This window comes from Tursiops truncatus, chromosome 13 (genome assembly GCF_011762595.2).
Source record: "Tursiops truncatus isolate mTurTru1 chromosome 13, mTurTru1.mat.Y, whole genome shotgun sequence".
Classification (NCBI taxonomy): Eukaryota; Metazoa; Chordata; class Mammalia; order Artiodactyla; family Delphinidae; genus Tursiops; species Tursiops truncatus.
Genome location: NC_047046.1, coordinates 81,578,034 through 81,866,391, shown reverse-complemented (window position 1 = coordinate 81,866,391; position 288,358 = coordinate 81,578,034). Strand labels below are relative to the sequence as shown.

At 40.9% G+C, this 288,358-nt stretch overlaps 1 long non-coding RNA gene across 1 annotated transcript; it reads right to left on the bottom strand.

Annotated features, from left to right (window-relative positions):
- Positions 1 to 114,961: 114,961 nt before the first annotated feature.
- Positions 114,962 to 263,326, bottom strand: LOC141276272 (uncharacterized). The gene is made up of 5 exons (XR_012325544.1): positions 263,262 to 263,326; positions 154,377 to 154,539; positions 142,080 to 142,160; positions 138,753 to 138,889; positions 114,962 to 115,011 (listed from the first exon to the last, which is right to left on the bottom strand). It is a non-coding gene; the product is annotated as an uncharacterized lncRNA (long non-coding RNA).
- Positions 263,327 to 288,358: the final 25,032 nt, after the last annotated feature.

Genomic DNA, 288,358 nt, shown 5'->3' with positions numbered 1-288,358 from the left:
CCTGTATACAAAATAAATGATACGTATATGCAACAAAAAAACTTATGTAAATACTTGTAACTTTTACTAATGAAGTGTGTGATCAAAAACATTTGGACCCTACTGTTCTCATGAGCCCGTTAGTCACAATCCTTGATGGAGAGGAAAAGGGAAAACCAAGAGTAGTCATCCACGCCGTCAGGAGGATTCTCTGAAAACAGTTCAGCAGTATGTGTTATCAGGAAAGTTTGGAGGTCAGAAGCCATCAGTAACGTAATTAAAAACCTTACCAACTCTGGGTGACTGATAACTAGTTTCTGAGCCACGCAGTTACCCTGACAAGGTGGTGTCGTGCTGCCTCTCACCAATGACAGCTCTGCCAGGACGAGAGAAGCACCTCAAACCATTCCCTTAGTGTCTCCTCTTTTCCTAGTACCACCAAGTTAACGAACAGTCTCCGATTCAGGCTCAGTTTCTGCCGATTTCCAATTAATTCTTGAGCAGGAAAGATGGGGCTACATACTAGCTGGGCCATACAGATAAGCTGTCCAGCTCCGAGAACAAGGTGGGGCAGCCCCAGGACCATTCCTGGGCACCACAGTCTCTCCCCACCTCCACTTCATCTGCCTGTTCCTTTGCACTGGACCTCGCTTCCCATTCTCTCACCAGCTCTCACCTGCCTACAGGTGCTGGAGCCTGTGCTGCACTAAGGACCCCTCCAGCCTTTGCCAGCATCCTCTTGATTGGATAAAGCGTATCTCCTCAAACACATTATTGGCTCCAACTGTATTCTCAATGAGCCATGCCTCTACCCAGACTATGTATAGACTGACTGCCTAGAACTGTCAGCCGCCATTCGCTACCTACACAGCCCCTTGCATCTAAGCATGTTCTAGACACTCAACTAGGCACTGATAGTACAGCATTGAAGAAGCCAAATCTGTTCCATGGAACTTATAATTAAGAGGAACTCTCGTGAAGGCTGATTCTCACTCCCCCATAGTTGCCCTAACTCACTTGACCTTAGGTGTTCTCTTGTTTATGAAAGGAAGTACATGTGGTAAACATTATAATGGACTATTAAACTAGTCACCAACCATACTTCCCCCCCAAATATTTTTAAGCTCACAGAACTTTCCAATATATTTGTATATATACTACAAGTACATATACAATTACAGTGTATTAAATGTATTAGCCTTAAAAAGCAGAAACAAGTATATTCTATATGCATTGTTCTGTAATCTGTGTCTAGTTCAACGTCACATGAAAATCTCATATCAGCATATACCAGTTTTATTTTTTCTTAGGGTAAGCTGTGACAAAGTGAGAGAGTGGCATGGACATATATACACTACCAAACGTAAAACAGCTAGCTAGTGGGAAGTAGCCGCATAGCACAGGGAGATCAGCTCGGTGCTTTGCGACCACCTAGAGGGGTGGCATAGGGAGGGTGGGAGGGAGGGAGACGCAAGAGGGAAGAGATATGGGAACATATGTATATGTATAACTGATTCACTTTGTTATAAAGCCGAAACTAACACACCATTGTAAAGCAATTATACTCCAATAAAGATGTTAAAAAAATAGTTACATAATACTCCATATAGAAAGAACACCAGCTGTTTCCCTTAGGGATTTATTACAGAGCTGAATTAATTCTTCTTGTTCTAAGTTCTTCCTCCATTTTCCCACCAGTTCACCCAAAGTCTGAGTAAGCTTCAAAATCACGGCCACAGAAATGGCTAAGCACGTATACACAAACGCACATATACAAAAGTAAGTACTTTGGAAATAGGGAGGGAAGATAAGATAGGATATTGAAAGCTAGGGGAAAAAAACACTTCCAAAAATCAAGTATCTCTTATTAATTCATGAATTCTGTTTATAATTTTAATAGTGTGATTTTGTGAAAGTAAATGATTTAAATACCACTGTCATTAATTTTAAAGCACTTTATTTTTAAAAGGGTTAAATAGAAGATAGATTTCAAGCTCAGTCTGTGTTTGGTTGACCTATAAACTTCCAGGTCAGAATAGCATCGTTCACTCTAACATTAGGATTTGCTGCAGGCGTTCTTGTATCTAAATGGAGCATTCCGCAATGCAACCTGGGATACAACCATTAGTTATACTATGAGAAAACTGATTTCTGTGGGTAACAGAGTAACACAAGAGGCAGCTCGGCATCCGTGAATTTAGAGAATATAACCTGGTAATATACTGAATGCTTATTGAGCAAAACAGAAAATTCTCATCTTGGTAAGCACTGGATCTACGGCCTTTTATTGCCCAAGAAGCACTCCCTTGAAAAAGCTCACATGAGAAAATCACTTTCAGGATAACATTCTTCACATTTATGAGGTGGTATTTCTCCTACACTATAAAATATATTTTAATTATGATATTAGGTCATCATTTTATACTAAAAAGGGACCTGGATTCGGACTCAGACAGTACTCCTTGATTTTTGGCTAGGTCCCTGAACGTGTTCTATTTTCTTATCTCTCAAATGGGAATAGAGAACTTGGTACACTCTTAAACTGGTGCATAATAGACATAGAAGCACTATGCATTATGTAAAGCACAGAAATAAACTAAAGTGTCAAAAAAAATGAGAACATTAGGGCAGAAACAAGGCTGAATACTGTGCACGGAACATGAATGAGTATTCTTTATTTCTGCAACAGAAAGCTGAAATGAAACTGGTGGCAATTTCCACCACGGACAGGAAATTGGCCTCGACTCCCACTGTGCTTCCGGTTGGCTGGGCATGTGGAGTACTTGAGACATGACAGAAGACCTAACAGTTGAAATATGCCAGGAAGTCTCTCTTAGCTTTATTCCAAAGCTGATGAATCGGTTTGCAGGGCAGAAATTGAGACACAGATGTAGAGAACAAACGTATGGACACCAAGGGGGAAAGCGGCAGGGGGGGTGTGTGGTGTGGTGTGATGAATTGGGAGATTGGGATTGACATATATACACTAATATTATAAAATGGATAACTAATAAGAACCTGCTGTATAAAAAATAAATTAATTAAAGAATTTTTTAAATAAATGAAATATTGGTAATATTCTAGGCAATTTGCTTAAAATCTCACACGATTATATTATATATGAAGAATAAGCACTATCGTAAAGGATATTTTCCTTCAGTCAACAACTGTTGGTTAAGATCTGAGTCATAGATTTTACAGAAATGGAGAGATGGAAGATGTGAGGAATCATGTGAAATTTGTAATAAACTAAGCTTTTATCAGAATGCTTTGTCCAATAAGCAAATTGTTACCAAAAGATCTTCAAATCCTTATCAGAATTTTTCATAAAATTTTTTCTCTGTATCCAATTACACATCTATTCATACTTGGGTCTGTGACCACATTCTCAGCAACCAAAATTATACAGGGTGTGTAGGACCCTCAGCCTGGAATCTAAGGAATGATAGGATTCTTTGACTGAGAAAGGGACTGCAACCCACTTACTTTCTAGATTGAAATATACTATGAAATTTGAGGAATATTATAAGCTTCATGACATCATCATGAGCCTGTTGAGATTCTTCCTGGTTTTATAAGAAATGTCCATGTAAGCTATTGGCTAGGCTGAATTTCCGTTGGGAGGCTCTGGAAGGGAAAATCTGTTGCAATTTTTTGTTCTGTTTTGTTTTGTTTTAACATGCAGAGCTCAATTCCTTGCAGTTATAGGATTTAGGTTCCTGCTTCCTTGCTAGCTGTCAGTAGAGGCCAATTTTAGCTCCCGGAGGTGCCCCATTCTCCACCCTTGGCCCCCTCCATCTACAAGCCCACAACAGAGAGTCAGACCCTTCTTGTTCTTTGAACTTTTGACTTCCATTCTGTGCCCAGCCAGAGAAAGCTCTCTGCTTTTTAAGGACTCATGAGCTTAGGTCAACCCATCTGTGTCCTCTTCCTATCTTTAGGTCAACTGATATAGTACTTTAATTACAAGTGCAACATTTCTTCACGACAATACCTAGGTTAGTATTTGACTGAGTAACTGGGCAAAGATGTGTGTACAACAATGGCCAAGAACTTCAGGGTCACCTTAGAACTCAGCCTACCACACATCCCCAAACTCTACATAAAGTTATGTTCTATGTACACACACAAGTTTGCATTCCAAGAAATTCCCCTTTTCCCCTATGATCCTATGAACAAAGGAGCCCTCTGAGTTATCACAGGACCTAAATACATCCTAATGGAAAGAGCCCAATTCTGTATCTGAGCCTCCCTGGTCTCGGGTCTGAAGCCCAGGACCAAAGTCCAATGTCCTTAAGTTCTCAGTAAACATGGCTCCTCAAATGCCTTTGGCGACATCTGACTCTAGGGTAGAAATACTCTGGTATAGAATATGGAGAGCCCCAAATTGCTGGCTTTCTACATGTTTATGTGCTGTCCACTGCCCATTTTTAAAACATCTGTTCTTAGAATCAGTGAATAATATTTTACAATATAAACACAGTACTTAAAACTAAACAACGAATACTCCTCAACTCCTGACCCTATATAGTTTAGGCCAAAAGTATTTGTAATATTTTTAAAAATCACAGGAAAATTCAAGGGCCCGATGTTTGATATTTACAATATTAACATTTAGTAATTTCCTACTGCTCTGTAATTAGAGTCGACTCCCAAGGGGTAGAACATAATTGCTCATTTTGTAGACATGGTACTTCTGGATCAAGAAGCGATTAAAATATTCATACTGCACAGCTTGTTCATTTCACTTATATTATCAGACCAATTTACTCTGCTTCCCTGGGCATCAGTATCTTTGCTTTTCTTCTCTAAAATGGCACATCAAAGAAAACAACATCATAGTCTTCACACCTAGTTGTCCATTTGAAATAAAATGGTAAGAAATTAATATAGAGCCTGGTCTGTGTTTACTGTAAATATATTTCCTATGTACAAGATGTAAAATACAAACAGACTTAATAGTTAAAATCATTGAGTAAAACTTCCCCAAATTTTGTAATGTGCTAGTGATATATGGTTTAAAACTTTTCATCTATGTTAGAAAGATTTTAAGTATGGAAAATGTTCCTAATTGTGATGAAAAAATTTAATAACTTATTGTCTTACTTTCTAGCATGGTATATACTGTTCTATTTTCTTTCACATATATCTATGTATACTTACCTTGGGGAATTTAAATATTCAAAATGGCATCTGTGCAAATACTTTTCTAGGTTTTATAAGTTCCTTCCTGTATTTTAGCTTGCAGTTTTAAGTGTCAGATGCTGTGTTTGGGGGAATACTTTAATTATTAGATCTCTGAACAGTTTAATGAAAGTAGTCCCCAAAATCACACTCAGGGAAAGATCTATATTCGGAAATTGGTTTTCAAAGGGCTGCATTTCAAATTACCTGAGTTACAAGGTCAATAGCTAGTAAGGGAAATAATTATTCAGGATTGAGAATGCATGGCCATGGTCTCATCCACGACTCAGTAAATTAGCTCTGGGCGCTCCTGACTTAAGCTAAAATAAAGAAGTGAGTATGAGAGGTTTAATGAAGTGACCAGAACACAAGCCCCCAAGTCCCCTTTTAGTCATCTGTACGAAACTATATTACTGAAAATCAAATCTATCCACAATCAATTTTAATATCATTTCTGAAGTACACTGAGGAAATACAGAGTTCAGCCTGGGGGCCATTGAGTTTGTATCTGGAGCCTTGCTGCCCTAAGGAGAGGTTCAAAGATGGAAGGACTGTCAGAACGCGGCACCCCATTACCACTCAACATCCACTGCCTGTAGTGCCTGACAACATGAGAGCAAAGGAAAGAGAAGCTTGTCTAGTTAGACCCTAATATCTCCTAGGTGACATTGTTGTAAATCCCTTAAGCAAAATAGAAAACAAGAATTAAGTTAGGAAGAGAGACATGACCAAATATGAATGCACAAAATCTCTCTGGCCAAAGATCTCTGTGGTCAACATTATTGATTTCACCTGGAGGCAAAATGTTCCTTGTAACAAACTAACCAAAAGAATCATTTCCAGAGGATAGGGGGAGGGGGAGGGGAGAGTAAAAGATGGGGAAAGGAACACCTGCAAAGCATCAGGTAAATGGGGAAAGAATCCAGTAGAAAACCAACAATAAACACTGGAGCCAAGATGTGAAGCTCAATTTGTTCTCATTTTTAAGATGCCATCTCTCATTAAAAAAACACGTTAATAAGTTTAAATTAAACATCACTACATATTTTGAGAGAAAGCTGAGTCCAACATGGAGGCAACTCTAGGGCACGTTTTAGAGTTTCTCTGAATTCCTAAAGCTTGCCTTCAAGCTGAGTAAGGAGAAGGCCAGAGAACGCGTCCAAACTCGTAAAGACATCCAGGTAACAACAGGGCCTTCAGGGATAATCGGTGTGTTGAACGCGTTTCTCTCCACACACAGATGTCTGCACACACTACCAAGAGCACCAGTTTCCAAAGAGGCTGGTCATGAGATGCAGGTGACCTTGCCCCCCGACCAGGGCATGGACAACTGCTCTTGTCCTTTTCTGGTTCCATGTTCCCACACTCGGAAGGTCTGCTACACATCAGCCACTTAGACACCATAGCCAACATGACCACCAACCAGCCCCAACCCATTATCCCTCCATCTCTCTACCACTCGGTCCTTACTTCACCTTCAGTCCAGTCACTTCTTCCTTCCTGTTGCCACAAGTTTGTAGAAACTGACAAATGTATGACAAGATGCTGGTAAACACACTCTCACACAAACAAACAAACCCTAGTCCCTCATCAATGAGGTCTGCTGATTTCCGAGGTCAAACACTCCCATCAGGGCTGATCGCATGCTGCCCACCTGACCTCAGGAACAGGAAGTTGGGAGGAGATGTGCACAGCTGTCTTCCAGGGCCCAGGGCAACCCACCACAGCTCACCTCTGAAGGTAAGCTGAGGAGCCCAATGAAAGAAGCTTTGTCAGTTAACAGCCAAGAGGTGAGTCCTTGAAAGCCACAGAAACCACCATCCAGCCTCTGTCTTCTTCACACCCTGAGGGGCTGGATTTCAACTTAATAGATTATTTGATAAATATACCTCCCTCGGACTCTGTCCTTGCTGTCCCTGGAAGTGTATGGTTTTTATTGGGGGATACATGGACCTCAAGGAGTTCCTTTCTCAACCCTCAACAAGCATCTCTACAGAACCCTTTCCTTTACTGGAAAGACAGTGAGAGTAAGGCAAAGACCTGATTGCGAGATGTAGGGCTAATTATTTTATCCCATTCATTTATTTTTTCAACATTCATTTTAACAGAATCATTGTTCCTACTGTCGGAAGTTTTTCTCATCTTTGTCGAGATCTTTGTTCTGTTCTCTATGCCCCTGCAGAACGTATTTCCCACCTGCCTTAAAACATCTAACGCGCTGGAATTACTGTTTTACTTAGAGGAGACTGTAAACTTCTTGAAAACAGGGAGATCTTTTCCTCAATGTTGTATGCCCAGAGCCTAGCAGCCAGCCTGGCGCATAGGAGGAGCTAGGAACCATGGAACAAGGGTAGTGGACAATAGAACATACACTGTCCAGGAAGGCGGGCAGACTGAGGGCATGCCCAGCTCTGCTGTTAACTGGTTATGACATTTCCATCGCTTATTTCATCTCTCAGGCTCCAGGGAACTGTTTATAACATGAAAAGGTGCGTGGGAACTTTTTCAGGATACTTTTAATACTAAATACTTACAAATTTAACTCATACTTCTACCGGGGATGACACTAATATCTACTAAAAAGATATTGCTTTCAAGTCCCAGGAAGAAAACGGATAATGTCAACTGAATTGAAAATAAATCCTTTTGTTCTCAACAATAAGTGATTTTCAGTATTGTGCTGCCTCTTACTGAACAGAGACAACGCAGGAGGGAAACGAATGAGGCGGCCTTTACTTCCTTAGTCGGCCAACCCATTGTGTCTGAAACGCTGCTGGTACTTTTTCACACGCTAAAGGGAAAAACGAGGGCCAAAACCCAGAGATATTTTTGAATCCGCTTTTATTTTTCCATGGCCAGGAAAAGGAACTAGATGAACCCTCATTCCTGACGGTTAACGAAAGACTTGACCCAAAAGTCAAATTTTAATATTTAATGAATGTCAGCTGAAATATTTCATTTGCCATTTTGTATAAATATAATTCTTTCAACCTGGATGAAATTCAAATTGTAAATAACCCTGAAGGAGTTAACACCAGTGGTTTGCTGCTAAACAGCCCCATGGCTCCCGGATGAAAAAAAATTAGAAGTCCTGGCTTTTAGCATTTGCTGATTTCCACGGCACAAATACTTCCACAAGGGTCAGTTTCAACGTAGTAACTGTTTCACAACTGGCTCACTAAATTCCCAAGCATTTAAGATTTGGCTTTCCTGAGGGGGTAGCAGAAGGCTCCAGCACCCCATCAGAACACACAGACTTCACAAAAATTCATACAGTACACCTCTGAACCTCTGCTCTAAAATGTTGCTACAGAAAAGCGTAGCCCCTGAACCGACAGCACTGGCAGAATCTCAGACAGGTATTGGCAGTCTTCAGTGCTCCTGGCCTGTCACCTTTTTTGTAAATAAAGCTTTATTAGAACAAGCCGTGTCCATTTGTTTATATATGGTCTATAACTGTTTCTGCACTGCAGTAGCAGAGATAAGTGGAAATCTTATGGCCCACAGAGCCTAAAATAGTTACTATCTGGCATTTTAACAAGAAAGATTACCAAATCTCCCAACTAGGAGGCTGTTGGAAATGCAGACACTCAGGCCCCACCCCAGACTTACTAACAGAATCTCTATGTTACAAGACGTTCAGGCAATTCTTATGGAAATTCAAGCGTGAAAAGCATTGCTCTGGAGCCTGCTAGGATAGGAGGAGCAGAGTAAGGGCCTCGCGGATCAGAAGAGGTGTGTAGCAGGGCAGGCTTCTGCCAGACACACAGAGTCGGAAGGAGGTTTTCTTTAAGGCAGATACTGCGAGGAACTGGCTAAGAAGCCTGCAGGGAGCTGGCAAGGCAAGGTCAAAACCCATAGGGTAGGGGCTTCCTTGGTGGCGCAGGGGTTGAGAGTCCGCCTGCCGATGCAGGGGACACGGGTTCATGCCCCGGTCCGGGAAGATCCCACATGCCGCGGAGCGGCTGAGCCCGTGAGCCATGGCCGCTGAGCCTGCGCGTCCGGAGCCTGTGCTCCGCAACGGGAGAGGCCACAACAGTGAGAGGCCCGCGTACCGCAAAAAAAAAAAAAAAAAAAAAAAAAAACCCATAGGGTAGACCATCAGGAAAAGCAGGAAGGAACTCTGGGGCACGAATTGAAGCTTCTATCCGAAGGCAGAATTTCCTCTTCCTCAGGGAATCCTCAGGGCTACTCCTAATCCTTTCTACTCATTGAATCCGGCCCCCTCGGATTATCTAGAATAATCTCCCTTATTTAAAGTCAACTGATTAGTACCTTAATCACATCTGTAACACACCTTCACAGCAAAACCTAGATCACTGTCTGAATAGCTGGGGACTAACACTTACCCGAGGTGACACACAAACTGGGCATCACAGCAGAGCAGGAAATACGTGAGTGAAGGGAAGATACAGACAGGATACCCCAGAGAATAAACGCAACAGGTATTACTGAGTTAAATATCTCCAATTCGTAATACTGCAGAGGCGTAGACGTGACCCTATGGGTTTCAAATAGTAAAGGTAATTATCACTTAATTCTGATATCACAAAAAAGATTTGGGATACGATACTCTATAAATTCTAATAAACCTTGGTAAAATCATCTTAAGAAATTAGGTGATTAAAAAAGGAAACTAGAGTCCTGAAATATCTATGGTCTCCAAAAGAATCATTGTTATATAGTAATGAATGATATCAATGATCTCTCCCCACTGGATCTTAATATAAAATATAATTTAGTCAATTTAGAACCTGGTGGCTGTTAAACTCCAAGGGAGTAGTCTTGGACCCGATAATCAAAAATATTTCTGAACTTCTAAAGACCAGAAAAAAAAATTTTTTTTTCAGTGAGTTAAAATGATAAAAGTTTCCAATTGTAATGAGATGCTAGTCAAAACAACTCTTTAGATATCTCCTGGGGTCTTTGCTTGCCAAAGACAGCATAATATTTTCTCATTATTAGCTCTTCAGCAGAAAAGGAAGGCAGATATCATGTTCGTTTCCACCTCACCGAGGAAAGGGCATTTCGAACCAGTAATTTAGAGTGCCAAAATGAAGGGAAGATGGTACAGAACTTTCAGTGATGTGTAATTATTCCACTGAAAGAAACGGGCTGTGAATATGTCTGTTGATTCTGCTTCAAGAGCAGCTCTCCTGAGGAATCTGATTTAGGAAGACGGAAACTAACCAAACAACTCTTGTCAAGCACAGACTCCTCATTTCCTTACTGCGTGTCACGGTGCTCTACGAGAATATTTTTGTGACCACCGAACTGAGATATCAAACCCAGGGTATGTTTAGACTTCAGTCATCTACTACATCAAAGTGTATGGTAATCTCTATATTTTAATATACAAATCTATGTAGTTTGGAGGACACCAATTTCCTTAATTTAAAAGTCTGACCTCTGGGAACATCCCATGTTCATCCTAAGACCTAGTTGGAGTGCTTACCCATGTGTCAAGCTCCCTAAAAGAAACTGGAGGGGCCAGAACAGGGATTCTTGACTGTGACTGCAGAACAGAACCTGATGGGGTACTTTTTAAGATACAAACATCTGTGCTGTAACACAAACCCAAGGATCCCAGAGTTAGGATCCGTGGGAGTGGAGCCCGGGATTAGGTAAACGGAAAAGCTCTCAGGTTGATTGCAAGGAGCAGTCAGGGTGGAGAATTCCCAGGGAGAAGAATTCAGGCAACAGCCTGAAAAATACGCAACGCTCCACTTTCACTCGATAGCTGTTCAAGGGAGGAAAGGAAGTCGCAAGTGCCCCCTTAGTTAAGCACCCAGAGTGCACAGTGTTTGGAAGAGAAGTTAGGGTTTCAGGAGTGTGTTGCTTAGGAGCTCGGGCTTTGCCTACGGACGACCAGGGTCCCCTTTCCTACAGCACCACCACTGCCACCCAGCTTCTCTCGTCTGTACTCTCCCACGGGCTCCCCCTTCCTGCTCCCACTCTATCCTGTTCCCCACTCAGTAACTGCAGTGCTCTTTCTAAGATGTGAATACAAGTCACAAATCACAACCCTCTAACTTCCCTCCACCCACACGCACCTCTGTCCATTCCTCAAATCCAGCCACCCCACCTCCTGTCCCAGGGTCTTCAAAATGGTACCCGCCCATCTACAAGCTCTCGTGTACTTAACCTTGTTCAATTCTTAGGTCAAAACTGTTCCTTCCTGGGGGAAGGCTTCACTCAGCCTCTATACTGTTGCAGCACTTTACACAGCTCACAGATGCTGCTGATTTGGGTGACACTAGTGTTCATTTCTCCTGCCACATTTGAAGCCTCATGAGGACAGTGGGCATGTTTCTTTCGATCTGGCTTCCCCTCAACACTTAGCACACAGGGCCTTGCCCGCAGCAGACATGTTGGATGAATATTCCTCGTATTACACATGACAACGCATAGAAAGAGCTCAGCAGCTGTAGAACTCGGGCTTCATCTGCCATAATTTAAGCACAATGTAGCATGTTCTACCTATGGCATGTGAAGATTTTAAAATATGAAATATACCAATTAACAAATATTCACATCCTGGGCTACCATCCAAAGTCAATACCACAGATAGTATACATTTTTATTTGGAATAGTATTTGCTAAAGATTGCTGGAAAATCCTATGGTGACAAATACAAAATCACAGGCAAAAAAAAATAAGCTTTGCTGTGATATTAAGAAAGAATAGAAGAGGTACAGGATGTATCACACTGTGTTTAAGTGATACTGTCATCTGAACTCTAAGTTTTTAATATAGGGGAAGGTTTAAAACTATCTGGAGTGGGCTTCCCTGGTGGCACAGTGGTTGAGAGTCCGCCTGCCGATGCAGGGGACACAGGTTCGTGCCCCGGTCCGGGAAGATCCCACATGCCGCGGAGCGGCTGGGCCTGTGAGCCATGGCCGCTGAGCCTGCGCGTCCGGAGCCTGTGCTCTGCAACAGGAGAGGCCGCAGCAGTGAGAGGCCCGGGTATCGCAAAAAAAAAAAAAAAAACAACACACAACTATCTGGAGTAACATTTAATATCAAGGGAAGGAATTGAGGTCTCAATCAGGAAGACTACAAAAAAAAAAAACCACATGAAGTTCAAAAGAATACGTTGCCTGTGAACATCTATGGGCCATTCCCTTCCTCAGCTCTGAGTTTCATGAATTGACACTGCAGGGGCACAGAGTTTCACTGAACATAGTTTTTTCAATTGGACCAAAGCTGATAATTTTTTACCATAATTAAAATGTAAACCAACCACCCTCAACTAAACAGCAGTCAAATGATGTAAACCTCGTTAATATTTAGGCTTTTTTAAAAAAAGTGCCCTAATGGTAGTGTACTAGGTAAACAAAGAGTTGCATACACCACCTGTCCCATTCATTCATCAAGATCAGAGAAACTCAGGGTCCAATCATTGTTTTTTCTGCACGTGGCTGTAACAGATCCTAAGTTAATCCAGTGGGGATGAGTGCTTCCGGCCAGGGCCTGGACTTGGCCATTGCTCAGCTCTGACCTCAGTTCCTCGTGTCACGAAGGCAAATGTCAACCATGCCCTAAGCAATCAAGATGTACCCATCACAGGGCTTCCCTGGTGGCGCAGTGGTTGAGGGTCCGCCTGCCGATGCAGGGGACACGGGTTCGTGCCCCGGTCCGGGAAGATCCCACATGCCGCGGAGCGGCTGGGCCCGTGAGCCATGGCCGCTGAGCCTGTGCGTCTGGAGCCTGTGCTCCACAACGGGAAAGACCACAACAGTGAGAGGACCACGTACTGCAAAAAAAAAAAAAAAAAAAAAAAAAAAAAGATGTACCCATCACAGTGGCTGCACTTTTAATGAGTTTTTTTTTCTCTTGAACCTATCATGTGGAACTGGAGCTTGAATTCTCATTGGTTCTCATCCCCTAAGCTTGCCATTTCAGAAGTAGAAATTTCCAGTCCACGGGTTTGTTCCCTCTGAAGGTGCCAACTCAAAACTGGTGCTTCCTCTGTGCTCATAGAAGCACTGTTTACAATAACCAAGATTTAGAAACAGCCTAAATGTCCATCAACAGATGAATGGATAAAGAAAATGTTTTAAATATATATATATATATATTATACACACACACACACACACACAATGGAATATTACTCGGCCACAAAAAAGAATGAAACAATGTCATCTGCAGCAACATGGATGGACCTGGAGATTACCATACTAAGTGAAGGAAGTCAGAAAGACAAATACCATGATAATATTACTTACATGTGGAATCTAAAATACGACACAAATGAACATACCTACGAAACAGACTCACAGACAGAGAAGAGACTTGTGGTTGCCTGGGGGGGGTGGGGAGCGGGGAGGGAAGGATTGGGAGTTTGGGATTAGCAGATGCAAAGTAGTATACGTGGAATGGATAAACAATAAGGTCCTACTGCAGAGCACAAGGAACTATATTCAGTATCCTGTGATAAACCATAATGGAAAAGAATATGAAAAAGAATGTATGTATAACTGAATCACTTTGCTGTAGAGCAGAAATTAACATTGTAAATCAACTATACCTCAAAAAAAATTTTTCTCATTTAAAAAAATAAAGAATAAAACTGGTGCTTATTTCTTAGTCCCTCCCAGTCTTTTATTCTAGATCTTACCCTTGTATACACATTTCTAGGAAGTGCAAGGTTTTTCTTTCCAAAATCAAAATAATGCCCCAAATAAAATTCTCTTATGAGATTTACTTTTGTAGGTTTGGGCTGTCAGATTCTGTGCTTGAGATAAGAGCAGAAGACAGAACTCATCTGTGGTCACAATGTCTATGAACCTCTAAAGGTTTTGGCTAAAGACGCAAAGAATGCATTAGATGGCAGAAAATTCTAAAGTAGAAATGGAGTCCATTTTTCTTCTACGGAAGGGGATGGCTACTCCCACTCATGTAGCATGAGGTGCTGTCAGTCATGTGTCTGCATTCGGGTAAACCCGCCCTGCATGTCTTCAGGGTATCCTTATTTTTATATCCCCTCTCATAAGTAAAGGTGATGGCCAAATGCTATGAGTTGCCTCAGATGCAACATTTTACAGGGGTGACCTCTTCCCATCAGTGTCCAGGCATCAACCTGAGAAAGGATGTGAGAAAAAGGTGAGCTATTCTAGGATCATCTTCTTAGTTGACCCAGACTTGTGTTCTCAGTTGTATTTGTTGAATAAATGAATCAATTGACCATCAGCTTGAACAGAAACTTTTAGGCGAAACTACCTGGTGAATACTGCTTTTGTTTCTGGAGGAAAATATTATACTGTAGAGGCTGTGTGATTAGAAAAAAAATCAATAGTCAGTGACTTTTAAAATACATTTTTTCAATGTCAAGGTCTCTCTAAACAACAAATGTATACATGCACACCCACACATAATTGCATGAATACATAAAATTTGAATTGTATAAGAAGTTAACTCTTGTGTTTCCTTTTTATTGGAATATATTATCTAACTGACTGGTGAGATGTTTCAAAACACAGCAAATTTAGGGCATGTCCAAAGGGCAGAGGAGCCGACATGAAAGGGCTGCTGATGGCCAGATCTGAACCAATCAGAACAAAATGGTAGTAATGGATTATACCGCACAGAACAGAAGAAACCAGAAGAGTATACTGATAGAACAATTCAATAAACAAACAGGGAGAAAACAGTTCTCTTCTGTAGTATAATTCCAACTAACAAATGTATAAAGAAAAATAAAAACAGAGAAATCACCATTTGGCAACAGCTAAGTAACACAGTAAAATGAGTATGCTAAATTCTGATGAAAACCAGGGCGTTTACATGGCCTCCAAGAATGTCTTCAGAAGCTATTTATCGATTACAAAAAGAAATGATCAACTTGCAGCCGAGAAACTCAGCAGACAACACCTTGCCCAGAAGATTAAAGTTAATATCACCATGAACTGAACAACAACAAACATCAATCTATAGGTCTCCTGAGATGATGCACTGAGAGGGACACGTTATCACTCTGTGGTATTCTTGCCAAGAATGTGCAACATGAATATAGTCATAAAGAAAAGTCAGAAACCAAAGGCGCGGCGTATACTACCAAATAACTGGGCCAGCACTCTTCAAAACTCTGAAGGACCTAAAGCACAAAGACTGAGGTACTGTTATAGACTAAAGGATACCAAGGAGACATGAAAACTAGATGTAATTCATGATACTTTTGATCCTGGACCAGAAAGAGAACATAACTGGCAAAATTTAAACAAGTCCTAGACCTTAATAACATTCATCAAGTTATGGGTTTTTTAAGATGTTGGCATTTTAGGGATTTCCCTGGTGGTGCAGTGGTTAAGAATCCGCCTGCCAATGCAGGGGACACGGGTTCGATCCCTGGTCCAGGAAGATCCCACATGCCGCAGAGCAACTAAGCCCCTGCGTCACAACTACTGAGCCTGTGCTCTAGAGCCTGTGAGCCACAACTACTGGGCCCGCGTGCCGAAACTACTGAAGCCCGCGCGCCTAGAGCCCGTGCTCCGCAATGAGAGAAGCCACCACAATAAGCAGCCCACACACCACAACTAAGAGTAACCCCCGCTCACCACAACTAGAGAAAGCCTGTGCACAGCAACATAGACCAACGCAGCCAAAAATAATTAAAAAGATGTTAGCACTTTGTACATCTGATGAAATTTATATATTAATAATTGGTAAAGTGTTTATAATTTGGGGTAAATCTGAAATAATGTCAAAATTAAAACTTTTTAGTGATAGAACTCTACAAGATAACATTCCGTTTTCAAAATGGGCAGAAGATCTGAATAGACACTTCACCGAAGAAGATTATAGTGTATTAAAATACACTCCATATCATCTGTCAGTATGGAATATTAAGTTAAAACAATGAGATACCACTACATAGCTATTTGGATAAAACCCAAAAAACTGACAATACCAACTGCTGGAAAAGATGTGGAAAAACAGGTATTCTCACATTCTCATACAGCCACTCTGGAAGAGAGTTTGACAGTTTCTTATAGAATTACTTGCCCAACTGATCTTAAAACTCATGTCCGCACAAAAACCTGCATGAAAATGTTTATAGTAGCCCTATTCAGAATCACCCAAAACTAATCAACCAAGATGGCCTTCAACAGGTAAATGGATAAACTGTGGTATATCCATGAAGTAGATTGTTGTGCAGAATGTTTTGAGCTCTCCAGCCATTAAGAAGATACATACTGTGTGATTGCAATTGTATGTATCTACAGAGGGAAACTACAGAAGCAGTAAAAAGATCAGTGGTTTCCAGGTGTTTGGGGGGAAGGAAGGGATGGAATAGCACATCTGGCAAAAGAGGGCTTTTCACTTCACGGATGTATCATTCCAAGGCAGTTTCTTCTCTATCGGAACTAGACATAAAGTATCCAACTGACTCCGAAAAGGTAAGTACAATGAGAAAGAATGGTGTATTAAAACTCAAAAGTAAAATTCGAGTTAGTGATATGGTAAGAAAGAAACGATGTGCTGGTTGTTGGAATCTCTTGAAAGAAAAGCTGGAAAAGGACACAAACACTGGATTGATAAGGATACACACTAAGATCTTGCCTCTATTTTCCTATCTAAATCGATGTCACAGAAGTGACATGGAGATAAAGATTTGGACTGGCGTGGTCAGAAATGTCAGAGGGGGCTCTTGACGCTTACAATGCTTGCTGTAAGCCAGGACACCTACTGACAAAGCAGGGGTGAGGTACCAAAAATCGATGGCGATCACGCATGGATTTTTAAATTCACCTGTCACGTGACTTAAGATTGGCTGTGCTCTTCATCCTACATGATATCCAGAGACCTGATCAGTAGTTGTGGACTGCTATGTAAAATTCTGCCACTGAATACGAAATACACAGTCATGAAAACTAACCTGCTAAATAAGCAAAATCCTCTCTCAAGTTTAAGAATAGTCAAATCAAGAAGGAAAAAAAAAACTGTGGTCTTCTTCACTTATAAGAATGAATGAGAATTCAAAGAATTCTGTATCAAGTATTTAAAATTAACTAAAGTAAACTAGAGTCTATGTCTACCGAGTTTCCCGATTCTTTGCTATAAACAGACATGGATTTCAATTCCAGCTTCAGCCCATACTAGCTATGTAACCACAGGAAAATTACCTAAGTTCTATTTCTGCCTTTGTACAAGAATACTACTGCTTACTTCATAGATTTTTAAGGTTGAGATGATGCATGTAATTCACGAGGAGAGTCTGACCATAGAAAGTACACACAAAAAATGTGAACTTATTGTTAATTATTTACTGTTTATATTTTTAAATCTCCAAATTGTGATATTGAGTCAATTAGTGAGAATTACATACCTAGAAAAAACTTATTAGGTATCTAGTATCATAAAACTCCACTTTTTCTTTTTTTTTCTTTTTCAATTGAAGTATTGTTGATTTACAATGTTGTATTAGTTTCAGGTGCAAAGCAAAGTGATTCAGTTATACATACATTTTTTTCAGCTTATTTTCCCTTATAGGTTATTACAAAATATTGAGTATAGTTCCCTGTGCTACAGTAAGTCCTTGTTGGTCATCTATTTTATATACTATAGTGCATATATATTAATCCCAAACTCCTAATTTATCCCTTTCCCCTTCATGTTCAATCAAGAATTTTTAAAGTTAATGTTTCAATATACTCCTGAAAAGATCTCCAGATAAACTTATAATACATGCTAATAATTTATAATATTTTGTACCAATATGCATCTAAAGTACTAACACAGTACCTGACACAGTTTATCAATAAATGGTAATTTGATGATGATAATGATAATAACTATAATGATGATGAGATTGGGTGGAGGAAGAGGACAAGAAAAGGAACTAGGGGAGATATTTCGTCAGTTATAATTATACACACTCTGGTCCCACAAGCCACTAAAGAAATGTGAGAGGCATTATAGATTGACAATCCAGCCCAAAAGGGTAAAAGAATTTGATCCTAGGAGACACTTTAAGGTGGATATTTTCTTTGGAAAGTCTTTTGAAACATGAGATTCTTAATTATTAGTTGAGGTTTTAACATAATTCGGCCTAGTGCTTGAAAGCCCTTTTAATCCTTTCCCCAGCCTGAGCACCGGGGCAAATATTTCTGATTCCCGACTGGAAGCATTCGCTAGGAAAGCTCTTTGCTCCAGAACAAGCATTAAGTAGTTAGAAAGTCTCCCGTAAATATTGCACCAACATTAAAGAAATTATGATTCTTCAGGAAAAATAGACATGCCTTTGGATGTCCGGTCAAGCATTAGAAGGTCCACCTACAGTGCAGAGCTGTATTATTTTTACCAACTCACACTAAGTAGATAGCAAGGCATTTGCTTCAATCCAGAAGAAAGCATGATCCAAACTATAATACTAATCTTAACTGTGAACATGTCAAAACTTAAATAGTGTCTATTACAGAAGACCTATGGGTTCTGTGTTGTTCGGTCTGAACCAGGCTTCTATCCTCCTTCCCGGTCAGTCTATTCTTAAAACTATATTTAATATAATTAATGCACAAATAAGATAATCAGTCCAAATTAAGAACATTCTGAGACTATTTTTCACAAAAGTATAAAAACTAAAATAAACTACCTTATACTTTATACAAGATAAAATGGAAGAGTCCCTCTAATAGAAACCAAAGTCCATTTAAACCATCACCGGAGCAGTGTGTACAACCACTTAACGCACAGCACTTACTGTGATGCTCTATAAAGGACACGGAAGAGAATCAGAAAAAAATGCCAATCCATATTACTCAAAAGAAATAGGGGGCTTCCCTGGTGGCACAGTGGTTGGGAGTCCGCCTGCCGATGCAGGGGACGCGGGTTCGTGCCCCGGTCCGGGAAGATCCCACATGCCGCGGAGCGGCTGGGCCCGTGAGCCATGGCCACTGAGCCTGCGCGTCCGGAGCCTGTGCTCCGCAACGGGAGAGGCCAGAGCAGTGAGAGGCCCGCGTACCGCAAAAAAAAAAAAAAAAAAAAGAAAGAAATAGGCAGCACATACATAACTGTGAATCCACATCCCCACACTTTGAATTCCCAGGGCCTTCAGGGAACCATCAGCAATCACATTGCGCAAAAGGTGAGCGTATTTGACATTTTAGCTAATAACAAATCCCTAGTCCTGCTATGAGTCTGCAAAGTTAACTGAACACTGAAAATGAGTTTGAAGAATTAATCTAAATATTTTAGAACTGGAGTAGAATAAAATTATAAACCAGTTTCTACGTTCGATTTCTATTACAGATAATGGAAATAAGTTTTTAAACTAAAATTCTTACCTTATTTTATCATTTTTCATACCATTAGGTTTACTGCTATTTCAAAGGATAACAATTAGTATGTTTGAAAATAAATCAAAATACACGGAAAATTAGTAGAGCTATATGCAGTTGTAGGTTCTGAACAACAATGCTGACATTTTTAGGACTATAACTAATTTATTTCTATTTCCACATTCTGGACAGTAGCTCAGAAAACGTTACATAACATTCTGAAATGACAGCTACATGAGAAGCAAAATAACCTGAATAGCAAAGGCAATAGGTAAAAGGAATGATCAAAATTCTCTTTCAAAAGTTTTGGCTGTGCAAAACTTTCCTATTAGTTGCTAAATCAGAGAAAAAAGAAGGGAAGACAAAGGAGCAGGAAAGAACATGAATGATCCCAAAAAGAAGAGGTGGAGAAACGCCTGCTGCCTTGCTAGATTTGTCTCTCTTAGCACACTGGTGAAGCCTTGTGCTTCTTAAGGGATGCGTTTGCAGAGACCCCACATTTGAGCACTGAGGGCTTTTGACCTGTTCAAGGGCGATGTCAACTTTTCTCTCCCTCTTCCTCTAAGTACAAATATAAACTCTGAAACAGTGCACGAGACAACCAAAGGAGAACTCAAAAAGGTGGGACAAAAAAGGGAAACTAGTTAGGAACTTAGGACTAGAGAACAATGTAGCAAGAGGGTAACTTATCATGCCCCACCCAATAGAAGAGAGAGACCCAGGTCACCAACCCAAATCCTAACCAAGAAAGCAACCAGGTGTTTTCTTCTGTGGACTGAACAGGAGTCTTTTCAACAACAGGCAAACCCTGTTGGCAAAAAGGATCAACAAGCACCCAAAGATATGCCCTCCGTTCCCATTCACCACGGGGCCTGACCCTCCCCTTAGATGCCAAGAGACACTGGGAGGCCAGGAGCAGAAGCAAGGGGGCTCCTGCCATCACAAATGCCTACCTGGGAAGCCCACTCCACATCTGACAGGTAGAAAGGATCCTACAGCAAAAAGTACCCGGCCAGGGAAATACTTGCCCTGAGGGCCTGAGGGGTTCTCCCACCTACAGGCAATAGACACCCTGGACTGAGAAATCTTCTTCGGCCCCCATCTCATCCATCACCAGCACAGACTACGGGAGACTCAGTGGTACAAGATAAATCAAGCACTTCAAAATACCAAGACAGGGCTTCCCTGGTGGTGCAGTAGTTAGGAATCTACCTGCCAATGCAGATGACACGGGTTCAAGCCCTGTTCTGGGAGGATCCCACATACCGCTAAGCCTGTGCATCGCGGCTACTGAGCCTGAGCTCTACAGCCCGTGAGCCACAACTACTGAGCCTGTGTTCCACAACTACTGAAGCCCGTGCGCCTAGAGCCCATGCTCCGCAGCAAGAGAAGTCATCACAGTGAGAAGCCCGCGCACCGCCGCAAAGAGTGGCCCCCGGTTGCCCCTGCTGGAGAAAGCCCATGCACAGCAACGAAGACCCAACATAGACATAAATTAGTTAATTAATTAAAAAAAGATCTCCATGACAACTTCAGGTCTCCTTCATCTGCCTAATACCTGTAGTTTCTTGATGGTCCAAATGAAGCTCTCTTCTTTTCTAACATCTCCTCTGGTCACCCCAGTTTGAAGATAAGTGAAGTTCTACAGTGGACAATTCATCCCACTCAAAGACACTGTATGATACTGCTAATTGTCTTCTATTATTTCATATATGTCTATCTTCCCAACTATGATAATTGTAAAATTTTTGTCATCTTTGTGAATCCTCAGTCCCTGTACAATAAACTTTTGATAACCATTGAATGCATGGATGCCAGTTCTTGAATGAAAACATTTTTTTTAAGATTTATGATTTATTTTATTTGTTTTAATTTACTTTTGGCCGCATTGGGTTTTAGTTGCAGCATGCAGGATCTTTCATCGTGGCGCGCAGGTTTTCTCTTCTCTACTTGTGGAGCAGAGGTTCCAGAGTGCGTGGGCTCTGTAGTCTGTGGCACGCGGGCTCTAGTTGAGGCATGAGAGCTCAGTAGTTGTGGCTCACAGGCTTAGTTGCCCCGCAGCATGTGGGATCTTAGTTCCCCGACCAGGGATGTAACCCACGTCCCCTCCATTGCAAGGTGAATTCTTTACTACTGGACCACCAGGGAAGTCCCCAAAACTAAGTATTTTCTAATAAAAACACCTCCCATTTCAGAGATGAGAAAACTGAGGGCAATGAATTATTTATAAGATCAGAGTATAAAAAGTAAATAATGCAAAATGTGTAAGAACTTAATGGTAAGATAGAATTTTAGCAGGGTAGAGAGTGACGGTCCAGATACCCTTCACGGTGGCAACATCAGACCCAGCAGAAGCTGAATATCAGTGGCAGCCTTTGTGTATGTTACGTCATCTGAGGCTTAGGATGGATTGAAACACCTGAATCAGATAAACATGACAAGAGCAAACGGAAATGAGACAAGTACAAATTATAAAGTGGTCATTTCTTCTGTCACAGAGGTTGGCACATACCTCATTACATTTTAAATGCTATCTAAAGGATGCTGTAAAGATGAGATCACAGCTTACATTTGCAAAGTACAGTGACAATTTCCCAAGTTAGTTATAAAATTAGAATAGTTTTATCCATTTTTAATTGTAACTAGAGGCAGTGCATTATCCTTCAAAATGTAGAGCATTAATTTCGTAAGTTATCAAAGGAAAAGGAATTCCCTCCACCACGTCAACTGTATCTGTGAATGATATGATGCAAATGTGGATGGAAACGTAATTTTAATCAAGTACCAATCACATCAAATCACTCAAGAAAGAGGTAATAAAAGAAGGATGAGGTCATAGAAACATTCATTTACATAAAAAAGTAAGGATCGATATATTAAGTAGACCAAAGAGTAAGTGATGTATTTGCTGAATGCAAAAGGAATCATTGGAGCTCATATTCAATTCTTCTGAAGTTGGAGCAGATATAAATTTCCATTTTACTGCTATTGAAGGACTGACCTAGAGCCTGACTTATAAAAGATGCTGCTCACACAGCCCGTGTTTCCAGTTTCATGATGTGTCAAAGAGGGATACAAATCAAAGGGAAGCGAGAAACCTCAAATGGAACCACGAACGTATCTGCCTTTGGAAAAACAGATAAATGGTAATTGTGGATTATATTTTTTGCCTCACGTTTTTAGTCGAAATTAAGGGCAAATAGCAATGCTCCCTGCGAAACAGCAAATGGAAAACTGAATCTGAGACATCACATCGTTTTTAATGTCTTTAACCAAAAGCATTCTTTCTACATCTTTCACATGCTTTGATCTCCAAAGCATGCAAGAGAATCAATGCGCTGAAATAACCAGTACAGGCAAAGACAGTCAACTCAAAGGCTTCCTCCTTCACCTTCATGACAGATATTTAAATGAAAGTCATCTGAATGATTCTCTGCAGAAAGTTAATTTTTTATTTTTAAAAAACTATGGTGAGGGGATGACCGGCAGGCAAACTTTAGATCTCTCCCCTTCTAAACACAGATTAGTACTATCGGATTTAAGCCGTAACTGGAATCATGTTCCTCTGGGTAGATGTGAGTACCTGAAGAAGTCTGAGGTGCATGTGAAACGGAGCAGAACCCTACGGTCCTTGTCCCCCATGTCCTCAGCCTGCCTTTTGTCTGTGGAAAAACTTTAGCCAAAGTTTAATCAGAGAAGTGAGAAAATACAGAAACAAAGGAAAACAGTCCAACAAGACCAAATAATACTAGTTTAGTCATTAAGCAAAGTCAAGGACCTTTAGTTCCTCTTCAAGGGCTCTAGGTAATATTCTGAGCCATATCCTGTGAGCTGTCCTATAGATACTGAAACCCTCACCAGATGGAAGACGTTAACTGCATGATGACCAGGCTGTAGCCATGACATAAGCTGCCACAGTTCCAAGAATGGCCTCAAGAAAATGCGAACAAACCGACCCTGGGACTGAAGATTAACTGTACTTAAAACAGTCAAGAGGATGATGGTCAGAACGCTGCACCGCCAATTTCAAGATGACTGGCAGAGCTGACTGTGCTGTTTCTGCATGCAGCCCCTTCCCTCCACCTATAAAAGCTCTTGCCCCCTGACTGTCAGTGGGGGAGTCGGCCTTTGGACAGGAGTCTGCTCTCCCTGCCCCCAACCCAGTTGCTGGCATCCAAAATAAAGCTAACTTTCCTTTCCACCAACTCACCTCTTTACGGGCTTTTGAGCTGCAAGCAGCCGGACGCCACTTTCCGTGACAGATGCTAGCTACCCCCTGCCCCACAACGTACCAAGTCATGAAGGATGCTACTCAGAGACACAATTCGGCAAGACAGTCATTTTACAACGAAATGTTTATTAGCAATCAAGCACAAAAGGTGGTCTTTACAGCCTACCTGTAAACTGGATGGAGTTTCAGGCTTCTATCCTTTTAATTGATTTAGTCACCTGTTTATTAATTTTTCATTTAGGGCAATCACCAAAATCCAGAGGCAAGATTCCCTCACCTCAAGGCTAGGATCAGGCAATCAAAAGCTGAATACGGGGCCATTGAAGGATTTAGCCCAGAACATCGTCCCTACACACTGAAGACCAAAGCTTTAGTCCCCATCCGTGCATAGGTGAGACTGTCTGAAGTATGTTCAGCCGGTCCGTGTATTTAGAACTACTGTCACCGAAAAGAGCCCACTTCAGAAATTCATCTTGCTAAGTAGTAGGTCATCATTCTGAACAAAAGCTCATTTTGGATATTTAATAAACTAATTCGCCAAGTGGCCTAGTTGAGGGAGATACCTGGAATAAAACTGCTGAGAGTGGCCACTTCTGAAGCACGTGCTGCCTGGTTAGAACCACCCTGAACTCTCATTTCCTGATTAGAACCTAAGTAACAAACACATAATTTTACACTATATATGCTGATGCATTTAAAGTAAGCTACAATCATGACAGCATCTTTTCCTGTTACAAAAGTAACTTATTCAAGTCGCAGAAAAACTTGAAAACACATTTATTTTTAAAAAATTAATTCTACCCAGAATTAGAACTCTACCATCAAGTACAACACATAATCACTATTAAAACTTTGACCTTCAACACACACACACACACACACTCTCCTACATTCTGTTGCAAGTATACTCAGACACAGACAAATATGAAAGTATATATACTGAGTGTCCTGAGATCCAACGTACACAAAAGATCCCGTTACTATGCATGACCGAATGCCGCTGAGGAGCAGCCTCTGCACGGGGAGAACTGCAAGGCTGGGTTTGAAGATTACTCCGACTTTATTTCTACAGTTTGCAGAGGTCTGTCACATGACACCCGTTTTCACTGCTCTATTTTCTTGTCATTTGACTTAGACTATTAACCTTATTTCTATTAATTCTCAATTCTAGAATGTATTTCCCACCACACGGCTACTGTGGCTGACACCAGGTCTCAGAGGAGATTGATTCATTCGCTCATTCATCTGGCAAATACTGATTCAGTTCCTACTACGTTGCATACACCTTTCCAAGGCCTGGAGCTGCAGCAAACAGAAAAACACCCATTATTTTACAGAGCTCAGATTCTACTGAGATGGCAGAGGGGCGGCCACGGGGTGCTGTTAGCTATAAATGAAGTAACCGAATAAAAAAGCCATCGTGTCATCTAGCGATGAGTAATAAAGAGAAAAAAGTTAAAGCAAGGAAGTATAATGCGAAGTGCTGAGATTAAAGGAGCTGCATCTTCAAACAGAGTGAAGGAAACCCAGCAGATGCGATCTGAGTGAAACCTTAGGAAGTTAGGGAGTGTGGCGTATTGCTTGGTCTCTGGATGGAAGGTGCACGTGCAAAGGCTCTGAGTGAGAAGCGTGTGTGCTGAATTCAAGGCACAGCCAACAGGCCCACAGAGTTGGAGCAAAATGAGTGGGGATGCATAGATAAAGAGGGGGCCAGGGTCCATCAGGTCCAGACTTCACAGGGCTTTGTCAGCCATGGGGCCGCTGGGCTGGTACCTCCCTGAAATGCAGAGCCACTGCAGAGTCTTCAGAGGGGTGACTTTATCTGCTTTTACCTTCAGAAGATCGTTCTGCCTTCTGTGCTGAGAATACAAAGATGGGAAGAGAGGCAAAGAAAGAGGAACCACTGGACTTACCAAAGCAAATGAAGGACAGACTAAGGTGATGACAGTAAAGATGGTGAATGGACAGTCAATTTAGCTCGAAGGTGGAACCAATCGGGCTTACACCAGATCAAATATATGATGTGAGAAAGGAAGGAATACGCTTGATGCCAGTATTTTGGATTTGATCTAAAGACTGGCGTTACCATTCACTCCAAATGCAGACTCTAAGCTATGAGATTTTGTGAGATTACTGAGGGAGAGAGGGAGTGGAGATCAATGAGAAGAGGTCCACAGACTCCATCTGGGGCACCACCAATGCGTAAAGTCAGAGAGGTGAGAAGGACCCGGCAAAAAAAAAAAAAAGATTGAGAGCCACCAGAGAGCTGAGAGGAAAATCAGGGGAATGCACTGCCCTCTCCCCATACAAGCCACAGCTGAGATCAGGGTTTAATACGTCTTGTGACTTTACAACAAGCTCAAGGAGAACAAAATTCAAGTTGTAAGCAAGGGATGAAACAGGAATGGCTACACTGCCCGATGGACTTGTGTGACCCCAGGTGCAAATCCAACCTCACGTGATGCCATGGTGTCAAGATGGCCATCGTCCAGCACCAGTTCTCCCGCATGCACGAGGATGCTCTTTTCCCCCTTGGGGGACACCTGGAACATGTCCAGACTCACTGAAGATAAGACCAAGGAGAAGATGAAACCACAGGGAACAAGGAAGGGCACCACCACAGCAGTCGAGTGCTTCACTTCCAAGACCTCATTTCTTAAAATTCAGCATGTGCGTCTCCTGGCACAGATCGGCGGAAGGGCCTCTCCCCTTCCTCCATCTTTATCTGTGGACTATACTTTATGCGCCTACTTTTAGAATGTGCGTTCAGAGCACAAAAGCCCAGCATTCGTCTAAACGCTAAGCCTGGGGCAAGAGGGTAGAACGCTGCCTTCCCCTATTTCATTTTTCTAAATTAGGCACTAAGAGGAAGGAGAATGGCTTTGAGAACCAGCATTGCTCCAAGGCCTTATTATGCTGTGTCCAGTATCACTGCACGTGGATGCTGCCTGTCTGTCCACATCTAGGCCTCCTTCCAGCCTCACGTGATGATGATTGAACACCTGTCCTGTGGTCTTCCAGGGCCGCAGCTGCTGATCTCCTGGAAGCCAGCTCACAAACGCCCTCACAGGGACAAGCCAACTTCACAGCCATAAATTCATCTTTGGCAACGACACTTTTCTCACTGGGAACAGAGTCTCCAGAGGGCCATCTTTGTATCCTTGGAAGGATCACTGTTTTGGGAGGCTGTTAGTACAATTCCCTTTTCTAAGCTTAACACTTCTTACTATTCACCACATGCTTTATATTTTATCTATCCTCTTTCATTGGAAAAACAGATGACAAATGGGTAGTGTTTATTATTCTTGGTAAGTCAGATAAGACTTACACACCTTTTTAAAGAAATAAAAATTGCCTTATTGCAATAAATGAGTATGTGATGCCTGGAAAGTTGCCGTGACAAAGTGCTGCTCCAAATTCACGCCAGCTGACCACTGGACGTCGTCTCTAAAGTGCATCATTTGTTCACTAACTTATGCCAGACATCCCTCTTAGCAAAATTGGGGATAATGCAGTGAACAAAGCAGAGAAAATCCTTTTTTCCTTCTAAATGGCATCCTACAGGAAAAGTGCCCAGGAATCTGTCTCCAATGAGGTAATAGTTGTCTGAGTGGAACTCACAACAGGCACTCACTTATGCCTAAAAATAGACGAAGAAAAGCCCGTTAGTATTAGTTCCCCGCCATCACCAAGTTAAGGAGGAAGTGAACAGTGGACTGTGCATCCTAGCAACCCTGACCAGAAAGAGTCCTAGCCTCCTGGGGCCCAAATGGGGTGCCAGAAACCTGCCAACTGGTGCACTGCCAGCGGATCCATTTTCATGAGACTCTGCTCTGTGTTCCAGCCACCGGACCTCAGCGGGCAGGAAAGAGAAAATACCTGCCCAAGGTCCTCAGCTGTCAGAGAGGGACTGACCAGCAGAAGACCCTGAATAGAATCCTAACAAGGAAGATTCTTCTGGAAGAAGGCAGATGCACAGACGCAGGGAGTACCACGCCAGCAAAGCCACGCCCAGGATGGTAACACGTTGTCACAGGGTGAAGGCCACGTGAAGACAGCAAAGACTGTGTGACCCTGCCACCCACAAAACCCCCATCGAGAAAATAACTGAGAAAGCCTCTATCCAAATATCGACAACTCAGAAAGCCTGAAATCACCAAGAGAGAAAGTAGTGAGAAACTACAGTGGGTGGCATCAGAGATGATGGTATTCTGCCTGAGTTAATATAAAAGCTAAATAAGGATTCCTGACATTAGAAAAAAGACATTGCAAATACATTCTCATAATATTTTGAAATTAAATGAACTAAAAGATCAATACTCAGATCTGTGGCCAGGGAGAAGGGGAGGGAGGGAGTTTTGCTCACAGGAAAGGAATGAAGGGAAACTCTAAGATCTCTTCTTTCTAGGCTGAGAGGGAAGAGTGTGAAGAATTACCATATAAAGAGTTATTTTCCTTCCACATCATAGTGAACAAATACATATATGATTATAAACATGGGGAAAGGGAAAGTAACCACTAAGTCCAGAGAGCATACAGTACATCCTCCAAGCAGGAACATTTCTGGGACTGAAGAGGCTCTATTAACCATTACCTAGATGATGGGCACCAAAGGGACTGTTTGGGGGCAACCTAGGAAGTACGGCTAGTCAACCTAAAAGGGATAGAAAAATGCAGCAAAATGTATCAACAGGCAGTGTGATCTAACCAACCACAACAAAAGGGTGGAGGCATCCAAAGACACCTAAGTGCTAAACACAAAGAATAAAAAAGTGTGTTGAGTTTTATACATGTGAGCGGAAGCAGCAGCTCCACCCAAAGACAGACGGTAACGTTGCTTTAAAACAAAGCAACGGACCAACAGCTCTTTACAAGAAACACATTTAAAACAAAGTGTCAAACAAGAAGGCTGACAATAGTGGGTGGGCAAACGTATCAGGAAAACAGCAAAAGAACACAGGAGTGACAGAGTTGCAATCCGAGGAGATGCACTTGAGGTCAGAAGCACTAAACGTGATAAAGAGCCATCATGTAGTGAGGGGCAAACAGGCACCGAGCGGGATTGAAGCAAAGAGAGCAGCCAGGAGACACAACGCAAAGCAGCAGTTGCACAGATGAAGCAACAACTCGTGTAAACAAGGAACGCTCGAAAAGGACACAAATCCAGCAGGAAATTCCAAGCCATGTCTTCAGAAGTCTGGAAGAAATGAGGACAGAAAGGGAACTGACTAGTACAGTGAGCAAACCTGAACGGGTAAGCAGACGTTAATAGTGTGTGAGTGAGGATGTGCCTACTTCGGAGCCTACAGAATGTTTAAAATTTACCCCTGTATGTTGCCAGAATGAACAAATTAACAAGATACGTATCTCCCAGTACACTTTCTCTGATGGAATCCAAAAAAAAATGATGAATGTAAGTTAAAGGTGACCAAATATATTCATTACTTTGATATTTAGAAACTTTTTCCTAACATTGATACTGCAAGAGTTGTACTCAGAAATGTCCAGCTGTAGAGATCTCCATAATTAACTAAAGACTGAAAATAAAATACACTAGCACTTAAGGTAACAAATAGAAAACAAGCAAAAAGCAGCAAAGGGACTAAGTATAGCCAAATGTAGAAATTAATAGATTTTTTTTAATAGAATAAACCATCAAGATGAAAAGTTGTTTCTTTAAAAAGTGAAAAATACATTTATTTACTTATATAAAGTCCCATGAACTGCATTAAGGGAAAAAAATGACTAACATTGAGTGATTAGAATGGTTAAAGGTATTAACTGGACTAATGGTCCCTAGTGAGAGAGTCTAAAGATGGGAAGAAAAGCTCTTCAAAGTATGTTGTAGACACAGGTACACAGAGGGAAGATGATGTGAAGACACAAGGAGAAGATAGACATCTACAAGCCAAGGCGCGAAGCCTCAGAAGGAGTTAACCCTGGCAATACCTTAATCTTGGACTTCTAGCCTCCAAAACTGTGGGAAAATAAAGTTCTGTTGTTTAAACCAAAAACAAAAAAAGAAAAACACAAAGTACATTGCAACCATCTTCAGTAATCATATTAGTAATAATAGTTTCAGAACATTAGATAGATGTAGAGATATAATAGACTAATGCAAATAGTATCATCGAACAATTTTAACAATGTTAAAGTTATAACACTAGTTGGGTGCTTATTTGGATCCAGACTCTGTTCTCAGTGCATAATTTGTATTTATCTTCACAACCGCCTTACATCACTATTATCCACATTTGACACGGAAGTAAGCTGAGGCCATGAGAGGTTGAGTAGTTGCCCAAGGTCACAAGGCTACTAAGTGGTAGAACTGGGACTGTCACTCAGATGTGCTCCAGTGGGCATGATCTCTCCACCTCAATTATAACAAGGAGAGTTTATTCTATAAATGCGAGTGACTCTATCAACGATTTTATAGAAATCTGTCGACAGTATTGATTTTGAAACTCTTATAACTATTTAAAAACTGCAACTACTACAATGCTGGTATGAAAGTCTAGTGGGGGAAAACAGAAAGTTAAGCGTAGAGTTGACCTCCATTTCCCATACAAACCCATTCTTGGGGCTAAGCTGTTTCCACTCCCAGTCTGTGAAATACCTGGTCTAGTACTCAGTACTTCTTCAGTCTCAGAGAGGGCGGAGTGGATGGGAGAATAAGCCATACACTTCTCCCTCGTGGTCCAGGAACAGCAGCCGCAGCATCCCCTGGGAACTCGTTAGAAGTGCAGAGTCTCAGGCCCCACCCCACACACACTGCATCAGAATCTGCATTTTAACAAGGTCACCAAAGCACGAGACTGCAGCTTGGCTTTTAAACATGTCTCGCATTAACCTGGAGTACTTTCAAAAGATTAGTGCCTGGATCCTGCTAGGAACAGACTCTGATTTAACTGTCTTCAGCATGGGGATTCTTAAAATTTCCCGAGGGGATTCTCAGGTTCAGACACTGGTCTACCTCTCCTCTTTCTCCCCACCCCCTTCCTGCAGTTCTCACTAGGCTTTCTGTGGCTGCGGCAATGGGCAGACAGCAGTAAGGGGAGATGCCATCCGGGGCGCGTGCCTCTAGGAAGAGTGGGATCTCCAGGGGATTCACGCTTTCAGGCTGTGGCATGCATCAGGTGTCCTCCCCCACTGAGCCGCTCTGCCCGGTGTCACTGTGACCCAGGCAATGTCACCCTCCATCTGGCCCTCACTTTTCCTTTTTAGGGAACACCTCTAACCTCCTGTGGCTGAGGGTGTCTTGACCCTTTTTGGGGAAGGTCTCTACGGTAGCACCCAGAATGTCCCCACCGCATGGTGTAGGTCTGGCCCCCAAAACAAGCATCTGTGCTGCTCATGAAACCCAGAGGGGCCCTACAGGGCTCCCAGGCACAAAGGTCTTTTTGTCCCCATTTCTTGTAGGCAAGACGGCAGCCTCCATGACCGTCCCTGAGTTCCAAAGGGCAGATTCGAACAGTTGCCAACTAAGGGAGAAGAAGCCACCTAAGGCAAGATTAAAGGGACCAGAGAAGCTCTTCAAGATTAGGAGACCAAGCACCTGAGACCCTGCGCGCCCCCTCACCTCGTCAGCAACCCCTCGTTTTTGAAACTCTGCAGAAGAAAGAACAGGACTGTTGCTGCCTTGATCCTTATCGCACACCCCTGACCACGAGCTCTGACTATAAGACCCCTCCCTATTCCCCAGGGAGGGGGGCACAGGTCTTGAGGTGCGAGCCCGCTGTTGCCTGGCTAAGAATAAAGCCACCCTTTCTTTCTCCTCCAAAACTGTCTCCTTATCTGATTTCGACACGGCCGCACTCAGAGCAGATCCCTAGCCCTGACACAGCCACCTTTACCCCCTGTGAGGACAGGGCAGAACTGCTCACAGACCCAGTTCTACTCAGCCTTAGATGCCAGTGATATTCCAGCCCCTTTGCTTAGTAGCTCTGGATACAAACCTCAGCATCTCTCACAAGGCTTTGGCTGACAGAAGGCACCCCAGCACCCCCCCAGCAGGGAGGACACGGCAGTGTGTGTGGGACAGGGGTGTCAAAGCCAACCAGCACCCACCAAAAAGCCATCCTCCTCAATGTTTAACTTCACATTTTCAGATAGTCAAGATTTGCTAAGAACACAGACCTCTGATCATTTTTACATTTGCATATCCGACATAAGTGGTCAGTCACCTCTTCTTTAATATGAGGGTGCCTGGCACTGAAACGGAGCAGGAGCCTGGGGCACAAAAGCCTTTCTGTGGCCTCCATTCTTGATTACAGGAAAGAGGCCTCCTTTAGCTTCCAAGACCTTCCCTGAGTTCCAAGGAGCAGATTTAAACAGTTGCTAATTGCACAGGAAGACCAGGGAGGAACAGCCTAAAGAAACAATAGTGCAGCCTTGGGGCAGGGTCGGGATTCCCCCTCAAGGGATACACAGAACAATATCATTGAGCTGTTCTGTAGATACTGAAAGCCCCAGCAGGTGGGAGAAGGTAAGGCTGCTGCCCACAAGCACTTAGACCCCAGACTGGCTGGAACCAGAAGGCTAATAATGCTGGCTCCCCATGACCTCACTACGGACCAGTAGGAACCATGTCCACGAGCTGATCACAGCCTCTTTGAACCATTACCAAACTCCTCACTGCCCACTGCAGGTTGGGGGACACACTTTTGTGGGCATGAGCCCGTTGTGGCCCCCTTTGCCTGGCAAAGCAATAAAGCTATTCTTTTCTACTTCACCCAAAACACTGTCTCTGAGATTTAATTCAGTGTCTGGGTACAGAGGCCAGATTCGGCTTCAGTACCTATTGTCTGCCTTGGTACCCAGGCTAAAACGGAGACATCAAGACTTCCATTTTTCCCTCTCTTACAGTTACACCAAGAAATTAAAAGAGGAATGTGATATTTTATGAAATGGCTTTTTAGCATTAATGAATAATAAGATAGAAAATTGAAGAAGACAGTTTAAAAAAAATTTTTTTAAGATTTACCAAAAGGAAAATGGAACCGTAAAACCATATTAAGGAAATGCAAATTAATACCACAGTGAGACATTCCTACACGTCTATCAGAATGGCTAAAATAAAAACAGTGACAACACCAAGTGCTGGTGAGGATGCACAGAAACGATCACTAGGACTCTGGTAGCAGTAACATAAAATGGTACAGCTCCTCTGAAAAACAACTTGGCAATTTATTTAAAAACTACACATGCAACGACAATACAGCCTAGCAACTGCACTCCCAGGCATTTAACCCAGAAACATGAAGATATAAGTTGGCACAAAAACATATACATGAATGTTTACAGCAGCTTTATTCTCAGTAGCCAAAAGTGGAAACAATCTAAATGTCCTTCATCAGGTAAATAGTTTAACTATAGTACATCTGCACCATGGACTATTACTCAGAATAAACAATCAACTGTTAATACCCACAACAACCTGGGTGGATCTCTGGGGAACTATGCTAAGAGAAACAAGCCAAGCCTAAAAAGTTACATACTGTGTTATTCCGTTTACACAACGTTCTTTAAATGACAAAGCTATAGAAAGAATGGTCTGGTAGTTGTCAGAGATTAAGGACAGGCTGCGGGCAGGAGTTGAGAGCGACTATAAAAGGGCAACAGGAGACAGCCTGTGATGGAAATAGTCTTTCTTTTGAATAAATCAGTGTCAGGATCCTAGTCATGTTATTGTACCAGGGTTTTGCAAATGTTACCATTGGAAACACTGGGTAAGTGGTACAAAGGATCGCTCTGTATTTCTTACAAAACATGTGATACTATAATTATCTTAAGTTGAAAAACATTGTTTTAAAAAACCTGTCCTTCCTCTTGTGTTAGCCAGCAGATGACCTCCCTAGAATTTCAACGGCCCAAACTAGATACAGGCAGACCTTGCAGATACTGCGGGTTCTGGTCCAGACCTCTGCAACAGTCACACAAAATGATGGCTTTCCCGGTGCATATAATAATTATGTTTACACTACACTGTAGTCTAGTAAGTGTGCAATAGCATTATGTCCCCCCAAAAACACCAATGTGCATTCCTTAATTAAAAAATCCACTGGGCACAATGTGGATGGGCAGGTTCCTCAGCTGCAGATCTCATGAGACTGCAATCTAGGTGTCGGCCAGACTGAACTTATTTTTGGTGGCTTTGGGGAACGAGGGGCTGGCAGCTTCATTCAGGCTGCATTCTGTCCCCAGATGTAGGGCCAAGGTTCCTGCACTTCGCTCTCAGTGCTCCCTATGGGGTCCCTCCAGCAGAGCCCACACCCTCCTCTGCTGTCACTGCCTGACTCCCCCTGCCTCAACTCCCTGCCCCACCCCCCCCACGTCTGCTGGGCCAGGTTCTGTTTCTTAAAGATTTCTGTTATTAGACTGATCCTGCTTGGGTGGTCTGCAGTAATTTCCCTATCTCAATGTCCAAACCTCAATTTCGGCTGCAAAGTCCCTTCTGTCTTATCATGTCACATTCACAAGTTTCTGGGATTAAGACACATGCATTTTGGGGGGGGGGGGCTAATCCGCCTACCTTTCCCCAAATAGAGAGAAATTCTAATTCTACATTTTTTCTCCTCCTGAATGGAAAAAAAAAAGGAAATATCAGTTTGCTAATTTTCTATTATGCATTCATCTAATTCTTTATAAAACGGAATATTTTAAATTAAACTAAATACATATGAAATAATAATGAAAAATCTAAGTTTTAAAATGACCTTGAAAATGTTGTAAACAAACAGACCTGGTAAGAAAATCTGAAGTCTTAAAGCTCGGTTCAACCAGTCACCAGAAGAGTGTAAACCTCACCCCAGAAGCTCTAAACTATCCATCCGTTGTTTGACCGGCAGAAGAGAGCACAAATGAAAGTTATTTTTAAAAGCCACAGTAAACTTAAATATGGTTTTCCATAACACAGGACACTCCTGTTATATTATTTAGAAATATCATTCCTATTGTACAGAGTATGTAATAAGTACAAATGACAATAAAACAAATCTGAATCAAAATGGACTTAGGTTAAATTATACCATCTTTAAACTGGGGATTCTATTTCATTGCAAAGGCAAATCCTAAACTAGACTACTATAAATTAATTATTATATTCTACACACAAAAATCAAACTTCCAACACCATTCATAATAGGTCAATAAATTAAAAAGTGGAATATATCATGTTTATATATTTAATTTGATTCAATATTGCAGGCGTGCACCGTTTGAATTTAATAACAGACAAATATTTGGAGGCTTCTTCTGTTATCTTTCAAACCCACAGCATCTCCTTAATCACTTGGTCTGACGGAAGTTTTAGCACACAGCAAGGACATGTTAACCAGCAGCAGAGTTTCTTTTCTCTTCTGGGGACAACAGTGATCAATGTGGCCTGTAAGTTTCATTCAGCTTGACTCAACCGTAGAGTGCTTCCTGTCTGTACGACCCTGACCGCTATTTTCTTAGAGCATTTAGCTAAGAAATGTACATTGCTATTGTAAATTCCTTCTCTGCCCCTCTGAGATGTAAATTCTTCAAAAGCCTTTTTCAGGTTTTCCCACACAAGAATCTCTCTCTCCGGTACCTGGGAGCCACTCTTTTCAAATTTACTCTTCGCTAACACATATATATGGAATCTAAGAAAGAAAACAATGTCATGAAGAGCCTAGGGGTAGGACGGGAATAAAGACACAGACCTACTAGAGAATGGACGTCAGGATATGGGGGGGAGGGTAAGCTGGGACAAAGCGAGAGAGTGGCATGGACATATATACACTACCAAACGTAAAATAGATAGCTAGTGGGAAGCAGCCGCATAACACAGGGAGATCAGCTCGGTGGTTTGTGACCACCTAGAGGGGTGGGATGGGGGGATGGGAGGGAGGGGGAAGCGAGAGGGAAGAGATATGGGGACATATGTATCTGTATAACTGATTCACTTCGTTGCAAAGCAGAAACTAACACACCATTGTAAAACAATTATACTCCAATAAAGATGTTTAAAAAAAAAATTTACTCTTCTCCTGTTCCTGTGGGAGGGGAGGAATCTAGCTTTGATAAGGGCCAATTAGCAAAAAGATGGCCTAATTACTGTAACCAACACGTGCCCAACCCACGACTTCCTCCCCAACTCTTCCCGCTTAAAAATCCTCCCGATTGGTTCAGCAAATTTGAGTTCAGTCTCTCTTCCTTATTGCCATAATCCCGAATTAAGTCTTTGCCTGCTAAACTCACCCAGCACAATTCCTTTCACAATAGGAAAAATATTGTTTCAATTCCTTTCCAGTTGGAACTCCAGTTAACGCTCTGGGAATCAAGAGATGTAAAGGCTTACGGGATATAATACGTTAAAAAAAAAAAAAAATCCACAGGGTTAGGATTCAAAATTAAGTGCTATGGAGAAAGGATAAAGTAAAATGATCAAATATCTTGCGGTTAAAGGTAATTAGTGCTCGAGGACGTTCAAAAACAAAAATCCTTATTAAAAAGCAGCTTTTTAAGGTTCAAGAACATTTAAATTATTTCTCTTAACAGACTTATTTTTTTGGCAATTCCTCAGATAGCCTTGGGCCATCAGTGTCACAAGATATTGTTAAAAAAAGAAAAATACCTGACTCTAGAGAAAGGTTAGCTCAACTCCTAGGAATTTCAATTCCTAGTTTTTTTACAGAATTAAGTTCAATTGAAATTGTCACTTTTCTGAATACAGAAAAAGAATGTTAAGCTAACCCGGAATTGATGCTCATCTTCAGTGTTTTGCAACCTTCTCTTTGCACCTGGAGCAAAGGTCCAGGCGTTGATATTCCAACGGGAATCTACGTGACGTTCAGTGTGGGCAACTGATCTGAAAGCCCCACACAGCCCACACCCCTCTGATTAAAGTTTGGCATTTGCAGGCTTGCTCTTTAGAGCAGATGCACGCTGCCTGGAATTGGAAATATGTAAGACAGAGGACCTTCACGCTGCGCGGAGAATGTTTCTCGCTCTTTTCATGAGGCAGAGGAGTCGCCAAACTTTCCTTAAAATCACGTGGATCAGGGCTTCCCTGGTGGCGCAGTGGTTGGGAGTCCGCCTGCCGATGCAGGGGACGCGGGTTCGTGCCCCGGTCCGGGAAGATCCCACATGCCGCGGAGCGGCTGGGCCCGTGAGCCATGGCCGCTGAGCCTGAGCGTCCCGAGCCTGTGCTCCGCAACGGGAGAGGCCACAGCAGTGAGAGGCCCGCGTACCGCAAAAAAAAAAAAAAAAAAAAAAATCACGTGACTCACTCGGTTGTGAGTATAAAAGTCTCAAGACAGTCTTTCCAAAACTCTCCACCTCATGCTCCTGAAACTTCTCTGGCTATCACTTTCAAGTTCTATTTAATGGAGAAATAGTTCTGTTCTCTCAAGTATTAAAGGATTTTGCTTGTTTTCTACAAAGGGTCGCTCATGTCAATTTTATGTCTGTTCTGTGATGTGAGATAACTTGCTGTTGGTTAGAGATAATCAGGACTTCCCTGGGGGTCCAGTGATTAAGACTCCGAGCTTCCACCGCAGGGGGGGCTCAGGTTCCATCCCTGGTCCAGGAACCAAGATTCCACAAGCAAGGCGTGCAGGGCAGCCAAAAAAAACTGCGATGACTTATTAACAATATAATTAGCCCTTCCCCATAGGCAGATAGAGTGGGATATAGATGCTGACTGGGCCTAACCCTGCCTATTTTTTGGTCACCAAGGATAATGAAAATAGGATGCAGCCTGTTCTTTGTGAGACAACTCAGGTTAAGATGAATGAATTCTGTCACACGAAGATTCCAGAGAGTTCTTCATGCTCATATTTATAATTGTACGTTTCATATAATTAGCATCATTGACTAAGTCATTTTCTCACTGATGACTGGAATAACAAGTTGCTCGCACACTACGAATTCATCTGCTACACTGCTGCAGTGTTACTACCTCCTCCAGGCTCTTGGCACATGTGTGCAATTCATGGCCGCAAGCTGAGCTCAGCTTCACTCTTTGGCCCTTCCTGAACTGGATTGCAGAACTGCCCTTATATTTGACCACCTACAGGGTTCAATCTGCTTTATCCTCTAAAAGGGGGATTATCTCCTTTTTCTCTTCTGTCACATCACATACGGATGATGGCCTTGGGTGTGAGACTCCTGTGTGTCCAGGTTCTGATGAAGATTCCCATGATGGAGGCTAAGTAAACCACGGAAATAATCCATAACTCTTATCAACCTTTACAGCACGTTTCTAAGAGTTACTCAATATGGTTTAGTGAAATCACTACTGATAGTGATAATATAATACATTTACTGAATGTCTTTTACAAGCCAGATACTATGTTCAATGCTTTACATAATCACCATCTTTGTTTTTTTATAGAAACCTTTAGATTAGTCCTATAACTACCACTATTCTGAAGAGAAAAGTGAAGCCATGGAATGTTAACAATCTTGGTGAATCAAGCAGCTATTAAGGAGGAGGGTCAGGAATTGAACTCCAGCATTCCAATGCCAGAGGCCCATGCTCTTTGCTCTTAATTAGGTGAAAAGGCCTTTACCATTATTAAATGTGTTTTAGGTTTTGAAATACATGCCAACTTAAAAAGGTACATTGGAATGCAAGTAAGTTAGGGGGTAAGGCTATTTTAGAGATAGTCTTGAATTCAGTCTGATTTACGTAAACAGTAAATCACTCCCTAGCTATAGCAGATTATTAGTAACTACGTGTTCCTTACAACACAGCACTGACTTGCAATTCTACAAATGAGAACTGATACTCATTCCTGGCCATCCTTTAGGTGACCAACACCATAATGATCAGTCGTCCAAGGGGCCCTCTGGATCCTCTCATCTCTTCTGGCATCCACTCTGCTTCTCCTGATTAAACTTTTGATACTTACATATGGCCACATATAACTGAGTGTTGCTAAGTCGTCATTTCTTCTACCTGTTCTGTGTGTGTGTGTCTTCTTTTATGGGAATATAGTTTATTTACAATGTTGTGTTAGTTTCAGGTGTACAGCAAAGTGAATCAGTTATACATATATCCACTTTCTTTTTGACTCTTCTCACGTAGGTCATTACAGAGTACTGAGTAGAGTTCCCTGTGCTCTACAGTAGGTCCTTATTAGTTATCTATTTTATACATAGTAGTGTATATATGTCAATTCCAATCCCCCAATTTATCCTTCCCTACCTGTTCTGTCTTGCATCGACCTGCCTCATGCTGTCTGCATTATGACAGCCCTTGGAGAGGAAATGCTCCTCAGTCTCGTGATGGCAGAATTATGGTTAAGGCCAAATGCAAGGCTATCCCACTAGGAAATCAAGCAAGCTATCTGAGTTGTTTTCTCCCTCCCAGATTTACCCCTCAAATCTGTCACCTAAGTGTCAAGATTACAGCTTTGAATCCCACTTTTAAAACTGGGCTTAGCATATAAATGACCTTAACTGTCAGTGACCTACATTTCCAACCACATAAGAAATAAAATTGCTCTTTCCAAAATTGTCATAAATAGAAAAGCCCATTTAACCTTATGATTTAATAGGTGCAGACTCAAAATTGTTGTTGAACTCTGTTTTGCCTTGTATGTTAAACAGGCACTGAAGGAACCTGGGGGGAACAGACTTATTATTTCTTCCTGCACATTGACCCTACACCTTCTCATCAATTCATCATTTTTGGTCAAGTTTAAAAAAATGAGCTGTCCCATCCAGACCCTCAATCCAGATTCATAAAAGGCCCATGGACAGACTTCAAGTGTCTGCAACCTCTGAAATTACATGCAAAATATAAATCATATATGCATATACACGTTTGTGTAGAGATGGGTTTGCTTTTATCCGATTCTCTGAATGATTAGTGACTAGAGAAGATTAAGAATCACTACAGTGCTTATGGAATGAATGAGAGAAATTGTGACTAGCACCCCACATCAGACAGCAGAAGTTGAAGTTGCACAACGTATACTGATACATCCTGTAAGCTTTCAAGAGGCTGTAACTCTTGCTTCTGGAAGTATTACTTCCTTAATATTCTGAAGGCATTCCCACTGTAAGACAGATCTCTGATAAACTGCAAAAATACACACTTATAGCATATCCCGTATCTAAAGAAAATGTATCCCCCTCCTAAAGGAAGGGAAAGAGACAACAGCAAACTAACAGATGACACAGTGGTTAAGTAAATGCTAAAGCGAAGGTTGTCACTGGGCATGTATCAGTTTCAGCACCAGAGTTACAACATTAGGATTCAGGCCCACAGCAGTCCGGATGCCTTCTCTAGGAAGCCAATACTCACTCAAGATCATTTACAAAACGCTAGTTAAAACACTGCCAGGCCAACAGACAACCAGGAATCACACAGAGGCCCACAGGATCTTTTTTCTGGAGGGGAAAAAAAAAACAACACAATTTTGTCCCACAGATTTCTAAGGACTAATTAAATCAAATATGACTTAGTAGTAAAATCACCCTCAACAAAAGCAATAAACAGACTGACTCCCAAACACTGCAGACAATAAAAGGAGGAAATGCATCATCCACATAGATGGATGAGGAAATAAAAGATGGAATAAAACAAGCAGCAGAGGATTCCCAAAATTATCCAGGCAGAACTGGAAAAGAACTGAAAAGAACTTTAAGAAATAAAAATTGGACTGAAAAAAAAGAGAATTAATATTTCTGAAAGAAAATATCTTGGAATAAACCACAAACTGACAGAGATAAATTTGGAAGAGAAGTTGAAGAACAAAGAGGATACAATGAGAAGATATAACTCATATCCAGTGAGTTTCAGAGGGAGAAAAGAGACTAGAGGAAAGGGAATTGAAAAACAGTGCTTGAGAATTTTCCAGAACTACAGGTAGACCTGAATCCATAGGTATATTAGGCATAGCATATAACACGGAAGAATAAATGAAAAGAAACACACGCCCAGACACTCTGTCATGAAACTTTGGAGCACAAAATAGAGACCTTAAAAGCATTAATGGAGAAAAGAACATACAAGAAATGAGACTGGCAACAACTTCCTTCCACAATAATAGTAGAGAACAAAATACAACAGCAAGGTATCTTTAAAGTGTTGGTAGAGGGACTTCCCTGGTGGCACAGTGATTAAGAATACGCCTGCCAACGCATGGGACACGGGTTTGAGCCCTGGTCCGGGAGCCATGGAGCAACTAAGCCCATGCACCACAACTACTGAGCCTGTGCTCCAGAGCCCACGAGCCACAACTACTGAGCCCACGTACCACAACTACTGAGCCCACGTGCCACAACTACTGAAGCCCGTGCACCTAGAGCCCGTGCTCTGCAACAAGAGAAGCCACCGCCAGGAGAAGCCCACGCACCACAACGAAGAGTGGCCCCCACTCGCCACAACTAGAGGAAGCCCGTGGGCACCCAAAAATAAAAATTTTTTTTTTAAAAAAAGATAGCTTTATTACTTTGCCAGGCAAAGGAGGACATAGGCTTCTGCCTCAAAAAACTGCGTCCCAACCCAGGAGGATTTGATAAGGCATTTTATAACAATACTCCCCAAGGGAGAGGTTGCTGACAAGATTAGGGTGCAGGGTTCTCAGGTGCTTGGTCTCCTAATCTTTTTGTGTGTGTGTGCAGTACGCGAGCCTCTCACCGTTGTGGCCTCTCCCGTTGCGGAGCATAGGCTCCGGATGCACAGGCTCAGCGGCCATAGCTCACGGGCCCAGCCGCTCCGCGGCATGTGGGATCCTCCCGGACCGGGGCACGAACCCGTGTCCCCTGCATCGGCAGGCGGACTCTCAACCACTGCTCCACCAGGGAAGCCCTGGTCTCCTAATCTTGATGAGCTTCTCTGGTCCCTTTAATCTTGCCTCAGATAAAGGGGCTGCTTCTCCCTTGATTAGCAACTATTTCAATCTGCTCTTTGGAACTCAGGGAAGGTCATGGAGGCTGGATGGAGTCTTGCCTACAAGAAATGGGGGACCAAAAAGAGGCTCCGTGCCCAGGAGCCTCACAGGGCCCCGCTTGGTTTCACATACAGTTCCTCGCTGGGTCAGCACCCCCACCCCAGGAGCGACAGCATGCCTTGTACCCGGTACTTGATTTCTGATGTCATTCTCCAATCAAAGGAACCAGGGCATCCACGGAGAAATGGCTACAGGCCTGGGGCAGGAAATAGCTTTCTTGGACGTGCATGCACACGTGGGTTAGTACATACATATATATTTTTGTGCTCTATCAGCCGAGAGGCCCTAACAGACATGATGGTGCAGCAGTAAGGAGCAGACCTTGGCTCCTAAACCATCCTCCTGGTCTCTATGGAGACATGGCTGATGCCCAGCTGCAGCAGCAAACGAACAAGATGAATATGGAGTATCTTGTAGCACCAGAAAGAAAGAGCTCAAAAATAAATCAAACCCTACACTGATGGGGGTCCTATCAAAGGGACTCAGGAACCAACTGAAGGAGTTCCCAATGGTCAAAGCTGGAATAATCTAAAGAAAAAAAAATTGTTGATAACACAAAGTATAAAATATCCATGAGTCCATAACACTGATGTAAATAAATGTTTGAATAAATTGGGGGAGCAGAAATCCATGTCCCTTGCAGAAGAATTCCAAATAATTTGCTAAGCTACTGCACCTCATGGAGGTAGGAGCATAAATCCCCTTCTTAAGTATCAGCTTCCTTCCAAAGGGGACAGGAGGGATGGGAGCTGGAGGGGGAGGGAGAAGGTAACTTTTCGGCCGAGAACATGGCCAACACCATCTCAGCCAGGTGGTCAAGGTAAGCATTGGTGATAACCACGCTGATAGCGTGTACCTTGATACGCAGTGGTGAAAATGGTCCTTTCTCCTCTGTAGTCTTCCTCCCAAAAACCCACACCCGCATCTAATCATAAGAGAATTATACAAATCCCAATAGGGGGCATCCTTCAGGATACCCGACTAATACTCCTCAAAACTGTCAATGTCTTTTCCATGGAAAAGAAAAGACATGAGGTAAAAGTAAGAAATCTGAATCAAGTATGGACTTCAATACTGATACATCTATTGTAACAAATACAAATACTAAAGATGTTAATAGCGAAAGATTGGGTGTGGGGTATATGGGAACTCTCTGCACTATCCAACATTTCTGTAAATCAAACCATTTTAAAAAATAAAGATTAAAAATAAACGGAGTGGTCAATTCAAAACAAACCCCCAAAAAACCGGAAAGCCAGTATGTCAGAGCTCCGCCCCTCCATTTTCCTTCTTTCCTCTCGCTGCTTGTACACTGACGATGGACCGTTCAGCATCTCAGGATGTGCCGTATTGGTTTCCAGCAGTGTTGGACCATGGACTCAGCTGGTTCGGGGATTTAATAAATAGGTGTTGCTCTGGGCTTCTAGCTTTTGTCTAGGTGCAAAATGATTCATTCCCAAGTAGGGAAATAGAGATTTCCATATCTCAACTTTCTAAAGGATGAACTAGCATTTTACCTCAATAGAAAGGTGTGCCAAATTTTTATTTTAAAAAATCATAGCTTAAGTATAGGATGATCGGTATTCTCTATATCTATTTGAATTTCAGTCAACATCAGGGTTAAAGTACTTATCACCCACATTGCGCACATGGCAAAATAGTTTTTCTGAAGTAAATTCTTCATTCTTCCTCATTATCAAAACATGTTGGCCAGTCACAAACACACACCTTTTTGGTTTACGCGAACAAGTATGGTTCCAAGTACCTGTACGTTTGTAATTAACTCATTCTCACATTAAAGTTGCCATGCTTATATTAAAATATGTAAATGTGTATTATTCAATATAGGAAAAGACCATGTCGAAGAGGCAAAGCCAGCCTTCAGGGAAGAAGTTTTAATTATGTTGCTTAGGTTAAAAACATGCCCTTTTTCATATACCCTGAGAAAACCATAATTCGAAAAGAGTCATGCACCACAATGTTCATCGCAACTCTATTTACAATAGCCAGGACATGGAAGCAACCTAAGTGTCCATCTACAGAGGAACGGATCAAGAAGATGTGGCACATATATACAATGGAATATTATTCAGCCATAAAAAGAAACGAAATTGAGTTATTTGTAGTGAGGTGGATGGACCTAGAGTCTGTCATACAGAGTGAAGTAAGTCAGAAAGAGAAAGACAAATACCATATGCTAACTCATAATAAGGAATCTAAAAAAAAATGGTCATGAAGAACCTAGGGCAGGGCAAGAATAAAGACGCAGACGGAGAGAATAGACTTGAGGTCACGGGGAGGGGGAAGGGTAAGCTGGGACGAAGTAAGAGAGTGGCATGGACATATATACACTACCAAACGTAAAATAGATAGCTAGTGGGAAGCAGCCGCATAGCACAGGGAGATGAGCTCGGTGCTTTGCGACCACCTAGAGGCGTGGGATAGGGAGGGCGGGAGGGAGACACAAGAGCGAGGAGATATGGGGATATATGTATATGTATAGCTGATTCACTTTGTTATAAAGCAGAAACTAACACACCGTTGTAAAGCAATTATACTCCAATAAAGATGTTTAAAAAAATGCCCTTATTATCTTCCCTTGCTTAAAAATATCTTTCTGTTAAAGCAGTCATCTTTTGCTCAACCATTTCAAGTTTTTTCTTGATATCATTAAAATAATTCTACTTAACTTTATGTCCTAGCTGTCGCAGACCAATAATGGGAATACAGAAAATGAAAAGAGCTATGTCTTGACTGTGCATAGTTTTTTTATTTTTTAATTCAAGATTACTGGTGTTCAATCTTACAATATATTTGTGTCCTATCATCAGAAATAAGTGTCCTATCACCTGTTAAGTGTAATGGATAATTTAGGAATGTTATTATAAAACAACCCCCTCCATGTTTTTCTTTCTGACAGGCAGCCAATCATGTATAAATTACAGCAATTCAGTCATCATAACCTCTTCAAGGAATTTCTGCAAAACATTTAGTGTTAAAACATAAAATATATGTATCAATACCTTATAATAGAAAAACTGGAAAAGATAAATGAGATGAAGATAGGAGGTAATTAACGTAGTCTTGAAAAGTATTATTAAGTCAGTCCTCACCCAGTGTTTTTACATTTCTCCTTCCAGAGACTGCATTCTGACATGGTGTTTGCCTGGGGGTGAGAAGCCACGCTGCTCAGGGCGTGTGCAGTGCAGGGAGGGGTGGAGGTGGGGACACCCCAGGAAGGGTGGTCCAGGCCGAGGTGACCATGGAGAGACAGACAGGCAACACCAAGCCAGGGATTTGGAATCAAAACAAGTCCTGGAGTTAGTGACAGGCAAAAGTCAGCCCTCAGAACTGAGGGGTGGTTTTGTTTTTGCCTTTTTACAACTCTACATCTCTAATTTTTTTTAAAGGAAATTTGATGGTAAATTGATTATGTAGGGGAACAATATTTTCCACCCCCTTTTGGCTTGTGGATTATTTCAAGCTGAAAATAATCAAGGGCCAAAATAATCTTAGGAAACATCTTTGACCTTCCCCCAGCTGCCTAAGAACTTAAAGGGCCAATTCCTGGAGTAGAGCCATCGCCAGAGCTATTAGCCAAGAGTACGGCTGGGTGTGGTGGTGAAGCTTAGCAGGGCCTAGGGATCCGAGTCCACTCTGTCCCACGGTCTCTGCCTGGCCCACGGAACATTTATCAACACATCTGCTTTTCCACCTCCATGTGAATTGCCTTCCTCTCCTTTGAAGCCCCAAACCTCTAACCCCAATATCCTCTTTTGTCTTTAGATATTTAAGGTCAGAATTTTGGCTATATTGGTGTGTTACTTAGTTTTCCTGGGTCTCTCCCAGGTATACGTGTTTTTTAAACTTTAATTTTGTTATTCTTTCTGATGTCAATTCAGTTCTTAGACCAGCCAGAACCTAAAAGGTTAGAGAAAAATTTCTTCTGACAATTCACGTTTATAAAGTGAATAAAGGTGTAAGTGAATCTTTCTTCTTCCCTTAAGTTTTAAGATGTTATAAATGCCCCTGAAATTGTAACAAGGTTCCAGAAGCTTCTACATAGAACTGAGTTTGAAGTAAAGCTGTCTGTCTATCCACTCCTACAATTACGAGCTTAGAAACATACAGGTCCTGGAAAATCAAGGTAACGCTACAACTGTCATAGATTAGGACAAGACTCACGCTGGAAAGCAAGGAAAAATCCGCAATTCACAGGGCCTTCAATGACTGAGAGATGCACAGGAAGGACACTGCAGGGACCAACTGTGCAGACAGGAAGTGCACTCCAAGCTTCCTGCCAGGGTAAGAACAATCCTATACTCACTCCTTGACAATCTGGCCGTAGAGGGGAAGCAGAAAAGTGCACACTCAACCAGAGCAGAGAGGAGCCAGAAAGGAAACACACTCAAGGCTTTCCCTGTTATCACAGCTTTCCCTGTTACTCCTGTTATCACAGAATCCATAATTCCCTCCCTCCCCTCACACAGCTAACTACAACAGTGGGCCTGAGGGGCTCAACCAGATTCCTCAACACGGCCTCGGGGCGCATCACTCATCCACCCTCTTGTTTCCACATTTCAGGAAGAGGAGTGCAAAGTCGTCTGCTTTCTGTTCCAAAGATTTACACGTCTGGTTTCCCATCTCATTGCCGACCCGTTTATAGGAGCTCACAGGAAACACCTTTCCATGAAGTGCATGTGCCCCATACTCTGGGGCTCACAAAGGATTCTATGAACCTCACAAGCTTTGATATAGTTTCTCACACTCAGTTTAGAACCAATTCATTACTTCAGCAAACATTTATTGGCTCTCTGCTCTCCAGGGCTCTACACTGGTAACTGTTCCTCAGAATTGTTCAGAGTTTGGGGAAGAAAATATGAGTTAATAGGCAACACAATACAATGTGATCAGTGTTTTAAAACCAGTGTCCTAAGGGTAGGGACTCTGGGAGCTCAGACTTTTTGAGGGTTCCCAGAAAGCTTGCTGGAGGAAGTGACATCTACGCTGAGGTTTACAAGTAAACAGGAATTAGCCACCAGATGGCAATGATGGGAGAGACTCTCCAGGTCAGCTGCAACCTGCTGTAGTTGAGTCTGGCTCAGACATAGAATTCCACACACAGAAGATGAGATGAGGGTAAAGAAGAGGTTCCACATGATGGGGAGCCATTTGGCCAACAGCAAGATTTAATTAATAGCAAGGACAGCGCACCCCCTGCACAAATCAAAACATGCAAAGGGCGCAAAATCCAGCAGGGTCGTGGTAGCACAGAATTTAAGGAAAATATGTTTCAAGAACGTGAGAAAATGATAAACAGCAGGTATGAGAGACTGAATATATTACAGGACATCAGCCAGACCATAAACGAGAGAGAACGCTGACCCACGACCTGCAGCAACCAGCCCTGGAAGCCAAACCCCAGCTTCTGCAGCGACAGGCTCCATAGGGCCAAGACTCCGTCAGCACCTGACAGCTCTCCTAGGTTCACCTTCACTTCCAACTTGGACCAACCAGATAAAACCAGATCTGCTGCCCTGGCCAATCACATAGGAGGCCCTGGTCCTGGTTAGCCCACCGCCAGCTTCCCAGGGCCCACCGCCTCCCATCAAGACACACCTGAAGCCTCACCTTTTGGTTTTTCTCCGTTAAGCTTCCCCACGCCCCTGCCGGCCCTCAGGTCTCCGTCAAACACAAGGGGTGGGGGGGACCCTCTTGCTACAGCAAGTTCTGAATCAATAGCTGCTGCTGCTCATCTGGGTGGTGTTTCTCTCCCCAGGTATAACCCTTTTGTTTTTTTAAGGAGCTTGACCAGGAGGGGAAGAGAAAGAGCACAGACTCTGCCACGACGGCGGCAGCCGCTCCGTGAGTCCTGTCCAATGGCATCTGATTTCTGACAATTGGACGGAGACCAAAGGACCTAAGAAAATAGAGAAGTAGGATGTCTGAAGCAAGGAAGGAAGGTTTAAATTAAGTGGCTGCTGGTTGATCACCACTACTGTGACGTAACTGTTGGAGTGACTCAGGGCACCTAGAAGGAGGACTCCTAGACCCCAGCTTGGTTTTAGACTCGACTCTTTCCTTAAGACAGCAGAGCACAGTGATTAAGAGCTCGAATTTCATAGTTAGCCTGTATTCAGAATCCCAGTTCCACCACTTCCTAGCTATGTGCCTCTGAAAAAGTCATCTCCCTGTGCCTCAGTTTCCCCACCTGTAAAATGGACATAATAACAGCACTAAACTTTTGGGGTGGTTTTGACGATTAACGGCTACTTGTAAAAGCATGTAGAACGATGTCGGAGATGCATTCATTACTATATAATAAAATTATTTCCATGTCTTTGGAGGATTGTTAAACATCTCTCTCCAGCCCAGATAAAACGTTTAAGTCTGAGTCAGTACATCCAACTACCCAGTTTTCATCCTGTCTTGAACGGCTCATAGGCAACTGTCCCAGAAGAAAAATCACAATTGCACATCTCTCTGCAGTGTGTTTGATAGAAAGTGTAGAGTAAGAGAATCAAACCAAAATCACAATGTTTCCATGAGAGCAGCTTTTCTCCAGCTCCACGGGAGTTTGCCCTCAGCTCCTCAAGCAGGGCTGGTAGATAGAAGTTGGAGGAAACTTCTAAGGGGTAGGAGGAAGGTGATGCAGAGTCCCCAGGGGTTTCTCAATTAGAAAGGTCATGCTTGCCAATGAAAACGTGTCCAGCTGTTATGGTCACTGATATAGCAATGATGCAGCTACAAGTGGCCTCCTTGGGTCTTACAATTACTAAAGTCACACACCTGTGCTGGGATGTCGTGTCCTCAGGTGACTGACAGACCCTAACCAGGCTTTGCTACGTCAGGTAAGCCTCAGTAGCCTATTCCTTCTAGTCTACACCACAGAGACAGACAACACGACAGGCTGCCCTTCATCCTGCGCCCGCCACCCGGGAAACAGCACCTGCGAAGCCCAGGGCTGCCCGTGCAGACACCTGCCTGTCCCCCCTTCACACCCAGTTAACGCTCTCCAGGTGCTGTCAACTCGACTTTCTCAGCATTTCTCCAGTCTCCCCACTTTGTTGCCTCTTCAAAGCCACCAAGCGATCCCAGCCACCACCATCTCCCCAATATCCTGCACTAGCTCCCCCATACCCTGGGCTCCTGCATTCACACTCCTCCAATTTTCTCCACTAGCAGTCAGAATATTTTAACCTTCTCTGCTTAAAACCTTCAAGAGCTTCCTGCTTCTCAGAGAAGGTGCCCGCACCCTCAGCTTGTCCCTGTCACCACACCCCCCTTGCATGAACTGGTCCTGACCCACACCAGTCTCTCAGGGCACCACTGTCCTCCCTGAGGTAAGATGGCTGGTCTTTCATTTTCTGCCTCAAGGGCTTCTGGGAAGTGGGTCTTCATTCCTGAACTGACCGCCACACCTGTGCCCCATTAACTCTGTCCAACATCTCAGTGTCCACTGAAACACTGCTGTCACCAAGGCAAGCAATCTTGCTCGCTTGCCCCTCATGTTTTTGCTTTAACAGGGCTTATTAGCAATGCAGTGAAACAATTTGTTGTGCAATTTTTGATGCCTGTCTCTCCTACTAGACTATGAGCCCCAATGAGAGCAATATCCAGCCTGGACCAGGTGTTTGTGAAAGGCTTGTTGTATAAATATGAGAAGGCTATGGAGAAGGAAGTAGCTTTGGAGAGACAATAGCAAATCATGGAGCGATATTTAGGGTCTGCTTTAGGTTTAGGGCATAATTTAGAATGACATCTATACGGCTTAGCAGTGAAAACCAGAGGTGAATAAGGTTTTTTTTCTAGTATATTGGAATAAACAGAACAAGGTAGTTAAAAATCTGTCAAAAAAATTTTAAGTTGATAGGATTTTTCTTGTGGGCCTCTCACTGTTGTGGCCTCTCCCGTTGCCAAGCACAGGCTCTGGATGCGCAGGCTCAGCGTCCATGGCTCACGGGCCCAGCGGCTCCGCGGCATGTGGGATCTTCCCGGACTGGGGCACGAACCCGTGTCCCCTGCATCGGCAGGCAGACTCTCAACCACTGCGCCACCAGGGAAGCCCAAGTTGATAGGATTTAAGAAGGAAGAATAGCCGAGAGAATTTGTTTCTGGTTTCAAACATATTTGACTTGGTAGTAAATGCAGACTCATAAATTGAAGGTAGAAATTCTGAACTTGATTTCAAGTTAGACCAGAGCAGTGTTGTAGGAAAGGGAATCATTTCTCTGTTTGGAGACTATGTTTTAGGCTTCTATTGATTCACGGCAGAAACCAGGACAGTAAAAATCAGTAAGAAAATAAAAATTACTAGCAAAGAAAGACTATTAGATGCCTGTTTACCAACATAAAATACCAAGTAGATTCACATGGTCATTATTGAAGTTGCAGGTACAGATTTTTTTAAGAAATTGGCATAGATAGTATAATTCACTTTCAGGTTTGTCATTTCCAATAAGACACATAAAATAGTTTACTTATAAAACCACTCTGGTTAATATTACGTCAAAATTACATCAATTGTAATTTTAGATAGATAAAATGTTAGATATGTTAGATAAATGTTAGAGAAAAGATTTTTTACAACTTTGATACTCAGAAAATGCTAAATTCGTTATCAAATTATCCTAGGCACTGATGATTAGGGAACTACTTTTACTAGAACAGCTGATACTTCGCATTCATCTAAGAAGCCACAGGACAAGTAAACAACTCTGCCAGATGTTTTGTGTCAGAGCACGTGGGTTTTGTTTTCGCTGAGCCCAGCAACTCTTCCAGGGCGTCCTGAGAGATGACATCCCGTGCAGGGCAACATGTGAAATCAGGTGTTGAACACAGAGGGAGGACAATTTACTGTAAGTGGTTTTAACCATCTCAGCAAAAAAAAAAAAAAAAAAAAAAAAATTTAACGACCCTCTCCTTGCAAAAGAGGGTGTTAATAACTTCACAAGATAAATGCTTGCTTTTCTTCAGACGTCATGCCACTTTTGTGCAGGCTTAGTGAGATTTGTAAGTGAGATTTTAAAACAGTTCTCTGCATCTTTGATGCTCTAAACTCTAAGCCCCTCTCAAAGAATCACACATCCAAGGGTATGGCTGGCGGGAGGGGTAGGAAGGGTAGGAGTGAACAATGGCCGTTGCATACAACTATTTTTAATTGTCAAATACTAGTGTAAATATTCAAAAAAATTAATTTGTAGATTTCCCTTTCCCAGCCCTTTTCATTGTTACAGCACTGCTTCTCTGTTTCTTACTTCAATTTTTAGGAAAACCTCAGAAAACTGATTTCTGTCCAGACTCTGTAAGCACCTCAGGCAGTCAAGTTCTCAGGCTGTTTACATGATGAAACTAACTGTCCAAATACCTCAAAAAAGCTATCCTAAGTCATCATGTCATGCTGCAATTCTATTTTTTGTGAGGGCATATAGGCAGACATTAACCAATCAGGCAAGAAAAAAAATCACAAGAAAGGTAATAATGCATTTATGTTACTCAGTCTGGCTCAAAATTACAGCCAGCAGTTATAATACTATAGCTCATTTGCATAACTCTTTCTGGAACTCTCCAAATGCAGCACAGTACCCGAAGTGGAGTCAACACATCCACAAATTCGTTGCCTAAATATTTTGGAAGATTGGAAACTCACAGTCAAATGAGTGAGTTTTTAAAATTGTGTATTGAGTTAGTGACCATTTTTCTGTGTACCAATGCAGTATTTCCCCAAATAACCACTCTCCAAAGTCTAAATGAGAAGGAATTTTTAAACTGATTCAGAAAAAAATGAGGACATTGTTACATGTTTAAACTTATACTTTGTCCTAACATCGTTTTTTCCCTTTAGGAATTTACAGAAAGTTATCAAGAAAGAGAGAACAGTCTAATTCTCTATCCGTGTAGCACAGAAGAAAAGTAACAGTTCATAGCCCTGATTTGTCATCGGAGACTTACTGAGGAGTGTTATGGGTTGAATCGTGTCCCCCAGAAGATGTGCTGGAGTCCTAGCCCCCTGTACTTGCGAATGGGACCTTATCTGGATACTCGGAAAATACAAACAAATTAAGATGAGGTCATTAGGGTACGTCCTAACCCTACAACACTGGTGCCCTTAGAAATGACAGAGACACAGGGAGGCGGACATAGACAGAGGAAAGACAATGTGAAACCTCACCGAGCAGAATCACGTGATAATGCAGAGGTTGGAGCGATACATCTGAAAACTCAGAACCACCAAGGGCTGACGGCAACACCAGAGCCCCAGAGAAAGGCACGGAATAGATTCTCCCCTGCAGCCTTCAGAGAGAGCATGACCCTGCTGACAACTTGAACTTTGAACCTCTAGCCTCCAGGAATGTGAGAATAAATTGCTATTGCTTTAAGCCACCTGGTTGGCGGTACTTCGTTATGGCAACATCTAGAAACTAACACAGGCTGTGTCCTCAGAAGCAGCACCTAAAGAAAGTTATTGCAGCAGAACTGGGCAGAGGGAGAAGAAACTGATACAGTTACGATGGGACCTCAGCTGATCCCAGAGGAACCCCAGCTGATCCCAGAGGAACCCTGGAGCTGCCGTGGCCCTCAAAGCTGTCCCCAACTGAGGCCATGGCTGGGCCTTTGGACTCCTGCACAGACCAGTCACTGAATGCGGGCCACCCCAGGATGTCACCTTCCAGCCAAGGATGACGCCCAGAGGGAGACTCGGCTGTGAGCCCTCAACCCACACTGCCAGCAGCTGGGGACAATGAGGGCCTCCACCCGGAAAGGAGGCTCTGCACTGGCCACGATGTTTATGACTCCCTTGTACACACAGGTGAATATGTAGGACAGATTCCAACATTAGTAACATTGTTTGCTCAAAAAATGTATAAGCTGGATAGACATTGCCAACCTACTCCCACTGAAGTTATTCCTACCCCCGTCACCAGCGTACGTGAACACCTATGGTCCCCCATCCATCATTCTTTAAGCTGTGGCCAGATGCATGACAGGATTTTAATTGATACTGCCAAGTTATTAATACAGTTAATACGGTTGACTGTTTCTGCAATATAATTATTGGCCACCTCTTTTCTTCTGTGAAGTTTTTAGGGGTATTTTTGCACATTTCTTATTGTTTTTTTAATGATAGTAAATATATATATTTATTGCTAAATATATATATTTATTGCTAAATTTATTAATTATTAATAAATTTATTGCTAAATTAATGCTAAAATATTCAATATTCCTATTTTCAAAATTTTCTCTTTTGTATTTATTGTCTGTTATTGTCTTCCATAAGATTAACAAAAGTATTTGTGTATAATGTCAGAATATTATATTTGTCTTTTAACTATCTGGAGTTTCTTACAAAATGTCAGATGGGGATTCAACTTTTATCTAAATTGATAGCATTCTATGGAAAACTAACTATTTGCAGTGTGATTAGGTTTTTTTTTTTGGTACGCGGGCCTCTCACTGTTTTGGCCTCTCCCGCTGCCGAGCACAGGCTCCAGAGGCGCAGGCTCAGTGGCCATGGCTCACGAGCCCAGCCGCTCCGCGGCATGTGGGATCTTCCCGGGCCAGGGCACAAACCCGTGTCCCCTGCATCGGCAGGCAGACTCTCAACCACTGCGCCACCAGGGAAGCCCAGTTGTAAGATTTTATATGTAGATGTTTCTAATCTAATTCTTTCATGAAATTCTGTTTGTATCAATAGACTATTATAACTTTATACTATAATTTGATATCAAAGATTTTTAACCCCTTAAACATCTTCTTGGCTTCACTTCTCCTTGCGGAGAAACTTGAATTCAACTTGCTCAATTTTATTTTCAAGAAACTCATTTGGAAATCCACTGATTGGCTTCATGATATTCGACATCCTCACAGTACTGATTCTTTCCATTCAGGAACTTCTTTGATGAAATTGTATAGACTTTGTAAAGGTAATAGTGATGCTTTTGATGGTTCGTTTGCTTGTTGACTTTTTTAAAGTTTATTCCTAGGTATTAGAGCCTTTGGTTCTATGTTGACATGAGTTTTTGTTTTCCTTTATTACATGTATTAGCTGATTGCTATTATTTGTATATTGCTAGTTGACTTTGCAACTTTTCCAAAATATTATTTGTCGGCAATTTTCTAATGGGGCTCAGATTTTCTAGAGAGAAAAATGTCATCTGCTAATTATGACGGTACAGTATCATTTTTTTCAATCATCCTTTCACTATTTCTGACATTAGAAATACTCTAAAAATTTTTTTTTAAATGCCATGTTCATTGTGACATCTTGACACTTAACTTTTTTCAAGGTATGAAAGTTCTCTTTCCCAGCTTACAAAGTAACTTATTTTTGGCTCTTAGATTTGTTGTTAAAGTTTCCCAGTAGTTTCACTGAGGAGTCTGGTTTCAGACCCAAACCCTATGAGTGATCCTTCAGGCCCGGCCCTAGGCAATGACACAGGCTTCACCTGGCTGTCCTCCACACCAGACTTGGTGCACAGACAACAGACTGCAGTCTCTGGAGGGAGTTTCAGTCCAGGACTCAGCCCACCACCCTCCAAGGCCAGCCACGTTCTTAGGAAGACCTGCACTCTGTGCCTGGGCACCTCCATTCAGGGGTGGCCCTTGGCCAAGACCTCTCTCAGGTGCCTCTGCTGAGACCCCCTTATGGGGAGGGCAGGGGGAGGAGGTGGGGGGACTTGAAGATGCCTTTCTCCACCATGACTCAGTAATTCGATAATTCTCCTCCTGGACCTTCCCCTCCCCCTTCTTCTGTCCTTTGTTCAGGGATCTTTGGGCAGTTGGGTTTGATGTTTTGAGGTATTTTAGTAGCATATTCGGAATATTTGATTTTGTTGTTTCACTTATAAAACCTGAGTATCTTGGTGTTCTAATGAGGCATTTAAAAACCATAATTATTTTGATAGCTGCGACTTCTGACATATCGCTTTCAATTTTTGCATCTACTGGATGTCATGTTAATCTTGTTTCCTTTCTTCCCTTTTTTCTCAAAATACCATGTCTTGTTCATTTCTCTTTACTTACTGAAATACTGAGCAAAATCAGATTTCCATTTTTCCAATGTTCTCTTATATTAAAACATGTTTTAACTTCTATTTTTCTATTAATGTTGAGAATTTCTGTACCCATAATATTCAACTAATCAAAAGGAAACATGCTGGAATTTTTAATTCCAGATTTTTTCCTACTATGCTTTGGCTGTTTTAGAAAATCCTTTAAACTTCAAAACCACACAACCTCAGCAATTACTTGTTTTGCATAAAGATTTTAAGTCTAGATGCACCATTTTCTTTGCCAAGCAGGCTTTCTTATAACCCATGGCGTCTTCTTTGTCCCACTCCTTTTGTGCTTAGTTGCATTCCTACGATTTTCTGTTTGTTTTGGGGCAAAGTGGATAAATGGGAGGTCAGAATTTCAGTGTCAACGTGTATTCTATTTTCTCATACGATTTAAATGACAGTTTTCCTGGGTAGAGCATTGTAAATTGTCTATAAGCTTAATAAAAATTAGAAAACTACAAAATACAATGTATAGGTGTGTATCATTCTGGGCAGCAGGAACACTTGGGCACCATTACTGGGAGGTAGACTAGTTCAGCCATTCTGGAAAACTGTCTAGAACTACTTAGTTTTACAAATAAATTACCAACCAGTGTATATATGTGTATATGTATAATTGACATATGGAAAGAGAGAATTTTGCATACATCCAAACAGAGATGTGTTTGAGAAATTCTGTACGTTTATCTGTTGTAGCAGCCAATTAAAGGCGAATCAGATTATACTTCCAGGAGAGTAGACAGTGAATACACAAAGGAGTATCACAGAAGGAAAAGACAATATACACATAACCAAAAAAAATTAAGGGTTTCCTGCTAGGTAATATGCCAGAAAAGATACAGAATTCAAAAAAATACGTATAGGAATTCCTAGTAACATATAGGCTACCGAGACCAAGTCATAAATAGAAAATATGCCGCATCCAATAACAAGGTTGAATAGTAATGAAAAACCTCCCAATAAGGAAAAGCCCAGGACCAGATGGCTTCATTAGTGAATTCTACCAAACACTGCAAAGAGCATCAGTGCCAATCCTTCTCGAATTCTCCCACAATTTGTAGAGGAGGGAACACACCCAAACTCATTTTATATGGCCAGCATTATCCTGATACCAAAGCCAGATCATAACACTACAAGAAAACTGCAGACCAATCTCCCTGGTGAATACAGATGTAAAAATTCTCAAAATATTAGCAAACTGAACTCAACTCGTACATTAAAAGAATCTTGCACCAGTCAAGTGGGATTTGTCTGTGGGGTGCAAGGATGGTTCAACATATACAAGTCAATAAAATGATATACCACATCAATAGAATGAAAGATAAAAATCATATGATCAACTCTTACCATAAGAATGGTCATTATATAATGAGAAAGAGGAACTGGCTAATGTTCCTGTGCTAATTATTTTGTTTTCAAAACATGTACATCTTAAACTTACACAATGATGTCAACTATCTCTCAATACAACTGGAAAAATAAGATTTTAAAAACAAGTTTAGAAGTATTTGTCGATTCTACTTTTTAAATGTCATTAATATATTGCTGTTTTTTCTTTAATAATTTGTTCTCCCTTGCATAGGTCACGTAGTAAGGATATACTTCTATAATACCCATTATCAAAATCTTTAATAAAATGTTAAAATTTTAAATGATTATGATTTCTTAGAGAAAAGAAACACCAATACCTTGTACTTTGTCTTAATTCTGTGGTTTTTAATCTTCTGTATCTAAAGGTTTGCCTAAGTATTAGTAAATAAAGGAGAAGCTGGAGAAATGTAGAACAGAGAAGATACTATTTTATTTATGCAACAACTATAATATGCAAACAGTGACAACATTTAGGGATACGGCTACTTCCCATTGAAGACCTCATTATGAACAGGCCAATGAAGAAAAGAAAGGTAATTGTGACCAGGTATTTTGGAATTAGGATGTGTGTTTAAGGAAAAAAATGCATATGAATAATCCTAAAATGAGCAGTTAGGGGAAATGTGACTACAGTCCACCCTTAGTCTTGTAAAGCTGTATTCACTTCTAGTAACTTCAGAATGAACGGCATGCGGTTCCTCCTGTCTGACAAGCACGGGTAGACACCAGCCAAGCGAATTCTTTTCGAATATAACTTGCCAGCTACACAAGTAATTCATTTAGAAAACATACACATGAATATTAGCTTTCACACATTCACTACTTTATCCACGGATATGTGATCAAAGAGTAAAAGAAAATTGGCCCCAACGTTATGTTTTGAAAATGAAATGATTTTAAAATGGTAAAACTATTTCATTAAGAAAGAGTCAAAGGATGGAAGTGGCTGCGTGAGCTCTCAAGCTCTGTACTGGAATCTACAGAGACAACCGTTCTCCGGAAAACCACTCTAACATGGCGACCCAACTATTCCACATATTCCCCAATTCACCACCAGTTTCCACGTCTTCAGAAGACTGATCACATCTGACATCACGTCGAGAGCTCCGGGGATCATTTGGCTGCACTGGGGGTTTTACTGTAAGTGAAACGGGAACCACTGGAGAATTTACACAGAAATGAAATGATCTGACTGACTTACATCATCAAGGGATCACTGGAGCCTCTAAGCAAAGGCAGAAGCAAAGAGACCAAGCAAAAAAGGGACCGAGCGACAGATGGGGTCAGGAGCACGGCAGTAGCAGCTCAGACAGCAAACGGGCCGCATCATCGCCAACACCGGGAGCGTAGACGACAGCCTTCCAGAGAGGCTCCACCAGCTCCCAGAGCTACGCAAGTTCAGGTCCCCATGACAAATCCCTTATTAATATACGTAACGGGGCGGGGGGAGGCAGGATGAGACAATACATACGTATATGCGTCCTAGCGGTTCTACTTCTGATCACATCCTGACATACACAGTAAGGTAAGTAAAATCTGAGCAACATTTAGGAAGTAAAATATAAACCTAATCACCGACGTGACAGCAGCGAGGAGGGAAGTAAAATAAATATAACCTAATCACCGACTCGACAGCAGCGAGGAGGCCTGAAGGAGATGAAGTGAGCATGATCGGATGGACGGCGGCGGCATCACCAAGACTGAGGATGGGAGAGAGGTAGTGAGTTTAGTGAGTTTACGTGGGAAGCCCAGTCCCCATGTGAATCTAATGTGCGATGTTACAGTGTATTCGGTCAGCATGTACTCCCATGTTTTTTTTTTAAATAGGTGTTTATTCACTAGATACCTATTTGCTTTTTTAATAAATTTATTTTATTTATTTTTGGCTGCATTGGGTATTTGTTGCTGCACGCAGGCTTTTCTCTATTTGCGGTGACCCGGGGCTACTCTTCATTGCAGTGGCTGCTCTTGTTACGGAGCACGGGCTCTAGGCACACGGGCTTCCGTAGTTGTGGCACGCAGGCTCAGGAGTTGTGGCTCGTGGGCTCTAGAGTGCAGGCTCAGTAGTTGTGGCGCACGGGGCTTAGTTGCTCCGCGGCATGTGGGATCTTCCTGGACCAGGGCTCGAACCCGTGTCCCCTGCATTGACCGACGGATTCTTAACCACTGCGCCACCAGGGAAGCCCTACTCCCATGTTAATTCAAAGAGCAAGTTGGAAAAGGAACATTCTAAGAGCCAAGAAGAGAACCAGCAAGAGATGGTGTCCAGTAGCCCCGGGTGAAGAATTTGAAGATGGAAGGAGCAGGGAACGGGGTCAATTGCAGCAGGTTTAAATAAGAAAGAAAGTGTAGAAGAGGACATTTGCAGTTAACAATTAAGGAATTATTAATGACCCTAGTTAGCAGTTTCCATTTTATGTTTACATTTATTTTATTAACAATAGGGAATGAAAAACAGTCCCCGAAATGGGTTATTAATGTGTCCTCTTCGTGATTTTGTGTGCATTACATAAAATCTACCTGAGAAGACTCTTTAAGAAAAAATATGGCTTCTATTCTGCATCCGCCTTGGAGACCAGCATAATGCACAACACCTACAATGTGCTTGATGTTTGACTGGACACTGTTTTGTAATCGTCGTCCCCCTTGTCCGCCCCCCTCTGCAATGCTTTTGATCTTCCCTTGCCGAGTCTCATTTCCCACATCTTATACACCTGACCCTATCTCCCTTCTGTATCTGTAGGTTCTTCTCCAATTTTTAAGTAATGTAGTGAACTACTGAGTATTCCAATACGAACAGCTCTTCAAGATGTACTGAGAACAATCAGTCGTTTTACAAGTTTCAGGGATCACTATGCCCTCCCCAGAGTTCAAAGCACTCCTTGCAGAATGTTAAGCGGAGTACAGACGTTCTTAAAATATACTGACGGTAAATTGTGAAATATTCGCTTATGGAAATGAGAGCAAATGTTAGAAGTAAAAATAAAGCAGCAAAATTAATATTTTAAACATGGATATTATGTTCCGGAAACTGTTGCAAATATTTTATATGCATTATCTCACTTTTCGTAACAACTCTGTAGATACTATTATCCCAGAATTATGGATTAGCAAACTCAAGAACAGAGAGGTTAAATAAACTTTCCCAAATTTACACTAGTAACAGTTGAAAAAAAATGAAGTCCTTCTGAGTCCAGGTCCAAGATACCCTGATATGTGTGGCAGTGCACACACCAAATAAGATACCCATCTTGGAATTCATGCAAGTATCACATGTCACTCAAGAACATGACATGGCACCAATGACATTTGTTTTTAAAAAAGTTGGCATTTTACTGTCATTAGAAAAATCAGCTGTATTTTCTCTGAAGGCAAATGAACACGTTCCACATTCGAAATAAGTCCGATCACAGTCCTTGGTAACCTCATAAAAAGTCATTTTAGGGTTTCCCTGGTGGCGCAGTGGTTGAGAGTCCGCCTGCCGACGCAGGGGAAATGGGTTCGTGCCCCGGTCCTGGTAGATCCCACATGCCGCGGAGCGGCTGGGCCCGTGAGCCATGGCCGCTGAGCCTGCGCGTCCGGAGCCTGTGCTCCGCAACGGGAGAGGCCACAGCAGTGAGAGGCCCACGTACCGCAAAAGAAAAAAAAAAAGTCATTTTCGAAGGTGAAATCTTAAGTTACTAAAATTTTCCTGGTTATAAAAACTCTCACATTTTTTAAATCGCCAAGATAATAATCCACTTGTGTTAGATCAAGATTATCACACCCCACAAGACAATGTGGAGGTGATGGAGAGGAAGGGCAGAGTGAGTAGTTCTTGGAAGGAAAACAGTCTAGAAAAGTAATAGGAGGTTGCAATTGCTTCCTGGAAAGCAAGGGAAAATGCAAGTCTCCCCCACACCAGGGGAAACTGGAGCAAACCTGCAACACCTGCTCACAGGTTTCAGAGAAAGCAGGAAACCCAGCACTCAATGCCTTGATTGTTTTCCATGGATGCAGCCCAGGACACAGAAAGGGGACCTGGGCCTCATGACAATGACACAGATGCTTTTTACTACTCCACCCCTCCCTTCTCCATCAGCTCCTGATGGCTGCAGCAGCTCACAGAAGCAAATGCAGATGTGACCAAGTAGGCACACCGAGGCGGCCACGGCCAGGAAGAGGGTCCAGTGATAAACGCTTGGTTAGATGTCTAGAGATGCAATCCTTCGGGCTAATCTGGTAACTTGTAAGATAAGCAGGATCACACATTGAAGTATATCTCATCCCTCACACCTGCCTGTTAGCTATTATTTTAGTAAAAATGCTTTCCTCCAATTGCTAAGGGAATGGGAGCTTTGAAGGAGAAGGTAAAGAAGGATTTTGGAGGATTGAACCATATCATTTGGGAGTGAGTTAGGAACACTCAGGCTCTACCAGAGGCTTCCATCAACCAAGGATGACCAGCAATGTGTAGAAAACATGCTGCTATAAGAAGGTTTAGTTTTTACAAATTTCTGTCAAAAGTTGGCTAAAAGGAAATATGTCTAGTATTGGAAACCACCTTGGAGCTGGGTTTGACCACAATGGGCCATTCCTTTCTATCTGTAGAACCAGCAAAATAAAAGAGTGAAAGAGAGAGACATCAGTGCCGAGGACATGCCCACGACAAGGATAAGTGAGAAGACACAGACCTCTCCCCGACTCCCAGGCTCCCTGATTCCACAGGGAGGGGAGTCAGAATTTCACTGAGAAACGCAGTCTTGCATGTTAAGAATCAGCTGAGGGGAGACCAGAGCCGGCCTGCCTGCATTTCTTACCGTTAACCAAGGAAGGGGATGGATCACCCCTCGAGCACCTTCCCTAACACCACGTAAAGACACTTCTCCGAAGGCATCGTTCCTCTTTCCACAGGCATCTTCTTTCTGGAACAAAGATCTTCTAGGATGCCCGATCCCTAGCACAGCACGAGCCACAATTACCTTGATTCAGACACTCTTACGGTCAATGTCCTGCCAACGTGTCTGCTCTGTCCTTCACAGAGAATCGCACCGGGCAGCAGCTTCTCAGAAGCTAGATTCTGCCACCAGGTAGGACCACGTGACTGGCTCCTGCAGATGGAAGTGACCCGAGGCACTTCCTGGTCTGGCCCCTGCAACGCCCACCCCTGCTCTGCCCTGTGCTTCTCCCTCTGCTAGGACAGCTCCTCCCCCACCCAGGGGGGCTTAGAAGCCATTCGTTGAAGGTGCTGAAGACCCTCCCACCAGCGCCAGGACGTCTGTGTGAAGGGGCTGCCCTGCTGGCCTAGACAACCCTCCGGTATTTTAGTTTCTATTGTGTCTGAGCCATTAATCACTTGGGGGCCGGTTTCTTATTGGATCTAGTCCCCCCACTAACAGACACACCTAGAACGGCAGGACCTCCTGAGGCGCCGCCTGCCCCTGCGCTTTGATGTGAGTGCGAAGCTTGCCCATCCCATTGCAGCTTCCCCTCCTTTGTGATGAGGCCTCACCTGTTCGGCCTCCGGCACAGGTAGTCAGGGATGATAATGCACTAAAGAAATTGAGAAATGCTCGGGGGGGTGGGGGGGGTCATTTCAGAAAGATTAAAACAGCCTAATGGATGAGCAGTACCCTGCTCCTCTGCTGCCAGAAAGGACAGTTATTAACACCAACGATTATTGTTAAGGACAACTCTGACCCTGGGGGGTGGGTAGAAATCATCCGGCTTCACTTACAACCATTTGGCTTCCCGCAGCCCAGTGGCTTTTCAGAAAGACCAATTAGTTCTGTGGGAAACGTAACCGGAGACAAAGATACAAGCACGAGAGAAAAATGTGAGCGATACCTTTCATTTCCTTAAAGTTAAATGTCCCTTTTTGCTCCCAGCAATATCACGCCAGCCATTCAGTCTCAGAGGGAGAGGGGATTTCATTGGCCCCTAGAAACTGCACTGAGCCCCAGGAGCCGTGACGCAGAATCACGCTGTGTGACAATGGCTTTTCTGTCACTCCCCAGCTCTTTCCCGTGTCCCTCTTCACCCCATTCAGTTTTTAATTTGTCATACAATCCCTCTAACCTCGCCTATAAACGAAAAAATAAAAGCTCTCAGCAAGACAGAGCATCGCTGTACACCAGAGCGCTTAAAACGGGTGTGTTTCACTCCGTTTGCATAATCCCTGCGGCTGCAGCTGCTGCAAACCACCAATCCCCCGACCCAGTCAGAGATGCCCACTTCCTACGATCCCCTTGCTCGGGCTGTCAACACACAAGATCCCCTTTTGGAAGTTTTCAGCGTCTCCCCCCAACAATTTACCTTAGGCCACCCTGTCACAAGTCTCAGCCGCTTCAGAGACCAACATCCACTCAAGAGGGTTTGCGGCTTGACGAACTCACGTCTGCCTCAAAGCGAGGGCTGGGCGGCCTCTCTCCCTTGGTCTGTGCCGAACAGTCATGTCGAGGTTGATTTTAGAATCAGAATTGTGGGGCTTCAAGGGATCTTACAAACCCTGCAGTACAACTCTCTGTGGGACCTACAGGTTAAGTGACTTGCTTGAGGGCCACCGGATTAACCAGTGGAACGTCAGCTACGTTAACCCAAGGCGCCTGGTTCCCAGTTCTCCTTCTTCTCTGTGCTGTTATGAGGATTGCTATTATGAAACCCTGTATCATCTAAAAGATTAGGGCAAAGATCGGTTTATGCCTGTGCTGCCCTATTTCCAATATTAATTAGCGAGTTCCTCGCGTGACTCATGTCAGTGACGCTGCACAGCTCACTTTATGCAAATTTCTCTCAAGTTTAACTTCTGGTTGGAAACACAGGAAAAGTTCAGCACTGGACCTTCCAGTCAACATCAACCTACCATACAAGCACATGACCAATAATGAATCAAGAGGAAACTTTATTGGTAGGACTTTAAAAAATGTAAACACAAGTATCTATTATTATGGCTAAAATCCATAACATAACAGTACCAAATTCTGGAGGAGACGTAGAGCAACAGGAATTCTCGTTCATTGCTGGTGGGCATGCAGAATGGCCCAGCCGCATTGGAAGATATTCTGTCAGGTTCTTACAAAGCCCAACAGAGGCTTATCATCCGATCCAGCAATCATACTCCTACGTATTTACCCAAGTAAGTTAACTTTTGTTCACACAAAAACCTGTACATGAATGTTGATAGCAGCTTTATTCATAACTGTCAAAAACGGGTAGTAACCAAGATGTCCTTCAATAGGTGAGTCAATAAACTATGATACACCCAAATAATAGAGTATTATTCAGTGATAAATAATGAACTGTATCAAGCCACAAAAAGATGGAGGAACCTTCAGTATACACTGCTGAGTGAAAGCAGCCCATCTGCAGAGACTACATACTGTATGATTCTAACTGAAATTCTGGAAAAGGCGAATTTAAGGAGAAATTATAAGGATTAGGGGCTGCCACGGTTGCAGAGGGAGGTGACGAGGTAGAGCACAGGTCATGTTTAGGGCGGTGAGACTATTCTGTATGACACTGTAACAGTGGATACATGACGTGAATTTCCCAACACAAAACTGTGCAGAGTGAGCCCTAATGTAAACTATAGACTTTATGTATTAATATTGGTTATTATAAAATATTATATAATTATACCAAAATACAAGATGTTAGTAGGGCAAATTGTGTCCCCTGAGGGGGAAAATGAGAATTCTGCTCAATTTTTCTATGAACATAAGACTGCTTTAAGAGTAAAGGCTATTTTTTAAAATGTAAACACTGCATATTCAACATGAAAAGCATTACCATGTTGATATAGTTCTTGCTGACATCATCTTCCAACTGCAAATGTTCTCATCTTTCAATCCAAGTTACTGAGGCCATCCGCAAGCCTCTTCAATCACTTACGGTAAATTATTTAATCGTAAGTCACTGCCCTTGTGGATAGTACCTTCTAATGATAACAGTATCGTACATTCATGTATTGCTGACATAATTGCCACGTATTGCTCTCAATTCTTCACATGTGTTAACACTCACAAAACTACAAGGAATGAGGTCATTAGTATCATCCTCACACAGACGTGAGAACTCTGGCTCCTAGAGACTAAGGTACTTGCCATAGTTAGAGACAGAAAGGTTCTCAAAGAACTGAGATTTGAACCCAGACCATCTGGTTCTGAAATACCTGCTCATAACCATTGCATCAGAGCAGATAAAACTAAGGTGAAACTTATGAATCTGACAAGTGATTACAGTTCTTCCCAGAGAACCCAAAACTCAGTGGCAGAAACTAAGGAAACAAAAATGAACCAAGTAAGATTAGGAGCCTCAAAATCTATCAACTAACGAACTGTGTTAAAGGGCTGGAACAGCAAAGGAGACGTAAAGGAGATCTTGGCGGATCACACTTCAGACAAGACTTCATCTAAAAGACCCCTGAAGGCAGGAGGCGCAGCAGAGGGGCACTAAGGAGCACTCGTATTTGGGAAGCGCGAGTAGTTGGACAAACCCGCCTGAGTGTGAGAAGATGGTCCAAGATTAGGCGAGCCTGGGTCCGATCAGGGAGAACGTTCTGCGCTCGTGGTTCTCCAAGCGTGGTCCCTCGGCCAGCAGCAGCGGCATCACCTGGGAACTGTAGATACGCAAGTTCTCGGGCTCCATCCTCAGTTTCAGCATCTACACAGCCGACCCTTGAACAACGTGGGGGTCAGGGAGGCTGACCCTCCGAACAGTTGAAAAGCTGCGTGTAATATGCCCTCCACACACAGGGTTCCTCTGTACCCGATGTTCCTCAGTCTCTGCAGTGCCCCATCCGAGGAGTCAACGAACTGGGGATTGTGTAGTATTCTATAGTATTTACTACTGAAAAATGTCTGTATATAAGTGGACCCACGCAGCTCAAACCCATGTTGTTTAAGGATTAACTGTTTTAAAGCCCTCCAGGTGACTCTGATGCAGGCTAAATCCTGAGAACCACGAAGTCAAAACATGTGGATGTCATTTGGTATGAGATCGAAAGCTACAGAAGGGTTTTATGAAGGGGAGAAACAGGTGTAGCTAGTAAAATCTACTCAGTCAACATAAGAGTTCCATGGTCATTCTAAGCTGTTTTGAAAATCTAGAAGATTACACAATCAACTGATTATGTGACTCTCCAACTTCCAAAATTTTGTCCCTGATGCTATTAGTTACTTTAATAAAGACTTATTGGACTTCAGTCTCTTTATTTCTTTGGCCAATAACTAATACCTCACAGCATCCCCATCTCAGACTTACATATAGATATACATCCCACTTATAAGAAATACTCTGCTATGAACCCAGAGAACATATTTGAAACTAAAAATAAAGCCTTTGGGAGTCATTGAAGAGGCCCTTGTCTTGTTCCCGTTTTTTTTTTCCCCCTTTTAAAGCCCCCATTTTAAAACTGGCTGGGGGCTACCTCCACTTTATAACAAATCCATCCCCTTTAAAACTCCAGAGCATCTCACTGGTCTGTGAGGACAGAATTGGGTTTTGGCGGGGGTGGGGGGCACTGTGTCATTCACCTTGTTTCCTCTCCTCTTTTGGGAGAAGGGCTCTTGCTTTACCCCAGCTGGTTCAAGATTAAGAATTTGGAGGCTTTCAACAATAAAAATCACCTGACAAGGTAAAGTCTTTAAAAACATTGGTTCATGGAGTAATGAAAATTATGATTGTACTAAGGACAGAGTTGACAGTCATAAGAAGTTACCACCCTGTTGTTGGCAACTTTAGGTTATGCGAAGGGGGATTCGCCACACCACTAGGGAAAAGATTTGAGGAAACTATTGTTATTGCCATAAAAAATCTGTTCCCACCTATGCTGTTCTTGGTTAGCCACTGCCTTAGGAATCTACTGGAGACCCCCAAGTTTGAGATAACTATGTAATTAGGTAGGTTGCTTCCTTGTGTGCTCTATTCCACTTGTTTATGACTTTCCAGTTTATATGCCTAAAGGATTATGGGGAAATGGAACCACTCGCTTACTAGAAAGGGATTCATGATAAAAATAAACCCACCACTTGGATTTATGTGATTTCTAGGGCCACTAGAATGGAATTGGCTCTCTTCCTGGTAAGTACCTTGAACTTCCCACCTGTGCCTTCATGGCCACATCTGTCTAGCACATGACACACTCCAAGCCCGAGAGGCATTTGTCAAAGTCAGCTATGCAAAGGACAATAAACTTTAGAACAGGTATTAATAATACTTAGCTCCCCTGCCTCTGGCCTGCCTACTAAAGAAACATCAATCCCACTTTCTCCTTTCCTACCTAGGATTTTTAACTATATGCACCTTTTACTGGTTTTCTAGTTGAATTCATTTTCCATGTGAATAGAAAATCTACCACCAAAATAAATGATGTGAGTGGTCTTAATAGTAACTACCACTTTTAAGCAACCATAAAATAGACTTGATATATTATGACAAAGCAGATGATTTTTTGTGGAAACTATAGATTTTAGAACACTGTCTTGAAATCTTGACTGAATAAAAAGTCCACTATTAGGATGTCTCAAACAAGTAATGTGTGTTTAACTTTAAATCAAATTACATTTATTGAGACAATTAACTATATGAAAATATCTGTCTTTAGGACAAATTAACAAGGAATACAATAAATCTCTTCCCAAACACCATTTTTCATTTTTCTGGTTATAGAAAATTCAAAACAAATGCCAATCTCTTAGCTTACTTTTTTTAAATAACACAATTAAAGTTAAGTCCTTCCATTTTAGATTCAGAGACTAATCCATTGATAAATTATTGAAAATATAACTTTATAAGACAATATTCTTGTTTTTATCACCTTTATTCAACCAGTTCTCATTTATGTTGCTTACAGACATGAGATTCCAATCTGGACTAGCTTTTGGGTTATACCGAACATGCTTTTAAGAAATATTGAAACAGGCTGGGACCTGGGACCCTTACTGCAGGGCTTGCACCTGGACAAACGTCTCCACGAGCAACAGATACATAGAAACTCTAAGGGACTAGAAATGACTGCCGGCACGCACAGTTGGGGCAAATTATGAACAGCAAGACACAAAAAGGCCAAAAAGCCATTTCTGAGGTGCTGGGAACAAAAGCAGGGTCCTGCGCATGATGCCGACACACAGCATCGCCAAGGGGGTGGGCGGACCACCTAAGACCCCCTCCAGCCCGACCCAACAATCCGCTCCCACCCGCATCCCATTTAAGGCATCAGCCCGCCCCACTCAGGGAGCAGCAAGGGCACCTGGTACTCGTTGCCGCCCCCTCGTGCTGCAGCAAGAGGCGCCGAAAAGCCTCGCCTGAATGCCTCCCTCTGGCCTCTGATCAATTCTACTGATTAAAGAGTCCCAGAACCTGCACTAGTAACTATTACAGAGCAGCACAGTTCTACAAATTATTAAGCTTACCAAATTCAACCCCTCATCAGAAACTCCACAGACTTTCCCAGAAAGTGGCCAAAAATTCGTTAGCTCTCACCGCACATTTTATACTTGGCCTGATTTGTTAGAAAGTTCTTCCTCACACTGACCTCAAATCACTTAAATTTCAATCTGTGTGGTTTCTAATTCTATCACTTGGGACTACACAGTGTATCTTATTTTTTAAGAGTATCATGTTCTCTTATTTTCTTCTCTTCCAACAAGTTATTTTTTAACTGTTCTCAACATGCCAAAGTTTTAAGCCCTTTTGCATCCATTTCATTCACTTAGAGAAAAATCACATATTTAAAACCATGCCGTTGAGAACTGAAAGTACTTGATTTTCTCTTCACATCATGAGTAACTACTATAAACCATGCCCTGGCCTTGATGCTCTGGGTACAGTTTAAAAAATTAAGGATTCAGGGCTTCCCTGGTACCGCAGTGGTTGAGAGTCCGCCTGCCGATGCAGGGGACGCGGGTTCGTGCCCGGTCTGGGAAGATCCCACATGCCGCGGAGCGGCTGGGCCCGTGAGCCATGGCCGCTGAGCCTGCGCGTCCGGAGCCTGTGCTCCGCAACGGGAGAGGCCGCAACAGTGAGAGGCCCGCGCACCGCCAAAAAAAAAAAAAAAAAAAAAAAAAAGGATTCAGCCTACCAGAACTAAGTCTTATTTTTATTAGAAGCCTAATATATTACATTTCTGCTAGTTTTTATGCGCCTTTCCTCACATAACGCTTGGAATTAACAAAGGTTTTTTGCCTTTTTAATGTTAGTAGTTGCTAAGCCTCATCTCCCACACTCTATACTTCAAGATACACTGATAGCGAAAGCCAGCTCAGGCAGTATTCTTTGTAAAGGTAAGTAATAATGAGGCGGCTACAAAGCAACAGAGTTTGCTGTAAGACTGAGGTTAACTGGAACAAAACATTTGAAAATATATTTGTCAGTATATGTAATAGGAAACTTCAAAGTGTTTAGACCACTTAATTTCTGAATTGAAATTTCCATTTTGGTGAGCCTGTCCTCAGGAAATATTGAAAGCAAATGCATAAAGATGTATGTAACGGCAGTATTTTTAAAATTGATTTTTTTGGCGAAAGTGAAACATAAGTAGTTTTTTAAATGGGAAACCACTATAATAATTACAATTGTTAAAATCAAACACAAATGGAGACCAGACTTGGAAACTTCCTGAGCAGACAAAACCACTTTACTCATACAAGCAACGCTTAATTTAGCTTATTTTGCAAGACAAGTGAGACTTGACCTCGTACACCTCTTGTTAATGCCTCTGAAAATCGTAAGCGAAACTTAAAATTTTTCCCCCAAGTTGATAGACGCTAACCAATTCCTTACCATCAAAAAAACGCTAATATTATAACCAACCACTGTGAGGAATACACAGTCGCTAAACTGCTTTATAACATGCCTCTGAGGCTCAGTCCATGTTTGGTTTCAGGGCTCCCGGTTCACCAACTTTGTGTGTGTGCACAATAAATTTTTACTAATTACTTACCTCAGTGATTCAGTGGTTTTACCTCTGCTATTTCTGAACTTTTGACACAACTATGTAAAAACAAAACTCTGGATGGAAAACCAATGATAACAGATGCATATTCTCATTACACCAGCTTGGATTTTTAGTGCATTTAAAAAATATATTTTCAATTCACCCAATATACTGTAATGCTTTTACATTTATTATAAATTTTTGCCTTTGGAGTCATGAGACTTGGGCCAGCTCCCAGCTCGTCCACTTGCTAGTTGAGGCCAAGTAACTGAACTATTTTAAGTTTTAGTTTCCTCATCTCTAAACCTGCGGTAAGGACGCTTATTTTACAAGGTTCCAGTAACTAAATATTTCTCCAGAGGTCTAAACAACCATGTCAGCGCTTTGCAAAACTGTGTCAGCATGACTAATGAAAAGTTTCTCCTGCTTTGGTTTGGTTTTTCCCCTCAAAAAACAACCATATAAACGTTGTGAACCAAAGAAAACAACCAGTAGGTCTACTAACCTTGTGTATCTCTCAAGGGCCACACAAACAGCAAAAAGAAAACAAAAAGGGAAGCAGAAAATCATAACAAGGTTGGAAAGCATGACGTGGAAAATCTACACTCCGAAATTCTGAAAAACAGACGGATGGAAAACATAAAAGCCAGGAGAAACACTCACCCAAGAGAGCAGAGGAAAGCGTAGTCCTTCCCAGAAGAGCTCTGAGCAAACTGAAGCCCAGAAGCAACCTGTATAAGAAGCAGGTGTGCACCTCCCGCCCACGGGCAGGGTAACCACTGACAACCTTAATTGCCGACAGCTGGCCAGTGGGTGCTGCCTCTCCCCGTTCCTCGGGCCCAGGGCTGCTTAACCACTAACAAGGTCAATTCCTGACAGCTGGTCACATGGCTGCTGCTTCTCCCCATTCCTGGGTTCTGCCGGGTGGAAAAAAGCTTTAACTTCTTGAATAAAACTTGAGAACCACTCTCCAAAAAAAGTGGTTTGTCTAGGCAGCCACTGGGCGCTCAAGCCCAAGTGAAAGAGCAAAGCTTGAGGAAACTCTGGGCTTTGTATCAGATGCTGAAAAAAAAACAAAGAAAGAAAGAAATCGCATGTGTAACAAAAACGTCGAAGGCAGCTTTACACGGGAATAAATGCAAGTGTTGTCCCTGGAGACTCGGAGCCTTTATGTTGGCATTTGGGGGGATCTGCAGCCTGGCTCCCTCTGTGTTCTACCCACACCCAGGCCCACTTCCCAAAGCCACCCCATGGGTCCTTCCATTAAAAGGAACGGACTGTTAGGAAAACGCGTCCACAGCAGCAAAGGAAAACGCGTCCACAGCAGCAAAGGAAAACCACCCAAGCCAGCTTCTATCTATCAACCTAATTCTTCACGGTAATAGGCTGTAAGGGGTGATCACCGAGTTTCTGAGGAAAATGAATAGAATGTGTTAAATACAAGACAGCAGGCCCAAAATGGAGTCACTTACGCTAAGCTACATGTGGCCAAACCAGGACAAACTTGATTACAGTTTCGGCTCTCCGGGAAATGGGATCTTAAACCAGTCAGTCAGGAATCAGCTGATCAGCGGTAGTTACGTAACCTGCCTGAGACGCCCCTGCCGTCCCCTGAAGAAAAGTAACTTTGCAATAACCAACCTGCTCTTTTTGCAAAGTATAACTTCCTTGTTCCCACTCCACTCTGCCTGTAAAACTCTCATTTCGTACAGCTCTTTGGAGTTCCTTTCTACCTGCTAGATTGGATGCTGCCCAACTCGAATGGATTTTTGCTCAAATGAATTGTTAAAATGTTTCATGTGCCTCAGTTTATCTTTTAACATGAAAAACATTATCAACACTCAGTCAGTTCCTAATCCAACAATCATAGCTATAGCCACTTAATTTTTAAACACAACGAAACAGATGCTTTGCAATTATTCATACACTTCTGCCAACAAGGTTCCCTGATGGATGACGCCTTATCAACGAAAGAAACTCAGTGAATCTGATGTGATTTGCTCATAGCAAACTGCTGTCTGCGCCTGGTGTGTCTTAGGTCTACACGCAAACATTCCATTCTTTGAATCGTATGAATAAAAATCCTGCCAGAGATCAAGGTTAAGCACACGAATCTCTACTTTTCTAAATGACATTGTCCCCAGTTTAAAAATCAGAATGACATTGTCTTGACATTTCTCCCGTTTTCCACATGCATCAAAAATGACCCACCTGATTCAGCAATTTCCAATTTCATTTGCAAATGCCTTTGGTAGGGTAGGAAGAAATTTGAGCCCAACACTTGACTATTTTGAAAAATAACAATTTTGTGTATCTGCACAAGAGTTTTATTATTTTTTTATTATCCATAATAAATCTATGAGTCAGATACTTTTCCCCATTTTTAAGATAAGAAGGATAGAAGAATGATGCTCAAAGAAGCAAGAAATTTCCTAAGTCCAAGAACTAGTGACAATGCCAAGTTCCGATATATGTCCGTTTGGGGAAAAACAGTCCTCTTTTGGTTTTTATCTATACTTTTTTCACACTTTTTTTGTGTGTGTGAAAATAACTTAGAAGATAGAAATAGAGTAGCGGTTTAAAAGGTCAACACTTATCATTTCACTATAAACTCTAATAGCAAAACCTTCCTCTTCTGATCTTTGTAAAATGAAAAACTAATGAGATTAAATAAATAAATGAATAGACCTGTGTTGCTAGCATTTTGGCGTCTGCTCATTTCAGGACACAGCCTTCCTTACACCCTACAGCTCTGTGCCAACACTTGCTATTCGCTCTTGAGTAGGGAGCCCCATCGCGTCTTCTCTGTCTTGTCCACATCCTTTCAGAAATGGGAACTAAGAAGCTCCTACACAAACAGCCAGATTGGCATCTTTAGATACTGCACCCTGTTCATCACAGGGAAGTTAAACAATTGCACATTGGATTGAATTCCAAGAGGAACTCAACTCTCTCAAGCGATTTCTTTTCCAGAAACTTGTGCTTTGAAATGAAGCTGACATTTCACTTAAGCTTTTGAAATCTGCTATCATAGAGGAGAGCAAAGCAGTCTGGTTATTTTCAATTTCTCCTTCCTTGACGATAATACACCCTTGGCTAAAATAGTCACATTTCCTTAAGTTCCCTCACCAACTCCTGTTAGACTGCGTTCAGAGAATCAGTTCAGTCAATTGTTTCCCATGTCTTTGCAGTTCTCAAACTCTGTGTGTATGTAAGTATCACCAAGTATCATCGAGGATGCCTGGTTTTAAGAATCAGAAACTTTGGTGCCACAAGCAGAATTTATTGAATCCTTGGAATGCCCAAGAGTCTGAATTATAAAATATCTACTGTAAGATTTTTAGTGTGGGTGTTGCATATTCACATTTTGAGAAACAATGTTCTACCTTGCAAGAAAGAAAATTCTCAGAAAGATCCATCAGGATGTTCCCTGATTCTCTACATTTAGCCCAAGAAGTGATCCGGCCAATGCCCAGAGAGCAGACCCTGAGAGCTTGCCTGCATCTCTTCTGCACCTGTCATTCATGTTATCAGTTTGTCCATCTGGCTACATAGTTCAATCACTTTCCTAGAATAACACTTGCTTTAATGTCTCTATTTAGCCACCTGAAATGTTCACTGATATCTGCAATTTTCTGTGCAGTGTAGATATTTTGGATGCATAAGATTACACTGCCTTCTCCTTCCCAGTTTTCATTGTACAATGTATAAGCTTTCTTTGTGGTTGAATCTCAAGGACTTAGGACAGACCCTGGCAAACAGTAATTCCGTAAGTTGAGGGAATCACCATCTTTAATCCTGAATTCCTTTCTATACAACTTCACTGATACCAGTGCGGTAACATTCGCTATCCTGAGTCAAAATCTTGAGGTCTTTTTTCAGCTCACTTTTTGCATGTCGTAATTGGGCAGCAAAGTATATATTGTACAGGATGTCACTACGAATAAGGCTATAGGCAGAACTAACAGAAATATTCAGGAGTGACTGTTTTCACAGCAAATATGTCCCCAAACAATATTAATTCTCTATTTTTCTTCCACAGACTCCTTTTCAGTATGTGTTAGTAACTCACCACAATTTCGTGTCAATAACAAACTCAATACATAAAAGGAGGGGAATTTTGAGACTATAATCATTACTAGTTGTCCCTTAAATTATTTGACATTGGTACTATAGTATCCCTTTTATAGAAATACAGAAAAAATTAAGGAATACTACTGAATTAAGTCAAATATATAGAAGCCATACACCTTGATGAAAATATACAAAAGCTGCATGTTTTCACACAGTGATTTCATTGAAGCTTACTTACTCTATTGTTCCATGAGAATTCAGAGAACTAAATGCCCAGGGAGGCTGGGCGAAGTTACATCCTGTTGACCCTCATGAAGCTTTTGCCTCAAGTTACCAATGTGTCCTCTGATCATCACTGATAACCTCTGTGAAGTCTAAAGGTTGAGGAGTGAGGTGGGCTTAGCAGCCTCCTGGGCCCCTTCTCCTAGGTCTAGATAGTATTCTAATCTCCAGTCCTCTCCTAGTACCCAAAACTTCCTCCAAAACAGGATGTTAGAACTTCCAATTATAGCTATTTTTATCAAAAAATTATGGGGAAAAAATCAATTCTACTAATGTTTACCATGTGGATTGAAAACGGATGTTCGCCCAGACAAAGTCTGTCATGAATATATAACCATTTGCACTGGTTCAAATTTGTGGAGTTATAGATTATATTTCCTAGCTTTTAATTAAAAACCACAAAATGGGAGGCTGGTTCTAAAAGATGTCTGCAAAGAAATCAAAATTGAAGATAATATTAATAATGCAAGCACAATCAAACAGCAAAAAATATTCAATGTGACCATCATATTGTCCTAGTCCAAGCTCTTTGTTTTTATGAGTTTAAAAACAACGATGGTGGGGCTTCCCTGGAGGTCCAGTGGCTAAGATTCTGCACTTTCACTGCAGGGGGCGCGGGTTTGATCCCTGGTCAGGGAACTAAGATCCCACATGCTGCACGGAGTGGCCTAAATAAATAAATAAATAAATAAAGTGCTTTGAAAAAATAAAAGCAATGATGGTGAAGTAATTAGTTCTGATAAAAGATCAAAAAATTGTATAAGAAAACTGCTTATCACTTGCAATAGGCTTCTCTTTAAATGTATATTGTGAAATATTAGCTAATAATCAGTAATTCATTTTAAAATTAAGTATCAAGAACATGAAAACACCTCAATTTTTCAGCAAATGATAATAGAGTACCTTAAAGAATTTCAAATGCTGAGAAGGCTTTTTTGAGGTTTCTCACTCGAAAATAGAAAACAAAAACCCATAAATTTGGAAAACACTTGTTCTTTCAGATGTATTAAAAATGGCTGAAATAATACATACATGAAGGACACCATAATAGCAAAGCAAAATGCATTCCTTTGTCTGCAAATACTGTTAGAAGACGTGGAAAACATTGCTGAAAAATTGAAAAAACAATGTTAGAAAAAAATATGTAGAGTGGGGAAACTGTTACACAGTTGCCTGAAAATACAGATGTTGCTAATGTATGAAGCTTATAGTATTTTGGTACATTATAGATTCTCTTTCAACAATGAAACACACTGAAAAGCTACTTTCTGTAGGCCAATAGAAAGAAATATCGGGAAAGATATGGTCTCAATGCTAAATTAGTTCTTAGATAGAAAACAATGTTTTATGGAAAAATTGTGTAAACAACCATTTGGAGCAGCTGCTCCAGCTGAAACACAGAGAATTCCAGAGTGAATCAATGAGCAAGTGAATTTCTTCACTGCGTTATTCACAAGTAAGCAAACGCAGCAAGATGCACAATGTGTTACAGGATGTCATGGACGTGGCAACTTTTACATAAACGGCACATTTAAAGCATATTAGGGTCATTACAACATTTGTAGTGAGATGGGAAACGACCATGAAACCCTTTTGTATCAGAGGTGCACTAGTTATCTTGGGATAAATTATCTAACTAGTTGTCAAAGTTCAGTGTTCCGAATTTACTAATCTTGTTTGTGAAGACAAGTGGCTATATGGATACTCTTCCCAGTTGAAGTTTAAACACACACACACACACACACACACATTCTTCCTTCAACACAGAGGTGACATTTTAACCACTGAGAAACGTAACCATTTGTACAAATAAACTTATGCTGTGGAGGTGATATTTTGAAAACAATTGTTTAAGAACCACCTGGGTTCCAATCGTGTTAGCTGTTGCAATTACGGAGTCTCTGTGCTTCCGGTTCTTTATCTGAGAGGGAGATAATAAAACCTACTTCATAGGATTGTGGTTACGATCTGGTGAAATAATCGTAAGAAGAGCTTAGCCCAGCGTCTAATAAACGGAAATCATTCATTCAATACATGTCAGCTGATGTCAATGTCACTACCGCCACCACTGCCACCACAGCCATCACAGATTTTACTAGCATGGTTCCCTCGCAGTGTGCCAATGTGCCCAGGTGGAAGGACAGTCCCTAGAACTCCCTTTCTTGTGTGTGTCTGGTTAGGATGGGCCACAGGGGAGATTCGGGGAGCTTCTGGAGGTTGGAAGAGAGGTAGCAGCCACTTTGAAGCACATGGACACTGTCGCTGATCTGCTGAATCACCCCATCAGTATACAGGAGCCCCGGGGCCAGGTGTGTGTCTCAGCACTATCAAGAAGGGCCCTGGGGGCTTGCCTGGTGGCGCAGTGGTTGAGAGTCCGCCTGCCGATGCAGGGGACACGGGTTTGTGCCCCGGTCCGGGAAGATCCCACATGCCGCGGAGCGGCTGGGCCCGTGAGCCATGGCTGCTGAGCCTGTGCGTCCGGAGCCTGTGCTCCGCAACGGGAGAGGCCACAACAGTGAGAGGCCCGTGTACTGGAAAAAAAAAAAAAAAAAGAAGGGCCCTGGCAGCTGCTGGATACCCCCGTCAGCAAGGTCTGAGGCAGAGGCAGCAGGAACGGCAATGAGTGTCAGTGTGCTCTCGTGGGATCGCAGCATCCTCATTCTCCTCCCTTTCCCACTGTCTGCCCTGAACTTCAAGCTCCAGACGCTGAGACAGAGCCCAAAGGACCACTTAACCATGCGTCATCCTTGTGTAAGCCAATTCCACAGACACGCACTTGTGTACACACACACACACACACGCTAATACACCAGTCAAATGGCCTGCAGAAAGAAGATGTGGCACATATATACAATGGAATATCACTCAGCCATCAAAAGAAACGAAATTGCGTTATTTGTAGTGAGGTGGATGGACCTAGAGTCTGTCATACAGAGTGAAGTAAGCCAGAAAGAGAGACGCAAATATCATATATTAACACATATATGTGGAATCTAGAAAAATGGTACAGATGAACCTACTTGCAGGGCACGAATAGAGACGTAGACATAGAGAACAGACATGTGGACACAGCGGGGGAAGGGGAGAGTGGGACGAATTGGGAGATTAAGATGGACATATATACACCACCATGCGTAAGATAGCTAGCTAGTGGGACATCAAGCACGATGGAAGTATGAGCACTTTCCCTCGCACACCAAGCACCCTTCCCCCTCACTGTGGCCCCATGACTAATCCTGCCCTTGATTTCATCCCTTCTTCAAGAAGGAAGGCAGGGAACTTCCTAGCTTTACCCACTGCCAAAAACTCAAACTGGACCTTTCTACTTGTTTTATTTATTTTTTATTTTTTTTAACATCTTTATTGGAGTATAATTGCTTTACAATGGTGTGTTAGTTTCTGCTGTATAACAAAGTGAATCAGCTATACGTATACATATATCCCCATATCCCCTCCTTGTTTTATTTTTTAATTGCAAAGAGAATATACAGAGAACTTTCAGCCTTATTGCTAACTACCATTGAGTATAAGATTGCCCTTTCCTGATCATTGTTCAACTATCCTACAGTATCTGCAGGGCTCCTGGAACCAACCTCAAATCCACTCCATCAACAATTTTCAGAATATCCTTCCACTGTTCAGAGTCATGGGCTCCAGGGAAAGACATTGGTGCGATTGTTCACACTCCTGTTTGGTCTTATCTCAGAGCTCAGATTTTTCATATTCCTTTTTTGGTCCAGCTGATCTCTATTCCTCCTCTTTTCCACATTTCTCTACATTAACCACTTCTTCCTCTTACATTATTTCTTTGTGTCTCCCAGCATGCTTCATAATCAGCGCTAGGCACATTCCTGGTAGCTAATAGCAACTTGTAGGGAATACCTGATTTATTATGGATGGATAGATGGATGGATGGATGGATGGATGGATGGATGGATGGATGGATAGACAGACAGATAGATAGACAGGCAGACTTTCGAGGTACACTTTTCTTGGGCAGGAGGTTTCTGATTACCATAAGGAAAATTATAAAAGGAGAGGCGAGTAGACAGTTTATCAAGGAAATATGCTACAAACTATTAAGCCAGATGGAGGAAATGAATGCTACGTTCCATACAGAGATCACAAAATTGTCATGAGATGAAGATTTAGTAGTTTACTCCTTGCTTTTAATGAGAGCAATTTTAAAAAGAAACAACTGTACTTCATTATAGTTAAGAACAGGAATGATCTGGTCAGAGCTGTCACAGGCTCCCCCTCTCTCCTTCCCCACCCTTAGGACTCTCCCGCTGCCTATAATTCACTTCCAAGACTTTGATAGCATCCTCATAATGGTCTTCTCAACAGTTTTACCATCAGAGCTTATTCCAAAAGTCCGATTAGCAGAATCCCTCCAAAAATGGAACCATTCTCTCAAGCATCATAAGCACTCTTAGAAAAGATCTGCAATGTCTAGCAAGCAATTAAAGTCCCGAAAACAGGCTGTGTAGCTATTCATCCTCATTAACAGATGGGAGAATACAGGTTGAATTACCTTATAGCAAATTATATGGGAAAGTAGAGAACATAATCATATAACAAAAGACCTCATTAACTCCTCCCATTTTTCAAAGTACACTCCCAGTTGTCATTCTAGCTTCCAGAATAGACTGATATTCTAGAGTCAAAGCAGAGGGTTATTGCAGAATCAGAAGCAGCATTTTCTCTTTAAATCAACTCCATATGCTTCAACAAAAGCCCAGCTGAGAACATCCAGAGTGAGGTAAAAGCAGTGGTCATCCTTCTTGGATTTTATATTTTATAAAATATTCCTGAACCTTCAAAGGTGTTTCTTCACATCAGGAGAGTTTCCTGTATTCTCTGACACTGGGTGAATTTCATATCCAGACATTCTATGTTCAGTATATGAAGGAGTTGAAGAGAAAACATAATTTCCTATTCAACATGCTTGAAAAACTTAACTGTAATATATCAATTTCATTGTGATTAAAATATATCACAATGAAGTACAATATAATTTATTAGCCTTTTAAAGTTCACTAATTTATTTTGCATCATCCTTTGCCAGTGGGATGTGATTTATTTGTACAGTCCAATTTTAAGGTCACTGTCTACTCCTGAGAACTACATTTCAAAACCTTTAAAATTAAATCTTAATGACTATATTGATATTTATAAGAGAAAATGGTCAAAAGGGTATATGAGACATGGCCTTTGAGAAAGACTTCCTATTTATTAATTTAGAGGTTATTTTGTTCTCTTTCTTAGGATCTCATAGCTATCCGTGGCTCTGGGCTGTGGAGCAAACACTTCCTTTCTCAATAGTTCTTAATTAGTTCTCAGTCATCTTGGCCACTCTAGCCATCATTGCTGAATTTATTCTAGTGTTCAGAAGTTCAGGAATTATGTCACAAACGATGAAGCAAAGGGCATGTTATCAGCATGGTTTGCTGGCTCTCCAGAAAACAGCAGAGCTGAATGGTCAGCTTCATGTGTCAGCTAAGGACACTTGGCTCTTCAAATGTCGCTCTCAGATGGGGGTTTTTGCTCATCTCCTTACCTCAAAAGCTGTAAGTGTTAAGGATGGATACGAAATAAATCCTTTAGAATCAATCACCAATCAAACAATCAAATGCAATCCATTAGAAAGTCAACTAATACTTATAATTTAAAACTTAAACAGAAATAATGAATTACAAATAGGGACATTTAATACATGGAGTGAGAAGAGAAGCTAAATGGGACCTTTAGGGCTTTTTTTTAATATATATTTTTCACTTTTTATGAAACAGTGCCCAAAACTACACAAATGACAAAGCTGGTGTGACTGACCTATCTGGATGGAATAGGACATAAAATGGGAGTTTATTGTTTCATTTTCACTGGGGGCCCAAAGACTTAGATCAGAACAACAAATGCTAACATTTTCACATCCCAAAAAGAAGAGCCAGACCATTGAGGTGAGACTTGCAGGTAAGGGGGCAGAAGCCAGTTATACTGTTCTTCTAAGACCACAAACTCCCTGCCTATGAAAGAAGTTAGAGACTAGAGAAAGGACTTATTAAGAAGGATCAATGTGCAGTTAAGCCCATCCCACATGCCAACAGATCTTCAGCAGTAGGCCAATGTCCACTTTTCCCCTGGACCAGATGATGTTGGTCTGGGGGTGGCTAAGAGGACCAGCTGAGGGAGAGGCAAGACCCCAGGGGTCAAGGGAAAACTCAAAAGCAAGCCAGAGAAGATACATTTTGTAGGATCCAGGACATTTCTGGTGCAAGGTCTCAGCATCAGGAAGACAGATGTCTAAGGAAGCCTCAAACTTGCAATGAAAGTAATTAACAGCCTTCCCCATCCCTTCCTCTCATTTCCACCATCAAACGTTCCTCCCTCCTTTAGATCCCAGAGCACAGGGAGCTAGCTAGTAAGAAGAGAAATACATGAAAGAGAATAGAGAAGAAACAATAAATTGATCACACCCCCATTCCTGTCTATTGGCTTCCCATCTGGACATGGCCCAAACTGAGAGCAGCCCAGGGAAGATAGATAATATAATCTCCTTTAAATCCCGCAGAAGAATGAATGGCCCTCTCCCACCAAAGAAAAGATTCAATACAGGGCCCAGGGCTAGTTAATGGCAGAGCCCAAAGCGGGTCTCGGGATGCTTAGTGCAGCCTGGCTCTAGGACTGTGCCCATGTGCACAGGGGAGCTTCTGACCCAAGATGATCTTCATCAGGAAGGTGAAATCTCAGACTGAAGTGACCCTAAGTTCCTGAGGAATTGTAAGTAATATATTTTTTAAATAGCATAAGCACGTTCTATGAAAAAAATTACACTAAAATACGTAAAGCACGTTCACATAGTAATAGCTGCCATTTATTCGGCTCCTACTGTAAAGACAGAATTAGCCGCTCTTGGGTGTGATACTACGTGCCCACTGACGTACCACATTCACTCATTTGTCCCCCTTCTCAGCTGTATGAGAAAAGCGTTATTAGTTAGTCTTATGTTACAGAGGAGAAAAATAATATTCAGAGAAGTTAAGTCACTTTTCCAAGGCTGCTCAACATGCATGAGGTTTCAGGAAAATTCAACTCACAACAAATCTCCAAGGCTGTACTGATTTCAATACACTCCAGTGAAGAAAAAAGAAAAAGGAAGGAAGGAAAGAAATGTGAAAATGATCAGAAACCTCATTTAAAATGGAGTCAGGGGGCCACAAGGGAGCACTCTCAGCCCTACCACTTGCCATCAACTGCTGACCCAGCAGGAGATGTGCCTTTGCATCTCCAACAGGAAGAAGGTTACTACTTTACTACCAAGCCAGAGGAAGGAAGAATTTCCGCTGGCTCAGCTTAGCAACAGCCCAGCCAATGAAAGACCACCACAAGTCAGCCAACGAAAAGCCACTACACTTGGAACCCTCAGTTTCCTCCAATGGGCTCTTTATTTATAACAGCCCGTCCCAACCCCCCCCCCCCCATTCTCCTCTATAAAAGAAGGTCCTCTCTTTCCTTCTCCAGGCTTGCCTGTGGTTCGCTATGGAAGGTAGGTTCGTAAGTGCAAATCTTCGGTGTTCCCGAATAAACGCCTTTTGCTGGTAACTGGCTGTTGTATTGTTTTAGGTCAAAAGAAGGAAAGAAGAGGGGAGGGAGGAAAGGAAGGAGGGGAGAGAGAAAGTGAGGACGGAAGGGAGAGAGGGAGAAGGAAGGAAAGGGAAAGAAGGGAAGAAAGAAGGAAGAGAAAGATGTCAGAGAAGGAACCGCTCAGGGTCATAACCTGGTGGAAAAGAGGTTCAGACGCGCAGCTAGGAAACACTTTCTGCTTGGGGACAGGCGTTATCATTTTAAAGTTCGGGCGGTGTATAACTCCGGGAGGAAACATGACTCCCCTTCCTACCTTAAAATTAGGGAAAGGGAAATATATGAAATAGGAAATTTTAGGGATAATCAAGGTAACGTTGTGTCACTGCTTTCAAGTGGAACTGCCCCAAAAACAGAGTCTTATTGTGCATATTGAGGGTGAATCACAGGGTATAATATTTTAATTACCAGACGTCTCCCTCTTTCATGAGCATCACCTTATCTTCAGCGTCCACCAGAAAGCAGGCATTAGTGGAAAATTAAACCCCAAAATCTTTAAGTTGTTGCAACAAAAACAATAGAAGCGGTCTTTCTTGGGGTCTATGTCATATTCTATTTTGTCCACACACAAACAATTCCTTAATTTTCAACCACTAAAAGACACCAGCATTACATGACTTAGTGCATGAAGTGGCATGCCATGAATAGGTAATTTAAGCAGCATGGATAAATAATCTGTTTTATATAACACACAGTTGAAAATACCTCTGAAATTCAGACATCATTGATCAGAGTCTTTGAGAGCACGGGCTCAAAACCAGCCTGAACAGAGCTATGGATTATGTGCACTACATCGCCATCTAGAGTCAGAAATCCCAAACAGCAGGCAAAGCCACCCTGAAGATCGAGAAATTAGTCTAAATTGCTAAAGGAGGCACATGTTAAGCACAATCTTGAGTGCATATACGAAGGCAAACCACAGAGTTAAATTTTGGTAAGTTGTAAGAAAATGAGTAAATTCTATAATCAAAAACAGTATTCACTTATAGACAACGCGATATTTATTCAGTATCTATCCCCTGCATTGGATGGGTTTCTCTGTTCTATGCTTACTGTCCAACTAATGCAATGTCCTGCTCTTTGGAAGCTGTCTTGAAAGTACCGTGACAAGCTCTGGGTGAAGAATCTGGAAACAAGGTCCTGGCATGGTTTGGGGATGCAGAGAGCAAAAAGTGCCCTACACCAGACTCCAACTCCAGCATTCTGCATCATAGCAAAGCACTAGCAACTAGGACATTCTGGAGAAACACGTGAGATTTTTTTAAAGGGGGGTAGTAGCATTATTTGAAAATAAAGAGCAAGATCCAGTCATTCTTATTTTTCTTTTTTTCAAGCCAAATACCACCAAACTGTATGATTCTGCTAAACGGTGATTGCACTGTGGACAGAGCTGCTAACAAGATGTGCTTTGATTTCATTACAATAAAATAACTTGCCTAGTCTTGATTCCAGGAGCAATTAACCCTTAAATTATCCTACAATAAGCTGCAAAGATGTTTAGCCTAGCAGGAGAAATGTGTTATTAACACAAGGTCAAAATTGAGAATGAAAAGTGCAGCCTAGCTGCATTTTTAAAAGTTAGGATCTTCCGGTTTAATTACATAAGCATTTTCATTTTAATCTGTGTAGAAAAAAATGCCTTTTCTTTAAAAAGTGATGATAGCTAGTAAAAACTAGTATAGGGTTGCTGGATGCGAATACCAGAGGAAGTCTGACTGTATAAAAAAAGCAAAGGAAATTACCACTTTACATAGACAATTTTGTATCTTTTAATTTGTGTTACCGAATTAGAGTTTTAATCCACGGAATCTTCATATTTCTTTCTTTGTGTCATTTTCTAATATACAGAGTAGTTAGGCAAACACTACTGTCACTAAGAACCAGAAGTATGTAAAGTATTTGAACAAATACGTCAAAATGTATAAAATAATATATGAAAAAATATGTAAAATAAAAATATGTCAGGTATTTATAAGTATGTAGAATACATACATAGTAATATGTTGTGAGGTTTTGTTCTTAAAATAAGATGTATCTCTAAATTGTCGTTTATTATATTTGATGATTCTAAACCCTATTTAATAAAAATAGAACCAGCACAAAGAAAATAAACCATCTATAGACCTCCCACCTACAGATACCCTACACACACAGAGCTAAACATTGAACCATATTACATGCTGTGTTACAATCTACATTGTTCTAAAATTCTGTCTTTTAATTTATGATTATTCTAGAATACAAGCATTAGAAAACAGTTATGAAATAATAGCATGTCTTTCTAAGGGCAAGAAATTTAAAGCAAGGGATGGTGAAGAAAACGAGAAAATGCTGATCGCTTTTTCATCATTCTATTCAATCTCTTAGTTATATTTATGAATTTCATTCAGTTGGCCCAATAAAGCATAAATGACAAGAATGGAAGTGGAGAAACTTATTTAAGAGATATTTAGGACCGATAAGTGGCTGATGGGGTGTGCAGGGAAAGGAACAGGTCTTTTCTTCTTTCTGTTCAGAACTGAGTTTAGTCTTTACCTAATATGTGTGCCTCTTCTTAAGTCTGGCTGCACATTGGAATCAACTGGAGAGGGTCACAAAGGGGCCATTCATCACAAACCAGGTATATCAAAATATCTGTAGTCCCTGGCAGTCTTTACAAAAGCCTCCTGGGTTAAGATGTAACGAGGACTAATAGGCAGTAATGAACATGGAGTGAGGATTGACAATTACTGGTCTAAATGATGTTTAAACCATGAGGCTAAATGAGATCATCAAGAGATTGATTATTGATTATAGATAGGAAAGAGAGAAGACACTCCAGCATTTAGGGAGGTTGGAGAGATAAGGAAACAGTCACCGGTGCTGAGAAGAAACCACAAAGGTGTTCCAGGAAAACCGGGTCCCTGTAGCCAAACGAAAGATGTCTTGCAAGGAGGAGGAGGTGGCCACTCAGGGCGAATGACAGGTCAGGAATGTAAGGACTGAGAATTGACCAAGAAATTTAGCAAAATAGAGGACGCTGGTAACCTCTACAAAAGCAGTCTTAGTAGACTGATGGGGACAACATTTGATCAGAGTATGTTTAATAAACAAAAATGGGAGAAAATGAATATTTTTAAAAATCTTTCAAGGATTCTTGTTATAAATAAAGCAGAGAAATTGGATAGGAACTGAGATGCAGTGTCGAGGAAAAGATATTTTCGATGGGACATGACATCAAACTTGCATGCTGACAAGAAGACTGAAGGACAGTTGTTGAAATAATGTCCTTGAGTATATATGGCTTTGGATGGCTCAGCGATAGCTCATACACTGGAGGAGGAATGTCAGAGTATAGGGTGTAGATGCATGGAGGTCAGGAGATTGGAGATGATAAATGGGGAAATGCCTTTTGACTGCTTCTATTTTCTCTGGGGAGGAAGAAACAAGGTCAACATCTTAGAATGAGGATGACAGTGGTGCTGATAGAGATTTGAGTAGAGAGAAGATATGAAAAAGGCCCCTAACAGAGACCAACATTAAATGATCTCTGTAAATGGACACGCCACAACCAGGACTACCATATTTTGCACATAGTAGATGCTCAATTAATATTTAAGAAATGAATTTGTTTCTTCATGAAATATTGCTCCAACGTAGTCTACAAAACTTTTAATAATCCATATTTTAGCTTAGTATCCACCAAAATTATCAGAATAATGCCTATTTAGACTGTATTACCTTGTTGTACCTGAATGGCAATACATTATTATACACTTAGTTTTTATGGAGTAGCAATGAAAGAATAGCCCCCTCCTCATTAGCGGTTTTGGTTTTTGTGTTTTTTGAGGCCATTATCTCTAAGTTGCTTAGTGCCTCTCTATAAAGCCCCAAGTGAATTTTTTATTTTGGAGATGTCAGAAAAAGCCACTCATATCACATATGCAAATAAGCAATGTGTACCTTATTAAATAGTAAGATCTATATAAATGAGTATCTCCCTTTTTTGTTACGTCTGCAATGAAACTCTGAACCAAATTGATGCCTCAGCTATAACCATTATTAAGCACATGTGGCCAGCAAATTGGGATTCACTTTTCCCCTGAAATCTACTTCCTATTTTAATTCATTTTTTTCTAAATTCTAATTTTATTCAAATTCACATTTTGCCATTTTCTTCTAAACCACCAAGAATTTATTTATGATACAAAGCAGTGCATAAATAGAGGTAAATTGGTACAGAAACATATAAGGTTGGGGTTGCAAACATGATTTGTCTATAAAATACTGATGTATTACTGTATTTACGTAGTTCTTGGATACTTTTAGATTTATGATTCCATTCCAATGCTTCTCTTAATCCCCGAATTATACAGTTTCACAGCTAATAAACTAAGGTTTGTCTTTGAGTTAGTATCTTGCCTATCATTGCAGCCAGCATGTGACGAAATTTTCACTGAATCAAGATATGCAGACCAAATTCTTTACATGACACTGAATCTCTCTGGATCCTCACAAGCAAAAGAGGTTAGAAATTCTGTTCTCCAACTACAAATGGAATGTAGTTTTCCAAAAAGTTTTTCATATTTCAATTTTTTTTCTTTTAATATAAAGTTAATAGACAGGCAGCTGTCTCCTGCCAGCACTGACCCATCAGTACAGATTTTCTTCTTTGTATTCCTTTCTTTATATTAATAGCTAGTTTTTCCCCACCTATATTTTACATGCTTTTATATTTCTGACATTTGCTCTCATTTCCAGTATTTACATTCACATTGTACAAAGAGATCTACAAACATGCTCCTCATACTGAGAAAGTATTTGCTTATTTTTGCAGAAATTTCTTGAGGAAGGGTGAGAGGGCTTAGCAAAGAAACTCTCCCCCAAGTGCAGGTAGATATATAAATACCAATAGAAAACGACAGTGTCCTTTCATTTTTGTTGACATTTAAGGGACTGTAATTCTTTCAGTGACCCCCTAAAGGCTTCCAACCCACATTTTCATGGACCTCCATCAAAAGATGTTATCATGTTGTGTCAACTGACAAAAATAGCACCGTCACATATAAAATCAGGCTGCACAAATCTCACTCAGCCTCAAAGGCACAATAAATCCAGAGCATTTTTGATATTTAAAATTCTAAACAATATTTTCACTCTAGGCTTTTAGCATATATTTTTAGGGTTACTAGTTTAGCACTTCTTTTTACAGCTCACGCAAAGAGGGCTGTCTTTGTAAATCCCCAAAGGAACAATTGAGAGAGTGATATCAAACTGTACCATGGTTGTTAATTCTTAATGTCTGCAGAGAAAGTGCTGCCTTCAGGGTGAGCTCTTGGACTGGACCATGGAAAATGGTAAAGGAAAAGAGTGGGAAATAGGGGACAGAGGAGACAAAAAAGAAAACAAAGCAAACATGAAAATTAGTGTCAGAAATCTTGAGCTCGAGGGAAGTTAAATTCCTTCCACAGACAGTTGAACAAACCTAGGTGAGACAGTTTCCAAGATGAATCTAAAATCATGGGGCTAATTTCTGTTAAAACCAGGCCTGTTTTGTAATTCGCAGGCCAACCACCTTACACCACAGAGTCATAACAGAAAGAGTTAACTCACTGAAGGGATTAAAAATGAAAATTCAAGTGTTACCACCATTATGATAATTGAAGTTTCATGATATAATTAACATTTTCTCCAAAACGCTGCTGTTGAGTGATGAGTCATTATAAGACTGCATTAAACCGACTGGTTTTTAAATGAAATGAAATTTTATTCCCAGTGAAAAAGTTCTCAATAATGGGGAAACCATTGAGAACTACACCATAAACATCTCCAGGTAAAGCAAGGATACAACATAAAACAATAAATACCAGCCAAGGAAACATCAAGGTCATCAGAGACACAAAAATAAAAAAGCAATTGCTAAGGTAGGAATTTTTTTTTTTTTTTTTTTTTGCCTTATGCGGGCCTCTCACTGTTGTGGCGTCTCCCACAGGCTCCGGACGCGCAGGCTCAGCGGCCATGGCTCATGGGCCCACCCGCTCCGCGGCATGTGGAATCTTCCCGGACCGGGGCACGAACCCATGTCCCCTGCATCGGCAGGCAGACTCCCAACCACTGCACCACCAGGGAAGCCCAGGAAAAATTTTAAGAAAAGTACACTATAATTAAAATGCTCTGCCACGTGTAATACCTTAATTCCAGCAGTCTGTCCTTGTTTAGTTCATTCTGTTACTCTTTTCTCTCCATGCTATGAATTTTAGTTTGTGTGTCAAATTCTCATCATGTCTAACAAAAAATATAGAAAGGAAAGGAAAGCAAAAGTGCCCCACGCGCCAATATCATAACGCGATGACATGTAATGTTTATGTAAGCTTTCAAAAGGTTGAAGTATAAGAAATTTTTAGTCACAAGAGGCTTGCTTTAAACTTATTCACTTTAGAATATGTATGACAACAAAAGCTCAAAAATGAAAATTAAGTAATAAATGAACAGTGTTGCATTGTGAAAAAACATGATTACCCATGAAAATGAAAATCTGTAATGAAAATCCAATACTGCACTGACTTGAATAAAGCTAGCAGTCACCTCAACTTCACAATAAAGGAATCTCATAAAATGATGAAATGGCACTATATTGTACAATAGTTTTTAGCTACTCATATGCAATAACAATTTTCTGGAAGCTAAGATATTTATGTTCCTTGATATTATTAATAATAACAGTAGAAGGGTTTAGCTCATGTTTAGCATATATATCCCCCTTTCTAAAAAGAAAATGAAGGATTTCACATAGGCACAGCTGCCTCTGTATAACAAACAATTACTGAGTACACAGTGATAAGGTATAATAATATATAGATGTGATTTGGTTCCTGCCATAAAATCTTCGGCGTAGATAAACCGCCTAAAACGGTACCTCCTGCGAGGCTTTCTCGTCACCTTCACTGCATGCAGCAGGACTTCCTATCCATTAGACTAATGAGAATAAAGGAAATTATACCATCATCGCACATGACACGTATTCTCTTATGGAAACTAGACGTCATCACATTTTACTACTGATATGCTGATCTTCAAAGGAACCCAGGAAGTTCATTCTATGTATGCTTTAAACAGGAGGATCAAAATAAGTTAAACTTAATTGAGTCCTGAAGAATCCAGCGATACACAGACCATACAAATCAGACAGTAAACTAGGAGTGCTTTGCCCATGTTATTCTACTCCTTCCTGGTGGATTCCTTCATTGACTTCCACAGTTTTTTGCGGTACGTGGGCCTCTCACTGCCGTGGCCTCTCCCGTTGCGGAGCACAGGCTCCGGACGCGCAGGCTCAGCGGCCATGGCTCACGGGCCCAGCCGCTCCGCGGCATGTGGGATCTTCCGGACCCGTGTCCCCTGCATCGGCAGGCGGGCTCTCAACCACTGCGCCACCAGGGAAGCCCCATGCTCCTTTTATCCACCTGTGCCCTCCTGGTAATAACCTCTGCTCAGCTTTTAGACTCAACTCTTCAAAAACGCCTCTTCTGAAACCACAGACTCACACAAGTGCCTGAGCAAACACAGGATAATATTGTCATTTCAGACTCAAGTGAACCAAAGACCTTATTCGTTAACAGGTATTACTTAATAATTTCAAAGATACAGATAATCAAGAGGATTAAGTAAAACATCTGGGGCTTTAAGGGTAGTTCCCAAGGTCTTCCTGCCACAAACAAGTGTCCTATGTCCCAAAGTAAGCAAGGTACTTAGAAGTTGTTTCCTCACAGTGGGATTGTTTAGTTTATGCAACGTATCCATTTTATACCCCAGCTTACATGATATTATTCCTAGGAACTTATTTACTTTAAGCAGTCTTTAAATAGAGACATTCTGTTAAGAACATTCCACAGGTAAGGATATTCTAGTAAATATCATTGATCTATTATATTTCCCAGGAAGTCCAGTTATCATATTGACAAAGTCATCTGTCTTTTCTTTCTTTCTTTGTTCTTTTTCCACCAGCATCCAACCCCACTGTAGAAAAAGTGTGAATAAAGATAGTAAGCCAGCTGATGTAACTCATTCCTGTCCACTGACCCTACCTTATATTCCAACAGGAATGCTTGAAATTTTGCCAGAGCTGTTTTGATGTGACTATATTCACAGAGCTGTTCACACTGGGAGAGCGGATATCTTCACACAATCTTTTTTTTTTTTATTGTAAACCCTTAGCCCTTAAAAAAAAACAACTCATTACCTTGTAAATGTATATATCAAGACACCTATATCTCATCCCACACTTCAACCCAATATACCTCAATTGTTATATTCCTGGATGGAAAAAGGCTTAGAGAAGAGGGCAAAGTTAGGACTGAAATGGTCAGAGATGTCTGTTGTACCCCCTGACAATTACAAAAAGTCAACACAATAAATATCAAAAGAGAGAGATCAAAAAAAAAAAAAACAGAGAGAGGTCAAATTGCTTTTTTATTCAAACACAGCATTTCCATGTCACTATCTTTAAAAACCTGAATTGAAATTTTCTAATAATATGTGTATTCATAACTACCCTGTAAGTTTCTGAATCTCAGATATTTCCAAAAATCCTAAATTTCTCCAATAACATTTCTCTCTAACCCCTTTCCTTAAATGAAATAGAACTTTTCTCTATTAGCACAAATTCCCTGCTGGTCTATGTAATAAAAGCTATTTATATGTTCACACCTCAGAGCCCTCAAGTTCCAGAGGTGGTATTATCTTAGTATCATCATACTAAGTGAAGTAAGCCAGAAAGAGAATGACAAATATATGATATCTCTTATATGTGGAATCTAAAAAAAAAAAAAAAAATGATGCAAACGAACTTATATACAAAACAGAAATAGAAAACATACATATGAAAATCTCTCTGAGACATACAGCAAGGTTAAAAGGAAGTTGCATATCAATATTTAGAGGTCTATTTATGTTAAAATAAAACAAAATCATAGGAGCTCCCCTACATACATATATGTGTAATATAAGTGTGTATAAAATGGTCTCAAAGGACCGATGACAGAATATTACCAGTGTGATGAACAGGATTGGATGAGAGTTAAGAGGAACTTTTATTTCATCAATATGGTTGAATATTTCAGAGTAATTGAGGAGTTGTGTATTGATATAATAATATGCTAAATAATATTAAAAAATATAAACTCAGTAAGACACATTTCTAAAAAATAACCAAATTGTTTTCACGTTTATAGAATTATTTATACTCCAAGTATTTTCAAGTGATTTTTCATGTTCTATCAAGAAATATATGTTCATAATAATAAGTGGTAGTGAAGGATTCATGATGAAAAGTAGTATTCCTTTCCCCCATCTTTTCCCAAAGCTCACCATCCCAACACTCATCAGAGACAAACTCTTAACTCTTTCTGTTTCAACTCTTCTAATAGTACAAAAAAATGAAGGAATATATTTACACCATCGTTTCCCAATCTTAACAATATTTTTGATATCCCATTATAAAAGTAAGTATACTGCTCATTATATTGACTCAGATAGCTCTCTTTTTTATACAGTTGTAAAGTTATAATTATATAAAATTTTCTATTAATTACCTGAGTAGTTTTGAATAATATATTTAAATATTTCTCGTTCATCAATTTTTGACAATATCGGTCAACTTTCACTCTGTAAGGTGAGACTATTAGCACCCTCACCGTACTTTCCACCATCCATACAACTTCTCACATCTGCTCGCTGCAGAGCTGGACTTTCAGACTTTCAGAGCTGAAGACATGGATATCTTGTTCTTTAACCATGATCAAGCTCTCTGTGCCTTCTTTATAGGTGGATTCTAAAAGTTGAAAGGCCAATAAACAGAATTACATTATTATGACTGTGTGACTATTCACTCTTCAGGTCACTTAGTATGTGAGGACGCCACTTCCTTCTCTACATTCCAATGTCATGACCCTGGGACACTTGAAAGACAAAGTTCCTAGTGAAAATGTCAGATGAATTATTCTTTTGCTAGCCACCATCAGGGAGTTATTACTGTAACACGTTTTAGTTTGCTTTGTACTTGGACCACAGCTTTTGGTTTGCCCTTTATTTTTTCCTGGAGTTTTGTGTGGCTCTAATTTTTCTGACCCTCAATCATATCATTTCTTGAATGGAGTTCTCTGTCCTTTCTCCCTGGAGGCCCCATCTTCTTGCTCCAATCTGGAACCCAGTTACTGCTATGTGCGATCATTCTGGAAACTACCTCACTAACTCATCTGGGATGAATCCATTCTTTCCTAGATCCCAGGCCCACATCTTGATTTATATCTCATTTTGCTGGAGTACTTAATTAACATTCTAAGCAAAAGCATGGGGGGAATAAATGTATTGAATACTCAAACGTCTGAAATTATGTTTTCTCTGGCCTCACACTTGATTGATAATTTATCTCCATTTGGAATCTGGGTTCCAAAGCATTTCTCCTCAGAATTCTGAAGGTATTCCTCTATTATCTTCTAGCACTGCATTTTGGAGGTAAAAGTGTGCTATCAGTCTGATTCTAATTTCTCTAGGTAATCTGATTTGTTTTGTTTGTTTTTTCTTCCTAAGATTTCAGAAACTTCTCTTCATCCTTGTTATTCTAAAAACCTTGAGGACACGCTTGGTCGGGGCTTACATTCACTTTCTTCCTTCTTTAGACTCTCAGTATGAAGATTTGAATCCATCTCCGGCACTAAGAAATCATTGTTATTTCTAATGCCTTTGTGAATGTGCTCTTATCCATGTTCTCTTCCCTATCATTTTGGAATTCTTGTAGTCAGATGTTCTGCACTTCCTGATCATCAGTGTCTCTGAGGAGAGACACCTAAATGACCCTGGAGGCCTACTTCCTCTGCCCTGATAGCTTTGCAGAGAACAGGCTCAGGACGTCAGAGTTAGTTCCACAGAGAAACAGGATGACAACAGCCAGTGGTCTCCTGAGGACCCTCGTTCCTAGCGAGACCCCTTACATGACCAGGGAGATCCCCCCATTACGAAGTCACCCAGATGTCCCCTTGCTGCACCCATAAATGCATGGGGTGTTAGGGGACAGCCCCTCTCACCAGATTCCTGATCACCATAATGCAGACCACCTACACCTGGCCTAGGTGTGGACAATGAGAGGTAGGGGGATGCACACCCTCTGCTACTTCTCACATGGTAAAATTCCCCTCAATAAATTCCATTCCACATCTGCACTGCACAATGGTCTGATAGCTTCATTTTTTATCTTGTTGCCCTACATTCTGGGAAATTACTCAAATTTAATTTTTTTAATTTCTTTGAACTGAAGTTCTTGAATTATTCATGTTCCATACCATTCTGTCCTTTTTACATTCTTTGTGGTACCTTCTTACATCTCCCTGGATATGTCAGTGAAAGAAATGTTTAAGTCGGTTTGTTTTATTTGAGTCGTCTTTCATTCTCTATATTATTTCCATCTCCCCGGTATCAGCTCTGTCGCTCATTTCTCTTCAGTTTTCTCTTTCATGTTCTTGGTTTCCCTAGTGTGCTTGACGATCCTTGAGGTCTGACATGGACCTCCTCTGCTGATTTGTAAATAGGTCTGTTTCCACTTGAGCTCTTTCTCCTGAGAGAGGATTCGAATGGGAGCTCTGATTCCCAAGCTGTAGACCTGTCACACGTTTTTCTTAAGAATAAGCAGGTTAGCGACAACACAGGAGAATGGGCCTAACAGTAGTATAGCCAACATGCAAACTCATGGTATGACTGGCCGGCCAGGCATAACCCAAAGGCCCCCATGCACAAGTGGACTCCACCGGGGGCTAAGAAACTGGCGGCAAAGCCATTCAGCTGAAGGATGCTGCTCTAGGGATGCTTTCTTCTCACAAAGGCCTCAAGCGCTGTACCCGCATCCACCCAGAGGGGGAGCCTGTTCTAATTTATTCAAAGATGTCCTAAAGACCAGCCATGGACCTACAGTCTTGCTGGAGTCTCAGGGGAATAAATGACAGCGAGGGGAACTAAAGGCTCAAATCCTAAATGCAGCTAAAAGATAAAGTGGGTCTCTAATCAGACTGACTAAATTTATATCAACTATTTCTTCTCTTTATTTTGCATATGAATAATATCTTTTCTTTCCCATGTACAATGAGATCTCAGAATTTTAAAAGAGACATTCACAAAACCTGAGGAATTGGGTCAATTCTTTTTTAGACATCTTCAGTTTGCGACAGCACCATGAAAATTGAAATCTGCTCTTCCGTCTCTTCTCTGGCACTAAAACAATGAGGCTCATAGAGTGATTTTATTCTATAAAATTCTCAATTTTTAAATCTTTTTTTTAAAAAAAAAAGAGACCTTTTTGGCCACATCACACACTTTTTTTGAAAATTACAAACTGAAATCTACAAAGTAAATGGGAAGTTTAATTAGCCACTATACTTTCCTCTTCTTAACAATCTTAAAAACCTATTTGCTGAGCATGTATTAATAACCTGCAAGTAATGAATTAATTCTCCTATCAGTGGGATGTCCACAAAACTTCCTTTATATAACTCCCAAAGTATTAATTTACCACAGCACGGCAAGGCAAAGAGAGCTCTCTGCTTCCCTGCTCAGCAGCCTTGACCTCTAGAGCCTTCCATAAAACCCTGCAGGGAGCTGTGTAGGAGGAGATTGCATACAGCGTGGAAGAATTATCGTCCAGGTGCCTCGTAACCTGGAGGCTGGACTTGAGGGCATGTCTCCACAGCTCTCCAAGACCAAGCTTCAGCTTGACAAAAAAAAGATAAATATAAATTCATAACTTTGCAAACTCAGAAAATGGTGGAAAAACAAGTATACAGACATGGATTCTTTTTTTCGAAAAGTAATGCAGTTTCTCCGAAACGATTTTTTTTTTTTTTTTTTGGGCTTCGCGGGCCTCTCACTGGTGTGGCCTCTCCCGTTGCGGAGCACAGGCTCCGGGCAGGCTCAGCGGCCACGGCTCACGGGCCCAGCCACTCCGCGGCGTGTGGGACATGTGGGATCTTCCTGGACCGGGGCACGAACCCGCGTCCCCTGCATCGGCAGGTGGACTCTCAACCACTGTGCCACCAGGGAAGCCCATCTCTGTAATGATTTTGACACAACTTGAGATTTGAAAGAAGTCAGGAACCAATACAGCTTAAGAGGACTGTGTTCAATCACTTCTCATAAAAGGCAAAGTACTGAAATCAGATGTCACTAAAAGAATATGCTCTTAAAGCGCAACACTGGTCCACACACACCCAGCCACGCACAAGCACACACACGGAGGGGTCTTTATTAGCATTCTATAATGTCAAAGATGGGGGCATGAAAGTGGCTTCCTGACATAAAAGACGTTCTATGTGCTTCAAAAGATGTGTCTTGGGTTTATGGTAAGAGAAAAATACATTTAGGCATGGAGGAAATGTAAAAAGGTCATGTGTAAGTGTGTGGGTCAGTGACTTGAAAATAACAGCCAATTTGACAGAGAGAGAAGAGGAAAACCAGGAAATTACTGGGCTTAGAATACAAGGCAGAAAATGTAAAATGTTAGAAGCATTTAAAAATCAATGTGGAAAAATAAACAAGGTGCAGGTATTAAGAAAAAACAGTCTCTCTGAAAAGCCTCTAAACAAATAAAAACAAAAAACTTCACAAATACTGTTCAATCTTATAAACATATAGGTCTCTACCTATATGTAATTTGATTTCCTATAGAGTATTAAATGCAACCTAAAACAGTGGAGTCGTTTTTCTATCCATCTAGTCCTTTTAAAGACATGAAAAACTAACCCTAAGAAGCAGTTCTCTTTTTCTTTTTTTTGACCCATAATTGACCAATATAAAAATCTTGCACTGTCCTCAATATGCTTTGAAATATCAAATAAAATTAATGTTGCTTTTTAATCCACATAAATAATGGTAATAATAGAAGATAAAATTCTCATTTGGACTTTGGCAGATATCTACTTCAAACCCCATAATATCCAGGGGTTCCCTAGGCCTCCTGGATTTTCAGTCGCAGATGATATAGAAGACAGAGCACCTGATAATTTAAAGGCCATCCTGCCTAACACACATATAGTTACGGCAGCAACTTGAAAAGAGATTTTCAAAAATTGTGTATTGGTTTCCTAGGGCCGCCACAACAAAGCACCACAAACGGTGGCTCAAACAACAGAAATGTCAAAGTTTTGGAGGCTAGAAGTCCACATCAAGGTATTGCAGGGTTGGTTCCTTCTGAGGGATGTGAGGACAGGAGCCATTCCAGGCTGTCTTCGTGTTCACAAGGCACTGTCTCCCTGCATGTGTGCCTGTGTCTAAAACTCCCCGTCTTATGACGACACCAGTCATACTGAATTAAGGGCCCACTCCACTCCACAGTGACCTCAGCTTAACTAATTATATTTGCAATGACCCTTTTTCCAAATAAGGTCACTTTTTGAGGTATTGGGAGGTTAGAACTTCCACATACAATTTTTGAGGGAGACACAGTTCAGCCCATAACAAAAATTTTTTACAGTAGGCCCATAACAGATTGATAAATGATATTTCTTTCAAATTTAAAAAATTAGGTTAAATATTTTCATAACGTAATTCTTTTAAGATACATATTCTTAAGCTTTCTGGGTTAGAATGAGAAAGAACCATAAATAAAGAATATAGAAGACAGAAGATAATTCTTATCTAACCATCCAAGGGAGTCTGTCCTTTACTCCTTGAAGAAAGCTACTCTGGTAAAATCAAAAAGCCCAATTTCGCAGTTTATTCTTCCCAGAATATTAGAACTCTGGCTTCAAATTTTTCCAAAAGAAATATCTATTTCCTTGATATCAGGAAACCCTAACATGATGTGTACGTTCCAGAATTAAATTATTCCTGTGCAAAGAAATACATTGTGCATCCTTGCTAGCTCTTGAGCTGGCAGGATTCTTTGGTTTTACAGATCTATCACCCTGGTTGTCTCGGGGCACAGCTTATGAGTTAGATGTCCTGAGAGCACAATCGCAGTGCAAGTCTCCCCGCGGTGGCAAATCACTGTACCTCTCCACAACCTGGGAAACGGCTGCTCAAAGATTCACTGGTCCCTCGGCTGTAGAATAAATCCTGCACTTCAGAGGTCTGTGTATTGTTTGCAGAGCCGGAGCAGAAGCGAGTTTCTAAGGGTAAGAAATACAGGACCGCCGCCCTCCTGTGATGTACAGATACGGTACTCCGAATGACACTAGCTATTATATGAACTTGCGGGCTGCCGCAAGTTTATGGGGAAATTTTTGCATAAACATTGGACTTCAGCAGTCAGTGACATAGCCCCCCAAACTTACAATATAATGACTGTCATGATTCATTCATTCTACAAACCTTTTCTGAGCACTGCGAATTCAAAGTACAATAAGAAGTAGGGGCACTCATGGGTCATGTGCACCTAATCTTAAAGATAGCTCTGTTTGGCCCGTGGGATTGCAAGGAAATCTGGCCAAAGAATCCCTCTCTTCCCTGCAGCTCTGTTTTAAATAAAAAGGACCAATTCAGAAAAACAGTAATCCTTTTTGTCAACAGCCTGCCTCTTGTTATACTTCCACTGAACAAAATATTCAAGGGCAAAACCTGTCGCAGAGATAATAAGAGCACAGGACCGGTGCAGCAGCAGGTGTTAAATGAATGGAAGCATGACAGGGTTACCTATGGCTCCCAATTTTCCAGGGAGGGTTTTTCTGCCTGGTTAGGCAAGAGAGTAAAGGCAAAGATGGAAGGACACGTCTTGCCAAGTTTAAAACTGTCTCGGAATATATTTCTTCACGATTTTCAACGGAGTTCAAAGCATTTAGTTTCTAAGGTTCTGTTTTTTGGTTTGTTTGTTTTTTTCCACTGAGAGATTACAACATTTTGTGGAAAATGAACCCTGGAAACAACAAGATATGTGGATGGATGTTTTCCATAAAATATTTTATACATCGATACATTGAATCAGACACCTAATCCATTAAATCTTAAAATGGCAAGAATACTGTGTTTTTAATTAATCAAGGAGGCCCTTGGGCTCAGGTGGCTCTAATGTCAGGGTGGCCTGTGTAAGGAAACAAAAATCTAAGCCTGTAAATGGCTCAAGGTCGCAAAATCAAAATGCGGAGGACACCTAATCACAGCCAGCCAGCTAAGCTTTAAGCTCCAGCCGGTCAACAACTTCATTACTTTGTTTCTGCACTTTCTCTATAGAAGTCTTTCCCCTGGCTCCTGTCCGCTTTTGCACGGCCTTATTCCAATCTATTTGTGCTCAAATAAACTCTTAAAATCTTGAATACACCTCAGTTTATCTTGTAACGTGCACTGGCTTTCTATTGCCACCCTAATTGCCACAAATTCAGTGGCGTAAAACAGCATCTGGTTTTATCTCCAAGTTTCATCAGCAATAATTCCTGGTCCAGCGCGGTCCTCTGCTGGAGTCTCTCAAGGCCAAAGTCAAGGTGTGGTCAGGGTTGTGTTCTCTCTGAGGCTCTGGGGAAGATCTTAAAGATTTTAAGAGTTGATTCGAGCTGATGCAGGGTGTTGGCAGAATTTAGTTTCTAGAAGCTCTAGCGCTAAGTTCCTCGTTTCATGGCTGGCTGTCTACCAGGAGTCTCTCCTACATCCCTTGACATGCTGCTCCCTCATTTTTAAAGCAGCAACGGTGGGGTCCAGTACTTCCCGTACTTCAAATTTCCCCTCCACACCTTACCACCCTCTCCTTCTGCCACATCTGTCGTTTGATTCCAGGAAGAGAAAACACTGTGCTTTTAGGAGGTCATGGGATTAGATTGGGCCCACCCAAACAGTCCAAGAAAATTTCCCTATTTTAAGGTCCATAAACTTTATTGTACCTGTAAAGTCCCTTTTGCCATGTAACACAACATATTCATATGTTCTGGACGTTAGGTTGTAGACATCTTTGACAAACCATTCTGCTTACGACAAACATAGTTATTGGGGCAAGCTACTAAGTGAAATTTCTTTCAGAGTTGAAAAATTAGGTATAAGAATATTTCCATAATACAATATTTTTCAGATACATAGTCTCAAGCATTCTGGGTCTTGAGAAAAAGAAAAAAAAAATAAGTAAAGCCAACAATCTTGCTTTGGGAACATTTTCACTCACTAAACTCAAAAAATTCCTCATGAGCTGTCTATAGAAATGATTACCCTCCAATGAAGGAGGTAGAATGTACCATGAGCCACATTCCCGAAGCTGATAGGGTTTCAGTCATCCGTCATGACCCCATGACTTGGCCACATGAGAGATTAGTTCACACTGATTAATGTGAGAATGGACTCATGCCATTTTTCTTGGTAACCTAAGCAAGTGTTGAAAGCGGCAGAACTAGCTTCCATTAATTAAAGGTTATCCACAGGAAACTAGTGGACGGTAGCAATGCTGTGATTAGGTTTTATTCTACAGATTTGGACATTCACTGACAACAAGTGAAAGCAAGATTCTCTGTCCTGATACTGGTTTTCCCACCTCTGGGCTTAGCATGCGATGCTATTATGGAAGGATCTATTTCCAGACGGTTGAAACGCCAGGCATGACATAATCAAGTGACATGTAACAGTGTGTTACCTCACTGCTAGTAAGTGTGGTATTGGCAGTAAATTACCAGCACCCCATGGGTTACAAACGTGTGTGTTTGTGAGGGTTACCTGAGGCCATAAGAATAGGCTTAAATATATTAGCATACTGTCAGGAAATTCATTAACCTTTTCGTTTTCAGATAGAACTGTGTGAAGCATTCCTACGTATTAGAAACCATGGGAACAAATATAAATTGGATTCCTTGGATATTTACGTTTCTAGTTTTTTGTCATATTGAAAAATAAGGAGCACCACAGGATTTCCAATACCCACCTCTCTCCACTTGATGCAGAAGGCATTTTGATCCATAATTAAATTTGTGCTCTTTCTTGCTAAGAGAATTGAAATATCCTACAGTGTTTTATAAGAAGTTTTGACATTATCTTTCCATTTAGAGCCATGTTTCGACAGTTCACAATCTTCCCTCTAAAAGGGCATGAAAAACACATCACACACTAATGGAGGCCCTGCCTAATTAGGCAAAAATCAGATCTTTCAGCCAAACTAGAGCTTATAATAACTCTAGATGTATAACGAAACAAAGTTGAACTACCTCCACAATACTACAGTAAGGAAATAAAATTTGTCCTGCTGTAAATATTTCTCATTATGAAAGCTGCTTCCTCCTCTGCCTTCTCCCTCACTAACGAAATAGTCTGAGATCTCAGAGCATCAAGATCCGAGGGTTATCTGATTATATGCCTTCACAAACCTAAAAAGAAAATGCTTCCATATGAGGGCGACCTGAAATACCCAGTCAGTTCCACCCCCCAGTGTGAGGACACTTCTGCTTCTGCTAGAGAGAATGCAGAAACGTGGAGTTTAGATATTTGAAATCTTCTGGTCCCATCGGTGAAATCATCCCTGCCTACTTTTATGAACGAATTAATTCCTATTACTTTGTCCATTTCATTCTCTTAATCTTTCAAGAAACCCTTTACCAAGAGCTACAACACACCAAGAACCGTGGTTAGCGGCAGGAGAAAATGGTTGCACATCCAATCCAGTCCTCGCCCTTGGGAATCTTATAGTTTGTTAGAGAAGAAAGATAATAATCAAATAATCACACTGAAAGGCAAGGGGAAATTAGCATATGTGTCATAAGGAAAAGAGCACATGATGGCGGATCAGGGAGGTGGCTTTTCTAAGGATGTGACCTTTTCCATCCTGAGAACTGAAGAATGAGTAGGAGTTAATTCAGCAAGGCAGAGCGGAGGCAACCAAGAGAGCCTTCCGGGCAGACCCTGAGGTTCTGGGAGGGGTGTGTGTGTGCGTGTGCATGTGCATGTGCTGCTTTGAAGAAGGAAGAAAGAGAGATAAAACTTTAGAAAGAGGGGACCACAGAATTTCAGTTTGTTTCAGGAATGGTTCATCGAAGACGGGACCCAAAAGAGAAAGTAATTATCTTTGTAGTTTGAGAGATTTTCATGGAGCAATTTAGGTTTATCAACATGCCTGGGCACTAAGTTCATGTGAGGACTGACAAAAAAGAGAGAAGGAGTTGTTGTGGGGACTAAAGTCATACAAGGGTCAAAGTGGAAGCTTTCAGACCTTCAAGGTTTCTCACAGCTTCCCTTCTGGGTCCAGGAGGATTCCGAGTCCCAACATTTGACCATACCTTGTTTTTTGGCTTTTGGGTTTTTTTTTAACGAAGTATAGTTGACTTACGAAATTATGTTTCAGGTGTACCATATAGTGATTCAATATTTTTATACTTTACCCACCATACAAAGCTATAATATAATTGACTATATTCCTTGTGCTGTACGTTACATCCCTGTGGCTCATTTATTATATAACTGATAGTTTGTACCTCTTGATCTGTTTCACCTCTTTCACCCTCCTCCCACACTCTCCCAACCACTAGTTTATTCTCTGTATCTGTGTTGTTTAGTTTTTCTCCCGGGATTCCTGATCTACACCACTGGTCAACAGCAGTCTTAACCTCTTTGCTGCTGACGGCCATCAGGGCTTCTTATGACTTTTTCTTTGCAGTTGAATTCCAATTATTTGTTGAGTGAGTGGTTGCACAAAAGCATTAAAGCTGCTGCAGAAAACAGAGCAATGAGGATAGAGAGGGACTTTTTTTTTTTTTTAACTAGCGCTTTTTTATACAATTCATTCTACCTTTCCATCCATGTAAGAAATAGCTCATCTATTCCACAGCAATTAGCTGGAGCAAAAGGAAAGTCATTTTGCATATTTATGGCCATATGAGATTATTTTTGCCTTGAGGAGATAAAATCAGATCTCTGTTTTGCACTCAGGAAGATTAAAATATTTTCCTGCTGTTTTGTGGGTAAAAGAGGCCTCTTAGAATTCATATGAGGCCCCTGTGCCTTTGGGCTTTTGTAATCACCTCCTGTTAACATTCTTCAACAACCTCAGAGGCAGGGTCAGTATCGCTTTCATTATTTTACACGAAGAGGTCTGTTCACACGGTCCTTCAACCTACATCCAATCAATTAATTTAAAAGAAAAAAAACCTCTCCATCCCTGCGATGAGGTCCAAGCCCTGAGATATCTTGTGGGCTGAGAACCAGAAAGTTTAAACCAAAATACTGATTTAAGCTTATAATCCATTGATTTAATTCAGCTGGGAGCCTGGATGGGAAACAATCTCATTGGTTGTGATGACTTGAGAAAGAAATAAACAAAGTTAATTACATTTTCACCACAAGGTACTCATCAGGTACCTCCTGCTGGTGCCTGAGGGCGAGCTGTGTGTGGTTCAGGTGGGAAGATGGAGTGGGTCCATTTCTTCCTCCTAGCAGGCACTTTTGCAAATCTTAGAATTCATTTTTTTGTAGAGCTTTGTGAATGTATATCCAATTCCAACTTAAATTGATGTTACAGATGTGATCTCACATTCCTTTAGCTTATCTCAGCCCCATTGCTACAAGATCTTAAATTTCTTTTTTTAATGATTTTATTTATTTTGAATTTTAAAATTTTATTTTATTTACTTTTTTATACAGCAAGTTTTCATTAGTCATTAGTTATCCATATTAGTGTATATATATCAATCCCAATCTCCCAGAGAGGGACATTAACATAAGGTTACCAGTAAGCCTTGGACATTGCCTTTTAACCAAGATCCTTTTTGAACTGGGATACTGATTTACCCAAAATGGCACAAATAGGGGTATAAAGTTAAAGAATCTCACTTTTACAATCAAACTCCTTAAACCAACAGAGAAGGAAAATGAGAGTTAGGAATAGAAAAGAAGGGGAAAAGAGATGAGAAGGAGATGGCCATCAACTGCTCCGAGCATTAATGGGTTTTGACCTGAAGCTCTTGAGAAAGACATCTGCTTTACGATGCCGTTTGCTTCTGGAGAAGCCCAAGAGAGTCTCAGCATTTGAGCTTACATTGGCATGGATGTCTGGGAGGTTGGGTGTATGCTGCCTTTCTGACAGAGACATGAATTCAAGGGCAGTTCCTAGGAGTTTCACTGCAGTGTTTTTCATTAAGAGTTTAAGAGCAACCTTCATGGGTCGCATTTTTAGTAGAAGAGGTCTTCCAGCTGAACACCATGCAGTGCTGCACGTGATGTCTCTTTGGGTAAAGCCATGTGGGCTTCATGGAAATAAGCTTGTCCTTAAGGTTCTACAACATTTGGCTGCAGTGGCCTGTGAACGAGCACAGTCAAGGATGGAGGTGATATCCCCATATGCACAGGCATCCAACCACACGGGGGTACTAAGTTCCTGTGACAATGGTTCTAATAGCCAAAGGAGCGAAGAGTAAAAGCTTTGACCAGAGCAACAGAGTTTTGCAAGTGTCCCTTTCAATGGGTCGTTCATTGCTCCTGATTTCCCTAAGGACTGGTGGTAGTAGGACCAATGAGGCTTCCAGGCGACAGGCAAAGCCTTAGAGTCTCTTAATTACTGTTCTGGTTACATGGCTGTACATGAGTATTACTCCAGTGGGAAACACAGAATCTCGAAGTTGCTTTGCTACTGTCAGAAAAGTTACTTTGTGGAAAGGAAACCATTCCAGGTAACCAGAAAATAGACCATATTCCGTGATTAAGAATGTATTCGTAATCACCTTGGGAGCAACTGAATGAAATCCACTTGCAGATGGATTTGATATTAATAGATTCGTTTTAAACGGTCTAAAAGTTTGGGCTCATGGCCTTGGCCCACCTGCACAGTTTTCAAAACAATTTGGGGTTTGACAGCTGGAACCTGCACCAAAGATGTGTCATCTCACTGAGATTTCCCTGTTAATACTTAGTTAGGATATTTTTAAATTTTCTTTTCTCTGGACAGTTATAGCTCCTTTTTGAGACACTCTATTTCAGAATCTCCATGCAGACCAAATAATCTCGGCACCACCAGATGTCATCTGGGTGGAGCAAACAAGCTGATCTTTACGAATGTGCTATTTCAGAATCGGGTGCCGGATTCTGGAACTGGCTGAAGGCCTGAGCCAATAGTCAGGAGTGCATCTTGGCTTTGAATCTTGGACATGGTGGGCAGCCTGGATGTGTTCACACAGCTTGTTCAGTATATGAGTCTGTGAAAAGGTGAACCTTTGCTTCCTGAAACTGCTTTTGTAGGATGGCTTGTCTAATTGGAGTAGACAGCTACAGTTAAGAAGTGCTTTTTCTTCCAAAGCAAACTGAAATCTTGAACCACTCCAGAAGCATTTCTGTATAGACATTTGCTCTCTTTTCTCTAGCTAACTGGCAGGCCTTAGTAAGGGCTACAGTTTTGGCAACTTGTACGGATTTCATGTCACGGAGAGGGTTGGATTTGAACAAGTCTTAGGGGGTTCTGACTGCATATCCAGGTTGATAGCTTCCTTGTTCTGTTCTCAAACAGGACTCACCCACAAGTAATTCACAATCAGGGTTGTCGAAAGGGGGTTCAAGGAGGTCAGACAAAACCAAAGGAAACTCCCGAAGAAATTCGTGGCAATCATGAGTTTCTTGCTCCTTCTGTGAGAAGAGTGGCAGGTTTTAGGGTGTTTCAGCAATGGTAGAAATACATGCAGGTAAGAGATAAAGGATTACAAAGGAAGTCAGTCTAGAAAGCGGAAAAGGCCCTGTGTTTTCTATCAAAAGGCAGCTCTGAATGGTGCGAGGGGCCAGGGGTTAAGTGGAGATCCTAAGACTAAGTCAGCAGGATCCTCTGTTGACCTTGAGCTGCTGCCACTGTGTGCAAACAAGAAGGGCAGGCTTTTGTCATGAAATCAACGTGAAGCTATAATAGCATGGGTCTCAGATATCCGGTGTCTTGTTAAGGTAGAATCCGCAAAACTTGTCTCAATGTACAAATAGAAAGAAAGATTTATGATCACTGGAAAGTCCTTTAAGCTGTAAAAATCATTCTTTAGTGAGTCTCTGTAAGGCAAGGGCTCAGGGGTGTCAGCTTTCATTAGCTTCTAGGAAGGAGCAGCTGGTCCAGAAAAGTCAGGAATCCGATGTCTACAACACCCTATGGGACCAAGGTAATCCTCTAAGTCGTCTCCTGTTAACTGGCCGGGAAAGGCATGGGTAGGTTCCAGTCTTTAAGGGGAAAGGGACTCCTAGGTTTTGTTTGATGTCATGGCCAAGAAAATACACTTGGTTCTGGTAAAACTGGAGTCTGTCCTTAGAGACTTTGTGTCCCTGTACACTAATAGCGTCGGCAAGTGGAAGACATCAGTTCTGCAAGACTCTCAATCTGGTGAGGAAGCAGATCAGCCGCATGTTGTATAGACGTGTAGTCCTCAGGGAACTGGGCGTCGCTAAGGATTCAGGTATAGTTGAGGATTTGCTCCTGTAAACGCTTGGGCACAACTGTCCATATGTATTATTGATTTTCCCAAGTGGATGCAAATAGTAGATACAGTGAGTCTGAAAGGAAGGATATACTAAAGAATGCTGAGTGTAGGTCTATGGCTGTGGAGGAGTAAGCAGCAGTCTACAGGACTGAGGATAGGATGCTGTTAGAAGTGAAGACACCGAGAGAAGTAAAACCTCACTAACGGCCCTTAAATCTTGTACAGAGTGGCACCCATGCCCATTTGTCTCTGTGATGGAAAGAACAGGGGTATTACAAGGGCCAGCACAGGGATAATAAGCCCTTCCTGGAGGCACATGGATATAATGGGCCATCGTCCTGCAATAGACTCCTTTTTCTCCATAGGTATCAGGCAGTTTCAGCAAAAACATAGCTAGATTTATTGAAATATTTACAGGTTCCGCTTCCTTTATGTGTCCTGCATCTGAACCATTTTTGGTCAAGGACACATTCAAAGTCTGGGATGTCCCAAATGAGCCTATCTACAAAACAGAAACAGACTCACAGACATAGAGAAGAGACTTGTGGTTGCCAAGGGGGAGGGGTTTGGGGGAGGGATAGATGGGGAGGTTGGGATTAGCAGATGCAAACTATTATACAGAGAATGGATAAACAGCAAGGTCCTACTGTAAACACAGGGAGCTATATTCAATATCCTATGATAAAACATAATGGAAAGGAATATTTTTAACAGAATGTATACGTTAATTAATTAATTAAATTTAAAAAAAAAGAAACAAAACAAAGTCTGGGATGTCCACGCAAGAGGCATCGGGGGTGGTGATCAAGCTATGGCATTTCCAGGTTGTAAGCAGGGACTCTTCTGCTTCTAGAGTTCCAGAAACACTCCATCTGGTGCACATGTAGTAAGAGAGCCCCATTCACAAGGAAATCTCATCACAACAGACTCACCGCCCGGCTTCTACGGCTCCAGAGCACCAGCATCCCTGTGGGCGGCACTGACCCATTTCTATGGGTCTGCAGAGGAGGACCACCACTGACCTTGGTGCTGCTGGACCCCTACTGCCAGTGAGTCATCAGTGCCTTCCTGAATGCTGTGCCCCCCGGCCCTCTTGGGGGTCTCCTTACCTAAAACATCCGTGACTGCTGTCCACGCCCCCTCAGCCTCCTTAGCCCCTCCTCTGCTGTCCCCAGAGGAACTCAGGCATTTCCCCTTCCTTGGGGACTGGGCGTCACTTTCTTCCAGGATTCTAAGAGCTATTCTAGCAATAATTTCATCCCATGGCCTGGGTTCCTTGCCAGGGTGTTAAATGCCAAGGCTTGAGAATGTGCCCTTAAGTCGATGAAGTTTTGCTCGTTCAACGTTGCATTCGAGCCCCCGGATCAAACGGCCTCAGGACCCAAGCCCAGGCTGCTCCCCCGGCTTCTGCAATACCACCAGCTGAGCTCGTTCTCACAGCTCCTGTGGTGTAGAGTCTCCTGTCTCCCTTTCCAGACTCTGTACGTCTCCAGCTGGTCAGGCTGTGATTCACCTTAGCCACTGGCCAGACACCGATTTAAAATACAAATTTCCTATTAGTAGACAATTTGAGGTATAGTAAGGCTAACAGATCAGGAAATGATTGCCATTGAAAAGACAGATGATTACTCATATTGCCAAGAGGAGGGGACACGCCCTGACATTGGGGGTGACGGGGAAGTGCACACGGGGAAGCTCTAGGGTCGCTCATGCAGCAGAGGAGAGGGAGGGATTGTGGGCAAGAGCTTTTATTGTGGTTCCTCCAAGAAGGAACAGGCAGAGCAGGGTAAGGACATGCTGCTTTGAATCATTTCAGGGGGCTCTGGGGCGGAGGGGCTGTCCCTAGTTGTCCGGTACCTGGCCGTGGAGTGATTAGGGCAGGTGGATAGTGGCCCTGGGCGTGAGAGCCCCGTAGAGAAGGTGGTGGCGACTGTGGTGCTGGACTGCTCGGTTGGTATGAGAAAAGGACTCCTCCTAAGGGGTAGAGAGGGGGAAGATGAGGGAGGCTGGAAGCCAAGGCAGGTGACCAGAAGAAGGTATATTTAACTTATGCACATAGAGCACATGCTAAAGCAGGAAGGTTACGGGAGTCAGAAGCGTGGCTCACGCAGGCACTCATGAGAGGCGGTAAGGACAGCTCCTGAGGTAGACACTGATTTCCTTACGGGGAGAGGCATCTGCAGCATCTCCCCACAGGTCTTAACAGGGAAGGATGGGCCCCCTGAAAGCTCTGAGGTTCACGGTATCTATAGAGCCAGACCTTCAGAGGCGTCCATCCAGATATCCCCACCCCGTATTTCAAGGTCCCACATTTTCCCAATTATGCACCTCACCCTAGTGTTACAGACTTAACGCTGGCTGAGCATTCAAACATGTCTGAAGCTCTGGGATTCTAACTATAAATTCTTTAGTCGTCTCTCCTTCCACTGCAGGAGACACAGCTTTGTTGTAAGTCACCTTGGAGGCTCTCAGGAAGTAACAAGTCTTTACCTGCTACTCAACAGCCTGTGAGCCTTTATTATCCCTCTGCAGGGCGTGTCCACCCAAGACATCCTGAACCTGTGGTCTCTGCTGTCCTTGAAGCACTTAGTCTCCCCCTCCACCCCTGCCTTGCAAATGCCTGACTCATGGCACCTGCGAGGCACCACGGTAGGGTGCCTGCCCCCGAGTCCCAGGAATAACCCAGGCCCCATCCGCCGCTCAGGATAATGTGTTCTTCACCCACTGTGCGGTGAGTGAGCCAACCCCAAACCTCCATCTTCTGCCAGGCTTTTGGACCATTCTTGGTACCATCTGCATTACTTTGAGTCTGCCAAGAAGCAGACACCACGATGAGATGAGATATTCAAGAAATACATTGAAGGAGGAGGCAGGAGAAAGCAAGAAGGTGATTCAGATCACGGGGCAAGTCTGCTACCTGCAGAAGGAGAGAGAGAGGAAGGAGCATTGAAGAGAAGCACTGCTGGACCGCAGAGCGACTCAAGAATGTTCGGCAAAGTTGACGGGCACTCCTCAAGTCAAAGGCAACCTCAGGATAAGCCGTGCCTCCCACCTGTCTCAGTCTTTCTGCCATACTTAGTCACTGGCTTGGAGCAGCCGGTAGGAAGCATGGACTTGACGTGAATGTGATGGAGGATTCAGAAGGCATCAGCTAAAGCCATTCTTTTTTTTTTTTTTTTTTTTGCAGTACGCGGGCCTCTCACTGTTGTGGCCTCTCCCGTTGCGGAGCACAGGCTCCGGACGCGCAGGCTCAGCGGCCATGGCTCACGGGCCCAGCCGCTCCGCGGCATGTGGGATCTTCCCGGACTGGGGCACGAACCCGTATCCCCCGCATCGGCAGGAGGATTCTCAACCACTGTGCCACCAGGGAAGCCCTAAGGCCATTCTTAACTGAATCATCAAACGTACTCTAACACATGCAGAAAGATGACATACAACCTAATTAGCTTATGCAAATTCAAATTAACCTGTACAAAATAAAATGTAAAATGATCCTTGAATATCGAGAGCCCATAAAGCTGATAGCACGTAACTATTGAAAACACAGAAGGAGCAACTACTTCTGAGTCTTTTCCCACCAACAGTTCACCACTGATAGGCCTATATCCTCTACAAATGATGTAAACTAGGCTATACTAAGAAGCACATCAGACATATCAGAAGTAAACAATTTCCAACTGTTTTTCCTGCAAAGAACACATATGTATACTTTGTCATCAAACTCCCAGCAAATGAATGAAAACCTTCTATACCTCAGGAAAGCTTTTCTAAACTTCTTACTGAGTCAACTTCAGATGGAGTCACAGCACATTGCAAACCAAGGAGAGAAGGTTTCTTATCAGAATAACCTCAGGGCAATTAAAACGGTAAAAACTATTTCTGAAATGATTCAATGGGTAGTCAAAGAAACGGGCTACAATTAATCCTCACCTCCTACAGGGCCAGGCTGAAAACCACAGAATATAGATACCATGTTAGTATAACAAACTGCAAGCTCCCTGATGTTTTGACATTAATTGAAAAAGAACGTTGTGTTTGCTAGAGCTGAAATTTCTTAGACTGTCAACACACTTACTGAAAATTCATTTGAGAATTCCCTTCTGATGTCGGTTTAACCTGAGTTTCAAACCCCCAGGAAAACCATGATCTCTTCATCTGTATCTTATACAGCAGGAGGCAAGACACAATAAACTGAACAAGAATTTAGAAAGACAGGAAGTCTTAAATTTGAATTCAACCCATGGCTCACTCGCTACAGACACTCTTTTTTTCCTGGAGAAACCTCGGGCTGTTACAAATGAGAAGCAGAGGTGGTAGCCTCCCTAGCACGTACAAATGTTTCCTATCTGTTTGAGGGCTGCGGCTGATTGATTTGTTTCCCCTAAGGCAGACCACGAGCAGTATCTTTCCATAAAGCAGTCGGATGCAAAGTGGTGATGGGTCAGAATGATGACACCACCACCGCTAAAGGACACAAGAGGGCCAATTAGCAGGAGAACCAATTACTATAAAATAAACAAGTGATTTAAGTTTGTAATAAGTCGCTAAAATTTTCAGGAGAGGTATATTTTTATTTTGTCTTTTATTTAGTATTTTTAAATAATCTTGGAACTTTTGGACACATTTTAATAATAATAGTTTTAAATGTCCACTGTTCAAAGATGTTTATTCGATTTTTTAAAACACAAACTAAATTAGCTATTCTATTTGAAAAGCCATTATTATCTCACTCATCTTTGAGTTTCCTTTTTATTCATCTTTGTTTATAACCACACACACACACACACACACACGCATGCACGCACGCGCGCGCGCCCCTACCTCACATCCACACCATCAGCAAATCCTGCCATCTCTACCTCTGTGTATACACAGAATCCAAGCACCTCACCCCAAGTACATCACCAACATTCTACATCAGGCCACTGTCATTCATCGGGGTACTTCTATGACACCCTCCTCTCTGGTCTTCTTCCAGGAGAGGTATATATATATATATTTTTTGCGTTATGCGGGCCTCTCACTGCTGTGGCCTCTCCCGCTGCGGAGCAGAGGCTCCGGACGCGCAGGCCCAGTGGCCATGGCTCACGGGCCCAGCCGCTCCGTGGCATGTGGGATCCTCCTGGACCGGGGCACGAACCCTATCCCCTGCATCGGCAGGCGGACTCTCAACCACTGCGCCACCAGGGAAGCCCCAAGGATGGTGTTCTTGAATGACTGCCACTTTTTAATGCTCAAAAGGCAATGAGATTTGCAGCTATTCTTTGCATGTGCAAATATAGGCAGATGCTGAAATAAGTTTTTGAAACAATAGGACCAAAACAAGCCCATTTTACTCTCTCAACCCTACTGACAACATAAATCTATGCTATGATTTCAGGTCAGGCAGTTTGCCTCTATGGAGTAACAATAGATTAGAAATGCTTACCAGGACTTTTACTGAGCCAGTGGTCTACAAATACCTCATCACATTTGGTATCTGTAAACAGTGTGTGAACATGAACATGTAATGCCCCAAATCTGCTACAGGAAGACAGGAAAACTACACTTCACTCTATATCAAGGTCAAAGGCCAAATCAAATCCAAATAAATTTTTTTTCTAAAATCCATATGCACCCAGAAAGTCTAAAAATTCCTGGGGTAAAAAGAACTCTTTCTAGTCTGGCTTTGTACTTCCTCTCTGTCCCTAACTGTTCAGAAACATACCCAAACGATTCAGTACCATCACAGGCTCCTCGCTGCCTCATTTCCACCCTTCAAACAGTTTACACCGTGAAATCACAAAGGCACTGATTGTCATTCTCAAAAGACAAAATCACTCTACAATCACATCAAAAGCATTTGAAGAGTTCCTCTAGTTACAGAGAAGATTAAAGCTAAAATGTTGAAACTGTTGCATTATTATTTTGAAATGAAACAGCAAACCACATCACACAGCTCAGTAGGCAACAGATCCTGCATGCCCAGAACACTAAAGACGAATGCTCAGACGACGCTCAGTAAGTCTTACACTTGCTTGACTTATGCTTATTTTCCATGTGCAAGTCTCCATATGTTCTAGTTTTCCGTTAAGAAACAACAGGAGAGTCCTTCCGAAGCTGATTTAACACCTGTGAATTCCCATCGGCCGTAACCGGAGAAAGTAATCTGTTTGATGAAGTGACTGCCTTAAATTTCAAAGGTACTAAGTTCAACTTCTGTGCTGGGATTCTATTTCCATGAGAAGTTCATTTTTAATTTTAGTGATCACATGCAATGGGACAGAACTGCAGAGGCTAACAGATGTACCTTTTAAATTGTCCGATAACAGGACTATGAAAAGTTCCTCAACTTTGACATCAATCTGACTTTTGAAATTTGTACATCACCACAAGAGTCATAAGAGCCGAGCAATACTTGGTTAAAGATGAAAAGATCTCGTATCACAAGGCTTCCTCATGGGTCGTTCACACCTTGGGCACCTTGTACGCATGGATTATCCACAAAATACAACATACTCCATTTTTTGGATCTATCTTCCAACTAAGTAAGAGTTGGGCTATTTTCCCCAAGCTTTTAACAAATTCCAACAAAAGGCTTCTAGAGCAAACTCCCAAATAAGGTAGGCCACTATGAGTCTCTTTTCCTGAAAATACAGATTACTTTATGCATACCATGAAAATATATCAATTTTTCTCCAAGTAATTCAGCACTGCGCCGGGCTGGGTTGGCTGCTACAGAGGAACTTAAAGAATTTACACAGTTGCAAGAAAATACTGATGTCTCCAACAGTATAATTCATTCAAGGGGGTGCTCACTGGTCTAGGATTTTTTCATGAAATAAAACTAAGAGAATGATGATCTGTCCGAGGGGGACTATAACATTGTTTCTCAGCGCTTTTAACCCATTGCCGCTTCTGCAAAACCAATCATTAATCCATATCTGGCTTTGTGATTAATTCCGATTTGGAAATAAATTAAAAGCTCTGTGATGTGAGCACACGCCTTTTCCACCTTACACATCTGCCCACCACAGTGCCCGTTCCTACCTTTCATGGCAAGCCATCCTCCCAGAAAATGAAATCACAGACGTTACAACAAGAGTGAACATAACCCACCATCAAAACCAGAGAGAAATCTTCACGTGGCAATCCAAGGAATTTATTATCAACATAATATAAGCTAACAGTAGAGGTCCCCAAACTGATTCATAGAAGCACAAAATACAGACTCATGAGAAAGTAGGGAAAGAACATAGAGGTAGGGTACGGTTGTGAGCTTTCAGGTGAAGCCTCGTGAAGCTAATCTTCTGAGAAGATTCATTCCCGGATCTTCGCAAAACATTCCTTCCCTCCCGCCAGTTCCGTGTTTCAACACCAGAGAAGCCTGTCCTGAAGATGGGATCAAACATAACGCCTCTCCTCAACACTCTCTAGACTCTGCATTTTCCTCCTAGCTCTGATTATTACCTGACTTTACATCACGTATCTATTTGCTTTCTGACTGTTTCTCTCTCTCACTAGAATGCAAGCTCCATAAGGGCTTGGTCTGTTGTATTCACCCTTTTTTTCTTTTTTTCTTGGCTGCGTTGTTTCTTCGTTGCTGCGCTAAGCTGGGGCGAACGGGGCTACTCTTCGTTGTGGTGCGCGGGCTTCTCGTTGCAGTGGCTTCTCTTGTTGCGGAGCACAGGCTCTAGGCGCACCAGCTTCAGTAGCTGTGGCTCTTGGGTTCAGTATTCGTGGCTCACGGGCTCTAGAGTGCAGGCTCAGTAGTTGTGGTGCACGGGCTTAGTTGCTCCACAGCATGTGGGATCTTTCCAAAGGAGGGATCGAACCCTTGTCCCCTGCATTTGGCAAGTAGATTCTTAACCACTGCGCCACCAGGGAAGTCCCTGTTGCCTTCATCTTTAACCCTCAGTCCTGAAAACAGTGGCATTGGCAGACGCTCCATAAATGGACATTAAAGGAACGAATGAATGAATTCCAATTGTAAAAGCCCTCGCACCATTAGTGCCATCACCACAGCGGGTAAAACAAATTAGAAAGAAAAGTCCTAATGTAGTATTTCTTGAAGAAACAAACAAATATTACCGCAAGGATTATGCCTCAAAATCTAGAGAAGTAAATAAAATTAAACTTTGCAGCTTCTAAAACATACATGATCTATTCACTTATATTCATATTTTCCTACAAGCATATCAATCCATAGTTTCAAAATCACGAGCATCAATTTATAGTACATAATTGTTTTACAAGCAAAACTTAAAACGTGAATAGGCTGGTTGCAACAATTAAGCGCTCAAGATCTTAGAACCTCTAGCTTATAGGATGCGTCTGAGTCTTTTTGTCATACTGATTATCAGGCTGATTTTAGGCTTCCAAGGAAGGAAACTAGGAGCCTGGGAATGAAACCACCTTAGGTCAGGGACCAAGCTGTAGGGTTCCCAGCTGTTTCTCTACGCTTTGAGAGTAAAGGCACCTGAGTCAGTCTCTATAACAAGCTGGCTAAGGCTTTCTCTCTTAGATGATGACCAATAACCCTTTGGCCAAGCAGAAGCTTACCCTCAAAAGACATGCCCTCTTTCAGTCCTCCCAGGGAGCAGTACCCACAGGTCTCCTCAACCAGGAGATACGCCCCCTATTTCATAACTTCCTACATGAGCATTCCCAGCTTTTAGTGTAGGATGCGAACACAATTGGGAGAGATATGGACAGTAGCTTTTGTCTCTTATGCTTACTGTTTTCTACCAAAAAAACAAAAGGTAGAATGCCAGCACACTTCGTATTTTCCTTTTACATCTCAATATTACGTAGAATCTCAACATTGTTGAGTAAATAAAATCACTAGCAGCAATTGTAAGTTACTTCTTAGTCTCTGATTGGATGCATCACAGGTTATAGTTATCACTATAAGTGATATTAAAATATTCTAAAGGATACCTCTCAACACAGCCCTTAGGAAGGACCTTCCTTCCTCCCAATTTATGTCTTCCCCTAAACACTCAATTTGTGCATAAAAATGGCACCCTTGCCCTGTCTCGTGGTTATCCTTGTCCTAATTTTTCTTCATCAATTGGTCAGGTTAACCTTTAGCGAGGGTCTTAGCTCATCTGGATTGCTCTTCCATCATTCCCCAAGTGCTGTCTTTAATATTTCCACCTTTATCACCTAATTTTATTATTTGGTGTTAAAGATAATCCTGCCCGCCAGCACCTGGTAAGTGGTCGCTCTGATGACTGTCACTCACACCGCTCCGCAGAGTCTGTTCCCCCGTTTGAAATAGTCTCCAGCCTCATTTACAGACCTAACATCCCACATGTAAATTCAAAACAAACGAGGCCACTCATCCCTTCAGATCCCGGATGTGGGCATTTATGGAATAGGGCACTTGAAACTTTAGCTACCAAAACCTAGGTAGGAGGAATCCTCAATTTCCCAGAGCAAATTCTTGAGAAAATGAGTCATTGACTAATTTTTTTTATAAAGGAGAACGAGGGTAATGCAAAACTAGTAGAGTGGTAATGAAGTTGGAGACCGTTAACCTAGGGATAACCTGTTTCCATTGTTTAATTAAAAACATCCAGGGCTTCCCTGGTGGCCTAGTGGTTGGGAGTCCGCCTGCCGATGCAGGGGACACGGGTTCATGTCCCGGTCCGGGAGGATCCCACATGCTGCAGAGCGGCTGGGCCCGTGAGCCATGGCCGCTGAGCCTGCGCATCCGGAGCCTGTGCTCCGCAAGGGGAGAGGCCACAGCAGTGAGAGGCCCGCGTACCGCAAAAAAAAAAAAAAAAAAAAAAAAAAATCCATTTTTACAGGTTCTACGTAAATGATATGGCTGTATAAACACAATAGAATCTTCGTGAAAAGGTTCTAATTATACTGCAGAATTACCTAGGGTTTCTACAGGCAAAATGAATGTATTCTTACCTTTTTGACACCATATAAGCAAAGATGGTTTCTTGCTTTAAAAAAATCCCTGTGCATTTTTTTTTTTTTTTTTTTTTTTTTTTTGCGATACGCGGGCCTCTCACTGTTGTGGCTTCTCCCGCTGCGGAGCACAGGCTCCGGACGTGCAGGCTCAGCGGCCATGGCTCACGGGCCTAGCCGCTCCGCGGCATGTGGGATCTTCCCGGACCGGGGCACGAACCCGTGTCCCCTGCATTGGCAGGCGGACTCTCAACCACTGCGCCACCAGGGAAGCCCCCTGTGCATTATTTGCTACCTTAGCAGTAAAAGCCAGACCTGCCTGATGTATAAACATGCATCCTTGTTTCTAAGTCCCCTGTGTTAAAGCACATATGAGCATTATTAATGAGATAAAATAGAACACCATTCATACAAAGAAGGCAAAGAAACAACAAGCACGTAGCAGATGATTCTTGACAAATAGACAAATAATTAATGACCGACTATCAACAAGGTCCAATTATCTGGAGCAGTGTCATGACTATAAGTCATGCTGGTGAAGGGTTTTGTTTTCTTTCTTGACCCCTGGGCAAGTACACAAAGGCAAATGAGAAAAAAAGCATCTTTAACATGATTCTCTTCCATGTGCCCATCACCGCATCTCCTGTTGTCACTTCTTGTTGGTCCTCAGGAGAGCCTCATGGAAGCAAGGCAAGATTTCTAAATAATATATCACAACTGGGCTCATCATTTACCTTCATCTTTATTTTTCTATGTCACCAAGTCAGAGTTCTATTTCATGTTCTTTTCAAATTTCCATAGTCATCCTGTGTTGCAAGGTAGGGGAAGAAGAAAGGGCCTGGTGAGACAGAATGTCATGTGGGAAGAATTGTTTGGGATCAACAGGCAAACACAGAACTGCAGTGAAAATTGCAGGTGGAAAGAAAGATGTTCATTACCCCCTCTGACACAAAAATATATGTCTTTCCTGTCTGTGCACCAGCGTGGTCCACAGGGACTTGGAGATTATCAGATGAGTCTGACACAGTGTTCTGTCACAGCTGCAGAGAACGGCTGTAATACGGAAACTGCACGGGGAATGGCATCTCATAGATGGAAATGAAAAATCCGATGAAATAACACCCGGAAAGCCAAGCCCTGTCAGTGATGGCTTTGGGTGTCATTTGCATCCCAATCCCTGTATTAGTCAGTATTTTCCTACAGTTATTTTTAACTATGTCATGAAGTATTTACTTGACAAGAAAATCATTTGACTCTCTCTGGAACAAAGGTTTTGATAAATCTTTGAAATCACACTGTTCTTCTTACGGATGGTATTCTCTCAAGAACAGTGATACCATCAGGAAATTGAGAATCTAATGAAATGCTCAAAACAATAATTTTCACTCCTTTTAACACACTGAATATTTTCCAGTAATGGTGCTCTCATCAGGAAATCTGGAGTATAATAAAAATAATGATTTATTTACTGAAAAGATTTTATGTTAGCACTCTTCAATGCCAAACTTGTTTTCTGCTAAAAGAGCTTAAATTATATATTTATCACTATTAATCCTCACTAGGATATAGGGAAGAGAAAATGAGAAAAATCTGCTACTATTTGGCAAACCTAATATTTGGATAATAGCTGCTTTTTGCTTCTCCTAGAAAACATCGCAGCCTCTGGCTTAGGTGGCTGCACAACTTCAACAATTAATTTCAACCAACATTAACTGCAAAGGGTACAAAATCCACCAATAACAAATTTATAGTAAGAATTAAGCAGGAGTTATTTAAGAATTTCAACATTTTTAAGTTGTCTCTCCATTTTAACTACCCTGTACTCTCACTCTGTAATATCTAAATCAGACGAAGTGCCCTAGAAAACGCTTTGAAAAAAGTAAAGGAATTTTGCCAGCCAAAGTATTGATAAATACCTGCTTGGGTGCCTCTCACTCTCTTATGCTCTCAAATGCTTAGCGTCTCCCAGAGTATAAATACACTGGTCCCAACCAACCGAAAACACCTGCGTTCTTCCCTAGCCGTCAAAATGTCCATTGATGTCTCTCTTTACAATTTAACTCAAAATCTAAACAGGTAATCCATTTAAGTAACAGTTTAGTCGATCTGAATTTACCATTCCAAGTTAAGTGATATTGGTGGGTAATGACTGCCTCTGATGATGAGATACACGAATATTATTATCATGTACTGACCATCAGTCCATCAGAGGAGATCATGTCTTGCAAAGTTATACAGGAAATGCATGTATTATCTCATTAATTTAATGCAAAATGATATTATATATGTCAGGTTCTAGAGTCTTTAAGAACCTTAAAGGTAAATCCATATATTAAATTCTCTTTCATTACCCCCCCCCCCCGTTATCTGAGAGCATAATGGAATTGTCTAGAACCTTGAGGAAAACATATCATCAATAAACATTTGCTGAATTGACTTATATTTGATGTTTACTTCTCAAGTGGGTCAGAGATGGATTTAACCTGGGTTTAAAATCTGGTACAATCAGCTACTCTGTGTGTGGCCTGGGAAATTTACCTACCTCTCTGTGCTTCGGTTTCCACCTCTGTAAAATGGACCAATTACCGGTGTCTGGTTTGGTTAGTTGGTGTGGTGATCAAATGAGATCAGGTGTAAACTGTGCTGAGAGTGAGGCCTGGCCAGTGAATCTGACCTATGGTTCTTCTTTTTATATTATATGCTGGCTTTTATTTTAAATAGGATATTAGTATATTTCACTTTTAGTATGTTGCATACATTTACTTCGATGTAATCTTGTTCTGACATTTTCCTTTAAAAATAAGGGTCTCTCTACCTTATGCAATAAGGACAAATACTGCAAAGAAAATAAGTGAGAGAAATTTTCAGTAGGCTTCAAATTTCATAACTTCATAACTGAAATCATTAAATAGTATGTGAAGTAATACTAGATTAGCATAATTTCCCCTATTGAGAAAATACCAAGTTTTCTATGACACTGCGTGATTATAGAAAAATAGCAAGTGTAGCAAACATACATTGTGTTTTCAACATCTATTGAGTGGATTGAAGTATAGTTTAGCACCTTGCCTAAGGTCACATAGCTAGTTAGATCTAGACCCAGTATTGAAACCTAAGCAATATGACCCTAGGTGTCTCACTACTGATCATTATCATTCCTGGTTACCTCTACTGCCCTGGTGCCTTGGGCACTGCCATGCTAAAAATGTCCCCTTGTAAATGAACTATCAATACATCCACCTGTTCCCACTAGCTGCAAAGAAAACCAGAGAACCTTAAGACATTTAATATGATGATAAACCATCATTCCCAGGAAAATAAATGCAACTTTTCCGATAAGAATTGCATTAAAATTCCAAAAAGCTTTCAATTATCCAAACTTTTTGGAAATTTTTAAACACAAAAATGAATTTGTACATAGAGTAACATAAACATATCATTAGACCTTAACTTTAAGAAACAACCTTGAGGAAGAAAATAGTTGCTGATATCAGACAAAATATCAAATTTAAAACCTACTACCATGATAAGGAGTACTAATAGTCAGGTTATGAAATATTTCTATTCCAAATCTTTAAAGGAAAAATGGAAATGTCAGAAAGCTAGCTAGCTCTGGTTCTGGGGAATCTTTCTTAGCCATGGAAACAGAAAGTCACTGTGTCAGTGGCCCCAGATGTGGAGGATTTTCATCCCCAGAATTGGTTCTCTGTTCATCCAAAGCAGATATATCAACTCATTTTACTGTCATATTAAAATTGAAATTTTAAACTCGGCCAGAAGAGAAGACTCAAGGTTGTACTTCCTCCCCCTGGAAATAGTAATTTAGGTCCCTTCACATACACATGGCATTTCAGGTGAGCACAGATTTCTCAGGGGTGTTGGAACAACGCTTGATGTGATATAACAGTTATTATAAAGAGAGAATGGCAGAGGGGGGAAACGAGGGAGCCTCCAGGATCCTCTTTTTTTTTCCAATTGTCATTTTTGCTTCAAAGTAAATTTTGGTCTCTAACAACAGCACTATGAAATAAAGAGTAAAACTCAATGCTAGAGCTTGGTCTATCCCCACTCAAGGGGCCAGAATGTGCATACGTTGTGCATATATATGCTCCTATATGTGTTCAACTGTCCACATCTATGTACACAGCAAAAAATATTTTTGTATCAAAATGCTATGAAAAGACTGCCTTTAGCATGGCTTCTATAAGACCAGGGTATTTTAATAAGTTTTGGGGTTTTTAAAAATTTATCTATTTGTTTTTATTTTTGGTTGTGTTGGGTCTTCGTTGCCACGCGTGGGATTTCTCTAGTTGAGGCAAGCAGGGGCTACTCTTCGTTGTGGTACACGGGCTTCTCATTGTCATGGCTTCCCCCATTGCAGAGCACAGGCTCTAGAGCGCAGGCTCAGCAGTTGCAGCACATGGGCTCAGCCACTCGGTGGCATGTGAGATCCTCCCGGGCCAGGGCTCGAACCCGTGTCCGCTGCATTGGCAGGCAGATTCTTAACCACTGCGCCACCAGGGAAGCCCTTTTAATAAGTTTTTATTACTCAGATAGAGTAAGGACAGCAGCTCAGCAGACAATGGCCATGGCAGAGGTTACTGAGGGGTGATGTCAGCAAGATGGCCAAACAGGAGACGCCAGCCTTCAACCCCCAACAGAAAAACAGCAATGAGACAGCGATCCACAGAGGAAAACAGCCCTGGAAGGGTTCAAGAGTCTAATTAAGAACTTGTACCAACATGGTGGGACAAAAAATGGAGACTAGCTGCACAGAAAAAATTGCAGGGAAGGTGGGCTTGGCTGAGATGACTGGAGATGGCTGAGGACAAGAAGAAGCTCGGGCATCAGTATCAACCATGCGGCAGCTACTGCTGTGGTCCCCAGGGTCCTGTTTGCAGAGAGAGGGCGGGACAGCCTTTGCTGCCTAGGACCTCCACAGCCTCTATGACAGCCACAGCTCCCTGCGGCTTTCACGGCAGATGCCCCTAGTGTTCGTTGGCATGGACCACAGTGCCTGAGGCACCTCTGGTTGCCAGAGGCAACCAACAGCCATGGCTGCTGCAGACCCCCCACAAGGGGACATGCTGTTGCACCACCCCAAGAAGGAGTCGCTGCTGCATCGCTCCAGGACCGCGGGTGGCCTCCATGCTCCCCTAACCTCTGTACACCCAGACCCTAGAGCCGTGGCCACCCCCCAGAGTGCCTGTGCCTCACAACGATTAGCAATGTTGCGGTAGAGGTGCGTGCACCTGCCCATCAGACCCAGCCTCGCGGCCACTTCATGATCATCCACCTGTCAGACACCAGTGCTACCAGCACCATGATCCTGACCTAGCATCAAAGGGAATCCCTTCAGCCACAAGTTCCCCTGCGGGGAAGAGAGAACAGGAGGGTCCCAGCAGCCTGTGCCACCCAAGACCCCAGGAGCCCTTGAAAATGCCCGGGACCTGATGGTTTCAAGGGTGAATGCTACCGAACACTTAAAGAATTAATGCCAATCCTCCTTAAACTCTTCCAAATATCTGACTTCCAAACTCATTGTACAAGGCCAGCATTACCCTGATACCAAAACCAGACAAGGACATGATCCGGCATGCCGCTTCTGGGTGTAAATCCAAAGGAGATAAAATCACTGTTTCCCAGCGCTATCGGCTCTCCCACTGCATTGAAGCACCATTCACAGCAGCCAAGATGTGGAAGCAACCGGGGTGTCCATTGACATGAATGGATTACGAAAATGTGGTATGTATATGTGACGGATTATTCTGTCTTAAAAAAGAAGGAAATCCTGCCATATATGACCACATGGATGAAACTGGAGGACATTATGCTCAGTGAAATAAGCCAGACACAGAAAGACAAACACTGCATGCTCTCACTCATATGTGGAGTTTTAAAAAGTCAAACTCACAGTAACAGAGGGTGGAATGGTGGTGACTGGGGGATGGGGGATAGGGGGAAGTGAGGAGATGTTGGTCAAAGGGCACAAACTTTCAGTTATAAGATGAACAGTTTCTGGACCTAGAGATTATCATATTAAGTAAGTCAGACAGAGAAAGACAAATATCATATGATATCACCTTTATGTGGAATCTAAAATACGACACAAATGAACTTACGAAACAGACTCACAGACACAGAAAACAAACTCACGGTTACCACACAGGAAAAGGGAAGGGGGAGGGATAAATTAGAAGTTCGGGATTAACAGATACACACTACCATGTACAAAATAGATAAACAACAGGGACTTCCTGTATAGCACAGGGAACTATATTCAATATCTTGTAATAACCTACAATGAAAATCTGAATCTGAAAAAAAATACTTTGCTATACACCTGAAACTAACACAACATTGTAGATTAACTATATTTCAATTAAAAAATGTAGGGCTTCCCTGGTGGCGCAGTGGTTGAGAGTCCGCCTGCCGATGCAGGGGCCGCGGGTTCAGGTCCCGGTCCGGGAAGATCCCACATGCCGCGGAGTGGCTGGGCCCGTGAGCCATGGCCACTGAGCCTGCGCGTCCAGAGCCTGTGCTCCGCAACGGGAGAGGCCCATGTACGGCAAAAAAAACCAAAAAACAAAAAACAACTTTGCTATACACCTGAAACTAATACAACATTGTAGATTAACTATACTTCAATTAAAAAATATATATATAAGAAAGATGAATAGTTTCTGAAGACGTAATGTACAGTATGGTGACTACAGTTAATGATAATGGACCATATACTTCAACTTTGCTAAGAGAGTAGATCTCAAGCGTTCTCATCACACCAAAAAAAAAAAAAAATAGTAACCATGGGAGGTGATAGATATGTTAATTAGCAAGATTGTGGTGATCATTTCACTGTATATAAACATGTTTATATGTATATATATATATATATATACATATAAACATCACATTGTACACTTTAAATCTATGGAGTTTTTACTTGCCAAGTATACCTCAATAAAACTGGGGAAAAAAGATAATTTATATTCCTGTGAGAGGGAGTCCATGTCACTCCAGAAGGAGCCACACAGGGGATCGCTGGGGTAAGACACAAGGCTGGGGGCAGGGGGTAAGGGGGAGAGCTATGGGAACAAGTCTTTACAGCGGTCTCCACTGGGAGGGACGGGAGAGGTGGGGTGAGCAGGCTGAGAATTGGCTGGCATGAACACAGTCAGCGGGCTCTGAACCAAGAGGCTGTCCCTGTTTGTCTGGCGCCTGGCCCTGGGGTGATCTGGGCAGGGCCATGGAGCCTGGGGTGTGACGGCCCAATAAGAGACCTTCCTGGGATGGACTTAATCGGCTGTCAAGAAGGGGCACTGAAATAGATAACTAATTAGGACCTACTGTATAGCACAGGGAACTCTACTTAATACCCTGCAATGACCTATACAGGAAAAGAATCTAAAAAAGAGTGGATGTAGGTGTATGTATAACTGATCCACTTTGCTGTACAGCAGAAACTAACACAACATTGTAAATGAACTGTACTCCAATTGAAATTTTAAAAACAGGTAAAATTAATGTTAATGATATACTTTAACCCAATATATTAAAAATATTATCGTTTCAAGAAGTTCAAGGAAAAGAAAAAAAAAGAAGGGGCACTAACCAGCCTCTATCCAGGGTCTCAAAGCTGGGTCAAGACGGCATTTAAAAAAATTATATAACACATCGTTTAAGGAATTCAGGAACAGGCAATCTAGTTCACTGTAGTCCATGAGAACTCTTGAAAGTCTTTTTTTAAAGGGGGGAAAAGACATTTTAGTATCCAGCCTACAAATTACCTCTTAAACTACTCACATCCAACACGGCAAAGTTCCTTCCCATCTCCTCCCAAAACTCATCTGTTCTGATAAGCAATGAATGCAATTGAATCTATTTTAGCTTTTGCTCTCACTCGACACATAAACAGTTTTCTATAATCAAAATTTGTGTAATGAATATTTGACAATATAAGAAAGTTCAGTCATCCTAACAGAACGATGCTATTAAACTAACGGTTACTATATTTTTATTCCCTTCCACGGGTCAAATGCTGTGCTGGGTGCCTTACAAAGATCGAATCTAGTCTATTATTGTCTCCATTTTACAGATGAGAACCAGCGCTCAGAGATGTCAAGTGGAATACTCACTTCGTCAGCTACCATGAATCAGAACTGGTTCTCAATACTGGGTGTATCTGGTTCCAACGTACATGCACTTCTAACTACGCCAAACTGCCTCTCAGTTCCATTTACCTACCTCAGTACATTTGCTTGAATAAATGACTATCTGAGTGCATCATATGAAAAGTTCTTTGTTTTGTTTGCTTTCACAGTTGCTGCATTTTTCTCCTTTGGAGATTTTAAAATGATTAGGCAGTATACAGATAAATCAGTTTAACCCTAAAGCGATAACAGAGGTAGAGTCTCTCTCGCCATTGTCATAACTCTGTTTAGTACCGAATGTAAGTCAGTGTTTTCACTTGGTGTAAATATGTCTCGAATGTATACGTCAGGGGCTCAGGACATGATCCAGATGAGGAGTCTTCTCTGGTGAGGTGGACAGATAACTATGAGGTGGACAGATAACGAACAGGCCATTCAATCTTCCCAGCTCTCAGGAAACTGAGACCTGGATGTTAAGCCCTTGCCCTTGGTGTCTGTGTACCTAACAAGGAGCTGGCCTCTCGGGGTGCAGAACCCCTGTTCTTTCCACTGAGCTGGTACGCTTCCAGAAGAAAAAAATTTCTCCTAATATTAGCAATGCCGAATTAGTCCAAATTTGAGTTTCCACAGAGTAAAACCATAGACTAAGAAACGTAATTTTAGAGTCAGATCTCCTGACCCCCACCCCCTGAGTGTGCAAATGAGACATTTTCTTGTAATGGGGAAGAATCTTTTGTCTTCTATTAGAAGTTAATCACTAAAGGGATGTTGCCTAGAAGCTTAAATTATACATAATGGCTCATCTCTGGGAACTCTGCCTCCCAGGCAATGAGCATTAAGCTAAAATACCTTTGTTTAGCTCACTGGAAACATCCTGCCCAGGGCCACCTGTGAATAACTGCAGGGAGGAAGAAATTGACACGTGCCCTCCGGAGGCTGATGGGAGCCAGGAAATGTTTGACTTTACTCCCGCCCTCCCCTTTTAGTATAAAAGAAGGCTGAATTCTAACTCAGGCAAGATGGGTCTTTGGGGCATCAGTTTACCATCTTCTCGTTCTGCCGAGGGTCCGAATAAAGTCTCTTTTCCTTAACCCGACAGCTTGCCTCTCGATTTATTAGCCTGTCATGCATCGAGCAGTACGAGCTTGAACTCAGTGACATTCCAGCACTGAGAGGACAAGGGAAGATGCCCGAGCCACCCAGTTCCTCCGCTGTCACCCAGGCAGGCCCTTCCTCAGAGAGCCAGCTGTCTCATTTCTGCCAGGACAGAGGGAAGAGGTGCAGCCAGGGGACCAGCTGCTCCCAGCAGACGGCCAGATGCCCTCGAGGTATGTTGAATTTCGATGGCCAAGAAATCAAGAACAGCAGAAGGGGGCAGGGTGGCAGCGTGGATGATAAGGGAGGGGAAACAATGGAATCCTGCCTGATGGCCTTCACACTTCTCAGAGAGGTCGGTAGGAATCCTTGCACAACAGAGGAATATCAGGGTGATGTGGCATTTCCGTGTTAACATTTGTAAATGTAAGCATACGCAAATAACCTCAAGTATTTCCTCAGAAACTTATCCTTGCCTACAAGTGAATACTGAACTATCTGTGCAGCTGTTTCGTCAGTATTTTTAGAGCCAATGATTAAAATATGTAATTCATACAAACGATTGACAAAACCAGATGACTGAAAATTCCAGTGGATGTGTAGAAAGAGTACTGAGAAAATCAAAACTGAAAACCAACAACTCGAAAAAGCATTGCAATTATTAACATAACTTGTCCACTACAAGCATCGTATGTTACAAATTGGGGTCACTGTCTAGTTGCTAAATATCACACTTAGCGGGTAATTCCAAAAACTGGGTCTATTTGTCATAAAACATCTGGCACACCCAGTAAACAGAAGAAATTAGACCTTTTCCAAGTATCATATGGACGTGGACACCAAGTAAACTATTTAGAGGAGGCCATAAATTTAACAGCAGTTAGTCTTTTGCGAAAGACTCCATGTTGGAGGCATGAGTGAGATAGGGTCTGCATGTTTAATAATGCATGTGCAGGCGTTTATGCAGTAATATTGTCGGATACTGTGAAGTCACAATATTGAAAGCTGGAATTTTACTTAAGTAAGAGAAAAGCTCCTACCTTTTTTTTCTTTTCTTTTTTTAGGGGGGAGGCGGTGGGTATGTTTTTTAATTTTATTTATTTATTTATTTTTTGCGGTACGCGGGCCTCTCACTGTTGTGGCCTCTCCCGTTGCGGAGCACAGGCTCCAGACGCGCAGGCTCAGCGGCCATGGCTCACGGGCCCAGCCGCTCCGCGGCATGTGGGGTCTTCCCAGACCCGGGCACGAACCTGTGTCCCCTGCATCGGCAGGCGGACTCTCTACCACTGCGCCACCAGGGAAGCCCTGAATAAATATTTTTAATACCACAAAGAATTGGGCCTTCTGAATACCCTGGTCAGTAAGTTCCTTCTGGAAAAATAAAAGATATGTATATTTCTATACCAAAAACTAGTGGAAAACTTAGGCCACAACATAAAAGAGCTGCTTTGTGGGTGTCTCTTGACCCCCGGAGAGATGCTAATAAATTCACATCTGAGGAATATTATGTTCTATTCTATTTTTCTAAAATTGCCTTCAGTGCGGTCTGCCCCAGGGGAAAATGTGACAAGCTACATAAAAATCTGAAATATTGTCATTCTCGCCTGCTAGTTCACTTCAACTTCTATAGGCGTATTCTTACATCCTTAAAAGACCCGAAAGTGATTTTCGGGTGTTGTTGATAATAGTGCCTAGGGCAGTGAGTACTCTTAGCGATTCACCTGACGTAAAATCTCTTCACTTCATGGCCTAGACTTGTATGCCAACAGACCAGTATCACAATGACACACACATCTTTAAAACGCTGAAGACCGATGGATAAACAACAGCACACCAAGAATCAGTCACAGCATCAGAGATTAGGAGTCTATAGAACAGAGCTGTAGTCCTGCCACCAGTGAGCTAGCACGTGCCGTGGTTACAGGTGTGCACCTTTGCTCCTTTACAGCCATCGCCACACTCGTGCAGACGCCCATCCTCTCTCACAGGTACTAGTGTGATAACTGCCAGGCCTCCCAGTCTAACTACCTCTACCCTATAACATCGTGCCTCTTCCTACCTGAAACCCTTCAATGGATTTTCCGTGCTCTTAAGACAAAATCCAACATAAGCTCCTGGGTTTACTGCATGGCCTACGCCTCCAGATTCCTCTCCAGATTCAACTCTGGATATCCTAACACATATTTTATTCCCAAAATGTACTGAAATTCTTTCGCTTCCTCTATCTCACTAAGCTGTCCGTGTTCTTTGCCAATGATCTTCTTTCTGCCAAGAACATTTTTTTCCCTAAAACCTTCTTCTGGCTAATTCCACTGCTCCTCAACATCTCAACTTAAGCATCAGTTTCTCAGGGAGAACGTTTCCGGCCCATTGATTAGCACAGATGCCTCGTGGAGGCCTGCTTACCACCCTGCATGCCCCCATTAGAACACGCACCCCAGTTCATTATAATGACTTTAGCGTCTGTTTCCTCACTCTAACGCAACTTTACGAGTAAAGGGACGATGGTTATATTCACACTGGGGTTAACCAAAGACCATCCTCACCCCCTGACACAAAGTAGGCACTCAAAAAATTGTTAATGATTAAGTGATTTAATAAGTATGGCAAATCATACATCCTAAGGCTTTCTCACTCTTTATTCCTTAAAGCATAGCCTCGACCCAGGGAATCAATGAATTACACTAAAGGAAAGTGTAAGCATAAATCACAAGGCATATAACTGAGCTTCTGGATTGCTGGAGGGGAGTGGAGGGCGGCGGGAATACAGACTCTCCTTCCTTGGCCTCAGAACGAGAGTTTGATGTTTGCTTTTCTAGTGTCTTTACTTGTTCTTATTGACCAGGGTGATACGTAACTAGTCAACATGAATCATTTTGAAAGTCTCTGGAAATCAGAAAGCTGAGCTTATGTATGAAGGATTTTGTTTAAATTGTTCCCAGATGATCAGGCTAAAAAAACCACCTATTTTAAGGAGAAGCAACTATGAGTGATGTGAGAATTAAACTGAGGAAATGGAGTCTTAAGCTAAACACAGAGAAGGAGATTTAAAAGGAAATTAAGGTAAAATGCATTAGTCTGGTACAAGAGTTTTAGGTGGGTTTTTTTTTTTTCCTGGTAAATTTAAAGGCAGCCTGACAATAAACATTTTAAACGACTCTAAGTATATCACTGAGGATACTAGTGCTATCTATCCCATTTCTCTAACCACTGTCTGAGCAGTTTCCCAAGTAGGGAAGCTCTAATGGATTTAAATCGGTGTACCTGAAACTTAAGTTTTATGGTTTCTGGTCCTACCTTCACTCCCCTTTACATTACATTCTCCTCTGCACTAAAGAACGTTCAATAAGCCAAGTAGTTATTGCTCATTTCCTCCTGAGTTATCTGTGCTTTCGTGTTTCCTACATAGTGTACCAACTGCCCCTTTGATATTCTCCACCCCCAGCCCTATTCGACCTTATAAATTAATTGATGATCCTTGGGAGGACCCATGTCCCATACTGACCATAATTGCCACTGCTCAGGAAAGCGTCCTGAATGCCAATTTGCCCCCCCTTTGTGACATTAGGATCCACGCTATACAGTCATGTCTATAACCCTCCTTGTAAGCGCTTAGACCCAACTGTAATTATGTAATTGCTCTTGAATATCTGTTTTTGTCATCAGACTGAGAGCACAGTGAGTAAAAAGACCATTACAAATGCTGGTCAAGCAACCTCAGTTCTAAAGAATACATGTCTACCATTTCATCAAAATAATTAGGCAATTTCTTGGTACGCAGAGAGGCAGTTCAAACTAATTGTTTCTGCCTTTTAATTTTTATTTACAAAATAGAAGAAAATCCTCAGAATTTAAATTTGACTATGGGAAGACAAGAGTTCTCTTCATAGCTAGAATAGCCATATCTACTTTCTTAACATTCTTTCTTTTTTTTTGCGGTACGCAGGCCTCTCACTGTTGTGGCCTCTCCCATTGCGGAGCACAGGCTCCGGACGCGCAGGCTCAGCGGCCATGGCTCACGGGCCCAGCCGCTCCGCGGCATGTGGGATCTTCCCGGACCGGGGCACGAACCCGTGTCCCCTGCATCGGCAGGCGGACTCTCAACCACTGTGCCACCAGGGAAGCCCTCATTTTTTTCATATATATTTTTTTACATTTATATATATATATATATATATATATATTGCCAACCTTATGAAATCAAAATATTTATCCAGCTATTAAAGGTCTCTCAAAACCTGGCTCAATCCTATTATCCATGCTCTGAACTACTCTTAAAATCTTTTTACTTTGCCCAAACTGATTTGTTTGTAGCCCTTCCAAACCTATTTGCACAAAAAGTTCTCGATTTTCGTTTTGCATTATCATATATCTTGAATATCCACCCCTACGTCAGCCAATTCATAGCCTACCCTGTCTTTCAAGATCCAGTTAAAATCCACATCTTCCAAAAAGTGTACTTTAGAATATCCAGCCTGAATTAAACTCTTACTGTGGTACTGTATCAACCAGGTAAGCTATCAACTGCAACAGTTCTAATGGAAAGTTTGTTGCTTGCTCAGGGAACAGACCAGACACAGGTGGGGACAGGCCATCTCAGCACTGTGATTCATTGACCAGGAAGACAAAGGGTTTCAGTGAATCTTTTCCAAGGTGACCTTGGTGGTGGTCTCCATTCTAGCCCACCGGAAAGCGACAGCACTAAGAGGAGACCTCGCCAGAATTTTAGGTAAAGGGACATCGTATATACTTACAATTTCATTGCAATTGTGAACTCAGTCACATGCCATTCCTAACCTCATGGGAAACTACAAAATGTAGTCTAGCCATGTGGCCAGAAAGAAGAAGATATGGACTTTTATAAACAGCTAGGTTTCTCTGCCACAGAAATAGTGTAATGATGCTTCTTCAGATACATGTAACATTTCTCCTTTAATGACTAGTTATATCATTTTTATGATTTAACATTTTCCATGGCTTATTTACTTAACAACACAAATCTTTACAAATATTAAAGATCTTAGGTAAGATTTTGCCAGGTCCTGGCTTGTCGTCAATCCTTACTGATTCACTAACAGGGGCTTTTAAGTACAGATATTCTGAGATGTGGTAAAGAGCCAGAACTGTACCCTTTATGCACCAGATGTAAGGAGATGGAGTTGCCATGACGTTGTGAAAGTTGAATAGAGATCTGCGTTCTCAGCCAAACAGGAGGCTTGCCCACTCCAGCAAAGAGGTGGAATTTAAGGGAAGAGGTAGACAGAATTGCCCTTGAGATCTCTCTCATGCATAGAAAAAATAACACTCAATACCCATCAAAAGCATCCATTTTTAAGAAAAAGGACGTATCCTTACATGATACCGGTAACGTGTAAGCGGTTCTGAAGAGTTGCATGAGTTGAGGCAACTGGATGGGGATATTTGTTTAGACTGGTAGTAACATAATTGATGATTATCTGTTCCTTATCCTGAGCAAGGATTCATTTAGATCAGGGATGCCTGATGGTGAAGAGTCAGACCGAGAAGCAAGAAAGAACCACTAGAGTTAAACAGGAGGATGGGCCAACCAGGAAGCAACCGGAAGGTGGTAAAAAGGCACGTGAAACATAATTGAAATCTGATGGGTGATGGTATGTGGAGATTCAAGTATACGTGGTAGTTAACTTGAGGAGATGGATGGAAATAAAGAGCAAAATCCCAGAAGTGGACCTGTGCTCAGACGCAAAATGTCCTTCCCCCGCAAATGTTGGAAAAGCCAATGCTAAGAGCCATTGTGGTAGCAGACATGGGTCCCAAGGTAGCAAAAGGGGCAACTATTACAGGCAGGAAATTAATCTAAATATTTCCCCACTCAATATGCAATCAATTTTGTACTGTAGATTCCATCTCTAGAATTTGCCCATGCCCAGCCACAATGCTTGCCTAAACCACTGCATCTTTCTCCTGGATGACTAATACTTTCCTTATTGGTCTCTCCACATTCTCTCTGGTTCCGTCGACCCGCTCCAGCCACATCCCATATTGCAACCAGAATGAACTTTTAAAATTCTGTGTTAGGATAGATTCCTCAACTAGACCCTGAAACAAGGACTTGGGTCTAGGTAAGCTGTCTGGGAGGTGACCACCAGAAGCACAGGTGAAGGAGTGGGGAAAGGAGACAGCAAATGGCAATGAGCCCTGAGTAGACGACTACAAAGGGCAACCGGTGGGCGCTTCTGAGCAACCCAACGGAGCACATCTCAGAATCACAGAGCACATCTGAAGCAGAGAACGTCCCAGTGAGGGATGGGAGAGCCAGCATTTGTTGATAGTTACTCCAGTGGACATGAAATATTAACCATTTCCAAGTCTATCCATGGGTGTGGTGAGCTTTCGTGTCACTGACAGCAGCTGCCAGGTAGAAATAAGAGAGATGAGGATGCGACAGCTCGGAAACTGTCAACATGACTGGGTTAGGGTTAGGCTTAGGGTTCATTCCACTACAGGTGAACTGTTCAAGTGAGAATTTGGGGGTTCAGGGTTATCATGACTCCACCCAAAAGTCCCCATCCCATGTCTCAGGGTCCTACTACTTTATTATTAGGACCCTGACTTTTACATGAGAGAACTACCAGGCGATGCGTTCCATTTCCTTCAGATTTTCATCTCCCGTCAGATCTGTAATACAACCTGTCCTGTGGCTGTAGTATTCCACTTTTCCAAATGCTCCGTAAAGGACAGCTGTTGATCTGAGCCTGTTATTTTCTTTCTTTAGGCTTCAAGGGATGTTAACAAATAGAAGACAACTCTACAATCCATGTACTTACCATTGCCCCCGCACTGGACTCAAATACAGAGGTCACTGCATAAGTTACTGGTTCCGCTTCAGCCTTACCTCAACCAATGCGCAGGGGTGACTGGGTAATTATGATGATACAACATTCCGGGGATTATCACTATTCCATTTACTACTGTCAGAAATGGTAAATATCACCCGTGAAAGGTCCAGTTTCCAGAACCCTATTCTTAGAGTCTGCTTTTCATTGTAACTTCAGTACTAACCCTCATTTGAGTTCCCTAAATAGAAAACACTGAGATAAGGACTTTCCTGCATGTAGTTTATTTAGGATGTGACTCTGGAAATACAAGTGAAGCAGTAGAGAATGGAGAAATCTAGTAAGTAGGTTACTCAGAGGAGTAACTGGAGCTCAGTCCCTTTAGGGCTTTTTAAAGGATCAGAGAGTGATTCCTCAGTATCTTCCCTCTGAAGGATGAAAAACTCCACTCTCTCTCCTTTGCTGAGAATTGATGGTCATGGCATGAAACGCCCAATGCTTTGCTGACTCATACACCAGCTGAACACACACTGTGCTACCAAAGAAGTTCCCAGGGAGGAGAGCCCATTGAGAGGGTGCACCAGGGAGCCTGGGAACTCTCCAACACAGAGAGCTGCACGTGAACTTAGGGCAGGCAAGGGGGCAGTGCTGCCTCACTGACTGTGCTCTCCTCTTGAAAGCATTCAATGACTTCCCATGGCCAAGTTAAAAACCTTGTTCTGAGTTACAAACCCTCTACCCCGTGACTCCCTTGTCTCTGCCCTTCAATCATGCTTGTCTTCCTCTGTTCTTCCAGAAAGTTCCTCTAACATGCACTGCTGCAGCTAAAGCACTCTGGCCCTTCTCTTCACTCTGCTGTTTCCACACCCCTCAGATTTCTGGAATGCCATTTCCCTTGGGATGGCTTCCCCGAAGCTTCAGGTAAGACGAGCTCCTGTTGTAATCTACCTCCATGGCGTCCTGCATGTCCACTTTTATAACACTTGGCATCCTTATTACATATTCGATGTCTGACCTTGCTCACCTGGTTAGACATTCCATGAGAAGAGGAACTGTACTTGTTTGGTATCCCGAGCATCTTAACTAATATATGTTGACTAAATAAAAAAAGAACTTAGAGCTGAGCTCTTCTGACCTGAAATACTGAGCTAGTGACTAGGGGCTGACTTCAAAGCCACATGTGACACTTAGACAGCAGGCAAGAGTAGGAGGGCCAGATATGGAGATAGGAGACGTCAGACCTGGGCAAATCGGTTTAACACACATTCTGGCAAGTACCAGCCGATATGTGCAATTGTTCATTACAATTCCTCTTTGGAAGAGAGAATATCAACATGTCATTAACGTAAGAAAACACATCTTCCCACTCACTATAACATTAATTCAACATATGATCACTGAAGTCCTATCTAATGGGATCAAAGCTCTTCAAGAAAACTTGATAGTTCTCAAATAGTTTACAATCTCCTAAAAGCACTCAACCGTTTCATCACATAATTTGGATACAGACAAAATTAGGCAGTATTAGGACATAATCCTCATAATAATTCAACATAATTACAGTACCTGCTATTTTTCCATATATCTTTTATAGCAATAGAATGACAATAAATGCATCAAATAATTACTATAGGCCTAAGATGTATAGCTGAATTTGGTCATAGGCATTTATAAACTGTATATTTAAGGGCTTATGTAATTTTGATGAATGAGACAAACAAAACACTGCTCTTAACTGTTTTAACAATGAAATAGAATAGGGTACAAGTGAGATCCTTGGTAGAACAGTTGCCTCTGAAACCTTGCATCTCATCAGGCATTCAGTGCTCCAGGCTAGTAACAGAGATTTTGATTGCCTTCCCCTTTTAATAGCAAATTCTTATGGCTTAGGTATTTATAAATCCAAAACTATGGTTATTTAGAAGAACTGAAACCTACAGAAAGGTTATATTCTATTTACTAGCTATTCAGTCAAGTAGGCAAATGCATAGAAAAGAACCCAATATAAATCCACGCGCTGTGTGGTTAACTCCGCATTCCTCCTCTCATGAGTGCTGGTGAACGCTTAGCTAAGACTGGTTACTAGAGAGACTGGTGTAGAACTTGGCTGCATCCTTTCCTGTGACTCTAAGCCTCTGATCTCCCCGCACCACGTACCCACAGGTGCAGCTCCAGTATCAAAGATGGTATGATGACTTTGACAGCTCTGATGGATTTTGGCTGCCACCAAATACATATCTGTTGTTCTGTTAGTTCTGCTTGTGTCGTTGTTACTACACCAAATCAAGAGAGACTGACAGACATTTAGAAAAGAATATATGCTTTGGCCACACACAGTACAGAATCCAAATCTTTGACCAGACCCTGATTTGCTCAATTAACCCTCTGAATTTCAGTTCCTCACCTGGATGGCTGGGAGGAACATATGGGAAAAGTCCTTACTTACACGTAACAGCCACTCTTCACACATGCTGGCATCTTTACCATGCTTTCAGCATTAAGTGGTACTAGCGCTACTTCTGAATGCTTGCACATGCCTGTGAATGCCAACTGAGTTGTGTCTATGGAGTAGAAAAACTGATTCTGATGAAAAAAAATTTAGAAAACCCAACCTTATTTTTTATATGTAGAAAGAAAACATACAACTAATATGCGAAGAAACTGAAATAGGATAGAGCACCTATTGATTCTTTTCTGGAGGGCAATATATCTACAAAGATAATTCAGCCAAATAGTGTAGAAAAGAATTAGGGGCACCACTCAGAACAGAACCTCAACAATTTTCATTACGCACGTCTTTTTTTCCCAATCTTGTGTGTTTCAGAACACATATAATGGAATGGAGAAAATGAATCATGGATGAGATCTGGCCCATATGAGATCAATTTCATTTCTCCCCTTTGCTGAGTGAGCAGGATGACTGCAGCCGTGCTCAATTCAGGGACAGGGGACGAGATCTGGCTGCGGTTCTGCTATTACTTGTAGCGGGTTGAATGGTGGACCCCAAAAGCATGTCTATCAGGAACCTCAAAATGCGCCCTTATTTGGAAAAAGCATCTTTACAGATGCAATTAAGGATCTCATAGTGAGATCATCCTGGACTTAGAGTCAGTCTTAAAGCCAATAACATGTATCCTTATTAGAGACAGAGGGGGAAAAAACATGGGGACAAAGGCCATGGACGATGCAGACAGATTGGAGTGATGGTGCCATAATCCAAGGAAAGGCTGGAGCTATGAGAACCCGGAAGAGACGCAGAAGCATTCTCTGCTAGAATCTTAAGAGGGAGCTTGGCCCTGCCAACATCTTGATCTTGACCTTGGAAACTCTAGAACTGAGAGAGTAAGTTTCTGTTGTTGTAAGCCATCAAGTTTGTGGTCATTTGTTATGGCAGCCCTAGGAAACTAGTCCAGTGGGGCTCAGTTTCCTCATATATAAAAATAATGGTGTCGGAATAGGTGATTCCCAAAGCATCTTCCGACTTTGATTCAGTGACTATGATTCCCTGGCTTATAGGCAGACAGCAAAAATCTCCTGAAGCTATAGAAAGGTTACTAGGGAATGTGAAAGCTTCTCGTTCTTTTTCAACTCCAATTTCTGTATCATTTCACCACACTAGGTGTATGCAAATTCCAACTCAGAACTAAATAAGGGTGAAAAAAATCCGTCTCATCATGACACAGAATGCACATCTACAAGATATTTATACAAACACGGGTTCATAGCTGAGAAAATTTATTCTAAGCACTGCTACTTCACACTCTATAGTTGTAGTGAAAATGAGTTTAATCTGTTATTTTCTCTTTGGTTAAGTGGTCACTTGAAATTCATTCAACTGGTCAAATAGCATTTATGGAACATTTACTCTGACATGACATTGCAGGATGAGCTGGAGGCAAAGAAATAAACAACAGAGAGCCCTGCTGTGTCTCAGAGCTCAGGGGGAACAAGAAGCAAGTAAACCAAAAGCTGCACTGAATTGTAGTCAGCGTGATAACTTCTATTTTAGGGGTATCTCAGAAGATGTGTAACACAGGAGATGAGCATTGAACTCAACATAGGAATGAGGGAAAGCTGCTTAGAGGAGGAAACATGAACTATCTCATAAGATGAACAGATGTAATCAGGAACAGTAGAGGGGAAACATATGACAGTTAAGTGCATAGTTATATGGAAAGATGCTCAGAAAACTGGACATTAGTGAGCTTAGCTGGGACACAGTGTGCATGGAACTACGTGGTAGGAAATAGGTTTACCGAGATGGTCAAAGATCATCACATAAGGACCAGATATCCTGAACTGGGTAAACGCAACGGGGGTGGACAGAAAGTAGAGAGTTGACAGAGCTTCAGAACTGATCTTATTGGAGCTAAGGCACCTGTTAATATCTGTCGCCGACATGGTGACTAGGAGGACAGCAGCATCATTTACCACAAGGGCAGGGACAGATCTGGCAGAGAATATGGGCAGATGAGGAGTTCTAGTTAAAGGCACGCGCAGGATATCTTCATGGAGCTGTCTAGCAGTGCAATACATTTGAAATAAGAAAATAAACCCATGGTTAAATACTGGCTTTCACATCATCTGTAGGTGAGGTCTTTCAGGGATACGCATGGTGTTAAAGAAGGGAGAACCAGCACAGTAATTCCAGGGAACATCACGTGAAGAGTGATCTGAAGAAGGGGGTCCATGAACCAAAGAGAAGATACTGACAGAAATGAGGGAAATGCAGCTGGAAACGGTGTTGACCTATGAGCCACTGGAGGAAGTGATTCAAAAAGAGATTCCAGCAGCATCAAATGCTCTGAAAGATAAGAAAAAAAGGCATCCATTAGATATAGCCATTGGAAGATGACAGGCAAAGTTAGGATGAGTAGTCCAATGGAAACGTGAAAGAAAAAAAAAATCCAGATGACAAAGTGATTTACTTAGAAATTGAACCCAGGAAACACAATTGGCAAAAGCTTGGTTCTAAAAATAAATATACAGGGATTTCCCTGGCAGTCCAGTGGTTAAGACTCCACGCTTCCAATGCAGGGAGCGCAGGTTCAATCCCTGGTTGGTGGCTAAGATCCCACATGCTGCACAGGGTGGCCAAAAAAAAGAGAGAGAAAAATAAATAAATAAGCATACATAGAAATGGGGTGTCTAGAGATGGGAAGGAGAAAATAAGAGAGGGACCATGCCTTCGAAAATGACAGAGGAGCTGGGATACAGAACACGGAGGGAGGAATTAGCTATAAACAGGGAAGGGCATCAGGCAATAAAACAGAAGTCCTTTATGGAAGTATAGTTGGTATACGAAAAACTGCACATAGTTAATGTATACAAGGTGATGAGTTTGGACATATGCATATACCCATGTAACCACTGCCACAGTCAAGGGAAAAAACTAAGGCAACAGTGGCCAGAGATGACGGTATATTTATAGTGACAGTAATAATAGGCTCCATGAGGAAGAAGCCCTTTCTGTTCTTCAACTTCCTTTTTTGTAAAAAGAAATAATAATAGTACCTACCTCATAGGTTGATGGTGAAAATTAAACTAAAGAATACATGTAATTCAGTAAAATTGTACTTTAGCGCATGCTAAGTAATCTCACAGATGTTGATGATTCTCATTATTACTATTATTATTGTTGCTATTGGTATGATTCGTTTCTTATTAGAAAGAGGAAGAGTATGAATGGCAGTATTTTCTGGGAATGTGGTGTTTCAGGGGGAAGTAGCAGCCTGAGAGGATGATGCAGTCTTGAAACAGTAGTTACATAAATAAGAAAAGCAGTTGTCTTAGAGAAACACTGAAGGACGGGCTAGAAACGTGACACCCCGTTGGTGATTGGAGGCCACAAATTTGTGATTTTCTAAAGTGGAGAAAAATAGGAGCGTGGAAGGAAGTGGGTTGGAATGATCTAGAGCTGGAATCAGGAAGTACAGACTCAGAGGAAGGACCAAAAGGTAGAGAACTCGGTGGCTGGCAAGAGGGTTTGTAGTTCATGAAGTTCCCAGACGGTAAGGAGCAAACTGGGCCCCTGGTGACTGTGGGTTGAATTTGTTTTATGGGGTTTTAAACATATACAAACATATATATTAGAAAAGTAAATTACACATAATGTATAATATATTATCTAACGATTATTAATATGTTTATATAATTAAATCTATAAGTATACACATACGTTCTCAGTGCATGAGTGGTAAAGATGTGCTAAAAACACAATGGTTAACCTCCTATAGTTGGCATAAGTTCAATGGATTTTTTAGACACTGTTACTTGTGTCTAGAAAAAAGGTTTTTTTCAATGAATATTTCAAAACTGGATCCGCATTTTAAAATTGATGAAGAAAACCAGAGCAGATGAATATATGGCAATGAATATACATGTGCTTTCTCCCGGTGTTTCTCATCCTGGAGCTTCTATTTTTCATCATTGTACCCCTCACTCATAGTCTGAACATACTGTCTTTCCTGGATTTTGGCTTATCTCTGTCTTCAATGAAATGCATAATTGTTCCTGACACATCATACAGGTTGAATAATCAGAGACCGGGTTTTGATTTAAGTCTTAAGACCTGAATCTAAGAATAGTTAAGACAGCCATGCATCTATTCTTAGTTGTCATAATGAATTATCTTATTGCCTAAACCAGGCAATTTGATATAGTATATCTGACTTTACCAGAGGTTGAAAAATAGGGAATGATATTCTCATGTTTCATGACTAGTTCAGTTAGATCTTACATAAAATAAGTCAACTTGGCATTCCATTGCTCAACTCCTTCCTTTAGGCTGAAATAACCCTCTATAATCCCAAATAAAGCACTTTACCAGAAGATCACAGTTTGTCTCAGTAAAAAAGCTAATTGCGTAGTCAATCACAATCGTATTGTTTGAATATGGTGATTCTAAGTCTGGGCGACAATTCAGTCTTTCACATGAAAATGAGACAAATTATGTAACACATTAACAAAATTTGTTTTGTCTTCCTAACTTCCAACCATCTACTGATTAAACCATTATGCTGCCTGAGAGAATGCATTAAATATATATAATGACGTTTATGATTTTTCTTTAATTTCAGAATGATTACAACTGGTTTTCTGGGTAAATACTATTGCTGAATAGAAACATCTATTAAAATAATAGATGAGTGGTCATCACTAGACTTACTTAAGCTTAGAAACCCATGTTCATATTTTCTTGTATTTTTACAAGGAGCCATAGCTCACCAATTCAAGTATGTTTAATGCAACCTTACAAATCATATAACAAAATGATAATACTAACCAAAATGTTCACACGCCTGAACATTGGCATAGGCTATGCTCATTTTAACGTGTTTCTGTACAAGAGTCAACCACAGTCTCATATAGAGACACATTTATTTATTCAGCAATGATTTATTCAATTAATTACGTCCTAGGCACACTGCTGAGCATTAAGAAAACAACATTAAACGAGATACCCATGTTCCATGTCCTCCTGGAGCTTAAATTCATAAACACACTGGTGTTAGAGGAATTTTCTCAGCAGTAGGACTAATTTGCTGAATTCACCAATTTACTGATTTGCCAAGAACATATAGACATATATTCAATATTTAGTAAATAAATCAAAAATTCTTACTAAAGTTGTTACAACCTTGTTTTTAAGTTGGTAACAATCTTGTCAAACCTATTAAAAATAACCTTCTGGTCAGTCAGTACATTTCATAAATTTGGTGATTTGGCCATTGGACAAGTTAATCATTCAGTGAGTGGAGAATTCGGTGTCACTGAATGTTTCTTCCTACCCTTGCTGATGTCCAAATCCCAGGACTAGCTTGGTTGTCCTTTACTAGTTCTCATTGAATCTCACCCAAAACTACTGTAGCTACTGCAGGAGGAACTTAGATCTGCCTGGTAGATGGTAATACAGGGTCTCAGAACAGTGTCACGCCTTACAGCCAGCCCCTATGGTTGGAAATTCAGAGCTGAAACCTGACACTATCTGGGTGCTTATGCCATGTTTAGATTCACAAATCAGCACCACAGCAGACCAAACGAGGAAGGGCAGAAGGTTCTTTGGAGGCATGACACATTCTGGTAAAATCAGGTGTGAAGTTGTCACAGTAGCAATGCTCACTGACTTTATAGAAAGTCAGGTGTGAAGTTGTCACAGTAGCAATGCTCACTGACTTTACAGAAAGTTGTGAGGGTGAAGCCGCTATCAGATAACATGTTATGGGTAAACTTTTCATTTCCCCAGCAAACATTAGAGCTACACTTGTTAATTTTAAACTTGAACAGGACACTGTCTCTGCCTTCAAAATTTCAGCTCTAGTGGAGGTGGAACGCCCTATGGCCACAGGCAAGTTTTAAACTTCTGTGCCTGTGTCTCCCCAATAACAAGCTAGGAATTATAGTCATAATCATCCCAACCAGTAGCGATGAGGCTGAAATGAGACAATGAAGATTAAGTGCTTAGAAGCTACTTCTCAAAGCTGATACCTGGATTTCTTCCTGAACAGGTAAACAGATATTGTCAATGACACATGTCCAGATCACAGATGTACATCCAGGGAGCTTCTCAGACACTCCAAGACACTCCAGACACTCCAAGCCTTCTGGATTCTATCTTCTAGACTCTGAAGAGATACTAGAGTGTTTTAAATCAGAGAAGTGTCATAGTGAAATGTACATTTTAAACGAGTGTCAAAAACCCAGGAATAGCAAAATTAAACCCACCAGATCCTGGGCATATACCCTGAGCAAACCAGAATTCAAACAGAGTCATGTACCACAATGCTCATGGCAGCTCTATTTACAATAGCCAGGACATGGAAGCCACCTAAGTGTCCATCGACAGATGAATGGATAGAGAAGATGTGGCACATATATACAATGGAATATTACTCAGCCATAAAAAGAAACGAAATTGAGTTATTTGTAGTGAGGTGGATGGACCTAGAGGCTGTCATACAGAATGAAGTAAGTCAGAAAGAGAAAAACAAATACCATATGCTAACACATATATATGGAATCTAAAAAAAAAAAAAGGTACTGATGAACCTAGTTGCAGGGCAGGAATAAAGAAGTAGACGTAGAAAATGGACTTGAGGACATGGGGTGGGAGGGCGAAGCTGGGGCGTCATAATCATCAGCATCAACATATATACACAACCGAATGTAAAACAGCTGGCTGGTGGGAAGCAACCGCATAGCACAGGGAGATGGGCTCAGTGCCTTGCGATGACCTAGAGGGGTGGGATAGGGAGGGTGGGAGGGAGACTCAAGGGGGAGGGGATATGGGGGCATGTGTATGCATATGGCTGATTCGCTTTGTTGTGCAACAGAAACTAACACGGTATTGTGAAGCAATTAAACTCCAATAAAGGTCTATTAAAAATATTAATAATAAGTAAGAGTTTATTGTGCAGATAAGGATAGTTCTAGAACGGGGAGCTTTGACATGCACAACTGACATGAAGCTCAGAGGCTAACATTCCAGGATGGCTTATCAAGTGAAAATAAGAATTGTTTAACCTTAACACTGGTTATTAAAAGAGGATTTCCACACAGCAGGGAACTGGTTAAAAGTGATTATCTTATACCGTTTTCAGGAAGAGGACTTAAGTTTCTTTTACCATTACCGGAGGTATTTACAAGAAACAAGCTAAGTTTCGCTTATGTCCGTGAAATAAGCTAGATTCAGTTTTGTTTATGTGGCTTCAATGGTTCTGTCTGCTTGGGAGATTGCTAAGCCTGGTCTCCATGTTATATTATTTTAACAGGATCATTCTCCTAATGGTGTAGATGACGGGATATAGATAGGGATTTAGATATGGATAGAGATAGATACAGGTGTAGGTATAAACAGATGCAGGTATAGTACAGATACACATAGGTGTAGGTGTACATGCAGATGTAGGTGCAGACACGGCATTTAACCAATGAAAGACGTTTCTTCCTAGAATCAGGCTCAGTGCTAAGTGCTTCACACATATTATTTCAGAAATTAACAAGACAGCCTTTTGACCTCCAAGGAGTTCATATTCAGGAGTGAGGGAGGGTTTTGCCATGAGAAGCTTCGAAGAGGAAAAATACTGAAACCCAGCCTGCAGGGAGCAGTAGGGGAACCAGTGCTGTCTCTGCAGATCAGTGTGGCAAAGACCTGAGGGCAAGGGGTTGGGGGCTTTGCTACATTAATAACAATAAACTTTTATTACAGGACAGGCATTCTATCCATCATCTAATATAATGCCCACAATGAATAGGTAGGACAGCTTCTACTGCTAGATAAGTTTCCTTATCTATTTTATAGATAAGGAAACTACAGTCAGTGGGAGGTATTTCATTAACTCACACTGGAGAACCACATATTCTGATTTTCTTTTTAGAAAAATAACTCTGGCAAGAGTAATGTGAGTATAAATTATATCTCATTCTCTTTTCTTTAAAAAGAACAGGGACAGATTGTAGGACTATGAACTTGAAAGCAGAGAGATCGAACTCAAAACTACCGTAGTGGTTCCATGCCAAATGATAGGGGGCCGGAAGAACGCCACAGACATGATAAAGGTCAATGAGAAACGGAAGGAGAAGGCCAGAGAGAAAAAGTCTGGGGTGACTCCCAGACAGCTCTTTGTAGACTGGGGGAAAAGGTAAACATGGGATTTGGAAGACCCAGCAGGTTTAGTGGGGGTCATGGTAGAGCCGATTTCAGTTTTGAATGTTTTGAGAATAAGGCACAACTGGTTATCCTCACAGAAATGCCACTTGGAGAAGTTTGTCTGGAGCACCAGAGCAAGATCTGTAAATGGTCATCATATGGGTGGTAGGTGAAGCTGTAGCGGGGCTCCTTGTACAGAAGCCATTGAAAAGTAAGTGATAAGAAGCCTGTTTACTTATGACTCCACAGCTGTGCCACCTCCTCCTTGAAGCATGCCATGATGACATAGCTCAGCAGGACTGGACCTGTTCAAGGAGTGAGAGACCACCAGGTGTACAAGCATCAGCTACCATGACGCCATCACAGGGTCCAGCAAGTTTTCACGATAGGCAGCTTCACACAGTTCCCTGACACCAGGTACCGACAGGAAGTATTGCCATTGCCATGAGACTGAAATCTAGGGCAGTAAGTTACTCTACGAAAGAAAGGCTTAAAGACTCAGGAGTGGGACAGGCTGCTTTGCCACCACCATGAAGTCTCCCCGGAGGGCACCCACAGGACCAGAGGCAGCTAAAGTCGGTGAGTAAGAGAGAACCGCCGTGAAGGAGGTGTTGCTGTCTTTCCACGTCATCCTTGGAAAAAAGCATCAGCAGGGACAGCTTTTAAAGTAAAGGTCTCAACAGTTTTACACAATATTTTATTGTCCTGTCTTCTCTGAATGATCAAAATAATACGCTTTACTAAGACAGAGCTTGATACTACTTCATTTTGCCTTATTCTAAAGATACAGCATCTGTGACCTGAATATTCTGCCTTTAAAAATCGTTAAATGAAAAATATTCTAAACCCATCATCATAAAGTCTGTTAAATTAAGACAAACTATGTTCAAATGAGAACAGCAGTTGATGACTGCTGTTTTATTTAAGAAGTTAACATTTTTTTCCCTTTGAGTTCAAAACACTTGGAAAACAAAACCAGCCTGCTGTCCAAATAGGACCCTCCCAGTGCTGAGTGTATATTATGAACTTCTGAGGGTAGATTATTACTCTGTTTTGGATCCTTAATTCAAAGCATGTCTAAGTGCTTTGAGGCTTACAGGCAGGTTTTCGTGATTATGTGGAGAACTGTATATAAAAGATAAAAAATGTGAAATAAACAAACCCACCTCTGTGAGCAAAGAGCAACACAGGACCACCCTCAGGAAGCTAGTCGGTAAAAACAGGATAACAGCTAAATGGCCGCAAGTCTAGTAGAAAAGAAAAATGGTTTTAATTCCCCCTGCTATGAAACTCCCAATTCCATTTTAGTTAGTCATCCTTAAAGCCATTTAGAATTTAGCTTAAAATTTTTTAAAAAACATTTATTAACTTTATCTTTTCAAGTGTTTCCTTAATATGTCTGTATATATCATTATGATATTACCTTGAAAGCTGAGAGGGGACATTTTTAATAACATCAATCTATATCCTGTTAACAATCGCTTTGTATTTTTAAAGCTACTTTCTTGTCATATACTTCTCTATGCAAACTCTCCATTCCTAAACACAGTTATGCAGATATACAAACATATAAGCAAACACATACACAATATTTTATGCTTTGCTAACAGGTCCTGGCCGAATCTTTCAAAGCTGATAGAAATATAACTTGACAGTCCCACTAAGAGTAATACTGGGGGCTTCCCTGGTGGCGCAGTGGTTGAGAGTCCGCCTGCCGATGCAGGGGACACGGGTTCGTGCCCCGGTCCGGGAAGATCCCACATGCCGCGGAGCGGCTGGGCCCGTGAGCCATGGCCACTGAGCCTGCGCGTCCGGAGCCTGTGCTCCGCAGTGGGAGAGGCCGCAGCAGTGAGAGGCCAGCGTACCGCAAAAAAAAAAAAAAAAAAGTAATACTGATTCTAGTCCACATATCTTGCCCTAAATAATTCAGTAATATTAGAAAGATATCTTTAAATGATAGGGATGTTTTTGGTATAGAAAAATGTACAGTACAACAAGTATACAAATGTTCTTTTGGTCATGTAACTTGATCTATTCTCCTAGACATTATAGTTGGCATAAAGAAATTTTAAAAATTAAAATTTTAAGTGGCTCACAGGTTACATCCACAAATCCAGCATTTACCCAAGATGTGGCTCAGTTCCAGAAACTTTTCTTTTTTTGCTCTCTTATACAGCTCTCTGAAACAATGTGTCATCCTAGAAGTTGACACTTCTAGAAGTTGACAGTCTTTTGACCACAAGGTGGCTGTGATTTCTTCAGATTTCCATATTTGCGTTGGTTATTTATTTGGTATTCACTGTGTTTTTAGTAAACATCTTTCCGGTCTGCTACTCAGTGCTAGATCAATATGGGAAAAATCTAAATATTGTGGTTATATGAATACCAACCTCAAAGCAAATATACTCCTCTAATTCTAGTTGTTGGGTCTAGAAGAGCTTTTAAATAAAAAGTGTAATTACATATTACACTGAGTTCTTAAGGGAGCTATGGATCTCACAGCCAGGTTGCATCATATCTGTTCATGCAATTCAACAAATCAACAAATACAAGCAAATAATACACATGTTAAGAAATAACAGAATGTCATTTGATGGCGATACATGCCAGGAAATAATCGTTAAACACACACAAAGAATGATGCTGACAAAAAATTTTTAATGCTTCAAGTATTCTACATGAATAAATTTTAAAGTATTTAACAACTCATGAAACTGGAAAGTTCAACAAAAGTGTATTCACTTGTATATACATATACATATATAACTAAGTCTTTAAAGTACATATTTATATAGCTAAGCATATGTTTATGTAACTGAGTATATATAACTAGGTGTATATAAAACTTTCAACCTTTAGTCACAGTTATTAGGCATTTTGTAACCAAAACAAAGAAACAAATAGGTTTGAGACCTGGTTAAAGTCAGATTACAATTCCCATAAGAACTCCATCTGTCACTCCTTTTTTTTCTTCCTTCTTGTATTTGTCTGCTCAGATAGCTTTAACAAAATGGGACAGACCAAGTGGCTTAAAAAGCACACATTTATTTCCCACAGTTCTGAGGCTGGAAAGTCCAAGATCAAGGCTCCAGCACATTCCGCTCCTGGTGAGAGTTCTCTTCCTGGCCAGCAGGCGGTCACTTTTTCTCTGTGTCCTAACATGGCAGAGAGAGTGGGCTCTCTCTTTTCTTCTTCTTATAAGGCCACTAATCCCATCGTAGGGGTCCCACCCTCATGGCCTCAACTAACCCTAATTACCTCCCAAAGGCCCGATCTACAAATACCACCACATTGAAGATTAAGGCTTCAGTATAGGAACTTGGGTGGGGGGGAGACACAATTCTGTCCACAGCGCTTCTTATCTCTCCATCCATCACTTCTTTTATCTTCAAAAGAAAATTATACAAGAGCTGTGAAAACCTTGGGTGGCTAGAGATGTAAACGTAGGTGCCCAATGATGCCCGAGGTAAGTGCATTTAGGCAGAAAGGTAGAAGACTCTGTGGGTGACAGACATCATAAATTAATAGTGATTGTCTGAGAAAAGTGTTTTTATATCCGGTTAACGTTGGTTTTGCAATACTAATACTCCTATATGTCTTTTTATATGTTCTATATTAAACTAGTAAAATTATATGCACAAACAGTATTAAAAGGCACTTACAAAATGAACATTCCTGGTAGCAGTTACAAGCACAGTCTCCAGAGCCAGATGGTTTAGGTTTGAACACCTGTTCTGTCACTTACTAGCTAACTTTGGGCAAGTTCATAGACCTGTCTGTGCACCAATTTCCTTGTCTGTAAAAGAGGAATAACAATGCTATCTGTCTCATATGATGGTTGTGAAGATTAAATGAGCTAATTTATACAAAGCATCAATATATATATAATATAAAGAACAATTTCTGGTAGATAGTGAGCACTATACGTTTGTTATTATTAGCAATAAATAAAAGGATTGTTAACTATGAATATAAGACCCAAAAGATGCTCTCAGAGGAGTTTCGATTACAAATAAGACTGGAAATAAATATGGAGTTCAATACCAAGTCATGCAACAGTAACCCTAAAAATGTAGAGAGTTTCTGAATTGGTTAAATCATGTCGTGTGTACAAAGGCTAAAAGTTTTTGAGGATAACCAGAGCAGCCACCAAATCAAATGTAAAGTATATGAAGACATATTTGGTTCATTGCTGAATCCCCAGAACTCAACCAACATCTGTTCAATGTACAAATGAAGAAATATAAGCACCAACGGAATCATGTCTGCGTGAGGAACATTCAACATAAACAGTGGCAGTGAACTGGGCCAGTCAAGACTTCAGGGAAGCCCACCAGACATCTGGTCAACAATAAGAAAGGAAATGTTAGTCTGCTCATTTGTGAAGTCTTTATGTTAGCATTAAAGAGAGTAACAAACTCAAATGCTGGCTAAATATATCTAAGAATTTAGATATATTTACCTACCTAGAAGCCAGCTGTCAAAGACAATATGAGAAGTGTAGTACCCGGCAATAATTAACCACTCACTCCAACAATGTAGACAAGAAAGCTAAAGCAGGTAGGCCTTCTGCTTGTTCAGCCATTGAAGCCACTTCTTTTAGAAACACCACATGATTCACCTTGGAATAAAGTCCTCGAAAATAAGAGAATCCCAGCTTGAAAAGATATTAGCCCAACATTTGGACCTGTAATGGAAGCTCTACAGAAAGACAGCTTTGCTCTATTAAGAACCAGCTCTGTCTTTCATTGTTGCAAATCACAATCTGTGACTTGCAGCTATAGGTCTGGCTTGCAGAGGGTTTTGTCACAGTGTGATTTTAATGTATAAATAGCTAAAATTTCCAAATCTACAGCTGTTTGAGTATGCCATTAAAGTCTCCAATAGCCTTTTAAAGTTCTTTTTCTAGAGTAGTTAAGTGACAGAAAGTTTAGTAAGCATTTCTGTGTGGCTCTATTCTTTTGGCTACTTCAAAGTCTTCCAAATATCCATCTTTTCTACATGTTAATATTTCCAAGTTTTCATATGTTAATATGTTTTTAGTGTGCCGAATAATGTGATAAATGGCTAAAAAAATCCCCTGTTTATTGTCTCAGGAAAGCTGCTTAATTCCTAAAGAGAGACACAAGTAGTATTGAGCAGGTGAGCCAAGGAATGAATGGGAATTGAAAAGCAGAGATAGTGGGGCTTCCCTGGTGGCACAGTGGTTAAGAATCTGCCTGCCAATGCAGGGGACACAGGTTTGAGCCCTGGTCTGGGAAAATCCCACATGCCACGGAGCAACTAAGCCCGTGTGCCACAACTACTGAGCCTGTACTCTAGAGCCCGTGAGCCACAACCACCAAGCCCATGCGCCACAACTACTGAAGCCCGTGCGCCTAGAGCCGGTGCTCTGCAAAAAGAGAAGCCACTGCAATGAGAAGCCTGCGCACCGCAACGAAGAGTAGCCCCCGCTCGCTGCAACTAAAAACAGAAAGCCCACATGCAGCAACGAGGATCCAATGCAGCCAAAAATAAATAAATAATTTATGAAAAAAAAAGCAGAGATAGTGAAAGCTGGTATTTTAAGTATATTATATATGTATTCTATATATTATGACTATTCCCTTAGCCAGTAAAGGATTTTCAAACAGACATAATGTGATTTGAACTCATAAGGTCTCTACTAACAGTATTTTATGTCATAAAACATGTAATTTTTCATTTCTTTGACCGTTTCGTCCAACAGCAGAGTGTGACACAATGTACAGCATAAATGAAAAATGAGACTTTGATATTTGCACGGAATTTACTTGCTCACTAAAAATAAAGTAACTAGTTAAGGAAATAAAATAAAAGGCAAGTTACTAATACAGAATACCTACGGAATCTGCATTTCTCATAACAGAGCCTAAATGCATTTTGAAGAGTCTTCCCAGATGGTGCTGACGTGCAGCTTGGTTTGTGAAAAGCTAGTGCAGACAATCCTGGGGGGTAAGTTAAGGAATGAAAAAAATCTGAGCAGGTTTAAATACTGTTTGGGAAGAGCAAGTTGAAGAGGGATAATGAGAAAAAGAGATAAAGGGGTAATCATTGCAAACAAGTTCTCTACAGGGACAGGGTGACACAATGATAAGCACGGAAGAACCAGTCGACTGAGACAGGAGAAGAAACCCACGTCTGCACTGGAGCACAAGGCATGGAGGAAGCATGGACACACAATTCAATCCATAGACTGAGTGGCAGAAAACTGATATTTCCAGGCTTTTCTCAAAGCCAAGCCATCTCTTGAGAGTGAGGAAAGATGCTATGAGGTTGGACATTCAATACAAGTGCAGAAAGCTTGAAGTAGCTGATTGTTTTGTAAATTAAGACACTATGTGTTCTTTGTTCTGGAGAGGTAAATAAAGAAACCTCTCATTAGTATTTTGTACGTGCCTTAAACTATTACAACTACCATCCATTCAAATATGAACTCTAGGATTGATGAATTGGGCTGGGCCATTAGAATAGCTGAAAAGCCATGTTGAAAGAAATTTATCAAGTTCCAAGGCAGGGCTGGTTGTGACAGCCTTTGTTAGTTGTGGGTGTCATATCGTCTGTGATTACCAACCTCTATAATGAATCATTACGATTTCCACATCACAGCTTATTTTCAAAACATTCATTCTGGGGGAGGATGAAAAATTATTCTCTCTATAAACAACGTATTTCTGTTGAATCAACCCAGCTCTTTCATTTGTTTTTGGAGGCTCTAGCAAAGGATGCCTTTTCTCACGTTGCCCAGATTCCAGAATCTGCCCACATTCCTAGGCTGTTCTCCTACCTGCATGTTCAAACCAGGAACAGTGCCTATCTCTGGCAGTTCTTCCTTAGTCATGTCTCTCTCTGCTTTGATGGATTCCCATGGTTAGATTGAGCCCACCCTGATAATCCAAGGTAACCTTCTCCCATCTCCAAATTCTTAACATAATTACATCTGCAAAGCCCTTTTTGGTATTCAGTCTAACATATTTACAGGTTCTGGAGGTTAAGATATGGACCAGTTTGGGGGAAGGGAGCATTATGTTGTCCACCACACTTACTTATCATTTCTTTTCTTTTATGGTAAGTACTTTTAGTGTGCTTTCTAAGAAATTTTTACCTAATCTGAATTTGGAAAGACTTTATCTTCTGTTTTCTAGAATATGTTTTATAGTTTTAGCATTTATACTTAGATCTATATCTGTTTCAAGTTAAAACTTGTCTATTGTGTGAGGTACGGGCTGATGTTTATTTGTCCCATACATAATTAGCTGTTATAACATCATTTGTAGAAGTGATCATAATTTCCTACCTGAGTTACCTTGGCAAGTTTGTCAAAAATTAATTAACTATATTTCTGGGTATATCTCTGTATTCTCTACTCTGTTCTATTGATTTGTAGGTCTACTTTTATGTTGATTACACTATCTTGATTACTGTAACTTTTCAGTAAGTCTTGGAATCTCTGGAGCTTTCCCTGGAACTGTTGCTTAAATATAAAAATTTTCTGTGAATTAAAAATGTAAGGCCAGAAACTATCAAACTCTTAGAGGGAAACATAGGCAGAACACTCTATGACATAAATCACAGCAAGATCCTTTTTGACCCACCTCCTAGAGAAATGCAAATAAAAACAAAAATAAACAAATGGGACCTAATGAGACTTCAAAGCTTTTGCACAGCAAAGGAAACCATAAACAAGACCAAAAGACAACCCTCAGAATGGGAGAAAATATTTGCAAATGAAGCAACTGACAAAGGATTAATCTCCAAAATTTATAAGCAGCTCATGCAGCTCAATAACAAAAAAGCAAACAACCCAATCCAAAAATGGGCAGAAGACCTAAATAGACATTTCTCCCAAGAAGATATACAGACTGCCAACAAACACATGAAAGAATGCTCAACATCATTAATCATTAGAGAAATGCAAATCAAAACTACAATGAGACATCATCTCACACTGGTCAGAATGGCCATCATCAAAAAATCTAGAAACAATAAATGCCAGAGAGGGTGTGGAGAAAAGGGAACCCTCTTGCACTGTTGGTGGGAATGTAAGTTGATACAGACACTATGGAGAACAGTATGGAGGTTCCTTAAAAAACTACAAATAGAACTACCATACGACCCAGCAATCCCACTACTGGGCATATACCCTGAGAAAACCATAATTCAAAAAGAGTCATGTACCAAAATGTTCATTGCAGCTCTATTTACAATAGCCCGGAGATGGAAACAACCTAAATGTCCATCATCGGATGAATGGATAAAGAAGATGTGGCACATATATACAATGGAATATTACTCAGCCATAAAAAGAAACAAAATTGAGCTATTTGTAATGAGGTGGACAGACCTAGAGTCTGTCATACAGAGTGAAGTAAGTCAGAAAGAGAAAGACAAATACCGTATGCTAACACGTATATATGGAATTTAAGAAAAAAAAATGTCATGAAGAACCTAGGGGTGAGACAGGAATAAAGACACAGACCTACTAGAGAATGGACTTGAGGATATGGGGAGGGGGAAGGGTAAGTTGGGACAAAGCGAGAGAGAGGCATGGACATATATACACTACCAAACGTAAGGTAGATAGCTAGTGGGAAGCAGCCGCATAGCACAGGGAGATCAGCTCCGTGCTTTGTGACTGACCGCCTGGAGGGGTGGGATAGGGAGGGTGGGAGGGAGACGCAAGAGGGAGGAGATATGGGGATATATGTATATGTACAACTGACTCACTTTGTTATAAAGCAGAAACTAACACACCATTGTAAAGCAATTATACTCCAATAAAGATGTATAAAAAATAATAGTAGTTGCTGGAGGGAGGGGCAGGAAGAGGAATGAAGTTGAGGAAGGTAACACAGGGAACTTCCATTGTATCTGTAATATTTTAGGTCTTATTTGGATGATGGGTACCCAGATAATATGTAATTCTCTAAATCTCTTTATTTTTCTGTGCTATTTCGTATTAAAACTACTTTACAAAGTTAATGACAGACTTTATCAGGTAATAATAATAATGAATTGCTGATAATCTGGCACTTTTTCTCCACTTATACAAAAACTGTTCTTTTTTCAGGATCCAGCTGAAAACATTCCCCAGCTGAGACCATATACAACAATTGCTCCTCATTAGGACATCATGGTATTTACCATCTGTACCAGCCATGACATCTATTTTATATACTACCTTGTACTTTAAACTAATATATGTGATAATTCCCATTCTAAATGGAAATATCCTCAAATGGATGAATCATACATTTGCATCTCTAGCGATTTGCATTTAGCAGGTGTTCAGTAAACAACAGTCTAAAACACAGAAGGCTATCTGATAACAAAAAGAGAACTCTTTCTGGGAAGTAGAAGTAGTATACTAACATTTGTTGTTAATAAAAGATGCTTCCTGTACATAACAATATTCGGTAGCACTCACCAAAGCAGAATTGAACAAGAATGGAAAGAATCAGCAGAATGCTATTTAAATACTGGAGCATAACTGAATCACTTTGCTGTACACCTGAAACTAACAACATTGCAAATCAACTATACTTCAATTTAAAAAAAAGATCTAAAAACTTACAGGCTGCTGTCAAACATTGGTCCTTGAGGAATCAGTATGGTTCATCTAAGATACTGACTGCTTTTCTTGCTATCCCATTATAATAATTATCCTCATTCCTTGTCCATTAAGTGTTCCACTATTCTTTGAATAGAGTTTTTCAAACTTCTTGAAATATACCTAACAAAGCTATTTATGCTGCCAAAATTTCTCTGTCTTCACTAAAATGACTTTAGTTCAACATTTCAAAAATGTGTAGAATGTGCCCACTTGGATCCCAGATGTGGTGCTTTGGAAAGATAAGGCATGTGCACAGCCTGGTGAAAAGACAGACACACGTGGACAGGAGGATCATCGTTCCAGCAGACTTGTGTGTGGAGCACAGCCCTCCTATGCATCAGCGACAGCCCTATAGGGGACAAAGGCGAAAGCTGGGTGACCTCAAAGACAAGATGGATTTCCCAGCAGAAACCCAAGGAAATGAAATTACATTTGAGGTGGGACTCCTGGAACTTTCCTTTGGAATCCAGTTGTAGTGTTTCATATTCTTCCCTATTCGATTTCACATCATCTGTTTTGGATGATCTCTCAGCCTGTTGAGTGTTTGTTGAAGATTCTTAATGAATTACCTAACAAATTGGTATGAGCTCATTTGTGAAGGTGATATGGGTGACATGCACTTGTTCTTCTATCAGTCGGACAAGCCAAGGGCACTCAGGAGGCACGCTTGTGTTAAAGTATGACCCCAGGAACCAAGAGGGACTGACTGGGGGCTGATTAAGTACAGATGACTCTGAGACTGTCATGAACACAAACACCGAAACAAGTTTCCGGGTGCTGGGGGTGCTAATTATCGTCTGTAGGTAGTTGGGATGGGAGGGCTGCAAATAAAGTAAGATTACCATGTAACAAGGGGGTCAAAGCCTCTGATGTCATGACCTTGCTGTATGCTGTGTCAGTTTCCTAGAGTTACCATAACAAAACACCAACAAGAGAGTAGCTTAAAACACCAAAACGTATTCTCTCACGGTTCTGGAGATTAGAAGTCCAAAATGAAGGTATCGGGAAGGGCATGCTCCCTCTGGCAGCTCTACGGAAGAACCTTCTTTGCCTCTTCTAGTGTCTGGTGCTTGTTGACAGTCCTTGGCGTTCCTTAGCTTGTAGACACATCACTCCAGTCACATGGCCGTCTTCTCCCTGTGTGCCTTTATTTCATCTTCTCTGTGTTCATGCCTGTCTCTGTGTCTAAATTTCCCCTGTGTATAAGGACACCAATCATACTGGATGCAGGCCCTCCCTAATGACCTCATTTTAACTTGATAACCTCTATAAAGATTCTATTTTCAAAAAAGGTCACATTCTGATGTTCTAGGAGTTAAGACTTCAACATATCGTTTTGGGGGGAGAGACAATTCAGTCCATAACATATGCCTTACTGAAATCCAGATATACAATGTTTACAAGAGTTTATTGATCTATATAGGACATAAGTCTCATTTGGAGTAATTAGTACTTATTTAGCTCCAACATGCCTAAGAGTGGTTATATCTTTTTCAATAAGTAACAAATCCTGTTTAATAGTATGCTTAAGATCATATTTACAGCTCCATGTTTGATTATTATTCATATTCTGTTTGTTGGTGTAGAAACATCTGACAGTTTCCAAAGATAGTGAAGATAGTGTGCCTTTTGATTCCTCATTGCCATTTCCTGATAGTTCATAATTTCTCTAAATTATACCTTCCGTACTTCGTGATGCCTGGTTTTACATAGTAGTTTTAACATTTTCTCATTCCTGAAAAAATTTCCATTTCAAGCTCTCTTCATAGGGATGGTGGTTCTTCATTCCTAAACCACTGTTTGGAATTTTTATATTTTGCAAGTTTTATAAATCTTTAGTCAAATAGAATAAATGGTGTTTTATTTATCCTAGGTCACTTCAGTCTTTTGTACACTAACGTGTATTGAAAAGTTTGAAGAGAAGGATATAACACACAATGTCTGCCATATATATTAGCTCATGGAAACCTTTCACTATATAATATCACACAGGAAACATACTTAGGAATTACTGTCCTAAGCCATATACCTACTATAAATAAATTTTTAAACCCTATTCCTTAAAATCATCTCTATAATCAGATACTCAGTTCACTTTGTCCTCTCCTATCTCTTTAGTGTTATGACCTTCGATCCCTAAGAAGAAATTAAAATATTACCTTTTTTTCTGTTCATCCCATCTTCTACTTAGTTAAAAAACCAAACAAACAAAAAAAAACCACCAGTTTTTTCCATCTCTTTCTCCTGAGTAGTCATCTAAACTTGGTGAACTTAAGAAGACACGTGTGTGTACCTAGAATGACATCCTTTGGCGAATCTCCTTTCTCTCACGTGAAAAAAATACTTCTCAGTCTATTAGGTTTGGTTGGGGCCAACCCTGCCCAGGAATGAGTCAGACTAAAGTATTCCACCTTCCTTGGATCGGGGTTGTACACATGACACAAAGCAAAACAGACAGATTTATCCCTGGAGGTTTTACAGTCAAAAGAAAAAGAAAGAAAAGAGAAAAGAAAAAAGAGAAGTAAAGAAGATCCTTGGTTTGCTTGAAAACGGCAAGCTGTGAAAATAATGTAGATATTTCATGTTCAGCAATCAATATGTACATATCCTTTCCGCCTTGGGAAGTTTGAGTTAATTTTCTAAGTCAGGCAATGGAGAAAGTCGTAACACATGCGTTTCAGGTATTAGCAAGGCATCAATGATTCCTATAGTTCATATTTACCCAAACAGTACTCAATATAATTGAATATTTCTCCATTTGGAAGAGGTCCTAAATTCACACAGAAATAACAATAACTAGCTTTCCTGTTTAGTTCAATTTCTGTTTCTTTTAGGAACTGCATTTGCAAGTACAGCTAGGCTTTTTCTTCAGAAAGAAAGTCACCTAAGAGCAGAGACGATATGTGGCCTCATTTGCATCTTCCATAAATCTTAGCAGAGTGTTCACTAACTATTTGTTACACTAAATTATTTCTTTGATATCTTAGTAGATAATTATAATCAATAGACTCTATGATACATTAACTGCTCCATCTCCAATTAAAATGTATCCACCGTATCTCAAACACCATACCCATCTTAAGATATTTTACATAAATTGCTCACAACTGAATATCATGTTGAGGGATTTCCTGTGCCTTTGTTTCTAGCAGCCTGTTTTCCCTTAGTTTGAAATATTAGTCTCTAAAGACTAGTTTCCCTTGAGCAGATGATCAAGATTAACAATCCTGCTGCACTTTCTGTTCCATGAGGAAATCTTTTTACTCAATTTCTCCAGGGAAACAAATTCAGTCTCTACCCTTCTTCATTTGTTTGGCTAACTTATGTTATTTCCAGTTGCCTCTGCTGCTGCTGTTACTGTTATAATGTCCAAATTTTGGAGTTAAGTTGTCTGAATAACAATGAGAACATCCCAAGAAAGCTTGTTATTTTTTCTTAAAATACTAGGCACAGTATTCCTACAGGAACTTTTGGAGCAAGAGGCCCTTTTGATCCCTCTTTATTTCCACTCTGTGGGCTATTAAGATCTTCCTACCCCACCCCTGCCCAGGGTTTCACTTAACAGAAGGTTCAGCAAACATCGTTCGAGCACCTGCTTTCCACCAGCTTCTGCCTTTGACATTGTGGAAACAGCTGAAAAACACACCTCGTTTTCCTTTCACCAAATGTTTTTTCTTCCCTGAACATCAACCCCTGTGGTCTAACTGACCACTTCATGATGCTTCTGCTATTTTATTTTTTGGCCTGGATTTCTTACAACTTTCTGTGTTGGTTAAGGCTACAGTTGGCTGCTACAACAGAGAATTATAATGGTAGCTTAAATATAATTGACCTTTTTCTCACTCATCCAGTAGTCTGGGTAAAAGTTGTCCAGGGCTTGTAGGGCGGCTCCTGGGGTCTGGTACATGGGCAGCTTCCTCGGCCTGGTTGTTCTGCCGTCCCAAGAGGGTTGCTTCATCCTCGGGGTCTAAGAGGACTCACTCACACCTGCGATCCTGCCGGTAAGAAGAAAAAAGGGGGATGGCCTCATACCCTCCACTCAAATCCCGCCTGGCCAGAACATGGCTACACTTCTTTGCAATAAGAGTATAGAAAATATCATTCTTATTCTTGGCTGCTAAGACCCAGAAGTTGTACAATTATAGGAAAAATGAGAAAAGTTATTGGGACAATGAGTAACTCAGCAGAGTTTACTCATCGTCTCAACACAATTCACCAGGTGCTATTAAGACCCTGATTGAAATTATAAGGTATTTCACCTGATACACAGAAGTTTATCCTCGGTTACAGGATAGGTCATTAGTTGTTAAGAACCGTACGTTAAGATAAGGTTTTGCAGTTAAATTTCCTTCAATCACCAGCCAATAGCTTCTATTGAAGCTGAACTCTGCTACGCATCTAAACCAACCGCCCAAGCACTCCCAGGAGGTGCAGACTCTCTATATTTTTCTCATTAACTGAGTAGAACATCACATGGTGAGTAATCCCAGTCTTTGGAATCCAGAGATTATAACAGACACCCGAAAATCCCATAGAAGTTTTATCTTCCTTGCTTCTACAAACCATTATATATGTCTCCATGGGAAAACAGAAGAAACATGCTTGTGTGATAACAACGTAATCGTAGCACGATTGGCTCTACTCATTTCAATCCTGTCATTATTATGAATGCCTTCTCATTACTTTGCGTTTAACACCGGATAAGAATAAAGGAAAAGAAATTAGTGCAGGATACGGTTGAGAGTTTTCTCATGTACTCATACAAAGGTGATATCACAGAGAGACCACTTGTTCAAAAGATATTAGCATTGACTTTGGGGAGAGAAAGTGAAATAATTATAAGCAGCTGAGAAAAAAGAAAGCTAGGAATTGTTCAATGTTCAGAGGCCGTCCCACACAGCAATGAAAAATCAGCATGTAAAGATGAGTTTTGCATAGGAAGTGTGTTTTATGGTATGAAAGCACTGCTTTGAAATGAAGGTGCAGGGTGCATCAACTCTAAGTGCCCTGTTCATTACACGCAAGGCTTCCGCAGTCGGGTGGCATTAAGTCTACAGTTTTGTATTGCAGGTCAGGCCACAGGATACGTATTATTTTACAAGGAAATATTGCAGGTGGTCGGAGGTGCCTGCAAACATACACTCGAGATAGAATAACGATGCCTGGCACGTTTCTTCTACACACAGAATTTAGAGATGGGAAGGAGAATCCTCGCTCATCTTAAAGAATCAGCCCACTGGTCCTCAAGTAAGGTTGATGCCCTGGTTCAATACAGTCACACATGGGGAGGAGGGAGACGTGCACCAAACAACTAATTCAAAACCTTCAGGAACAAAAGCATCCCGTGAGTGGTCCATCCACAAGAAGCCCACTTCTCACCACGGAAACCAGGAAGAGCTGTCAGAATTTTCATAGTTCAGGCCTCTGCCATTGCTCAAGGGGAAGCCATGGATGCCTTCACGTCCTCTGCTTCTAGACGTCAGAATTTTCACAGTTCAGGCCTCTGCCATTGCTCAAGGGGAAGCCATGGGCGCCTTCATGTTCTCTGCTTCTAGACGTCAGAATTTTCATAGTTCAGGCCTCTGCCATTGCTCAAGGGGAAGCCATGGGCGCCTTCATGTCCTCTGCTTGTAGACGTCTTTTCCAAAAGTGAAGGCACTCCTTTTTTTCTCTCTTTTTTTTTTTTTTTCTTGGCTGCGTTGGGTCTTTGTTGCTGTGTGCAGGCTTTTCTCTAGTTGCGGCGAGCGGGGGCTACTCTTCTCTGTGATGCGCGGGCTTCTCATTGCGGTGGTGTCTCTTGTTGTGGAGCACGGGCTGTAGGCGCAGGGGCTTCAGTAGTTGTGGCTCACGGGCTCAGTAGTTGTGGCTCACGAGCTTAGCTGCTCTGCGGCATGTGGGATCTTCCCGGACCAGGGCTCGAACCAGTGTCCCCTGCACTGGCAGGTGGATTCTTAATCACTGCGCCACCAGGGAAATCCTGAAGGCACTTTTTAAGGGTCATGTTTAAAGTTCTTTTTTAGCATCGAGAATAAAATCCAACACAGCAGACCTAACTGAAAACTCTGTGCCACACGTTAGAACTTACTACACAGGGTTAGCTTCTACATCCCATAACTCCCGTGAAAGGTGAGGAAAAACAGTGTGGTGCCCTGGAAGGCAAGAATGGGTCAGAAGATTGGTGCAGGGGGACTCTGGGGAACCCGGAGCTGAGCTTGCTACACAGGCATCATTTTCACTATCTGGGTGAAAAGATGTCGAGGAATTGAAAGGACTTTGTGATTCTAATGGAGAAGCCATTTCAAAGAGAATGTGCAGATGTTCAGTTGCAGCCCAAATGGATAATGGATCATAATAGCTTGTACATCAAAGAAAGGTTAGGTCATGGCTATGCACGGCGCACATCCTGACGGCAGTGAAATGGCAAGGAGACGGCTGCTCGCATGATCTACTTACAAATACATTTTCTGCCTCAAAAAGACCTGCTCTCCCTCCCACCCCTGCTTTTCTGGCTGTGGCTCACGGACTCCTTGTGTTTACCTCTTATTAATCCTTAAGCCTTACATGTTTTGGTACATGTTTTCTACTTGGGCAGTTGACATTTTCAAATGTCTACCACAGTGACATTTGGAGCCAGTGGTCTTATATCTAAAAGGCCCACAGTGATACGCTCTAGATGCAAATGAGAGATGGTTCCTGGTCCCCCAAGGAGGAAAGATGTGTCTTCCAGGGCCCATTATCCCAGACTCCTCTTTTAATATCTTTATGATAACTAAACCTATAGGTGCAAGATTTGAACATACAGTATTATAGATATACTGTATCTTGATTCCAACAGGACACTTTTTTTAAAAGACAAGATGTCTTTGGAGATGTACTGATAAATACAGACTAGAAAACAATGTGATTACATATACACATAGTTGGGTAGACATCCTATCATAAAAAATCTTGGTCAATGGGCTGATGCAGAAATTTTTTAAATGGGAGAAGTGTTTCTAACATATCTCAAAGTTCCACCCTTGGCTTTTCCTATTTAACATAGAGATATAAAAGGATATTTATTTCTAAAATTTCAGTGTAACATAGATTTCAGAGCAGTAGTTAATTGGTCAGATGATTATTTTAATTTAGAATAACAGCTTGAAATCTGTAACATTAAGCTCCTGAAATAGAGGGAGAGACAAAGTTGACAACAGTCCATATGGAAAGGGCCAACACAAGTCAACAGAGGAGTATGATACCCAAATAGCAAATGTGAAATAAGGCTAGGTTCGTGGAAACGAAGCACTGAAATCAAGAAAGATGATTCAGTAGAGATTACAAAAGGGAATGATCAACTTTGAGAGATCACAGGTATGTCCATTACCCTGATGTTGGCAAGGATTTCATGGGCATATACATATATGTCAAAACTTAAATGGTATACTTTAACTATCTACAGTTTAATGTGTGTCCACTTTACCTCAATAGAGTTGTTCTTTAAAAACAAACAAAAAATTTTTTTAAAGAAAGATGATTCATTCACTCAAATTCAATGAGCATTTTAGGCACCCGTGCACTCTGAACATGACTGGGATTCAAAGTGTGAACAGGGCCGAGACATCAGAGAACTTTCAGCGTGACGTGTGTGATGGCGTTGACAGATCTGTAAACATAAATGTCAGAGAGTGTGATGCTCAGAGCTGCCGCCCAACAGTGCTGCCCGCAGCACCCAGGCTCATGTTAGCTCTGCCTCGTGACAGACGCCCATGCCACACTGACTAATACACGTTCTGAATGTCACCTGAACCTGGGGATAGGGTTCTATAACACCATTGTGCCTAAAGATAGGCTGAGTTTCTAAGAAAGCAGGAGCCAGGACGCGACACTGTAGACTAAGGGAGCGCTGTGAACACAGGCCGAGAGATGTTAAGAGTGATGGATTAAGCGCAGGTGGATGTGACGGGTCCACGGAAGGGCTCTGATGGAACGCAGGCCTGGAGGGGGAGGGAGTGAGCCCAGGCATGGATTCTGGTACCATAGTTACAATAAGAATGAGTACAATCTCCAAGGAAGAGAATGCAAAAAGGAAAGAGCAGAAGACCCCATTAGATGAAACTATGGTTTGTATTCTAAGAAAAGCAGTAAGAAATTAGGAATCACTGAAGATCAATGATGTAGCATAAGTCCTTTTTGTAGAAAGTAGAGGATAAAAAGCTCAGATAGCACAGTCCTACCTACAACCCACTTCTGTATACTGGAGCAGATCTCTGAAGGATGACATAACATCAAACAGAACATAAAGCAAAAGGGGGCTTTAATTTTATTTGTCCCACAGTAGTCACTGTTCCCATGACCCCAAATATTCCACTGAAAAATTTAAAACTTCAGTTTGCTATTGACATGTCTCCAAATCACAAATGAGCTGAATTTATTCTCTCCAAGGGCTCCTGGGGCTTCATGAAGGCAACCTCAACACGTGAGTTTTCTCACCCTGGTTTTCCCAATCTTCTTTTTTCCCAGTAACTTCCTTGGTAACATGGCAATGTCTGAAGGGTGGTGAAGGGGGAGGGGGGAATGAATAAACATCTTCTACAGGATTCAGCTCAGAGGTGGCCAGAATTATAAATTATGATTTTCATGGACACGCACAACAGTCATCTGATTGGAGCTTCGTGCTTGGAAAATGAAAAGTTCGCTTCGGCTACACCCCCTGTGCTGTCCCAAGGCCCCCACTGATGTCCTACGTTGGGGCTCCCGCAGCAGCCTCTGCCACCTAACTTAATGCTGAAACCTGAGAAGACCCACGTCTCCCTTCTAGAGACACAGCATCAGGAGGAATGGGAAATGCAGCTCTGGCAGGAGGTCACAGCCAGGCACCTTTATTGTTATTACTGAAGAGACAGTGATCAGAGGCTCTGCCGTGAGCGTCACCCTTGACAGAGATCATTGTGAACAACTAGAATTCCATTTTATGGCTCGTCTTTTAAAAAAACATGCATATACTTGGGAGATGGCCCTTCTGAAACCCAGCCCTATCTTGATTCAATGCTTCTGTACTGTGTGACTGCCTCTGATTGTTGTGTGGTATAGTGGCAGAAGCTGAAAATAGCCTTACATCAAACTTAGTGATGCCAGTTGCGATTTTTAAGTTGAAACAGAAGGTGACCCTTCCCAAGAACAATCCCTTATGTCAAACCAACTGTTAGAGCAGGGATGACCACCCTCACCGCAGTTGCCGTCCGCTTAGTCACAGCTGCCCTGCCCTCCGAGGCTGCTGGGAGCCTCGCCTGGAGGGGCCGTGCCGTCCTTGACCTTGCACGTCTGGCTGCGGTGGCTCACGTCTTATTAAGGTTCAGGTACACTGAGGTGCATGCCGCCCAGGTGCTGGGCTTTTCTGCTGTGGTACGGAATATGCGACCCAGTCACACCTGTGTGACAGCCCTCAGGTTGAAAATGCAGGCTGTGCTATTTGCAGAGGGTTTATTGTAAATAGATTTCGCCTTCTCTAAAGGCACTGCTGTGGCATTAGGTAACGTCAGAATGTCCTTTGATCCAGGGGCACAGAACCCTGAGGCCACAGAGACACGCAAAAACTTTCATCCAGATCAATCCCCAATTCTTACTTTATGAAAGGGGTCACCTGTGTATAGCTTTTGACGGTTACTATTGAATTCATGGTGGTTAAACCTAAAGTTCTCCATCTTCCTTGTGGTGGTTCTCCTACCCACCTCTCCACTGGACGGTTTTACAGTCTATATCGTTGCTGGGGAGCTGAGACGTGTAAAATTATAAAACATTAGACAGAGGAGCTGGTTCAACATTCTCACTCCATGTAAAGGTGAAGAAGCTGAGTGAATATTTCACTGTTTTTGTTTATATCTTTTTCCAGCCCATTGATTTATTTTTTCAAAACCTCACTGTCTTTTTCTGGCTCCCTGTTTGCCTAGAACATTCAATCTTTCTGTACGATTTCAAAAAATAAGTCAGCTTCATTCTCATAGATATTCTTCTGAGGATGTTCTTTCTGTATCTACTCTGTAATCTGAGAAAGGCATAAATGAAATGCTACCTCTCCTTTCTCTCACACATCAAATCATTTTATTTATTTATTTATTATTTTTATTTTTTGTTTTGCGGTACGCGGGCCTCTCACTGCTGTGGCCTCTCCCGTTGCGGAGCACAGGCTCCGGACGCGCAGGCCCAGCAGCCATGGCTCACGGGCCCAGCCGCTCCGCGGCATGTGGGATCTTCCTGGACCGGGGCACGAACCCGTGTCCCCTGCATCGGCAGGCGGACTCTCAACCACTGCGCCACCAGGGAAGCCCCATCACATCATTTTAAATTGGAGAAGGAACACAACGGGGAATATCACAGCTTGAAATTTATGTTGTTGTCCACGTTACTTTACCTGCCAGGAAGAACTACAAAGTTCAGGATTCGGGGGCAGATTTGAGAAGCGTCACGTCCTCCAGCTCACTATTTGAAATTTAGGATTTTTGAAATCTAGTGAAGCAATGAACTAGCGAAGGCTGGAAGAGGACTTCTTGGATGAAAATGTTATAAATGCTCTAGGAATTGTTCCATGAGTTTGGACAGGGTCTGAATGTAACACCTAGGAGTTAGAAGCCAGGGTAGATCCAGCAGATTCAGCCATGACCTGGATCTAATCCCAGAGCAGTCAGACTAATATGGGGAAGTCCTTTAACAATGTGAACCAACTGTTCATTTTTAAATAGAATTGTGCCTGGTAGTTTAAAATGGTATCTGGAAGACTCACAGTCATCTTGTAGCCGAGGCCTTTGGCACCTGACTAGGCTAGGCTCCAGGCGGGGTTAGAAACACTCCTCTCCCTGGTTCAGCTGAAGAGCAAGGGACATGGGCATCGTTCACCTGGGGACTGTGTTGAAAGCATCTGTCACTTTAAATTCATGGTGCTGTTTTAAGGTTTCTCTGTCATTCAAATCTGTGCTTCTCGAATACTCATCCAGGAAGAGGCTCTCCCTGGCACGTGGAGTAAAGGAGTGCTATACTGAAGGTGTTCTTTCTATCACATAAAATTCCCTCCATGGTTGGAGCTCTGGGAGTGTGACTGCTGACTTTAGCCATGGCCTTGATCTTGCTTGTCCTCTGTCTTCATAAACAGCACTGTGAACGCCGCGTTGCAAGTAATGTAGGGACAGAGGCTCTTCTTAGCTCTGGTTCCAACGAGATCATTATTTCCATCCTATTTCCTTTTCAGAGCAACAGAGACAACAAAGCCTTAACTTCTGGGCATCTTTCAAGAGCAATTAATGGAACAGTGAAACTTGAATGCATTCCAACTTAGGGATAAAAAACAATATTTGTTAAAGTTCCATCAATGAAGGTATTCACTGTCTCAGATAGGTATCTAGTAGACGGGTCACTGCAGACATGAAGACATGTAAATGAATGCTTCCTGCATGCCAGGCCCCATGCCAAGGGTTTTACTGACACACTTTTATTTAATTCTTAAAATATATCTTGAGATAAGCAAAGCTATAAATGAACAACTAATTGTCCCCAAGTCACAAACCTAGTAAAAGGTAGATTTAAAAATTCTAACTCAAATTTGTCTCACTTGAAACCTTATCTTTTCATTATGCCATTACTTCAAAATACGTATTTTTAAAAATTCTGAAAACTAATTACTAAACTTGCAAGAGATTTCGCATTTTCTTACAGACACTATCATATATTTGAAAAAGTATACAGAAAAAGCTTAATAGAAGTAATAGAAGATAATTAAGAGAAAATATTTAGGGAAAAAAGGACTAGAATATACCAAAAGATGCTGACGTCATTGCCATCAACACTAAAAACTGTACATACAAAAATTATCAGAGCATTCCATTTTTCTACCAGTTTTGGTTTTGGGTTGTTTCTGCTTTCTTTTTTTTTTTTCTTTTTTGTGGTACACTCTCACCGTTGTGGCCTCTCCCATTGCGGAGCATAGGCACCAGGCGCACAGGCTTAGCGGCCATGGCTCACGGGCCCAGCCGCTCCGCGGCATGTGGGATCTTCCCGGACCGGGGCATGAACCCGCATCCCCTGCATCGGCAGGTGGACTCTCAACCACTGTGACACCAGGGAAGCCCCTGTTTTTGCTTTTAATAACTGAATCCTTAGGAACAAACTACTAGGTATAAAATAAAAAAGATACAAGGATATAATGTACAGCACAGGGACTATACCAACCTTTATAATAACCTTCAAATGGAGTATAATTTATAAAAATATTGAATCACTATGTAGCACACCTGAAACTAATATAACATTATAAATCAACTGTACTTCAACAAAAAATAAAAAGTAACTGACTTCTTGCTCATGAAATGTTACAGAGAGTTCTCATTAGATTTCTAGACAAATTTTCTAGAAATAAATAAATCTATCCAACTGCACTGGAATCTCAGAAAACAGATTCCTCTGCAGTTCTAGGCTGTTAGACTCTGTACTAAATCTGAGAATTTGGAACAGTTATCAGCACAGATTTTCCGTAGTTGTGATGCCTGGGGAGTCTGACAAGAGAGCTACAGGGGCCCCACACACTTGCTCTCAATAGATCAGGGTCTGTCGGAAAGACAAGACACCTTCACAGGAGAGTTCCAGAAAGGGAGTGTTTATATAGTGGGGGGACCCGGCAAGCAAGAATGGGGCATCTGTTACCAGGAAGAGGTAAGGCTGTGAGGGAGGGATCCCTTAGGTTCTTTACTTAAGGAAAACTCTCATATGAAATGGACTTGTTCAACCCTTTTTGATCAGTCTATACAGTCAAGTTGGAAACTATTCTGAAGGGAAATGAACATAATTGGTATTTTGTAGTAATTTTGATGGAAGCACCACCGTGGAAACTTCTTTCCACTCTAACCTATGGGGAAGATTACCTACTGAAAGTCATGTACATGTATAAATTTGCCTAGGAATTACACAAGTTGAATATCTTGTTGGTCATCACACAATCTTAAATTTTGGTTTGATTCTACTGTCTTCCTATAGTCATGAAGGAGCAACATGGATACATAATACTTATTAGGCAACAGACATACATTAAAATACTGTGTCACCAGGCTCTTGAGGGAGAGCTGCGGCCAGGAGCCCAGGCGCTGCCCCTCCTGTTGCTGGCATGGAGGAGCCCTCTGACCTCACTCTCATGCTCCCAGCTCTGCCGACGCCACCCACTGGCCAAGAAGGACCAGAAGCCAGAGGACAATAGCATCACTTGATGCAGCCAGTGAAGGTCAGACTCTGACAGGACACCGCAAGGAGCAGCTGGAAAATATCCAGGACAACCCTCAGCAACAGCAGGAGACAGTTGGAGACTCTCCCCTAGAACAGGTTTGGGAAAGGTGTAAGGAGAACAACAAAAACACGGCCAGGAATGACCGAGATGTGAACACGGAAACATGGCCAAGTGACACTTCACCTAACCTGACATTAACATTGTGCTCTGTGTTCTGCATAGACATGATCATCCCAATATTACAGGTGAGAACACCGAGGCGCAGGAAGTGTAAGTAAATTGCCAAAATTCATTCAGCTGGCAAGTGGCAGAACTGGCATTTGAAATAAGGTCTCCTGATTTCATATCATATGCTTTTCCAGTAGGAAGCCCTCACCCCTGGCAATATGAGAGAAGCTGTTTGATTTCCCACTGGCCCAAGATGTAGCCCTAGTAAGGAAGATTAGATTTTCATCAACTCTATTTGCATCTATATTAGAAATAGCTGAAGGTCCTTGAGACTTGGATATCCAAGAAATTCTTTAAATAACATGAAGAACAGGACTAGTCATTCAGAATTTGTTTTTCCTTTTCCTTTTAATCTATTGAAGACACACATACAGGAAGAAAATCTGCCACCCAGGCATTTTTTTCTCTTTGCCAGAGGCATTTCTGCCACTTGAGAGAAGAGACTGTCATTTATATAATACTAGAGTGGTTAATATTTATGCTCAGTTGTCTGCTACTATCTGCCCCAAGACAATTTGAGCTAATTTTTAGAGTATAACTAGCAATGTGCTTTGTAAAACTCAGATAAAAAAAATACATGTCACCAAGTTTTGGGTTTGGCCTCAATAAACTTCTCTTCCATTAACCTCCTTCAATAGTCCAACAATTCCCAAAAGGAAAGATAATTTCCCATATGTTCCTTATCTTAAGGAAAACACTCATACGAAATGGACTTGTTCATCACTTGTGATGAGTCCATATAATCTTTTTTTAATTTTTTACTGAAATATATTTGACATATAAAATTGTGTAAATTTAACACATACAGTATGTAATTTGACATATTTATTTATGTAATGTGATTGCCACTGTAGTGATAATTAGCACCTCTATCACAATACATAATCAGCATTTGTGTGTGGTGGCTGGAATAATTAACTTCTAGTCTCTTAGAAAGTTTGACGATTATAATGCAATATTGTTGTCTATATTCACTATGCTATGCATTAGGTCTCCAAGGCTTAAATACCACCCTTTGAAAATTTATACCCTTAAACATCTGTTCTTTTCCTCCCACTGGCCATCTCCTGGTAACCGCCATTTCACTCTGGGTTTCTTTGGGTTTGTTTTTTTTTTTTTGAGTTTGGCGTTTTTAGATTCCACATGTAAGTGATATCATACGGTATTTGTCTTTCTCCGTCTGACTTATCTCACTTAGCATAATGTGCTGAAGGCCAATGTTGCCAGTGAATAATGTTCCAGTGTGTATGTATATGTATATATGAATAAAATTCCAGTGAGATATATGTATCTCACATCTTTTTTATCCATTCATCTACTGATTGGCACTTAGGTTATTTCCATATCTTGGCTACTGTGAATAGTATTGCTATGAACATTCAGATGCATCTATCTCCTCAATACCCTGTTTTCTTTTCCTTTGGGTATACACCCAGAAGTGGAATTGATGGAGCATATGATACATCTATTTTTAATTTTTTGAGGAGCCTCCAGACAGTCCATATAATATTAATTAGGAAACTATCCTGAAGGAAAATGAATATAATTGGTATTTTGTAGTAATTGTGATGGAAGTATCACTGTGGAAACTTCTTTCTACTCTAACTTATGAAGAGGACTGCCGACTGAAATTCCAGTGCATATATGTCATTTGCCTAGGAATTACACACATTAAATATGTTACTTGTCATTACTCAGTCTTAAATTTTAGTTTGCTTTATGTCTTTCTGTAGAAATGAAGGAGCAACATGGGTACATAATACTTAATAAGTAAAGACATATATTAAACTATTAACTATGCAATGGTCATCATCTAAGCACTGTTGGGAGGAGTGGACAAACAGGTGCAAGGGATAAAATGAAACACACATGTATGAACACACACACACACACACACACACACACACACAGATCATCTTTGGACCAAAAGTTGTCACCATCTGATGGGATGGGTGGAACTCTCCTGCAAGTTAGTAGATAAGACAAATATGCAAAGAAATCACCAGTTTGCAGAACAACACATGCATTGTTTTTTTTTAAGACAAGCTGCAATTATTTATTTATTTATCTTTGTTCTTCAGCAAACATCTAAGAGGGAAGGAGAAACCAAAGAATAAGTAGTTAGTCAAATAATAAGGTTTGAACTTAGTCTGATAACAGCCAGGCTATGGATGGAGGTCAGATTCTTCTGGCTTGATGCAAATGGTAGCCGGGATACTTGCAAAGTACAGTGAAACTGGTGAGGCACAACTCCTAGTGTCTCTGAAGATTCAGCTGCCACCCATGACTGGGGAGCATCATAAGTTCAAAGGAGCCTTGTTGGCCCCATGTTCCACTTATTCTGATTTTCAATTTTGTGGTCTCCGCTTTTATGGATGAGTTAAAAGGCACATAACCATTCAGTAATAATGAAGTACAACATGGCTGAGGGCTGAGATCATATATTTCCATTGGAGTTTATCTTTGTCCAAATTTCTTTCTCTTTTTTAACATCTTTATGGGAGCATAATTCCTTTACAGTGGTGTGTTAGTTTCTGCTTTATAACAAAGTGAATCAGCTATACATATACATATATCTCCATATCCCTTCCCTCTTGCGTCTCCCTCTCAACCTCCCTATCCCACCCCTCTAGGTGGTCACAAAGCACCAAGCTGATCTCCCTGTGCTATGTGGCTGCTTCCCACTAGCTATCTATTTTACATTTGGTAGTGTATATATGTCCATGCCACTCTCTCACTTCATCACAGCTTACCCTTCCCCCTCCCCTTGTCCTCAAGTCCATTCTCTACATCTGCACCTTTATTTCTGTCATGTGCCTAGATTCTTCAGAACCTTTTTTTTTTTTTTTTTTTTTAGTTTCCATATGTGTCTGTTAGCATACAGTATATGTTTTTCTCTTTCTGAGTTACTTCACTCTGTATGACAACCTCTAGGCCCATCCATCTCACTACAAATAACTCAATTTCATTTCTTTTTATGGCTGAGTAATATTCCATTGTATATACGTGCCACATCTTTATCCATTCATCTGTCGATGGACACTTAGGGGTTGCTTCCATGTCCTGGCTATTGTAAATACAGCTGCAATGAACATTGTGGTACATGAGTCTTTTTGAATTACGGTTTTCTCAGGGTATATGCCCAGTAGTGGGATTGCTGGGACATATGGTAGTTCAATCTTTAGTTTTTTGAGGAATCTCCATACTGCTCTCCATAGTGGCTGTATCAATTTACATTCCCACCAACAGTGCAAGAGTGTTCCCTTTTCTCCACACCCTCTCCAGCATTTATTGTTTGTAGAATTTTTGATGATGCCCATTCTGACTGGTGTGAGATGATACCTCATTGTAGTTTTGATTTGCATTTCTCTAATGATTAGTGATGTTGAGCAGCTTTCCATGTGTTTGTTGGCAATTTGTGTATCTTCTTCGGAGAAATGTCTATTTAGGTCTTCTGCCCATTTTTGGATTGGGTTGTTTGTTTTTTTGATATTGAGCTGCATGAGCTGCTTGTATATTTTGGAGATTAATCCTTTGTCAGATGCTTCATATGCAAATATTTTCTCCAATTCTGAGGGCTGTCTTTACGTCTTGTTTATGGTTCCCTTTGCTGTGCAAAAGCTTTTAAGTTTCATTAGGTCCCATTTTTTTATTTTTGGTTTTATTTCCATTTGTCTAGGAGGTGGGTCAAAAAGGATCTTGTTGTGATTTATGTCATAGAGTGTTCTGCCTATGTTTTCCTCTAAGAGGTTTAGAGTATCTGGCCTTACATTTAGGTCTTTAATCCATTGTGAGCTTATTTTTGTGTATGCTGTTATGGAGTGTTCTAATTTCATTCTTTTATATGTAGCTGTCCAGTTTCCCCAGCACCAATTATTGAAGAGGCTGTCTTTTCTCCACTGTATCTTCTTGCCTCCTTTATCAAAGATAAGGTGACCATAAGTGTGTGAGTGTTGAATTTTGTGAAAAGCTTTTTGTGCATCTATTGAGATGATCATATGGTTTTTCTCCTTCAATGTGTTAAGATGGTGTATCACATTGATTGATTTGCGTGTATTGAATAATCCTTGCATTCCTGGGATAAACCCCACTTGATCATGGTGTATGATCCTTTTAATGTGCTGTTGGATTCTGTTTGCTAATATTTTGCTGAGGATTTTTGCATCTATTCTCATCAGTGATATTGGCCTGTAGTTTTCTTTTCTTGTGACATCTTTGTCTGGTTTTGCTATCAGAGTGATGGTGGCCTCGTAGAATGAATTTGGGAGTGTTCCTCCCTCTGATATATTTTGGAAGAGTTTGAGAAGGATGGGTGTTAGCTCTTCTCTAAATGTTTGATAGAATTTGCCTGTGAAGCCTTCTGGTCCTGGGCTTTTCTTTGTTGGAAGACTTTGAATCACAGTTTCAATTTCAGTGCTTGTGATTGGTCTGTTCATATTTTCTATTTCTTCCTGGTTCGGTCTCAGAAGGTTGTGCTTTTCTAAGAATTTGTCCATTTCTTCCAGTTTGTCCATTTTATTGGCATATAGTTGCTTGAAGTAATCTCTCATGATCCTTTGTATTTCTGCAGTGTCAGCTGTTACTTCTCCTTTTTCATTTCTAATTCTATTGATTTGTGTTTTCTCTCTTTTTTTCTTGATGAGTCTGGCTAATGGTTTATCAATTTTGTTTATCTTCTCAAAGAACCAGCTTTTAGTTTTATTGATCTTTGCTATCATTTCCTTCATTTCTTTTGCATTTATTTCTGACCTGATCTTTATGATATCTTTTTTTCTGCTAACTTTGGGGGTTTTTGTTCTTCTGTCTCTAACTGCTTTAGGTGTAAGGTTAGGTTGTTTATTTGAGATGTTTCTTGTTTCTTGAGGTAGGATTGTATTGCTATAAACTTCCCTCTTAGAACTGCTTTTGCTGCATCCCATAGGTTTTGGGTCATCGTGTTTTCATTGTCATTTGTTTCTAGGTATTTTTGATTTCCTCTTTGATTTCTTCAGTGATCTCTTGGTTATTAAGTAGGCTATTGTTTAGCCTCCTTGTGTTTGTATTTTTTACAGATTTTTTCCTGTAATTGATATCTAGTCTCATAGCATTGTGGTCAGAAAAGATACTTGATATGATTTCAATTTTCTTAAATTTACCAAGGCTTAATTTGTGACCCAGGATATGATCTATCCTGGAGAATGTTCCATGAGCACTTGAAAGTGTATTCTGTTGTTTTTGGATGCAATGTCCTATAAATATCAATGAAGTTCATCTTGTTTAATGTATCATTTAAAGCTTGTGTTTCCTTATTTATTTTCATTTTGGATGATCTGCCCGTTGGTGAAAGTGGGGTGTTAAAGTCCCCTACTATGATTGTGTCAGTGTCGGTTTCCCGTTTTATGGCTGTTAACATTTGCCTTATGTATTGAGGTGCTCCTATGTTGGGTGCATAAATATTTACAATTGTTATATCTTCTTCTTGGATTGATCCCTTGATCATTATGTAGTGTCCTTCTTTGTCTCTTGTAATAGTCTTTATTTTAAAGTCTATTTTGTCTGATATGAGAATTGCTACTGCAGCTTTCTTTTGATTTCCATTTGCATGGAGTATTTTTTTCCATTCCCTCACTTTCAGTTTGTATGTGTCCCAGGGTCTGAAGTGGTCTCTTATAGACAGCATATGTACGGGTCTTGTTTTTGTATCCATTCAGCCAGTCTATGTCTTTTGGTTGGACCATTAATCCATTACATTTAAGGTAGCTATTGATATGTATGTTCCTCTTATCATTTCCTTAATTGTTTTGGGTTTTTTACTGTAGGTCTTTTCCTTCTCTTGTGTTTCCTGCCTAGAGAAGTTCCTTTAGCATTTGTTGTAAAGCTGGTTTGGTGGTGCTGAATGCTCTTAGCTTTTGCTTGTGTGTAAAGGTTTCAATTTCTCCGTCGAATCTGAATGAGATCCTTGCTGGGTAGAGTAATCTTGGTTGTAGGTTTTTCCCTTTCATCACTTTAAATATGTCGTGCCACTCCCTTCTGGCTTGCAGAGTTTCTGGTGAAAGATCAACTGTTAAGCTTTTGGGGATTCCCTTGTATGTTACTTGTTGCTTATAATATTTTTTCTTTGTTTTTAAGTTTTGATAGTTTGATTAATATGTGTCTTGGCATGTTTCTCCTTGGATTTATCCTGTATGGGACTCTCTGCACTTCCTGGACTTGATTGACTATTTCCTTTCCCGTATTAGGGAAGTTTTCAACTATAATCTCTTCAAATATTTTCTCAGTCCCTTTTATTTCTTTTCTTCCACTGGGACCCCTGTAATTTGAATGTTGGTGCATTTAATGTTGTCCCAGAAGTCTCTGATACTGTCCTCAATTCTTTTCATTCTTTTTTCTTTATTCTGCTCTGCGGTAGTTATTTCCACTATTTTATCTTCCAGGTCACTTATCAGTACTTCTGCCTCAGTTATTCTGCTATTGATTCCTTCTAGAGATTTTTAAATTTCAGTTACTGTGTTGTTCATCATTGTTTGTTTACTCTTTAGTTCTTCTAGGTCCTTGTTAAACGTTTCTTGTATTTTCTCCATTCTATCCCCAAGATTTCAGATCATCTTTACTATCATTACTCTGAATTCTTTTTCAGGTAGACTGCCTATTTCCTCTTCATTTGTTTGGTCTGGTGGTTGTTTACCTTGCTCCTTCATCTGCTGTGTATTTCTCTGTCTTCTCGTTTTGCTTAACTTACTGTGTTTGGGGTCTCTTTTCTCAGGCTGCAGGTTCGTAGTTCCCGTCATTTTTGGTGTCTGCCCGCAGTGGGTAAGGTTGGTTCAGTGGGTTGTGTGGGCTTCCTGGTGGAGGGGACTGGTGCCTGTGTTCTGGTGGATGAGGCTGGATCTTGTCTTTCTGGTGGGTAGGACTGCATCCGGTGATGTGTTTTGGTGTGTCTGTGACCTTATTACGATTTTAGGTAGCCTCTCTGCTAATGTGTGGGGTTGTGTTCCTGTCTTGCTAGTTGTTTGGCATAGGGTGTCCAGAACTGTAGCTTGCAGTTTGTTGAGTGGAGTTGGGTCTTAGTGTTGAGATGGAGATCTCTGGGAGAGCTTTTGCCATTTGATATTATGTGGAGCTGGGAGGTCTCTGGTTGACCAATGTCCTGATCTCGACTCTCCCTCTCAGAGCCTCAGGCCTGACACCCAGCCAGAGCACCAAGACCCTGTCAGCCACATGGCCAGGTACGTGGGGAGTTTCTTGCCTTTTGGGAAGTCTGAGGTCTTCTGACAGTGTCCAGTAGGTGTTCTGTAGGAGTTGTTCCACATGTAGATGTATTTCTGATGTATTTGTGGGGAGGAAGGTGATCTCCATGTCTTACTCCTCTGCCATCTTGAAGGTCCCTCAAGACATGTATTGTTATGCCATCTTTGTAACTCACACACAAGATAATACTGTCTATTTTACATAGTGACATATACATGCATATATCAATAGAAATGCCCTAATAATACATTCCCCACACTGAGAATAGGGTTTCCATCTAAGGAATGTGAGAAGGAGGAATTGAGGTAATGGTTAAAGAGCATTTACCTTCATCTATAAGACTTCAAATTTTATAAGATGTATTTTTGCAAATTTCATGTATTTTTCAAAACCTTTACAATAATGCAAGTACTCTAATAGTGATGTGTAAAAATTTGTATTGGCACAGATGAAGGAAATGTTAAATGTGTGTAATCATGGAAGCCATCTCAGAGGAGACGTCATTTGAATTTTGTCTAAGGATAAATAGGAATTCTCTGATTACAAATGCGAGGGTGGGGGCATATCAAGAGAGAAGTAACAGAGTGTGCAAGGACAAAGATATGGGACAAAATATGATGAGCTCACATTTTGCTGTGATTAACAGGGAGAAAGTGTGTGCAGACAGGGGGAATGGTGGAAGAAAAAGGTGGTTGTATTTGTAAGAGGCTTGCCTGCAAGACTAAAGAGCTTAGATTCAGGATTACCAAATTTTAACCCATGACCCTTAGATAAACAGAAATACCTCCTGCCCTCCTTTAATGTTAATTGAAATTTCAAAAATAAATTAAATATTGCAACTAAAAAACAAACAAAGAAATAACAGCTTTAGAATCACAAACACACATATAATTTAATCATACAATCTGCTTCCTGGCTACAAGTTTTCTATTCTATGAATCATGAAAGAAAGACAGAAAACATATCTCACATTCAGTACTGACCTGTTTATACTGCTTTATTTCCATAGCCCACAATACAAATAAATCAGCTTCCTGATTACATACAGATAAAAAGAAAAATGAGATAATACCCAAAGCCAGCAGGAGAACACCAGTTTATCTCATAATCAAATCCTAAAAGAGATTTTCTAGAAGTTAACTATGCCAAATTAATCAAACATTAATGTTTAAAAATTAAATTTTGGGGACATTTGACAGAAATGACCATCTCTGACCAGGATTTTGCACAGGCTTCCTTCTCAGCCACGGCATGGGCAGCTGTAGACTTGTTCTCTGGATTCGCTCTCCCCCAGATGAGCTGTGCTTCTCTTCCTTTCAATCACTGTCAAAACCAGTGCCCTTGGAAACCTTCATTAAAGGAGAAGGCATTGGCACCACAATGTTTTTATCTGTGGCTGGAGCTTACCTCTAGATGCTGTAGGTTTTTCCCCTCAGTTTCAGGTTCAGCATATTCCAAGTCCAATTGCATTTGCCGAATATGCTAAACTCTTTTGAAAATTATCATTTTGAGAAGTTGGAAGTACTTGGTATCTTTCCTTCGTGTTCCAAAACCAGAGCAACTTCAGGTTGCAAATCTGGGCAAGCATGATTGCAGCATGTTTTCTACGGGCTAATTTCAATAATTTATAAGCAGCGTATGCCAGGTCTCCTGAGCCAACGTTCATGGTTCACCAAATTAAATAGTTTTTTCCCTTTAACACTGGATGTTAACAAAAGAAGCCAGTGCATTGGATGGATGGACAAAAAGGAAAGATTTTGGAACGGTGTCTATCACCTGATTCCCCCATTGTCCAATCCATAGACAGGGGCTTATGAGGAGTCTGTGCTTCTGGAGAGTCTGTATTGATGACTCCTGGAACAGGGCTCAACTGTGCAGACACCATCTTATCAACCACAAGCAAGTCTGGGGGCTGGGTGTTGTGTCTCACTGAGGAGCAAATTATTGCATTAACCACAGTAGAATGTGGCAAAGTGACAGTTTTTTTATTTTTTAATAGTGCCTGTTGTTTTTGCCTATCTAAGAAAAATAAAACCAGATTCTCACCAAGCCATTAAAGTAGCCAGAAAGAAGTTATCAATTGCATTGATGATTTTCTTCTAAAACCCTGGCAGAGTACAGAGGTTCTAAGTGTCTTTGGATGAACTTTTATCTTACTTATAAAGAAGGGCTAAATAACTCAGAATATTCTTCTTACAAACTTATCTTTTGATTGTTAATACACTGGGGCAAAATACATTCATCACGTCAACTCTAAGAAATGAGTCAACCCTTGGTTTTATTTTTTCCCTTCTTGGAATAGCAAAAGCATCTTCAGAAAAAATTCCTGTACACAGGGAGAAAATAGTTTCACCTTTTTAAATTTCAAGTCTAATGGGAAGATACTCATACTCTGAATGTTTAAAATCCTGATAGATTTTCAAATGATGTCGTTATGGAAAATAAGCAAATTCTGTTTATCACTTAGAATCTTCACAACTGCATCTTGAACAATCTACTATTCAATATGTTTGTAATTAACCACATTGATGGCAAGAATGAACTCTTCCTTTGGATCACTAGACAGGGTTTTCAAAGCTAACATTCCATGGTGAACAATCTAACACGTTCCAGAAAAAAAACCTTGGTCTTTCCTTTGACTTTCTACTGAAAATCCCTATTACAAAGCCAGTATAGCTGGCATTTCATCAGTTAATGCTCCAATCATTTTTTTTCCTAAATTAATTCATTACCTCAAAGAATTGCATTCAGCTGTGAAACTATCATATCATCAGCTTTATTGTGATCTTCAGTGCTTGAGACAAATTGGGATTTTTTTCAGTCTTTTTTTTAGCCTCATATGCATAAACCAGAAGTTTGGGGAAATTGCTTTGCTGTAAAATTCATCACAATGAATAACATAAAAGGAATGACATCATTCTTGAGATATTTAATAGTTTGATATGCTAAATTATTAATTTGGTGCTTGACTATGGTGATAGTTAATTTTATGTGTCAATTTCACTGGGTTTCGGTGCCCAGATATTTGTGAAACACTATCTAAGGGGTTTCTGTGGAGGCATTGTTTAGATGACATTAACATTTAAATCAGCAGACTTTGGGAAGCAGCCACATAGCACAGGGAGATCAGCTCTGTGCTTTGTGACCGCCTAGAGGGGTGGGATAGGGAGGGTGGGAGGGAGATGCAAGAGGGAGGGGATATAGGGATATATGTATATGTATAGCTGATTCACTTTGTGATACAGCAGAAACTAACACACCATTGTAAAGCAATTATACTCCAATAAAGACGTTAAAAACAACAACAACAAATCAGCAGACTTTGAGTAAAGCGGAATGCCGCCATAATGTGGGTGGGCCTCATCCAATCAGTTGAAGGTCTTAATAGACAAAGACTGACTAAGGAAAACTAAGAGGAAGGAATTCTGCCAGCAGAAGACAGCCTTGTGACTCAAACTGCAGCATCAACACTTCCTTGGGTCTCTAGCCTGCTGGCCTTCCCTGCAGATATAGGACTTGTCAGCTTCTACAACCCCATGAGCTAATTCCTTTAAACGTTTTTAAAATATTTTAATTTTTTATATTTAAAAAAAATATTTGCGGGCTTCCCTGGTGGCGCAGGGGTTGGGAGTCCGCCTGCCGAGGCAGGGGACATGGGTTCGTGCCCGGTCCGGGAGGATCCCACGTGCTGCGGAGCGGCTGGGCCCGTGAGCCATGGCCGGCCACTGGGCCTGCGCGACCGGAGCCTGTGCTCTGCAATGGGAGAGGCCACAACAGTGAAAAGCCCGCGTACCACAGGAAAAAAAAAAAAAAAAAAAGGAGAAAAAAAAATATTTGCATATACACCTACATACACACACAGACACACACACACACACACACACACACATTCTATTGGTTCTGTTTCTGGAGAACCCTGACTAATATAACTGTGCATCTGGACAAGTTCACGTTCCGGAATTTTTTTCTCAGTTTCCATTCCAAGTAAAATTTGGAAGCCCTTATAATGAACTTTTTCATCAGGTTTCCTCAAAGATATGACATTGAGAAAAAAAAATATTTGTAATTAGAAGTGTAAGTTCTCAGACTCTACCTTTTTGGTATAGTTTGCTTAAGTATTTGACTTGAATATTTTTCAAGTATCAAGAGGGACACATGTTATTATTGCTTAGAATTTTTAGACATGAAATATTCTACCCCAAAATGCAATCCTGTTCTTTTTGAAATAAGTTTTGTAAATTTTTCAATTTTATATTTCTGTCATCAGCTACCTAAAAGACAAGAAAAAAGTAGTGACTGCTCACTCTTGCAGAGAAAGAAACAGAGCTAGCTGTTAACAGTAATTGGTGAAAGTCTTCCGAGTACATACTCTTTCCTGAGTCATGAAAAAAGAACTTTTTGCATATTTTCAGTATACACCTGTATCCACAGTCTATCACTAGTCAGCAACTGGTGATATCCACAATTAAACAAAAATTATTAGACATTGATGTTCTTTTGATACTTAGCTGGTAAAGTCAACATGAAATCTAACTCCTGAGGAAGACAGAGTAAGAGACAGGGTTCAAAGATGCTTTTTGTGTACAAAATTAGAGTACAAAAATTAAATTTTAACAGGAATAATCAAAAACTTGATTAATAGTGGTTATGTGCATAAGGATATATGATTTGCTAAAAAAGAAGTCATTTGATAGGAGTCACAGAGTTGATTCAATGGTTCAAGGAGGCTATCAAGTCCAGGCTTCTTCAGCTGGGTTTCAAGGTCTTGGCTTTGTCCTCAGGATTCAATCTTCATTGTCACAAGATGACTGCCATAGCGCCAGGCATCATTTCCAACACAAGAAGTAAAGGAGCAGCCAAAAAAATAAATAAATAAGGAATTTTCTCACTATAGTTCTCTTTTAACAAGAAGGAAGTTCTTCCCAGAGAAGTCCATCAGACCTCCTTTCATACACCACTTCCCAGAACTGGGTCACATGGTCCCCTAGAACATTCACCTTCTACAGGACCCAGAATTGCTATTGCTATGATACTGAGACCAACCATGATTTGTCCACCAGAGCTAAACACTTTGCCATCTTAACAAAACTGGAGTTTTGTTAGCAAGAAAAAATAGAAGCATAAACACTGGGTGGGCAGCTCCCAAGCCAACAGCATCTGTCTACCTACATCAGGAGACATTTATTGTATCGCATATGCATGTGAACATTATGCATAATTAACAAACATGCCACGCTCTTTGTGACAGCACTGTTTATATCAAGTGCTTTCTCATTCTATAGGCAGCTTATCTCCATTTGCCATGAAAATTCTGCCAAGGGTTACTTCTTCTGATTTTATTTAGTATTTATTATTTTTTAAATTTGCACTGTGAAATCATGTAAGGTTTTACATGTGTCAAATATAAATTTATCCAGTTCAGTGAAATTTCTCAAACCACCCCACATCTTTACTCAGACACGCTCTCTCCACGCCAGGTAAAGAATCATTCGTTTAGAATGTACCCTAATAGGATGCCATCTGAGGATTTAAAGTGGGAAACGGCAAAAGGTTAATGACAGATGTATGGGGGAACTGGGGGCCAAAAGCCAGTTAGAAAGGGAATAAAACACTCCACCAAGGGAGTGATGTGACAGACCTGTCACTGTCCACATGACCCTTTGCTCCTAAAAGCACTTAAAGCAAGAGACCAAATGCTACCGGGTAAGGAGGCTGAAAATGATTTCCAAGTCAGTGATAATCACGCATATTCTGCTGATTCAAGATTCTTAAAACTGAAAGAATGCACTAATAATGTACAGTTGTGGACGTCTACTTCAGCTAATTTACTTTCTGGATATTAAATGATACTGATGGCACCACCACGCAGAATACGAAAAACAGAAGTTACTGAGAATGAAGCTTTATGACAACCTCACAGTAATACACCTGTTACAATAGGCCATGTCCCACTTCCAGTCAACACACCGTATAGACAAACTCCAAATCACTTTGCAAAACAAGGTTTCCACAAACAATCTGCAAGGGCCTCAGAGAATTTCTCCTAACTACAGAAAAAACAATGCTTCCATTTTAAACATAATCACTGAGCTATACCCAGTTTGTTCTCTGAACTGCCATCTTCTTAGAAGGTGGTATAACTAACCTAGCTCAGAAACATGGCGTCTGTAACCTACAGGAAAATGTTTGACCCCATCCATTCCCCTTTCCCCCTCCCACACTCCACCCTCTTAACCACAGTACGGGTACTCTTTCCTGAGACGTCAGAATTATGTGCTGCCCATTTTTCTAAACGTTTGTGACTGCAGCCTCTCAAAGACAGCAGTGCAAAAAGTATAGGAGATTAAGCCTTGTGATTGGATTCTTTCATAAATCAGTGTGATTGAGGACAGAGACACCCAGTCCCGGTGCTTGGGGTTTCAGTGGGAAAACTGCAGCATGTCTCGAATTATTTGAAAAACAAAAGATCCCAGTAATAATCAGAGAAGAGTGAATCCCAGTCCAGAAGGCCCCTGTACAAACGCATCCCAGACAGGATTCGGGTCTGTCGTGTGCTCACCAGCACGTAGCTCAGCTTCAGACTTGGGAGAGGTGTGCTCCCCTTACACAGAGGTACTGAGCAAAGGCTTCGGGGAGCAGTGAGGCCAGATGTCTCACAAATGTCTGTCCTCAGGCCAGACCTGTCCTCTGAGGTCAGGCTTGAATATCACTCTGTTCACAGGACACGGTATTTCCCAAACTGGACGTTAGATCCTCCCAACCTCCCCTTCTCCCAGTGTTTCCCATCTCCATGGATGCCACCAGCGCCCCAAACTAGCTCATCTAGACCTGTAGGAATCACCTACCGCCCCAGGTTACACATGCCAGCTGTCATCAACCTTGTCCTTCTGGCCTCCTAAGCATCTCTCAAACATGCCCATTTTTCTCCATCCCCGTTACCACCACTGTAGTCTGAGCCAAGGTCACCATCCTCCTGTAACACGCACTCGCTTCTCCACTGATCAACCAACGTCCACATTGCAACCCTTCTTCCCACATCTGACCACCCCGCCCACTACAGCTGAAGTGGTCTTTTCAAAATGAAACCTGATTTCACTACCCCATTCCCGTCCCACCTCCACCCTCCCTAAAGCCCTACGTGGATGCTTTGCTCTTAGAATCAAGACACACTGCTTCCTGTGGTCTCCACCACCTTTGCCGATGCTGTTCTCCAGCGGGTTTACACCAGGCACCACCCCCCTTTCTTTCTCCACCACATTTGCCATTTATTTTTCATCTACCCTGCTCCCCCACTCTCCAAGCTTTGGTACACTCTGTGTCTCCCCCTGGAACACGTTACCTCCCTCTCCACCCAGATAACTCTCTCCTTGAGCTCAGGTTATTGGGAAAGCCAGTCATGAGGCCACGACTACAGGCTGATGCTTGAAGTAGGTGCTGCTGTCCCAGGGCAGGAGGGAGAGAGCGAGGGAAGGCAGGGTGAGAAGCAGAGCCACGTGTCCTATGACCACCCCAGCCAGAGCTCCATGAGGTGGGAACTTTGGTGGGTGCACCCACTGGCCACAGGGACATCTCGGACAGGCCGCTCAGGCCCTAGTGCCTTAGAACAGCCCATGGGAGGGAGGAGAGGCAATGGGCCCGCCCATCTCTCTCCAAGGTCTTTTTTTTCTCATTGGTCAAAAAGTTTTCCCACCAGGAGTGGGAAAACTGCTGGTTCCAGATTGTAACTTCCAACTTAATTATTTGGGAAGCCAGACCCCAACCCATTTTGTACCATTGTATCCAAGTCCTGAAGTGATTGGAAAAAATGAACTCTGGGTAAGACTTAGGAGGCCACCAAGGAGGAGAGTCTGGCCTTTTTAGCCACTCGCTCCAGGCAGCAGGGGGTCAGCCTAGATGGACAACATAGCGGGACATTACGTCCATGGTGACACGTTCCTAGGATGTGGCTGTACCGCTTGCCACCACAACAGTGCTATTTAAAACAATTTTAATGGCACTATTCACAATAGCCAAGACATGGAAGCCACCTAAGTGTCCACCAACAGGTGAATGGATAAAGAAGATGTGGTGTGTGTATATATCCATATATACATATGTATACACAATGGAATACTACTCAGCTATAAAAAAGAATGCAATAATGTCATCTGCAGGAACATGGATGGACCTAAGATTATCACTCTGACCAAAGTAAGTCAGAAAGAGAAAGACAAATATAAGATATCACTTACGTGCGGAATCTAAAAGATAGTACAAATGAACTTATTTACAAAACAGAAACAGACTCACAGACAGAAAACAAACTTATGGTTACCAAAGGGGAAGGGGTGCGGGGAGGGATAAATTGGGACTACAGGATTAACAGATATACGCTACCATATATAAAATAGATAAACAACAAGGATTTACTGTATAACACAGGGAGCTATAGTCAATATCTTGTAAAAACCTATAATGAAAAAGAATCGAAAAAGAAGAATATGTATACAGACACAACCAAGTCACTTTGCTGTACACCTGAAACTAACAGAATATTGTAAATCAACGATACTTCAATTAAAAATTTTTTAAACAATTTAATCATGTAGAAAATTTGTGTACAGTACAATACTAAGGTAAAATTGAATTTTAAAAAACTGCGTATAAATTCTGTTTCTATACACTTTTGGGCTCTTTTGAAGTTTTTTTAAAAAGCATTTAATATCTTTATAAGTTTGTAAAATGGAAGACAAGAGTATGTCAAGAAGAGGATTCAACAGGTTTCACAGTAATCACTTAGGAAAGTGCAAGATACAAAGGGACCAGGTACACTCCCAGGGCAGCCAGACCCCAAGGTGGGAAGAGGAAGGGCCTAGCCCTGGAGGGAAACTGGGAAGTTAAGGCCATTTTCTGAAGAATCTTGTACACCCAGGTCTTGGTTTCCCTATCTGTAAATTTCAGGTAAGATCTTCACTTGGTTTTAATGAAGAGAAAGTGAGGACATGCATTTGTCAGCCGACTTAGATGCCTGACGCCACACTTCCTTTCTAACTGCTGCAATGGGGAGAGATTTCCTTATGGTACTTTCCATCTCAGTGACCACAGGCTTTTTCAAATTTATCTTTTCTTCTGGAACTCCTCTCTAACTAACTTTAGTTGACAGTGCAGTAAATAACAGATATGAAACTTTTCACATCTGTACTGAAAAAGTGTTACAACATAAAGTTGTATAAAGCCTCAAGCTATGATGATAACTGAACAGCAGAGAACAGTTCAAAATACTTTGAAAAAAGATTGTTTTGGAACATCCGCATCTCAACAGAGATTTTCTTTTAGAGTTGTGACTGTTTTGTACTTTCCAAAGTTCCTACCATCATCATAAACGTCTTGTCTTTCAAGAAATATATATTCTCCTAATATTTTAAATGAAATGATATATCAGTTTAAGACACATATTTAAAAGATCGTGTGCAATGCTGATAGTATGCGGTACTCTGTCATTCCCATAAGAACGGCAAATACATTCAATCTTCCTGGAAAACAAATGGCACATCACATTTAAATGATCGCACTCATTGGTGCAGTAACATTACACTTCCAAATCTCTCCCAAGGAAAACGTTCCAAATGTGGATGACATTTCATGCACAAAGAAATGTTGGAGAAAAAATATTGATTCTATTTCATATACGATCATGAAAAATTAGAAAATGTCCCAAAACAGTGAATGATTAAGGAACTGAAAAGTATCCAGACCAGAGAGCAGAGAGCAGAGGAAAGAAGAACTACTATCCTGCAGCCTGTGGAACAAAAACCACATTCACAGAAAGATAGATAAGATGAAAACGCAGAGGGCTATATACCAGAAAAAGGAACAAGATAGAACCCCAGATAAACAACTAAATGAAGTGGAGATAGGCAACCTTCCAGAAAAAGAATTCAGAATAATGATAGTCAAGATGATCCAGGACCTAGGAAAAAGAATGGAGGCAAAGATCGAGAAGATGCAAGAAATGTTTAACCAAGACCTAGAAGAATTAAAGAACAAACAGAGATGAACAATACGATAACTGAAATGGAAATACACTAGAAGGAATCAATAGCAGAATAACTGAGGCAGAAGAACAGATAAGTGACCTGGAAGACAGAACGTTGGAATCCACTGCTGTGGCACAGAATAAAGAAAAAAGAATGAAAAGAAATTAAGACAGCCTAAGAGACCTCTGGGACAACAATAAATGTAAAAACATTCTCATTATAGGGGTCTCAGAAGGAGAAGAGAGAGAGAAAGGACACGAGAAAATATTTGAAGAGACTGTAGTCAAAAACTTCCCTAACATGGAAAAGGAAATAGCCACTCAAGTCCAGGAAGCGTAGAGAGTCCCATACAGGATAAACCCAAGGAGAAACACGCCAAGACACATAGTAATCAAAGTGGCAAAAACTAAACACAAAGAAAAATTATTGAAAGCAACAAGGGGAAAAGGACAAATAACACACAAGGGAACTCCCATAAGGTTAACAGCTGATTTCTCAGCAGAAACTATACAAGCCAGAAGGGAGCAGCATGACATACTTAAAGTGATGAAAGGGAAGAACTTAAACCAGGATTACTCTACCCAGCAAGGATCTCATTCAGATTCGATGGAGAAATCAAAAGCTTTAGAGACAAGCAAAAGCTAAGAGAATTCAGCACCACCAAACCAGCTCTACAACAAATGCTAAAGGAACTTCTCTAAGTGGGAAACACAAGAGGAGATAAGGACCTACAAAAACAAACCCCCCAAAATTAAGAAAATGGTAATAGGAACATACATATCGATAATTACCTTAAATGTGAATGGATTAAATGCTCCAACCAAAAGACACAGGCTCGCTGAACGGATACAAAAACAAGACCCACGTATATGCTGTCTACAAGAGACCCACTTGAGACCTAGGGACACATACAGAGTGAAAGTGAGGGGATGGAAAAAGATATTCCATGCAAATAGAAATCAAAAGAAAGCTGGAATAGCAATACTCATATCAGATAAAATAGAATTTAAAGTAAAGAATGTTATGAGACAAGGAAGGACACTACATAATGATCAAGGATTCAATCCATGAAGAAGATACAACAATTATAAATATATATATACCCAACATAGGAGCACCTCAATACATAAGGCAACTGCTACAGCTCTAAAAGAGGAAATTGACATAATACAATAATAGTGGGGGACTCTAACACCTCACTTACACTAATGGACAGATTATCCAAACAGAAAATTGATAAGGAAACACAAGCTTTAAATGACACAATAGACCAGATAGATTTAATTGATATTTATAGTACATTCCATCCAAAAACAGCAGATTACCCTTTCTCCTCAAGTGCGCACGGAACATTCTCCAGGATAGACCACATCTTGGGTCACAAATCAGCCTCAGTAAATTTAAGAAAGTTGAAATAATATCCAGCATCTTTTCTGACCACAATGCTATGAGATTAGAGATCAATTACAGGGAAAGAAACATAAAAAACAGAAATACATGGAGGTTAAACAATACGTTATTAAATAACCAGGAGATCACTGAAGAAATCAAAGAGGAAATAAAAAAATACCTAGAGACAAATGACAATGAAAACATGACAACCCAAATCCTATGGGATGCAGCAAAAGCAGTTCTAAGAGGGAAGTTTACAGCAATACAAGCCTACCTCAAGAAAGAAGAAAAATCTCAAATAAATAATCTAACCTTACACCTAAAGGAACTAGAGGAGACAAACAAACAAAACCCAAAGTTAGCAGAAGGAAAAATATCAGAAAGATCAGAGCAGATACAAATGAAATAGAAACAAAGAAAACAATAGCAAAGATCAATAAAACTAAAAGCTGGTTCTTTGAGAAGGTAAACAAAATTGATAAACCACTAGCCAGATTCATCAAGAAAAAGAGGGAGAGGACTCAAATCAATAAAATTAGAAATTAAAAACGAGAAGTTACAACAGACACCGCAGAAATACAAAGCATCCGAAGAGACTACTACAAGCAACTCTATGCCAATAAAATGGACAACCTGGAAGAAATGGACAAGTTCTTAGAAAAGCACAACCTTTGGAGACTGAACCAGGAAGAAACAGAAAATATGAACAGACCAATCACAAGTAATGAAATTGAAACTGTGATTAAAAATCTTCCAACAAACAAAAGCCCAGGACCAGAAGGATTCAAGGTGAATTCTATCAAACATTTAGAGAAGAGCTAACACCCATCCTTCACAAACTCTTCACAAAAACTGCAGAGGAAGGAACAATTCCAAAATCATTCTATGAGGTCACCATCACCCTGATACCAAAACCAGACAAAGATACTACAAAAAAAGAAAATTGCAGGCCAATATCACTGATGAATATAGATGCAAAAATCCTCAACAAAATACTAGCAAAAAGAATCCAACAGCACATTAAAAGGATCATACACCACGATCAAGTGGGATTTATCCCAGGGATGCAAGGATTCTTCACTATACGCAAATCAATCAATGTGATACACCACAATTAACAAATTGAAGAAGAAAAACTATATGATCATCTCAATAGATGCAGAAAAAACTTTTGACGAAATTCAACACCCATTTATGATAAAAGCTCTCCAGAAAGTGGGCATAGAGGGAACCTACCTCAACATAATAAAGGCCATATATGACAAACCCACAGCAAACATCATTCTCAATAGTGAAAAACTGATAGTATTTCCTCTAAGATCAGGAACAAGACAAGGATGTCCACTCTCTCCACTATTATTCAACTTAGTTTTGGAAGTCTCAGCCACGGCAATCAGAGAAGAAAAAGAAATAAAAGGAATCCAAATTGGAAAAGAAGAAGTAAAACAGTCATTGTTTGCAGATGACATGATACTATACATAGAGAAGCCTAAAGATATCACCAGAAAATTACTAGAGCTAATCAATGAATTTGGTAAAGTTGCAGTATACAAAATTAATGCTCAGAAATCTCCTGCATTCCTATACACTAATGATGAAAAATCTGGAAGAGAAATTAAGGAAACACTCTCATGTACCATTGCAACAAAAAGAATAAAATACCTAGGAATAAACCTACCTAGGGAGACAAAAGACCTGTATGCAGAAAACTATAAGACAGTGATGAAATAAATTAAAGATCATACAAACAGATGGAGAGATATACCATGTTCTTTGATTGGAAGAATCAACATTGTGAAAATGACTATGCTACCCAAAGCAATCTATAGATTCAGTGCAATATCTATCAAATTACCAATGGCATTTTTTACAGAACTAGAACAAAAAATCTTAAAATTTGTATGGAGACACAAAAGACCCCGAGTAGCCAAAACAGTCTTGAGGGAAAAAAACAGAGCTGGAGGAATAAGACTCCCTGACTTTAGACTATACTACAAAGCTTCAGTAATCAAGACAATATGGTACTGACACAAAAAAAGAAATATAGATCAATGGAACAAGATAGAAAGCCCAGAGACCGACGCACCTATGGTCAACTAATCTATGACAAAGGAGGCAAGGAGAAACAATGGAGAAGAGACAGTCTCTTCAATAAGTGGTGCTGGGAAAACTGGACAGCTACATGGAAAAGAATGAAATTAGAATACTCCTTAACATCATACACAAAAATAAACTCAAAATGGATTAGAGACCTAAATGTAAGACCAGGCACTATAAAACTCTTAGAGGAAAACATAGGAAGAACACTCTTTGACATAAATCACAGCAGGATCTTTTTTGATCCACCACATAGAGTAATGGAAATAAAAACAAAAATAAACAAATGGGACCTAGTGAAACTTAAAAGGTTTTGCACAGCAAAGGAAACTACAAACAAGGCGAAGAGACAACCCTCAGAATGGGAGAAAACATTTGCAAACAAATCAACAGACAAAGGATTAATTTCCAAAATATATAAACAGCTCATGCAGCTCAATATTAAAAAAAGAAACAACCGAATCCAAAAATGGACAGAAGACCTAAAGAGACATTTCTCCAAAGAAGACATACAGATGGCCAAGAAGCACATGAAAAGCTGCTCAACATCACTAATTATTAGAGAAATGCAAATCAAAACTACAATGTGGTATCGCCTCACACCAGTTAGAATAGGCATCATCAGAAAATCTACAAACAATAAATGCTGGAGAGGGTGTGGAGAAAAGGGAACCCTCTTGCACTGTTGGTGGGAATGTAAATTGATACAGCCACTATGGAGAACAGTATGGAGCTTCCTTAAAAAACTAAAAATAGAATTACCATATGGCCCAGCAATCCCACTATTGGGCATATACCCAGAGAAAACCATAATTCAGAAAGACACATGCACCCCAATGTTCACTGCAGCACTATTTACAATAGCCAGGTCATGGAAGCAATGTAAATTCCCATCGACAGATGAATGGATAAAGAAGAGTGGTACATATATACAATGGAATATTACTCAGCCATAAAAAGGAACGAAATTGAGTCATTTGTAGAGACATGGATGAATCTAAAGACTGTTATACAGAGTGAAGTAAGTCAGAAAGAGAAAAACAAATATCGTATATTAATGCATATATGTGGAACCTAGAAAAATGATACAGATGAACCGGTTGGCAAGGCAGAAAGAGACACAGATATAGAGAACAAACGTATGGACACCAAGGGGGGAAAGCGGCAGGGGTGTAGGGTGAGAAAAAAAATGTATCCATATTGTGAATATCATAAGAACACTAGAAACTAAATCTGTAAAGAATTTTAACTTTTTATCACGGAAATGTTTAAACATGCACAAAGTACAGAAAATGGTATAATGAATTCCGAAGTTCCCATCACCTGGCTGCAACAAAGATCAACACATTACCAAACCTACTTCATTTCTAGTCCCATCTACTTCACCCCTCTCAAACACATACTTCAGAACAAAGCCCTCACACTCACATCATTTCTTCCATAAAATCTTCAGTATGCATTGTTCCAAGGTAAGGACTTTTAAAACATCATCGCAACATCATTATTACATTTAAAAAGTTAATAATAATTCCTTAACATAATCAAATATCTAGTCAAGTCATGAGGAATTTTAATTCTTCTAATGACATGGTAAATGCTTATGATAATGTTAAGGGGAAAAGCAGTATACAAGTCTGTCCCTTATTCAAATACATAAAAGCAAGTATAGAAAGGGCCTTTTAGGAATATGAGGGTATGCTTAAGTTTAATATCCATAATCTCGGCTGTCCACAAGCCCCCAGCAAGGACCCCGACTTGTCACATTTCTGATGCCTTCCCTGCCCGGGGTCCGTGCGGGTATGTGAACTTGGGGGTGGGGGGCATTTACGGGCTGAGCCAAGCCCACCCCCAGACCACGCCTCCCATGAGCTCCATCTTCTCTGAAGACCCCTGTGCTTATACTTTGTGGGAAGATACAGGTACCAATTTGGGGGTTTCCCAAATCCTTGTGAAATTTTCTTCCCAAATGTCAAGAGATCTAACACAGCAAAATGTTTAATAAAGTTTCTTTCTACTGGGGAGATGATGATTTCAAATGTATTTATGAATACCTTTCTTTCTTTTTCATTTAAAAAACCAGGGAAACACATGCCCTGTCACACCAGGTGGTTGTGAGAATTCAATTAGCCAATGCTTCCCAGGTGCCTGCTTACCAGAGTACCCAGAGCATGTGAGCCCTTTGAGAACAGAGGTAATATCGTGCCATGCACTGCGTTTATCTCTGGCGATAAAAAGAGGACTATAGAGCACTGGTCTTCCATCTAGGAGGAACATACCGAGTAAATTTTATTTATTTTCTCTATTTTACCACAAAACTGAACATTACTTTCCACAGTTATCGAACTATATGATCTAATTATAAGCAGCATAAACACAGCCTGGCTTTTTTCTCCAAGCCTGTGGGCTCCCTCTAGCATCTTGAGTTTAACCCTCTTGAATCCTTCATGTTCCTCAACCACTTAAAGGCCATTATTTCCTTGTTCCACTTAACATTTAAGTAGGAAATCTCTGCCTTACCATGTATTTTCAAAATTGAATAAAAAGGCAGCATGACGAAAGCAAATTTGTCATGAGTGACTGGAATCCTTTCTTAAGCCACCACCCAGATTTCTCTAACACGAACTTGAATGATAGGTGTGTTACTGGCTAATAATCATTTTAGATGAAGATATTCTAAAGATCTATATTTACCTGTATCTAGCTATGACATCCTGTATTCATGAATGTAAACTGGTAAAAGATAACTTGGATTTTGAGTCTGAATCCTTTAAAAAATTCATGATTCTACTGGCAAGTAGGAAATCAGCGGTTGTGTCCCAGCTTTTTCTTTACTGGTAGAGACGCCACTTCCCACCAGCCATTCTTCCCTCCGGCCCAGGACTCAATAGTGACTGTGTAAGACACTGCCACCCACTAAACAGACTATACTTGGATCATGAAGCAAGTGGTGTAACCTGTCAAGTACAATTCAAAAAATGCTGGTGGTTTATAAATATGATTCTTTAAGTAGTGCAAAATAAATATATTCTTAACAATGCTTGTAAAGAGAAAAAAAAAATTCAAGCCTGCTGTCCTTAGAAAGCATATGCGTCCCTGATAATTGAACAAGAAATAGCCCCAAAGTAAGATTCACAAGTAATCTCTATAGGTGATGGGCATAAGTGCATAAGTGTGTATGGGGCATATGTGCACGTGTGTGTGTTCTATGCAACAATCTACATTATCTCCTTCATTTTCTTATTCCTAATTTCTTCTTGTAATTATTATCAACATCCCACACACTAGATTTCATACTACAAGTCTGAAAGTTAATTTTCCCTTTTAAAAACAGAAGTGAGTCTATTCAGGAATCTAAAGAAAACTAATTATAACACCACATTTACTTTCCTTGGCTATCTTTGGGTTTGCCTTCTTTTTATTTAAAAAAAAATTATTATTTAGGGAAGGGTGACCGGCTGTTTATATGCCTTGTGTGGGGTGTGTGTTTGTGCAATACGGACTCACAAAGGAGAAAAATAATAAAAGAGTCACTATGGAATCTTAAAAAGATGGAGATATCCCACTGATCTTGTGTCTATTCTCCTCGTAGTCATTTCAAGAATTCTGGAATCGGCTTCTCCTCGATTACGCTGAGGCTAACCAGGAAGCCAAAAAAAAGAAAAGGAAAAGGAAAAAGAAAAAAATTGTCCACCTACTAAAGAAGAGCTCTCAGGGTTTCAAAGCCCCAAATACTCAGCACCTTCAAAGCAACCTCCATAAAATGGACTTAATGAATGACTTAAATGAAAAAGAGTCATAATTACACAGTTAGAAAATAATACAGAGCAGAGACGGTATGCACATTCTCTTCCAGCTCCTTCCTCCACTTTCCGGGGCTAGACCGGACCTATGTCTCAACCCCACTGATCTGTCCTCCCTTGAAAGAAAGTAAACGGCACAGCATGAATCCAGGGTGCAGAACATCACACGCAGAAACTACTGCTCCTGAAGGGTTTTCAGGAGGACAGAACAGGTCACAGATGGTGGAGTAAAGTTCAGAAAAACGCCAGGGCATCACGGACACTGATCCACCCATCCTATCTGACTAGAGCAAAAGGTATCCTTGCAAAGCCTTGACTGGTCAGTTTCTATGCTGATCTCACTTCATCGATGGCCTGTGGGCACATGCAGATACTCTCTAGCTCAGTGAGTGTGGCACACACGCACCACACAAGGCACGTAAACAGCCAATCAAGCTTCCCTAAGTATAAAATTTTTAAAGATAAAAAGAAGGCAAACCCAAAGATGGTCAAGGAAAATCAACATGTTGTTATAATTAGGTAACACTTACTTTAACAATTCCATTTGGATATTTTCCATAAACCAAAAGTAGGTTATATCCCGAGATCCATATTTCTCCTAAATTGATGCTGCCCAGGTGTGGCTGCAGCCTGAGGGGGAGGGCATCCTGCTGAGGCAGCCAGGCCCCCCGGAGGTCCGCACCTCGCCCCATGCCAAGTAGTCTTCCACACCGCTCCCAGACAGCCCCAGCTGCCCTTGGAAAAAAGATCTTGTACAAGCCATGCAATTATTTACAATTAGAAGACACTGAATTTCTCTTCATTGTATTGCAATTTGAATGTAAATTATCAAATTGTCTGTGTAGATTAAAGTCTTCATGTGTGCATCCCTTTTCATCACCACTGATCTTACTGTTACCAGCATCACGCTTGCTGGACTGTATCAGAACATATCAAGAAAGCATAAGATTACGTATCTAATCAAAAAATGTTTTAAACTCACTCAATTCATCAACACAAATTGTAAGTTAAGATGACACATAAATTAAATGCTAAACTGGGACAATTTTCAATTAGAACTGTATTAGTACAACTCAGTTCACAGTCCCCCTCCCCTGGTCAGGACAGTGCATCGCCTTGGAGACCTGCCTGGAAGAGAAGAGAGAGAGGAGGAGGGAGCATAACACCCAGTGGCTTCAGTTCAGCAGGTGAAGAATCATCACTTGCCATTTGCTTACAAGTGTTTCTGCTCCTCTAGTTTATTGTTCCTATTTATTGACGTGTGTGTGTGTGGCACGTATGCATGTGTGTCTGAGTACACCAGTATTTCATTTTCTACATATAATCCACTACATCCCATAGAGGATTTGAAGCAGGTGTCATTCACAGGTAAGTAACGTATGCAAGTCACTCCTAGGAGAACTTCCGGAACACAAAAAAACAGTAGCTAGTCGCAGGAGTTGCAAAAGTTGGATGGTGAGAGAGCTTATTTCTAGCCACAGTGGTTCTGAAGGCTTAACAGAGAGGAGGGATCTGAGTGGGCCTTGAAATGATGTTAGGATAGGTGTGAAAAGAAGACAAAAGACAAAGATTTGGAAAATAAAAAAGGCACATGATTCAAACACTTCAGTGTGGTTACCATTATTTTCACTACTTCTAATACCACTACCACTACTGCTGTCACTGTGGTGACCTTGGTGATGATGATGATGGTGGTGATAATGTTGATGGTGGTGATGACGTAGTATATTGGGAACGATATTAGAACACACTCAAAGCAAAATCCTAAAACAGAAACTTAAAAAGTTGACTGAAGCAAATGGTTTGTGAAATGGAGTAGTAATAGAAAACACGGCTTAAAGTGGAAATGGGATCTGAACTGTGGAGGCCTAGAAGCCCCAAAACACAAGGTGTTTAGATTTTCACCTGTAGGTCACAGGAATCATGGAAGCGTTTTTGCTGTAATGAAAGTGATGTTTCAGAAATTTAAATGGGTAGTGATATGAGGATGAATCCGGGATGCAGCAGGAGCTGACCTCAATCAGTTCCACGAGGTGTGTTCATTCTAACTCAAGACAAATAAAACTTTTATGAAAGTCTCTATTTCAGCTTTGAAAGAGACAAATGAATGTTGACAAATCAAGGCATAAAAGAAAGGATGCGGCATCAGGGCTGGAATTGTGCCGGTGTTTCTTTTAATGTTTGATTAAACAGATTAAAAGAATCTGTTTGTTCAGAGGCAGGGCCCTGTTCAATAATTAAACATTTGTTCTCAGTGCATGGTTTTATTGTATCATTCTGGAATATCCAGGAAGCAGGAAAGATGACAGAGGTCATTTGATTTTAATCGGAAGGACTGATCAGTGAAGTAAGCACACACAGAATTCTGCCCAAAATGTCGCAGCGTAGCTGGAATCAGTGCTGTGAGCACACCTGGGACCAGGGGAAGCACAGCCCCAGCGGCACAGGCAGGCAGGTGCTGGGAAGGGAGTTTCATGGGCTGCATGGTTCTGCAGATCAGGATTCCAAATCCACATGTTTTAGGAGGCGCTGATAATTTACACAAGAGACCAAAGGCAGCATGGCGGAGGTCTCTCCCATGACTCGGACCCAGATGGCCCAGCCAGTCAGGGGCACAGCGGAGATTTCCACTGAGGTCCTTCAGGCCAAGAAGAACTTTTTTATTCCGTCACATCAAGCACCTCAAAGAGGTGTGTGTTTACCCAGCTTTGCCCAACCTCTCCCATTCTCCAAGATGACTCACCAACACCCCTACTCATATCCCATCAATGTCAATCATCCCCACTTCTGTCTATATTCCTCAGATATTAGAAAGAGAGTAATCTATTTTTAATTACTAAAAATAATCAGTCATTTAAACCATCGTCACATTGCATAAAAGATTTGAGACAGCTTTCAGAGATAGGTACAAGAAAACAGGATCATAAATAAATAAGTTGGGAGTTTGAAGCAAAGAGAAATGAGGAATAGAAAATAAGATGACTGGAATAAAGGTCATAAAAAGATGCATGCTAGAATATCATAGTCTGTGCTGATGACCAGATGTTTAGGGCTCCCTGTATAAATCAGAGAAGACTGGTCGTTAAAGCTATAGAAACAAGAGAAAATGTGAGGCTGATTGATTAGGCTACGGACGTGCCTTCACTATGGGTCTTTGGAAGAAGTGAACTGAAAGTAAAGTGTAAGTCAGCTAAACGCCGATAGAACGAGCTGAGCAGCTAAAATAAATGAGAAAAATAAGGCAGAGCCTGATGTCATGCTGTGGAGAAAGAGAGCCTACAAATTTCCCGGTGCTAAAGGGGTCAGGGAGCCCGGCAGAAGCCGGAAGAGCTCAGCCACGGCTCACAAGGTGAGCGGGACCAAGCAGGACTTGAAGCTTTACCAAGACGTCTACGGACACCTTGTCCAGTCCAGAGATGGGGGAATTTAGGTTAAGACACGCAAATTTCCCTCTGAGCCTCTTGACAGCCAAAACAAGGTAAAGAAATCAACCATGAAATTGCAACAGCATTCCTCAAACTGGTATCTCCTGAACGCTCTTCTGCCGGATCTAATTGAAAATGTGACACTCTCTCTCTCTCTGTCTCTTTCCAGTGTAAGAAAAACTGGCAAATGCAGGATTAAAACAGAGCTAATGCTGGTTTCTTCTCAACTGCAGGCTACACACGGACAGCAGCGTGCTAACATACTGAGACCGATATGGTGGGAAGCACAGAACGTTTTTCTTACTGGCTTTGCAATAAAAAGGGTTCTGCAGAATACGGTTTGGGAAATAATGACTTTAAAAACTAACAATGAGGGCTTCCCTGGTAGCGCAGTGGTTGAGAGTCCGCCTGCCGATGCAGGGGACACGGGTTCGTGCCCCGGTCCGGGAGGATCCCACATGCCGCGGAGCGGATGCGCCCGTGAGCCATGGCCACTGAGCCTGCGCGTCCGGAGCCTGTGCTCCGCAATGGGAGAGGCCACAACAGTGAGAGCCCCGCGTACGGCAAAAAAAAAAAAAAAACCAAAAACTAACAATGATCCAGAGGAAATAAAATGTTCAGGAGAAGTTGCATTATTCTCCTGTACTGAGACCTAGGAGACATCGGTGCTGCGCGCTCCCAGGAAGGTCAGACTGCGTCGGTGGGGAGCACATCCACCACGTCGGCCCACAATAGACGCCCTGATACATGTCTCTGACCACATCCCTTCACGTGAGCATGTGCTAAATCCAGGGGAAAACTGTAAATGAGAATGTAGTTTTTTTAAAGGCCAAAGTCTGATGGTCTAAATAAGTGGTTCTCTGGTGGTGTGACTTGCTCCAAGACTAAAACTGAGAACAGCAAGAATAGATTATTGCATCTGCTTCAAGTCACCCTGAAGAGATGTTCTAGGCTGACATCTAGGCTGAGCTCCTACAGCATGAGTTACAGCTCTTTGGGAAGAATTTGTAAATAAACCTATGCTGCCAATTAAGGACAGAATGATTTATTTTGTGCATAAACAAAGGAAAAGATTAGGGTTTAATCCCCTAATAAAAGTTAAGGATTTATGCTTGGATAGAAAGCTCTGAGATTTATACACGGAGATGAGCAAAGGGAGGTTGGCACAAATGGTCAAGTGTTCTCAGCAAACAGTGCACTGGCCCGCTCAAAGCAAAGGTCTCAAAGTTCTACACTACACAGCCTATAAATAAGCATTTTATCCCGGAGAGTTTTTAAAGCAGGCGTTGCAAATTACTCATTTAAATCATTTAACAGTTTTTCAATATTGCACCCAAAGGACATCTAATTTTCATGAAGGTAACTTCCTGGTATACAGCCAAGACAAACTGGATAAAAATTTAATCCCATGTAACTAAATGAGTTGAATAGGATTTTTGCTAGGAGCCAATTATATTTGGAGAAGGTCTGCCAAAAATAATGACTAGGTTTTCAGCGTAATTGATCTTAAGCCATTCTTCCTGAGAGTAGGACCACTTACCAGTTGAGGCCATGTCCAGTTTTTGACAGTAATGCCTTGTCTCCCTTTTTATTCTCCACAGCAAGAGGGCATCCAGCATCCAGAGAAGCTTCATGTCATTGAGAAATAAGATTAAAAAAGAAGGGAGGCCAAATATGGTTTCATCTGCCCCCTTCTGAAATTGTTCTTATCGAAGAGAATGTTCTTACTCAGCTAGATGCTTGAGGAGGTTTCTACAGGAACCGAAACATCAGTCAAGGGCCCAAAAGGGCCTCTATAATGAGTCCTTACAGCCGAGCCTACTCCTCTCCTGATGATGGAGTTAAGACTGGAGCAGAGGGCCAGAGGCAGGTGGCAATTATCTACCGTCTAAAAGGACTAGTCCCATCCGTCTTAGGACAGATGTCCTCACACTCTGTGTGCTGTGTAGATACTGGTATCTCCACTTAACAGGGAACCCAAGTAGAGGCAGAGTCAACATCCACTCCCCTTGGGCAGCCCAGACAGAACCGGGGCCCATGTGGGTTCTCTGCCTACCTCTGCCCGAGCCTATCATAAAACTACGTCCAAGCCTCCAATGTCCTATGAAGCAGAAAAGCATCATTTGCTCCTTCTGAGTGAGGGGGACCCATGCTTCCATCTGCCGCAAGTGTCCATCTTTTGGCCTCAGTCCCTGATTCAGGGTCCCTGTTATCACATTAAAGACAACAAGGAAAATAGCCAAAAATCTATGTGTTTTTTACAAAATGACAATAAACTTTTGTAGCCAAAGACAGCAGGCAGTGATACTGGAATTCAGAAATGTTTTTTTGCAACTTGATACCCTGAACTAGGCCTTGAGCCCTTTCCTGGATAAGGTCCACACGCTGATGTCTGGCCAAGGTGCTGTGAACCACTGCAGAAGATTTGGAGGTCTGGATGCCAATCTTCCAGCACCTTCCCCTAAAAACATGAGCTTTGGAAGCGAGAATGCGACACTTTACACTGAATTTCTGGGGAGTAACTTTGCTGCCCCTAACATGCTGTCTCCCATTACTTATGAAAACCTTCTGCACGACACAGCCAATCACATGACAAACACACACCTGCTGAGTGCCTATCAAGGTCAAGGTTCTCGACTGAGGGAGACTGAACAGAAGGGTCTTTCCAGACTCAAGGGGCTAAAAGGCAAAGTTGGGGTAAGGAAATAAATATATGCATCAGATTGACAAACATGCAGGGATTCAGCCTTGGGCTCAAATCCAGGCTTCATTATGTATTACCCTGGTCACTTTATTTACCCTTACAGAATATAAAATGTATAGCACAAAGTAAATTCCTTTAAAAATTGTAATTATTATTATCTACAAAAGATCCAGAAACTGAAAGAACTTTAATGATCATTGTTGGCCTAATATTATACATCACTCACTCTTCTAGAACAAATATCTATCTATCTAGAGAGAATGAGAGAATATATATAAATATATATATAAATGATATCAATATACTGGTTAATTCTCATACTCCCCTAAAGTACTATTATTAACTCCATTGATTTGGCAAAGCTCACGTTACCTGTAAAGAGCAAAAGAGTAAGACTGGGTTCAAATTCTGACTCTATCTGACCCCAAACCTGTGCTCTTTCCACTACTGAACACTGGGGGCTATAATCTAGAACTATACTGTCCAACATGATAGACACTAGCCAATGGGGGCTATAATCTAGAACTATACTGTCCAACATGATAGACACTAGCCAATGAGGCTATTTAAGTTCAAATTCTAAGTTAAATTAATTCAAAATCCAGTTCCTCAGTTGCACTAGGGCTCAAAAGCCACATGGGGCGTGCGGCCGCCATATTGGACAGCAGAGACACAGAACATTCCAGTAGCACACCAAGATCGACTGGACAGCATTGATCTAGAAGAAGGACCAACAGAGGAAACTGTGTTTTACAGACCAGGAAAATGGTATGTGTCACGTTAAAGCATGATGAAATGAAGGTAAGGGATCCACTCGCAGTTCTGAATGAAGCTGCCATAATCACTGTGAGCACAACTGGGCAAAACATCTGTATCTTCACCTGTAGGTCTAGACTGTGCAGGAGCTGGAAAGCATCTAAATTGCTAGATGCTTCCGTCATCTGGCTAATTAACATGCTTCCATCAAGCTCAGAGAAGGGCTCTTTGGACAGTGAGTCTGTCTCTGTGTCTTTAGTTAAACTGCTGCCAGGAAAATAACATGGCGCATGGAGCACAGAGTGAAAGCAAGGCGCGAGGAACACACAGCTCCTGGACACACGGCAGCATCACTACAGAGTCAAAGCAAGGCGTGAGGAACACACAGCTCCTGGACACACGGCAGCATCACCTCTTCTGTAAGTCTACTTAGACTTTTTCCCTGGGTGCTAGTTTAGATGCTGTTTTGTGCTTTTTGCTGCTTTAGGCAACAGCAGAAATGACTAAGCATTTGAATTAGCCTCCTCTTCAAGAATTCAGTTAACCAACCTTATTCTTTAAATTATTTTTAAAATTATTTGTAGAATGATATCTTCATTCCATTTTTTTCCATTCATTTAATTAAGAAATATTTATTAATCACCTACTATGTGCCTGGTGCTGGGCTGTATGCTAAGTATACAAAGGTGAACCAGAATAAACGTGGTCACTACTGTCTTCTCTCTTCATAGAATATTTCGATTTTACTGTGAAATATGAATTAATGTATAGAAAATAATTTGACTGACATAATTCAGCAACTAATGACACATCCCAAGTATGACCAACACTTTAATTACCACTGGAATATAAACTTCTCGCTTACCATTTTCCTCCTTCTCTGCCTTTTTACTGGTCTGTTTTATACCCAAAACCCTGTAAATATTACAGTTATTCTCAGAGAAACTTTAGCTATAAGTACTTAATTTTTCTGCAAAGATGGGAAGAAAATTGTACAACAGAGCTAACTGTATATCCAAACTTACACATCAAGTAGAGACACTAGAAATAGCCTCTGTTCTCAGCAGCTCTAAGAATGACATTCAGATGTTTGAAAGCCTGCTTTCTGGATCTGTGCACTTCAATTATGAATGAAGGTGAGATGTGGACAATGCAGGAGATGAAGACTCTAAAGAACTCTTTCCTATAATCAATTTCGTTAATAATTCTTAAGAAGGTGCGCCTACAAGAGCCAGTGTGAGTGAATATTGTTTCACGGCCTGTGAAGTGAACCTGCACACCTTCTGTGGCCTGAAGCCGAGGGGCCAGGAGCAGTGACCATTTCTGACTGGCCTCCTAAGAAACCATGCTCTTTCTAAAAATCCAGTAGAGTGGAAAATTCCACAGGAAAAGAGAGTCATAAGACAGCCTAAAACAGGAAAACAATATTGAAGAATAGAGAAGGGACAAGACAATGCCAGAAATTTCATTTTTATGTAACGCATCTCTATAGCATGAAAAAGGAAATTATCTTAGTGTTGTCTGAAAACTTTAGAAGAATAAAAGGACAGAGTCAGTCTAAACGAGAGTTAGCCCCGTTAAGGGTACTCAAAATAGGTGCGAATAATCCTAATAGTATCTATTCTTATTAAAGTCTGCATTATTTTGACTCTGGTCAAAAGAGGTAAGAAAATAAGAAGGAAACTACCCATTTAAATGTGAAATAAAATAATGCAACCATCCTGCGTTCCTCTCATGCCAGTCACTTGATGCAGCCCTCAAGATCGGTATGTGGTTTGCAAGAGACAGATTCTATAGTAGTTTTTCTATGTGAAAAATACAGAAGTTATGTTGCATTGAACACAGATGGCAAGGCAACTAAAATAGGCCCACCAGATACCTTTTAATGGGTCTAATTGCACCCTCAATTTTTATTTTTCTAAATATGAAACAAATTTCTTCTTCCTCTAAAAACCCTTGGTCATACATCAATGGTTTCCAGTCAATACTTGGCCTCCTTCATCTCAAATTCACCAGACTTTAAATTGATTTTCAAAACTTTTTTCCAACAAATAAATGGTTTTTTGAACTCTTTCTTTTTCTGATCAATTAACTTTTTAAACTCTCAAATAGTTCCTACCAGAGCAGCACTTCTTACTTGTCTAAGCATCCTTGACATCATAAATCCCCTGTAACATTTTCTAACAGTTGAAGTATAATGAATATACCTTTCTACAAGGAACTTACAATCCATTCCAGGAGCTAAGTCATACGCACATGGTACCTATAACAGTAACAATACAAGCCCGTAAATTCCACATCCGCCAAAGGCCTTCTGAGGATCCTGTTTACTGTGTAGCTGAGGTAATCAAGGAAGATTTCTTTTATAACAAGTGGCACTTAATTGGAGTCTAAAATAAAGAGAAGACTTATAATGAGAGAGGAGAGGATAGACAGTGACCATGAATAATGACTATTTTTGACAGGGTTCTAAAAAAACATTGTTTCTAAATTCTGGAAACAGCAACGGCATGTATGTGTTATATTTTAGAATCAGTGAGAGATCCAATTTGACCAAGAGGAAAGGTTTTTCTAAACTTTCTTAATCACTGAGTTTTACTGATCTTCTTTCTAGAATATTCAGGACTGAGAATCCCTTCCCTCCAGTGACTTAAGTATACTCATTTCAGGGAACTTATTAGACCCAAAGGAAATGTGCATTGTTTCTAAACAACGTGTCTGTAATTCAGAGTCTTCAAAATCCAGGTGAGAAAGCGTGAAGACCTTATCCGTTGCAAGTTTTATCCCATCCATCGGTGCCAACATGCACAAACGAACCAGGAGAGAGAAACACCACTCCCATCTCCATGTCAGTGGTATTACTGACTAATTAATTAAAGTAACCACCTTCAGACAGTGCTCTCCAGTATCTCACATGCTTGTTGTTTCATCCTCACAATCACCAAACTTTAGTGTCACGTTTAGACCTAGGTGAGGCACAAAACATTATCTCTACTAATGAAAAAATTGGAGATTAAGTGACATCTTTGGTCACCCTGTCATAAATGTTAGAGGCAAGATTTTTACACCTGGCCCTTGGACACCACAAATGCTCTTCCTCCAATTTCACGATCCCCAGTGAAGACTCCAGACTGGTTTAGCGTTAGCTGATGAGATCACATCGTTCTTTTCTGCAGGTTCTTCCCTAGCTGACATATCCCGTGACTCTAATGCAGAGCCGAGATAATCATCCTCATCTACCGTACAGGCAATTAAGTAAAAATATTAGAACACCTGGCTTGACGGTTATACTCCACTCTGGCTGGATGCCCTTCTCCCTGATCAATTACATGGCACAGTCATAACATTCTTCGCAAGAGGCTGGATCGCCAGCCATAATTCTCCACCATCTCAGGGAAGGGCAAGTCTCCCTGCCAAAATCAGTAGAGTTTTTTAAATACCTGAAGATGCAAATGTAAGCATATGTCTACCTAGCAATCTGCTCAGTTCTGATCTTGTACACATACAAAAGACTTCATTTTTTTGCACATTTCAATATGCAACTGTTCACAGAAATAGTGGTTAAAGAACCATTCATGTTGCTACTATTTTGCAAAATGATTAAACAACCTCAAATTTCTGAAATATTCACCCAGCATACATTAGATCCTTTCTTATCTGAGTTTTGGCCTTGGACGGCCCACACAGCAAGGTCAACCCTCCGTATAAAATTACAGAAATGAAATTCACCTGTCTAGCTCTACCGCCACCCACCAGCCTTGACCTATAGAGCATCTACTGGAAACTCAACAGCTGAGCTACATCAGGGTGTTTTTCCCCTTAAAAGATCTAAACAACACTTTAAGAGTGAAAAACAGAGAAAAAAACTGTGGACTCCTAATTAAATTTTGAAAGATTTCTTAACTTTCTTAAAGACTAATAACATAAGAGGGTCTGAATTTCAAAGGGGATCATTAATTTTCCTTAACTTGAAACTACATCTCAAAGTATATTTTATTCATACTTAGAAAAGGATAAATGGAAGATCAAAAATCAATAATGCAGACTGTACCAGTGCCCAGCCCCTGAGGGAACCAGTACACTACATTTTTTATGTTAGCCGACCTTCTCCTGTTAGTATTCATGAAAACTTAGCAAATAATCACATTGGGCTGATTTCAGGGACATATATCCTTTGCTTCCCGCCTTAAACATGAAGCTCCAGCATGGTTATCTGACACAGGAATGCACTTTCATTCCATCTTTAGTAAGAGCAACTGTACAGAGACAAGTAAACAAGCATAGTGATGAAATTGCCCATAAGAACGTCCACACTCGCCTCGCAGTTCATCTTCCTCTATCTACACACGCTCTTCCTCCCTCAAAGCAAGCTCTAGGGCCACGGAGGAAAATTCAGGTGCAAAGGACAGAAACCACTTCCCTTGTTAGCCAAGAAGATATTTAAGGCTCCGAAAAACGAAACATTAACACAGTGGACAATTCTGCCTCAGTAAATCACCCTTGAGTTTTAATATCTTAAAGATCCTATCAGACAATGACACCCTGTGTTGAATGCCATGTGTGTCCTTAAGTGATTCACGAGTTTCTGGATAACTTGCTGACTGAGAAAAACAACACATCGTAATGCAAGATTGAACTGCCGCTACCCACTTTCACTTTATAAGACAGACAGCTGAGAGAGAACTCCTTCAAAGGAGAGCAAAAGACAATCAAATGTCACAGGCTCAAGATAAGCCGGCTGGCATTATCTATCTACCGAGCCAGGCAGAGTACCGATTTATAATTCAAACGCTGGAATGTTTATCATTAGAATGGTCATCTTCCTGGGGAAAACATTTACTGTTTTGCCAGTAATATGAGCCCAAAGGCTATTATAATCCAGTTAGGGGTCGCAAAATGATAAAAGGTAAGCAAACCATCTAACACAAATTCCCCATATGTCCACAAATGGTTTCCCAGTATGGGAGCCACTGCAAATAATGTGAAGTGCTGTGACCTGAAGTATGGGATAAGATTCCATTACTCCCGTGCCCAAGAGATCTGAGATCCCTCTAGAATCATTATTTTAAGATAAGGTGTCACTCCCTAAAATGGGTACATGTGTGTGACCTGGTACAATTCATACCAGACCACATTAAAAGGTATTGACTCGCTCTCACTTAGCAAAGCAGGACCAGACAGATAAGGGTTTACAGCAAACAGCTCACTCGTCGACTTTCAGAACTCAGGATGCCACAGCAAAGGGCACCAGGCCAGTGGCTTCCACTGGATCCTGGTACAGCCGGAGTGGGTCGGGAGAACACACAGTTCTTGGGGCAAGAAGAGACTATGGTAAACAATTTTTTTAATTAGAAAGACTCATTCTTGGCCTACTTTTGAATTTTGTGCTACTCCGTAATAATCACAAAATCCAAACTGCCACAGAACTGATTAACTGCAAGATTAAGAGAAAACGGGCCTCCACAGTGAAAAGACTAACCCCAGGTGGGAAATGAGGAGACCAAAAGAAAACAGCATGTCAGGCAGCTTGGAAATAAAATTCAGGAAATTCAATATCCACTGTTAATTTTCACATGAATCCCTTATATTGTTTTCTTTTTTGTCTCTAGCCAGCTGTGCTTCCTAATAGGACAATTATTTGCTATTCAGATGTATTCCAATTATTTCTTAAAAAAAAATCTTCCATAGGATGATCAAGTTCGTCTATTTGAGAAAATGTCTCGTCACTTTTTATTGCTGCATGTGGCACTCATGAAGGTGATTCTGACTTGTAGAATTAAATTATTCATCATTATTAATAACAATCACTTTAACAAGTAAAAATGGGGAGTGTTTCTAGCTTTAATTCTGGTACAGACAATGAGAGTCAAATCAACTGGATATAACTGGAAATTAGAGGATACAGGTAAGGCCACAGGATAAGGGATTTCTAGCAACACGGACACAGGGTGAACGATTCACATCTCAAGGCCTGTGTCAGCCACGATGAAGAGCGGCACAAACAACCTCCACGAAAAGGAGTTGATTAAATTCCAGCAAGGCGTCCAGCTGCTCATTAGCTGTGAAAACGCCACAGGAACACAGGAGTTGCTTCTTTCATTATTACTTTAAAGGAGGAAAAATATGGTTCTTAACGTGATGCATACTGGACACACTGATTCATTAAAAGTTTTTTTAAAAAATTCAAGCTACTATAAATAACAAGGCCCTACTGTATAGCACAGAGAACTCTATTCAGTATCCTATGATAAACCATAATGGAACAGAATATTAAAAAAAAGTACATATATTTGTATAACTGAATCACTTTGCTGTACAGCAGAAATTAATACAACATTGTATTAATTAAATATACTTCAATTAAAAATACTTCAATTAAAAAATTCAAATAAATAAAAAATAAGAAAAATAAAATACAAGCTACTTGTAACTTTGGGAACAAGACAGTCTGGTGGGTTTTTCTGAGTGTGTGTGTTTTCACAGCAAAATTCTCCATTATATGCCTGGCCCTCTTCTATCTGCAAGTATAACCAATGGATAAAGATAGTTGGTGACTTTTCTCTATCTCCAAAATTTAACTAGGGCCACCATATTTGTCTCTCATCCTTCTCTTTTAATGGGGTTATTTACACATATGTAAAAGTGACTTTCCTGGTTTGGTTCATTTTCACCTCTTCTTTAGATGAGAAAAGCATTGAATCTCTAACATAAAAGCACAAGGATACCACACTGGGCTTCCCTGGTGGCGCAGTGGTTAAGAAGCCGCCTGCCAACACAGGGGACACAGGTTCGAGCCCTGGTCCGGGAAGATCCCACGTGCTGCGGAGCAACTAAGCCCGTGTGCCACAACTACTGAGCCTGCGCTCTAGAGCCCGCACGCCACAGTTACTGAGCCCACATGCCACAACTACTGAAGCCTGCGCCTCTGGAGCCCATGCTCCACAACAAGAGAAGCCACCGCAATGAGAAGCCCATGCACCGCAATGAAGAGTAGCCCCCGCTCGCCGCAACTAGAGAAAGCCCGTGTGCAGCAGCGAAGACCCAAACGCAGCCAAAGATAAAATAAATAAATTAATTAATTTAAAAAAAAAGGATACTACACTGACTATACCACGCTTATCCACTTCATGATTCATTGCAGGCCCTTGATGAATCACATGTTTTCTCTTTTTAAAGGTATCTTGCTAAGTCAGAAAGAGAAAAACAAATACCACATGCTAACACATACATATGGAATCTAAAAAAAGGTTCTGAAGAACCTAGGGGCAGGACAGGAATAAAGACGCAGACATAGAAAATGGACTTGAGGACATGGGGAGGGGGAAGGGTAAGCTGGGACAAAGTGAGAGAGTGGCATGGACATATATACACTACCAAATGTAAAATAGCTAGCTAGTGGGAAGCAGCCGCATAGCACAGGGAGATCCGCTCGGTGCTTTGTGACCACCTAGAGGGGTGGGATAGGGAGGGTGGGAGGGAGACGCAAGTGGGAGGGGATATGGGGATATATGTATACATATAGCTGATTCACTTTGTTATACAGCAGAAACTAACACACCACTGTAAAGCAATTATACCCCAATAAAGATGTTAAAAAATAAAGCACATGGAAGAGAACCAATACTAAATAAATAAATAAATAAACAGAAATAAAGGTATCTTGGAAAATTCAGGTTATACCATCAATGACCATCAGCACTTACCTGGAGAGGGCAGGAAACAACCTTACCACCGCAATGCCCCGGGAACTAAGGGAACGACCGGCTTCTCCCCAAATCAAATGATCTTTTTTTCAACTTCCATTCTCCTTGACATTTTCTGACACATCAAACTCTTTACCACTCCCTCCTTGCTGAAAGGCTTCCTTTGGGCTTTACGGTAATGCACTAACTCGGTCTTCCTGCCTCTAAAATTACAGCTGCTTCCTCCCCCGCATGTACCCTGACCTCACGCCCTTTCCAAGTCTCCACCTGTGCACCTTCCCCCCAAAGCAATCACTGAGCGACCACTCTCTGTCATGCCTCTAAGAAAATCCATCTTTGATTTAGTCTCCATTTCCACCTCTGTGTATTTGAAAATCAAATCTTTCTTGACAACTCATTTTTCATCCAATTCTAGGACTGTATCTTTATCATTCTATCACATAAATTTTCTAGAAAAAAAAAGAATGGGGTTGTCATTTTTAACCAAACTACATCCCCAAATAACTAGCTTCCCCAGTGCATTATCTTGCTGTGGCCCTCCAGGAACAGAGTCATGACTGGAAAATTAGTCAAAACTGAAGCAATGAAATACCAGTTCCATTAGTGACTAGGCTGTATTTTTCTTAGCATTCAGTATAGCTATTTTTTAATCAAAATCATTAAGGTTCATAGGTGGAATAACCATTCCAGTGTGTACGAAATTTTATAGAGGGGCTATATGCCCGAAAATTCCTCTCCCTGACCTTGAAATCAAGAATTGTCTCAAAATCTGGTCTTTCGTAGGGGGCACTGAGCACAGAGGGGGCCTTAATGAAAAAGCATTCTAATTCGATCATAAATGAGAGACAGCACTTCAAAGAATACAGTATGAGCTGCCGTTCCTCCATTTGTGAAAAAAATCAGACCTGATCTCCTATAACCCGTCTTTCTATCCCCAGGATTTGGAAGTTGAGCTCGTTAATGTGCTAAAAGAGATTCTAGGGAGTCTGAAAGCATGTTTTTCTTCACAGACATTTCTTACCTCTCCAATCTTAAATCAGGAAACAATTTCCACAGTTATCACAAATACTCCCTCTAATTTACGTTGAATTCAAATCAGCAAACATTGACTGAGTAGGTGCTGGGGACCCAACAACGAAACCCCTGCAGGTCAAGACTCTTTGGGAGGAGTTCCAAACCGGGCGCCACAACTCAGTAGCTGTGTCACTATGGGCAAGGTAGTTGACCTCTCTGTGCCCGGGATTTCTCTTCTGCAAAACGTGGCTAATAATGGCTTTCAGAGAAATAGGTCAATTCTGAGGATGAAATGAGTCAACTCAGAAAATGCAAGGAGTAATATTATCTACCTCGTGAGGCCCTTGGGAGAATTCAACGAATTGATACACATATGACAGAACAGCGCCTGGCACAGGATCCACACTCAGTAAACGTTCATTCTCATGGTCACCGTTATTTCCCGGTGTCTTTCTAAAGTTAGTAAAAGTTGGAACGGGATTCAATCCCAGGAGCAAAAAGCAAGGCATTCTGAGATGTGCTGTGATGCTGAGATACAACAACCTCCCTTGACAAAGAGGAAGAACCCCAGGACAGACTGTGATGAAATGAGCTCAACGTTCCAGGCAGATGGGAAGGACAGAGTAGAGGGCGCAGGTGTGCCAGACAAGGAGGTAAGAAAGCGCACAGCTAACCGCCTGGACCCCGTCAGCAGTGTAGAAGGACAGGGCACGCACCGCCGTGAGCCTTGCCAAAGACTGGGCGCCCTTTTTCTGGGGGTAACAGGACTCAAGCAAATAATAGAAATAATGTGAGCAGATCACTCCTCCACAATCTGAGGACGGGGGTCACAGCTGGAGGTGGAGAGACGCATGGGGAGCTATGTCAGCAGCCGCAGCAAGTCTGGAGGGCAGCCGGCCCGAGGGGTTTACAGCCAAGGACGGCGGGCGAAGGCTTGGTGGGGCGAAGGGTCAGCAGAACAGACATGGGCACCAGGGGCCTGAGTCAGACCGATCCTCTCGCTCTGAGAGGTGGGGCACGAAGGTCATCTCTGTAAGAGCTCCAGTCCTGTGAAAGGAAGCTGGTAACATGTACACTGCAAGACTGTCTTAAGGCTTGACACATATGATGTGAGTGGCAACGATTTGCAATCTGGAAAGATCTATATACACGTACAGTTTATATTATCTCCAAAGTAGATTCTTCCTTGGACCGATTTGGGATTACTGTCTCCAGAATTGGAGTCTCCACGCTGCTTCAATGCTAGATGATTTTCTCACTTCAAAAGCCATGTAGGGGGACCCCTTTCGTGAAGGGACCTCCTCGTTATCTTTAAGTTTTTTCCGAAAGAAAAAAAATACACACACACACACACACACACACATACATCTTTGGTCATTAGCACTGTCTACCCTGACTTGCTAGGTCCCATCAGTTTCCAATGTCATTATACTGTGTGGGTATAAGTGCACACTATTTCCTTCTATAGACTTCTTTTCCTCATCATTATCTAACTTCTAATCATACCAGTAGCAGAATATGACCAGAGAGTACTGAACAGGTTCTTAAAGCCATAGAAGGTCTACTGTAGAGAATCCTTCCACATTTCCTGGCAAGTTGAAGCATAATGGTCAAGAGATAACAAAAGTTACGTAGAAGAGTGCCCAGTCCTTCAGTCCTTATGGCCAAGGCAATGGGCATTCAAATATCAGGAAACATGATCATTTGGGAACTGGCCCTTTGCAGCCGTTGCAGTTGTATATCTTTGAATTATTGTTCCCCTGTATTTTGTATATTATTATAATTCTATCAAAAATGCATCCAAGAAATCATTTGGGGGTCAGAATACCAATAATGGATGTTCCCAGCTATGGTGGCAACAGAGAGATAAGTTCATACCTTTTTTTTTTTAATTCGTTTGTTTGCTTGTCAGTCTAAATCCCTTTGTACCAATTATTTCCTTGCCACTTCACCCACACCTACACATCATTTCTCACTCAGTAAGGCTGGAGCTAGGTGTCCACACACTCTTTCCCTGGCTACCTCATCACTGGACTTCCCGTTAGTGATTATTCCTAGGCTGCAGAAGCAGAAGGGAAGGCTGGAGGGTGAGTGAAGTCTTTATCCTTTCCTCCCCCACCCTCCTTCCCTTCCCTTTCCCCTCCTCCTTACCTGGCAGGCTTTCTGGATGTTGCCCTATTTGTCCCCTGTGGTCCCCCTCCTCCTTGGCACCAGCACTGGCTAAGGCGCCCCTCTTCCAGCTTTCCTCACCCTCAAATGATTCCCCTCACCAATCCCAGCCGTGGTCAGGCGACCCTTCCCTGTAAGTTTCAGCACCCATGTGCCCCGCTCCGTTGGCACTTGTGCTCTCGGAGATCTGTGGTCAGTAGCAGATTCAACCAGCAAGTTCTGAGTTATTTTGCTACCTCCATTCTGGTCTTTCCAACATTTTAAGAAGTTATTCCCGGGATGAAGTCCCCTCGTTGCAGAGTATCTAGGTTATTTCCCTTAAAGGACCCTGACATATAACAGTACCAGTAGTGGTCCCAAGAAACACTCACTCTAAGCCAGCCTCGTTTTGATCTGCTGCCCTGTTTGAGCTTGAACAAAGCGATCTCCTTATTAGCAGGGGAAATGGATACCTAGTAAACTAGGGCTTGAAATGGCATTGTGATAACTTAATCACCTGTGGTAGCTTGAGATAAAAATTCTATCAAAGAAAAGGCTTTGGGAAACCAAGTGGCTGCTTCATTTAATTGTAACTTGTAGCGATGATGATTTGAAGACTGCAGGGTGGGCTAGTGGTTTCTGAATGCACGGGAGAGATGAAGAGAGAAAATGACAAGCTCAGGGGTTGAAACTCAGCTCAAGATATAGTCAGAGAACCAAAGAACTTCTGTAGTGGGCTAACTTAAAAAAAAGAAGAAAACAACTCACTTCGTACAGCCACAGCACATACAGAGCTGCAGGTGATTCTAAAACTGAAATAGTAAGCTGCAGTACAGATTCACAAGGTGGGCGCACTGACCGTAGTGGGTGGAAGGCCAGTCAGAACGTTGCCACCTGCAGGGAACTTTGCTGGTGGTCAGTGGACTGTCACGTGCCCAGGAAAACGAGGAGCACCCTGTCGGGTTGCTGTGACCATAACCTGCCTGAGGACAGGTACCTGGTCTGCATGTTCATCGGTGCTTCCTCCGCGCGTGTCTCATGCTCAGTTAACAGTACTGAACAGATGGATGAATAAACCAACTGGTACAGAAAGCCGTGCGCCCACATCCGGCGAAGAGAAACCTCAGGGTAAACAACTTCAATTTCCCACCTGTTCGTAGAAGCAGCCAGGGTGTGCTGAGCCCCTCCCTCAGTTGGGTACTGAGTCCAGGCCCTCAGAGGAGGAGAGTCCGGGACAGCCCATCCTCCCAAAGGGCTGAAGGCTCAGAGCCTGGATGGCCTCTGATTTGAATGCGCAGTATTTCTGCCACAAATGTGAATTCTGCAAATAATTTTATACATATATTCAATGCTTCAGGGTGAAGACAAGGTTTACATTGTCAGAAAGCACAAGAAGGTAGGATCATTTTAGTGGGGTTTAAAAGATTTTATGAAACTTCTTTCTGAAGCACAACCGGTATTTCACTGTAAGAATCTAATAAATATTTTAGAATGGCACTGCATTTGCTTTACAATGACATTTGGTATTAGAATGAAAGAGCTGGAAAAAGAAACATTAGAAAGTTTCCCTCCACTACCCGACGGATTCCTTACATTCTGAGACTGAACCGATTTATCATGTTCATAGGAGTCACTTTAAATCATCACCGACTACAGTAGGATGTGGACCCGTGGTACAAAGATGAAGTCCACTGTTTGTCTCCTAAACACACAAATCTACACTTGACTCTAAATGGTTCTCAAATGTGTTTATTTAACACGTCCCATTAAACCACATCTCGGTCTGTGCTATTCATTCCCATTTCATGGGATGCCACTGGAAGAGGGGCCATTTTACATACAAATAAGAAAGCAGTGACGCAGAAAAAGTACATGCTTTTTAATGGAATCATATTTTTTAAGAGTTATTTGCCTTAAGTCCTTGAATACCCAAGATCCAACTTAAGGTCATTATGGGCACAACACAGGCCTCTCAGAGCAGAAGCAAGCAGAAAAGGGAGGCCAGCAGCATTCCCAGGCAGAAGTTGCAGAGAATCTCCAGGCAGTGGTTCACCTCTGACTGTACACAGGTGTGATCTGGGTGGACACCCTCTGCTTCATCACTTAAATCATCAGGAGTAAAATCGGAGCAGGACAGCCCGGTGGGTGCAGGGGGGAACTAATAAATCACTTCTCTCTCCCCTTTCCCTCCTTCAAACCCTCAGGGCTAGAGAACTACGGTCTAAGGAACGACTGGCTCTGTTTTCTCTGCTTGGAGGTCACCAACCGGAAGTTCCTTCACCCCTACTGACAGAGCCTCTTGGAGCTGACATAAATGGGGTTCAGCCACAAAACAAAATAACATAACATTCGAGGGACCCAACCATCCCTAAGGAAAATAACAAACCAGAAATACAGATTCCAACAGACAACAAGATTATAATAGATGAACCAAGAACTCTAATTTGCATAATATACATATTAGATGGCTGTGAGAGGATGTTACCAACATAAAAGAAGAAAAAAACGCAAGAGAGCCAAACAGAAATATTACGTATGAAAAATACAATATTGAACTAAGTGGGACAATAGACGAGGGGGTAGATTAAGTTGCTGTTTAAATTGCACACTCCCTTCCCCATACCCTCATGGAGGGAGTGTATTCCCCCCCTTGACGTTTGGCCCTACGTGCAATTGTTTTGGCCAGTGTGATTTTTTAGGAGGAGGTTTAAAACACGTTTGTGTGGTTGAATTTATACTCTTGCCCTTCTGCTATCAGCGGGAAAAGAGTATGTCCTGGGTCGGCCACTGGCCCCAAGAGGAAAATGGGATGCACATTTTTTTAAGTGCACAACACAGTATTGTTACCTACAGCCATGATGCTGTACAGCAAATCTTTAGAATTCAAGTACCTTGCTTAACTGAAACTTTAAACCCACTGAACAGCAACTCCTCCCTACCCCAGCCCCTGGCAGCCACCTATACTCTCCTCTCTGCTTCTGTATGTTCGACTATTTTAGACACTTCATCTAAGTAGAATCAGGCAGTATTTATCCTTCTGTGTCTGGTTTATTTCACTTAGCATACATGTCCTCCAGGTTTATCCATGTTGTTTCACGTAGCAGGATTTCCTTCTTTTTTTTTTAACGTTTGTTTATTTTATTTTTGGCTGCACTGAGTTTCTGTTGCTGTGCACGGGCTTTCTCCAGTTGTGGCGAGCGGGGGCTACTCTTGGTTGCAGTGCGCGGGCTTTTCATTGCGGTGGCTTCTCTTGTTGCAGAGCATGGGCTCTAGGTGAGCAGGTTTCAGTAGCTGCAGCACACGGGCTTCAGTAGTTGTGGCTCGCGGGCTCTAGAGCGCAGGCTCAGTAGTTGTGGTGCATGGGCATAGTTGCTCCACCACGTATGGGATCTTCCCGGGACAGGGCTGGAACCCGTGTCCCCTGCATTGGCATGCGGATTCTCAACCACTGTGCCACCAGGGAAGCCCCAGGATTTCCTTCTTTTTTTCCAGCTGAATAATATTCTATTCTATGTATAAACCCCATTTTCCTTATTGATTAACCCCTCAATAAATACTTTGGTTGTTCCCATATCATGGCTATTGTGAATAATGTTGCAGTGAATGTGGGACTGCAGATATCTTTTCAAGCTCTTGATTTCAATCCTTTTGGATAAATACCCAGAGGTGGGATTGCTGGATCATACGGCAGTTCTATTTCTAATTTTTCGCAGAAGCTCCATACTGTTTTCCGTAGTGGCTGCACCAATTTACATCCCCACCAACAATGTACAAGGGTTTCAATTTCTCCACATCCTCGACAACACTTATCTTTTGTTTTGCTTTGTTTTTCATAATGACCATCCTAACAGGTGTGAGGTGATATTTCATGGTGGTTTTGATCTGCTTTGTCCTGGTGATTAGTGACTTCTACTTTGATTTACGGCTGGTCACTAGGTTTGTCATTTTGTCTCTTGATGAATCAATGGCTCTTAGCTGCAGCCGCCAACTCCGCTGTCCTTGGCTCACCACTTCCCATATTTCTGAAATGCAGAGATACTGTGCCAGTGAGTACACCCTGCTCCACCTCCAGCCCCAGCCAGTGACCACAGGAGGACGTCCTCATCGTGGTCCAGCTGCTGAGACCCCTGTCCTGGAGTCTGTTTCCAACCCTCTTAGGTTGGGTCACAGAAGGTTTGCTGAGGGTGTATTCTCACGCTGAGGGGAGGGAAGGAAGCGTGCAGAGCTGGAGGAATGAACAAGAATGGATTCAGCTTGGGACTGGCTTCATCTCCCCCAAGGGGAAGGAAGCCCAGTGCCTATCTGGTACTGTGGTGCTGGCCCCCTCGAGATGTGACAGCAAGTCACGGGCTGATGTTCGCTGGGGTAGGAGATGAGTCAGCCTCCTGCGGGTGGCAGTTCCTGTCTGAGCAGAGGAACTGCTGGGAGGCAGGTAACATCACAGCAGCTGATACGACCTGCCATCAGCACCCACCACGACAAAGAGTACTGGTGAAGCAACACCACTTCCCGTCCAAGCATTTTAGGAAAGTTGGAATGTCTGCTTGGTTGGTAAGTCGCTTTTAGCTTAGCAAGCAGGCCCAGGGTGTGTGCGTGTGCGTGTGTGTGTGTGCGTGTGTGTGTGTGCAAATCCAGACCCCAGACGCTAGCACCTGTCTCAAGCAGGTTAGGGCCCAAGAAAGTTAAGGCCCAAGAAGTGTTGCAAAAGAATATTTTAATCACGGTCACTTTGTGAAGGTATTTACGTTGAATTTTCAGGAGGGAGAGACTCAAATCACTGCTTTAAAACCTCCAGCTTATGCCTTTCTGTCTCATCTGGGTGGAAGAGAGCATTATGCAGTGGTGAAGGGCAGGCAGTTGGACTGTTCCGCCACCTGGTAGCCGTGAGGTCTCTCTGGGCCTCGTCTGAAATCATGATCATCGTTATTACTTCACTTCACTGTCACGGTCACTTGACCTCGATCGCTGACAGTTTTCCTGATAGGTAAACAAACTAGTATCCCCCTCAAACCCTCAGACTGGATAAGCTTCACATTTTAGCCAGTTGCCAGCTGTTTCTTACTCTGCTTGAAGACCACAAAACAACGCTGGGGGGATACAGATAGGATGGCCCACATCCATTCAGCTTCCTGGGTATGGTCTGGAAAACACCCTCAATACAAGCCCGTGTCTTAGATGGGACTTTTTAGACCAGCTAAAACCACTAAATCAAATGTGCTCAACAGATAAATACGCACACACAGCCCAACATGTACACCGTACGGGACAAAGACTGTGTCTTCTATTTATTTTTCATCCACGCACAGCAACTGTTAGAGTGCTTTGCTCACATCAGACATCCAAGGTCACCATTAATTCTGTTTCACAACAAAAGTCCTTCTCTTGGGAAATTTCCTACTCATAATAATTCTTGCAGAAAAAAAAAAATACCCGTTTAAAAGTTTCTAGCCGAAAACTCTAATTCAAAAAGATACATACACCCCAATGTTCATTGCAGCACTATTCACAACAGCCAAGGCATGGAAGCAACGTAAGTGTCCATCAGCAGACGGGTGGATAAAGAAGATGTGGTACATATATACAATGGAATATTACTCAGCCATTAAAGAATGAAATAATGCCATTTGTAGCAATGTGGATGGATCTAGACGTTATCAAACTAAGCGAAGTAAATCAGACAGAGAAAGACAAATATCATATCACTTATATGTGGAATCTAAAAAAGTGGTACACAAGAACTTATTTACAGAACCAGAAATAGACTCACATAGAAAACAAACTTATGATTCCCAAAGGGGAAATGGGAGCACCAGGGGAAGAAGAGATAAATTAGGAGTTTCGGATTAACAGATACACACTACTATATATAAAACAGATAAACAACAAGGACATACTGTATAGCAGAGGGAACTATATTCAATATTTTGCAATAACCTATAATGGAAAAGAATCTGAAAAAGAATATAGATACAGATGTATGTATGTATCAATATATGTATAACTGACTCACTGTGCTGTATACCTGAAACTAACACAACATTGTAAATCAACTATACTTCAATAAAAAAACTTTTTTAAGTTGCTAACAAACTTTTATCTAAATGCTCCCATGCTTTCTTATGTTTCTCTCATTTCTACTCTTAGGAATTCTTCAATGACATTTAAAGAAAGTTTTCCTATCTCTCCACCTAGTTACATAGTTACAATAGAACAGCATTTCCTTTTTAATTTAAACAGACTGAAAGTCTCTCAGAGCACAAGGATATTAACAGAACATCAGTTTTCAAAATACAGTCATACAGTAATGTTTCTTATCATGCTGAAATAACGTTTCTAAAATTTAAATATGAAACTGTATGATCTAGCATCCCTCCTCAACCCCACTTGAAGAAGATTCTGAAATCGTATCTATATAATAACGTTTAAATATTCAGACAGCTCAGTTGAAAGGATGGCTTCTCTTTATTTGTGTTTGAGGAAATATCCCAGTAAGATCTCTGTATAGTCCTTAATTAGCACTCTGGCGATTTCAGATAAATGTCAAAGCTCTTTCCTTTTCCATCAAATGTTGTCATGCAGGCCTAAGCAAAGAAGGGGCAATCAACGTTTTGAGCGACCTTCTCAGCAGCCGGGCGCACTATCATCAGATCGCTCATTACAGCCAACAGGCTGATTGACAAGGTTACCCCAAACTGAGAAGAGGTGCCAGAGAGATCATTTGCATATTATATTAATGACATTCAGAGTACCATTTGGTGTTCCTCGGGGGATAGAAGAAGAACAAACTGTAATCTTCACAATCATTAATTGTTTAAAGTAAACTGCAGATTCTTGTACCACTTAGGATGATGAAGGAATTTCAATTTCATGCAGAATAGGAGGAAAGCTCTGAAATTGCTCTTCAATGATTTTACTGATTTTTATTTCTTTTACAAGCTACATGTCCTTCTCGGGTTTGCTGAGTGTTCTGCTCTGCACTGTCTTATTCTGGGACCCAGATCCCAAGCAGCTACTAACTGGAACATCGCTGGCCCTGGACGGTTTCTCACTGACAGTCAAATGATCACTTTTGTTCATAATTCATTAGACAAAACGAATCCCACAATCCCGTTCCACCAGAAGGGCCAGAAGCTGCAATTCTACTATGTGTCTAGATGCTGGAGAGCCTGGGAACATTCAGTGAATTGGGACCAGACCTGAATTCACAGCTACACCCTGGACTAGGGGGGCAAGCCCAGAACTAGGCATATTCGTAGATCAGTGAAGAGAAGATGAACCACTCAATCCATGAAATCACTGGGAAAGTAAATATCAAAATCAACCAGCAGGGCTGTGTAAATTTCTGGAGCCTCCAGGGGAAGAATCCACTCCCAAGCTCATTCAGTTTGTTGGCAGAACTCAGCTCCTTACAGACATAGGACTGAAGTCCTGTTTTCTTGCTGGCTGTCAGGCAGGAGATGGACTCTGTTCCTATAGCCCGCCCACACCTCTGTTTGTGTTCCCTGTGCTCCCTCTCCAGCAAGAGTGGGCTGGGCCCTTCTCATGGTTCAAATCTCTCTGCTTTTCCTTCTACTCCCTCTCTCTGATTCCAGCCAGAGGAAATTTTCTGCTTTCAAGGGCTTGTGTGATTAGATTGGGCTCACCCAGGTAATCCAGGATAAGCTCCCTATTTTAAGGTCTGTAACCCTTAATAATATCTGCAAAGTCCCTGTAGAATATGATAACATATTCCAGGGATTAGGGCATGGACATATTTGGGGACCACGCTGCCTATCACACTCACCAATACTGTATCTTCACTTTCTGTTATTTTCTGAGTTACATTTATTATTTTCTTCCTCTTTTGTTCTATTATGGAGACAGATTTTAAATGTCCAATATATACTTGAAAAAAATCTGTATATTCATATACTCTAATGCAGGCCTCCTTACATTTTTACATCATGACATATTGAGAAAATGGAAATATTTATTTGCTACACTCAGGTGAACTAGAGGAATTCAGGAGCATCTTTATGGAGCTTGGTTCATACTTGGTTCAGAACCTCATTACGTTTTCTTATTCTATAGCTATAACAGGAAGAATTAGTATGTGTTGGGGAAGTTCTGGGGAAGACATTAAATATAAAATATGTATAAAATTTCCAAATATTTTTCAAATCTATAAATGAGAATCTTGAAGCTACTTTGGATATATATTTCAACATCAGATTTGATGCCTGAAATGTCTGTATGCACTTCCTGAACAAGACCTTTTAATGATGATCTCTTCAAATTTTTTTTGACCTTTGACCAGAAACTGTTCACACAAAATGCCTGGTAAAAATGTAAAGCTACTTTTCCAAAACTTCAAAACTGTACAATAGTTGGAACTACATTTAAAGAACTTAACCACACTTCTGTTTCTTTCAGCGACAAGGGTCATATTGAAATTTCTTGCAACAAGAAAGGATTTTAAACCACATTGAACTTCTCCATGTCGAGTATTTCAAAATAATGACAGAGCTCTAATTTTCAGGATCCTCACACGTTATCAGAGCAGTTATTCGATGGCTAATGTAAATACCACTAAAAAAGGTATTTCTGCCACAAACAGGGGGAAGAATCCATGTGAAAAGAAAGGTTCAGAGTTGCCTCTAGAAGTTGCAGCCCGTAAAACCTCCTCCGCTCCCACCCTGCGCCTCCTTTCTGCTCCCAACCATGTAGCCAGCTGCACCTCGGGCTGCAGCCACACCACTGTAGCAACCGAACCCCAAACCTGCAGCAGCTCCTGGGGGAGAGCTCCAGCGCTGGATGGAAGTGAACTCCACAGCTGACACAAAGGTCAAGTCCAGGTGCTGGAGCTCTGCACACAGATGAGGACCACAGAGTGCCCTGGAGGAACCCGCTCTCTCCATCACATTCCAGGGGACCCAGTGAGAGATTTCTCGTGGCTCCATGCCCTTCGTTCCTTATGGGTTTAATCAATTTTAGAATTTTCTGCCCTTTGCAGTTTATCAGTAAGAATTCTGAATTTTATCTGGAAAATGTTTCTATTTGCCCTTTGAATCATAGTTACTCCGGAAATAAAATTCTAGATTTCTAGACTGACTGCTATTTTCTCTGCTGTCAGTCTAATCATTTTCCTTTACTGGTCATCTGTCTCTTCTCTCTGGATTCTTTTAAGATTTTTCTCTTTGTCTTTAATATTACCCCATAATTTTCCTTTGATTCACCTCATGTGAGTTAATTTTTAATACAGGCTGCTCTGGATCCATAATTCAATGTCTTAATCTCTTTTATGGAAGCTTCATGTACATATAACAAAATGCACAGATCTCGGGAAGTTTGCTGAGAACTGGCAGGAGGAAATCCACACTCTAATCATGATAGAGCAAAATAATTCTATCACCACAGAAAGTTCCTCTGTGCTGCCATTAAGTCAAATGGTACCTGTAGAGTCAGCCACCATTACGATGCCCATCACCACAGATGAAGAAACGAGTGCTGTCTGTCCTATAATTTCTTACAAATGGAATCATATAGTCTGTACACTTTTGTGACTGGCTTCCATTTGGTCAAAATAATCGTTTGGAGATTGATCCATGTTCTATGTTTATCAGTAGTTCATTGCTTTTTATTGCTAAGCACGCATCCATAATAGAAATATGCCGTAATTACTTTATATGTTGATGGACATTTGACATTTGACATTTTGGCTATTATAAACACAGCGGCTATGGACATTCTCATTCAATTCTTCTTGTAGACGTATGTTTTAATTTTCTTGTGTAAATACCTAGGAGTGGAATTGCTGGGCTGTAGGGGAAAGTTTAATTTTACAAGAAACTGTCAAACAGTATTCTACAAAAAGTTGTATCATTGTACACTGCACATTGTCACCTGCGGAAAACGAGAGTCATGGTTGTTTCACATTCTTGCTGACATCTGGTCTTGTCGGCCTTTATTAAGCCATTTTTGGTCAGAATATAAAGATATCTTTTGGTTTAAATTTGCATTTCAGTGATGATTAATGATGCTGAGGACCTTTTTATGTATTTATTGGTCATTTGTATAATATCCCTTTGTAAACTTTCAAGTTTTTTTGTAATTTTTAATGGGGTTCCTATTCTTTATCTTTAGAGGTTCTTTGTACATTTTTGATGCAATTCCTTGGTCAGATATATACACTGCAAATACTTTCTCCTAGCCTGTAATTTGTATATCCATTTTCTTAATCATATTTTTTTAATGAACAGAAATGTTCGATTTCGATAAAATCCAATTTACAAATTTTTTTCTTTTATGGTTCTTTTTTTGGACATCCCAAAGACATAAATGTGTTATGTTTATATCTGAAGATGTGAGTTTCATATTTAGGTTTGAGTTTTACATTTAAAGTTTGGACTAAAATCAATCTCAAATAATTTTAGTGTACGGTGCAAAAGACCATTTTTTTCCATACAATTTTCTAGTTGTTTCAGCACTCTTTATTGAAAATAATTCTTACCTCCATTGAATGTCTTTGGTGACTTTGCAAAAATTAATTGATCATATTAGTAGGAGGCTATTATTGGTCTCTGTTCTGTTCCATTGACCTATTCATCTGTCCTTACCCTGATGTCACATAGTCTGACTTGCAGTTTTATATTGTCATGAAATTAGGTATGGTAATTCTTCCAATTTTCTACTTTATCAAGATGATTTTATTTCTTCTAGCCCTTTTGACCTTCCATATACATTTTAGAATCCATTTATCAATTTCTGACCCCAAAACAAAAGCTTGCTGTGTTACGTTGTATCTATAGACTAATTTAGAGAGAACTTACACCCTAGCAATATATTAAGGATTTTGACCCATGAACATGTTCTCTCTCTATTTACTAAGATTTTATTTACTTTTTCCCTGCAGTATATGCTTTTTATTGCCAAGGTCATGCACATATTTTACTATATATATTCTTGAGTATATTTTGATTTTTTATTCTAATGTAAGTAGTCTTTTTAAATTTTATTTCTTTCTTTATATACAGAAACAAATTCATTTTGTATACTGAGCTTCAATTCTGAACCTTGCTAAATTCACTTGTTAGCTCTAGTAAGAATTTTTTTTTTATTTCTTTGGATTTTTTTATGGACATAATCATGTCATCTGCAAATAAAAATATTTTATTTCTTCCTTTCTGATCTTAATGCCTTTTCTTTCTTAATTTCACTGGCTAGGATCTCTAGTACAAGTAAGCATCCGTGCCTTGTACCCAGTCTTAGTTGCAAGTGATCAGTATTTCGACATTAATTATGATGTTAGCTATTGTTTTGTATAGCTTCCCTTTATCCAACTGAAGAAATTCCCTTCTAACCCCACTTCGCTGATTGTTGGTTTTTTTTTTTTTTTTTTTGGCGGTACGCGGGCCTCTCACCGCAGTGGCCTCTCCCGTTCCGGAGCACAGGCTCCGGACGCGCAGGCCCAGCGGCCATGGCTCATGGGCCCAGCCGCTCGGCGGCATGCGGGATCTTCCCGGACCGGGGCACGAACCCACGTCCCCTGCATCGGCAGGTGGACTCCCAACCACTGCGCCACCAGGGAAGCCCTCGCTGATTGTTTTTCTCATGAAGAAGTGTTAGATTTTGTCAAATACCTTTTATGAATTTATTGAAACGTCAGATTGTTCTCCTCTATCCTGTTAATGAGGTGTAAACTGTTGCTCATCTCTAACAGGCTCTCCTGAAATCTGGGAGATTTAATTGATTTCGGGAGATTTACTGGGTTTTGCTTTTTGCATGGCTATTTATCTTTTGAATCAGTTATGTATCTATTACCTAATATTTATATGCTGTGCAGCAGGGATACCTTGTGTATCATTTTAGTCCTTTGTGCTACAGAAGTTTGATTTGTCTTTAGAAGTTTACCTTCCTGGATGCAAATATTTCCTGGGAACAATAAACCTTTTGGTGAATTGTTTTAATTGTTTTAACCAGGTTCTGCAATACTAAGGCATGTCTATGAAAAGATGATTCCACTTGTGCCCCAATTATAGCTCAGGAGCTCAGGAAGCAGTGAAATTTTCTACTGTCTTATCAGGTCTATAAATGGGTATAGCTATGTTGAGATTAGAATAGTCAAAAAGACAAACAACCTCTAATTTGTCCTTTCTCCAGAGGTCAAAACCATTTAGAAGTCACATTCTACTAATATGGAGGGTCTTTTTCCATTTTCCATTAATTACATTTCATTAATTAGGAGTCAGTCAAACAGTAACATTTACTGAGCACTAAGTAAGACCAAAGGAAACCTGAGGCCCTCAAGGCTGTAACTCACATCCTTCTGGACCTTCCATCTTATATAGCAAAGACAGGGGTGACACAGACAAAACACAAATGCACAAACTGGCACAAAAGGTATGTTGTAAATTTGATTTGAAATAATGAGGGACTAAGAAGTTTCTCTCAGAGCAGAGGAAATAATACTGGAAAATGTGTACTGTTTTAACTTTTTAAATAAGTTAATAGGTAGTTAGAATAAACACTTACTAAGGTGACTTCTAGTTCTAATAGTTTGTGATTCTGAAAGATTGTCTAAAACAAATTCAAAATTAAATATTTGGAAAGAGGGAAAAAAAAGGAAAATGAGGAGAGGACATCTGTACCCATGAGGTCTGGTCTCCTCAACTAGCTTTACAAGGGAGATTTGAGAAAAATGTTAGGAGTCTCTATAATTGATTTTCTGTGGATTCACTGCATAGTGTATTGAAACAAAAGGCTGTTACAATATGAGAATTCTTTAAAAAGTAAATTTAATATCTCTCAGATTGGGCTGTATTTTCCATAGCACTGCTTGGCTACTAGCTAGTCACATATTCTTTTATTCCTAGCAGTCCGTGTGGAAAAACAGCAAAGGTAAAAAGCAACTTAAAGGCTCCTAAGTTCTCAGTCCACTTAGCATTCTGTCCCCCCAGACCCAGAGTAGAGCTATTTTAGATGCACAGTTGGACACAAAAGCCAGTAACTAAAATCTATATTTCAGTCACTTGATGGGAAGAATTATATATATTAACATTTTCTGTTCAGGTAGGAAGAATCTCATGACCTATTGCTCAAGAAAAATAAAGTTAAAACGCTTAACTTCTTTCTACCAGATCGTACCTTATTTTTGCTCAAAATATCAAGGGTATTTTTTGCAGAAATAGGAAAATCCATTCTAAAATTCATATGGAATCTCAAGGGAGCCTTAACAGCCAAAACAATCTTGAGGAAGAAGAGCAAGCCTGGCGGTCTCATACTTCCTGACTTAAAAACGTACAACTCTCCAGCAATCAATACAGTGTGGTATTGGCATAATAACAGACCTATAGAACAATGGAAGAGAACATAAACCTCAGAAAGAAACTCACATATATGGGCACATGATTTTAGTCAAGCATGCCAAGATCATTTAACGAGGAGAGGACAGTCTTTTCAACAAATGGTGCTGGGAAAACTGAATACCCATATGGAAAATAATGAAGTCGGACTCTTACAAAAGACCACATACAAAAATTAACTCAAAATGGATCAAAGGCCTAAGGATAAAGGCTAAAAAACTATAAAAGTCTTAGAAAAAGTATCATAGGGGAAATGCTCCATGACCTAAGCTTTGGCAATGACATCTTGGATAGGACACTAAAATCAGAGACAACAAAAGAAAAATAGATAAATTAGATTTCACCATAATTAAAAACTTTAGTACATCAAAGAATACTATTAAAAAAGTGAAAAGATAACCCAAGGAATAGGAGAAAATATGTGCAAATCATGTATCCGATAATTAATATCCAGAATTTAGAGAGAATGCTTATAACTCAAAACAAAAAGCAAACAACCTGATTAAAAGGGGGCAAAGTATTGGAACAGACATTTCTCCAACGAAGACATACAAGTGGCCAATAAGCACATGAAAAGATGCTCACATCATTAATCATAAGAGAAAAGCAAATCAAGACCACAAGGAGATACCACCTCACACCTGTTAGGATGCTATTAAATACATACATACATACATACATACATAAATGTTGGTGATGATGTGGAAAAACTGGAACTATGCGTATCGCTGGTGGGAATGTAAAATGGTACAGCCTCTGTGGAAAACTGTATGGAAATGCCTCAAAAAATTAAACATAAAATTCCCATATGATCCACCAATTTCACTATGGCTATATATTTAAAAGGATTGAAAGCAGGGATTCAAACAGGTATTTACACACCCATGTTCGTAGAAGCATTGTTAATAAGAGCCAAATGGTGGAAGCAACTCCAGGGTCCATTGACAATTGAATGGACAAACAAAATGTGGTTTATACATAAAATGAAATGTTATTCAGCCTCAAAAAGAAGAAAATTCTGACACATGCTACAACATGGATAAATCATGAAGACATTATGCTAAGTGAAGTCGGTCACAAAAGGAAAACACTGTACGATTCCTCTTACATGAGGTTATGTAAAGTAGTCAAATTCATACAAATTTCATACAAATTCAGACAGAAGGTAGAATGGTGGTTACTAGGGGTTGAAGAGGGTGGAGAAGAGGGAATACGTGTTTAATGGATACGAGACTTTCAGTTTGCTATGATAAAAATGTTCTGGAGATGGATAGAGTTGAGGGTTGCATGACAATGTAAATGTACTTAATATAATTGAACTGTACACTTAAAATTGTTAAAATGGTAAATTTTATGTTATATACATATTAACACAATAAAACAAATAAATGTTTAAATATAAAAGGTTTTTACTGGGATATACTAACTTGAAGGCCTTAGTTAAAAATGTTAAGATTTGAGAGGAATGTGAAATGTGGGTATTCAGTCAGTTACCATCATTTGAGATATAGAACCTTAAGTTTCATAGAAGAGTTACCTGCAAGTGCAAAGTGACTCTTAATATTTGTATTTTCAAGTTCATCATTAAAGTATTTTATTGAAGAGGGAACTTATCTCTAAATTTCATTTCATTAATTTTGTCCTCTATATATTTGCCCATTATATTTCAGATAAAAAACTGTACAAATAAAATGGCAAATACATTTTTGAGAAATTATAACTAATTATGTTACTCTGTCTCCTGTGTCACCACAGTTACTGTATTATTGTGAATATCCTTATATAAACACACATTTTCAAAAAGGGCTCTGACAGCTACCTGTCACTTTTCCAGTGTGCCTACATGCAAGACACAATTTAGCCTATTTCAGCCAAAAACACTTTCTAAGCAGAAGATATGACGATACTCTGTGACAAAAGAACTGGGAGCATGAAAAACTTACGACATTTTTCACAATTGTAGGATCCTCTGCTGCAGGTGTTTTCTCAAAATGTCAGTAATAATTGTCCTTTTCAAAGGACAATGCGTACTTACAAAATCTCAAAACTTCTTTTAAATTACCGTTTCTGAAAAATCTTGAAATTCCAATTTTATGCCCATACCTTTGAAACTAACATACCTAAATTCTCTTTGCCACATTGTTGACAGCTTCACTGGATGGATATTAAAACTTTATTAATAGTTCAGAGAATGATGTCAGCATCATGCTGGCATAACGTCCCTTGGTTTTGCCTTCCCCCAACAACAAAAATTTGGCCTCCATCCACAGACTAAAATACTTTTGAGGGATCTGTGAGGTCCAGAGGAATTACAAGGGACCTGGGACGAGTTACAACAGGTAACAAGCATACAGACCTCTGTCCCGGCTAGGGACCCTGCAGTGGCCCATATGCTGGCTCCAGCCTCTCTCAGCCATGGTCCAGGAGTCCCTGGAGCACAGTGACCTAGAATCACCTATGAAAGAGAGTCTTCTTGGAGGGCCAGGTTTCCAGAGAAGCTCCAGCACACTGCTGGAGCAAACAAGTTGATTTGGATGTACTGGAGTGTGTAAGAGGTTTGACTTTTTCCACATCACCCCTCCCCAAAGGTGGCACAGTTTAGGGATAAAAGAGATCCTCCTCTGACCATGATTTCTCCTACAGGAAAAAGGGAGAGTGTAGGAAGGAGCTTTCCCAGATATATGGGATGCTGCCAAAGGGGCTCATTTCCTTCCTGCCCCGTCCAGAGAACTGAATCATGAGCTCCCTGATGACACCAGAAGAGGTGGGAAGAGGGCAGATAGGACCCTCAGGAAACATTAATGGGATACAGGTTTTACTATCTGCATTGCAGAGTCAATCAAGAAGCCTTACCCACAGATCCACTGTGCCCTGTGGCCAGTTCTCTGTACGCGCTCCTGGTGGTGACAGCAAGAATGGGCTTTGGCAGGTGGCCAGTGAGCACACAGATAAAATCATCTGACTCTTCAGGCCAGGGAGAGATTACAAACTTGAGCTTTAGCAGCTCCTTTAGGAAAACGAAGAGAGGCTGTCAGCACTCAGGCTGGTGTGTTGCAAGATCCAAAGAAGGCTCACAAGCTTAAAAATTCTGCCACAAAGGGAGCAAGAAGACGGAGCAGGTGTACCCATAGAAGGTCTGAGGTAGCCACAGGTTCTCTAGCAGGGTTAACAGAAGTTATCTTTCTCCCGAAGGCAGTCAGTAAAGACTTGAAAAGGTGACTGCTACTTCAAATGCAAAGACAGCAATGCAAAACATCACAGAATATTTAAAAAATCAAGGTAACATGAAACTACAGAAAGACCACAATAACCTTCTGGGAACTGAAGACAAAAACATGGAGATCTGTGATTTACCCAATTAAAAATTCAGGAGAGCTGTTTGAAGGAAACTCAATGAGCTACAAAAACAAACAAAACAGAACACAAAAAGGCAATTCAATGAAGTCAGGAAAACAATACATGAATAAAACAAGAAGCTTAACAAAGATACAGAAATCACACCAAAAAATTCTGGAACTAATGAATACAATGAATGCAATGAAAATGCAATAGAGAGAGCACCAACAGCAGACTTGGTGGAGCAGAAGAAAGACTCTGTGAGACTGAAGACAGGAAATTTGAAATTATCCAGTCAGAGGGGGACAAAGAAAAATGAATGAAAGAGTGAAGAAATCCTATGTGATCTATGGGACACCAGCAAAAGAACAAGTATGCAAATCACTGGAGTTCCAGAAGGAGAAGAGAGAGAGAGAAGGGGGCAGAAAGCTACTTAAAGAAATAATGGCTGAGAACTTCCCAAATCTGGAGAGAGATTTGGACATCCAAGTTCATGACGCTCACAGGTCACCCAACAAAATCAACTTAAAGAGATTCTCTCCAAGGTACATTGTAATAAAACTGTCAAAAATCAGAGACAAAGAGAAAAATCTTAAAAGCAGCATGAGAAAGAAAGCTTGTAACTTACAAGGGAACCCCATAAGTTTATCTGCAGATTTCTCAGCAGAAACCTCACAAGCCAGGAGATCATGGGATGATACACTCCAAGCGCTGAAAGAAAAACACTGCCAGTGAAGAGCACTTTACCCAGCAAAGCTGTCCTTCAGAAATGAAGGAGGGATGAAGACCTTCCCAGACTAACAAAAGCTCAGAGAATTCATCACCACTAGGCTTGCCTTTCAAGAAATGCTGAATGGTGTTCTTCAAGCTGAAAATGAAACGTGCTAATTAGTAACATAAAAACATGTGGAAAAAAAAATACAACACACCTGTAAAGGTAAGTATTATATAGAGCAGATTCAGAATACTCTAATACTGTAATATGGTGCAGTATTAAACACTTAACTCTAGTTAACCTTTTATAAAGGTTAAAGGACAAAAACACTGAAAATGTACAGCTACAATAATCTGTTCATCAGCACAATATAAAAAGAGCTGAATTGTGACATCAAAAACATAAAAGTGGGGGGGAGTCAAAGGATGGAGTTTTTGCACGCAACTGAGGTAAAGCTGTTAGCATAAAATAGATGGTCATAACTAAGATATTTTATGGAAGCCTCATGGTAACCACAAAGCAAAAATCTACAGTAGATTCAAAAAGATAAAGAGAAGGGAATCAAAGAAAACAATTACAGCAAATCACCAATTCACAAAGTAAGGAGCAAAAAGAGAGGAAGAAAGGAACAAGGGAACAACAAAACAGCAAGAAAACAATAAGATGCATTAGTGAGTCCTTACCTATCAATAATTACTTTAAATGTAAATGGATTGAATTTTCCAATCAAAAGACATAGAGCAGCTAGTTTAATTTAAAAAACAAGACCCAACTATAGGCTTCAAGGGCACGCATAGACTCAAAGTGAAGGGATGAATAAAGTTATTCCATGCAAGTAAAAGCTGAAAGAAAGCAGGGATAGCTATTCTTATATCATACAAAATAGACTTGAAGCCAAAAATGGTAAGAAGAGACAAAGAACGTCGTAAGAGAATGATAAAGGGGTCAATTCATCAAGAAGATACAGCAGTTTAAGTGTATCTGCACTCCACATTGGAGCACCTGAATATATGAAGCAAAGAGTAACAAATATGAAGAGAGAGACAATACTATAATAGTAGGTAACTTCAAAACCCTCCTTTCAGCCATTGATAGATCATCTGGATAAAAAATCAATAAGGACATATTGAACCCTTTTGCACTGTTAGTAGGAATGTAAATTGGTGCAGCCACTATGGAAAACAGTATGGAGGTTCCTCAAAAAATTAAAAAGACAAATATCATATGATCCAGATCCCACTTCTAGCTATGTATCAAAGGAAATGAAATCAGGATCTCAAAGAGATAGCTGCACTCCCATGTTCACTTCGGCATTACTCACAATAGCTGAGAGTTGGAAACAACCTAGGTGTCCATCAACAGATGAATGGATAAAGAAGATGTGGTATATACATACAATGGAATGTTATTCAGCTATAAGAAAAAGGGAAATTCTGCCAACTGTGGCAATATTGGATGGACCTTGAGGGCATTATGTTAAGTGAAAAAGTCAGACAGAGAAAGACAAATACTATACGGTATGTGGAATCTAAGAAAGCCAAACTCATAGAAACAGAAGAGAATTATGGTCACCAGGGGCTGGGGGGGTGAGGAAAATGGGGAGATGTTGGTCAAAGTATACAAACTTCCATTTTTAAGAAAAATAAGTTCAGGTGATCTAAGGTACAGCATGGTGACTATAGTTAATAATATTGTATTATACACTTGAAAGTTGCTGAGAGTAAATCTCAAATGTTTTCACCACAAAAAATAAATGGTAACAATGTGATGTGATTGGACGTATTAGCTAACACTTTGATGGTAATCATTTTGCAATATACAAGTGTATCAAACCAACACCTTAAACATACACAATGCTATATGTCAAGTGTATCTCATAAAGTCGGAACATTTTTTTCATATATTGCCTCTCTTTTAGTGACTCTAAAACATTTTAACAAAAATGGGTGATTTTAATAATTTTATTTAGCAAATATAATTAAGTATCCACTGTGATTCAGATACTATGTTAAATGCAAATTATACAAAGAAGAATGAATAATCTATTGTGTATTGATTTTTTTTTTTACAAATCCATGAAATTAAAGGGAAATTAATATAGTTGACTGTTGGCTATATGGGTAAGTAAAATGTGAATGTAATTAAGAGCCCTTATTGTTGTTGATTTCAGTATTATACTCCATTAAAACTGTTTTAGCAGAAACGTTAAATTAATCGCTTTGTGTTTTGCCCTCTCCTATTCTCACTGACCACCCTCTGGTAAAGTATGCTGAAGGGCTGAAAAGTAGTCAAAAGATTAGCAGCCAAGAGCATAAAAAGGAAAACAAAACCAAATAAGGAATCTCTGCAGGAATTTTAAGTCAGAATGAAGAACATCTCTAAACGTGTACATGGAGACACTCTTATAAGCATTGAGTCACACTGCAACACATTTTTGTTAATAATGTAGAAGGTTTAGCAGAGCAAGTGCTCTAACAGAGCAATACTTTTAACTTGAAAGCACAAGCTCTCTTCTATAAACAAAAATATTTCTTTCATGCTGCTCTGGAAGCACAAAATTTGGTTAGCAATTTTTGAAAGACATCATTAGGTCTTCAACACACCATTCCTTTCTTGTAGGTCCAACTCCTCCCACAAAGGTTCTAAATGACATGCTCATCTTTGAAGCGCACAGTTTCCATTGACATCAAAGGCCATGTGAGGCAACCAGGCTGCTATAGCATTCTTGTCAAACGTGTTGGAATATGAGCCTTGAGAAGAAAGTACAAATTCTAGCTCTGAAGCTCAACTTTTCCCTCATCTTAAAATGAAGCATCCTATATGTTTACAAATCTGATGGAGCCCAAATCAATTAACTTTTTCTTTGTTTATAAATACTATACTTTACTCATAAATGGGTTTACTGCATGCTGATCTGTAATAGCCCCTTTGTCTCCACAGCAAAATGGTCTACCTTGTATTTGAATCAGCTACTACATGATAAATTCCTGTATAATAGGTAAAAACTAAGTAATTATTTTTAACAATGGTAATCAGAATTTACATATATTTTTTGGCATGGAGCTATAAACGTATGTCAGAAGAAAATGAGTAAATGCTCTTTTCTTTCAAATATTAGCTCTTTGACCTAATGATCAGTAATATTAAGGAGGATGATCTAATAGGGAGAGTAGTAGGATGATTATCTTTGCAGGTATTTTTACCATCATTTTCTGCTTTTTTGACTTCTTGGTTCTTCATATTAAGTTATTTTTGGGGGAACCAATCTTGCCTATTGCTACCTAACAAATTACCCCTGTAAGTTATTAGCTTAAACCCACCCATTCTTTCTATTACATCTCACTTGGTCAGTGAGGAACCAGGGCAGGGCTCAGCTGGATAATTCATAGGCTCCGTATGGCACTGATGAATGAGGGCACTTGGTGGTATGTAGCTGGCAGAGAGCTGGTCCCAAGGATGCAAGACACCTTCACTCACACGTATGCCCCTTGGTGAGGACTGTTACAAGTCTAGACTCAGTTCGGAGTGTCAACTGAAGGACCTACAGGTGGTTTCACCCTCACGGCTGTGTCAGAATATTCCTACTTTTTACACGGCAGCTCAGGGCTCCCAGAAAGTCTATTCCAAGCTGACATCTTCTTAAGAACTTCTTAAGAACATACATAACATACATAACACAGCATCACTTCCACTACATCACATTGGTCAAAGCAATGAGGACCTAGCTAGGTTCAAGGGGAGGAGACATGGATCTGACCTCCCCTGAGGAGCATCAAAGAAACTGCAGCCACCTTGAATCTGTCCCATCAACAAACTCTCCTGAATGCTTGCTCCACGTCCTGGAGATATAACTTACAGTGCTTTAGCTTCAGACTTCCTACATTCTGACCTATCTAACCCTTACTAAATCATCTGGCTACTGCTTTTAGTTAAAGAATTACCTTGGGCTTCCATGAGTTTCTTCTAATCACGGAAGAAACAGAGAATACAAAAAATAGAATTTTAGTATGCATTAATTTACCAAATATCTATTTTTAATAATAAAACAGGCGTATATTTGTTACCATACCTTGCTATTATCAAGATTAATGTATTAACAATATTAAATGTAAAAATCATTTTACTGATAAAGAAATAAAAATATATGTCAAATTCAATCAATAAGCATTAGTCTATGAGTTAGCAACCCTATCTCCCCACCCCCACCCCATTTCAGGGATTGCGATCTGAGGCATTTAAATATTAAGCAACTTTCTTAGGGTCCCCCAGCTGGTAGATATCAGAGCTGGGACAAGCTGCCTCCCTGTGATTGAGTACATACATCACATCAGTGCAATCGAATTACATCACTAGTTTAACGCAAAATTCTACACTCATGTTTAATGTCATTTATCCTCATTCTCTGTGAAACCTCGAAGCTCAAAATTCAGACGTTCTTATGATGATGTATGTACCATCTCTCTTAAAAATCTCAAGGCATTTATATGCAAAACCTCCCCTCTGAGCTCTAAGGACATAATAATTTATATTTATGCCCTATATGACTTGGAGATAATTCCATAGCAGTTGGTCTACTTTTCCCCATCCACCCTACTAATGTTCAGTCACTGCACTTTTGACAATCCACTGACATCCAATTAGCAGAAAACATCTTGGTAAATGCAAGCATCATGCCCATTTTGACAGACCTGAGGTAGGCTAATAAAGAAGAGGGAAGAACTAATTGACACGCAGGTAACTGCATTGGTGTTGGCCTTAGTATGCCAATTAAGCACAATGATCTCACATTTTAAAGTCTACAAAACGATTTTTATCATTTAATGAGAACGCATTATTATTAAATATTTAAATAATAGCCCTTACAAAGCATATTTTCAGCATCTCCAGTGTGCACAATTTTTAACACTGTTGGCACGTGAGATTACTTAGCCTCAGTAAATTTAGAGTGTAAATGACATATATCTCTGGCCTATGTCTAATAAAGAAAATTAGAGAGAAATATGAAATCTATAAGTTGTACAAAATGTGCATTTATATATAAATAAAATCTGTGGAAATAAAATTATAATTGGCATGAATCAAAAAATTTCTGAAGTTGGTTCTTCAACTGACCAATAATATACAGTAAATTTGCTTGCTACATCTTCACCTAATGAATAAAACCTCTCAAAAATCATACACGCTTCTTAAAAAAATGTTTCAAATTATCATGATTGCATCTCTCTCGTAAGCAGTTTTTTGGTGATAAAATTCAAGTAAACAATTTTTGTTTTTAAAGTATTTACTATACAAAATGTAAAACATATACAAATACAAAAGAATAGTATAGTAAAGCCCTTTTTACTCATCACCCAGCTTCAACGTTTTTCAAATCATGGCCATTATTAGTCCATCCGTACTCTCATCAACACCCCAACTTCCTGCTTTGATGCAAATCTCAAGTATGATATCATTTCATCTGTAAACAAGTGTTTAAAATTTTAAATTGTGCTAAGTTAGGATATTTTACGAAATCAATGAATAATGAGTTTCAATTTTAATAATTTTTAAAGGACTGAATAACAAATTAGTGTTTGAAGTAGACTTGAATTGTCAGTATTTATTCTACAGGAGAAATAACTATTTTTCAAGAAGTTAGGGAGTTATCATTGGGCAGTCAATACTGCTTATGGCAAAATCATTGTTATTAATTTCATTAGCGACTCAATATTAACCTGGCTTAAGCCACCGAGTATTATTTTTTATTGTTTAGACCACATCTAATTTCAAAACACTGAAATGGCCTTTCATTGTTTAAAATAACACTGAAAATAAAAAATACATATTTAAAATAACATGTGATTTAATTTTTAAAATTTATTTACTAATTCAAACTGGTCCCTATCCACTAGTGAAAACCAGCAATGTTTTATAGTAATTACAAGCTAAATCTTTAACTGACAAAATATGAACATGTATGATAAGTCATAATCCCCTTCATTCCACAACAATTTACCAGTCACTTATTGTATGTACATGGCTGCTCCATGTATTAGAGATAAAATAGCAAACAAGACAGACAAAGCTCCCATCCTCGTAGAGCTTATAGGAAAACAGACAGCTAAGAAACAGAATTATAAATGTATCATATAATACCACCCACCAGTAAGTCCCCTATAGAAAGATAAAGCCAAGTGAGGTGACAGTCGGTGGCTTGGGGGAGGTGCAGTTTGATTGATGGATTCCTGAGAAGGCAACCTGTGTGCAGTAACTTGAATGAAGTAAGGGAATGAGCCCTGCAAGGATTTAGAAGAATACAGCAAGAGCAAAAGCTTTGAAAAGGGAATAAAACTAATGTCTTAAAGGCACTGCAGGAAGACCACTGAGCTCACACAGAGGGGGAGGGTGTAAAGCTGGGGGAGATGTGATCTGCCACGCTGTCAGAATCCACATCATATGAGAACTTATAGGCTGAAGTAAGGACCATGGGTTTTATTCTGAGTGTGTGTGTGTGTGTGATGATAACCTATTAAAGGATGACAAGCAGGGAAGGAAAGTGATCTAATTTTGAGGTTCAAAAGAGCACTCTGGCTTTTATATGAAGAATTAACCACAGAGCAACCACTGTGGAAGCAAGAAGGTAAGTGGAAATGCAACTGAATGTCCAGAGAAGAAACAGCGATGGCCCAGCAAGGGTGGTGGATGTAGCGATAGTTGTCAGACTTCGAATATATTTTTTAAGTAGAGCTATAGAGCTTGGTGATGGATTGAATGTGGAATTGGGCACAATAATAGTCAAGGTAGACTTTTAGGATTTTCACCTGAAAACTAAGTAGATAGTGATGCCATTTAAGCAGTAAGAAGAACTAGGGGAAAGCAGGTTTGCAGGGAGTAAATCAGGAGTTCTATTTTGGTCGTGTTAATTTTGCGACGCCTATGAGGCTAGACTAGATTTAGGTAAACGTCGAGTGCACGAGTCTGATGCTTGGGAGGGAGGTTGTGGCTGGAGATATACGTTTGGAATCCATGAGTGTGTGAACCAGACTTCAAAGCATGAAGATGAACAGGTTATCTAGGGAGAGAGTGTCAGTGGAGAAGAAAATCAGGCTGAGGACTGATCCCTGCAAAGATGGGGAGTTCCACTAACACAACAGTGTAAATCAACGATACTCCAATAAAAATTTAAAAAAAGCAAAAACAGGCAGTCTGTTTAGCTAGAAATCCCAGCCCAGGTTAGCCTGTAGACAGATGCTCTATGGCTCCGTAGAGTGACGGACTGGTACCACACTTTGTTCAATGAAAGAATTCAGGGAGTTCTAATATTATGTTTTTGATGCTTATTTGTAATGAAACCTGAGTCAGGGGTAGCATACTCATAGATGGTTGAATTTTAAAGCTACCAGGAACAACTTGCACGTTCATTTTTCTTAAGGAAATATACCCCTTGATATCCACTGTTAAAAAAAAAAAAAAACCCTTTTTGTAGCACAGGTTAATTATGTACTGGGCCAGATCTGGCATTCTTCACGTGAAAAGTTGTGATTGGGTGCATTTCACTGTATGGTTAAAATGATGAGAGAATATTTTAATTTGTGCTAAATAAAACACGAGAACAGAAAGAACAATATTTTTCCTACCAAGACAAAAGATAAGGAGCAACCAGAGGGAGAGGAGGAAAGGCAGAAGAGCGAGGTGTTTAGAAGCCAAGTGCTGTGGACCCTTCCAGAAGGATGGCATGACCAGCTGCACCCGATGCTTCTGCAAGGGCAGGAGGAGAACCAAATGCTGATCACATATTTGTCCTAAGAGGAAGGTCACTGGTAAATGGTCAATGGTCCTTTGAGTGGAGTGGCAGAAATGAAAAATTTATTGAAGAAAATAAGTCAGAAAAATAGGATAACAAGAGTAGAGAAAGTTAACATAAAACTTCCAAATACTTGGTATAAATGGTACCAAAGAGATAAATTATTATTTGAAGAGTTGGTGGGTTTATGGATGATTTTTCCTTTTTCTTAAGATGAGAGAAAATAGAGCATGTATGAATGGTAAACAGAATGATGACGTAGAGAGGAAGAAAGTGGTGATGCAGAAAAGAATAAATATAATTTCAGAGAAAAGTCCTTAAGTAAGCCAAAAGATATGGGCTCCAGTACCCTAAGATGGGCACTGCCACAGTCCATCCAGAGATGCAGTTAGACTGTAGATAAGAAAATAGACAGCATGCTCATTTGGGTGGTCTGTCTACTGCCATGATTCTTGACCAACAGATCATGCGTATCAAAAGCAGTTCTGCTTTGTAGAGCTGCCCGTTCTCTTCCTGCACCTAGCACCACGCTGGAGGTTCCAGGCATGTTAGCTACAGAGTAGGGTCCCCAGAGCAGAGGCAGCAGCATCACATGGGTCCTTCTCGGAAAAGCAATTTCTCAAACCCTATCCCAGACTAACTGAATCGGAAACTCTGGGGATGGGGCCCAGTAATCTGTGTATTAACGAGCCTTCCAGGTATTCTGATGTGTGTTGAAGTTTGAAAGTTGCTGTGCTAGAGTATGAGGGAAAAGTCGCACAGGCAGCTACTAAAACGACGCTCAGCCCCATGGTTTCCAAGCAACCACTCTCCCCAGACTCACAGGCCTGCTATCAGCAGAATTCCCTGTGTGAGTGAGTTCTCATCAGCACCCAACCCACCTCCCCTTCAACAGTCTTCAAGAGCAATCTCGAAGCCTTGATAAAATAAAAAATTATCCTTCTTAGTCTATATTCTTTCAGTGACCATATTCATGCCTGTAAACACCGTTTCTATACTAAAAAGCAAAGTTTCTCATTTTTATGAAAACCCAATTCAACTTAAGCAAAGAGCTGTTTGCAAATGGTTTATTTTTCTGTTAGCAAGTCAACTGCAGTCATCAGTAGCCTTCATAAGTCTGGAAAATAAAATACATTTATGTTGCTGATATTAAGTGCTTTGAATATAATGATTATCTATGTCTAAAATATCACTACAAGACCAAGGGAATTTTCTTTTCCTGCCACTATTATTAGAGGAGGAAACATGGATATCGGTTATTTTGCTAAGTCATGGAAAACTAATGAATCTCTCCCCTCATGACTTGGGGTAGGAAGTTTGCATCTTGTTTTCCTAGGACGTCAGCAAGTAAATTCTTCTGGATGCTACAAAATCTTTACAGACAGGTGAGTATAGTACGTATCTGGAATATGATAAGCTTATGCTATCAAGACAGTATTTAAATTTGATTCTGGTTTCCATTTGGATTGATCACATTTTTAATGTAAAGAATAACCTTTTTCGGGCTTCCCTGGTGGCGCAGTGGTTGAGAGTCCGCCTGCCGATGCAGGGCACACGGGTTCGTGCCCCGGTCCAGGAGGACCCCACATGCCGCGGAGCGGCTGGGCCCATGAGCCATGGCCGCTGAGCCTGCGCGTCCGGAGCCTGTGCTCCGCAACGAGAGAGGCCACAGCGGTGAGAGGCCCGCGTAAAAAAAGAAAAAAGAATAACCTTTTTCTCATTTTAAATGCTAAAGCTCATCTCAGTGGGATGTATTATAAAGTCTGTTTCATGTGCTTCCTTTATAACATGAGCCTCACCTTTGTCATATGAAAATCCATGCCTTTTTAGATAGATAAAGTTAAAAAGAACTCCAGGCGAATATAATTAAAAACTTGGACTATATGTCTTCCGAAGAACCAAGTGATTTCTGCACTGTGGGGAGTCCTATATGCTTTCCCACTGTAGCTAAGTTCATAAGTGCAGCTGAAAGGATCCGAGCTGATTATAATTACATTCGAAATTAGCCAATATTAGCACTGGGCCAAATACTTCACATAGCATGGTTTCCATGTTAGACAATCAATTACAGTTCAGATGAATCCATGCAAAAAATCCGTAATTTTTACTTAGGATCACAGTTTTTGTAATTTAACGTATTATTACTGCCAAGGCTTCAAAAGGTCAGGCAGAACAATGCAATTTCTAGTTCGTAAATGTTCCTTTATTGTCACAAGAGGGTGAGAAAGCTGATTGTATCCGCATGCTTGATAGGATCAGAATTTTAATTTATTTTGACATTCGCCTTCCAGAATGCTTTAAAACAGAACAATTCTACCTGAAAGCTGTTGAAAATTCACAGAGGTGCACCATGATGCTGGTGTCTCCTGTTAGACCCTCCTGTGCTGACCGATCCACCAGGAGCTTGCAGAGGAAACACCACAGAACACCACACCAGGGAGCCGAGTCCCTGCCTGGAGGCCCAGTGGACAAGTGTCATATGTTTTCCAAATGTGAGAATTTAGCAGCACCCTGCTGCCCCCAGGAGTTCTACCTACTGCAATGGCACAGGAATCCTTCCAGAAAATTCTGTGGTTTGCTGTCTCCATGCCAGTGTATTAGACCTGAGAATAATTTTTCTTTCAATCTACAGAGTATATTTCCCAGCACCAAACTAACAGGTTAAATGTGCTCCCTCAGTTCCTCTACTACAGTGAAAAGAAAAGCAAACGAATGTTTTCAGACATAAAGATTGGAATCCTGTTTCTGATCAGGTAAAGTAAGATTGACAAGATTTCTCTAGGATTTTAAATGGACCATCATCAAAATCTCCATATTATGGAGTAAGCTGGAAACGGATGCCACCAAGAGCATGTGCCTACAATAAAGAAGACGCAGGGCAATAAGCTATGGATGATTGAGAGAATTAATCGGATATGCAGCTCAACCTGGATATTCAGAGCAGGGTGGGTCGAAATCAGCAAAGTCACATCCACACAAGTGTCCCGCCCCCAGGCCTTGACTCCGAATGGTCAGGGCCTCTCCTTGGAACAAAGCGTTGTCTGGAAAGCACCTGCTGAAACAGCTACTCGTGTGGAGGAAAGAGAGTCAGTCATGAACATCTCCTGACACGTTAGCTGCTCTCCTCCTTCTGTGAGGTCTGAGGACCAGATCCAGAAAGGAAAGGATAAATGTGAAGGCCTGGGGGAGGAGAAGATGAATCACTGAGACTATGAGACCCCATCTGAGGGAGACAACCTTGCAGAGACACTTCCCGGAAGGCGTGCACAGCGCAGAGGTGGTGAGCATGACCAGACGGGAGAGAGGAAGACTGTTTGCCTCAGGAGGCCGCATGCTATAGAGGGTTAGACCTGGATGCCGGGGCCAGGCTGCCTGAGTTCAAGTCCAACCTCAGCCTGCTTACTAGAAGCAGGAACAGAACAAATCTCTTAACCTCTCTGTGCCTCTGTTTTCCTCATCTGTAAAATGGGAATAACAACAGCACCCCCCCCCCCCCCCCCCCCCGCCGTGAGGACAAAACAGCTATTTGGAGTTGCTGCCCTGGCATTTCACAGAGTAACAACCCTGTCATGCCAGAGTCTGGACATTTAAAGAAGGACCTGAGCTTAGGATTCCTGCTCCCAGTTCCTGTTTTGCTCTTCCCAGGGCACCTTTTAAAATAACCCCTTAGAGTTGAACTTGTGAGAAGTTAGTGACCTCTGTCCCAACCCCTTAAGTAACAGGTGCTTGGTGCCCTGTGCTCTCTCTCCTGCTCACTCTGACCCAGGACGGAACTGCCCTTCCCTGGATCCCTGCGTTTCCCACCCCACCCCCCCAGCTTCTGGGATCTGTAAGTAATAAATCTTGTGACTGTACTTCCTTGTACAAATGTACTGAAACTGCCCCTTCAATCAAAACAAGCTGGGGTTTTCCCTTCCCCGAAGCAGGAGCTTGGACGCTGAGGGAGCTACTGCCAACCCCTTGTGGGTGGCTTGTGCCTCACTCAGCAGGTCAGAGTCTTAATTTAAAACACCAGCTAGTAATTATTAGAAAACTGAAAATGAAAACTACAATGAGGTACAACCTCACATCTGTCACAACGGCCATCATTAAAAAGTCTACAAATAACAAATGCTGGAGAGGGTGTGGAGAAAAGGGAAACCCTCCTACACTGTTGGTGGGAATGCAAGTTGGTGCAGCTACTATGGAAAACAGTACGGAGGTTCCTCAGAAAACTAAAAACAGAATTACCATACGACTCAGCAAGCCCGCTCCTGGGCACATATCCAGACAAAACTATAATTCAAAAAGACACATGCACCCCTATGTTCACAGCAGCACTATTACAATAGCCAAGACATGGAAGCAATCTAAATGTCTATCAACAGATGAATGGATAAAGGAGATGTGGTACATATATACAATGGAATATTCCTCAGCCATAAAAAGAGTGAAATCATGCCATTTGCAGCAACCTGGATGCAGAGATTATCATACTAAGTGAGGGAAGTCATACAGAGAAACAGATACCATATGATATCACTTATATGTGGACTCTAAAATGTGACACAAAGGAACTTATCTACGAAACAGAAACAGACTCACAGACATAGAGAACAGACTGTGGTTGCCAAGGGGGTGGTGGGAGGGGGAGGGACGGAGTGGGAATTTGGCATTAGCAGACGCCAACTATTAGATATAGGATGGATAAACAACAAGGTCCTCCAGTATAGCACAGGGAGCTGTATTCAATATCCTGTAATAAACCACAACAGAAAAGAAAAGAATACCAGCTACTGGCCCCCAACCCACCCCCTGCAAATACACACTAGGTTGTCATGAGGATCTGAATTGCAAAGCCTTCGATCCAGACCTTGCCCATGGTGATAACCACTGAAGCGATGCTCGTGTTCTCATTGTTATTACCTAAAGTTGTCCTGTCTTAAAATTAAAGACACAGGTCCTAGAGGAAAGTAAGGATGCACACGCTTCTCCACCACGTGTGTGAGCAAATTCATCCCGTTTTCTTTGCTGTGTTGCACTTGCTCGTGCTGAGTTTTTTACGAAGAGCAATTTCCAATCCTCATATCGGTTTAAACAGTACAAGTACGGTTTTCTTTTCTCCCTCCCTTATTTCCCTATTTCTTGGCAAATAAGGCAGTAAGGCAGAGAGTGATCTTTCCTCCAAAGGCCCCCGTACATGCGTGAGTCATACGTATCTTTGGAGATCAACCCACAGGGCCATTTTCTTGTCAGCTTACCGTTAAGACTCACTAACCATCTTACAAATGTTCTCAGATGCTGCCTCCCTCGTGTCAGACTGTCAAATGGCTCGTGGAGCACTCTGCAGGAACTATGCTAACAATTCCTGTTTTTAGCGTCTTTAAATAGAGCAGGTGCGTTTGCAAGTGTGATCAAGGGTCTGCAAATATAATTACTTGCCGTAATTGATACTGTGAGCTATAAAGATTTCACTGTAGGATCTAACACGATCCTCAAATGTTTGCCTCAAAGACCTATCAGGCCGTTGTAAGAAACAACATAGGAATAGCAATTAAGTCACTAGTATCAGTCCTTCTAATCTACCTGCCACATACAGGTGATTTGTATTTACATGACAGAGTGATGGAACTTTTTAAAAGTCACTTTGTATTTTAGTGTCCCATTTTATTAACTTCTCCCATTTCCACGACCATCATACATGTACAGATCAATTATAAAATATCCAGTCCTCATAATTTCATTGAGGGACCATCAAGTTTATCTTCAAAAGATAAAATTATTAAAGGGTTTTCTGCTGAAGCTCCAGAAAAATAGGATTTGAAAATAATTAGGTAACCAACTAAATCACATCAATGATCTCCATGTTTCTTTCGCCGTTAATGAGACCAGAAATCATCGCCTTCCCGGCTTTGTCCAGATGATTAGGAACGTTTCCAGGCTAAAGTCAAATTTCCTCAGCAACGTTCGGGCTCAATAAGGGCAGAACTTTGGCAGTTTTTAGGGTCTAAAATCAACGCATACATGAAGACAAAGTTAAGTAAAAGGCCTATTACAGCAGCTTCGATCTGTCAGTCTTTCAGAGATGACATATTTTAGGACACCAAGCACACAGTTGTGCCAGCAGAGATTTTAATTAGCTTTCTGGCCTAACAGCAATAAGGGAGGGAGCAGAACCTGGGTCACCACTTAGTGTGTGTTTGGATCCTTTGAAAACTCACTTTTGTTCTCTTGTGAGCCGTGGCATTGACTGCCCTGCCTCCCTGCCCCGCGTCCCTCTGTGGGGATTTCACAGAATGACAAATCAGCTGTGGGACAAATAGTTTCTAATTAACAGTGACAGGATATTGACTGGGGTAACAACTGCTTGATAGAGGCCAAAGAAAAGTTTTAGGGCCGTGAATTTTCCATTACATTCAGAAGTGATTATTCTCTCAAGATTTCAGCTTGATCGTTATCTTTCTACCACAGATATTGGAAAAACCCCTTCTGAAAAAAATTTACTGTTGTAGCTCAGTTGGAGGAAATGGATGAAAAGTCACTGATCAATGATCATTCTTGCCATCAATCAGCTCGTCTACTTGTAGTGCAATCTTATTAAATGCATTCATTACAAAACACTTGGATGACTGGCAACCAAACTGTGCTATTTTTCCCTAAGGATATCATATTCTGAATATCATATTCTGAATTCTTCAGCACAGACTTTTTCCTCTTCTTTCTGACACTTGTCTTTAAATAGTGCAATGCTGCTACTGAAAATAATAGCTGAACAATTCTCCTGGTCCCCCAAGTAGCTAGACGGCTCCAGGTCCCTCAGAGCCAGCTACCCTAAAATGAAGCGGGTCCCCGAGTCATTTCCTAAGCCCCAGAGGGAGGGTCAGTCTGACTTCCCAAATCCCTCTGCTGAATATTACACATCTTTACAAGAAATATTTGATTCCTGCCATTTTAAAGATTTTTTCGTGGTCAGGAGAACGAATAAGTGCTTTGTTCCCAAATTTAAGAAGGAAGATCAGTCCATCCTAAGATGCTAGATTACTTCCTAGGAAGTAATCTTTATTCTAGAAATACAACCTAGAATAGTGTCTTCCTGACTGTGTTTCATGAAGTCCTCAGGTCCTAAATTAACTGCAACAACCTCCTTAAGGAGGAGGCATGGTAAAAGGAACTTCAGGAACATCCCCATCTCCCTTTACCCAACGAACTCCACGGGTGAAGGTCAAAGCACTGAGCAATCGGTTCCCACAGGTGCTGCCCCATCAGTATGGACACCATCTCGCTCTAATGATCATGGACAGACACGTGTTTATCAGCCTGGCATCGGCCCTAAGCAAACCCACTTGCACTGATGTTATGTACTGGAGATGAGGTTCCAAGTAAAGTTATTAAATTGTTCACTGTTAAAAGTTTTAAAAACTACATGTATACAAAAGGAAATGCTTCCATTTCTACCTGCTGCAATTGAGCACTCCTGCAACTAGTGGAAACTCAAGAACTGTTACATGGTATACAATGAATTTCCTCCACTAATTATAATAAAGTTATGTCCTCAGAAGCAGAAAAGGCTCTACACATCCAGCTAGTTCAACTACCCCTATGATCCTTGAATTCCCTCTACTGCATCCCTGCTGGTTAACAACCAGCTTCAGAGATGCTTCAGAGATGGAGACATGACATGCTACAGACAGCTTCAGAGATGGAGGCGTCCTAGCGGTAAGGCACAGCAGAGGACAAGGTCCTAATGCAGGGACCTGGAGTGGAGTGTGTATGAGAGAGAATTAATAGGAGAGAAGGTTAGAGAGACAAGCAAGGAGTGGGCAAATATGGAAGGAGTTCATGGTTTTTCTGAATGAGATGGAAGCAGAGGGTTTGGGGCAAGTAAGGAACATGAACTGACATGTCCTACGATGATCATCTGGTGCGTGTCGAGAACAGACTGAAGAGGGGACAAGGCCAGAGGTGGGAAAACCAGTCAGGAGGCTACATCAATAATCCACACAAGGTGTGACAGAAGATCAGACCAGGGCATTAGCAGAGGAGAACGCGAGGCATAGTTTGATTCCCAAGATATGCTTAAGGCAGAACCAACAGAACTTGCTGGTGAATAGAACATGGTCCCTGAAAGAGAGTGAAGCATGAACCCAAAAGCTTTATCCCAAACAGCTGGAAAGATGGTGCTGCCGTTTACTGAGCTGAGGAAGACTGAGGGGCGAGCAGGCTTACTGGGCCTGTACCAAGAGCTCCATTTTGGAGAAATCAAGTTTCAGGTGCTTTTCCAAGTGGCTGTATCAAAAAGGGATAATAGATAAATAGATAAAATAGATAATCAACAAGAACCTACTGTATAGCACAGGGAACATCGCTCAATACTCTGTAATAACCTCTATGGGAAAAGAACCTGAAAAAGAATAGACATATGTATATGTGTAACTGAATCACTTTGCTGTGCACCTGAAACTAACACAACATTGTAAATCAGCTATACTCCAATATAAAATAAAAATTTAATTAAAAAAAACACAAAAGAAACAAAAAAGGAGTGGGATGTGCAGTTGGGCACTCGGGGGAGGGGTCACCTTGGAGATTTAAATTTGGTGTCATCCTCTTATTGATGGTATTTAAAGCCATGAGACTGAGCCCCGGGTGCTCTATCACCTAAGAGAAGAAATGAGGAGAAGCCAGCAGAGGAGACTGAGAAAGAAAGGTCAAGTCAGGAGGGAAACCCGTGCTCGAAGCCGAATTAAGACCATGTTTCAAGGAGCAGAGAAGGATCTGCTGCATTGGATGGTGCTGTGGCTGTGGAACCTAAGGGCGCCATAAACAGAAGGTGTTAGAAAAACACCTGTTAGTGTTAGTGAGAGAAAGAAATGGAGAGACAAAGACGACTCCTTCAGGCAGGCTGGCTGGAAAGGAAGTCTGTCTCACTTTGTAACAACTTAGCCAACAGGTATTAGTACACCTATGTGACTGTTGAGGAAACTGAGGTTCCGAAGAACTAAGTTAACATCCTAAGGCAATGGAACCAAACCTCTCATGTCTGGTTTTAGCTTCTCTGCTTTCATTAAAGGGAACCTATGGTTATATGAGTATACTGGACAACCCTAACACCAGTAATATCAACTTAAATCCCGTTCAGCTCTACTAATATTTCATCTCTCCCTCATCTTTTCTTGTGCTGTTGTTTAGAACTTTACTTTTGTCCTAATCAATTTTCATTCTGTTACAGTCATTGCATTATCCCTGAATGCTGAGATTTTTAGAATCCTGATTCTGTTCTTATACATATTTGCTATTTCCCCCCAATTTAGGTAATCTAAATATGTGAAATAGATATAATTGGGTTTTTTCCTTTTCGTTTTCCCAAGGATTCAAGTATATATACTTCATCTCAATTTTTCTTAATCAATATGTAAATATCTAGAGCTTTCTCTCTGATTAACCTAAAATACATTGCAATTTAAGTCTCATTCTCATCTAGACAGTACTTTTAAGAATTCTGATCTTTTCCATAGATCATGAAATATTATTTAACTCTGAAAAACTTCAAGTGCAGGTGTTAGCATCCATCATTCGTCCTAATTTTAAAAAATGTAATAAAAGAAAATCAACTGTTCTTCATATTTGATTTGTATATATTTATACATACATACATATATATATATATATATATATATATAAAAAACGGAATCACCTTGTTGTAGACCTGAACCTAACACAACATTGTAAATCAACTATACTTCAATTAAAAAAACCTATATGTATCAAAATACATGCAAATAATATTTTTGCAAATATATATGCTATATGTGAACATCGAGGTCCATAATTAATACAGATTTTAGAAAAATTAAGAAATGACTGAGGGAAACTTTTAATAGTGGTCACCTTTGGGGAATAACACTGAGGAAGCAAAAACATGACGTGAGCTTTCATACTCACACATGTACCATTTAAACATTTACATGATACTTTTACATGAAATGCTAATTCCTGACCTATTTTCCAAAGAGCTTTGTTGTGAAGATAAAATTGGATGTGGTATTTCTCTACAATATTGTCTCAAGCACTATGAAATTCAGTATACTTTTATTATTCCTTTAGCATGAATAATAACACATTAATGAAATACCTTAAGAACAACAAAGAAATGAAACTAAATAAGGTTATATAAATAGAAGAGAGTGCAATCAGATCAGATGACCATTCTGATCACTCTCATGGTTGACGTGGTGTTAACATAACGGATTTGTAAGAAGAATTAGCAACCCAGCCATTAGAAAGCTCCTTGGGTTTCATCCATATATTATTTTCTAGCCTATGAAACAATAATAGATTGGTGAACACTGCAGAAACTCTTACACTCTTAGAAGTAAATTCTCTATTCATTTTCACTACTTACTAAACTCCTTTAGTAAGACTTTTATTCCATGTTACATTTCACTCCTAAATTTGTCATCCAGAGAAGGGCTGTCCGGTGACTTCATTTTCAAGCTACATCTCAGATGCCTCTAAAATTCATGCAAATTTATGAACACTGATATATAAATTATTTCATACAAATGTTCACACCCACACACACACAGAAGATATCTGACCCTTGTCCTCCCTGCAGTTCTGAAGAAACCAATATGCTTTAGCAATATGCTCGAAAATTGGTTTTATCGAAAGCATAAAATAAAATGTAAGAAATCAATACTGAAACAGATTGCATAACTCAATGGCATAGTGCCTCCTGACATACATGTGTATAAATCTGGAGAATAACCAGCTATCCTATTTGAAACCCTATTAGTGCTTTGACCTTACGGTAGAGTCTTTCGACTCATTTTCCTTTTAAAATCTTTAATTTAGCAAAATAGAAGATTAGAGAGGTACCTGAAAGCACAGTAGCAATCACACTACAGTTCTGAAATTGTCAAAAAATAGAGTATATAATTTTACTTGTTTTAAGGCAATTATAAAAACAAGAAGCAATTTTTGTAATGCTTTTGTAATTTGTCAAATTTGTAATTTGTCAAATTTGTCAAATTTGTAATTTGACAAATTTGTAATTTGTCAAATTTGTAATTTGTCAAACAAATTTTTCAGTTTGCTTGACAATGATTATCAGGAAAATAGAGCCTCAGATGGGGACTTCTCTGATAGTTATCAAAACAATTTTGTAAGTTCTAGTTTAATTAATTGATCATTTTCCTACCATTCATCTAGTTGCTTAAAGCTTTTCAACAAATCTGAAAATTACACTTTATGTTTCTTTAATGACATCCTTAAAATTAAATTGAAAAGTCAAATCAGTGAAATATTTTAAAAATAATTTTATCATTCATTTTATTCATCTAGTATAAATATATATTTCCTATACTTTGGTGTGTTAGAGAACTGGTCATTTTCAAGGTTTTCATAAGTTTATAATCAATAAGATTCCAGAGAACAAACAAATCCTTAAGGATTTCTAGTGCTTCAACCTCTACTCTTTTTATTTTTTTCAATTTTTATTTATTTATTTATTTATTTTTGGCTGTGTTGGGTCTTCATTGCTGCTCAGGCTTTCTCTAGTTGCCACGAGCAGGGTCTACTCTTCGTTGTGGTGTGTGGGCTTCTCATCTGCGGTGGCTTCTCTTGTTGCAGAGCACGGGCTCTAGGCACACAGGCTTCAGTAGTTGTGGCTCGCAGGCTTCAGTAGTTGTGGCTCGCAGGCTCTAGAGCGCAAGCTCAGTAATTGTGGCTCACGGGCTTAGTTGCTCCGCAGCATGTAGGATCTTCCCGGACCAGGGCTCGAACCCGTTTCACCTGCACTGGCAGGCGGATTCTTAACCACTGCGCCACCAGGGAAGCCCTGGAAGTCTGTTTTAAATATGAAATATCCTCATTTCTTTTTATGGTTTAACTATAAAACAGCAGAAAATACCTGATGACCAACTAAAGGCTTTTCTTCCCCCCCCCCCCCGGATCTATGTGACAGCCTAGAAATAACCAAAATAAGAAGTCTTCCCCAGGAAGAGAAATGTACCACCGGTATTTGCATTCTAGAACTGCCCTTGGGGAAGCAGTGTTCTACTTACTCAAAGATGGCAAGTGAAGCATTGTTAATCTCACAGCCAATTCAAATGCTCTGATGTTATTAAATTGCTCTATAATGAATAAATAGTGCTTAAAAGATTATCCACAGCTGCCCAGATATCCACAGAGTCAGCAATAATTTAAATATTGAGACAGATTACGACCAGCCTTCAGGGAACTCTACCAAGAGGAGAAGAAACAGATATTTATTGAAAGAGCCAGGATCTGGGTATTTGACAGAGAGTAGAATAACCAACAACTGTTATTCCTGCTCATTTCCCTAACCATGGGGGCAGGGAGGCTAAACCCTTGACTTTTTGCTAAATAAAATGTTTGGGTTTGCTTTATCTAGTTCTCCGGGTTTCCTTTCCTTTGGGGACGAGAGCTAGCTATATTTTAGGAAAGAGTCTCAAACTTGAGGCTCACTCTGGAAAGTCTATCAGATGCTAAAGAATAGCCTGCTCGGCCTTGCTGCTCAGAATGCTGTCAGTCATTCAGTTTACATCCGACAAGCCAGGTTCACCTCCTGTCCAATAAGAGACTGTGTGTTGGACGGGTTAAAGCAGGAGTCCTAGGTGATTCCTAAACTAAGACATCCTACTGGAGCAGAAATCAGGGCGATTCAAGCCAATGAGAAGTCTCATGGGCACCATAAGGCAGGTGCAATGAGGAAATTATGGGGGCCCCTAGGACGCAGTGCCCAGAAAGACAGGGGCAGTGTTACTGACTGACACTTTGTGGGGACTCCAGTCAGTGAGGATGAAGATCAGTGTGGGAGCTTCACCAACGTCCTTGTTTCCCCGCCACTGAGCCCTCAAAGTCAAGCTGACTTGAGAGGGGAACTCAAAGGAACCGTCAGGTCCAAGAAAAGGGCTAAATGCCCTAAGTGCTCTGCGGTCTGAGTCGCCTGGAGACTTTTTATCTTCCCCAATGGCTTCCTGGGTTTATTCTAGTCAGACTAGTGGAACACGAAAACCCTTTGGCGCCTCTCTTGGATTTTTCAGAAAGACCAAGGCCAGAAGTCTATTAATGAAAGGGATATCTTTTCTCCTTAGGGTTTTTTGTATTTTTTAAATCAATGGAATAGTCCTGGATTAGTCTACAGGTGGGGCCCTCCCATAGAGGCATGCCTAAAAATCTCTATCAATAATTACTCCAGCCCTGGCCAGGTCTGGTTGGCCCTACATAACTCCAGGAGGTACCTGAGGAAAACCAGTACCACAGAATGAAACTTTTTAAGCTAGGTTGAAAAGAAGGTGGATGAAGCCAAGGTAGGCATAGGAGAGACCACCTGCTGTAGAAGTATTCCTGGAAGCCTTGCACACGCACTCTGGCGCCACATCTGTTCTGAATGTACAGCCCCTTCTGAGAGAGGTTGGGACCTGGGACCCTTTGCTGCAGTGCTGCAATGCTTGAGCAACGAACCTCTCCTTGAGCAACAAAATGCAAAGAAATTATATGGGACTAAAAATAACTGCATGCATGCACAGTTGGGGCAAAATTATGGACAAAAGATACAAAGAGACCAAAAAAAAAAACCAACTGCCACTTTTGAAGAGCCTGGAGCAAAAACATGGTGTTGGGAGCAAAAGCAGGGTACTGAGCATGCCCTCTGCACTCAACACCTCCAGAGGGGTGAGCAAAACACCTAAGCCACCCCTCCAGCCGGACCCCTCGACACACCCCTCCCCTCACCCCATGTAAGGAGCAAGCTCCCCCTCCCCCTCAGGCAGCAAGCTAGCAGGAGAAGCTGTTACTTGTTCTCACTCCATGCTGCTGCAGCATGGGCCCCAATAAAGCCTTGCCTGAATTTCTTGTCTGGCCTCTAGGCAATTTCTATTGATTGGGGAAGGCCAAGAACCCTGGTGGGTATCACTTCTTGTTATCCACTGCTATTATGGTCTATAAAATCACCTCTAACGGGGAATTACAGAATCCTGAACACTATTGCTCAGGGAAAGACAGGGTTACATTCCTTGACTCTCAGGCATATTTATTAAGAAATCTAGGGGCTTCCCTGGTGGCACAGTGGTTGGGAGTCCGCCTGCCGATGCAGGGGACGTGGGTTCGTGCCCCAATCCGGGAAGATCCCACATGCCGCGGAGCGGCTGGGCCCGTGAGCCATGGCCGCTGAGCCTGCGCGTCCGGAGCCTGTGCTCCGCAATGGGAGAGGCCACAGCAGTGAGAGGCCCACGTACAGCAAAAAAAAAAAAAAAAAGAAATCTAGTATCTCTTGACAGTTTCCTAAATTCAACTGAGTCCTTGCACGAAGGATTTACCCTATCCTCAAGTACAGGTCTTGCTTATTTTCACCTCCCACTATTGCAAATTCTGTTGACAGAGTTTGCCCAAACTCTGTTTAGTTTTGTCGTAAAACATAGATTTTCAACATATTTCTGTGCCACAAATGGAATCATACTCAAATTCAAAAACAATACTGTACTACAAGTTCACATGCACCTTCTATTCATAAATATCACAAATATCCTAAGTAGGGTAACGGTCCTCTGAGTCTGAGCATCCCAAAGAAATATCTGGAACGTCGATATTAGAAAAGAGAGAAAATCTAGACAAAGGAATAGGAGGAACGGCTTTGGGGACAGATAAGGGGGGAAAGCGCCAGCCAACTCCCCCTGCAATATGGACCCTCAGAAGCCTCCCTGCAGCCCTGATTCTTTACTGTCGTTAACTAAAAAGTGTAACTTTTATTTAAGAAAACAGAAAGAAATACAATGTTTAAAATAAGTAAAATGAAACAGAAGTATTAGAATAAACTAAAAAGTTAAGAACACGAAAAAAAATTCTAAAAGCTAGGTTTAAAATATGAAGACAATCAAAGAACTATGGATGATTCACATACCTTTAAAATAAGAAAATAAAAAAACTGTAAAAATGTAAAGGGATGGGGCTTCCCTGGTGGCGCAGTTGTTGGAGTCCGCCTGCCGATGCAGGGGACGCGGGTTCATGCCCCGGTCCGGGAAGATCCCACATGCCGCGAAGCGGCTGGGCCCGTGAGCCATGGCTGCTGAGCCTGCACGTCCGGAGCCTGTGCTCCGCAACAGGAGAGGCCACAACAGTGAGAGGCCCACGTACCGCAAAAAAAAAAAAAAAAAATGTAAAGGGAGAAATTAAGAGTATGAAAACAAGTCAAATATATTTAAATTAAAGAAAGTAGAAAACTTTTGAAATAAAAAATGGCTAAACATTTATCAAAGAAATTAAAAATAAGATATGATAAATGCTAAAGGACCACATGAAATAAGTGAATAATGAAAAGCAAAAGATGGAGAGGGCAGACAGAAGCAAGAAGAACTACAATCCTGTAGCCTATGGAACAAAAACCACATTCACAGAAAGACAGACAAGATGAAAAGGCAGAGGGCTATGTACCAGATGAAGGAACAAGATAAAACCCCAGAAAAACAACTAAATGAAATGGAGATAGGCAATCTTCCAGAAAAAGGATTCAGAATAATGATAGTGAAGATGATCCAGGACCTCGAAAAAGAATAGAGGCAAAGATCGAGAAGATGCAAGAAATGTTTAACAATGATCTAGAAGAATTAAAGAACAAACAAACAGATAATGAACAATACAATAAGTGAAATGAAAACTACACTAGAAGGAATCAATAGCAGAATAACTGAGGCAGAAGAATGGATAAGTGACCTGGAAGACAGAATCATGGAATGCATTGCTGTGGCACAGAATAAAGAAAAAAGAATGAAAAGAAATGAGGACAGCTTAAGAGACCTCTGGGACCACATTAAATGCAACAACATTTGCATTATAGGGGTCCCAGAAGGAGAAGAGAGAGAGAAAGGACACGAGAAAATATTTGAAGAGATTATAGTCGAAAACTTCCCTAACATGGGAAAGGAAATAGCCACCCAAGTCCAGGAAGTGCAGAGAGTCCCATACAGGATAAACCCAAGAAGAAACATGCCAAGACACACAGTAATCAAACTGGCAAAAACTAAAGACAAAGAAAAATTATTGAAAGCAACAAGGGGAAAACAACAAATAACATACAAGGGAACTCCCATAAGGTTAACAGCTGATTTCTCAGCAGAAACTCTACAAGCCAGAAGGGAGTGGCAGGACATATTTAAAGTGATGAAAGGGAAGAACCTACAACCAAGATTACTCTACCCGGCAAGGATCTCATTCAGATTCGATGGAGAAATCAAAAGCTTTACAGACAAGCAAAAGCTAAGAGAATGCAGCACCACCAAACCAGCTCTACAACAAATGCTAAAGGAACTTCTCTAAGTGGGAAACACAAGAGAAGAAAAGGACCTACAAAAACAAACCTAAAACAATTAAGAAAATGGTCATAGGAACATACATATCGATAATTACCTTAAATGTGAGTGGATTAAATGTTCCAACCAAAAGACACAGGCTTGCTGAATGGATACAAAAACAAGACCCACATATATGCTGTCTACAATAAACCTACATCAGACTTAGGGACACATACAGACTGAAAGTGAGGGGATGGAAAAAGATACTCCATGCAAATGGAAATAAAAAGAAAGCTGGAGAAGCAATACTCATATCAGATAAAATAGACTTTAAAATAAAGAATGTTACAAGAGACAAGGAAGGACACTACATAATGATCAAGGGATCAATCCAAGAAGAAGATATAACAAATATAAATATATAGGCACTCAACATAGGAGCACCTCAATACATAAGGCAACTGCTAACAGCTCTAAAAGAGGAAATCAACAGTAACACAATAATAGTGGGGGACTTTAACACCTCACTTACAAAAATGGACAGATTATCCAAAGAGAAAATTAATAAGGAAACACAAGCTTTAAATGACACAACAGACCAGATAGATTTAACTGATATTTGTAGGACAGTCCATCCAAAAACAGCAGATTACCCTTTCTTCTCAAGTGCACACAGAACATTCAACAGGATAGATCACATCTTGAGTCACAAATCAAGCCTCAGTAAATTTAAGAAAATTGAAATAATATCAAGCATCATTTCTTGTTTTTTTTTTTTTTTTGGTGTATGCGGGCCTCTCACTGTTGTGGCCTCTCCTGTTGCGGAGCACACGCTCTGGACACGCAGGCTCAGCAGCCATGGCTCAGCGGCCAAGCTGCTCTGTGGCATGTGGGATCTTCCCGGACCGGGGCAAAAACCTGTGTCACCTGCATCGGCAGGTGGACTCTCAACCACTGCGCCACCAGGGAAGTCCCTCAAGCATCATTTCTGACCACAATGCTATGAGATTAGAAATCAATTACAGGAAAAAAAAAAGGGAAAAAACACAAACACGTGGAGGCTAAACAATACGTTACTAAATAACCAAGAGATCACTGAAGAAATCAAAAAGGAAATCAAAAAATACCTAGAGACAAATGACAATGAAAACACAACGATCCAAAATGCATGGGATGCCGGAAAGCAGTTCTAAGAGGTAAGTTTATAGCTATACAAGCCTATTTCAAGAAACAAGAAAAATCTCAAATAAACAATCTAACCTTAAACCTAAAGGAACTAGAGAAAGAAGAACAAGAAAAACCTAAAGTTAGCAGAAGGAAAGAAATCATAAAGATAAGAGCAGAAATAAATGAAATAGAAACAAAGAAAACAACAGCAAAGATCAATAAAACTAAAAGCTGGTTCTTTGAGAAGATAAAATATAAACCTTTAGCCAGACTCATCAAGAAAAAGAGGGAGAGGACTCAAATCAATAAAATTAGAAATGAAAATGGAGAAGTTACAACGGACAGGGCAGGAATACAAGGCATCCTAAGAGACTACTACAAGCAGCTCTATGCCAATAAAATGAATAACCTGAAAGAAATGGCCAAATTCTTAGAAAGGTCTAACCTTCCATGACTGAACCAAGAAGAAATAGAAAATATGAACAGACAAATCACAAGTAATGAAATTGAAACTGTGATTAAAAATCTTCCAGCAAACAAAAGTCCAGGACCAGATGGCTTCACAGGTGAATTCTATCAAACATTTAGAGAAGAGCTAACACCCATCCTTCTCAAACTCTTCCAAAAAACTGCAGACGAAAGAACACTCCCAAACTCATTCTACGAGGCCACCATCACCCTGATACCCAAACCAGACAAAGATACTACAAAAAAAGAAAATTACAGACCAATATCACTGATGAATATAGATGCAAAATTCCTCAACAAAATACTAGCTAACAGAATCCAACAACACATTAAAAGGATCATACACCATGATCAAGTGGGATTTATCCCAGAGATGCAAGGATTCTTCAATATACGCAAATCAATCAATGTGATACACCATATTAACAAACTGAAGAACAACCATATGATCATCTCAATAGATGCAGAACAAGCTTTTGACAAAATTCAACACCCATTTATGATAAAAACTCTCCAGAAACTGGGCATAGAGGGAACCTACTTCAACATAATAAAGGCCATATATGACAAAGCCACAGCAAACATCATTCTCAATAGTGAAAAACTGAAAGCATTTCCTCTAAGATCAGGACCAAGACAAGGATGTCCACTCTCACCACTATTAGTCAACATAGACTGCCAAAGCAGTCTTGAGAGAAAAAAACGGAGCTGGAGTAATCAGATTCCCTGACTTCAGACTATACTACAAAGCTATAGTAATCAAGACAATATGGTACTGGCACAAAAACAGCAATATATATCGATGGAACAGGATAGAAAGCCCAGAGATAGACCCACGCACCTATGGTCAACTAATCTATGACAAAGGAGGCAAGGAGATACAATGGAGAAAAGACAGTCCCTTCAATAAGTGGTGTTGGGAAAACTGGACAGCTACATGGAAAAGAATGAAATTAGAATATTCCCTAACACCATACACAAAAATAAACTCAAAATGGATTCAAGACCTAAATGTAAGACGAGACACTATAAAACTCTTCGAGGAAAACATAGGAAGAACACTCTTTGACATAAATGACAGCAAGATCTTTTTTGATCCACCTCATAGAGTAATGGAAATAAAAACAAAAATAAACAAACAGGACCTAATGAAACTTAAAAACTTTTGCACAGCAAAGGAAACCATAAACAAGACCAAAAGACAACCCTCAGAATGGGAGAAAATATTTGCAGGTGAATCATCGGATAAAGGATTAATCTCCAAAATATATAAACAGTTCATGCAGCTCAATATTAAAAAAACAGACAACCCAAGCCAAAAATGGGCAGAAGACCTAAATAGACATTTCTCCAAAGAAGACATACAGATGGCCAAGAAGCACATGAAAAGCTTCTCAACATCACTAATTATTAGAGAAATGCAAATCAAAACTACAATGAAGTATCACCTCACACCAGTTAGAATGGGCATCATCAGAAAATGTACAAACATCAAATGCTAGAGAGGGTGTGGAGAAAAGGGAACCCTCTTGCACTGTTGGTGGGAATGTAAATTGATACAGCCACTATGGAGAGCAGTATGGAGGTTCCTTAAAAAACTAAAAATAGAATTACCATATGGCCCAGCAATCCCACTACTGGGCATATACCTAGAGAAAACCATAATTCAAAAAGACACATGCACCTCAATGTTCATTGCAACACTATTTACAATAGCCAGGTCATGGAAGCAACCTAAGTGTCCATCAACAGACAAATGGATAAAGAAGATGTGGTACATATATGCAATGGACTATTACTCAGCCATAAAAAGGAACGAAGTTGGGTCATTTGTAGAGATGTGGATGCATCTAGAGACTGTCATACAGAGTGAAGTAAGTCAGAAAGAGAAAAACAAATATCGTATATTAACACATATATGTGGAACCTAGAAAATGGTACAGATGAACTGGTTTGCAGAGCAGAAATTGAGACACAGAAGTAGAGAAAAAAACGTATGGACACCAAGGGGGGAAGCGGCAGGGGGTGGTGGTGGTGGTGTGATGAATTGGGAGATTGAGGTTGACATGTATACACTGATGTGTATAAAATGAAAGACTAATAAGAAAAAATAAATAGATAAATAAACAAATGCTCTTCCTGCAAAATAAATAATAAATTAAAATCCACTCCTTTTTTCTAAAAAAAATAAAGAAAATACAATAAAGAAAAGCAATAAGATGTAGAAAAAAATTAATAGTAGAAAGGTACCTAAATAACAGCAGTTTCAATATGGTAAATACACACCAAGAAAGGTCAGTACACAGCGGTACAAATTAAAAAGCATTTCAAATGTGTTCTTTTTTTAAGTTGCAGACTAACTGAAGTAACCGTTTATTGAAATGAAATAAAGAAATTATGGCTAAAAATGGAAGAAGGGCTCACGTCGAAAATGTGTAAGTTGAATGTGTAATCAGAGAATTCATTGAGTTCAACCCCCTCCTTTAGCAATGAAATCCTTACAGAAGTGTCCCAGGAGCAGAATGAAATGCACAGCCTTGATCTCCCCTCCCTCACTCTGGGCACAGACTGGGGCGACCCACCTCTGGTGGCTCTTCTGGAACATTCCTGCTTATCAGACCAACGTAACCCACAAGAATACCCCAGGCAGGGAGGCAAACTCATAAGCTGACCCTACAGAGTACAGAGGGCTCCAAACAGAATCATTCATGGAAACAAACAGGATTAGAAAACGAGTGAAATTTCCACATAAAACCCTACTGAGAGGGTTGATACTTCCACGACGATGAAGCTTTCACACACAATCTCAACTTTTTTTAGTTTGTATCGAGCAACACCATGTGTTATTGAAGCAAGAATATAAAGATAATTTATTTCAATAACAATTATAACAATTCCAGATGGGAACTATTTCAATGTATTAAATGAAATCATTACTCCATCCCACCCCAAATTCAGGGAACTTTTAAAGTCTTTATATAAGACACACACAGTCCCCAGCAAAACTATCCGGGGAACCGGAAAGTAAAGATTCCAGGCCATGGTGTAGATGAAACCAAGCCAGCAACTAAAGGAGTAGATTGTGGGTTTTAAAAAAGTGATTCAAATGAATTTATTTACAAAACAGAAACAGACTGAAGACTTAGACAATGAACTTATGGTTACCGGGGGGGAAGGGTGGGGGACAGGGATAGATTGGGAGTCTGGGATCGACAGGTACACACTGCTATATTTAAAATAGATAACCAACAAGGACATATTGTAAAAAAATAAATTTAAAAATAAATAAATATATATTTTTTAAAAAGACAGGTAGTGTTTCTCTTTTTCGTCCTCTCTATACACAGAGGACCTAAATATCTCCAATGGGTCATGAATGAAATATATACACAATCAAAATTAAGGCATACGTGACACATTACACAATTATCTACATTCATTTCAATTTAAGAGTTAATAATGTCCTTTTTTCATTATGACACCTTGGCATAGCCTTAGCTGGAAAATATCTTTCTCAATGACTATATATTCTTTGTAATTACTCGATGTAGGAAACAGCAAACAGCCACAGTAACTACCCTTTTTCCCCACTGACAGAACATACGGGAGACTGAAATGTAGAGGAATAACGATAAGTGTAAGTCCCTTATCACACTCTAAAAGAGATTTGCCATTTTAACTGTCTGGCACTTTAGCAATTACTCTCAATTTTCTCCTGCATGTTGACTGATTTCTTCAGTTTTTCTCACTCAAAGGGAAGCCCTGAGTAGTCTGAAATTGCACTTCTGCATTTTAAATTTGCCCTTTTTCTTGTGGATTAGTAGAATTCTCGGCACAGTGAGGGGAACACACACGTGACTCGTAGCTAATACCCAGACCTGAGGAAGACGCCTGCCACTGCCTGCAACACCAGCAGCTCGTCCAGACCCACCGTCTCAGGTCCTCCACGAGGACATGGGAATAATAATATAACAATCTTACAGCATTAGTTTGCAAAAGATTTACTGTACATGAAGTCCATGTCCTTTTACATTTTGAGTATTATATTATTAAGTGATGGGAGGAGTTCTAGAACAACATGGTGGCCTCATCTTCTATTTCATTATTTTATAATCAAAAGATAAACATATAATGATAAAGAGGCACCTACAGCTCTACTGAAATGACACGGATGCAGAACGTGTGATTATGGTTTTGGCTGTTAGTGCTCAGGCAGGTGGTTCAGTGGGCTGATGAGAAAGTCCACGGAGGAGGGCAAAGGTGGGCTGTGCCAGTTCCAAGCTGCTTTCCTCATTTGTCCTTGATGTCACACCCTTTCTTACTTAAATATAAAATGTTAGTGTCAAGTCAATGCCATTATAACAAGCTGATGATTCTCTGTCTTTGCATTTTTCATATCGGCATTCAACCGTCCTTTGAAAAACACCCTTGATTTTCCATTAAAATTCAATTTGTTGACTTATGTATTTCAAGATGGGACTTCAGAGATCATTTTAAGGAATCAAGAGCTCTATTTTTTGAGACATGGTTCTTTGAAAAGCCTGACGCATTGGGTACATACTGGTTTTCAAATTTAGTTGCTGTTTCCTTTAAAAAATATAAATCCCCTAAATAAAAAAGTATTCCTGCCTGGGTTCACTTTGAAGACAGATCTCTGCAATATTATATTCTTAAAATGGCAAATTCATCTTTTAGCTGATCTAAAGAATTCAAAGGAAGTTAACATATGCTTTTTTCAAGATCATAAGTGTTTCTTTTTTCACACAGGGATCAGAAGAAAATCTTGATTGCCAAAAATACTTTTAAATTTTCTACTGTATATGTATAGATTGTGCAAGAAAAGGTCAAAGTCATGAAGTTTTTGACAAGATAAAACAGATAAAAGAACACACTTTAGATTCACGGTAGCTGTGGCCACCACGTAAACGTTAAGTGCCCAAATTAAATGTCATCGGACTCCTGGGTCACCACTTACTTTAGAGAGTTTCATTTCTTTTGTAGGATTCACAAAAGAAAGACAGTGCCTCAAAAGGTTCCTTAGTCTGAAGGATTCTTCAGAGGAAAACACCTAAAAGGAGGATTACATTTTCAAGAAAGATAACCAAATCTATCAAGATAACGTGGAACCATCAGATGCATCTGTAGAAGTGAGTTTCTAGGCTCCAAAAGGCATATTTTTTTCTAAGAATTAATTGTTATAAAAGAACATGGACTTCCCTAGGTGTGAACTTGTTTGCTCCTGATTCAAACAAACAAACTTAAAAAGAGACATGTAAAGCAATGGGGGAAAATATGAAGCTGACCAACTGTTTCATAACATTAGGGAATCATTGCTAATTTTTAGTTGTGATAACAGTAGTTTCACACTTTAGAAGAAGAACTTTCCTTTTAGAGATGCATAGTGAAGTATTTATGAAAGAACTGCTATCATGTCTGGTATCTGCCTCAAAACAATCCCCTGATGGAAGAAAGTATTTGAGAATTTAGATGAAACAGGACTGATCATATGTTGACCATCACTGAAGCTGAATGATGGGATTTAGTGGTTCACCATAAGATCATCTCTAATTTTAGAGAGGTTTGGAAGTTTTATTACCAAAAATGTTTTTAGGGAATTCCCTGGTGTTCCACTGGTTAGGACTCAGCACTTTCACTGCCAAGGGCATGGGTTCAATAGCTGGTTGGGGAACCAAGATCCCACAAGCTGTGCGGCATAGCCAAAAAAAAAGAAATGTTTTTAATACACATTATCCTTTCTCTAATATTTTTCCCTGTGATAAATATTACATTTCAATTTGAAACAGCTTAAATGTATTTGATGACTTCAATCTTTTAAATTTTAGACTAGGTTCATTATTAAATAAATCATCTTTCCTAAAGCACTCTACCATTCCTAGTAGGTAAATTGCAAAAAAAAAAAAAGAAAAAGTCACATTGTTTTCATTCTTAAAAATTAGCATGACATTGTCCCATCATTTGCTATGCGATATACTTGCAAGTATGCAGTAGACTAGGTGCTTCATACGTTATAACTCACAAATGATTTGGCTAAAACATATTTGTATACAAGTATACTCTATAACCTGTAAAATATGTCAAGATATTCTTATATAAGGAAATGCAAGGAGACCAATGCCCCGAGATGCAATGTCATCCAAAATCCATTAACCATGAACTCCCTCACTTCTGAACTGTGCTTCACCTTTTCAACATCCATTAAGGAGAAGTTTTACAAGAGACAATAGTATTACGAAGAACTTTCTGTTGGGGTCTTATTTTTTGACTTAGCTTTGAAGCTCCCTTTGGCACCTGACTCCATTACGTTTCCATGAACTCTGAAGAGAACTCACAGAAACAGGACTGGGGTAGGTGTACCTTTGGGGGGTTTGCTCTTGTGAGGATGTGAAAAGCTCAGGACAGGGTGGTCAGTGGAGAATGTGATGGACCCTCGAGCACGCAGGACAGAGCAGGCTGGACAGACATAGGTAGGAAAGTTGATTCAGCCACTTTTAACTGGTCTTCGCTCTCCTTCCCTCACACCCAGGTCCTCATTTACATCTACTCATCCTGCCACTGATTCTGTGCTGGTTGCCCTTCTTAACCATGTGTTTCTTATTTAGGGTTAACTATAGTCAACGTTAAAGCTTGATGTTAAACAATAAAGAAAATAAAAGGTGTTGATCACAATCAGAGGAGTAACTGAAATTTAATATAATCTATGTAGCAGCCACCTACACAGGAGCTTTGAAATCATAAATACCATCAAATCATTTCAAAATGTGCAATTTTCCCCTACTTTCCTCTGATTTGCTTAAGGGTCCTCTATATGACACACTTGAATGCTGACACTAGGGGAAAAAAGCAATCCTAATGGGTAGCGTTGCACATGGAGATTTTAAATGAAAACCAAATAAATCTTTGGTTTGGCCAATCTTCAGGTTGAAATGAAAATCTGAGTATTTCACTGACATCTTTAATAATTGTATGCTATAGCTAGACTTCCTGGCTTCAAACAGATTCATTATGCAACTCTCACGTTTATGAATGGGAGAAGGAAACTCATCATTCATTTATCTCATCACCTGCGCCATTTTGTGTACAATGTAACCTACAAACGTGTGTGCATTACTTTCACTTCTCCCCATGTTGCAGGAAGCAAACTGTTGCGATTCATCATGGAATCAGTATCTTGTACATTAAAACCTCAGCATCTCTCTATGCAGCCTCAGAACATTTAAATCACTGTCAGCAGCCCCGTGTAATTCTAGAGCGTGCAGTGTCCTCCTCAATAAATATTTTACGCTTCTCTTTAGAGGTTTATTTCTATTACCTCTAGAACACCTGGAAAATAGTTTCTTCATTGTTCTTTCCTTCTGTAGCCATTAGAATGGTATTTATCTCCTGCCTTAGAATGAATCTGATTTTGTGATTCTTGGTTTAACATATAAATATAGGGGGATTTTTATCTTGCCTCGATACCTGTTTCGTAAGTGCTCCATAGTGGTTTTGTCTTGTGAAAATTGCTTGAATAGTGTTTGAATTCTTAAGAGCTTCTCGGAGGAGTTCCCATATGGCTCTGTTGTTTAAGGGTGTCTTGTCACATTCATTTTTAAAGGGAGCGTCATGAATATGGAAAGAATTAATCTGGTATTATCGCCCACGTTTTCCTAAATGCCTATCAGACTCACCAAGTAAATAAACCTGAAACCACACAAACTAAACGTAGGATTAGGTCGAACCTGCCCTTTGACTTCAAATAATGCAATAGTAATGGAAACAAAGAACTTTTTGTTTTTTTCATTAAAAATCGACTTCCTCAGACCAGAGATCTCTGGGTCGGTTCAGCCTGGGACTAACAATTACTACCACAGTGCGAAGCCATTTCTGGCTACTTATGATTCATTTTGAATTTTTATTCATAGTAAGAAAAAAAAGGAAAATATTTGCCTTTTATTTCTCGACGTCAAAAAAAACACATCATCATTATTTCACCTGACAATTATTTGAAGGCGAATCAACTAAAATGACTGATGTCCCTCAAGGCTGTTCCTCTTTTATGAGCCCATTTTGCCCTACACTAAGTAGCTGGAGAAAATACAAAGCATCTGATTCATTAAGCTGGAAACATATTGTCCATACAGCAGGATGGGATGGTAATTTACTGTATGCAGCCAGGAAAGACACACTTTACAACACAGATTTGCAGCTTTTAACCTGGAAACTTAATAGAAAAGGCAATTCTGCTTTACTTTGCTTCCCTTCAAATCCAAAAGAAAGCAATACCTACTTTGTTACAAAACAGAGCAGGCAATATTTTATATTGCCATAGTCAATTATCTGAAGCTGTGTAACCTTTTCCAGCTATTACAGTCTTCAAATCTTCCTGTGCTAATGTTGCCAACACAATAGAGGAGCAGCTTCAAAGCATCTTCACAGTGATAGAAAGAGAAGACAGCTGGCACTGCTCAGAGACTGAGCTGAGATGACCAGATTTCTAATTTACAAAACTGGGACAGCATACGTCAAGGGAACATCACTGGGGGTTTTGTGAAGGTCTATCTCCAGCTATTTCCTTCTGTCAGGTAAAGACTTGCTTACTGAACAAAGAAAAGGAAAAACTGTAAAAGGTTTTGTTGAGAGACTCCGGGAAAACAAAACAAAACTACAGCCCAAAAAGCCACCTTTAATTAAAAAGAATGCTACAAGAATAAGTATTCACATTCAAACCAATGCTGTGCTCCAATGTACAGATTTGAGAGAATTCCATCAAAAAGGTAGATCGAGAGACATACGAATTCATCAGTCTCACCTTCAAAACCCATTAGACCTTGGTTATAACAAAACATTCACTGCAGGAAGGATGTGATACAACTGTAAAAACCATGGACTTTCAATTACTAGTAACGACTGATAATCTCTTGTGTCATTTTGGAATTAGGCTCCATTTGATGTATCTTGAGAACTACGATAACTCCTGATAACACCAGAACATCAACCTCTGAAAGGGTGGAGATGGGATAACTTAGACTGAAATATGTGCACTGTAGGCATGAGTCTGGGGGTGAGGGTGAGGGTCCACTGTGGGCAGTGGAGACCACACATTCAGTTGATTTAATAAAACGATCCACCCTGTTTTCTAGATTGTCTCAACTCTTCATTAGTTTTGTAGACGGCTGTTTTCAAACACCACCTCATCTAGTATCTTCAATTTTCACAACTCGGAAGAATGTTGAGTAAATGTCAGTTTGTCCATTTAAAAGAAGAGGAAAATTGGGATTCAAAGAAGTTCTGTGCCTTGTTGAGACAAGGTCACACAGCTGAAGAGTAGAGGAATTGGCCCCAGAATTCTGCTCTTCTAACCCTTAGATGGATACACTTTCTTCTCACTTCTTACAAATGGATTTTGGGAACACCAAGTATTAAGATTACCAACCTATAACTCTCTAGGGTATCCTAGTTCACATTTTGCCAGGGGAAAGCCAGGGAAATGCTGCTAAGGTGTGGATACACTAGACAGAAAAGAGCTTTGCACAGAATGGTTCTGAACTGTTTACACCGTGTTGCTTTGTTCTTGCAGACATATTCCTTACAACTTACATAACAATGCCCTCCATCTTTAGAAAGAGGGAAATGTAAAATGTTCATCATGAATCATACTAAAAGCTCTGTTTTAACTGGAAATGCCTCAAGTCGTTGTGTTTAAACTCTGCAGTATATTAATGCTCAGAAGCCTAAATGAGAAATTAATTCTCAAATGTAAGGTATACTCACAATGAGGGACCAAAACAGGTAAGCTTTTATTTAGCCCTCAAAGTGAAGGTTTTCACAAGATATAATAAAACAGCCAAGAAGAAATCATGGCCTGAGCGTGACAGACTGTCATCATGTAATGATGGAGACACACTCCTTACACGTTTATTTTTGTTTGGTTTTTTGTTTGTTATTTTTGTTGTTTTTTTTTTGCGGTACACGGGCCTCTCACTGTTGTGGCCTCTCCCGTTGCAGAGCACAGGCTCCGGACGCGCAGGCCCAGCGGCCATGGCTCACGGGCCCGGCCGCTCCGCGGCATGTGGGATCTTCCTGGACCGGGGCACGAACCCGTGTCCCCTGCATCGGCAAGCGGACTCCCAACCACTGCACCACCAGGGAAGCCCCTATTTTTGCTTTTGCACACGGTTTATGGAGAGTGCTTCAGCTGACACAGCAAAGATTCTCCCGATGGACTGTTCTTTTGACAATGCTATTGTTATTCTGTGAATGTCAAACGACAGAAATATGAATGCAACATTGAAACGGTTGTGATCCTACTACCATGTCAGCATCTCCTGCAAACAAAGACAGCTCTTAACTTGATAACCAGTGAATCTTTTAAAGAATTATCTTTGTTCTTCTGTCTTCCATTTTTGAGACCTTAAATGAAATGGTCTGTCCTTCACATAAATACTGAATCCAATGTCCAAGGTATATAATGTCAAAGAGGGAATTCATTCACAAGGCATGAAAGTACGGAAACACAATAGCAAGTCTACACCAGAACACAGAACGCTAGCTTTGCTACATCCTTGACCGTGAGAATAACTCCTGCCAGGCCGGATCCTAAATATGAAAAGTCATCACATTTGATAAGCCAAGTTGCTCAAATAACTTTCATCCAGCTATAGAATCTGATGATCCGGGCTAGTTCTACTCATCTGCCTTGGCAGACACCCTCTGCCTTCTTCACTGTTCCGTGGACATACCCCTGAGTTTGGGTTCCTGACTGCAAGTGGACATGTATTTCAGCACTTGTAGCATTCATCAGTTTGAATTAGAATTTGCTGACATAAATGTGTGAGGGTTTGTATAGCATCCACAAATTCAACACTACTGTAACAGGTGTGACATTGTCAGGCTATGAAGCAGGATGTGAACACTGTCACTTCACAGCTAATGTGGACGCGCCCTTGAATCCTCGTGGTGATGAGCTGATTTGAGGGGATTCGCTGGTTTGACATCATCAGAGAGAATGATCAGATATTGGACCCCCGCCCTTCAGACATCCACAATTTTATTCCATCTCGCTAGACTTCTTATATTCACATTCTCATCAGTCTCCCTTTCTTCATCTAAACACTCCTCATATTTCTAAGCAGAAATTAACGACCACCTCCGGGTCTCTATCAGCCATTTCTTACCCTCTTGAACTTGGTCATGGGAGACTAAGGAATCTTTCCCCAACTCTCTTTATCTAAACATAAAATTCCTCGATTTCTATTCTTTGCTGAACCACAATGCTGAAATGACACAGGAAAAAAATTCTTGAGCAACACTTACATTTCTGGTACCATTTCGTGTAATTCTGAGGCAGAGCCAGAGACAGCCCCAAACCTCTATATCATTAGCGGTCCAGCCAGACACATTTAAAGGCAGCTAGCCCTCTGGACCGCTACTGAAACTCTCTCTCCCTCTCCTAGGTCAGAGAGGTCTTACACTCTCGTGCAGAAATCTCAGGGGCACAGTGTGTTGCTTGCCATGTTTGCAAATCCAAGCATACTTTTTTTATTTAGATATAACTGACATACAACATTATATTCGTTTCAGGCATACAACATAAAGACCTAATATTTGTATATACTGCAAAATGATCACCTCAGTAAGTCTGGTTAACATCCATCACCTCACATAGTTACAAAATGTTTTCTTGTGATGAAAACTTTTAAGGTCTACTCTCTCGGCAACTTTCAAATATGCAATACAGTAGTATTAACTATAGTCACCATGCTGTACTTGACATCCCCATGACATACTTACTCTACAGATGGAAGTTTGTACTTTAACCCCCTTCTCCCCTTTTGTCCACTCCCAGCCCCTACTTCTGGCGCCCACCAACCTGTTCTCTATATCCACGAGGACGCTTTCTCAGCTTAAACAAAGGAGAGGAGTGTCAGTTTTCCTGCATTTGCCTCGTAATGCCATTTACCCTCTCTCCTCCTTTCAAATTAAACCCTAACCTCCACTACCCTAGTCACACAAATACCACAGCCAAAATGCAGAGAGGAAACACCACTCGTTCCTGAATTTTGAGCTTTCCAATGCTCATTCCCTGGAATGTAAGGATTTGTAAATATAATCTTTAATATACCTATTTTTTCTCATAATGTATAACGCTGAGTAAATTGCAACTGCATTTTATTCTCCCAAACCCACTCCCCGCCTTGGGTCTCAAAAAGTATTTTCTCTCAGAGATACTACGTCTAGTATTTACCACAAAAGTCTATTTGGAAACTCAAATGCTGATCATTTCTTTCCCTTTACGTTTCTGTGGAACCACCATTGAGGGGGCAGTAAACATACAGAGAGTGAATTCATGGCTGCCTGGCTGGAGAAGATGAAGAGTAGCAGGAAATACTGATTTTTAAGAATTGGTTCACAGCTGATAATATTATGCCTTCACATTTTCACATATCCTGACTTAAAACACTCTTTATGAAGAATCACAGTCTATGACACTGGAAGGTCATATTTCACGAAGGAAGTTTAACTGTGGTTTTATCTCTTTTTTTCCAAGCAAATACGTCACTTGATCCCTACTCCCTAAAAGAAAGGCTCATCATCCTCAGAAGATGCCCTCCTCCCCTCACACAAACTGCTTGAGATCCAGTGCAAGGAGGTCTCAGTCCTGTGTCCAAACACGAGGAAAGAGGTCTGGTCCCTAAAGAGCTGAATGCTGCAACGGTGTCTCTTTGCCACACAGAGTGGTTGTCATGATCCTATACCATGTGATGTATGATGCTTTTCTACTGATGCCGGAATGCCCTTTCTGGTCCAGGTCCAGGACAAGCCACAGTGGAAGGGCCCATGTTGGATGCTGAAACTGGAGTTGGTTTAATTTCACACTCTCGTGCTCAGCTAGCGTTTCTCATAAGCAGAACCACTGTGCTAAGGTGACTGAATTGAGAAATCTTTCCAGCATCAGTTGTGGATTTCACTCCTCGAACTCTTGAGGATGGGTCACCAGCCTAGACTCACATTTTTCTCAAGGAAGTTATATTTCAAGAGATTTCATCCCCTTTCCTGCCACCAGATGTCAGCCAACACTATCATAATCCACTCTGATGGCTCTGCCGGTTGATCTTAGAGAACAGTTGATCTTTTGGTACCTAACCCCTCCTTAAGACTGCAGGGTTCCCAGTGTAAAGGGATCCACTCCCCCGCCCCAGTGACCAGCTTCACACATTTGAGGTCCCAACAAATGGCAGTCCGATAAAGTCACCAAAAACAATGGTTGCACCAAAACCCAGAAAACCGGCTGCTAAGCTGCTAACTTTTGCGTAACGTGGAGAAGTGCCTGAGGAGCACTTTCAACGTAAAAGTCCCTCTTGTTCCCACTACGTAATCATGGAGTGAAGACAGTAAGAGTCTGGACATGTTACAAGGCTGAAAAAAAAGTCTGCACAAAGAAGATATGTGAGCCTGTTCTATGCGTATGAACAGACATGTAATAGCCACTCATAAACTTTCCCAGAGAAAATAATAACTTATATCAAATGAGTAGCTAAGCACCCTGATTTCATTTACTTTGCTATCTGGAACCTTCTGTTTCTAAAATGAGTTCTAGTCTCACACCCCAGAGCCGCAGAAGATTTGTCTATTTTGTTTGCCCAGAGCCATTTGTGATTTTTAGAAGTAGTGATGTGCACACAGGCACTGAAGCTCCTTCCTCTTCTCCTCCATGAAAACCCAAATGCATGGTATTATCAGGGCTGCGACATAAGCCAACACCATGAGCAAACTATTTTTCTAGGTAGTACTTTTCCAACTAGAGGGATTTAGTGGTTTCAGGACAAGTAACACACTAAACACGTACTTGATGCGGCAATGAAATACCTGAAGCGATCGGAAAGGAGGAACAGGTTCTTACTCCATCAGGAGACTTCTGATATTCCTTCTCCTTCCCAGGGTAAGAGCAAACCCAAAGGAGGACCACAGCAGCAAGGCTGTAGAGAACTATTTCATGGTGGAGATGCGTGAAAGGTTGAAGTGACATCCTAGAAGGATAATGCAAGACAAGGTGAAACTCTCAAGGTCACAAGAGAAAAACGCTTAAAGCTTAGACTTCTAGGAAGGAGGTGAGTTGTTTAAAGAAACCTTGTATTGTTTCTGTGTTGACCGCCCTTTAGCAATGCTGTTTGGCCTCATGCTCTACAGGATAAGCATCGATATAAATGCACTCCCTGGACCTATTGCCCAGTTCCTGTATCAGGGACATATGAGTTGAGATGAAAGAGCTTGCATGCGGTCACCTTCTGGCCTCTATTATGCATAGCGCCATTTAGCCACAAACATACCTTTTCTTTAAAAAGAATAAAGGTCTGTACAGAGAATGTAATTGGAAGAAAAAAAAATATCAGACGAAACAGCTGCCAGACGCTATAGCCTTGGAGGAAAATACTGTTTGGGCCTTTTCGTATTTCCATAGCACTCATCTCACAGGGACTATTCAATCCAGAGCGACTCTGTCCCCTCTGTATTAGCACAAAACCCTCGCGCTAAGCCTACCTGCCTCTGAAAGTTCTGCCTCTAGTTATTTTGCCACACGTTGAGAAAGGAAGAACTATCATCTTTATTTATGTCACAATTTCAGTAATCTAAGTGCAACTTTTACATCTGAAATATTAAATACATTAATTGGTCTCTGAAAAGGGGAGAGAGTGAATTTTTATACTTAAAAAAAAAAGATATACAAACCCACTCACTCAACTTTACATATGCTTCAACTGTGAACTTAGAACACGGAAACAGTCCTTCCTTTACCCTGCACCAAATGCGGCTTCTCTCCAAAGGGTCTTTTCTGACATGAACGCACAGGAAACTTCTGGGCTCTTCTATAAACTCAGGAAGCTGTGTGGGGTTTTCTCAGATCACCCCACACCTGCTGTGACAGCAGTCACATAAATAAGTAACACCCAGCCTCACTGGAAAACGATGGGAGCTTTGTCAGCAGAACTTCATGAAGAAGAGTCTCCCTTCTTGAGAAAACAAATCATGATTCAAAAGTAAAGGCAGGGTCTATGAAGAAACCTTTCTAGTCAGAACCCTACACCTGCACAAAGGTTTCACTGGCTCAGTCCCCACGGGGTCACCCACAGACCATTCTGCTGTGCTTCTGTCACCAAGCTTTCACCCTCATCTCCCTTTCTCTCTCTGTTAGTTTACCTCCCCGAAGTGGAAATTCTTTCTCCATAAAAACCTAAGTCAAAATAAAGTTTTAGTAGAAGAAATAGTATGACCAAATTAAGTCTAACAAGGGAGTCTTTTAAGAAGAAACTACAAGGTCTGCTGAAGAAGCTATTATGACCAGGAGATAAATGTATTTTGTACTAAGTTACACAAACCTCCCTCAGGAGGGCAGTAAAATCCGGATGACACCACTGGCCAGATGCCTGGCTTTCTTGACATCTTAGGGAAGACCACTAGGTAAATCATCATGATAGAATTTAATTTTAATGTAGATTGTTGAGCCATAATTCTTGTTTTCTGAGATAGAGACCAGACCAGACTGACACCCACGTTCTCCGTCCTAGTTGGCAACGTGAAGAAAGGGTTCTGGCTGCAACATTAGAAGGACTGGCAAGGTATACGGACACCTGTGCTCTGGCCCTGCTTCCCTCTTTCTGTAGACCTTGGCCCTGTTGGATGGGCAGCTCCAGGACCAGTGGAGGGTCTGCTGGTTGAGTGGGATGCTCTGATCACAGAGCTTGAGTTATCTGAGTGCGGTAATGAGGAATCACCTCAAGCAGAGCCAGGTAAATTACCCTACAAATAGGATAAAATCAGATACCTTTTCTGCATAATTGGTAGAGATGACATATCTGAGAACTCAATATCTAGCCCCAAACCCTACACATAGAAAGGCTAAATGAGGCACAGCGTAATACATGAACACACAGAAGCGAGCTAACTAAGTAGTCGCCTGGAGAAAAACATTCTCCTTAGCAAAGTCTACCGTGCAGGAAGTTTGGGTTTGGGTCGTGGAAACAAAGGATCATCGTTGCCAAAGACTGTCCACTAAAGCTTTGTGACACAGCCTAATTATCATCTGGTAAGGAAGACTCTTCCGTCTAGTATAGGAAAATGTACACTATCAACTTTTTAATTTATTTTATTCTATGTGCTTTTCTCTCCCAATTAAAAGCCACTTCCTATATTGTAATTACTTCAAAAGCAAACACATCACTACTCCTCTTGGGTTAAGCAATCTGCAAAATTAAATTGCAGAATATGAATTAGATAGCTGGAAATATGTTATCTCATTTTATAGATTTACATATATACTATACAGTTTATAGACAAATATATACATGTAATTAATATATAATATATACATATATAATTATATGTTACATTAATTATACACAATGATTATGCACTTTAAGCCATTTTAAATGTTTTATTTTCATTTTAAGTAAACTCAAAAGCCTCCCTTACCAATATGAAGAAGGAAACATAAGAGCATCTAGTTTCAGTACCTCTGCTATTTATGTAGTCATTTACTTGATCCCAGGAGACAATTTATATTTTTAGGTTTGCATCCTTCCACTCTACGCTACACTGTAGAAAAGAGTGTTTCCCTGATAAAGAACTATTTACAAGGTGGCTGTTATTGACTGAATTATGTCCCCCAAAATCATGTTGAAGTTTAACCCCCAATGTGACTATAGTTAAGAAAGAAATAAGAATTATTTCTTACTAAGGAAGAAATAATAATTAAATAAGGTCATGGGGAGGGAGCTAATCCCATAGGACCAGTGTCCTTATAGGAAGAGGAAAAGACACCAGAGATCCTGCCCTGCACACAGGGGAAAGGACATGTAAGGAGGCAGCTAGAAGGCAGTCGTCTGCAAGTCAGGGTGAGAGTCCTCACCAGAAACCAACCCTGCTGGACCTTGATCTTGGACTTCCAGCCTCCAGAACTGTGAGAAAATAAATTTCTGTTGTTTAAGCCTCCCAGCCTGTGGTATTCTGTTATGGCAGCCCAATCAAACTAACACAATAGCCAGCGTGTGCCTGAGAGCTGGAACAGAATGAACTACTCTGGTACGTATTCCTGTAAAAAGGATGATGCAGATCCGTATTATTTCACCAGGAATGAGATCGTAGTAGCATCGTTTCCACTTACAGCAGAAACACATTAAAAATAACACAGGAGCAAGACACGGTATCCTATTCTATACGTGGCCATTTTGTTTATGTAAGGAGATAAACAGATTAAAAGTCCGCTAAGTTATCTAGATTGCTTTGACTTAAATACTTACTGATAAGGCAGAAAATCACACAACTAGGTGAAAATTCACAGGTGTGCACAGCCAAAGCCAGAATCTGAGTCACTTTAGACATGAAATCCATTATGGGAAAAGACAAGAATATTGAAAGAATTCAGAATGTCTCATTTGACTTAAATCTAAAATTTCTTATCAACTAGTTTATACTGATTACTGGCTCTAAGTGAAGAAATTGTTCATGAGTTTACAAAGAAACATTTGACATTTCTGTTGTTTTTAACTGCTAAAGAGCTAGTGGGAAATAAAATTCAGCATCCCGTCACAAATTAAGACACTGATCATCACACTGATGCTAAGAAAAACTCACCTTCCCGAAGTAGGTGATCGTAGCCTCTCTTTTCCGAGCGAAGGCCCCTGGTTCAGACACACTCTGACTGTAAACCAGACCCTGGGCATCCATCCTTTTTAGCCTGTGGACCAGGTTTACTTGGGGAAACAGAGTATTTTGTATGCTTATAGTTTCATTTTAATCTTATTCGGTATTTAAATAATTGGGTGATTTCACAAAATCTAGATTTTTGTCTTTTGGTGAAAAAACAGAAAAGATCTGGCAACTGTGAGTAGGGCTGAGCAGCAAGTACCCCTTTATTTGGACAGGATCCCCCAAGTGCCCACAGACCCAACCAAGACCAATCCCTCCTTTTTCAACTCCTGGCTTTTTCAGACGTTTCCTATATAACCACAACTTTAACACTGGGAGGAGTGTTTAAGAAAACCAGCGTACTGTCCTTCCTCCCTCCCAGCAATACTTCTCTTCCTATAAACCAATCTAATTAGAAATGGCAACATCTGGACAACTGGATCAGAGAAAAAGAAGAACCAGCCATCATAAATTTGATCCTGGAAAGCGCAGCCCGGGCCACCAAAGCACAGCAGAAATGGTAAAGATGGAAAAGTGTGTGGCAATGCGTATTTTTATTTCAAATTTTTATGTAGTCAGTACCTATTTGTCAGTGTCAGAGGAGACAGGGTTAGAAGAACATACTGCCTTGTTTACCAAAATTATACTCGTTAAAACCCAGTAGGTGCTGGGGTTTGGGCCAGGAAATGCAGATCTCAGCCTCCATCTGGTTCTAGATTCGAAAAGGGGATCCAGGGGGGCCCAAGTCCATACCGAGTGAGGCCAGAGCCCCGAAGGGCGTGTCTGTGTGGGTCACAGGCCTCCTCTGTGAGGCTGAGTACCTGAAAAGTAGAGGTAGGGAGGACTACGTACCAGTGGGGCTCACACCCACCAAAAACGCAGAAAGGTGGAAGGGAACATTATCCCAAAGATTCTGAGCACAGCCCTAAACATAACTTAGCACAAAAAGGGAAGGAATGTCTATACATCGTTCGCATTTGAAAAAAAGACTCGAGATTAAGTACGTTCACGTTATTGTGCAATTATCACCACCATCCATCTCCAGAACTTGTCATCTTCCCCAACTGAAACTCTGCACCCACAAAACAGCAACTCCCCATTCTCTCTTCCTCATCCCCTTCACCCGCCCACCGAACCTCTCCCTTCTCTCTTTCTTCTCTATGAATGTGGTTACTCTAGAAGTAGAATCATAATACAATCCTCTTATAAACTAGCTTATCTTACTTGGCACTTTAAAATGATTACATTATATATATTTCACCTCAAAAATAAAAAGTTTTAAAAAGACTCAAGCAATCTCTTTATGAAATAGGAGTAGAAAGTTATAAGGGGAAAAGAAAAAATAGGCTTTATTGAAAAAAGCCAACAGGACAGAAGATCAGTTGAATAAGGGAGAATTGCAGATACATTTCAAAATGGAAAAAAACATTAAAATTGACATTGGAGATAGTACACAGCTAGACTGATGCTATAGAAAGTGGAATCTGGAATACGAGTGACAAACATAAAATAAGACGGGAACGTATAGAAAGCACTGTGCCAGCACAGAGCAAGTTCTCTACAAAGGCAGCCGGGATTGTACTTGGGGGAGATGAGTAAGAAGGTCTTTATGATACAAAGAAAAGAATAAATAAATAGGCAATGGGAAGATGTGAAGAACCAGGGGCTTCCCAAGTACTAGTCAAAAAGGATCGCCAGGGACTTCTCTGGGGGTGAAGTGGGTAACTCTGAGCTCCCAATGCAGGGGGCCCGGGTTCGATCCCTGGGCAGGGAACTGGATCCCACATGCATGCCGCAACTGAAAGTTCACATGCCACAACTAAGGAGCCCGCCTGCCACAACAAAGGAGCCCACGTGCTGCAACTAAGGAGCTGGCAAGCCGCAACAAAGGAGGCTGCCGGCCACAACTAAGACCCAGCGCAACCAAGTAAATAAATAAATGAATACAGTAAATAATTCAGTAAATAAATCACTGATGCAATACAGTGATTTTAATGGCAAGGTTTTTTTTTGGGGGGGGGGTTTTAAATCCACAGCATAGGGAAAAGAGGTTACCTAAAGAGGAAAAAAAAATTTTCTTTATTAATTTTTTCTTCTACAGTAACTGCCATAAAACAATAGGGCCACATATACTATATTTAAAGAGTTTTTAAAATTATGGCCTACAGATTATTCCTTTCACAAAGTACTGAAAAACTGCCTCTAGCCAATCAAGAAATGAATCAAAACTAAGAACCTAAGAACAGGACAGCCTCATAATGACAACAGCATACACTGATAATGGTGAATTTTCATGGATTGAGATTAAAAGTGCCATAAGCTACAAAGGGTTTATTTTCTCTGTCCTCTTTCTACTACTTTGGTGTCATTTCAATTATCACTGAACCTGTAGTTGCTTTGCTCTTTTAAAAGCTCTCACCAGAAAAAAAAAAAAATTCTCATCTATTTCATAATGAGAAGCCCTCAATCGTCAGTCAAACTACAGGATTCAAAACGTATATTTTCTACAAAGCATCCTATCATGTTAGAATTTTCCTTGATAAAACGTCCGCCTTATGATTTGCCTCAGATTTCAAGTTATTTTCTTGTTACACACTTTTTAATCTGATCGCTGCTTCTCCTTGTAATTATTTCTTATGCTGCTGTAATTTTCCACTGGTCTTCTTTCATTCCACTTTGTGTGGAGGCTGAATGCGTGCCTGATCTTTCAGGAATTTATTAATTTTGCAGTAACCTCTGGGCACCTGCACTTCTCCTAACTGGCTTTTCCAGAATGTTTTTATCCTCACTTTTTGCATCTCTCCACATCTTGCTCCGGAATGACGTGTCATCCCTGTTGTCCTCAGGAATCACTTTTGTTCTAATTTCAACGCTAAATAAATTGGATTCCTTCTCTGCCACTTTGGCAAATTTCACTCTCAGTTGAACATTTCTAATTATAGCCTAGGGAGATCCTAAAAATTAAGGTCAGAATCACTCCATTTCAAGAGGGCTACAAAACATTGTGAGCACAGAGACCTTTTGTACATAGAAACAAACATGTGGCTAAGTTTATTCCTCTCGTGTAAAGGCTTTTCCATACGTTTTCAAATATTTTGTCTCTCAGCTCTGCTGGGTCACGGTCTCAAACCTGTGAGAGATCCAGTGCAGAAACAGACAATGGCCAGACCAGATAGAAAAACTGAACTCTGACCCACAGTCAGCAACCGGTCCAGGAAACCAACCTACCTTTATTGACCAGTCCAGGAAGCTAACCTACTATCTGCAAGTCGGACTTGTAGAAAGCCAGACCATTATATTTAGCCACCAGTCCAGGAAGCCAAACAATAAACCCATAGCAATCAGCCCTAAACAGCCAGGACGTGATCAATAACTGACAGCTTCCGTAATCTTTCCCCCACGTCCAACTTAGGACCAACCAGAGAAAGCCAAACATGCACCTCTAGCCAATCACGTAGGATGCCCTGCTTCTAAGTACCCACTGGCAGCTTCCCCATGACAATACCCTCCCATCAGGGCACACCTGGAGCCTTCATTTATCACCAGAGAGCTTCCCCGCCCCTCTGCCAGCCTCTGAGTCTCTGCCAAACCCAAGTGACAGTGGCTGACCCCTTTGCTAGACCAAGCTCTGAATGAAGAAGTTTTGCTTTTTCTTATTTGGTTCGTCTTTTTCTACATCCAACTTAGCTTTCAAAAATTCTGCTAGAGCTTAACTTTTAGATATGATGTGAAAACTAAAATGTCCACTTTCTTTTCTATTTCACTACTCCTAGAGACATAAGGCGCTGGGGACAGCACAGAGCAATAAGACGTAATATTAACGTAGATGCTCACGGCCTCGTGCAGAGACAGTCTCAGAACTTCTAATTCCTCGTCTATTTCAGTGAGTATTGCCCTATGGCTTTTACAAGTCAAATTCAGTACAAAGCAATAGGAGTCTTTTATATCTAACAGGGAAAGTGTGGGTTTCCCCCCAGGTTCCCACCAGCTCCCACCTGGAGAAGTGAATGGCGAGGCACAAAGAAGCAAAGCCTTCCAGAGTTAGGACTGACTCCCTAGAACCACACCAAAAAGGTTCCAGTTTCCAGAAACAGTCGTCACCAAGCTAAATTGAAAAGAAGCAGATCACCAGGTGCTCAGTGGAAACACAGAACTCTGCGTCCTTCCCAGGAAGCTTCATTTTTATTCTAGCCAAATATAGGGCTTTCCTTTGGGCTACTAACAAAATCTCTGAGCGCAGAGCCTGTATCAAAGCTTGGAACTGGCTTAAAAGAACGAGAGGAAAGCCCTTTTGTACCTGTAACTTTTTCCATCTAACCTATGGGCAATGCTGGTTGTTTCCAGAGCGGACCATGTCCCCTGCAGTCTCTCAGCAGGCTTTCCTCTGGGTATATGAGAAGTAACAAGACCCCCAGAGGGAGTAATCACTGTGGCCAGGATTAACCGCAGTGTTTCACTGCTGCTGGAAGGCAATCAGAGCCACAGTTTACAATTTTGAACTGGCAAGATTTCATCCTCCATATCCCACCTTAGTTATTCCACCACTTGTCAGAAAGGACTGTTTCTCCATCTAGATCTGTATCTACATCTCTATCCGTCTACATAATCAAGGTGGATACTGTAGCAGCCTCCAAGCAGGGGTATCACAGAACATGCAGAATAACAATGAGGTTGAACCAGTCTTGAAAAAAGCAAGTCACGGCAATTAAGAGGAAGAGCTATGTGACAAAGTAGCGTGCAGCTCAATCCTGGGGTCCTGCTGGCTCAGGAGTTCTGATGTAAGAGAATTACTAATTGCCCTGTGCACATGGCCCACTCATTTGCTTTGTTTTAGCCTGCCTGCCTAGCTGGAAAGAAATATTTGTAAATCTCAGTTACAAGGCCCAGCATGGGCATTCGAGAATATGCAAATTTCAGGCCCACATTCCTGTGTGTTTGTCAAGCAAGGGCATAAAATTCACACCAGGGCCAGATTCTAAAATGAAAATATTACACAAAATATTTCGATTGCCTAAAAACTCCTACAAGCTCCCTTGGTGGTATTTCTGGAGGTATGTCTACAGAGATTACCTAAGTGATGGGTTCCCTAGTCATTAACACAGGGTTGGAAGGAGATTTTTATTTCATTTCTTTCTTTCCAGATGCAAGACAATCTCCCCTATTTTTCAAGACTCCTGGGAAGAATGTACCAGGTACCCTCTGGAATTCTTCATCTAACCCTTAATATAACCCACCTCCCAGTTGTCTTACTATGAGTTTATGCTTATATACTAAGAAAAAAACGTCTGAACTATAAAGATTAGAGCACCTTGTTTCAATGATATTGTTTAATGACCTTGTTTAAAATGATACATTTACACATACATATGAATCATCATTTGAAGGATTTAATTTTATATTCCTGGTGATTCTTTTTTCTTTTTTTTTTTTTGCGGTACGCGGGCCTCTCACTGTTGTGGCCTCTCCTGTTGCGGAGCACAGGCTCTGGACGCGCAGGCTCAGCGGCCATGGCTCACGGGCCCAGCCGCTCCGCGGCATGTGGGATCTTCCCAGACCGGGGCACGAACCCGTGTCCCCTGCATCGGCAGACGGACTCTTAACCACTGCGCCACCAGGGAAGCCCTAATTTTATATTCCTTATACCCGTAAATTGAAACAGGATGAGATATTCATGACCCCTGCACAAGAAAATAAAGAAATCTCATCTTAGTCACTCACAGTCTCATATAAAGTGTTATTTCTAACCCACCCTTTTAGTGGGGAGAAGTTGATTCAAACTTCCCTTCTGCTAAGCCTGCACTGAAGCATTTTCTATTCTTCCTGACTCCCTATAGGCTTGTACTTGGTAATTAATCCCCCAAGTGTAATAAAGCTAGGCTAATACAAATAGCCAGGCTGCTCGAAGCAGCCGGCGGAGCAGGTGAGGTGGGCAAACGATGAGCAGCCTGAACCTCACTGGGGAGTGAGGGCACGGAGCAGGGATGGGAAGAGTGGCAGCACAAGACAGGACAAGACAGTTACAAAATCAACCACGCAGCTGCTCTATTTCCAGGGAAGGCGGAGTTCACCAGCTAGATTAAAAATGGCCAAGAAATTTTATTACCAGCTTATTTCCACATTGTAAACATTGTTAAATGAAAAGAAACAGGAAACCAATTCAGTTCCAGGGTGAGTGTAAATAACGGTAATGGGCAATGCAGCAGCATACCACAGCTGACCTCCTGGGTCTTAGACTCATAAACCTCCTCTGCTTATGATGACAAATGCTCCAGGGTATATTACAACCAGGACCAATGAAACAGCGTAGGAAATTGAACAACTTCCAATCCCTGACTCTTGTGCATTCTTTTTGGATGAGATGTGTGATTAGAATTTTGCTTGAATTTCAAATTCTTTCCAGAAAAGCAATAGTCTAAGTTGGGGAATAATTACCATAGTTGTTATCATGGATTGATTCAGCAAAAACTGGAAAAGGCAGATTCTTTTAAAAGCATGTGTTTTTTATAAATATTTTTGGAATTATAAGAACCAACTAATATGATAATTAACATGTTAAAAATCGCAGTTCTGTGGATCTAAGAATGGTTACTAGATCAAGTATTTGCTGATGATCACAAGCTCATCATTAAATCATTTGTGTAAAGAGAATAATCTTGAAATTTAGTCAGAGTCATCATGCAGTTTATAATCTGGAAAGAAAATAAAACCTTCATGAAACAATAAAGATAGCACAAATACCTTAACAGCATCAACAGACTGCCAGTCTTTTCAGAGGAAGGGGAAATTTTTAAGGAAAAGCATTTGCAGGAGACATGTATGAAGGAAGCTAGGCTGTCAGCTAACCCGCAAATGATACGTAAGCTACAGCAAAGGAGCAGGGAAACATCCCAGCTCTGAAGAACAACACGGGTAAATGGAAACCATAAAAATGGTTGTGTAGAATATTAACAAATGAAAAATCAATAGCTTTCCCCTACACCTGCAATAACCAAATGAATACAACAAAAATTTCCATTCACAAGAGCCACAAAATTTTAAAAACTGTAAAACACTGAACAAATCTCTCAAGAAATGTGCAAGATCTAGGTGATAAACAATCTGAAACTTTTCTGAAGGACAAGCTTTATAAGTGAAGGGAGAAAGCCATTCCCACAGGAGGGGACTCAACACCAATACAGCTAATCACGTTCCTTAAATTGACGTATATATTCAATGAAAGTTCAGTATGTATCCTAATGTTTATAAAACGTTTCAAAATTTGACAAGCTGATGAGAAAAGTCATGTAACAGAGAAATAACAACATGAATGGCAAAGAGATTTTGGAAAAGAAGGAGGGAATACTTGCTTGATATACTTCAAAACTGTAGGAAATTAAACAGCATGGGTAAAAGTGCCAGCAATGATAAATAGATCAAGAACTATTCACAAACAGTCCCAGTGTTTAGAGCTGAAAATATGAAAAGGTGGCCTTTCCAAGCAGTTGGAAGGGATGCACTGTTCAATTTGTCCATGCAGTGTTGGAACAGTAACTATAATTTTTTTAAATAAAAGTAAATTTAGATCCCTGCATCACATAAACAACATATCAATTCTCAATGTGTAAAGGACTAAATGTGAAAAAGAAAACTCTGGTAGCATTGGGGAAAAAAACAGCGGAATTGCTTATAACTTTGGGGAGAGGAAGGAAGACGCAAAGCAGAGAAGCAATAAAGAAAAATGGATAATTCTGACTATATAAAAACGGTAATCTCCACTGAAAAAAAGACAAGCCCAGTCTGGAAGAAAATATTTTTAAACACACAAAGGACTACATCCAAAATTTTAAAACTTCCAGAGACCTCCCCTTCCCCCATCCATTATCCCATTATGAACAGAGCTCATAAATCAGCAAGGATCTTTCCTTCTCTTCCTAGGTGTCAATTTCAGGGATACCAGGAGACCCCTATAAACCCCAGACCTCAGAGCATATGTAGCAGTTGGGAAAAAACCCTAAACTACAATGGGAGCCATTTAGAAGGCAGCATAGCTCAGACAGCACAAATGTTACACTTCCAGAAGCGTGGAAACGTGCTCAGGGCAAGAGTTATAACCCTTTTTTGCCACCACTGTTGGGAGAAATAGATTGAACTGAGCTGCCAAAAAAGGCCTGTTGGATGCAGCTTTGTTTCAAAAACCCGATGAGATATGGCTACAAATAAGTCATGTTTCCAAAGCACAGAAAAAGAAAAGCAACTAAAATGGAATTCTGCTCTGGTCTATGTAATATCCCACAAGGAAACTTGCTAATGGGTGGTCCAGGAAAGCCCAATTCATTCAAAGGTACATAACATAAAAGGGAGTGGCAGGGTATCAAAGCAAATATGCAATAATGAAAAATAAGAGGGAAGAGGTCAGTAAAACTTATTAACAGATGAATAACACTCACCAGAAGAAGAAAAAAATGTTGCCGGAGAACAGAAAAATCTGTGGCCAAACACTTTATGAGGAACTTAAAGTACAACAACCCCTTGAATGAAAGCAAAGAAATGTGAACATTATAGTATCATAAACACTACACACACCCACAACCAAAAGAGAAAGAAGCAGAGACCTTGGAAATGCTTTTTAATATCTGTAAAACCAGAAAATATGTCAATATACTATAAAATAACTAAGACCAAACTTATCTGTCACATTAATAACTGTAAATGAGCTAAACTCAACAACTTAAAGAATCTGTGTTTGATTCCAAAACAAAAACAACTGTACATAGAAGAAAAATCTAAACAGAACCGAAAAGGTTGACTATAAAAGGAAAAGAAAATGAAACAAAACCAAAAAGAAAGAGAGAATAGAGAGATCATGATCTTAGTAAGTGATGCTGTGAAATAGAGCCAAAACCTTTGCAAAATTAAAAAAAAAAAATTACAAGGGCAAAGACTAGTACTTCAAATCCCAGAAGGTACAATTCACCATGAACATAACTTAGGAATCACTGTGCTCCAAATAGCATGGCCATAACATCTGTAAAGCAAGAAGGGCAGGAGAGACAAGAAATAGACAGAAACAAGCTAGTAGCATGAGATGCTTAAAACGAGTTGAAACTCTAACACAAGCAGGTAAAAACATGTCAAGATTTAAATGATTTAAAGAAAATATCTAATTTATATAGAAAACTCAGAAAACAGTGAAAACACCCTCTTGTCAAGTACTTATGGGCAACTCATGAAAGTTAGCTACATATTTGACCACCAAAACCTTCACTCAGAAAGTGCCGAGAGGAGCTTCAAGATGGCGGAGGAGTAAGACGCGGAGATCACCTTCCTCCCCACAAGTATATCAGAAATACATCTACATGTGGAACAACTCCTACAGAACACCCACTGAACGCTGGCAGAAGACCTCAGACCTCCCAAAAGGCAAGAAACCCCCCCAAATACCTGGGTAGGGCAAAAGAAAAAAGAATAAACACAAAAGGATAGGGACAGGTCCTGCACCAGCGGGAGGGAGCTGTGAAGGAGGAAAGGTTTCCAAACACTAGAAGCCCCTTCGTGGGCGGAGACTGCGGGTGGCGGAGGGGGGAGCTTCGAAGCCTCGGAGGAGAGCACAACAACAGGGGTGCGGAGGGCAAAGCGGGGAGATTCCCGCACAGAGGGTCGGTGCCGACCGGCACTCACCGGCCCGAGAGGCTTGTCTGCTCACCCGCCGGGGCGGGCGGGGCTGGGAGCTGAGGCTCGGGCTTCGGTCGGAGCGCAGGGAGAGGACTGGGCTTGGCGGCGTGAACACAGCCTGCAGGGGCTAGTGCGCCACGGCTAGCCGGGGGGAGTCCGGAGAAAAGTCTGGAGCTGCCGAAGAGGCAAGAGACTTTTTCTTACCTTTTGTTTCCTGGTGCGCGAGGAGAGGGGATTAAGAGCGCTGCTTAAAGGAGCTACAGAGACGGGCTCGAGCTGCGGCTAAAAGCGCAGACCACAGAGACGGGCATGAGATGCTAAGGCTGCTGCTGCCGCCACCAAGAAGCCTGTGTGCGAGCACAAGTCACTCTCCACACCTCCCCTCCCGGGAGCCTGTGCAGCCCGCCACTGCCAGGGTCCCAGGATCCAGGGACAACTTCCCCGGGAGAACGCACGGCCCGCCTCACGCTGGTGCAACGTCACACTGGCCTCTGGAGCCGCAGGCTTGCCCCGGACTCCGCGCCCCTCCCTGCCCCCCCCCACCCCCGGCCTGAGTGAGCCGGAGCCCCCGAATCAGCGGCTCCTTTAACCCCGTCCTGTCTGAGCAAAGAACAGACGCCCTCAGGCGACCTACACGCAGAGGCGGGGCCAAATCCAAAGCTGAGCCCCGGGAGCTGTGAGAACAAAGAAGAGAAAGGGAAATCTCTCCCAGCAGCCTCAGGAGCAGCGGATTGAAGCTCCACAATCAACCTGATGTACCTGCACCTGTGGAACACCTGAATAGACAACGAATCATCCCAAATTGAGGAGGGGGACTTTGGGAGCAATGATACATATATTTTTTCTCTTTTTCTCTTTTTGCGAGTGTGTGTGTGTATGATTCTGTGAGAGATTTTGTCTGTATAGCTTTGCTTTTACCATTTGTGCTACGGTTCTGCCTGTCCGTTCCTTTTTTTCTTTTTTTTTAGTATAGTTTTTAGCACTTGTTATCATTGGTGGATTTGTTTTTTGCTTCGGTTGCTCTCTTCTGTCTTTCTTTTATTTTTATTACATTAAAAATTTTTGTCATAAGTATTTTTTATTTTAATAACTTTATTTCATTTTATTTTATTTTATCATTTTCATTCTTTTTTTCTCCCTTTTACTCTGAGCTCCAGCCAGGCATCAGGGCTGTGCCTCTGAGGTGGGAGAGCCGAGTTCAGGACACTGGTCCACCAGAGACCTCTCAGCTCCACGTGATATCAAACGGCGAAAATCTCCCAGAGATCTCCATCTCAACACCAAGACACAGCTCCACTCAACGACCAACAACCTACAGTGCTGGACACCCCATGCCAAACAACTAGTAAGACAGGAACACGACCCCACCCATTAGAACAGAGGCTGCCTAAAATCATAATAAGGCCACAGACACCCCAAAGCACACCACCAGATGTGGACCTGCCCACCAGTAAGACAAGATCCAGCCTCATCCACCAGAACACAGGCAACAGTCCCCTCCACCAGGAAGGCTAAACAAACCACTGAACTAACCTTACCCACTGCAGGCAGACACCAAAAACAATGGGAACTATGAACCTGCAGGCTGTGAAAAGGAGACCCCAAACACAGTAAGTTAAGCAAAATGAGAAGATGTAGAAACACACAGCAGATGAAGGAGCAAGGTAAAAACCCACCAGACCTAACAAATGAAGAGGAAATAGGCAGTCTACCTGAAAAAGAATTTAGAATAATGATAGTAAACATGATCCAAAATCTTGGAAATAGAATGGAGAAAATACAGGAAACGTTTAACAAGGACCTAGAAGAACTAAAGAGCAAACAAACAATGATGAACAACACAATAAGTGAAATTAAAAATTCTCTAGAAAGAATCAGTAGCAGAATAACTGAGGCAGAAGAACGGATAAGTGACCTGGAAGATAAAATAGTGGAAATAATTACTGCAGAGCAGAATAAAGAAAAAAGAATGAAAAGAATTAAGGACAGTCTCAGACACCTCTGGGACAACATTAAATGCACCAACATTCAAATTATAGGGGTCCCAGAAGAAGAAGAGAAAAAAAAAAGGTACTGAGAAAATATTTGAAGAGATTATAGTTGAAAACTTCCCTAATATGGGAAAGGAAATAGATAATCAAGTCCAGGAAGCACAAAGAGTCCCACAGAGGATAAATCCAAGGAGAAACATGACAAGACACATATTAATCAAAACTATCAAAAATAAAATACAAAGAAAAAATATTAAAAGCGGTAAGGGAAAAACAACAACTAACATACAAGGGAATCCCCATAAGGTTAACAGCTGATCTTTCAGCACAAACTCTGCAAGCCAGAAGGGAGTGGCAGGACATATTTAAAGTGATGAAAGGGAAAAACCTACAACCAAGATTACCCAGCAAGGATCTCATTCAGATATGACGGAGAAATTAAAACCTTTACAGACAAGCAAAATTTAAGAGAATTCAGCACCACCAAACCAGCTTTACAACAAATGCTAAAGGAACTTCTCTAGGCAGGAAACACAAGAGAAAGAAAAGACCAACAATATCAAACCCAAAACAATTAACAAAATGATAGTAGGAACATACATATCGATAATTACCTTAAATGTAAATGGATTAAATGCTTCAACCAAAAGACATAGACTGGTTGAATGGATACAAAAACAAGACCCATACATATGCTGTCTACAAGAGACCCACTTCAGACCTAGGGACACATACAGACTGAAAATGAGGGGATGGAAAAAAATACTCCATGCAAATGGAAATCAAAAGAAAGCTGGAGTAGCAATTCTCGTATCAGATAAAATAGACTTTAAAACAAATACTATCACAAGAGACAAAGAAGGACACTACATAATGATCAAAGGATCAATCCATGAAGAAGATATAACAATTGTAAATATTTATGCATCCAACATAAGAGCACCTCAATACATAAGGCAAATACTAACAGCCATAAAAGGGGAAATCAACACTAACAAAATCATAGTAGGGGACTTTAACACCCCACTTTCACCAATGGACAGATCATCCAAAATGAAAATAAATAAAGAAACACAAGCCTTTAAATGATACATTAAACAAGACAGACCTAATTGATATTTATAGGACATTCCATCCAAAACCAACAGAATACACTTTCTTCTCAAGTGCTCATGGAACATTCTCCAGGATAGATCATATCTTGGATCAAAAATCAAGCCTTGGTAAATTTAAGAAAATTGAAATCATATCAAGTATCTTTTCTGACCACAATGCTATGAGACTAGATATCAATTACAGGAAAAAATCTGTAAAAAATAAAAACACAAGGAGGCTAAACAATAGACTACTTTAATAACCAAGAGATCACTGAAGAAATCAAAGAGGAAATAAAAAAATACCTAGAAACAAATGACAATGAAAACATGACGACCCAAAACGTATGGGATGCAGCAAAAGCAGTTCTAAGAAGTTTATAGCAATAAAATCCTACCTCAAGAAACAAGAAACACCTCAAATAAACAACCTAAACTTACACCTAAAGCAATTATAGAAAGAAGAACAAAAAAAACCCAAAGTTAGCAGAAGGAAAGAAGTCATAAAGATCAGATCAGAAACAAATGAAAAAGAAATGAAGGAAACGATAGTGAAGATCAATAAAACTAAAAGCTGGTTCTTTGAGAAGATAAACAAAATTGATAAACCATTAGCCAGACTCATCAAGAAAAAAAGGGAGAAGACAAATCAATAGAATTAGAAATGAAAAAGGAGAAGTAACAACTGACACTGCAGAAATACAAAGGATAATGAGAGATTACTACAAGCAACTATATGCCAATAAAATGGACAACCTGGAAGAAATGGACAAATTCTTAGAAAAGCACAACCTTCTGAGACTGAACCAGGAAGAAATAGAAAATATGAACAGACCAATCACAAGCACTGAAATTGAAACTGTGATTAAAAATCTTCCAACAAACAAAAGCCCAGGACAAGATGGCTTCACAGGCAAATTCTATCAAACATTTAGAGGAGAGCTAACACCTATCCTTCTCAAACTGTTCCAAAATATAGCAGAGGGAGGAACACTCCCAAACTCATTCTATGAGGCCACCATCACCCTGATACCAAACCTAGACAAAGATGTCACAAAGAAAGAAAACTACAGGCTAATATCACTGATGAACATAGATGCAAAATTCCTCAACAAAATACTAGCAAACAGAATCCAACAGCACGTTAAAAGGATCATACACCATGATCAAGTGGGGTTTATCCCAGGAATGCAAGGATTCTTCACTATACACAAATCAATCCATGTGATACACCATATTAACAAGTTGAAGGACAAAACCATATGATCATCTCAATAGATGCAGAGAAATCTTTCGACAAAATTCAACATGCATTTATGATAAAAACCCTCCAGAAAGTAGGCCTAGAGGGACTTACCTCAACATAATAAAGGCCATATGTGACAAACCCACAGCCAACATCATCCTCAATGGTGAAATACTGAAACCATTTCCAGTAAGATCAGGAACAAGACAAGTTTGCCCACTCTCACCACTATTATTCAACATAGTTTTGGAAGTTTTAGCCACAGCAATCAGAGAAGAAAAAGAAATAAAAGGAATACAAATTGGAAAAGAAGAAGTAAAGCTGTCACTTGTTGCAGATGACATGATAGTATACATAGAGAATCCTAAAGATGCTACCAGAAAACTACTAGAACTAATCAATGAATTTGGTAAAGTAGCAGGATACAAAATTAATGCACAGAAATCTCTGGCATCCCTATACACTAATGATGAAAAATCTGAAAGTGAAATTAAGAAAACACTTCCATTTACTATTGCAACAACCAGAATAAAATACCTAGGAATAAACCTACCCAAGGAGACAAAAGACCTGTATGCAGAAAATTATGACACTGATGAAAGAAATTAAAGATGATACAAATAGATGGAGAGATATACCATGTTCTTGGATTGGAAAAATCAACATTGTGAAAATGACTCTACTACCCAAAGCAATCTACAGATTCAATGCAATCCCTATGAAACTACCACTGGCATTTTTCACAGAACTAGAACAAAAAATTTCACAATTTGTATGGAAACACAAAAGATCCCGAATAGCCAAAGCAATATTAAGAAAGCAAAACGGAGCTGGAGGAATCAGGCTCCCTGACTTCAGACTATACTACAAAGCTACAGTAATCAAGACAGTATGGTACTGGCACAAAAACAGAAATATAGATCAGTGGAACAGGATAGAAAGCCCAGAGATAAACCCATGCACATCTGGTCACCTTATCTTTGATAAAGGAGGCAAAAATATACAATGGAGAAAACACAGCCTCTTCAATAAGTGGTGCTGGGAAAACTGGACAGCTACATGTAAAAGAATGAAATTAGAACACTCCCTAACACCATACGCAAAAAATAAACTCAAAATGGATTAAAGACCTAAATGTTAAGTCCCGACACTATCAAACGCTTAGAGGAAAACATAGGCAGAACACTCTATGACATAAATCACAGCAAGATCCTTTTTGACCCACCTTCTAGTGAAATGCAAATAAAAACAAAAATAAACAAATGGGACCTAATGAAACTTAAAAGCTTTTGCACAGCAAAGGGAACCATAAACAAGACCAAAAGACAACCCTCAGAATGGGAGAAAATATTTGCAAATGAATCAACTGACAAAGGATCAATCTCCAAAATTTACAAGCAGCTCATGCAGCTCAATGTCAAAAAACCAAACCACCCAATCCAAAAATGGGCAGAATACCTAAATAGACATTTCTCCAAAAAAGATATACAGATTGCCAACAAACACATGAAAGAATGCTCAACATCATTAATCATTAGAGAAATGCAAATCAAAACTACAATGAGATACCATCTCACACTGGTCAGAATGGCCATCATCAAAAAATCTAGAAACAATAAATGCTGGAGAGGGTGTGGAGAAAAGGGAACCCTCTTCACTGTGGGTGGGAATGTAAATTGATACAGCCACTATGGAGAACATTATGGAGGTTCCTTAAAAAACTGAAAATAGAACTAGCATATGACCCAGCATCCCACTACTGGGCATATTTCTGAGAAATCCACAGTTCAAAAAGAATCATGTACCACAATGTTCACTGCAGCCCTACTTATAATAGCCAGGACATGGAAGCAACCTAAGTGTCCATCGACAGATGAATGGATAAAGAAGATGTGGCACATATATACAATGGAATATTACTCAGCCATCAAAAGAAACAAAACTGAGTTATTTGTAGTGAGGTGGATGGACTTAGAGTCTGTCATACAGAGTGAAGTAAGTCAGAAAGAGAAAACTAAATACCATATGCTAACACATATGGAATCTAAAAAAAAAAAAATTCTGGAAAACCTAGGGGCTGGACAGGAATAAAGATGCAGACGTAGAGAATGGACTTGAGGACACGGGGAGGGGGAAGGGTAAGCTGGGACAGAGTGAGAGAGTGGCAGGGACTTATATATACTACCAAATGTAAAACAGATGACTAGCAGGAAGCAGCCGCATAGCACAGGGAGATCAGCTCATGCTTTGTGACCACCTAGAGGGGTGGAATAGGGAGGGTGGGAGGGAGACGCAAGAGGGAAGAGATATGAGGATATATGTATAACTGATTCACTTTGTTATAAAGCAGAAACTAACACACGATTGTAAAGCAATTATACGCCAATACAGATGTTAAAAAAGAAAAAAAAAGGAAGTACCAAATCGACTACGATCATCCGGTAGGCAGATTTTTGGCCCCCATGAGCTTCATCCCCTCATGTCATGCCCAGGAGTTACATGGCAAAACATGTCATTTAGATTATTCATCAAGTGACCCTAAGATAGGGAGGTCCTCCTGGATTATGTGTGGGCCCCGCATTAATCACATGAGCCCTTGAAAAAGAGCTTCTTACCAGATGAGGAAGAAAAAGTCAAAGAGATCAATCAAAAGGCATCAGGAGAACAATGAGAGCACCAGAAACAGAGCCCCCAGCCGGCTTGGAGATGGAGGGGACCACAGGGAAAGCACGAGAAGTAAAATGATTCTGCCAAGAACCACTGAGGTTGGGAGAGCGCCCTGGGCCCCAGGTGAGAAGCTTACTCTGGACAACACTTTGATTTCAGCCTCGTGAGACCCCGACCAGGGAGACCAGCTGAGCCCCCGGCACTTCTGACCTTCAGAACTGAGATGATACCCGAGTGTTCTTTTAGGCTGCTGAATTTATGGTGATTTGCTACCCCAAAATAGAAAAGTAACATACATGGTCACCTCTGAAAAGAGGAAGGAGGTTAATTGGGGAGAAGATTTAGAGTCATACACATTGTTTGAACTTTTAACAACAAGAATATATTTGTTTGTTACATATGCATCTTTATTTCAAAATGATAAAAACAAACAGTAACCTTGAAACAGCACGCAAAACACTGACCAGCTAAAACTAGTTTTGCCTCGTAAATGGGTTATTGGTTAATCAACTTGAAACAGCACCAGCTTAAACTGCTTTGGCCTCCCTGAATAGGTTGTTAATTAATCAAACCTAGGGTTATTTTACAGAGGCAACACTGCGCAGGTGCAAGACGGGAACCCATGCCTCCAGGATGACCCTGGAGCCAAGAGTCTGCAGTTCACGGCACTCAAAGAATAGAAATGTTGCCACTGAAGCCCTTTACAAAGCAAGAAGCTTGGTCAGTGAAGAAAATCAGGATCCCAGCAGCACAGGTAGTTTATATGGATTAACTAGCAACGAGCCAATCAGCTTCCAAGTTTGAAATTCCCCTAACTCTTTACATTGTGCCCCAAACACTGGATGAAGAGACAGACTGGAGAGCTTGCCTCCTGTCTGCTTGCTGGTGCACCTCCATAAAGCTCTTTCTTTTCTCAAAAGCCAGTGCCATGGTGTTAGGGAAACCACCGAGTGAAACCGCCCGCCCTGGCCGGGCACCATAGTAACCGCTTGCATGAGTTCTCTTACACCAGGAGGTCCAGGTAAGGAACGGGGAACTAACAAGCTACCACCAACCGGAAGAATTCGGGGAAGGTCAAAAGGAGAGAGGAGACGCCAGTCCATATGTCCTACCGACCTCCTAGGATCCTCCTCGCTGACTCCATCTTGGCTGGGCGGTGACCAGGAAGGACCCTGAGTCAGAGTGATTGGCCAGAGACAACCCGGAAACTAACTTCATTACCATAAAACCGAGACTGCGAGTCACGTGACAGAGCAGTTCTCCTGGGCTCCCTTACCCTGCTGCTCTCCACCCAGGCGCCCCTTCCCGATAAGGTCTCTTGCTTTGTCAGCGCGTGTGTCTCCTTGGACAATTCATTTCCGAGTGTTAGACAAGAGCCCACTCTCGGGCCCTGGAAGGCGTCCCCCTTCCTGCAACAACAGTATTGGCTTTCACGTGAGTCAGGCAGCAAGAGCGTGCTTAGAACCACTCGGCTCAAGAAGTCGGGTTAAATATGAACATGTGGGTGGCCAGAACCTGAGCGTAGAATGAGAAAAATGAGATAACTATCTCTCAGATTTTAAATAAATATATATGGGGATTTGTTTGGTGCGGTCCATTCTTTTGTTCTAAATCTATTGCTAAAAATATGGACACTATAAATTTGATAAATGGATCGATCTTTAAGTGAACGAACAAGGTTTTCTCAGAATTTTTATGAGAGTACTTGAGAGTGTGGGAAATATTTCATCCAAAGAATTAAAATATCAATACTAATAAAGACTTGCCTTTTTTTCCCCCAGAGAGTCAATGAGAAGTGTAAGTACTGATTTATCTGACCACTTTTTATAGTCAAATGCTGTCAGAGTAGAAACAATTACACTTCAGCAACATATTTTACTGCCATTGAAGAAAATGCGCACACCTGCAGGCATCTTAGCAATCATAAGAAACACCTTCTGAACCTTTTTATATGCTTCATACTTGAATGAGTCTCACACACCAAAATTACATCAGACACTGTTTCAACCATTCAAAACAGTAAGAATACTTAGAGTCCCAGTGCCCCCAAAAATGTTAGCCTACCACTCCATGGCATACCAGCTTGGTAGTTTTAATGCATGTATAATATTTTTAGGGAATTTACACTGAGTTTAAATTTATAGATTTGAATAACTCACATATATTTTATGTTTCACTGTTTAACAAGTTAATTTAGATTTTCAAAATACGTATACAAATAAACTGCATAAAGAGACATTTTCCTCTCCATTGGAGGATGACTTTTCTCACACATATTTTCTGAAGAACAGGTTCCCAAGAGATTTCTAACAATGGTTTCTCTGATTCATTTTCATAGCCATTATTCATATTTAATTAATGCGACACAATCCTTTCTGAGTTCTGTCCTCACATAATGATTGAAGAATGAGCCAATCTGTCACCTATTCATTTATACACGGCCTATTTTTCTCACGCAGAAATGCTAACATAGATAGTATATCACAAACAGGATAAGAGGGGAAAATATTCCTTTCTTACATGACCTCTTAAATTTCACTAAACAATTAGCCAGAGCAGGCTAAGGGAAAAAAAAAAATGTTTTTTAAATCACTGAATAGCAAAATAACAGGAAAATTTATAAAAACCTAGGAAACAAACAAGAATGACTAAGCAATACAAATTAGTGAATTAATAGAAAGTATTCCCTATGTTTGGATATTTCCTGAGTCACTAAACATTAAGAAAGGCATGGATAACTTTGAGTTGCCCTCTCCCATGGATTCCCCACCTTACCTGTTGATTCATCATTTCTAGTTTTCCCATATAACTATTTTCACAGTGGGAAACCACAGTTGTATTTTCTTTGTATATGTGTTCTCAAAAAATGAAAAGGAAATTATTCTGTAGCTATATTTTAGATTTTCATGATCGCTAAGTGTGGATACTTAGTTCTCTCCTGATAAAATCAAGCATGTATTATACCTGGTATCTAGTAAGCACCTGGTAAATTTGTTAAATATATGAATCTAATAGACATTCTATGATTCCGAAATCTGAAGTCATAGAACTTATCTAATGTCGTTAAGGACACCCAACCAGGAATTACCACTGCCCTTGTTTTTTTTCTTCTCCCTATAGTTCCACCAAATTCGGAAACCAGATTTTAGATAATATTTATGCAGAATCCCAGGTCAGAGAAGAAAGCAGTGGGTGTACTTTACATCAGAATTACCACCCACACCCACAGCAGAAAGAAGCAGAGGAGGCCTCGCTGTACGAGATCTTGATTCCTTGAAGCGGAATCTTTCAGGAGGTCAGGGGTTGGGCATTTCTCCTCCTCCCTAGCTGCCTCCTTAATTCCAGAGCTCCATAGCCATGTGTGCTTTGCAAAAGCAATTAGGACAGAATGAAGTAAGTGGGGCAGGAAGATGGAGAAGAGCCTTGAGCTGTTATTTAAGAGGCCACAAACGTACACTTAAGAATTAATTTTTTTTTAAAGTACACACACTACATAAGCTAAACCTGGAGGATTTAAGCTACAAAAATAAATAAACTCATAGAGTTAACTCTAATTATATTTTAACTAAGTTAACTCTAATTATATAAATTAACTCTAATGAAGAATAAAAAGTTAGTTTTTTTTTTTTCCAACCACTTGCAGCAACACATGAAGGATGGGAAGCAAGAGTTGTGTTCCACACTGAACTCAAGATGTCAGGTAGGCAGTTGGATACAAAGAGTTATAGCCCAGGGGAGAAGTTTGTTCTGCAGTCCAATTGGGGGGTATAAGCATACAGAGAATTCCTGATGCCATGATGTGTCCCAGGGAGGGAAGGTCATCAAGGAACAGGAGGTCCAGCCTCGATGCACTTTGCTATTCAGTGATGACAGAGGTGACAAGGAGGAATCAACAGACTCCATCTAAGAAGGAGCAGGCAGAGTGTGGACTGGAGAAGAGAGAGCGGACCTCACTTTACGGAAGCAGTGGGAGAGTGTTTGGAAGGTATTGAGGCTGCGGGCTCGAGTGCACTAAGCCTAGGGGAGTATTTCAGGATTCAGAGATTGAGGGACCAGGGCAGTTTCAGGGGAGACGTGGAAACGCAGCCAGACTGGAGGACAGTAAGACGAGAGGTGAGAAGTGTCCTGCCCTCCTTCCCACGAAGCCCGCTACGACTTCCCCCTCCTTCGCTTCTGTCCCTTCATTTTTGTCCCACATGACCTGCCCCTCTCTGGCTCTGCTCTTCCTTCTTTAGTCCAGGTGGCCGAGTCACTAAGCGACTCCCAGCGAGGGTTTACGACCCAGGCTTCGTCCTCTAGGACGCAGGAAACCAGAGGCTGCTGTGTGCTGCTGTGTCCCCAGTGGCTAAAATACACCCTGGGAGCCAGCGGTGAAGCATGACCTTCGACCAGGGATGACCTTCGAGCCACCAGCCCCAGATATCCCCTGGGGAAGTTATGTTCCCCAGCCCTGTACCCTTAAGGTTTACATGATCAGAGGTTATGGTTTCTAGAGTGATGATCACTCCCACAAGAGGATAAGGTAAAGTTCTACCTGAGTCTAAAGCTACCACTCCCACCTGGCCATGTTGCCTCTCCTGCTAGTGGCTCAAGACAAGAAAGGACCCTGGGCTGCCCTGGATGCCTTTAATA